Source organism: Corvus hawaiiensis, chromosome 4 (assembly GCF_020740725.1).
Source record: "Corvus hawaiiensis isolate bCorHaw1 chromosome 4, bCorHaw1.pri.cur, whole genome shotgun sequence".
NCBI lineage: Eukaryota > Metazoa > Chordata > Aves > Passeriformes > Corvidae > Corvus > Corvus hawaiiensis.
Genome location: NC_063216.1, coordinates 45,769,144 through 46,019,050, shown reverse-complemented (window position 1 = coordinate 46,019,050; position 249,907 = coordinate 45,769,144). Strand labels below are relative to the sequence as shown.

Sequence of the window (249,907 nt, the reverse complement as noted above, 5' to 3'; positions counted from 1 at the left end):
GCACTGGGGACAAACAGTCCTGGTAGAATCTGTTTACTCCTGTCTAGATTTAGAAAGTGATCCTTCAGATGGAGTTGTCTTAAACCCCGAGAATATTCCTGCTTTGAATTGCCAGTGTACAACTGGATGGAGCTGTTACTGTGATCAAGTATTGCCAATTCTTTCTAATTGGATGGGTGGAAAAGTAAGGGAAATTGTCAGCACCACCATACATCTGACATGAGTACACTAGCTGCTTCTCAGGAATTTTTCTGTGTTTATAATTTTATAAAAGAATCAAAACCTATAAAGTAGTACTTGCATATACAAAAGGGGTGAGGAGTGGGAAAATTCTGCTTCTCTCTCTAATGTTCCTATTCATTAATGGCTCTTTGATATTTTTCTTTTTTATGAGCAACCTTTTTTTATTAGTGGAATATTTCTGGTTCCGTGGCATAACTTTAAAATGATAGGAAAAATTATACAACTGGGATCTCAATTATTCAGCACAGCCATTTAAATCCTTCATGTTATTTGATCCAGTACAAGGTAGTATACGTCTTATTTCCAATTAGAATACAATTCTCACTATATTCATCATCTATTGATGTCTGCTTTTCCATTTGCCAGAGACATGAAACTGTGTGATTCAAGGGGTGCCATTCAGCCTACCCTACCTGTGGACAATTATGTAGTGTCAGCAAGGCTGCCTGTAGGTTTGATGCCTGGAGCCTAAGGCAGCTGGGAGCTGCTGTGCGCTTTCTTTCCTGCAAAATTTCTTGCCAGCTGACAGCGTATTGCAGAAATGGTTCCTCCATGCTTCCGCAGCCCAATGCCATTTGTATGAGCAATATTGCAGAGCCCATTTGTTTGAGACTCCTCAGCTGCATGTGGCAAAAAGATCACTTCTCATGCCTGAGGGCCATATCCTGCAAACCCCTTCAAAATTCTTTATGCTCTGTGACCCTACACTTTGCTCTCCCTGCTGTCCTGGGACAAATTCTGCTATCGACTTCAGCAAACTCTTAAAAAATGTGTCCCACAGACTTACTAGGTGTGTATCCAGCTCTATTTGGCCAGGAAGCATGGAAAAGGCCTTTGTCCAAAAAGGCCCTTGTGATAACCACCTTGATGCACTTAAGAGATTTAATGCAGACTGTCAATCTCTCAGATTTTAAGGTCCCTTTGAAAGTAGGTTTATCATTAATCTTTTGGTAGCATAAGTATGCTATAGAAAAAGATGAGAGAAGACAAAGACTGAAGCTCAGCTGCAGAATACGCAAAACTCAAAAAATGTTTAAAAAAAATGGCCTGGGTTGGAAGAGGAGAGGCACTATGGCCAGCATACCTTTGAACTTAAAGGTGAGGGCTGGAAGGCAGCTGACCTTAAATGGTGACAAGGCTCCTGTGACACTTCCCTGGAATTAGAGGTCGGCCCACTCTCATTTCTATGTTTTTTTAGTGTGCCGGAGTCCCAACAGGATTCATGTAGACTGAGCTGAGAGCAAAGCTGGAGTATTGAAATGGACTAGTGTTTTCTGGGTCAGGGTTAACTTGAGTTACGGAATCTTCCCAAAAAAGCTGCTCCAAAGCCCCTTAGACCTGGTGGAATGGTGGCAAACTGTGACCTTGTGAGGGACCATGTCTAAACTAAGAAGTCACACAAATGCCCACTTCTCTGTATACAGCGGGCTTCATTCTCACACTTTCAAATGAACAGGCTGCTTTCCCACTTATGCAGCTGTCAGAGAGAGATTTTAACTATTTCCTTTCAAACCTTGCTTCTTTGTCTGTGTCCAAATTTTCCTGGCGGATGACCAGAAAGAATACTGTAATCTTATGTTGAGAAGATGGATAGGGAACCCTGTTTCTTGTGACAGAAGAACTAGAAGGATACAGTGAAATTTCCAGGCAGGAGGTTTTAGTGGAAGCAAGAGACAGAACCTTTCTGTACAACACTGAGTTACTCTGTCGGATTCAGTACCGCAGAGTGCTATGGGATGCTGGTAAGCTCTGTGCAAGCCTTGCTTTGAACTGGCTTTTTTCAATTAATATTTTTATTACAGGTGATAGATGTTTGAACTAATCCAAATGCATGGTGTTTTGCAAAGTTATGGAAGAGCATGATCTCACAGGTTTGAATTTTTGTAATGATTTTTCATAGCCCTCTTTAAAAACTTGCTAATCTCAATAGATAGCAAGCTCTAAGATTCATGGTAACACTCGAAAAACTTTAATATCCTTAAAGACACCTCCTTGTAGAGGTTTTTACAAGCAGATCAAAAGGCAGATCTATATATTTTCACATAAGTATTTTACAACTGTTATGGTGAAAATACTTTTTTTTACTCTAAAGTAGTGAAAAGGGTCTTAATAGCTGTAATATTACATAGCATTGGTGTCCACATTTACACAGAGAACAGCTGAGATTTAACTTACAGTTGTATTGACCAGGAACAAGCAATTTTCCTATGATGATGCAGCCAGACTATATGCAGCCTCTAAAGCTGCAGAAAGCAGCCAAATCATTTGAAAGGTAAATTAATGCATCCCTTAAAAGTGCACATCCTCAAAAAGCCTCTGCCCAGCAGAAGGCAAAAGCAGCAAGTTGCCATGTGCTGCTGTTTCTGCAGGATGAGTAATCCCTGCTGCTCAAGGCATCCATTGGGAAGGCTGCCCTGGAACAGATGTCCCAAGAATGGGTGCTGAGGATCAATATTTTTACAAAGGTGTTCAGCATTTCACTTTTTGCCGAGAGCTGGGAGGCTGTCCTTCAGATAAACATTTCTTTGCAAGGACCAAAGGAAGGAGATTCCCTGGTTTAGACAGGGAGCAGGGATGACCATCAGTGGGGAGAGGAAGGTGATTTCTTACAGCATTTGGTTTTCTTATTTTGTGGGTCTGAACCTCATGCTAGGATTTCATGCTTCCATAAGATGCAGTGCATTGAGAAGCAGAAGGACTTCAAAACATGTTTTAAATTATTTCATCTCAAAACATTAGCAAATACAGATGATCTTGGGCATTGAACTGAATCTGTAAGAATGGGGGAGGAAGACAGATAGAAAGGAGAAAAAAAAACCAACAGGGAACAGATAGACTCATTTAATTTATGTAGGAGAAAACTAAGGCACAAAAGCAGTTATGAGCAATCTGAGGTCAGTCAGAGAGAGGGAACCTTTAACTCACCATCCTTGCTTTAGTCCCCAGACAAGCATGGCCACAAGGAAGGCCCTTGACTCCTGGCTCTGGATGCTATCCTTGCTCCCCTGCTACTTGAAGCTGAGCAAGCAGATGCTACCTGGGCTTAGAGAAGAGAGAGAGGAAGAAGATTGCAGGTGGAGGGTGCATGTCACAGGTGAAAGTGGTGGTGGGTGGTGGGGTGGCTTTGGGTTTCAAAGGTAAATACATCTATGTCAGGTGTCAGCAGTTACCAGAGGGTAGCTATTCCAGAGGGGTCCATCAAACTGCTGCCATCATGGGCTGTGACTTCGTAAGTCAGTAAGAGTTTTACTTCTCTCCCAGAAGTCCTAGGTAGGCATCCAAAGGGTAGTAATAGAGAAATATCTTGGCTGCTCCATGTAGGCCAAGCCTTTCTACCTCCTTGTTCTTGTCCTTTTCCCCTCCGGGCATATGTCCCTCTGCCTGTCCACTGCATTTGCTCTCAGACATTGGCTGGGGGTGTTGGCTGCTCTGGGGTCACCACTCTGCTGAGAAACACACTCTGTCAGGTCCAGGGCTCTTTGCTCACTTTCATCACATGGATATGCATCAGCGTGTCACTTTAAAGTAGTTCAAATAAGAGATGTGGGAGAACAGATGAGGAGAAGGGAGGCAGGAAACATGTCATAAATCCACAGTGAGAGGGACTCTGAAGTAAGAGAATTAAAGACTCTGGAAAACACATAAAAATCTGCTGTAGAAAGGGCACTGTCAATGCATCCTGTCAGTGCAGTTTGGTTTTTATTTCCTAGTGTGCAATATGATATAAAACAAGTTCACCTTTACTAGATGATCCATGGAAGCCTGTATTTCACATGAGATTTATTTTTCATGTGAATAGGCTTGGTGTTTCCAGACACTGGTGGATATCAGTCGCTGTCCTATAAAACAAGGCCACCAGCACCTGTGGTCTCCCAGGGACTGTCTCTTCCAACACAAGGGCCCTCACACAAGGGCCACTTCATTGTTTCTGCTTTGTGTTTAAGTGGAGCTGAACTGAGGAATGTAGAGTTGAATAAAAATAATGGAGAAAGATCAGACCGAAATTATTTCCCTCCCCCCCAAAAGATCCCACTTGTGCAATCATCAGATATGTGAGCTTTGTGCTTTCTCATATTGCTATTGTAAAAAGAGAAAAAAACTTTGAACCCACTCAAGTATTGCAGAGGGTCTTAAATACTACAAAGAGTTTCTATAGACATATGTCCCACTGCAGGAATCTGAAATTCCCTCAGCACCCAGAATATTAAGCAATCTGGGGCCTGTATTTTTAAATCAAGATTTGTGAGAAAAGAACATCCTGGCTTGCCTAAAAATGACAGATGAAAAGAAAAATTGCCAGTTCAGCAGCCACCAGCCTCTCTGGCAGCCAACAATTCTCAGCCATCCCCACCACCTTCATGGGATACAACATGTTCAACACAGGCAAAAGGCCTCCAGGCTCTGTCTGAAAGACTCAGTGATGCTAATGAACAATGAGGAGGAGGCTTTACACTGTGTTATCGACTTTAAGCATGATGAAAAATAATTTCTTTACTAAAGTGTATGAACTGGGACATCCCAGACTGAGAGGGGGACCTCCTTCCCCACTTCATTCCTTTGTCACTCTCTGTAGCTCCTTTTCTTATTCCTTGGCCACACTGCATAGTAGCAAGGACACATTCCAGTAATTCTGCTGGCAGCTGATTGTGAAGGGTCAATTGCATGGCATTGATCCTCTATCTGCATGGTATTGCAACAGACTGAAGTGCCATGGGGACGTAAATAAGGAAGAGACCATTGCACTTGGGCTTCCCTGTGGGGACCCACCAGCCAGACGGGCGCATTGCTCCCTTCCCTCAGCCACCCATCTTAGTTTGATCTTTTTCCTTCCAGCACAGCTTGAGAGCTATTGCTGCTGAGACTGCATTTTCATTTCTTCTGTTTCATTGCTACTCTGTGCTTAACGTATTAGTGGTGTGAAGTAGGGAGGAAGGAAATAGAGGGGAAGCACAAGGAGCAAAGTAAACATCTTCAGGGAGGTAAAGACCTCACAGAGAAACGCTCACTCACCCTATTCAGCCAGGGATTTTACATGCCTCAGCTTTGCATGACAGTCTCATGTGCAGCATTGCGCTTCCAGGCCATGCCAGCAGCCACGGAGGTTGTAGAGCCCTGTGAGTCAGGGTCCCACATGCTCATCCTTTATCATGCCAAGCCTTGTGGGACCTGCTTTCAGCTATGAAGCATTTGAAAAGTACAGGCACATTCCTGTCCAGATGAGCAGGCTGCTTTTATTAGGACTTCAGCTGTCTTTTCCCCAGTGGTGGGATGTTTGGAGGAGCAGTTTTCCACATGCTATGGCTCAAATACTGCCAGTAGATAAGACTACTTTGGCTTACAGCCTTCTGGGTACAGATGTGATGTCCATCCCACAAAATCCTAAGGTACTGTGAGAGCAGGCAGGGCATAACAGACCCTGCTGTTATATGCCAGGCTCCCAAAGTCACAGTGTCTGTGTGTGCAGAAGGACCCACGGAATCTCTAGCCTCTGTTGTGATGAAGGGCAAGGTCAAGCTGAAGTTTCCTTTGGGAGAGCCAGCAACCCCATGAGACCCCAGCCTGGCTGAGATGGGGCAAGCACCTCTGAGGGACGCATAGCACAACCCCATACAGCCCTCACACCACTTGTGCAGAGAGTCTGTGGTCCTCCGCAGAGCAGATGCGTGGCAACTGATGGAGAAGAATGACGTAGTTTATTTGCCGGTTAATCAGGAAAATGGGTAACTTCAGTAACCATCAGCAGAATAGCCAGATATAGCATGGGTCACTGTTACGGAGCTGTATGTCTGTGGCTTCACCCAGGTTCATCCTGCATTTCCTTCTTTTACTGTACAGCCACTCTGGGTGGGGGCTCAAAGTGACTTACTCCTTGCCAAAACTAGAACCATCTTAAAGTGCTGCTCTGAACCCTCCTGCCGGCTGCCAGTGCCTGGGTGGTGCTGTGATGTTGAGAAAGCCCTACTTTTCCTGCATCACAGCTGGAGGCCCCACTAGCAGCATCAACACTTCTAAAATTTATCTTAGCCTTGAGCTGGAGGCATAGGCCATCATTGGCTTATTTTCCAGTTCCTTTGACTGCTGTATTTTGCAATGGCTACAGAAGTGTGTGTGTTTCAGTGTTTTCTGAACTAGCTGTGCTTCCTCCATGGGAGAGAAGTGGGAGATCTCGCATGCAGATGGCCTCTTCCCAGCATCCCAACAGCTGCTTAGCCCAGATTTCACCCTGATTTTTTCTTTGGCTTTGATGATCTGACTGTCCAGTAGCAGTGTGTTACTGCTGCACCTGTGCTTTGGAGAGGAGTACCTGCTGAGTCCAGTGTAGGGAGGCCGTGGGGACTGCAGTGGGCATAAGCAGCACCACTGGTGACTTGACCTGACTGGGGCAACCTGGTCCTGCTGGCTGTGATCTGGGAGGGCAGAGATCAGCCCTGTACCTTGGGGTGCAAGCTGGCTGTGGGGCTGTGGATGGGGAGGCACAAGGCAAGGAGCTGGGGTGGAAGGCACAGCCTCTGTGGATGCACATGGCTGAAAGATGAAGGTTTCTGCCTGGTGAAGCTGCCATGGGAGTCACATATGGAAAGAGAGGGTGGTCTGGTGCAGGAACAATAGTACAGAGCCTTTGGGGACACGGGGGCAGTGGCCAGCCCAGGGCCTCCAGCTCAGTAGGCAGCCATGGCAAGTTCCTCATGTTGCCACTGGCCAAGTGGGCTGGTGGACAAAAACCACAAAAAAAAATTTTTGGAAGCAAGTACAGACATAAGTGTGTCCATCGCTGGCCCAATTGAGCTACCCCAGGGCATGATACAGCTTTTTGGTTAAAATGCTCACTAAACAGAACGTGCTGTTGTCCTTACATAAACATGCGCAGTCTGTGGCTCCAGCGCAAGAGGGGCTGTGGGAAGAACAGGAGGGGTTAAGCCGTGTAGCTCCAAACACACTGCATCCTCAGAAATGGGCAGGAGGAGTGGGGGGGACCTGTTCCCTTGTGAGGCTGGAGCAGCTGTAACTGAGGGTCCCGCAAGGGTCCTGCGGGACCGGGGGCTGTTTGCTGACTCCAGCCCCCAGCCCTTGGCACGCAGCCCAGTCCCAAGACATATAAACCAAAGAAGCATAAACAGATGATCACATGAAAAATATATCATGATTAGCCAGATAGATCCCAAATGTTTGTTCTATAAACTGCAGCAGGCAGCACAAGTGTTCACTGCAGCTGTAGTTTCTCATCTTATTTGTGTAAGTGTGCCATTAAGCTTAGACATGGGCAAAATAATCTTTCATTGATTCTTACTTAAGAAGCTGCTTTAAAGATATATCATATCAATGTTTGATTTGACCCTTTTGCAACTGGTATTGTATTGTAAACTGCTTCTCTCTTAATAGAAAATCTTTGTGCATTTTTTCTCCTGGGTTACTTCCTTTTCTCTCTGAAGCCAGTAAATTGGTTTGTTTTGTGAATGAAAGCTGGATGCCTTTAGCAGGATGGCATTAACACTGACCTCTGCTCATGCATTGAATTCCTGCCCAGTGGGAGGTGAGGTTGGAGGAAAGGGTTAGTTCATTGATGGTCAGAACCTGCTGAGAGAAGGACTGTTAACCTGCCTGGAAAGGGAACTGCTTAGAGGGCTTTTCCCTTTCTTGGATTAGCCCAAGATGAAGCCATCCTTCTCTCCCTTTTGTTTTAACCATCTGCTGGAAAGATGGTTCTGATTCATCTCAGCTTGGTAGAGATTATTTTTGTATATATAAAATGGCAGTAAATTGGAGTGTGGGGTGTGGAGGGGGTGGACACTTTAATTTTCCTGTTGCTACTTCCTGTCTCAGAGAAGGCTATCTGAATTTCACAGCATGAAATATTTAGCAAGGACAATGCAAAGAAATCAAAACCAAACTCCTTCAGGCATTTCCCAAGAAATTTAGCATGTTTTATGCCCCTTGGATCCTAAAATGCATCCTGTAAAAAGGGTAAGCAGGGAAAGAAAAATTTTGTGAAGCTGATTGCCAACAGCATCTTCTGACAACTAGTACATGAGAGTTGTTCTCAGGGAGACTGGTCTGTAATTTATAATGAAAAGGTATTGTGTGAAAACAGCAACTTTTAATTTGATAGTTTTATCTGCTGACCGTGGTGATAAAACCTGTGCTCTGCTTTTTTTAGAGCTGGAGAGGATACAGAATGCAAGTCTAAACCCAGGAGGTTCACACAGCACAACTGTAGGTTTTTCTTTCCTTTTTGTCCTCTTAGTCCTTCAGAGCCAAGAGAGCATTTGGAGAGTCAGCTGCATCTGTGCTCCTTTTTGCACAATCAACAGATTCATTAGCTAATCCTCCTTCTCTTCCTTGTCACTTTGACTACCAAGTTGTACCCAGTTGCTTCAGGTGTAGGTGGAGGAATGACTGTCCTGAAAGAAGAGTCCATAGTCCAAGTCAAAGTGTGGCCATAGCAATTCGAAACACAACATCTTATTTTAGCTCTCCCACCCATGTCAGTCAAGAAGAAGTCCATTGAAGCATCAAGAAGAAATCCATTAAAGTCAGTGGAATTGCACCGGCACAAGGCTGCTTTCATTGAGATTAGGGTCTAACTTTGGTGTCTGTTTTATTTGTAAATTGAGCAGATAGAAGGCACTGGGAGATCATTAAATTGGAACACAGCAATTTTCATTTCCACTTGGTTTTTTGAGTAAAACCATACTTTGTTATCCTTGCAGAGTCTACAAGGACTAGTTTGAACTACTCTCACCAGCTAAGACAACACTTCTTCTCTATAAGGTGAGAACGTTGAATAAAGCTTATCGATGTAGTTGTTTCTTTTTCTTTTAATTCACCTCCTGACCTTTTAAAATTACTTTACTCAACAAAGGACAATAGGGCCAATCCAACTCCCATTAAAGTCAGCAGGAGTCTTTTCATTAACTTCAGCTGAAGTTGGGCTGGGCCCAATAGGACTAACTTTAGGACTAAAAAATAGCAACTCATATAGAGTTTTATCTTGCCCCCTGTGGCTTGATAACTGACCTCCCATCATGTTCACTGGGACAGGATGAGGCTTATAAAGCCAAGTAAAACTATTACAGGCCTAATCCTATAACCCAAACTTTATAAAGTATTTGAATTTCCTCTTTTTAATTGCGCTGTAGTATTTGAGAACTATTCATGACTTTATGAACAGAGAGGAGCATCCAGCTGAACAGATTGGATTCATCTTTGGGTTGCTTTGTGCCCTAGAGTTTTCTGTTTCTAAAATAGGAAGGTGACAGGGGTGAGGGGCTGAAAGATGACCTTGTGTAACTCCTTCACTGTTCAGCTTTTTTTGCTCCGTCTTCCTGCACAAGCGCCATTCTACTTCCTTCCATGTGCCTTGCCAGGTCACCCCAGCTCAAATCCTCTGTACTATTTGCTTTCCCAGAAGAATGTGCCACTGGTCTCCTCTACCTGCTTGTGCTAAAGGGAGCAGAGCAGCATCCAGAGGGGTTAAACTGGGGCAGGGCTGTGATGTGGATGCCTCTTTGTCTAATGGGAGCAGGCAGACTGGATTTTGTTCTTTGTTACATCTTTTCCTCAAGACAATTAACATTTGTTTTCTAATTAATGTTTAAATATACCATAATGCAGTGAAAGGTCCACCAACTCACAAACTCTCGGTCTATGAGAGTCTATGAGTGGATTTTGCTCTGGACATGACAAAAAGCTGATTTTTTTCTCTTTATTGGTTTTTCATTATGCTCTTTTCCCCTCTTTTTCTAATTACCTTACAATGACTCTACATGGAAAACTCTGTATCAAACACACTAATTTGTTTCACCACCAAGAGAAGAAAGCTTTTGGCAGCTCTTTGAACTGTTATAAAAAGCCTGTCTACTGTAGAATCTTGTATGTTTTATTCTGGAGACCCTAGATCACAAATTTTGTTTTTGTTAAAAATAAATCTACTCACTGCCATCCGTGGGGAACATTTTCCACAGTCAGAAAACTACCCTGCCATCAGAATAATTTGTAGCAGCCACCCAGGGAAAGGTGGGCTCAGCAATGCAACGACGCTGAGAGGCAGGACACAGGGCTGCAGCAAATGCTGTTCTACCCTCAGCCCTGTATCATGAACCCTTCTCCTTTTTCAGCAGAATCTAAATTTACACAGTCCGTTAAATAGTGTATTAGAAAGACCTCCCAGATATCCTCAGCTTCTCCATGCGCAAAGAGAAAGTGCCCCCCTGACTCCTGACACCATCAGCCCTGGTATTCTCTGCGCTCACCCAAATGCATTGCAGCATCAACATCAGTGACTTCAAAGAGCTCTTTCATGTACCACAAACTTTTTTATCCAGAAGGCCCAAGCAAAAGACAGATCTGGCTGTGTCTGGCTTTATTTGGCTCGCCACTTGTGTGGCCCCTTGGAAAGGCCTCAGAAGAGTGAACAAACTTTCCATGCATTTACAGCAAGCAAGTGTAACATACAAAGCTTTTTCTGTCACTTGTTAGCAGTGCAAGTTAATTAATGGCTTTGTGTTGCTCTTGGGTGTGTTGCTCCCGCTGAGGGAAGGATTCCTCCCCCACCTGCACTGCAAAGAAGTCCTGTTCCCTGGTTAGACAGTGCCTGGAGATGGGTAGATTCCATTCCTCTCTGCTGAGGCTCCTGCTCATGTCTCAGGAGGGAGCCTGCTGACCATACCAGATGAGGCTGCCCTCATGGCACCCACCTCAGCAAGCAGCTGGCCCTATGCCATATTTCACCATGGGGGGGTTGCTCTGGGAATCCACCTGCAGAGAGGTCAGCTCTTCAGGGATCAATGTTTTGATGAGGACCACACAACCCCATTTCAGGAGCCTCTGTGTAGGGAAGCCTCATGAGATGTGCACACCTGTCCCACCGACTCACCCTTCCCAATCCCGTGGGTGCTCATGAAGCAAGGAATTCTGCTCTCAAACCGTTCTGATACCCTATTCAGCAGCTGAAGGAGCCAAACCAGCTCCTTTTGGGGAAAACTGTGGTTCTGCACATCTCAGGTGGAGCAGACTCACAGGAACCTGTCTACACCGCACAGAAAATCCTGTTGTCAGATCCTTATTGTTGAAAAATTGTGTTTGACAATGTTCAACATCATAGGTCTTTTCTGCAGAATTCTTACTAACTTTTTGCAACAGGCACCTAACTTCAGGACCTTAATCACACACTGTTAGCTCTTCTGTCATCTAGTTCGCTCTCTTCTAAGAACAGAGAAAACTCACCAGAAATAGACATCTGATTTGGAGAGTTAGGTGCCAAAAGTCAGTTGGAATAAACCTGGTTTACATCCTCAAAAATCTCTCATTAGGCATTTTCCCAGCCACTTAGTCTCCTGAGAACAGGAGATCGGATTGAAGGTAACAGCTCACTTTTTTAGGAATCTTCTGATGAATTCATGAGAGCTGATGACATTGCTTACCATGCAAGTGGCACCCTGAAGCAACAGTTTTTCTTAGTGATCTATGTAGATGCAAATATTCTGGCAAATTCTCTGGAATCTCTGTGGGGAGAGACAAACCAGATTCTGCACTTTCTTGTTAAGTAGAAGCCCGGAGAGAGGGGAGTGCACATACCAGGTTTGCTGCATATACCTTTGTTGGCCAAACAAGTCATACAGCCAACAGCCTATTCCATGCTTCATGCTGCTTTTGTAGCCAAAGGAGAATGGCGAGACATACAGCAGGAGGTTGTGTTTTGCACTCTTGATTCTTATTGCAAGGTTCAAAGTAGTTTTTTAATATGCTCAAAGAACTGAGGCCAATTCTCTTTGTGGTTTTAATTACTTGGATACAACTGGCAAGAAAGTTTTTCTCAGCTAGAAAGTAATTGTCTGTAGCCAGTCACATACAAAAGACTTTCGGTATAGTTTTATCCATTTCTCTGTTCTTTGAATATTAAGCAAAAGTAGAAGCTGATTCCCTAGAGGGTGTAATACTTTCTGCTCCAGACTGTCGTGTACTTACCAAACACATTGGTTTTCTTTGGACCCAAAGATACTGCCCCCTTTTTTTTTTAATGGATTGAATGTGACAGAATATTTCTAAAATACACAAAGGTGGGACAACCACACACGTATCATTAATGAATTGTTCTAGCCATATTTGCTACAGAAGTTACCAGAGCCTAGGTTGGAAAACATATCCCTTCTGGTCTGGGCCAAGTGTATGCCAACATGTAGTATATTTTCATTAAGTTACATGATATTCATGTTTTCAGGAATCACTTGTGTTCTTCCACTCTGCCTGCCAGAAGTGTTGTCCAAATCCATTCCCTATTTAATCATGAAGGAATGCTGTTCAAAAGATTTGGGATCAGAAGTGCTCAATAAATCAATCCAGAAGACTCCTATTGAGTGGTGAATTATACAGCATTTGCTTTAGGATCAGAGGTCCTCCTGGGAGATTATTTTTTATTGCTAGCAGGATTGTTCACTTGCAGATATCAGGAAGCTGTGAATTAAGGCCTGTTAGGAAGGTCTACAAAAGAATCTGTGTCTTCTTTACTGAACGCATGTGATTATGTCCAGACAACAATGATAAATAGGTGAGACTCACCCTCCACTGGAATACCCTGTTTCCTAAATTAAGGAGGAAGGAAAATTTTGTAGCTTCAGGTGGGATAAAGTTATTCTACTTTGTATCTCCAGGTTCCTATCTTGCAGACCACAACACAAGAATTTAGAACCAGGAGTGTGAAGAAAACAGCTGAGGTAGAAAATGTGTGTTTAGAGTCCACACTGGTCAGGAGGAAAGGCAGCTCACTGTGACTACTCAGAGGAGTCTCTGCAAGGCTGGGGAGGATATTTTTCCTGTGATGGGGAATGAAGACAAGAGAAGCCGGAGCTTTTAGCCGCCCTGAAGGACAATGTGCACAATTTCAGGCAAAACGTTTGAAATGGCAAGGATGTTGCTTAATGTAATGTTTAGTTTATTTCTAGCTTTCTATGCTTTTGAAAACTGGTGTTTTTTCAGACCATTAGAAATTAGTAATTCCAGATTTCTGTCACTCTCACTTCCCATCACCACCCTTCTCTGAGCAGGCCAACAGGTTCACTTGTGCATGGTGGTAACAAGCAGATATAAACTGTCCCCATGCAGCCTTGGTGGCATCATGAGGAGAAAGTGAGAGTCCCTGAAAAGCAGGAGAGGATCAGGTCCCACACCAATACCTAGGGAGCCACACTTCATGCTTGGAGAAATTAAGAAACTCGTGCATATAAAAGAACATGACCATCCATCATCATTCAATCTGTCGTGTTCAGAGAGAAACACAGATCCTTTCTCTTTGCACATTATTATGTTTTTATGACACATTGCTCATTTTGCATCACATAATTTAATTTCATTCTAATTTAAACAGATAGTCTGCCATTCCATTTTCTGTCATAGTTCACATTTGGACAGAAATACCCCACAACACAGTAGTGTAATAGACAATCATGGCTGTGGGACACATGGATGAGGTGACTTCCGGGTGAAGGATGTGAGTACAGAAATTTGAAATATCCTCATAAGGAACAAGGGCTTTGAAACTACAGTACTACCGTTTCCACTGAATATTTAGCAATTCATGTTCTGGGACTCAGATTAAAAGGAGATTTTAAAAGAAAGTGTAGGTCAAAACTTGGCATTTTGTTTCTTTGGAACTGCTGACATTTCCAGACAGTTTCTTGTTCCATTCTGGATTGGAACATAGCCTAAAAAAGTTTTACCTTTCCTGTGGAAATTAAATTCTGAAAATATTTTGTTCTAGGAAGCTCAAAACATTGTTTTTCACCTTTTCTAAAATCAAACGCAGCAGACATGCTCATGGGGAGGAGACGAGTTGTCTTCTCAGATATCTGCCATGTCTGAAGTGCAATGGTGTCAGAGGCAACTCCACTGTATTTCCTGGACTGCTTCTGTGGTATGTGGAGCATAGAAACTCCTTGGTCCCAATTTTTCTTGGACCTCCAGACTGGCCATCAGTCCTGTTGTGCTGCAGAGCCTGGGAGCTGCAACTTCTGAACTGAAGCTGATCATCTGCTGCCAGGGAACACAGCCTGCAAGACTGACAAGAAAGCACCAGCCTGGGTATGGCAAAAGTTTCCAGAATCAAAAATATTTTCATGAAACATTTTGTCTTTGACATACAACCATGAATCAATCACCAATTCCTGACTAGGTAGGAACCATGTAGGTTTGGTGGGTAGTGAAGCACATTATGGGTCTTGGACAATCCTAGTGGCTTTTGTGCCAGTCACCAGTGGGAGAACTGGGTTATAGCAAAGAGACTAACCTCTGCAGGAAGTAAGAATTAGCTTCAAAAATCCCAGGGTGACCCTATGAATATATACAAGCCCAGAGAATGTCACTGATGGAAGTATGAGTGTGCAACTCATATGCAACAGAAGGACTGAAGAGCTAAGACAGCTGGAACAGCCACACTAGGGTTTAGGTTATTTATGTTGGTTAGTCATCTACATATTTTCACTGGTTTAGATCTCACCTCCTTTTGAAAATGGGTTTTGGACTCATAAGTTACCTGGGAACTTTTAATAGTTTTATCTCAAATTAATAACTCTTCCAAGAGTAACTTCAGTATTTGCACATTCCCTGTTTTATAAGAGATATTATTTATCCCCACGTATGTCAGTTCAGAAGGAGAGACCATTCAGGAAAAGATGTGGCTTATTATATAGCAGTGATGGATGGTTTCTTTATAGAAACCACTTGCATGTGAGAGAACAACTGTTGTGTATTAAATACATTCCCTGTATTATTCATAGAGTTCATACCTGTCATTGAAGTAAAAATCCAAAAGGGAGGGAAAGAGCAAGAAACTTTATAAAAATACATTAAATATCCACATAAATATCAAACAGTACACCATGATTTTTGTTATTACAATGAGCATCTATGGAAGCCATGATGATGCAGTGCTTGAGAAACTTGGCAAATGCATTGGAGTGCCTGGGACGTTTTGTTCCAAGAAGGATGAAAACTGCATATTGAGGGGTTAGTTACTCATAAAACATTAATAGCTGGAGATTTGCCAAATCATTATTATCTTTTCTGGAAATGGTATTAGGTATTATTCAAGAAGATAAGATTTTCTTTCCATATGTCCATACCAGTTCAGTATTGGAAGATGAAACACATACCTAGGGGATTACAGGCCCAGAAAACACCTTTTCCAGGAAAACGAGCTGAGTGAATCACTTCAGACAAAAATGTGTTGAAATGTTGAACAAGTGCTGTCTTGATTTAATGTTCTTGTTAATTATAAAAAAAATAACCACCTCTATGAACATGCAGACAAGTTAAGACTGATATTGTTTTGTATAACTAAGGGAAACAATGAAACCGGGCACATAACCTCAAACTATTCTGAAAACATATAAGGAAAAAATTGGTCCTGTGTTATTCCGAAGAATCAGAATTGTCATAGCCTTGTGGTTTTTGCTACAGGCCAACTAACAAAGACACAGCTTAGAATATCTCCAGGTGCCAGAGTTGTTTTCAAACGTGGAGCCAGAAAGAATTTCTCTGGACAAGTCTTGAACCTCAGAGACAGCACAGCTTGGCCACACCTTCCAAATGAGACACATCCCAGTGTGGAGATTCCCCAAAGACACTCCAAGAGATAGGAGCATGTAGTTTATAATGCAACTGAGCTTAAACAATCACACAGACTCTCTGCACTGTTCCTCATTTAGTTGTTTAAAGTTGTTATTAGGGTCCTTCACATGGTGAACTTCTTCCCTGAATTCAGTGTATCCACAAAGTAGAGGGCAGTGGGAGGATTCTCTTGCCTTCCCCTCTCCCACGGGTTCCTGCATACAAATATGTATGTGTATATATATATTTAAATACATAGCCTCAAAATGGGGACTGGGAAATTTAAAAGGGCAAGAGCTCAACCCTTCTTTCTGTTGTCAGGACAGGGAGAAGAGTAGCTGAGCTGTGAGAGCTTGAGACAGACCCTTGCCATCAGCAGAGGAGCGCAAGAAGCAGACTGCACCAGCTGGGATTTCTTTGCTAGTTATAATTAAGAACGGGAATTTTATTTCTTACAAAAATTTGCATTTAAAAGTTGAGAGAAATGGAGTTCTTCTGTCCCAAAAGCCTCAGGGGCCAGCAGAGATAGGAAGAAGAGTAAGATTTGGGCTCAAAGAGCATGAGGAAAGGGGGAGAGTTTCTGGGAAGGAATATGTGACCAACCAGGTATGTCTCTAAGAGATGCCATCATGTTTCTTCTCCTTATTTAAAAAAGCTGGAGTACTTTGGGGATGGTCTGGGTAGTGAGGTGGTGGTAGAGAAGAAGTGGTGGAAACAAAGAAGACTGATGGCAGCAAGATAGTGTTAGCCTGAATCTAAATAAAAGAGCTGCATAGATATCTCAGGCCTTTCTGCCAAACCATAAGGGTGTGATTACTTTTCTTGGAATATGCTGTAATCTTCCCTGAATCCACATGCATTTCAGGTGCAGGACAGCAACTTTCTCCCTAGTTTTCTCTGAGTCTGGGCAGATTCACCAGATTTTCCAAGCTGATACTTTATTGTTTTTCCCTTCTTTGATTCAGTTCTTCTAGTAAAGCCCATTTCTTTAAGCCCTGGTAAAATCTGGTAAGTAGAGAGGTTAGTCCTTCCTGCTGCTTGACACGGGACATTTAGTTCTTGGATCTCTGGACAGCGAGTTTAAGGTGGTGACACTGAATTTTCCCAGCAGAAAATCAAACCCAGCCCAGACTGGTCAGACTGACAGTAAATAATTGCTAAAGGATTGCATGAATAGTCAAGCATACATGGACATCTTTAGCACGTAATCCTTTAATCCAGGGAAATAAGCCAACAATATCACAAGCATAGTACATAAATGAGTATGTTTTGTTCTACATATACTTGTAGGGTATGTACAGGCATGTATTTAGAGAGAGAAGGAGGGAGAGGGCAAGAGTAAACACACCTGTGGAAAGCTAAATAAGGCAAGATAGGAAATACAAAAGCTCAATTACTCAGGCTCATGATGGATGGTGGCAGAGCAATTGCATCCTAGCCGAGGCTCCTGGGGGCTTGAAGGCAACTTCAGCAGAGGGACCAGCCTTCAGACTTCCATTAAAAGTCACTCACTCAAAAGGCACTGGCATGTAATGAAGTCGTTGCTCCTGAAAAAACACCCTTCCCTTGGCTGAGATGCAGGGCACTGATGTAACGGGGCACCTTCCCAAGGAGCTGCAGATGGTGGCTGGCCATTTCCAGCCCTCTTTTCTTCGCTTCACTTCCCTCAGGGATCGCTTCTGCTGCCACTCACCTGCAGGCAAACTTGGACAGCACAGACTTCAGCCACTCAGTTGGTCCCATATGGCTCTGATTTCCCATTCTGCACAAGCAACAGCCACCAGGCCTGGAAGGCAATTAGAAAGTCTGGCAAATGCTGCCAGTTACAAGGCAGCATTCTGCTGAGAGCATGGCCTGGTACTGATCACTAGAGGCTCTAAGCCCAGCCTTTTTTCTTTTGCTTCAATTACAGGGCCTTGAAAGCATCTTGTGTTTTCAGTTGTGATTGTCATCACACTTCAATGCAACATGTACAATGGCACGTGTGTGAGCACAGCTGGGTTTCTATACAAAACCAAAGATATTTTGCTCTACAGGCCTGTGCATACAGTCCCCACAATCTGCTAACAGCCAAATGTGTTGGGCTACCATTTCCAGTGGAGGATCAAAGAGTATATTTAAATGTTTCTAACTCAACATCCGAGTAACTACAGAAAGTCACAGGCAATGGGGGTGGCAAGGGAGTGGAGGAAAGGAGGTGTTGTAAGAGTGTCTTTGCCGAGTGCACATGTACAAATTTGGCCTCATGTGTTCACTTGCTGGGTGTGGGACTCACTCTTTGGGTCCTGCACCCAGAGGGGTATTCCCACTGGCCAGACTGTAACCCTCTGTTCCTGCTCTGTGCCCTGGGGCCTAGCCACACACAGGATGCCCCACACTGGTACAGGAGAGCCCATGCTGCCTGGCTGGAGGGCAGCAGGGCTCCCAGGTGCCAGAGACTGAAATGGTTAATAGCTTAAATATTGCTAAGATCACCAAAAGGCTTTTGTCCACTGTAGCAAACTCCAAAGGAACAGCTGCTCATCTACCGAAGCCCACCCCTCCCTGAATATGCCTATTGATTTGGACTGCAAAAGGACCTTGAGATAAGATAAGGTGGTACTATTGTCCAGCTATCCAGGTCAAAGGAGAAGAGTGTATCCAGAAGTGTAAGAGGTTGAACAGCTAACATTTGACCACCTGCAGTAACCACCCAGGTGCTGCAAGAGATTGGTGCTCATGGCTCAAACAATCAGCTGGGTGCTTTGCTAGTGATGCACAGGGAGGTCTCCCAGGTGCAGAAGGGCAGGCACACCTGAGGCTACAAACTGGGTTTCCAGATAAGGGAAGAGGCTGATAAGAGGCAGATCCTCCTAGGTGGGATAGTCCTTCTTATCATTCCAGTGTCCACCCTTAAATAATGGCTCAGCTGTGAAAACCCTCCTGGGAGCACCAAGGACATTCACACGTAGCCTGAGCTATTCATCTCAGATGATGGACCATAATGGGCCATGATTGATTCAACTATGTGTAAGAGACAGCTGCAACATCTTAGAAAGTGTCAAAGACTCATGAAATGTTCCTGATTCGGTATTACATCATCCAGGGGAGGTACCAGGGGCGTTTCCACCTAGCCCTTGAACAATATAAACCCCACGAAAGGCAACTTTTGTGGATTCTTTTTTCCTATCACTTAATGTGTTCAGTCTGTAATCACTGAGAAGACCAGAAGAGCAATGGGGTGCTATTGGAATCTACAGAGTGGTGATATCTTTTTTTCTACTTAATCTGTTTCTCTGGCCCTCCCTTTCTCTCTTTGCCTTTCCCTTATCTCTCTCTACCCACATTTAATTTTAAATAAAATCCATGCTATTGACTTCAGCATATGGTTTACACCTTTAATTTGGGCAGAGTCATCTCATAATTTTAGCAATCAGATTGTAACACTGGGAAAGGGCAATTCATCTCCAAAGGGCATCATCTCCAAAGTCCATCTGCAGCACTTACATATGTGCGGGCAGGCAGGGTGGGCAACCCCTGAGCCTGCCACACCTCTTCCTGCCCCCACACAAGCGAGGGCAGGTTTGTCCATGTGATGACCTGGCTTCCCACTTCTGCCCTGGCTGAGGACTGGTTTGGGCCTAGGTAGTGAAAGAAGTGTATTTCTCATCATCTGGTGGGAATAACCTCTCCTTCTTGCTCCGTGGTTTCTCTCCAGTAAATGCAAAAGGTTATGCAGAAGCCAGAAAGGTGCAAGGCACATTAGCAAGCAGCCGTTTAGGGAAGAGAGGCTGGAAGCTTTTTTTCTGCTTGTCTTTCTTCTTTATGGCTTTGTAGCAGGAGAAGGAAAATCTGATTCCCTTCAAAAGTAAACAACAACAGATAAAAAACCCTGAAAACCATGACTGGAGCAGATCAAAAAAGCATTATATGGAACAGCCTAGAAACAGCTCCATGTCTGCTCCTGCCCCAGCAAATATGCACACGGGAAGGTAATGATGCTGAAAATTACCTATTTGTTGTGTTATCCCTTCACTTCTATTGAAGAGAGCATATGTAATGACTGACACCTTGACTAATCTGTTGATTTTTTTATAATACATGAAAGACTGTATCAAGATGATGACAGGAAAATCTGCAGTATGTGTTTACTGGTGTTGACTGGTTAATATACTGGTATAACTTATCTAAAAGCCTAAAAATTAAACAAACTCCCCAAATTCTAGTGCATCAGGGTGGCACATTTCAGTGGTCCTGAGCCCAGCTCCAGCTGCCTATGTGTCCTGCAGAAGGGAACTTTGGCTCCTGAGTTATTGAGGGGTTTTGGTGCAGGTGCTGACCTGGCACAAGAGTGCTGCAGGTTGGGCAGCCCCACCAAAGCTGGTCTACCATGGGGACACCTGCAGTGTCAGGGTAGCCATGGCTGGGGTTATCCTTGGTGGTGACGATCAGCTATTGATGGATGTGGCTGCTCCCAAGCAGGGCTATTCCCCTCTGGTGTTCTTGAAAATATTTAATGTGCTATCCCTGGTTTAGCTGAGCACACAGCATCTGCCTTAACTTAGATTTTATTTTGTTCATGCTATGCCTGTGGTGATCTTTAAAAAGTCTTCTTTTTGATGAATGTGCACAGTAGCAATTTACCAGATCAGAAAGGATTTACTTTCTTCTTTCTTTAATATCTTTTAAAAACAAAATATGTCTCTTCTCTTCTAGGGTTAACCTAATCTTATGTAATAACCCTGTTTCCTGGTAATGATGAAGAACAATGGACAGTGGTACAGAATAATTCTTTCCATTCAGGAGTTACAGTCTGATTTCATTGTCGGTAGAAAATACAGGACTGTAACAATTATCATAACTTTAACCACTTTTCCACACTTCGTGGATTTTCCTCTGATCTAGGATATGCCTAGCTGGGAAGTTGCAGCTAGCTACAGTATCTGTCAGTTTGAATACCAGCAGACATGTTGAACCAGATTTATGGTGTCCTGGTAAATGACACTTTTTCTCACAAAATAGGGTATTCATAGCAGTCAAAGCTCAAACTCGCCCCTTTTTGTTCAGGTAGCAGAACTTGAGCAGAAGGCAGAAAGAGAGTTAGAAGGTGGTCAGTCACCTAAATGTTGGAACTTTCTTTCCTTAGCACACCCCCAAGTAGGTGGGAGATATCTTCTCGTGTCCTGTTCATTCTGACTTACTAATAATTTGAATTAAACCATCAGATATATATCAAATTGACACTGAAGGGCTGGTGGCTGTCTGTAGGTGTCAGTGAGCAGCTAGCTGTTTTAAAAGCAGTGTGTTTGCAACAATGATACACTCTCTTTTCTCTGGATTGTAGACAAGCCTGGGGACTTCTGCTACCCACACAGGCAGAGCTGACTCTGCCCCACAGTACTGCAACCCTGGCATGAACTGATGAAAAAGTGGGAGGGTATCTTATAGTCAGAATGGGATGAATCAAATTCATCTGAATAGTTGCCTGCTTAACTTCACTGAAGCCAGTGTCCATTAAAATACAACCAAAACATCTTCAGCAATCAGGACTTGAGTGTCTGGACTCCTTCAGAAGTAGGATCACAGAATCATTTAGATTTTAAAAGATCACCAAGGTCATCGAGGCCAACCTTTAACCTAGCACTGCTAAGCCCTCACTAAACCATGTCCCTAAGTGACACATGTACAGATACTTTAATACCTCCAGGGATGGTGACTCAATGACTTCTCTGGACAGTAGGGAAGCAGCTTCTTTCCTCTGCCTGGAGATGCCCAGCTGTATAGGCAGCCTCTCTTCCCTGCTGCAGATAGACATTTAGGAACAGAAAAGCATGGCATTTCATAGAAATGGTACCAGGTACTGCCCTGCCCTGCTTCATCTCTTAGTGAAGGTGATGCTGCCCTGGGTTGGATGGAGGGCTTCTGCTTCAGTTTCCTTACCCACCTGTGATGGGGAAACTGCCCAACAATCACATCTAGTTTCCTGATTTGTTTTGTTGTGACTAGTAAAGAAACAGTAAAATCAGCTGTAATTAAATAAAATTTTATGTGAGGGTCGTGCATTGGCAGAGGTTGAATGATCAGAAAAAAACTAATTTTCTTTGTCCCACTGCATTGTCTGCTGACACGCCACAGAGATTTGCAGGAGACATTTCACAGTCAGTTTTTCTCTTGGAGGTGTTGAAGAAAGGCCTGATACCACACCAGAAGTAGACTGGGAACAGATGTGCAAGATGTGTTTGTGAACTTGTGAGATGTGTGTGCGGGATGTGAGTCAGCACGGTGTGGGTGCGAGGCATGTACACCATAAGCAGGTGCAGTGCATTTGTTCACCAAAGGCGTGTGAGTGCAGTGCAGAGAGGAGGGTTGCAGTGGGGCAGGTGGCCACAGCCCAGGTCAGGACTGTGATCCTGGGTGTGGGGAGGCCAAGCTGCCCCTTGGTGCAGGAGAAGCACTTCCCAGAGGCAGCGCTGCCATTCGTGCCCTCTCCTCCGCATCCCATGGCTCCTTCATGGCTCATTTTCATCTCAAATTGTGCAGCTGGACTCACAGGAGTCTGCTTTTTAAAGATTCACATTGATAAATCAGCTGTAAATTAGGCACCTGGTTAGGATATGATCATGAGGACTAAGTAAATGACTTCTCAGTCGGTTCTCTTAAAGCAAATTAGTTACCTTAGGATGTGTTAAACCAAGTATTTATTGGTAATGACCAGGTTTGGGTTACTCCAGGCACCATCAATTCCTGGAGTAGAAAAGAAAATACAAAACCTTCAAAGATATGAGTCATGAGAAGAGCTGGGATATATCACTAACACATAGTTGACAATATTTCCTGCATCGGTTCACAAGCCGCCAGGATGTCCCTGGTGAACTATACACAGTCCATCGTGCTCTCAGGGGGCGTATGTGTGCTGTCAGTCATTGGCAGCATAGCAGGGAAACCAACAATGAAACAAAAGCCTCGGCACACCCACTGGAGGTTGCGGGACGCTGGAAAACTCCATGAACAGCTGAAATGCTGCCACTGAGCAGATGATCCAGAAATTAAATAAGAAACTGGGATGCAGAAGGCTGTTTTTTGTGTGAAATCCTGTGCTAGCCCCTGGAAAGACCCCCCCACGGCCCACAGAAAGGGGACTTTTGGTAAGAGAAGAAACTGTGGAGTTATGTTGGCATTTGAGATTTTAAAGAGAGATTTGGGAGAGAAAAATTCAAACTCCACTTAAATGCATTGAACTAGAACATATTTCTGGTGAGAGAGAAAGAATAATCAGAAAAGTCGAACTTTTTAATACAATAACTTTGTAGTGAACTGCTTGTCTCCACTTTGAAAAAAACACTATTTGCAAAGGTAAGGTTTTTTCCTACAGTGACATACAGTGAACATATAATATTGCAGAGGTTACCTGCTGACTGGTATAACATAGATGTTATGTTCCAGTGGAAAAGACATATTTTTACTTTTTTTTTTTTAAGGTTGTTTTAGCAGAACAAAAACTACAATGAGGAAAGTTTGAATTGATTTATAGCAAACCACATACCAGTCCAATAACATTAGCCCTGCTGCTTTGCAAGACTTTCTCTCCCACAGTCTCCAGAATTAACCATGCTTGGACTCCTTGACCGAGCCACCTTACAGGATGTCCTTAGATCTCATGGCAGTGAACAGCTGTGCTGCACCACAGCAGGTAACCCCTCTGAGGAGACTTACTAGAGACCAGATCCTTTTTTTGTGATATTCTTGCTGTTAAAAGAATCAGGATTGCATCTCCTGTGTAACACAAAGAAATACTGGGAGATAGTTCCACCATTTTTCTTAAAAAAGATTAAATAAATGAGTTAACAAGATTTTAAAGTATTCATAACAGTTATCCCACATGATTCCTTCAAGTTCCTTCAAGTTCCTTTAGCACATTAATATCAACACAGACCATGGGATTTGTCTTCACATTGGGGTTATATTGTGTAGTTCCTCTCCAAGACTCTTGTCCCTCTCTTCAGTAAGGTACCTACTTATGTTTTTACTGATGGGAAGCTTAGAACACTTGGTTCTTCTCCCAAGCCTTCAAAACCCACAGACTGAACATGGCCACATCAGTACCAATGGTGCCCCACATGAAAGCCCACAATTGTTTGACTCCACTGCAAACAAAATCTTGTTCACAGAAATATTCATGAGAAAGTGAAATGAAGACTGACAGCAGATGTGAAAATGGCTTTTGTTTTCAATTTCATTCCCTATGATTCTGGAATGGTTGTAGGATCAGGCTATCTGTATCCAAGAGGGAACATTCTTTCTGTAGGTATGAAATATCCAAGTATTTGCAAAACTTACATTTTAAGAGAAGTGAATAATTCTGGTTTTACTACCTTTTCAGCTGTCCTGAAAATATAGACCAGCCTGCACTATGAGTTCCATTTCAGGAGTCCTTTTTGTTTCGAAAAGCAGATGCAGAAGTTCAGCCTACATCCTTTCCAGATAAGAGAAGGAAGCATGTTATTATGCACACAGATATAAGATTCAGTCAACAATTTGCATATGGATACTTTACACACACATTTAATACCTGTGTCATCACTGTATATATGATGTTGGATATTCAGTACTTAGTTACCACCCAAAGTGCATTTATCTTTGTACTGTATCATTATTTTCAACCTCATCCTAATTGGAATCCTATGAATATGATTATTGAAATCTTTGCTATATTAAACTCTAGAGCAAAACGCATTTGGCTCAGGTTTGATACACTCGGTTCTAAATTCAGTCCTATCTAAATTCAACTGGATTAAGATAAAGATATGTCAGTCAATTGAATCCAATATCTAAGACCGGATCTCTGACAAGAAAATTTATACAATTTTATGAATTTTGCTATTTAATGTAAAGGAAAAGCTATTCACAATTTAGCATGAATGGGAGGAGCCATTTACCTCAGAGTCACCCTCTGCCTAGACCATCCTTCCAGCCTCCTGATTCTCTCACCATGTCATCTCCTCCCCATCCCTTGCTCACCTTTCCCTCTTTCTCCACTGTCTCTCTTGCTGGGGCCAGAGGGAGCTCCTAAGCTCCCCTGTCTCACATGAAAGTTCATCTTGAGGCTTTCTGTGGTGGAAGAAGGAGAGGGAAAAATGTGGGTGGTGAAAGGTGGTGGGAACCTGTCAACCACGACCATGATGCTGAGGGCCTTAGGCATCCCAGGGAAGGTGCAGAATGAGGATAAGTGCACTTATGCAAGATACTGTGAAGCTGCCCCCAGTCCTTGGGGACACAGAGAGGCTGTGTGGGCCTGCTCAGAGTGAGAAGGCTGGGATATTCTTTGTTTATCCCATGCACTGGTACATCTCTTTCTGCACAGAGAGTCAAGAAAGGAGTGAGGAAAATGCAAGGTGGTGACTGTCAGCATGATGGAAGGAAGGATGTTGGAAGGATGCTACCATGGCACTACCCCGGATGAGCAGCCAGACTTGGAGTTCTTATCAGACAGTGAGTTTCATGTCAGGAATGTTGGGTTTTAGGAGCCAGCTGCAGCACTACATTGGACTGATGAAGCAAGCAGTGAGTGGCACAGAAGGGAAAACACAGAAGTGCCAGAGGTTGGTGCCAGCTCCAGAAAGCCCTTTCTGCTATTACTCACAGTCAGTCAGGAGTAACTACACCATGTAAAAATGTGGAAGAATGCTGTCTGCTCCTCTGTCACATGTCCAGGATCCAGCCGGACTTCTGTGTGGCTGCAAGCAGCAACCCTGCAGAAGATGCAGATGTTGCTGTTGTCCACAGGGACGGCACGAAGAACGACACAGAAGTCCAGGATAAATGGGTTTATTTAATTAATTATCACCTTGTTTATATAACTTGGTTTGAAATAGAGAAATGACATTATTGGGTGCTTGACCATACACCTCCCAGAGTGATTGGCTGAATGCTACGTTGCCTATTTCAAAATAAATCCTTCAGTGTGGAAAACAAGACTGTGCATAACAAGTTTGCACCTGTGAGAGAAAGTCTTGGTTTACAAAACTCTGTACACTGTTTACAGCTAGCTTGCCTGAGAACGGAGATTTTCACAGGACGCAAGCAAGAAAATTTCTCTGCTAGCTTTTTTAGCACCTGTAGGTAGACATCTCTGTCTCTGCAGTTTCTGAGTCTAGACCCACACCAGCCTCATTCCCCTGGCTAGGCATGGACCTCCAAGGAGTTGCATACATCTTTCCCTGGAGAAGGTCCATCGGCCAGTCCCAGTGCTTTGCTGAAGCAGATAATGGTGTCTGGAAAGACCTTCATTATCTCTTATGCTGTCTGGAGGCTGGGGCTCCCTTCCTGCCTGGCCTCCAAACTGCACTTGGAGCCGTCTTCTCACAGCCACATCTGCCATCCTCTGCCCCACAAATCCCTCTCTCAAAATAATCTTTGTTTGCTTTCTTTGCTTTTTTTCTCTTCTTGTAAAAAGTGAGGTGACATAAATTCACTCTCATAATATGCATCAAGTGAAGACTATCTGTGTTGCAATCACTCCCTTCACATGAGAGGTGGGAATAGTTTTGACACAAGGTAAAATGAAACCCATGGTAGACGGAGACCTGCATCCACCTCCCATCCCCCTCCTCTTCTCACAGAAGGACTGGCAGGCTCCAGAGCCAAGGGCTGCCTGAGGTGGATCCTGTGTGCTTGAGCTCTGATGACAGTGAGAGGACATGTTTACTGGTGAGGAGACACACGTGTGCTGTGTGCAAAAATGCTTTCATTTGGTAGGGTGTGTGCAACCCTGAGAAATCCGACATCTGGGGCCCTGCCTGCCACTGGCCCTCATCCTGGTGAAGGTGATACAGGGCCCATCTCCTCTCTTTACTGACACAGCATGGCTTTCCAAGAAGACATGTCTTGGGCAGTCAGAGCTCCTCTTCCCAGGTCTGTTGGCCACAGCTCCCTTGACCTGTGGACCCACTGGAGTGGGCCGAGAGGGGGGCCATGAAGATGATCAGAGGACTAGAGCATTCCTTCTTTGAAGACAGGCTAAGAGAGCTGATGTTGTTCAGCCTGGAGAGGAGAAGGCTCTGGGGAGACCTTCCAGTACATGAAGAAGGCTATAAGAAAGCTGAAGAGGGACTTTTCACACAGGCCTGTAGTGACAGGATAAGGGGTAATGGCTTCCAACTGCAAGTGGGTAGGTTCAGATTAGACAAAAGGAAGAAATTCTTTACTTATGAGGGTGGTGAGGCTCAGAGAAGTTGTGTATGCCCCATCCCTGGAAGTATTCAAGGCCAGCTTGGATGTGGCTTTGAGCAGCCTGGTGGAAGGTGTATCTGTGCATGGAAAGGCAATTAGAATTAGACAATCTCTAAAGTCCCTGCCAACTCCAACCATTCCATGATTCTATGACCAGCTACAGCCAAGACACCTACAGTGGGAACCTCCAGTGAAGAGTCTGAGGCCACAGGAGAACAGCTACAAAAAGCAGATGCCCAGCCATCTCCCAGTCACACAAGCTCACTAGACAAAGAGTGCCAAGAAACAACCTCCACCTTTTTCTGCCTTTCATCAGGACCTCAACAATCTTCAGGCCATGATGAAATCCTGACCAAAACTGAAGTCAGTAGGTGAGCCATGAAATTCAGTGGGACCAGAATGCCACCAGAGAGTACGCAGATTTGAGTCATGCACACTGCTAAAATATCACTGAATCTGAATAACCTCATGCACAGGCTGGGGGTGACCTGCTGAGAAAGCAGATCTGTAGTGAAAGACCTGGAGGGCGTGGTGGACGTGTTGTCCATGAGCCAGCAGAGTGCCCGTCTCATCAAGAAGGATAATGGTATCCTGGGGTGCATTAGGAAGGGCATTGCCAGCAGGTCAAGGGAGGTGATCCTGCCCCTCTACTCAGCCCTGGTGAGGCCACAGCTGGAGTGCTGTGTGCAGTTCTGGGCTCCTCAGTACAAGAGAGACATGGAGCTCCTGGAGCAGGTCAAGTGGAGGGCTACAAAGATGATCAAGGGGCTGGAGCATCTCTCTTATGAGGACAGGCTGAGGGAACTAGGCCTGTTAATCCTCGAGAAGAGACAACTGAGAAGGTGCCTCATCAATGTCTGTAATTATCTGAAGGGAGGGTGTCACTGGAATAGATCCATGCTCTCCCTGGTGGTGCCCAGCAATAGGACAAGAGGCAATGGGCAGAAACTGATGTACAGGAAGTTCCAGAGGTTCCACCTGAACACAAGGAGGGCCTTCTTTACCTTGCTGGTGACTGAGCACTGGAACACTGGTTGCCCGGAGAAGTTGTGGAGTCTCCTTCACTGGAGATATTCAAGAACTGTCTGGATGCATATGTGCTATACGTTCTAGGATGACCCTGCTTGAGCAGGGAGGTTGAACCAGGTCCCTTCCAACTTTACCTGTTCTGTGATTCTGTGACAATGTGATTCTGTGATTGTCTGCTCAGAGAGTACTGTCATTTGCATAGTTCGATAATGCCTGCAGCCACTGTCAGCACCCCTTCCTTTCCATTATTTCTTGCTATGTTACTTTGTTCCTGCAACGCTGCTCCATACTGAAATCTCCCTAATCCATTTCAGGCGGGCAATGGGTACCGACACCCCCTCGCATTGCTTGGTTGTGCTAGTTCCTGAGGATTACAAATGAGGGCCATCTGTAGTCCCTACTATTTGTGGAGATGAAAAGGAGCTTAACTTAATGTATTTTGGCAGAGTAATAGGGAAACATCAATCACAGGGTGACATGTTAGTTCATATGCACCAATAGGCTCATGTTTGTAGCTCGACACATTAAGTGGGTCTGTTTCTTTAAAGATGAGTCCATCACTTGCAGACAGACGTTTGGAGCTCTAGCATACAGGACACTTTTAAGAGATACTTGATAAAGAGCTTGAAAATGTGAGTAGTGACATGAAGCTAAACTCTGTCTCATTTTCTTCAGTTTCCCTATTAGTATGAGCCTCATAAAGTTGAAATTGGGGTCACTTGGACAGCTATTTTAGCTAAAACAGATGGAGTTGTGGTGGCTGCTTCTAAAGAAGCAACTTTTACCATAAGTTACCACACACTATCTCTGGGATAAATATATTTTCCTGTACTACATCATTTGGGACTGTGTAGTAATTACTGGACCAATGCTCATTGTTTAATGGCAGCCATGCTAGTAATTTCCTTTAAAAAAAATCTATTCTGAGATAGTTCACAGCCATGAAGAAAAAAAAGTGTTTTCCCTGCAAATGCCAAAATCAAAGTTTCTTAATTTATTACAGGAGAAAAATTGAGAATCCTCTGAATTACTGTTTTCCCCATGTAACAAAATATTCTGCATGAAGAGGGATTATTAGACCCCCTGAACTTCCCTTGAAAGTAGAGCACAGCTGTGCGAACAATTCACGATGTATTATTTATTGGATGAAGTTCAGTACTTTTTTGACTTGTGGACTCTTAAGGAGCAGTTCAGGACTTTCTTGTTATTGATTCTTACGCAAAAATTTTCACTAATTTCTTCAGGAATTCCATCTTCAAATGATTACTGAAAAATGTATTCCCATTACTTGAATTCCAAATTCATTTTGCATCAGGTCAGCAGCATAACTCAGGTGAGGTGATTACTGTCCTTTGAATTGGCAACACATAAAATTACAGATTAATTCCCATTTTCTGCTATTGGATATGCAATTTCTAAAGAAAAAAGTACTCAACATATCAGTAGGAACTGATTAGTTGAGGAGCAGAGTTGCTACTTGTTATCACTACTTTTATGCATGTTTATTAGCCTACAGAGCAACCAGGCCTGGGGCCCCCATCCAGCAAATGCAGAAAGGAGGTGGAGGAAGCCCATTTCCCAGAGAGCTTACGGCTGCAACCAGGACCACAGGTGAGGAGGTGAGGAAGGAATGATAGCAGGAAACATCATGTTAAGCTATTATGATTTTGAAAGGTGGTAACATAAGAGGGGGATAAGTTACAAAGGGAGAAAAATAGAAAAAAGAAAGGGTGTATCACAGGCAGCGGCTTAGGGTAAGAGGACCAGATGTGGAGTGAAGCTAAGGTAAAGAGGTCACGATGAAAAGGAATGGATGATTTCTCTTCCCAGCTAAGCATCAGCCTTTAGTTGCCAAAACCAAGCATGCAATAGGAGCTGCCTCTTTAAAAGCCGTTTTCATCTGGAGATCTGGAAAGGGAAAACCCATCAGCTCCCAGTGCTGCCAGGCAGGTGCTGCAGGAAGTACCCCACAGCTTTGCTAATGCATCTCAGCTACGATTCAAAAAGCCTCAGCCTCCATTACTCTTGCAGTTCCTTGAGAAAGCATGCTATTTCTACTGAATAGTGCCAAGTCTTGCAATGAGAAAAAGATGTAGATTATCCCAGAGAGTTCAAGCTCACTTGGCAGAAAAGAAAGGAGCCACATTTGTGATTGAAACTCAGTCAGCTTTTGATCACCTGGGAACAGCGCATCCAGATTGGAGATTAGCTGTGCCCTGATGACATATTCCCAGCCATCTCCCCACCCCTTTCCCCCTTGATGTTCATTCCTCATCATAACTTCATTTTTCAAAGGTAAATATACTAAATATGTTCTTACATTCCAATTTACATATGTTCTGTGTTAGTCTATGGAGAATATCATCAAGAGTTGACTGGACATGGAAAAAATACAGATTACTTCAGTGGACGGTACAGTGACATTTTTCCTTGGTGCATATGGAGGTGAAGGCTAGAAATAAACCACAACCGATTTTGATTAGCTGGCTGAAAAGCAGCGTGAACACTTATTAGCCTTCCACATGCCCAAATGTCAGCTAAGAAATCACTTCTCACTGAGGCAGACTCACAACACTGTGGCTTCTGGGCCCACCACAGGAGGAGGATGGGATGCACTTACAGTTCATTTCTTTGTGGTTTTCTTCCATAAGTCCTTTTGCAATGGTCATGTAGTACAAAGCAGGCAACTGCTAACCTGCATCTGGTAAACCCCAGGGAGGTGATGCTGATGGTCTTTGAAGCTACCACAGGCAAATAACCACGGCAAGGAACCTCACCAGCTGAGTGACAATGGTAGCAGTAATCACATTGCTCTCACCAGGATGCTGAGTCAGGACAAGCGGCACAGCAGGAATCAAAAAGACAAAATCAGCATCTGCACTCATGTGGAGGTCTAAGGGTGAGTGGTGTGGGGTGGTCTGCTGAGGGCCAGCCTAGCAGTCAGCATAGGAAAGCTAGCCAAAAAAAAAAGAACCTGTGAATAGGAATTGAGAAAGAAGGTACATCTTTAACTGAAGGCCTGTTTTCAAGGCAAACTCAAACTGTGTAAAATCTGCTGAATCACAGTATTTTTAGTGGAACTGCATAAGGCATCAGATATGTAGCAAGAATACATTTTCAGGTGCAGTTATGTCAGGTCAATTAGAAATCTATCAAAAATGTCAAACCTGATAATATGAAGAAGCTGCTGTAAGTCTTAGTAACATAGGTAAATGATAAAATTGTAGCAGTAGAATGTGTCTTTTAATGGTTCATCAAAACACCAGCATTCCTGGCTTTTTAAAAATAGTGTTTTATTGGTTTTGAAGAAGGTCTGGAAACACTCTCTGAGTTGGGCTGAGATTTAATAATGGAGTTACTGCTGCCTGCTTGGGCTGTCATGGGACTGAAATGTCAGGGATTAAGTGTGCCTGCTCTTTCTGCTCCTCTGTTGGGTTCTACACAGCACTGGACAGCCTTGGAGACAGTGTGTCCACTGTGGTGAAAAGCTGCTGGTTACAAAAGAAGAAGGTCATCTGACTGCTGCATAAAACCATGCACAATATACTTCCCAATTAGTTTATAAATATATATTTTTAAAGTGTCCCTGTTTTGTCCTTTCACCAGTCTTGCAAGGCTATCCTTCATTAGCATTGCAGGAATTAATTATAAGATTAATATGATTTGGCTTTCTGAGTAATGCTATGAAACTCACTTTCTGCTGGCAGCTTCCTCCAGCTCATCCTTGTGTGCTCAGCCCTCCAGCCAGGGCTGGGAAGGGTACCATGCTTTAACCCATGGGCTGGCAGTTGAGGCTCCCATGCCACTACTTTCCCTCTTCTCTGACTGTAAGAGCAACTTTTCAGTGTTGGGCTGACACCCTCACCATTTTGCCAGATCCTGTACTAGCCCCGGGAGCTGTTTCGTAAAGTAGGATTGTCTGCTGCCTTTTACAGACCATTAGTTCTCATCAGTTCTGAAAAAAAAAAACCCCAGACAATGGAGTAAGATTTACAGAAGCTGGGGTGTCTGCTGTATTTTGTTCCAGAACAAGTCTAAGCAACACAACCGAATGACCATGCTTATGCTCCTGTCTCAAATATTAGTTTTAATCCCTTCTGCTGTGTTTCAAAGTGACACAATTTACCTGAGATATGCCACAAGCTAAGGTCAGTTACCTGCAGTTCAGCAGATCTGTCTGAGTCACTTTCCTCCTGAAATCAAAACTCTAAAAGACTTCCAGCTTAGTGGAACAAATCCATCCAAAATATTTTTTAGACAAGCTGTCATGAGTGAGATAAGACTTTGTAAAGCAGACATCAGAAATGAGAAAGGAAGCAGAATGGCAAAAAGAGAGGAGACCTTCCAGGAAACAAAAAGATATATTTAAGTCAAAGGGAAATTTTAGCACAAGGACAAAGGGATGGGTCATGAAATCTGGAAACAGGAAGAAAGAAAATAAGAATGGCAGAGAGATGAGGTTCTGAATACTTTTAGTGTAGGAGTAACAAAAGCAAACAACCTATCTTTTTTTGGGTTTTGGTTTTTGTTTATTTGTTTGTTTTTATGGGGGAGTTGTTTTTTTTAAAGAGGGAAAAGGTTTTAAGAGAGAGTTTATGAAACTCCCTTTCCAGAACTCTGATGCTTTAAGAATGGTGCTTAGTGGCAAGAAGGAAATAAGTGGACTCAGAAGTAGGAAATGGATATTGTTCTTTTAAGCATAAAGAAACAGCTTTGAGGGCTATCCAGTGTTAAAAGAACAATTAATGTTAATGACTGATTCTGCTATCTTTTAAAATGTATATTCCTTACCTGTGAGAGATTCTGCAGCCTCTAGAATCTCCTTTCCTTCTGAGCAGTAAATTATGTGTTCCCAGAACAGTCTGTGTTAACAATCTGTGTTAACAATCTGTGTTTGAAATGAGAAGGATCCAGCAGTCACCTTCACTCTCTATGGAAACCTACTGACACAGGGATTTCTTATTTCTAATCTTAGATCAATACAATATCACTTGCAGAGATGAGAATCCAAGAAATGCATGGTGCATACAATCCAATTTTGTACCAAAATGTAAAGTTTCATGGGATGTGCTTATTGCTGTAACTTTGAGTGAATCTCGTATACTTTGAAGAGGCAGAACCTCCTTATTTTCTTTGATGCTTTTTATTTCCCTTTTCTTACCAATGACAGTGGTGAAAACTTCTTTTTTTTCTCAAATGCAATTACATGTTGGGCATTTTGCTACTTCATGAGACCAGGTGCAATGGCCAGGTATAAAGCCATCCTGTATGATCATGCCTTTGTCCCCTTCCCCGAGGCAGCTCTGCTCTTGTCTGTCCTCTGTCTCTGTCCCTAGAGGACAGTGGGAATGAAGCTTGCATCTGAAGAAAGGGGTGATTTATGGAAAGATTACAATGAAACCCACCCACAAAAAAGGCCAAACCCAGGCGTGACAGCAGTGGGGTATGGCAAGTGCCCTGTGCCAGGCTCCCAGGCTGCCCTGTCCTGAGGCACTGCAGGTGAGGCTGGGTTACAGCCTCCCACCTCACTGTGGTCTGCCTGCCTGTCATGGCTTGTCCCAAGTGCAGTGAGAGGTTACTGGATATGGCCAGCAAATATCCACCAAGAGCAAGAGATAGGCTATGGCACTGCAAGGCAAATAATTGGCTTCAACACAGATGCAGTTGCACTCAGCAATGTGTGCAGAGAGGTTCATGCCATCATGAAGCCAGGTCATGCACTACATCATTTGTGTGTACAGGAAGACATGCAGACTGATGGACTAATCTCTCACATCCCCCTTCCCAATTTACTCATGCTTGAAGTGAAGGAGACCTCAGGGGGAAGCCTGAAAGCCCCTTAAGTACATGCACCAAAGACTTCAACACGAACCATGTCACGTTTCAGCAGATGTTCCACAGTGAGGTCCATGAGGAAGTGCTGTAGGGTTGTATGGGTCCCAGTTGCTGCTTGCCTGTAGGAGGAACTGGACATGAGTTTGATCCATGCAAATCTTAGGCTTCATCAGAACTACTTGTTATTATCTGGTTTCCAGCTTTCAAAATATACCGTCTGATTACACAAAGTTGTCATCTGTAGTGTCGTGTTTCTTCATTCTCATCCTTGTCTTCTTAGTATGCATTCCCTTTCTTAACAGCAAAAATGGTGCTTAAGAATCCAGGGGAATAAGTGTCTCTAGATGGGAGGCTATTGAAATTACTTGAAATTTATTTCTCATCCTTTTTTCTTAAGGAAAAAAAGGAGACAGCTTCCCCAAACACTGGGAAAAATCAGACTTGTCAGTTTAACTTCACTGAAGGGAAAAGACTCTGAAACTCCTTTAAGGAATCAAATAGGGAACACTTGGAAAAGCAGAGCTTGATTAAAGACAGCTAACATCAATTCAGAGAAAGGAGATCATGCCTAACTAATTTGTTGGAATTCTTTGAGGAAATTACTGCCCTGGTAAGGAAGCGGAAAGGATATTATAGACTCCGTTTTTCAGAAAGCAGTTGACAACATTCTCCACTGTTGGTTAAAATGTCTAAGGTCTGAAGTCATGGAATAGAAGGACAATGAGCATATTGGACTGAAAACTGGCAAAAGAGAAGGAAAGAAAGGGTAACTGTGAATGGGAGCCTTTCATTTTAAAGAGGGGGTTGTAAGAAGGATCAGAGAAGAAACCACATTTGGAGTTTGAAAACAAGACTTCCTAAGGTTAATGAAGACACTCCTGAAGCTTGGGAAATACAATTAATAATGAGGAACCATGCAGACAGACTGAGAAAGGAATGGTTTGTTTTACCACAGTATCTTGGAGAGCAGGTAGAAAGAGAAAGACTTTCCTGACTGCTCTGCTAAAACAAATCTCACAAATCTTGAGTGGGAATATTTGTTAAATTCCACAGATGCAGGAAAAAACACAGAATTTCACACTGCAGATACTAAAGAGGACCCACCTTTCCCTTCTTCATGTTAAATATTGCTCTCATGCACTTAAGTCTTGTGTTTTTAAGAATGATCTTACCATGTGCAATTGCATGCAAATATTATTTTTTAGGGTCGTCTTCTAAGGCAAAGATTTCACTTCAGGTTCATCTTATCTCATTAAATAGCATAGGAAAAATGGTTCTGCTTTTGAGTCTTTCATCTGGGAAAAAAACAACTGCTGCTACTTCATACTGAGGGCTTCTAAGTTAAGGGCAGGAGCACTTCCCTCTCCTGATTACACTGTGCTTGGACAGGAAGCAATAGCTGAAGTGTGATTACAAAACTGCTTCTGATGGCTTTAATGTACATAGGAGAATGTACCTACTTATATCAGTGAAAGCTTTAAGTTAGGAAGTTTTTGTCATACACAGGGAATTTATTTCATTAATAGAACCTTACAAGCCTCAATTTTTCTACAGAAATTGATGTAGTGTGTGCTCTTGGAACCAGCATTATTTTTTTCTCTTTCCTCTTTCCACTTCACAGTACAAAAGGCACTAGTGAATTTTGCTTTGTTTGGTTCCACTTCACAGTACAAAGGGCACTAGTGAATTTTGCTTTGTTTGGTTTGGTTTTTTACATACTTAAATGACCAGAAGGAAACAGGATATGCAGCAGTGGAACTACACCAGGAAAATACATAAATTCATCAGCATGTCTTACTGTTTGTCTTCTTGGGCAGATCTTCTTCCTCTTGTGTGGGGATATTTATATACCTGTAGGATGGAATTTGTCACTGAAAGAAGTATTTCCCTGCTCTTCCCCTCCCTCCCTGGCTCCATTTCTCACTTGTTTGAAGCACTGAAAACCCCTGACTCCCAGTTCTCACTCTAGTGGCTGGGCGACAATTTTTAGTACATTTGTATCTTTTGTGTTTACTTATTTTCAGGAATAGTCCTTTCCTTCTTCCCTCTGATTTGAAGCATAATTAACTTCCACAAGCTTCAAGATGACCCATCTGTCTTGCACATGAAAACAATTTTCATTGTCACTCAATCAGAAATAGCAGAAGTCAGAAATGTGACCCTTTTTGACACCAAAATACAAATTTTTTTTGCAATACAGTGGATCTCTGTGTTGGTTCCCTTATAAGCCAAAGAAAATACCACATGTAGGAAATAAATTGCTACATCCACTTCAGTAGTATCAGAAAGTAGAAATAGAACACACTTATTTTATTTTAACTCTGGACCTATTGCTGATAGTACAAAAGCCGGACTAGAGAAATTCTGACAATTAAGCCAGTAATCTTTGGAACACCATCAGGCTTCAGCCTTTCCTCTTACATTAATTTTCTTCTGATGCTTTTTTGGCAGCCTTTGTAGTATTTTCCTCTAATATGATACTGCAACTCCAAGCATCTTCTGGGGAGGGGGAAACCTTTTCAACGACAATTCTAATCTGCTCTAAGCAGATCTCCCTAAGTTATTTCTTACTAATTTCTGCTTTGTCAAAAGGTCTCTTCTCCATGCCCTTGGGCCGATTACTAATACACATGATAACAAATGTATAATCCTACTCTAATTATTTTTTATTTTCAGGCAAGGGAAGGGGGGAGAACTGTGTATTTTTGAATGTTAACTGTTGTCCCTCCTCTTATCTGGTTAATTGGACTGTGGCAATGTCTGACTGGATATCCTGCCCAGAGGGATTTAAAAATGGTAAATGTCAAGAATATTTTTTTTACTTAATGCTGGAATGTCAACCTTCTCATATAAATTACAATAAATTGCTCTTGTCTCAGTGACATAGGTATTTTTTTAGCACGTATTCTTGGATAAATACCTAAACAGGTGTAAGAAGTAGGACTATGTGATTTCACAACAACAAAGAAAATAATCTTCTGCCAGCCTTATCACTCTGGCCCTGTAAAAGCCCACTGGTAGCTGGCCAGTTTTAAAGATGTCACCATCATGCTTACTTCTTGCACTTAGCTCTGAAGAGCTCTGCCTGGCATCTTTTCAAAACAAGTCTTGGAAAGTGCACAGAGAAATGCTTTCTTTCTGGAGCCCTCTAAGTCCTCCTAACTACACAGCTGCCAATTGCAGCTACAGGGCTCTTGTGCGTTTTTTATGCTTTTTCTCCCTCATTTTCAGTGTTGTTTGTCCTAGCCTAGAAGGGCTCACCTCTGTCCATCCCAGCCTCAGCTGTGAGATGTGGCACAGGGAAGAAGCAGTTTTGGAACAGGGGCTGGCATGGGATGAGCAGTTGTTCCCACAGCTCAGGGTGCTCTGAAAGGGTTAGTCCCTATGGTGTTGACAACCTGTAAAAGTCAAACTCCTTGAGCTGAGCAAACTAATAAGCAGTGAACAGTGCAAGACAAAATAAGAAAAAAGGAGTAGTGATTAAAGAGGTGGCAAGGCCACTTTTGTAATGAGGGTGTCATGAGGCAGGAAAGATTTTTCGTTGTGGGAGAGGCCATTTCTTGGCTCTCTGCAGGTCAGATAGCAAAAGGATTATCTATTCTTTCAGGGCAGTGGCCTTGGTTCCTGTATGATGAAGACCCAAGGGCAGTGGGTAAGAGCAAGTACTTTCATGGGCCTTTAGGGGTGGCTACTGCTTGACCTCAGAAACACTTCAGCTCTGCTGACACAGGCGTAGGGCAGGATCCAGGGCTCTCCAGGTATGACAGCAGACAGACAACTGACATTGAAACAATCATTGTGGCAGGAGTTTAAGACACAGACTTGATTTCTCCTGTCAGAGGTCATCGCTAAATGATTTGGTTTAATTTCATTGCACCAAGAAGTATTTTGTACAATATTCTGGTATCTTTCATGACACTAAAGTTAAGTTTGTTTGTTACTGTCAGGGTACCTCTTCTTCAGCAAAGGAAGTCCATATCTCTTGTTTCAGGTTTGTCTGGTTTCTCTGTTTTTTATCAAATTCAACAAGGAGAAAAATGTTGCAGTGACTTAAAGGAGATCACACAGGTAGATTTTGCTGGGAGTGGAGAAGGTAACTGCATTGTGCTTGGTCAAGCAGGACAGTTCTTGGTGCTGCCAGAGTTCCTCGTTATCCCAGCTCTTGTGGATGTGGTTCATTTATTATTTTGCCCGTATTCAATAAACTTCTGTTAATACTGTCCAAATAAATTCAGAGAGCTTTGAACGCAACATAATATTAGATAGAGACAGAGCATTCCCTTTTTCATCAGGGAATCTGAGAGCTCTTTTTTATGATTTCAGAGAATTAAAGCATCACAGTATTTACAAATCATACCTGGAGGAATTATTTCCCTTAAGCTGAATGAGCAGAAAGATGGATGTCCCTTCCTCATGCTAGGGTTGGGATAATGGACCCAGTGACTTGGCAGCTGGGGCTCCAATAAGAGTCTCCTTGTTCTCGTGTCCACTGGCTCTCTGGTGGCGACTGGCCCTGGGCAGCAGCCACCCTCTGATGTGCCCTGAGAGATGCAGAGTGTACTTGAGAGCACCAGTCAAAGCCTGGAAAAGGGATCTGGAAAGAAATAGGCAACACTAACAAAATGGTAGGAACTGCTGTATTTTGTGAGTTGTTCTAAAGAAAGAATCCATTTTAATCCTACTGGCCTCTTGCCTGCTTGCTTCATTCAAAATAAAACACACTCTCCAGAAAATTATTTTACATAGCCCAGCCAAGTTTCTGGTAAAGACTCCAGACACCCATAATTCATGATCAAGGAAGGGTGTGGATATTTTGTGGGAACCAGATCCTCTGTGAACAAGATAATTTTAATTTGCTGATTATGTTGTGTAAACAGTATGCTTCTAGGATTCAGAGGAACAGAACTGTGCATCTAGCAAAGTCAAACTGTTGATTTATATGCTGGAAGCAAAATAATTAACCTGAATCCTCTGAGTTAACAACAAATATTAAAAGGAGGAATATGTTGTCCTTCAAAGGTTACTTCACCAAGTTTTAACTTCTGCTACATATCTTTAAGCTGTTGAACAATCCAGATGCTGTTCAGTTTGCAAAATACTTGCACTTTTCATTATTGTGGATGCTATGGCAAGGTCTGAGTATTTGAAACCATTCGGAATATTTATAGCTGAGAAATGACAGTAAATAAGTTGAAATGTCTGACCAATTTATGCTTGACAGAATGGTATTGTGAAAAGGACACAGTGGATATCCACTGGTTTTCCTCATGCTCATGAGTTTTGATTCCATATGCTAAAACCTATACCAAAGATACATAAGTGATACATAAAATTCCTATCATCTGTAGAATATGATAGATCTTTTTATTGTATGTTACTGGTTCTCAAGAGCATAACTAATTGCCAAGCTTATTTGCCAAGTGTGCTGCATTTGTACCTTCAAAGTTCTATGTGTTGTATCCACAAAAGCACTTGAATACGATTTTTTTGCCCCAACTCTGCTAGGCGTTTAAATCTCAAAACATCCTTCCCAAAGCTTATTTCCCAGCTCTCACCTGAACATACAGATGTCAGGATCTGTGACCACTGAAACTCTGCCCTTCATGTCTCTTCTGCTGTTCTCAGAGGATGCCTTCAACATGCATAACCAAAGATCCTTCTCCACAGAGCTGCTTCCCAGCAGGTCAGCCCCGAGCCTGTGCTGGTGCAGGGGTTTATTCATTCCCAGGTGTAGGACCTGCATTTGCCTTTGCTGAATTCCAGATGGTTCTTCTCTGCCCATCTCTCCTACCTGTCAGGATCCTTCTGGAGGGCTCACAGAACTCTGGGGTATTGGCCAGTCCTCCCAGCTCTGTGTTGTCAGTGAACTTGCTGCTGAGAAGGCCTTTAATGTCATTAATGAATAAGTTAAACAGTACTAGGCCTGGTATTGAACCTTGCAGGACACCACTCGTGACAAGTCCCCAGCCAGACCCTGTGCCACTGATTGTGACCATCTGGGATCTGCTGTTCAGCCAGTTCTCAATCCACCTCACTGCCCACTCATCCAGTCCACAATTCCTGAGTTTGCCTATAAGGATATTTTGAGAGACACTGTCAAAAGCCTTGCTGAAGTTGAGGTGGACAATACTCACTGCTGTCTCCTCATGCATTCAGGTAAATAATTATTTCGTCACAGAAAGCCATCAGGTAGGCCAAGCATGATTTACTTTCAGTGAATCCATGCTGACTACTCCTGATCACCTTCTTGTCATCCCTGTGGATACACATGGCTTCCAGAATGAAGCACTATATAACCTTTCTATAACCTTACCAGGGATTGAGGTGAGGCTGGCTGGCTGGCAGTTCCCTGAGTCTTCCTTCTGGCCCCTTCTGAAGACCAGGGTGACATTTTCTTTCTTCCAATCCTCAGGCACCTCTCCTGATCTCCATGACATTCCAAAGATGTTGTGAGTGGTCTCACTATGGTGTTCACCAGCTCTCGCAGCATTCATGGATATATCCTGTCAGGACCTGTGGATGTTGAGTTTGCCTGGGTGTTCTCTAACCCAATCCACCTTGACCAAGGGCAAGTTATCACCTTATGCCAGTTTAAGAAGACTGTGAACCTTTGTCCTTAGACCTCAACACTTTATTTTCTAGACACTGTATCCAGAGGGAGGCCACCCCACCTTATGGAAATGTATGAAATGGAGTAATAGACTTGATTCATTCCTGAGCCCTTATAGAGACTAACCACGACAGAAGGCAAAAATTATTTGGGTGCCACCTGGTTTATTGTGAATAACCCGTGTGTAGCTTACTGTGGTGGAAAGACACCATGACAGGGTGCCAGTTTTGTTGGACCTCTATGCTTTTAGCTTCCCTAGTAACTGTCTGTCCTTGGGGATACTGGGAAGATTTCAGCAGCACTCCTTGAGTGATATCTAAAGAATCCTAAGGATAGCAGGAAGAGTGAGGCCATGGGATATGACAGCTGAGCTTCAGAGGGTAGCGTCGAACTGGGATCTCACCATGCAGTCGCTCCCTTGGCCAATGCAGGGCATGTGGCAAGGTGCACTTATGCCCACAAGGACCCTGATTCCTACAACAAGAAATTTATACTTTTCCCAAGGTGTGGAGGCTTCCCTTCCTCGTTCATGGTAGGACAAGCAGTAAAAGCTACCTGAACAAGAAGAACTAGAGTGTTCAGAAAAACACATTTACAATGGGACCTTCCCAAGGTCAGTATTTTTAGAGCTGAATATGCAGAAAAAGAATGAAACAAGGACATATACAGCCATGTATGAAAGGTGTATTTTTTATGCAACAGGCCTAAGTAACTCTGTGGCTGGGACTTAAGGAGATTAAAACCACATGAGAAGGCTAACATACTTCTGTAAGAGTCAACAGCCATTTATTCGAACAGAACAAGAAAATTAGCTGCAGCTCTCTCCAGTCTGAAGCCATTGTATTCACCAGCAAACTCCTGGGTGAGGGAGATAAATTGAAACAGAAAAGAAAGCAAGGGAAAAAATCCTATACCTTACACAGACATGCATATTGAGCAGAAGGGGAGATTTAAATCATGCTTGATGTCTGTGGTGCTTTATTACACACTGGCTAATGGGAAAATGAAATAAATAAGGTGCCCGATTCATTGGCCCAGCTGCAAGGAAAGGACTTCCCCACACCTGAGGGAACAGGAAATTCATTTTTAAGACTGCACTGGGGATCATTCAGCTAGTTTTAACCCCAGTCCTTTGGGTATTTAAACTGCTCCTAGACTGGGCATTAAAGCTTATATGGAAAAGACAAATCTCAAATTTTCAGGCCGCAGACAAGAAGTGTCTGAATTTTCACAAGATAGGGATATATGCTGTACCTGGAAATATGCTGGCACCAAGGCAAAATACACTTGCACAAATGGGAGAATTGTATGGAGTGATCTATTTTGCATTCAGAAGTGTGAAATTTCCAGTTTGCCTTAATATGGGTACGCTCGATAAGCGTGTTGCAGAGGTTTGGACAAAGAGCTGTGCACAACACCAGTGCACAGGCTCAGCAGTAGGAAGCTGGCTCTCAACCCTTGTGGCTTGGCCTGACCTAGAGCTGACTTGACCCTCATGAAACTCAGGATGTTGTTGTTATCTATTGTCAGAGGTCTCCCACTAGCAATTGGTAATCTGTGCTCTACATGGGGGCAGGTGTTGAGGCCGGGGGTAGAAGCTTGGCCAGATTTACATACAGAAAGGAGCCAGGATGCCTGGATCTGACCTCTTGCTTCAAAAATTTGCTTCAGTCTCGGTTTCTCCAGCTCTCACTTTCATAGCACAAATCCCCAAAGTCCCTGCTCCATATTTATTCCTTCCTTGGCAAAACCATGATCAAATTAGTGGAAGTTTTGACTAAGGAGAAGTCAAATTTATACCCTGGTCCTTGGCCACCTGAGGATATATATGTGCTAGTGTGAAGAAGGGGAGGGGGGAAAGGGGACAAAAGGATCATTCATGGTTACTCCCAGCCTTGGACCCACACTCCTACAAGGAGACCAGTCCTGCCAGCAGCCTCCATGTCATTGTGAGCCCAGACACACAGACTGTCCCTGAAGCCAGCAGCCTGGGTGGTTTGGCCAAGATGATGGATACTGACCTGGTGTCGAGGTCTATCTGTCTGAAACCAATCCTCTCCATCACAATACAAACAGGGTGGCTCTCGAGGCAGCCACCTTCCCAAAGCTGCCTGCTGCTGTTCCCCTGCCTCACGGCACTGTGTACATGTCACAGCCTTCAAAGAATGAGGCTGTCACAGGGTGGCCTGTATCACCCCATGGCTACTGGGAATGGATGGTCCAGCCTCACAGGCCAGCCCCAAGCCTCACAGTGCCTGCCAGCCATCTCTCACACCCAAAGCTAACTCTGTCAGCACCTACCATCTGGGTGTAATACAAGCTTTAAAACCCCACAGCAGGTCCTGTGGCACAGTGGGCATGTCCTCTGTCAACTGAAGTTGAAAAAGAAACAAAGGAAATGTCTCCTGTCTAAGTCACATTTCCTCAGGACGAGCATGGCCGTTGAGGCAAAGAGGAGTCGTTTATAAGTGGAAACTCTGCATGCAGCTGAAATCTGTGGTTTTTAAGCCTGGAGCCAAGGGTTTCTAAGAAGTATGTTAAAAGTGATGAAGCAAAGCATGTTCATACGCGATGCACAGCCATCTACGGATGTGCCATTTCTAAAGAGGCTTGCACATCTGCTGGAAAACATTTGTGAATGAATCCACAGATTGCAATGAGCTAAATGAACTCCCAGCCTTTGTTAGCGTGAGGCTGGGCTGCTCAGGGCTGGGTATAAGAAGTGCTTTGTGCACTGAGCTGTGCTTGGGCCAGTCGAGAGATCCCAACATTCTCAGTATTGTGGCAACCAGTGTATTACTTGCATCAACCTGTACGGCACTCTGACAGGTCCCAATACAAAACCCTCACACAAATATTTCAACGTGTTTGGAGACAAAATCTAGTCAATATATGCAGTCATTTTACCAGAGCTTGTAGCCAATAGGAAAAAAATTCCTACTAACTTATTTTTGGAGGTTAAAAATAGTATGTGTGTGTATGTGTGAGATCAGTAAAAACAGAAATGAGAAAGACAGAAGCAAGGGCATATGATGTTTGCACTCTGAGCCACGTGGACCTGGTCCCCAGCTGGGTGGGGAGGCTGATTTTCCTTTTCCTTCGACAAGTACCCTTTGTTTGGTGGGATTGGATCAGGGACAGAGGGCTTGTCCCATCAGTCCCCCAGTTACGCCCCTCTTCTCTCCATGGGCACAAAGCACAAGCTCATGTACCACTTCACAGGGGTGTCCCAGCATGGAAATGTACCCACTGAGTCCTTAAAAATAAGCCAAAGCAAGAAAATTGCTACCAGGGTGGTGGGAGTAGTGGCACAGTGTCAGTGGGGTGCCTGCATGTGCAGGTGTGCAATCACTTGTGAACCCTAGAGCAGAAGCAGAGCTTTGCCCCTGCTGACTTGTGGGGTGCCCTGGCACCCCAACCCTGCATGCTGCATGCAGAAGCAGCTGGCACAGATCCATGGCTCCATCAGCAGCAAATATCTTCATGTGGGAATAGCACAGGGTTCTCCAAGCAATAAATTTCCTAGCGGAAGATTACAGTTTTTGGCAGCCTAGTTTTTGATGTTGCATCTACCCTGCAGCACTCTGCTTTCACTTATTTGTGCAGTGTGTGATGTGGATTTTCATAGAATATTGGTGCACTTAGTTTTGGAGCTGTGCAGCACCAGATGCTGCCCATGGGCCCTCACATCTGGTGGAGGTATAGCGGCGAGGTCTGCGGGGGCTGCTTTCCCACAGATGCACACAAGCTCTCTCAGGGTGTGAAGCTGCTCTTAAGGTCAAGATTGTTTTATGAGCCACCTCTTGATCCCATCTGCAACCCTCCAACCCTCAGTGCAGCATTCATATTCATTCATGACTAAAATAATACTGGAGTGATATTGCTGTGCTTATCCCTGCCTTTAATGTGATGGCTGTCTGCATGCGTGATGGCACCCAAAGTGTTTCTCTGATCTCAGGACTCTGCAAATATTTAAGCTAACAATGAGAATACAATATTTTCCTTATCAAAAGCTTGCCTTTCTCATGAATTGTGCTGGTGTGTCAAAGGGAGACATGAAAATCCTTCCTTTTTCTGGTTTCTATCTGTTCTTCACCCCACTGCTTCTGCCAGCCCTTTTCCCCCTTTCTTTCCCCCTCCACATCTTCCTATCCTCACTTCAGCCTCTCAGCCCTATCCAGCCTCATGCTTCCTTCTCAGTGAAGTAGGGAGGCATGCGGAAGAAGATGACCTGGCTCCTGCTCTGAGATGTTCCTCAGTCAGCCAGTGTACAAAAATTGTATGAGGTCCTGCCACTCATGTACCACTGGTTTTCTCCAAATCTGTGGGCAGTAGGACTGCCAAACTTTGGCTACAGGTTAGGGGGTGAAGGGAAGGGTCATCTGATGCTGCCCTCCCCCGTCACTACTCAGAACAGTGGTGTCAACTCTGCAGCAAATACCTACTCCTGCGAAGGTAAGAGAAAGCTAATGCTCAACTGTGGCTTTTTATTCATCTTTCAAAGTCCACATTGTGAATGCCAAACCACTGTGCTCCATGAAGAAAGGACCTGTGCCCCTTCCCAAACCTCTTAGATGAGCTTAGATCTCCCAGTGAGCAGTGTGTAAGTTTTCTGTGTATAGGCACAGTGTACCTCAGAGGAGGCATATTTATGCCGCTGTACAAAGTGCATTTAGTCATTCCATCATATAACAGGCAGAACTAACGGATTGCTGTTGGCTTTCATCAACAGAGGGTAAAGGTTGTGTTGAGGTCTGTAATCTTTGACTGCAAATTACTTACACCGAGTGTGATTTGGGAAAAGGGACCACTGCATGAAGGGTGGAAAAATTTGCTGCTCCCCTAAAGGGCTACCAGGTCTGTGAATTTTAATTTTGGAAATTAAATGCAGGAGGAAGTCATGGAGCTTTTTCTAGACTAAAGTCAGGAGCATGTGGGGACAATCCCCTGCACAGCATAGGGTGATTTCTGTCACTGCTGATGTGACAGTTTTTTACTTCAGGTCCTGCAAGAAGAGCTTTCTTACTCACCCTGCTGGAATGGAAGAATTTTACCAGCTACATTGTCTCAGAAACACACATCCCACCAAAATTACAAAAATAGAGGTTAAATCCCCCAACTGTTACTATAATTTCCCAGCTATACAAAAGACCTAGCAAATGTGATATTTCTATGCACTTTAAAGATTGACATGTGGATAAACATTTGGAAGGTTTCTACATGAGGAATAAGGTGAACTCTGGTTTTTCAAAGTGACTTAGAAGCTGAGTTCCTCTGGTTTCCAGTGAGATATTTGAACATCCTTGAGACTAAGACTTGAAGTTCAGCTGTTCTTATACATGCCTCATGCACCTCATGCCTCAGTGATGGCACATTGAGCCAGACCCTCTCCACAGTAACTAAAGCAGCACTGGTGAATTTTATCTACTGGCTCTGCTGGGCAAATTGCAACCTCCTGTAGAGCAGCTGTAAGATATAGCCCAGGAAAGAAGACTCTGGAGAGTTTCTCCTTTTTCAGCTCCTTTACCTCCAGAACAGGACAAAGATCCTCTTTCAACTAGAGAAAGGTATGTTGACCCAGACTACCTCAACACAGACAAACTGAGGGGCTGGATTTTGTCTCCGTCCTGTAGTTCTTGGCCATGTGCTAATGTGCTAGCTTCCTTCCACATTTCTCCCTAGTGGATATTTCATGTGAGATTTACTATCTCTTTTTAGTTATGTACTGAGGCTCCCTTTTCCTGAGGAATTTCTGAGGAAATTTGAAGTAATATTGTTGAATTCCCTTAATGCATTATTCTCTAGCACATGGAAATTCTTGGAGTCTCAGGCAGGTCAACGTTTCTGAGGTTTACTTGCTTCTAGTGACCTATTTCAGGTTTTGTCAGAGAGCCTGAAGTTTCCTTCCCTCTCCTACAACGGCAACATGGGTAGCTAATCTTTGGGGAAATACCTCTGATACTTTTTCACTCCCTGTGCTGTTGTTTAGTCTCTCTGGCAGTCAATACCACAACCTGAGTCTCACTGTTAAGTCCATCTGATTGCAAGCATAGTGCTGCTACTCCTTTGCTGTGCCAGCATCTTTCAGAACTTCCCCAAATACCTCCTTTCTGTTGTAGACTGTCAGCAGTAGAGGAAATCTCTAGCTGCTGCTGCTCATACAAAGAGTTTGGAAGTCCATGAAACCATGCTGTTGGTTCTTAATGGGGTTGAAGCTTGGCCTTGAGTGCGTGCATATGCATGTCTCATGTTTACTGCAGGAAAAACCATCTGATGGTAAAAGGTATGAATGGTGTGAAAACAACTCTTCAGTATCACAGAACTGAAGCTTCAGCATAGAGATTTTTCTTCAGGATGGTAAAATTCTTCACAGGGTAGAAGCAAAATGCATGCGGGTCCATTGCTGTGTCCTTTTTGGGAAGTGCAATAACACAGCATTCCATTTGCAAATAGCACTCTTACAGGAAGGCAGAAAAAACAGAGCCAGAGGCTCATTTGGTGAAAATTGTCCCTGCTCCACTGATGCCAACAAAAGCTAAGCTGGTTTACACCATCTGACAAAGATGAGGTAGATGCTGGAGAAACTGCATACATGCCTACTGAAGGAGGAGAACCTTGCCTTCTTGGGGTTTGGTTCATATGAGGAATTTCCCTAAATTCCACTCACATGGAAGAAATAATTCAGAACTCATTATTTCTTTAATCAGACACTAAAGTCCCTGTTTATTTAAAGCTCTGCAGAGATAATCGGAACTAATCATCATGTGTAATACAAATAAAGACATTCCTCCCTTAATAGTAGGAGCAGATCTAAACCAGTTGTTCTCCAACTGAACTCAGCTGGTCTAAGATAAGTTTTCTGTACTTGTAGTGATTGTTACTCTATCACTAAAGGGATAATAGGAGGAGATACTGTTTTACAAGGCAAAAATTGTATTTGCAGGAAATGAAACATTCTGAGTCACTAATTGTATTTACAATGGAGTGAACCATGAGGAAGAAGTCTGAATCATTTATCTCAGCAAAAGGAATGGATTATTCCTGCAGAGGAGCATTCTTTCTATTCTAAGGGAAGGGAAACTAAAATATGTATTATCAATAAAAACTATAGTCACTCCTTCCAATCATGTTCTACCCTCAGATGCATCTCTCTGGGCTTAACCTGCATATGTTTCCACTCTTTAACAAAAATGAGGAATCTGTCCAGCAGCTCTCCCAGTTGCATCCTCTGCACATTCCTGCTTTAACCACCTGTTGCCAGAACGAACATGATCTTTCCTTTCTTTACCCTTTGTGCTCATAGCTTTCTAAAGCCAAGCTGAGCTGGAAGCTTCCGTGCTGAGTGACCATAGCACCTGAGATACCCAGGAGAGCACTAATTTGTTCAGGACTCCAGCTGACACTCAACGGAGGCAAGGAGAAGGTTAGATCAGATGGAGCCAACATTTGTATAAGTAAACACGAGAAAATCCAGACTGATTTGTTGTTTCAGAGATATACAGAGGGACACTAGAAAGACATATTCAAATGCCCATAGGGAAGACTGTCCTCTTCACAAATGTTGCCATTGCTTATGATGCTGCAGTATCATCTTGGAAATGGTAGCATTTCAGCTGTTACCCCAGAAAAATTGGATATGTGTTTCTTAAAGAGATAGAACACCTCAGAAGATAAAATACCTCAGAAGAAGCACAGAGACAGAGAGAGAGATTACAGACAAGTGCAAAATAAAAAGCTGATACAAACCTTTATGTGGAAAGGCAAACCTTCCATTGGAAAATTTATTCTAGTAGAATCAAATAATCATACCATCATCGGCAACATCTGAAAATGGCTGCAAGTACAGGAGACATGCCACCACTGTGGTTCAGATAATTCATGGACAACAAGGATGGTGTAGAAACCATTTTCCATCTCTGCTGTGTCTGCAGAAGATGATCTGTATCACAATGTAATACATACATAATCACATCTCTCTTCTTCTATGTTGATTGTAATTGATGCCATGGGATTGGCTCCTTTTACGTCAAGTACTTGCATCCATTCTCCATATATTTCCATTGCCAATTTAACACTATTGCAGAACTGTCTGTAGCATACATTGGGAAGAGCATAATGCACAGGTGGATGTGCTTTTTTACTTTTCACGGGATATGAACAGCTGATAAGCTATATAGGGTGTTCATGCCATTATATATAGCCTATATTATATATACAAGTAGGAGTATGCCGTCACATCACCACCCAACAAAATCCTGGCTCACAATTATTGCCTGCTTCTTACTGCATCTTTATAGGAAGCCTATCTATAAGCCCACTACACTTTGCTCATGCTATTGGAAAGCTGACCCTTAAGTTGATCAGGACCAGTGAGCATGGATTTACTCAAGGTAAATCATGCTTGACCAGCCCGATGACCTTCTACGATGAAACAACTACCTGAATGGATGAGGGGAGAGCAGTGAGTATTGTCCACCTCAACTTCAGCAAGGCTTTTGACAGTGTCTCTCAAAATATCCTTATAGGCAAACTCAGGAATTGTGGACTGGATGAGTGGGCAGTGAGGTGGATTGAGAACTGGCTGAACAGCAGATCCCAGATGGTCACAATCAGTGGCACAGGGTCTGGCTGGGGACTTGTCACGAGTGGTGTCCTGCAAGGTTCAATACCAGGCCTAGTACTGTTTAACTTATTCATTAATGACATTAAAGGCCTTCTCAGCAGCAAGTTCACTGACAACACAGAGCTGGGAGGACTGGCCAATACCCCAGAGTTCTGTGAGCCCTCCAGAAGGACCTCGACGGTTGCAGACACACTGTGTGCAGGGATGAAGTGCAGGCGATGCTCCTGCCTGCTGAGGTGTCTCCTGGGAGGCCCCTCTCTGGCTTTTCAACCTCTCTTCCTTTAAATGGCAGTCCTGAGGGTAGTACAAGAGGCGTTTCAGGTGTGCAGCCTCCCAGAGCACAAGGGCTCCCTGTTCCTTCCACAGGAGCAGGATTTGTGAAGAATGGTGTGTAGGGGGCCTCAGCAAATTTTCTTCCCGTTAGGGCCTCCCCCTGCTTTCAGGTTTTTTTCAGGGTTAGGGTTCTTCCTGTCTCTCTCAACTACCCTTTGAAGAAATGCTGAGCACCTGCTATGTCTATTAACTTCAGAGGGAGTTGCAGGTACTCAACACTTCTCAGTGGTGACTCATGGATATCCATGGGCACTGTGGGCTCTTAGCACGTCACAGCTGGTTTGCTGGGGATCAGGCCCTCAGAGAGGCTCCAGGAAGGTCCATGACAAACTGTAGGACACATGTGCTTCTGTTAGAGAAACTAAAATTGGTCTTTTCCAAAAAATACATATGCAACCAAGCCTCGAGGGATGTTGAAGTACTAAGGAGCTTGTAGTACTTTCTTGAAATTCACACTATTCGGTTGACATAAAAAAGGTCTCCTGTGAACAAATTTTAAGAGACTTGACTGTGCTCTTCAGAAGAAGAAAATACACAACACCATAAGTAAACATATAAATCAGTCAGAGAACCTAGAGATTAAGGATTAGGTTCATAAAGCTTTATGTCCCATATATAGAAAGTGCCAAAAGTTGCTCTTAATGACTTTGGAAAAGGTATGTGCTTTTTCTGTAGTCCTAGTTCTTTTTCCTCTTGTTAGCAAAAGGTTTCATTCTGTGCTTAAAAAACTCACAAGCCAGGAAAGGGGGAAAAAAAGATGAGTGGAATTTAACCAAAAAATAATAAAAATCATTCGTGGTTCAAGAGCTCGGCCTGAGCTATATTTATTCAGTTGACATTTTTTTCCAAAAAGACCAATGTGTAAATTAATGCACACATAGACAGGTCTGAATTATACCCTGGTCATTTATAATATGCAAGGTTTTATGTGACTTTTTACTCCCTTGCTCAATAAAACAATAAGTAGTTATGCAGCAGTCAGAATAGCCAGTCATTCACTTACTTCCACAGGATGCCAAGAACCTTCTTGAGGAAATACACTCACCAATCTGAAATGAAAGCCTTTTGTACTTTCTGTGGTGCTTCAAGGCTTTACAGAATTACCAAAGACAAAAGATGAATGAGATATAGTAACAAGCACCGTAGACGCCAAGTTTGGCCCAGAGGTGACCACAAGCTACTCAATTTCTCTGAAGCTTCACAGCAAGCGTGCTTTGCCCTCACTGTGGTAAATACAATCCACTGCTTCTTGGCTGCCAGATGGTTCCTCCTGCGCCAGTTGTTCAAATCTGCTCCTTTGATTGATTCTGTTAATGTCACAGAAACCATAAAGAAAAAGCTTGCAAATTAACTCTGATGTGTTCAGTAAAGTGTGTTCTATGTGCTTGCCTTCCTCTGCGAGACACGCAAAGTTTCCCATTGTGTGAGTTTTAATGGGTGGTAAAAAAGGAAAATCCTAACACCAGGAGAGTGGGAAATGATTATTTGCTTCTTGCCACAATCAAAAAACAAGAGGCCTTCAACAAACTGTCTGGACAGAACAAGACTTAAACTGAACAGATCTTCACCCAGTTGTACAGTGTGCTGACAGAAGGATGTCATGGTGACTTAATGGATACATAGGTTAAAACGAAGGTTGGAACTAGTCCATGGACGTCTGTTGGTGGCTACTCCATGATGACTGTCCAGATGGACATTCAAGGTCAGGTTGAACGTGGCCCTGTGCAACCTGGTCTAGTTGAAGATGCCACTGCCCATAGCAGGGGGTTGGACTAGATGACCTGTAAAGGTCCTTTCCAATCCCAAATATTCTTTGGTTCTATGAAACCTGCCACAAATTCAGGACAGGTGTGGAGGAACTGTCATGACTTAAAATTCTGACTTTAGTTTATTGCAGTAGTGTCAAAACTGATGCCAGTCAGACTCTGAAATCTTCGTAATTCAACAAAGAATTCATGTCAAATCTTGGAAAATGCTAAATTTTCTTCCACATAGCTACCCAAACAAGATCCAGTAGACAGTGTGAACTTTTGGACATTGCTGAAGTGTTTTCTTTGATTAATCACAGGTCTTGGGTGCAGCTAAGGACACTGAGAGAAGGATGTACTGAAGAAATTTGCTGTCGTTAGCATTACACCAAACAAAATCTGAATTTCATGTATTTCGGGAGACTGAAGGGAAGATGAAAATAGATCAGTGTAAAGATACTACCAGATACTACCTGCTCACCCTAAAGACCAAGAAAAGCAACCAGTGGATCTCTACCCACTTACTCTTCTGCGTGTCTGTGAGGGCCTACACTCATTTGTACTGATGTCTAATCCTGCATGCAGGACAGGATGGCTTTCGAGTCTCCTATTCGCTTGCATTCTTTTAGAAGTGCACATTCCTAGAGGAATGAACCCAGACTGAGGAATTCTTTAATATTTTTGGACTCCACATATTTCCAAATGGACCTGGAAAATAAACCAACCTTTGGGTGATCAATCAAAGATAACTTATGTAAGAAAACCAAAAAATTCTCCTGCAATCATACCTGCGAACAGTAACTTATTAAACATTAAATTCTAGATGTCAGAAAGTAGCCGTCGCAACTCAAGCGTGCTGCAACTCCCTTGGAGAGCTGAATGATAAATCTGTATCTTTTGCATGAGATTTTTTTTTTATCGTGCCCTGGAGATTGACTGGCTCTGCATTCATGAAAGGCAAATAAGGAGCCAGTGACCTTGGAAAAATCTTGTACTGGTTATAAACAAACAGCTGGTAACATACCTGTAAGACTTGTTTAATGCTTACTGATAAATGCTAATATATATTGCTAGCAAATTCTCTGAAAGGGATCCAGACCTTGAATGGACTATTTCCTGTAGAGACAGTCTGACTGGAATTTTCATTCATAGGCCTTTGAGGTTATTCCAATACGTCTGACAGTGCTATACACACCAGAGCTTCATTCTTCCTTCTCCTACACCATGTATATCAGAAATAACTTCCAGACACAAAGAATTTCACTAAGGAAGTGTTGAGATGTTGGTATGGAAAAACGTATTTTCTCAAAATATTTTTTTTCTCAGGGTTTTCACTTGTTTAGTATTATTTTTAATAGAAAGTGCATTTGTTTAAAAATTTTTCTGCTTTTCATGCTTATGGTAAAATATTTTGAAATTACAATTTTGTCTATAAGCCAAAAAAAGTTAAAGAAAAATCTGTTTAAGAAACTGAGCAATGTTCAGGGTTCTTTCTTAAACTTTTGGCAAGGAATCTTGAAATCACTGAAATACTATTTTCTTATTGTTTCAACTGACTTTTCAAATTGTCTCATCAAGTCTGTAAGCTTGCTGAAATAAAACCCAGTCTTAATAGTACCACATAAATAACACTGCAGTTACCTGCATATTTTTGGATTTGCATAGGACTCGTCTCCTACCTCTCAGCATCATAGCAGCTCTCCATTGTCCCCACTAGTGATTTTGTAGTTTCACAGAGAATGAGAGAGGCAAGTGGGCTCACGGCATTAGAGGTTTTGGCCTTCGAGGCAAGTGGTGTTTGACCTTTGTTTTTTTATGATGGAGAATAGACCCAAAGCGACAGTTTAACCATTTTAACTATATTTCATGCAATTTCTTTACCCATCTTATTAGATAGCATTTGTAGGACTGCCCATCAGGCTTTGGCCCATAGTCACCTATTTCATCCTCCTGCTCAAACCTGGGTCAGCACAGAGTTCAGACCTGGGTGTTCAGGGTTTTGTTCTGTTAGGTCTTGAAAACCTCCGGCTACAGAGATTCTGCAGCTTCTCTGGGCAGTCTCTTTCAGTGCCTGACTACTGACAAATGGATATAACTTACTCATCTAGCCAGGAAAGGGTTCATCCTAAACTGATCCATTAATAAGAGAAACATTTGATTTATGAATGCTGTACCATACCCCATAGCCTTTCAGTTTCTGGGAAGCCATTGATGTTTAAGGGAGATGTGGAACAGATGCATTACATTCTGCAGAGGAAATGGCTGAAAAGCATCTTGGAATTTGATCATTTGTTGGACTTCACAGGTATCTGGGGGTGTGAAGCAGGGGACATGACCGAATCTGGGACATATAAGTGGCTGTAGCATTATGTGGTATCACCTTCTACAGCTGCCTTCTATAAAGTACTACGAATACTTTGCTAACGTTCATTTTGAAAAAGGTCAGTTGGCTTTTAGCAAGTTTGTCCTTTTCTTTTGACCAGGAGCTTGGGGTTTCCATGGGCTGTTGCTTTGTGTTTGGGTTCAGGTTAGCTTCTGGTGGGGCCACCTCTCACATTCTTATACCCTGAAGACAGCCATTTGTAATTCTCTCCTCTTCATCACAGTTTAGGTAAGTGCAAAGATACAGTCATTATTAACACATTATTAATGGAGGTAAACCACCAGCTAGTTTAAAATACATGGACATTTCACCCAGTCCTCAAGAGTGGATTGCTTGCTTGTTTTCTGGGGAGTGCTTGACAGCTGCAGCCCATCTAATAAATCTCCAGTTTAGGAAATGCAGCAATTCTTCCACCTCAAGGAATATTGATTCAGATGATGTTATGTCATTTAGTCTTTCTTAGGAGTCAATATCATTCATGAGAAGCTGTAAATTGTCTCCTGATAATGTAAGATTAAAATCTTCAAGCTACCTTGCTTGTGTTGGACCTCTTGGCTGCTAGTGATATATATCTGATCATGGATAGTTGCTTCATCAGCCAGGGATATTGCTGTGTTAATTGAAGAAGCTCTCTGGTAGTTCCTGCCCTTTCAGAGTAGTGGAATACACTCCTGGTGATGGCTACTCAGTCTCCTCAGTGAGGACTCTGAAATATGGGTCATCTTTGCTGTCTGTGTTCTTTAAAGTACAGCCTGATGGGGAGAACATTATAAAGTATAAGGTAGAGTATATTTGTATTTCATGGGGACACTGCAAATTCAGTCTAAACTATGGAGTAATGTCTGAATGTTACTGCTTTTTGTCTGCATTAGGGATGTCTTGTCCTCAGCTTTAGAAAGACAGAAATATTGATGCTGGATATACTGTCTTATTGGCTAGAAGGGGCTTATCTGGAGACTGTGAATCAGCTTAATAATACTGGCAACATTTTAAATATCTCCATGCACTTAGAAAGCCTTGAGTTGGCTATAGAGTCAAAACATGATTTCCAGCTATGTGATTTGCATAAGTAAGTCCCCCATTTATCTCATGATAACCTGGAGAATCCTGGCCCCAGGCTTATAACTTATTAACAGTACTCCCGGCCTTCTGTCCTGTAACAATATTCAGTCTAATTCCGTCTTTTTTTGATACATATTTGGTACCTTTTAAGACGCAGTGAAACTTAGGCGAGCCTTAATACTGTGTGAATTTACAGCCTAAAAGTAGCCTGATTATATTCAGGCATATGAATCAACTTGTCCACCATTTAGTAGGTTTTTCAGTCACAAGCCCTTTGGAAGATCTGTAATATTCCAAGAGCCCAAGACTGTGTGATATCCTCTTTCTGAAATCTAGCTTGTTTTTTCTCTTGTTCACATCAAGAAAGGCTTAAAATGTGAGGTTTTTTTTCTTTCCCAGTGATGAAATTGTTACAACCACTGTTGCTGTTCAATCATTTATTTTTATTGCTTTTATTTATACTTCTGCTTTAGCTTCTTTTGGTGGGCGGGGGGTGGATTGGAGTGTCCCTTATTTGCAACAAAATTGGTGTGGGAACCATTACTGAATGCCCGTCTGGATTTTAGAGAGGCTAAGTTTGCAGCACTTTTTAATACTGTTACTTTAATGCTGTATTTGTTTAACGTTCACTCCTAAGCATTAAGTCTGTCTTTGTAGTGCACCTATGGGTGGATGGGAGGGGGAGCTCTATGTACTTTGGTGATTTCTCAGGGTGTACTTGTTCTTGCCTGACTGAACAGATCTTTAAAGACCTTTTCATACGGTTGCACTTGTGAGTTTTACTATAATGGTATTTATTGCACCTTCTTTTCTCTCTTTCATGGAATTTTTTCCCTAGAGAATTTTTTTTCAAATCTTTCACTGACACCTGTATCATCTCCTGACAAAAGGTATATTGCCATTGTTACCTCTTCACCAGCCTTAGCAAAATCGACCTGCTTTTCCCCGAGAGGTCATGACCTCTGGCCTTTCTAGCAATTGTGTTTCTGGATTTTAGGTGGCCCTGGTTTATCACAAGCTCTTCTGAATAAGGGGCCCAGAACAAAACAGACTCCATGAGTTATGTTGTTGGAGTCAGTGGGACTGCTGGTGTGACTAAGTGCTCACCAACATGAGCCAGGATCTCATGCCTGAGTTCTGAGTTGTGAAAAGGGGAATGCTTTATGTCACTGATTTACTCAGGTTCCCTTGGAACATGTCCAAACATAGCAATTTGCTTTTTTACACAAAGCATCCTGTCATGCACTCATGATTAATTTATATACTGTCACTGCCTGGTCTCTTTGTTACTGCTCTCTAGCTAGGGTTCCCTCATTTGGTGCAGTGTTTCTGCAGGTATTATTTCCCCCTAGCCACCTGTCAACCAGAGTAATAACTACAAATAAGTGATATTGCCCATATTGGCAATCCTGAAAGAAAACTCGGCTTTTATTTTTCTTTGGAACCCTTCTCTACATGCAGAGGTCAATTCTATGTGTTCAAACACTTTTAATGGGGAAGGCAGTGGAGCACAGCATGGAGTAGTGGCAGCAGGGGAATTGCTCCCAGGTACTTAGGAAGTTGAATATTGATTCCTCGGCTGAAAACTACCCCCTTTACCACCCAGTGTTTCACTAGGGCTTTGCCATGATAATGCACAGGCTTAAAACCTGAAAAAATCACTGCTGACATCAGGCCAAACCAGCCTACTGGGAAGGAGCAGTCGGAGCTTTGTTGGTGACTTCAATGTGAATGGGAGCAGGTCTTTCTCTACACAAGTGATTTTCTTCTCCAAGTGACATATTTCCCATATGCTATTTTGCTTTAAATATAATAAAATGCTCCCAGTTGCTACAAGTAACACCACTCTGAATGGAAAGCGCTGTTAGTCTTGTTTATTTTGGCCTCAATGGTTGTGCTCCATTGTATTACTGCTCTCAACAACTTGTGTACGTATTATTCCTTGGCTCATTATGTGTAAGCACCAGGGGAGGTGCAGAGGTCAAATGTGATCCACAGATGTCCAGGATTTCCCCAGTGCCTTCCCTTCCACCGCCGACCCGCGGAGCTGGCTGAGGAAAGCCATCCTGGTCCCTTGGGCTGCTGCCATCCTCCTCACCTGTGTGCCGTGCTGTTGTATGGAGATCAGAAGTGGCCATCAGACACATGGCAGGTTGCCAGCACCATGCTCGGTTGAGCAATATTTGGGAGTTCTTGTATGTTGTTTATTGCAATTACCACCGGGCAAGCCCTGCGGAGTTTGGTTTGTTTGAGCTACTACAATCAAAGCTGTAGGGTTCAGTTTTCAGAGGTTAGTGCTTGAGCAACATCTCTATATTTACTTTAATAGATCCTGAAGGTTCAGGATCTATTAAAAGGAACCATTCTGCTCTTTTGTGTCCTGTAAGCTGTATCATATTTGGCAGGAGTGAAAGTACAATGGTTTCTTTGTATGTAATATATTGCCTAAAAAAAGGTATGCGATTGGAATGAGAGAGGTGCTGGCTGCAGTTACTGCCTGAGAGGGATGTATTTTCTCTAATGTAGAACCATTGTGCAATCTGGAGAAATGGTACAAATCAATTGACATATTGCATATAAAAATAAAGTTTGTACTCGCAACTCTTTGCTCATGTGCCAGATAACATCCTGGTAAAAAGAAAGTGCTCTACAAATCCAGTGTACATTTCATTATCTGACGTGACTGTCTTTCTAATTTTTTTTCCCTCACATTTCTTCTTGTATTCTGGATAGTGAAAATCAAAATCGGTCTGACTTTTTACAGATAGCCTTGTGAGAGGTCCTAGTCCTTGAGGCTGAGAAGACCATACCCACTTGCTTCCAAATTATTTTTTGAATTCATCTTTATCACCAAGAAACAGTTGATTTCAAAAATTTAAAACATTGTTTGTCATGAAATGTGCATTCCACAACATCTCCCAAAAATCTTGACTGAGAAGGTCTGATACAGATGAGGAAATTTTTCCTTTCCTTTAGTTTCATATTGCATTTCCATACATAATCATAGGACACAGGATACTGAGACTGGGTAAATAGATCTAGTACCATCCTCAATATTTAGGGATTTTACTTATAAAGGAAAGATGGAATATGGACTATGTTACCTAACCTTGTCAAAACTGGACAATTGGACATCTAATAATATTTAAAAACAACAATTTGATACACTAGTCTTTTCAGTATTAAAATTCCCATGAATTATAAATTTAAAAAAAAATCTTGTACATGATTGATTTCATAATTTCTTGAAAACAATTCTTCTACAGCAGCTGTAAGCTGTAGGTCACCAGTTTTGTCAAGGCAGACTTAAAAAGTTTGCAGTAGTTGACTCATGACCGTCCTACTCAAAACTGAAACCATCTTTTCCTTTCATGCTGAGCACAAGAATTTTATTTTTCAGCATGGATCCAAATAAAATAATTTTTATCAACTATACTAATTCAGAAAGCAGCTAGTAAGCATTATGGCTAAATATATTATATATATATAAAAAAAACAATAATCAGAGGTACAGTATTTTCTAAATAATGATGTTGAAGCAGGGATCTTATGTAATCTATGAATTAAGCTTCAGCTTCTTATCTTTATTTCATCCAGCTTCTTCTGCCTAGAATTTAGTGTCTCAAGACCACAAGCTCTGAATCGTATCTGTAATATCCCTATTTGTCTTCTGGAAAGTTTCTAGCCATTTTGCAAGAGGGGAAACAAAAATATCAATTCATTTTACAGAAATAAGAGGCATGCCTCATTGAAAACTTATGTCTTTTACAGTTTATTTTGAGAAATTCAGAATTTCAAATAATGACATAAACTTTATGATCATATCCAGGTTGAATATTGAATATAGTTTGTTATTTCTGAGTTGATGAGGCTGTAAAGTTCCTTTTCTCAATGTCCACATTTGGGTTCCTCTTTCGCCTTTGATATCTTCATGGAAACTTCATTCACCTTTAAAATTCAATTATTTCCCAAGTTTCTAAAGGATTTGTTCCTAGAATAACTTGTGTCTGATCTGATGCATGGACTGAAATAAAATTTTCCAGGTAATAGAATTTCTGTGACCATATTGTATGATCCATGCATTTTCTATGCAATAATTAAGACTTTCTAAATTCTACCAGTATCAGTTTCTTTGGATTTTCCCGTCTGTGTTGCCATATCAACCCTCACTGAGCTCTAGTTTCATTACATTGCTTTGCATACTTTATGGTCAGCAAGGTCACAGCTTGCCCATGACAACACGTATTCACGAGCTGCGGTTCTTTTTAATGTGTTCAGGATGACAAATAAAAAGAGCATAGCATGATCCATAATAGTAGTCAATATTCGGTTCTGCAGATGACTCTGATTGCAGATATAATTATCTCTCCCAGTGTACAGGCTGTCTTGCAGCAAAACCTTCACAAGCATTGTGTCACCTATGTACTGAAAATATAAATACAACTGCCCTTCATTGGGTAAGTCAGATTTTTATTTACCCCAGCAGCAGGCCACTTTCCTAGAAACTTCCTGGAAATACCCTTTAGTACTCAAGCAGTACATCAGAATCTGTGAATTTGACTTGACTCCCAACAATTTAAAAGTCCTGATATAATATTCCCATTTAAGGAAAAAAAAAAAGGTTGAAAAAACTGTGGTCACATTCTTCATATTTTCATCTTGTTCTGAATAATGGCTTCATAGGACATGTTCTTGTTGGCAAGAGAATATATTTTACTTAACATTTTCATTAGAATCTTCCTGCTCTCTCGCTTCTTCTGAAAGTTCTGAAAACAAAGTATGTCACCACCATTCCTTGTGGTCTTTTGAAGCATATCAATGGCTCTGTGATGACATGGTGCCATTCAGATCTGTCTCAAGTCTTTTTCCAATTAGTGAATCCAAGCTGTGTGAAAGCTTCCTCTGTGTGCTTCATCAAAAGCAGTTTGCAAAATGTTAGCAACAAAGTACATTACTCCCATTAGCATCAGAAAAATAGGTCCGCCCGAAAATCACAAAACTGGGATAAGCATAAAGGCAGGCTTGTTTTTCTGAAGTCATGCACAGGGAGAGCCCTAAGTCACAGTTGATGAGGTGTTTAATAGTGTCAGGCAATTAGCATTTGGTTCTTGTTGCAGACGACACCGGAGACATGTCAATCTTACAACCAACTAAATTTGATCCACTTGGTGTTGACTGTCTGGTCTCCTTCTTTTTAATCAGACATGGTTCAAGTGATTCCATTTCTGAACTTTTAAAAGCTATACTTCAGGATTTTTCCTTTCAGTCAGTCAGTGATCACTTCGTAAGAATGGCACAGGATTAAAGAATTAAACCCACACAATACTAAAACTTGTAGCTGGCCCCTGGCTTTTGTGCAGCCACTTGTTCTGTCTAAAAGGGTCTGCAATGCAGCAGATGGGAGAAAGGAAACAGCCTTCACCTGATCTGTTCATTGCCCAGAAAACAATTCCTTTAACACTTTGCTTATATAACCCCTGCTTTCCTGCCTCAGCCAAGGATCCTGACAAGGACAACAAGACAAATAAGATGCCAGTTGGCGGCCCCTTGACCCCCAGGGCTAATTGTGCTGGGGTCAGAAACTCCAGGTTCTCTGGCCTCTCCCCTCCTTTTGCACAAGGAGCTCATGAAAAACCCACAGGACAGGGAGAGGAGCAGAACCAGAGACTAACTCAAGAAACCATCCCTAAGTATGGGCAGCTGGGACCTGCACCCATCCCAGGTGCTCAGTAAAGTCTGGTTGCTCTTCTGCCACGTGCAGGAACTTATCCACAAGACATGGAGCAGCCTGAGCTCCCTGAAACAGCAGCTCCCTTTGGCCAGCAATGCTGAGACCATACTAGGAAGGAGCCAGGGCTCTCTGGTCTGCCCAACGTCAGCCATGCCTTGTGCCTAGAAGGGAACGGAGATCTGCAGACATGGAGCTGGCAAGATCAGGTTGGAACTGTGCTTGTCCATCTGTGCCCATCCTCCCTATAGGAGCTCAAAGCATGTCTCCACAGGCACCATACTCACAAACACAGAGAGAAGGGACGAGGAGTCCTTGAGCAGCAGGCAAGAAAGGTGGCTGGTATCTTGAAAGTCAAGTGTTGAGGAGCAGCCACCAGGCTGTTGGAGAAGCAGCAAGAGCTTAGCCTCACACCAGCACACAGAGCTTGCTTTCACAGTAAGGCAGTTCCTGCTTGAGGAAGCATTTTTTCCCTAGGGAATAAAGGAGTCAGTACTCATCATATGAAGAGATGCTGAATGCAACTTTGTCTAACAAAAACTAGGTAGCAACAGACAGACAGACAGAACCATTGGAAGGGTATGTTAATGTATCCACTGAGGAGAACTAACAGTGAACTATCAGAAAACTGTTCCTGTTGTAATACTCAATATAAAAATACACACCTTGTTATATATAACTATATATGTACCTATACATATAAAAAAAAAGGGGGGGGGGTGTATGTGTGTAAGAGACTGGTTAATTCCAGTCTCTTACTTAAAATCAACAAACAAAAAGAAAGCCAAGTAAAACCTTTGCTTGGTAGGAAATACAATAGAAATGTGATGTCCACAAAGTAGATTGAGTAAAAGATGGTTCAGTCTTTCGTTTGAATTAGATACTTTATTCTACACTGGAAAGTATTCCAGTTACAGTCTTAGATCAACACAGTAACTGGATAAGGTCATGTCTACATGAACAACTAGACTCAGCATTGCTAGAGACCAGCTTGATTGTAGACAACAACAAGAGCTGCAGAAGGCAGCAGTACATGGTGTATGAAAGAACAGACAGAAAATCCAGAGAAATTTGAGTTTCTTATCACAAGGGAATAAATGAGATGCAGAGAAGCAGAGGAACATGGTCATTCAAGAGGTAGTCCAGTCAATTATTTTCTGTGGATTAAATTCTTTGGAGGATACAGGATGATACATGGACCTTTCTTTTTGAAAGGTGAGCTGCAGATGTGTGTGTGGTCACATCACATGGAATATTAGAGGCAGGGGATGTGTGTTGGTGTGACAACTCATCCATCTCTGCAGCCCTTGCTTACATCTTGGAGGCCTTCTTGAAGGAGGATGGATTATAGGTGGAGGTGAATAATTATATGATCTGGCTGTTCTGGTGGGCTGGATCTGGCCCGCGGGTCCACATTTTTCCACTCTGGGCAGGATTCTTATAGAGCAAGCTCTACAACTCTCTGGAATTTCAGTAAAGTACCGAATATGACATGAGTTAAATCTAGCAGAATGCCACTGAGAGGGATTGCTGTGACAGGTGAAAGGGTGTGAAAAGGCCACAAACCTGGTTACCATCACCTAGCATTGCTCAAAGGTAGTGGAGACTACAAGACTGTATAGATATCTTGTCTTGTTACATTAATGCTCACAGCATAGGTACTCATTGTACAAGCATCTCAGAAAAAGTGCTACTTTGGAACAGAATTTTAATAAAACTTTTTTTTTTTTTTAATTGTGGAAGAGAAGGCTGTTGTCAAATCAGGAGCAAGTGCAGCAGGTGGATGGACTAGGGTCACTTAGTTTACTCTGTAGGGGATTTCTGTGATGCTATAAAAGTGCCTGCTTTCACCTTGTGTGAGATCAGACATCAAATTGAAACATGGTGCTATAAGTTACTTGGCTGAAAACTGCTGGAAGTGGGTATCTATTGAGAGCAATGGGCAAGTTAGTTGCAGAGAGAAGAACTAACAAGAGGTTGTGAGGAGTACATGAGAGGTACCTTTACACCCCTCACTCTGCTGCATGGCTTCCCATCTGAAAATCTGCTTTTTGGTACCTGTGCCATGTAAATGATACCACCTTATGAACCTGCATGCTCTCCTTCCTCACCAGCATGATAACTTACTATCTTCCATTTGTAACTAAGTGCCACTGCCCTTGGTCCCAGCTACCTGGGAAGCCTGGCTGGTTATTTTATAACCACCAAGGGAGTGTGAATTTAGAAAAGGGGCTTGAAAAAGTTTGGGAGATACCTCCTCTATCCCTAGCTGCAGACTGCACGAAACCCAAGGTGTTTTTAGTGGCCAAAAGCTAAAAAAAAGCACTTACTGCCTTTCTATGGGCTTGTTGTCTGCAGCATAAAAATTATGAGGAAGATATGGGCTTGCATCAGCTATAATTCACATTTGCACCATGCATATTCACACAAAGAATTATAACAATGGTACTCATAAATCTACCACACATCTTTGAGAAAAAGCGGTGTATAAGATTGTCATGACCAGCTCTAAAACTAAGCACATGTTTCAACTTTTAATTCATTCCAAAGCAAAAAGAACTACATGGAAAAATGCTGTAATCTGCAAGGTTCCAGATTCTTCTATGTGGGGATAAGATAAGAACTTGGGTAAGCTGCACAGCAAGTCCCTTCACTTTTTGTGCCTATTTTCTCCCACAGCCTTTGACTTGTTGGTAGAACACAAGTTCTTGCCAGCAGAGGCTCTGTGCTCCCACTATATTTACAATTCTGAGAGATCTTGTTGGCATTTCATGATACAGAGTAATTTCACCCAGTGTAGCTCAGCAGGGTGTCTGTTCACAAACATCTGTGTAGTTTACATAGGTAGAATTTTGACAGATAAAAAAAGCTAAGGATGAAATTACTTCTTAGTGCAAAAATGAAGTATTCAGTTCCATTCCAATCCCTTTGTACAAAAGGTTGCAGTTAAAGCAAAGAGGACCTGACTGGTTTGGCAGAGTTATCTGGGTCATGAAACACAGCAACACCCCTGTGGAAGCATCAGTACCAAGGACTCTTTAGAGACAGAAAAGGTGATGGAGGGCTGTAAAGAGAAGGCAGACACAGCTGCAAAGATTTCTGCAACCTCTCAACACCTTGAATCTATTGAGAAGGCTGCTACTGCTCATTGGGAACACACCTGGTGCCATGGAAATGATGCTAGATTAACTCCTCCATCCCCAGAACAGTCCAGCGGTGAAAGGGTACAGAGGACGTAGGTCAAGAAAGCTCTTGTCAGCTGTGCATTGTGCTGCTTAGATGATGGGTCTTACTATCCAAGCATTTGCAATATTCAAAAAATAATCAAAGGAAGCAATAAATTTACAATATCCCCCAAAAGCCTAAGGTTTAACAAATGTATGGTCTAGTTCTCCTCTTTTAATGCTTCCTGTGTGGCTGCAGTGAGGCTCTTGGAGTCACTTCCAAGCACAGCCTGCATCAGGTAGACATCAAATACAAAACAACATAAAAGACAAAGTCATTACACAGTTGAAAACACCCTTGAACTTACTCTGCAGGCACAGAAAGCCACCTGCTTTCTCACTTGCATTGTTGCACACATTTAATGGGAAGACTTTCAACTCATGTAGAGTCTGATCCTGAAATCCTATACAGGAAGCTTAGCTGCTCAGCCCTGTCCAGTGCTGCATCTCCACAGAGAACTGTCATCTGGGAGCCTCTTGCAAAATGCTGGCATGTGCTCTGGGGGACAATATGCCTCAGGACAGCTTTTGTTTTCAGTCACTCCTGCCACACTGAGATGAGTTTGTAGTACAGCCCTTGTGAGAAGTGACAAACACTTCTTGGGAAAAATAACACTTCTTTCCCCAGGAAGTCTGCTCCCTATTAGACACTACTTCATGAATTAGGCTAAATCTCATTGCAATGTTGCCTTTCCTCCTAGAAAGTTGTGGGAAATCACATAGGTCCTTTACATATGCAGCTCACTGAAGGTATAGGAGCTGCTCTGCAACACAGGCATGAGTCCAGGTTCAAAGAAAGCCCAGGGTCTGAGCCCTGTAATCCAGAAGGAAACCCCAGACATCGGGAGAGCAAACATAAGGTCTAAGGCCTTTCCATAGCTGGTAGTTGGAAAATCATAGAATGGTTGGGGTTGAAAGGGACCTTAAAGATCATCTAGTTCCAACCACCTTGCCATGGGCAGCAATGCCACCCACTAGACCAGGTTGCTCAAAGCCCCATCCAGCCTGGCCTTGAACACTTCCAGGCATGGAGCATCCACAACTTCTCTGAGAAACCTGTTCCTGTGCCTCACCGCACTCACAGTGAAGACTTTCCTGAGCACGTGCACTAGGGCCTAGCTGCAGCCACAGCATTTACAAGGAGACCTTCACCTTTTGTATGAGCAAGGGTGCCTGCATGGTGCCTAATTCCATCCACAAATCCCTGCGGGGCTCAGCTGGTGTAGCAGCTCGGGTGACCAGGAGGTAACACTGCCGGGTTAGACCTGTCACATGCAGGCACTGCCCTCCATGCTGTGGGGCACAGACAAGGGGGCTGGAGCTCATCCCATGTGCAGGTCCCTGTACAGTGCTGGCCTTGCAGCATGGCTCTGCAGGCACAGGAGGACAATTCATTACATTTGCATAACCCCATGAAACACATTGGAGTTTTCATAGGTGTAACTGAGACGCAGCTTGGTCCTCATAATCTTTATTACAGATGCTGACGATGATGATGATGTGTGAGAAGGAAATAGTGCAAATTTGACCTTCACAATCAGGGGGAATTTGCAGAGCTGGCAGACATAAAACCCCTTAGCTTTTCACTTGTGAACTGAGCAAATTTGTTCTGGAAGTCATTAATACATAATGACATTTTGAAGCCAGTTTTTGCACATTTGATTATCCAAATCCTTCTGTCATCCCCACACGATTCTGCAACAAGGCTGGGACTGAAGGAAGTTAACTGTACTTCAGAAATTACAGGTAGCCAGCTTGAAGTATCTGCTATTTGGTGTTTTCAATTAATAATGTGATTCCACTATGTTAGGATTCATTAAGTAACCTAGATCCTGGGAACTCATTCCTGAGTTCATTCATTCTGAATGCTTCCTGGAAGTGCTGCAAGGTTTTGACTCTATGTAATGGGACCTGAAAGAGGTCAGCCTTGGCCAACAATTGTCCCTTACATCTCTTCAAAACATTATGAGTCTGTTCCCTTTCCTTGAAGTGATGTAATGACAGCCTTAACGATTCTAAAGGAAAATGAAAAGTGAAAATACCAGAGTTGAAGTTCAAAATGAATGAATTCATGATCACTTGCACAAGCCTGCAGTTAACTCATGCTCCAAGTAAGTGCTGGACATATATTGGCAAAAGACTGTAATCTCAGCCAGCTGTAACAATTTAGAGGCCAGTCTCAAGCTTTTTACTGATGTGCCTAATCTTAGCACATCTTTACTGCTGAAGCTTTTTCTGTCCTCTTCCATCACGCTTTCTTCCCACATGAAGACTTAACAGCAGATAGGAGAGGACCACAACTCATCCAAATACAACATTCAAACTGGAATTCACACAGCATTTGCATTTTTTGCACATGAACTCTACAAGCACTGGAGGGCTTTGATGTGCTTAGAGCATAAGCTCTCCATTCTTGTGCTTACCCTCCTTCCTTACAGCTCTGCAGACACATCCGCTCTGCTCACGGAAAGGAAATCACATGACAATTTAATTTACCAAGGTTATTGTATTCACTCCATACTCAGTCTAAAATTGAATGGAGGGAAACAGCCTGGGCTGATACTTTGCTACAGATGAATGGTTAAAATCACAAAATGTTGGGAAATGCAAAAGTAAGGTTCTAACAGCAAACTGCAATTTAGCTGCACATCCTCTGTGTTTTGGAGTCTGGATTGAACCCAAATGTAAATTAATAATACTTTTGGCATTTAAATAATGAAAACAGGAATGGAAATCTGTCCCTGTGTGGCTGACCTAATATTCTCCTTGAAAGTGCAAAGCCAGTGTATGATTTCTGCCAATGCTGCCTGCACTTCCCCTCCCTTGCAGCTGGGAAGCAAAGACTGCCAGAGCCCCAGTGCCTGTTCACCACGTAGAGCATGGCACTTTATTTTACTCTGTTGTTTTCATGTGGGACCTTGCCTTGGTTACTGTGGGTTTGCCCTTTAACCACAACCCATTTTTAGAAGAGTGTATCTCTCTTCAAGCCCATGAACAGTCCTGCAGGACTCCCCTGTTGCTGAATCATAACTTTCCTGCAAGTGAGAGACCACATCTACCAGCACCCATGCACCTGGATGCTGTCACTTGTTCTAACTGTATGGTTTGATATAGAAGAATGTTCTATAAAAAAAATAATTGCAGTCAGCTCACAAAAAGAAGTTCAAAATTAATATTTCAGCTGGTTTTGCTGTAGCAGTGCTCAGAAAATTACTTACCATGGGAAAGTGGTCCTTCTTTTTCTCTACTGTTCCCATAAGCAAAAAAAAGCCTGAACAGATAATTCCCTTATTTTAAAACTAATGCAGTGACTGAGATGGACAGTTTCAGCCCAAAATGTTTTTTTCAGAAGTTTGTAAGACTGTGAAACAATGGAGCTATGATGGAAAATGTTTATGAATTTCAGCTGAAGTGGCCACTGCTATAACACTTTGTAAGGCATTATACTTTGAAAGATCAAAGAGCAAAACAGAGCTGAAAATATATTACTGTCTTGTAAAATGGGCTTGTAAGACTTAAACATGAACACTTGATGTGGGTCTCTAGGAAAAGAAAGAAAGACAAAAAAGGCAACACAGAAAATATAATTAAGATAATAAATGAAAGGCCTTTCTTTTAATCCTTTCTATAACTACCTTAAATATCTGCTGGAAATTATTATATCAGCACAGGCTGGACTATATTAAAATAATGAAGAGTGAAGTTTTCACTGTGTTCTCATTTAATCATCACCTCACAACTTCACATTTTAATGTCTGACCTTAGGATATCCTCTTCCACTATCACATTAAGAATGTTGAAAGGAAACAGGAAGGGTCACAAGGGCTGTAGTTTCCTCAGAAGAACAGTGGCTATCAGCCTAATGGATTCTGAGTTTCTCAGACAAAGAGCAGTAGCAACTCAGCCCACAGTCAGAGTTATAAAATGTTCACACAATACAAGCCTTTCCTCTAATTTACAGAGTTGCCTTCAATGAGGGTACTACATTTTTTTGCATTATGTTACTCAAAAGAAAAAAATTCAGCTGCAAGGTGGGACCCGGTCTAAAAATAATCTGATGAAATGCAGAAGACATCACAACACAAAACAGTAAGAAAGTAGGAAAGAATACCTGCCAGAACATCAGGAATTGTGTTTGGTGCATTGTGTCTCCTCTGTAGTTCAAATCCTAGAATTATGTAAACTCCCGAAGTCATTAGGAAAGTATGTGGCAGTTTTCTGGATGCCATTTTTGTAGGGAGAAGCTCAACATTGCTAACTCCAGTACAGGTGAAAAGTCAGAGACTGGCTGCTCTTCTGCAAAGGAATGTGTAACATTTCCAGAGGGGCAGGGAATTAAAATGAATGAAGACAGAAGATGAGTTATTAATCATAGAATCCTTTCAGCAAGCAGACTGACATTAAAACTGCATGTTCACGTAGGGAGTGGACAGGGAGAGGAGGAGGGCTGTCCATCATCATACATATCATATAGGGCCAAATGGCTGAAAATTCTTTGATATTGTCTTAAAGCAGTTTCAAATGTGAGAATTATGTTTATTTCATGCGATCCTAAAGGGATCCTACTATTTAATATTACCTACAGGAAATCAGTTTAACGTGGTTTTCTCAATGAGAAATAGAGGAGGATCCATCCTGGGGAAAAAATATGTAAGGCGCATTTTTGCTTTCAACAGCCTCTAAGTTTGGCTGCTTATGGAAATAGCAGGGCAAATGAAACTGGGTGAATGTAAGTTTTGTAAACAGAAGGAGCTACAGTGCAAACTACAGATTGCAGTTCTCAAGTCCTGTCATTCTTAAATGGGTTTTTCTTTGGTAATATCAGGATGTTTTTACTGCATTCATGGAACTCCCTCTGGTGTATAACTTAACACATGAAATTTCTCGCCTTACTCTTTACCAAGGAGCCTGTTTAGTCCAGTGCACAGAGAGGCTGCTTTCATGACAGTACTGAAGATGTTTCTATTACAAATAGAAAGAATGACCCCATGTCAGATCATGGCCACAGTAGGGTTGGGAACTTGGAAAACATCTGTATGATGTGTGTCCATTAGTCCAAAGCAGCAAAGGTTGCTTCAGGGTTGGCTCTGTGGCCTCACCAGCAAAGACGTCAAGCATCCTTAGTCCCTCTTCTTTAAACAGGACCCTTATCTGAAAGAGCTAACAAACTTTAGCCTTGAAACCATGATATTAAGGAACTAACTGGCTTTTTACTCCTCATCTTTTCTTCACAAAGTTCTTCTCTCTTGTCCAACTTGTACTCAGTTCCCTGAAAAAAGGGAAAACACCATAAAAATCTCAATCTTGTTCATCCACAACCATGAATGACGAAAATCACATGGAAAGAAAATGTGTGTTGAGGGTAAGGGTTGGAAACACATGGCCTTGCAATAAAAAGCTTTGTTATGGCAGGGTAAAGATATGGATGGATGGGCAGCTTGCTTTTGCTATTTCTTGATAGGCAGGTAGCTCAATATCCAGCTGTTTATTTTCTTTTCTTTGTTCTTTTCCTTTCTCTTCCTTCTTCTCTTCTTTTCCCTCCAGGTTTTTTTTCCTTTTTTTTTCCCTGGGACTGCGTGATACAGATTTTCTTAGGTGTACGTTAGAAGATTAATCAAGCAAGGGATTCCTTTATTTGCTAGATAGCAGTTTTCAGTTCTCTAGTCCACCCAATTTTCATGCTCAGTATGGCAAAACTCCTCTAAAAAATGTCTGGAAACAAGTACCAAACAGGCAGAAGAAGGTCTCCTTTTGGCACTCTCTCCTTTGATACCACCTTTCACCAAGCCATTTTCTTTGCATATCATACAGAAGGAGGGGAGGAGGGGAAGTACAGGGTTATTTTAAAAGCATCCACTAATTAAAAATGAGAGTCCATTTTCTTCTGCTTACTCGAACAGCACTCAAGGAACAGCATAGCAAGTACAGGATTGAAATCTCCCTTCAGTTCACATGCTGACATAGAATATCAGAAAACTGATATTATTTACATACTGTATTGTGTAAAAGAGTGACCTCGTTTTCCCATCTTCCATATTACATACTGCAGGTGTGTTGGGGTCCCTCCCCTGCCGTGTAGCCCTGGGAGAGGGGCCCTGAGGGCACAGACACGGGGCTTCCCTGCCCCTGCTCAGCCTCGTTCCCATTGGTTGGTTTGTGTTCCCTGCGCGGGCAGAAGGACCCTTGGTCCCGTGACTGGAACAGTTCCTCGGCAGAGCCCCGGCCATGCGGCTGGAGAAATAAACATCTCTCTGAAACAGCTATCAAGAATCTGTCTGTCCATATATATTTCCTTTCCACGGGACTCCTGGTTTGATATATGCGTGTTGCAGGATCCCCACTGCAACAAATGGTGGAGAATTGTGAGCAGAACGATCCCCGATCCCTAAGCGACTGATTTGTGTGAGTAAACCCTGGAAACTTTGGATTCCTCTTCTTGGTTTTGCTTTGCTATTCCATATCTAAACTATGGAGGAACCGTGGGAAGACTCTTGGCTCTCAGAGCCGCATATGGACATTTATCTTAAACTTAAAATGATTCTTGAACAACGATTTGTAAATTTTAGCTTGATTCAAGCTCAGAAAGAACTGAAACACTTCCTGGCATGGTTGTTTAAGAACTTTTTCTATGTTTCTTGGGATTTAATTCTTACGAAGGGCTTTTGGAAAACCGTTTGGACACAGTTAATACTGGAGTCAAAATATATGCCAATGGAAGAATATTTTCGTGAATATTATTTAGTTACCGAGACTGTTGAGCAATGTCAGCTGTGTCCTGGCGAAGGGAAGCGTGGCGCAGGGACCGTGCGGCCCAGGCCACGTGCACCGAGCGCTCTGCGAGCAGCAGCGAGGCAGTTCCCGCGCGCGGGCGGGGCCACGCGAGCCGCAGTGTCGGTGGCGGAGCGGGGAGCGGCGGGACCCGGCAGTGCCCGAATGGCCCCGTGCAGCGCGTGGTGGAGCGAGCCCCGGGAACGCCCGACCGAGAGGGGCAGCGTGTGGGCGGCGGCTGGCGGCGGTGGCGGTGGAGCGGAGCCGCACCCAGCCGAAACGCGCGCTGGAGCAGGGCGTGGGGGAGTCGTCGCTCGGGGGCCCGGCCGAGATGTGGGTGCAGCGCCCGGCATCGGCAGCGAAGCTGCGACCAGAGGAGGCGACGCACGGAGAACTGAGCGGCGTGGCCCGGCCCGGCCCGCGCGGCCTCGAACGCGACCCCGGGAAGAGCGCGCAGGCACCAGCAGCTCCGACAATTCCAACACGGGAGCGACCGAAAGAGAGAGCAAAGACGCAGCGAGACAGAAAACAGCAGCCACTCGGAAAAAGGAAAAGATCATAGCAACTAAGACCTTAGGGATAGTAAAATGGTATAATGTTAAGCAAAATTATGGTTTTATAACAAGGTGTGACAACCAGCAAGACATATTCGTGCATAGAACTGCTATTAAAAAGAATAACCCTGAAAAATGCATCCCAAGCTTGGGAGATGGAGAGGTGATGGAATTTAATATTGTACTAGGGAGAAAAGGGTTACAAGCATCGCAGGTCACTGGGCCTGATGGTGTTCCTGTAAAAGGCAGTATATATGCAAAAAATCGTAGTCATGTTAGACAGTATCTCTATTGTAAGCCCCCCCTACAATTTCCCTTTCCTAATCCCACCTTTCCCTTTTACCCTATGTCCTATTACCCCCAGTGTATTCCCAATCCGTTTTTTCATCCATGGTTTCCCTCACAAAACCATGCTTTTGCCAATTGTTTCCCCAAAAATCCCTTTCCAATGCCGAGTGGGGGATGAAAAGGGGGAGGGAAGACGTTAAACCCTCTCCTGCCTCAGTTTCCCCACAAAGCATGCTCAGAGAATTCTGTCTCCCTTCTGTCAGCCCTAAGATGTTCCAGAGAATCTGTTTGGACATTTAAAGACTCAGGAGGGTGGCTTGTTTTGTCTTGAAACGGTTCTTGTTATGTTTATCCAGTTGTTTTCATTCTCCTTTTATTAAAATAAAACGGGTGAGGTGTTGGGGTCCCTCCCCTGCCGTGTAGCCCTGGGAGAGGGGCCCTGAGGGCACAGACACGGGGCTTCCCTGCCCCTGCTCAGCCTCGTTCCCATTGGTTGGTTTGTGTTCCCTGCGCGGGCAGAAGGACCCTTGGTCCCGTGACTGGAACAGTTCCTGGGCAGAGCTCCGGCCATGCGGCTGGGGAAATAAACATCTCTCTGAAACAGCTATCAAGAATCTGTCTGTCCATATATATTTCCTTTCCACGGGACTCCTGGTTTGATATATGCGTGTTGCAGTATCCCCACTGCAACACAGGTGTTCATAACAAAGGATGTTTTGCAGGGACTGAAGGGTGTGTGAAGAAATTAATTTATTTTTATTTTGCTAATAAGCTTTTGGTATTAAAGCAGCTTTTATCTCAGCAGTTTTATCTGACTAAAAGCTAGCCTCTTCAGCTCTCTGTTTCCTCAGGGGTACCTCTAAGGAGTGATTTATCTCCTCTACCTTAGCAATACTGCTTTCTGATGGGCCTTCCTTTAGAAGTGCCCTATCTCTTGCCATTGATCATAGATGGTCTGAACTTGAGTACCTAGTTTTTTTGATGGCTAAAGTGAAATGAGTCTTAATCCTCTGAGTCTTTCTCAGTTTCAATGTCTAAACCATAAAAACCCCCTTCTTCCTACATCAAAAGTCCATTATGTGACAACATATACTGTGCACCCTCAAAGTCATTGGACTGAACTCTGTCAGCTCAAAATTGATCTTCTCAGTGGGCTTAAACTACAACCCAAGAATGACAGCCTCAAAAGAGATCTGGGTACCTGACTCCCACAGAGGATGACATCTGAGTCCTACCACTCAAGGCAAATTAGAAGTTCTGTTTCCTAAGAAGCAACTGTTCCTAATTTTAAAAAATCAGGTAGTTTTTATGGTGTCTGAAGCATACTATTTTACTCTAAATTTTCTCAAAAGGCCTATCCAATTTTGCTTAAAGTAGTTCAGTCCAACACTGGAAACATGCATTCCAAAAAGGTGATGTTTTAACATAGCTCTAAGTATTTGAAAATTAGCTTTAAGGATGAAAGCACACATGTAACTTCATCTAGGGGAACCAGCATGGAGTCTCATAGAAAAAACAAACTGTATGATATTTTGTGCTAGACTTTTAATGGCTCTGCATGCATTCCCACTTGCCTGATATAAATGCAACACAAATACCATACACTTCGCATTTAGCTGTTCGAGATAACCATGAAGGGAGAGCTCATTCAGAATTTCACTTTATTTTAGTACTTCCTAAGCTTGAAGTCATTCTCAATTCATTAAAAGGAAAACATTCATTTTCAGATTTATGATCCCCATGCCCTTTCTCTCATTCACAGAAATATTCACATTAAAATTGTGTGCACCCTGTCGTTACATGACTGACATTCTTTTAACACGGTGGTAATGTCCTGGTGAGGCCAGCTGCTGATCATAATGGCAAAGTTTTCAGAAAGGGCACGAGGATAGCTCTGTTAAAGAGATGTGATGGTGCCAAGAAAGGATAAGTGCCCAGAGTCTCAGTTGAGAATCCTTTAAATCCCATTCTGAACTTCAGCCACTGTGTCCCTCGGTGACGACCTTGGCCCTGTCATTTACTTTCTAAAATGCTGTTGGTTATTTTGACCAGTCTCTTTTGGTAACATGGGGTCTACCAATATAGTGACATTAATGGTATTTTCACCACTAATTTTGATTTTCCATGTTTTTTTCACGGACACCAAGTGTTTAGTTCCACTGAGTAAGCCCTGGTCCCTGCCTTGTGCTCCAACCAGTTGCTGCTACATAAAGATATTACATATAGTAATGTACATATATAACATACAGTTACTGCAGCACTAGCGGGACTCTAACAGCTCTTATCACTGACTGGACTGGAGCTGTTTGTAAAGGTAGGAAATCATTGCAAATGTTTCCTACTCTGACCAACAAAACTCCATTTTGGTTCCTATAAAATAATGCTCACCCTTTCACAGTGGCATTTGGAGAATTAGTTGGTGTTTCTCTGTTCATCACTGCAAATGTAACACACTATGTAAGTGTTACTATTGGGGGCTGACATCTGTGAACTACAGCATGTATTTTGAATTCTATTTTTAAACCAAGGAAAATCAAGTAAGCAAGAACTGACCATGTGTTAAAAACACTTGAAGACCTCTTTCTTGTAACTGTTCATCTAAATTTTTAAAACCCTGTTTACATTGTAGTAACAGCTGTGTTTAAAGGGGACATGACAGAGCAGACTAATTTGTAAAGCTAAACTTGATTTTGAAGTTAAAAAAGCTAATGTTTGAAAAAACACTTCAAAAGAAGACAAAAATGATTAAAATAGACATAACCATTTGTTTAAACCATGACTTTCTCAAGAAAAACCAGGCTAATGTAAACTGGCCTATGCATAGTCCAAGCAGCTGTTCTGTGTAGCTGTTACACAAAACCCTCGCTGTTGGAGGGAGGGGATAAAATTAAGACAAAACAGGTCATTCTCAATGAAAGATCCAAACTAAAGGCTGGATTATAAGCCAAATGTGCATACACTGGTGAGACTTGCCCCAACCTGTCAGAAGAAAGCAAGCCAACTTCTTCTTGACCTACTTCCTTCAACTGTGTTTTAGCCATGTGTATCATGTTTAATATGTTTGGGTTTGTCCACACCTTCAGCAAACCCAGAGCCAGCACCGGCTGAGTTTAAATCAAATTGCTCAATTTCCTACTGTAGGCAAAGGATTTCTTAGGGGTTTTATAGAATTTCTTTATTGGATGCTGAAATGCTACTGAGGTAAATGAGATCTATATATGTCATGGGAACTTCTAGGGAGAGATTTTCTGTCGAGTCTGGGCAGTGGGAAACATTTTAAACACCTGTATTGTAATCATGCTTTTTCTAAGAAAAAAGCACTTTGTAAAGAGGAAGATATCACACGCCCAAGCACTAGTCATACACCATTAAATCTATCTTTAAAATCTCATTTGATTTTCATAAAGTGTTTTCTGTTTACTTGATTCATCCGAGGTTTTGTAAGCTGTATTATCTTCATGGAACACAGCTGAACTGAGTGAGTCAGCATGGCAATGTGGTAGTGAGATAACTCAAAGGGAACCTAAGTCACCCTTAGAGTTTTCTGAAAATCAGAAGTAAAAGCTGGAAGTAGAGAACAAAGTGCACAACAAATCAGTGAAGGGATAGAGGGCAGAAAAAAGAAGGTTCGTGCTAACCTGCTCCACTGAGGAGAGCAGGTTAATTTGCTTCTTGATCCAAACACAGACAATAACTGCAATAACCCAGCCTGGACAGGATGGACACAAACATTCAAGTGCTCAGTCTCACTTTGCTTGCCAAGTTTGGGTCTTGTTTGTGGGTTTTTGTCAGCTCCCATTTAGGGGGAACTGATGTCTCCCAAATAAGGCTCCCCTGTCATGGGTCTGGGACACATTTTCTCTGGATAGCAGTTGGCAGATTCTGTGTGGACTTCTGACCTTCACATTTATCAAAGCCACGAGACAGGGAGTTGCAAACATAATGCAGGTAACCATGTTCAAGGTGCTTGTGGTAGGACAAGTGATGAGATCCTTCACAGCCTCAGCTCTGGAGATGGTTGATGATCAGTTCTTGCCACTGCAGAATCCTCAGACTCTCTAGTCTGTGCTGACCAGTGACCACAGATGTCTATTGCATTGCCAGTTTGGCCTCCAGCCCTGGAAGCCTTTCTTAGCAGGAACTAGGTTACTGACTTGCTAGAGAGGTTTTAAAATGGTTTTGAGAATTCATTGTACCCAAGTACAATGGGAATGAGAAGGAAGTTCATTTTTCATTTGCTTTAGTTTCCAAATACGCTCATTTCTTGAGTCTTAATCTTAGTAACAAACGAATCAACACTGAGATGTCAGTGCTTGCCTTAAAACTCTTTCATTGAAGCTCTCTGCTCATGTTTCCAGCATGTTAAATGGTTCCTAGGCCTTCTCTATCAAGACACTTCAGCTACACTACGGGGCATTACTTTTCATTGTGAACAGAATTTGCCGAATGAAAACATGGTTCCTCTGGTAATGCAGGTGTTAAATAAATACTCTGGCAGACAAAAATGCACACAAAAGGTATGATCTAGTAGTGTCCTCTAACCACTTGGATGCAGAAACAAGCCTGGCTGGCTGCTCCACTTTCTGATCTTTGGTGGCACATGATGATTAAAAGACACATTTTAGTTTTTCACCTATGAAAACTGTGGCAAACTATGACATTGTAATGTATTGGAAAATGGCAAGTGAAAGAGATTTGCATTGTCTAAGCAGTGCAGAGGAGCACAGTATAAGCACAAAGATTATATCTGCAGGCAGGTACTATTTTCTCATGACATCTTTCCACAACATTTAGCAGAATGAGCTCCACTCCTCTGGGTATCTGGGAAGTCCCATGGTGTAAATAATGCTAACAGGCTATGGGCACACGGAAATGAGAAACATTTTTCCCATCCACAGAGTCTGCTGTAGCTCAGTGTAATCTGCTTCTCAGGGAGACTGTGTCTATTTTTAAGACAAAATGGTGTTTTTCTTGGTCTTGTGTTCCAGCTAAAGGCACTGTAATGGAAAGGTGAGAGATTATATACTCGGTTAATGGACATCCACTGCAAAGCTCACAGCAAGTTCAATCTTTGTATAGAATACCAAGGGAAATGTTTTATAACATTTGTATTTATTTACTGCTGTATTTATTTACTGCTGGATCAAGAAGAGAATTGCACTGTATTATTAACTAGTTCTCTGGATTCTCATTTTCTTTCCCACAGAATGAAAATGACACATTTCATTTTAAGGTTTTAAAGTTTATTTAAAATAATTTTTAAAGATGAACCTGCAGTTTGAGGATACCCATAGCAGTTCCTCATGTCAGTGCAATACTTGAGTGGGCAAGTGCTAAATGAGTACTATATATATATGTGTATATATATATATATGTGTGTGTGTGTGTATATATACACAAAACCAAACAGATAATTGACTATAACTCACTAATTTCAGTATACTAAGGATAGTTTCATCTATAGTCAAAAATTCTCCTTATAGCTGCACTAATAAATCGATATTTATGTCACTGGCTGAGTTTCTATATAAATATATATATTTATATATATATATATATAAAATGTAACATATTTTTCTTTGGGTTAAGTGAACCTGTATGAATACCTGACTTGAATTATTTAATTTTTTACATGAATTTTTAAGACTAAAAAGAGTCTTCTCAGCATGAGAAGTGATCTCATTTGACTTTAGAACTGACTCCAAATAGGAAATGGAGTACTTATGGCCTGATACTTAATGCAGTGTGTCTCATTTTCCAGGTGCGTACATCTGGTCTTTAATGGCCACATTATCAGGACTGCATCATTTCATCTCAGTCCTTTCACCACAAATATTTGATTGTAATAAGATCTGACTGTGGGATGTGTCATCTCTAGTACTGAATATATAGAACGGCTTGGGTTTACTATTTCTCTCTGTTTCCATGTGCTGTTGGGGTGACAATTTTTTCATGGCAAAACACTGCTGACAAGATATTGTGCAATGAGATTTGCATGACCAAATATCCTGTGAGTAGCCCAGTGGTTAGGATAGGAAACAGGGAGTCAGGATAGCCTGGCTCTGTTCCCACTTCACATACTGACTCACTTCATGACCCTGGGGCAAATCACTTAGGCTGGAATTTACAAGGGGGCTCAGATGCACTGCTCCCAGGGAAAGCCAAGCAGAGCTGGTGCCTGATTCCTTTATGTCATGTAGAAAACTTCATGCCTCAGCTGTTTGGCATTTCAGTTTGCCCACATTCATACAGGGACAAGGTTTATAAAGCTGTTTGGGTCCTCTGGAAGAAATTGTTTATTAAGGAAATCATAATCATGGCATAAATATGCAGTCTTTACCAACACATCCTATTTGGTAGGTAAAAGCAGATAAAGAAATAATTTCCTTTGGTCCTTGAGAAGAGCAGTGCAGTTTGTTTCTCTTCTATTAAGACAATGAGCTTAAAAGACTTACAGATTATCAAACCCATGTTTCCAAATGTATTTTGCCTACAAACCAACAGCTACAGGACCTCCATAACAGGAGTAGCAGCTCTTGGTCCTGTGGCAGCTTGTCCATGCATCACAAATGATGTGAGGAGGCCCCTGGTAGACTACTGGCTTTGAATGGGCATACTTCTACATAATTTTTTTTTCCCTCTTAGGAAGCAAACAGAATGTAGTAATATGGGACATTTTTACACACAGGGTGAATTTCAATCACTGTTTTTATTTGGAAATAGCAAAAGACAGAAGGGATCTCTTCAAAGCAAAGTAAAACATGGTTTACAATTTCCATTCAAAGAGAAGGATTGAGATAGCCTCATTTTTTTATATTGGGGATATTTCTAAATTTCTGTTGAAAAATGTGAAAATGCTCTCAAGAATGGCCATTTTCTCATTGGAAACTCTGATTGTAATGAAACTTTTACATAGCTGGTCAGCTTCAGTTGAAAATGTATGATGGACTCAATTGATTTGGCACTGAGGTTGGGTCTTGTTTAACTTCAGGATATAATTTTTGAAAAAGAACAAAACTTATCGAGGCACAAGTCTTCTGTGAAGGCAATGAGTTACTCCAGTTTACACCAGCAAAGGGGCAAACAGACAAGCTGGGAGCTTGCCTACCTATGGCATCTGGTGCACGCTTAGGTATGGAAGATGTCTCTTCTAGTCTCAAGCTGTGATTCTGGAAAGAGAGGGGTCTGTTTTAAGTCTTCTGTCATAGTTGCCAGCCCTGTGCTGATGTATGGGTATCATGGTGGGTCTAACAGGGCACTGGACACCATGTTTATGCCCACAGCCACTTGGTCCCCTATCCTGGAGTCTTGCCTAGCTCAGGAGCAAGGTAAAAAGGTGTTGAGTCCTTCTCACCAGTGGCTGGAAAACTGAGTGCTTGTGCATACATGGCATTCTTCAGCCTTCAGAGAAATGCAAAGAGAAAGGAAAGGAAAACATTAAAGTGAACAGCAAAGAAAAAAATGGAAACAAGGTAGTTTGGCTCAGCACTGAATGCCCTTCACATGAAGCCAGGCAGGAGTGCAGAAGGGGAGAGATAATGAGGTGCAGGAGGTGGAATTTGGCACTGAAATAACTTTTAGCTCACATAGAGTGAATTTCCTTTTATCACTAGTAGCCTGGCTCATGAAGACTGAGAGGAAACTATCCTGTTCCAAATGTTTGATACTGAATGTATTTGGCTGCCTGCTACTTCCACATGTGAGTGAATCCAGTTTGTATATTTGTCTAATAGCACGATTTGGCCCTGATCTTTGCTCACCCAGAGTAAAACTTAAGCACACCTTTCTGTCACCCCAGCAGCTGACCCACGCACTGCTGAACAGTCTTGTGGCACACGCTGGAGCAGCTTAGAGGCTGCTGCCATTTGTGCCAACACTTAGAATATTTCCAAGGGGCTGCTCCTGCACCTGGATCATGGAGATACCAAACTGCTTTCAGATTCACCCTTACGACATTTGCACTGAGACAGCAGCAAGAAACATCACTCTGCCCCCCCAGCACCACTCAGGCAACTCCTCCACTCAGTCTCCCACTGCCAGCTAGGTCTGTTTTAGTGCAAGCTTAGAGAAACAAAGCCATACAAATTTGCCTTACATCAAAGATGATCTGGCCTCATCTCAAAGGTTATTTTTTATAATCTCCACTTTCTCTGGTTACCCTGCTCATCAGCTTTACTAGGCTCATGAACTCATGACCAAAGAGAAGCTGAAGCTCACCCTCACCCCCCCTTGTTCACATGCTGCCTGTATCACACCCCATCCAACAGCTCATTCCTTTGGCTTTGAAGAAGACTCAGATCAAGTAGTATGAGGGAGGCAACTGGGACAATAAATTATTAGCACTGCAGCTGTGAGGCAAAGAATGTGAGAAAACAGTTATGAGTACAAAGAAGGAAGGGGGTGACTGTGTGTATTCTGCAGATAAGATTAATCCAGAATTTTTAGAAATTCTGGAAATCTCTTGATGCAGTGAACTCATCCCCTCTGGCAAAGATTTGATGGAAAATGAAGCATTCTTTCTACTGGAACATACATATACATACATATATATATATTATATAAGTTTTCTGCTACTATATTTGCTTGCTTGCAAATCACAGTGGCCTTCCAGAAATAATTTTTGGTGTCTACAAGTAAAAAAAAATTAAAAATAAAAATAGTTATCATTATTTATGTCTTTGGAGAACAGCATTAAGACAGCATTGTTCTGACAAGGATAACGAGCAAATCAGGAAGTGTGGCAACCTTATTCATTCAAGACTTAGCAAAACCTCCAGTGTGCATGGGGAATTTGTGATGCTGCTGACAACTATCACAAATGCTTTTCCCCCATAATTTTATTTCGTATTTTCTAGGCTTCTGAGTTTGTGTATTTGTTTAAACCTGCTGTGTTTATTACACCAAAGAGATGGTTATGGCTGCTTTTTAATACTGGTGATGTAGTTACGAGGTAAGTAGCTCAGCATACACCCTTTTGTGTGTGTGTGCATTTATTCTGTTTCTTTTTATGCGTAGACAGTCCTTATGTTGCCCAGAGCAGCTGTGGATGTCCCGTCTCCGGAAGTGTTCAAGGCCAGGCTGGGTGGAGCTTTGAGCAACCTGGTCCAGTGGAAGGTGTCTCTGCCCATGGCAGTGGGATTGGAACTAGATGATCTTTAAGGCCCCTACCAACCCAAAGCACCCCGTGACTCCGAGATTCTGTGTGACCACCATGCCCTGTCTGTGCCCACACAAACACACACGGAACGTAATACGGGCACGTGCATCCGTATACTCCCACTCTCCGGAGCAGACCCCTCCGACCAAGACGTTCCCGCCTCACTGCAGTCTGTCTTAAACAAAACCTGGAACGAAGTGGGCAGGACCTGCAGGTTCCAGCCTGTGGTGGCGGGCGAATTTGAAACGCGGTTTTTACAGGATGTTCCCGGCCGGCGCGGCGGCCGCGGCCCGTGTGGCTCGGGCAGCATTGGCCGCCAGGGGGCCTCGGGCCGGGCGGCGGCGCGGGGGAGCGGGGGCCCCGCCGGGGCAGGCGCCGTGCCCGGCAGCGCCCTCGGCGCACGGCCCCGCCGGCCCCCACCGGGACGAGCCGCCTGCAGCCCCCGCAGCCCCCGCCGGGCCGCCAGCGCCGCGCCCGCACCTTGTTCCCCAGGTGACCCCGGCTGCCGCTGCAGGAACTTGGCGTCCAGCCCCGGGGGATGCGCTGTGGGGTCCTCGGGAGGCTCCCGAGACATAATCAAGAGCCTGAGGAGGCGCGCGCTGACCTGCCGCCCGCGCCCCTCCGCGGGTCGAGCCGAGATCCTCGGCACCCCATTCCCACCCCCGACCGCGAGTTCCAGTTACAATCGGTCAGATTGAAAGACTTTAATGTTTCTCCCAGCTAAAATAAAGCACCAGCTCCCCCCTCCCCAAGAAAAACATTGAGTCCTATTCCACATCAGTATGAAGACACTCGCAGCACTGTACAAAGAAGTCCCTATATATCAGCCCGTCAAGTAGTCTAAACAACTACACTAGAAGTTTTCCAGCCTTGCCCAGCCAATGACCACAGACCTATTTGGAAAGCAATCATTAGCAGCGGCAGTACTGTAATCCTGCCTCCCTCCTCTTCTTCGAAGCTCCGTTGGGGCACATGCACATGTTAGTGGCCTTGTGACATGCACTGTTGGGAGGTTAAGTGTGTGTTTAACATGTGGTTATCACACCCGGAGAACCCATGACACAAGGCAGAGGATTGGGTTTTACGGCTTCAAAGTGTCACAGCTATATCACAGTCCTAGAAAATTTCTACAGCTCATAAAAAATCACAGTCAGTCAGTGAGTGAATTAATCAGTATGAAGTTTACAAGTAAAGGGCATAATATAAATATGTAACTTACTTAAAGTTCTTCCATGTATGTCTTTTCCATGGGAACCTTAGGACTTTTTTAGATTGCAAGTAAGAATTACAACAGCAAAGACCTAGGCCTGTGTCTCAGTTTCCTTATTGATACACAGGGGATAAATCTGCAAGACTCATCTTCCAGACAGATTTATGTTGAGATAAAATGTATGAATTTGGAAAATATACTTGTATTTTCAGAAAATGGTAAAGAAGTATGGTGTATTAAAAAAAATCTTCTGTAAAACAATATACTTGATGTACCTCACCTAATTTGACAAGTTTTGCACATGTCATCATATTTAATCAGCACATATCACCTATCCTGAAATGTAAAAACAGAAGGTATAAACAGCAACTTTTTCCTAAGTGGTATCATACAGATATTGTAAATAATAATACAATTAGATTAATTATCTTTACAAGGTATTTAGTGGTGATAAAAACAGAGAAACAGTGAAGTTTTGAGGAGGAGCTATAAAGTGAATGCTGGATCTGTTCATAGCAAACCTTCCACTTTGGAAGCTATCCTGCATATGCGTTATAACCCTAATGATTATTTTTGTCCAGGTATTCAAACTTGAAAATTACAGGTAATGGTGTCTTATGTTTTTTTTTTTTTCTGCAGGATAAATGGCGATGTGTTTGAAAGTGTGTGTGTGCAGGTGCACTCATGTGCACATGTATGTGAGCCAGTAACACTGAAATGGTACCTGAAGCTTCTAATGAGGATAGATTCAATGAATGGGTTTTACATTTTGCTATGATTGTCACATGGCCTCTGATCTTTCTCACCTTAAGCAGAAGAAATTCATTGGCCCAGACCATGTCTAGTTCCCACAAAAACGATTCCTTTCACACCTTCTGGCTTCTGCTCACACATTTTGGAATGAATTCTTCCCCCCAGAAATGCTGAGAATCATATGCATGTATCAAAAAGCTGGAGGTACCCCTAATTTGGGAAAATACTGAACTGTACAATAGTTTGGGTTGGAAAGGACCTTTAAAGACATCTAGTCCAACTCTCTGGAATGAGCAGGGACAGTTTCATCTAGAGCAGGTTGCTCAGAGCCCCATCCAGCCTGACCTTGAATATTTCAAGGAATGGGGCATCCACTACCTCTCTGGGCAAACTGTGCCAGTTTTCCACCATCCACGCTGTAGAAAATGTCTTTCTCATATCTAGTCTGAATCTACTCTCTTTTAGTTTAGAACAACCACCCCTTGTCCTATTGCAACTGGCCTTACTTAAAAAATTTGTCCCCATCTGTCTTATAAGCCCCCTTTACATACTGGAAAGCTGCTCTATGGTCTCCTTGGAGCCTTCTTTTCCTCAGTCTGAGCAATCCCAACTCTCTCAGCCTGTGTTCGTAGGAGAGGTGTTCCATCCCTCTGATCATTTTTGTGGCCCTATGTGTAGCTGATAGTCTTGATTTTGGCTCTTTTTAAATTTTTTTTTTTTATGATATGGAGCTCTATATCAGAACAATATCCACTGTAATTCAACAATCTTAACCTGCAGCAGACTCACTTCATCCAATATGAAGTAAAGATAACAGAGACCTCCCTGTTTCCTACTGCTTGGCTGCAGATATTGTATCCATTATTTCTCTACCCCTCTAGACTGTATGTCTAGACATACACAGCAGAAAATCCCTTTTTGAGTGTATTGGACAGCATTTGCTGTGGCTGCTGCAAAATGAAATTTGGCCAAAATCGCTCAGTGTAATCAATATCTTGACACTTCACTGGGATTGTCACAAAGCCTCTGATTTCATCACCCCACAATGAATGTGGCTGCAGCAAGTTTTCTTAATACCCAATAAAATTCTTTTACAGACATGAAAAAGCTCTCTTCCCTCTGGCTGATACCAGGAATTTGTGGGTAGGGCTTTGCAGACTTGCAATATAAAAATGAAGCTTATAGACAAAACAACAAGATATGTTAAAAACTTCTAATAACATGGTCAAAAACCACATAGCTCCACTAAAAGGCAATAATGGAATTTAAACAGCGAAGTGCTTGTGCAAGCAAGGTGCTTGATTAAATACAGAGTCATAGGGAGATACCTTATTATATATGATTACTTGTAGCACACCTGAATACTTTTAGCACAATCTCACATTTTTAAATAGCTGCATTTCTCCAAACAGCTACATAGATTAGCAAACAGATTAGTGTGTTTACTGATATTTACAACGAAGTGTTCTCTGAAGTCAGTGGACTTGCTTTTCATGCCATGCTGTTTTTTCATGAAATTATAGATATGTGATCCAGAGCAGCATAGTTCTACCTGAATGAAAACATCAGTATTTGGATTTTTTTTTATAAGTATTAACTGTGTTGTTCATGTTTACCCTGTTGTTTTTCTTTGTTTCTTTGTCAGCATATTTTCTTACATGCTTCTTGGTAAAGTAATTGCTAAAATGATAAATGACCCTAATAAAACTGAACCCAGGTTCACAACTTTCCTAACAGACTAATTCCTGTTAGTGACTTCATGATAATTTGTAAGGAGCTGTAGCACAACAAATAGGAATCTTCCCCCGTGCACGTACACACACCAGTCTGCCTGTGAACATGGGAGCAAAGCTGCCTGCTCTGCCTGCTTCTTGCTGGTGAACCCAAAGCTCTGTCCTTCCAATGTCCTGCTCCGTTGTTGTGGTTTTAAGCCCAACTGGAGATGAAATGCTGCATAGCTGCTCGCTCAACCTCCCTCTCTTCCGCCCTCCACTCTGGTGGAATGAGGAGGAGAATCGAATTGATAAAATGCATTTTACAATTATACAATTATTTCCTTTGCCTTAGAGGAAGTGGAATAGCAGCCACAGGTATCCAGGCAAAATCCATGAAAAGGTGCACACTAGAAGTCAAAGAAATTATCTTCAGGAAAATATTTTGTATTTTCCTCATGATGACTTCTGCAAACCAGAAAAAGGGTTCTCCAGCTGGGTCTCTGTTGGAGCTTTGCTGTTACAGCTCTACTGGGAAGTCTACAGCCAGCTCTAGTCCTAGTTTAACACTCCACTAATCTAAAGGGCTTCCCAGCCATTCATCCTCCTGATGCTCTGGGGACACAGGGAGTTCAGCAGCATTACTCATGCAGTGCAATTTGAGACACAGAGGAGAAGGAGGATAAGCTGACCAAGACCCACAGACAGCCCATGGCAAAGCCCAAAGTAGATCTGCTCCCAGTTTCTGTTTGCTCTTTCAGACCTTTTCTTTGGCACACCCACAAACTCATCCTGTGGTCTGTGAACCTTAACAAGCCTTTCAATAAAGCTTGTCTGCGTTTGGGATTGGTGAAGAAATTTGAAACCAAGGCAAGGCTTTGTATTGGTGTGTGCTGCGCTGTGAAAATTTCACATGGCTGTTTTTCACCCAACTTGTTCAGCTATAATAGCATGGCATAGTGGGCCAGAAAACTATGTCTTACTGAACACCCCAGTTTATATGAAGAAGGTGGTGAGAGTGGCGGGTATGGAAAACGGGTTTTCAAGAGTTTATGGAAGTTACCACTTCCTTTGGGAATACACATTCCCTGCAAAATCTATTCCTCTTCCCAGCCATACATTCCCTTTGTTTTTACTGCAGAGGTCCTGTGTACATAATAATTTGGCACTATGTATTTGTTAACAGACTCTTCATGCACAGTTTGAATTTCTCATAAAGTCCTGCTTTCCACAACCTGTATGGAGAAATACGGAGTAACTAGGTTAACTGAAGTCAAAGGAAGGCAATTTTAAATCTTCCATAAAATTTTAAACAAGAAAGAATAAAAGGGCTGAAACAATAGCGGTTTTAATATGTCTCTGCTAATGAACTCTTGAAACCGATTTACAAGTCAGTTGTGAAAATGTGCAGTCTGAGACATGTTTGCTGCTTGCATGGAGACAACTATCCTGTTAATTTTCATCCTAAATGTCAACATATATTGCAAAAAGTGCAAAGCCTGTACAAACTCTCGTTCAGCACAGTAGTCCTTATTTATTCCCTTGGGGCTTTTTACCACTACCACTACAGTCTATGGATGATTAGATTAGCAGGAGCAGAGTTAACACTCTTACATGAGATCAGGACCTATGCTGTTGTTCTGGAGGAACCACAGGTTCCATTTGTGTTGCGTTTTAAGAAGCAAACCCCAGTGTCAAACTGCCATTTAAAATTTTATTGCGACTACCCAAGCTGTGCTAAAATGGAAGGTAAGTCGTCTGCCTCAGTCACAGAGTTGCTGCAGTTTTCATTTTCTCAGTGCAGTGAAGGTGGTTGGCAGACATCCACTTTCAGATATAATTGTGCTGACCAAAGAATCCATCATCTCTGCCTGCTTCATACTTCCCACCATCTGTTTAGCACTCCCCAGTTCTACCAGTGGAAGGACTTGCAGGAGAGTTTAGGTGACCCACTGCAGACAACAGCTTCTGGGAGGGCCCAATCCACTTCCAGCAGCCATCTGTCTTGAAGGAGACTCTTTTGAACCTCACTGCTGTTCTCTTTTGCCTAGCTACCTTGGTTGGTCTTACGAATAACAAAAACAAACACCCTACTTCACCCTACAAAGCATTAAGCAATGCTCTTCTTATTCACTGCTACAGCAAGGTAGGTAGGTAAGTGGGCAGGTAAGCAGAAAGATAGATAGATAGATAGATAGATAGATAGATAGATAGATAGATAGATTCATACATGCATTCATACCTACATACATATTTTTTGTTGTTCTTTAAAGATACAGACATAAAACAAAAGCTACTGCACACTTACACAAGCAATTCCATTTCCTCACACTGTAGACTTTTCTCTTAATCTGCATCTAAACATCCCAGAAGAGTTTGGGACACACAGACTTTTCTGTCCAAGGAAGCTTGTCCATTTTCTCCATCTCTGTCTTTCAGTTTACTGACTTATTCATTTTCCATTGTTTCTCCAGAATACAGCAAAGGCAATAGGAAGAAATGTCTTATTGTTAAAGGGAGTCAAAACAATCACTGAAGATGTGTTTATGTGTGTTGTGATGATTCTGGCATGGAACCCATTGATCTGATCACCTCTTTTGTCCTGTTTTCATTCTTCTTGACATATGTAATGCATGGTTAGCACATTCTATTTCATGTTTCTTCCTCCCTTGTTTTATCTCCTTTCTTGTATGAACATAGTAGTTATGAAAAAAAATTCACCGCCCATACCCATGTTTGCTGATAATTTTTCTCCTTTTAGATCTTTCTTTGACAGACACTTTTTGATGGTCATCTTCCAGGTAGCTCTGACCAAACTGAACGTTCTGCTGAGTAAAATGAAAACCACAATCAACAGCAGAGGGAGATTCCATCATCCCTGCAGGTCAGATAAATTTTTTCTTAAGTCTTACCAGCTTTCTGACTCCAGAGCCATATTTTTATTTTCTCAGGATATTTGTAACACTGGTGTCAATTTAACTCTGAGTATTCAGTCAGTGCACAATTCCCACGCTTGCTAATGAAAAGACATCTGAAAAAATATTTTCTGTAAAAGGATAATTAATGCTAAGTTCTTACAAGGCTTTTGCAGAAATAGTAGCATTAACCACAATAAATTCTAAGTGGGTTTCTTTTTTCCTTACCAAAAAATAAAGGTCACACATAAATTGACCTATTGCACACATAGATTATGTCTCAAATTTTGTTTGAATTATGATTTTAATGTGATTTTTGTGATTAACAATATCAGAGCTGACTGCGATGGACAGGGACATAGAGCGTTGTCTAAACCCTTATAAGTGCGCTGAAAGTTTCTTTTGTCTAACACACCAGATAACTTTTTGATTAGATAAAGACCTAAGAAAACTCCTCTGGCAGAGAAGATGGCAATCAAATGCGGAAATCTTCATTGTATAGAGCACCCTGGGGTTTGTTAAATATCTGCAGATCTGCTTGTTGTAAGTGACAATGTTTACTCTTGCAAGTGAATTCCAACATCGCCTGGCTTCCTTGGGGTTTAATCTCAGCCTTTTTTTGTTTCTCTGATTAGTTGGAAACTGTAGCAGGTCATCCTGGCTCTTTGAAGAATGAAGGGTCTCATTCCAGGGTGAGGCCCAACGAATTTGTGAATGAATGAAAAGTTAATTGAGGAAAAGGGTAGAGCATACTTCAGTCATAGTTAATTTAAGCAAAGCTGATAAGTTAGTAAGTAGAAACACCAGTGTATTCTTTCAAGTAGAATTTTTGCTCTTACTGATATCTTAGGTGCTGTTTCTCTGGCCCTTTTAAGGATTGGTGCTTGTCATACACACTTTATTATCTAATCTTCTGCCCAAGGAGAGATTCTGTAGTGTTGAGTAATTACAAATAGATTGAGCTCTGTTGGAAAGTGCATTTGCAAAAATAAAAGGAAAGCTCATGCACTATAAATGTAATTTTTTTATTTTATCTTCTTAAGAGGATTTTTTTTTTTTTTACTAGCAAACACTGTGGGGAAAGAAACATTAATGGCATACATCATAATTTTTTAGGAAGGTGAATGAAACTTGAATCCTCCTGGGTTTTTGTTGTACTTGAAATGTCCTTTGTCATCACTTCAGAATTGTGGTAAAATACAAAAACGTAATATGTGGTAAAATACAAAAAACATTTTCATAAAAGCCATCTATTCAACTTTAAACAGTCATGTAAAACCAAAGAAAATTGCAGAAAGTTTATATGCAAGCAAATGCAAGGCACTCTTTCTTCATGAGTAGAGAAGTTGAAGAAAAAGCTGTGTTTTGCTAGAGGAAATCTGATTAAAGAAAAGGTGTAACTCTGAACCATGACATGAAAAAAGTACAGTGATGATAAAAGCAAGGGCCAAAAGCAGCAGCTTTTAAAGTCTCTATGGCAACAATTTTTTAGGAGTCAGAGAAGCCACAGCAAACAGCTGGAGATGGAATCAGACATTTCTTCAATTTTAAATATGCTTTGGACTTACTGCCCATGCATCTCAGAGCACTTTGACATCGCTAGTGAATTTAGTCTCCTACAGTCCTCAGAGGTTGAATGCTATCCTCACTGGGTAGTTCAGGAAAAAGGAGAAGGAAAAGGTAAAATGATTTGCCATATGTCACTCAAGAAGACTACAAAAGAGTTAAAGATTAAAAGATGCTCTTAAAGACAGAAGACTTGGGAATGTTGCCCTGGCAAATCTGAGTGGCAAATATGCTTCAGTGCAGCCATGAGTGCCAGAAGCTGGGGACTGGATGGTATTTCATGAGCTATACTCGTGTTCCAGACTAAGGTGATGTAAGTGACCTCCATTACTTTGTATCTGTTCATGTGCACTAGGTAATCTGCAACAAAATTTTATTTGGGGTTACACTCAAGTTAAAAACATTACAGCCACCAATGCTTTTATTAAAAGAGGAGACATTTGAGCCATTAAAAATCCAAATCATAACACATGACAGTGTTAAAGGTTAAATGTACAAGCCCACTGCTTATCTGTACACAATAGCTACATGACAAGTAAGCTAATTGAATTAATGCATATTCATACAATAGCCCTTGCAATGTGATCTAAAGATGCTTACAGTGGTGGAATTGATTTCTGAGACAAGAAAACAGGCCTGAGGTCCCAAGCCTAGTTAGGCAGCAGTTCAAGACATGCAAAGCTCAGGAGGGGGAGGAGGAGGAAGGAAGAACCAGTGTCTTCATCTCTGCTTGACTCCATCCTACATCTAAGGTAATGAGTCTCCAACTGCACCTTGCCACAAATATAAATTAATAAAAGCCTCCAATACACCCTATTTACTAAGTAAACCAGTTTAAATTTTGTGCTTAAAGAATGCTGGGCACAGAAGACACTGCGTGTGCCATCAAGGAGGTTACAATATAGCTATTTTGCTGTCCTGTAGCTCAGCTGAAGCAGGTATTTGTCTTACAAAAATAGAAACAAGACTTGTGCTCTTTCTGCTGATACCAGGACATCATTATCATCAAAATAAACAAAAACTGTTTAAATAAGTAGTTAAAGTTTTAGTTAGAGGGGCAACTTCTAGCAGCCTTAGGTCTTGTTCTGTTTCAGTAATCGTGGTCAGTCCCATGCACAGCCACAACTAACTAGTGGTGATTTTAATCATTTTCACCATGGATACAAAGTACAAAGGTTTGTTTAAAAATATGCTGGTTAAAACAGGACTGAGCCAACTTCAAAAGCCTTTTCAAAACTGCATACATGGGTCCAGAGGGGAAAAAAAAAAAAGGCACCCAAGAGTTGCTCACTATAGTGTTTTGTTTTTAAGCTCCTGACTCCAGAGTGCAATCCAAATCACCTCTCAGCTACGATGTTTGCTGCTGCTTCTGCTCCAAGGAAGCAGTTGCTTCCCTGGGGACCCCACACAGCTTGTCAGCCCAGTGGAGAGCTGCGAGAGGCCAGCACAGCATCCTGTAACCCTGGAGAGGCTGCTCTCACACTGACTCCAGAAACACAAGGAGGTCTTCTCTTCTGCTGGAGATTGGTTACTAAGCCAGGGCACCAATATGTTACGGTTAACACAACAGAGGTTAGATCATTTACCTAAGGCTGGGATACTTAGGTTTAATCTCTTCCTTACTGTGATGGGACTTATGACCACCTCCTGCCATCCAAACTCCAGCCTAGTCAGGATCAGGAGTCACCAGGGAAAGACTTTGGCTTCCTTACTGTGGGGTGGGCAGAGCCCTGGTTACTAAATGGGACCAGCCATGTCTATATGTTATCCACTCACCAGTGAATTCAGAATGAGTAAACACTTCTAGAGAAGAGGATCAGAAGATGGTGCTCTTCTGTCTCAAGCCTGTGAGAATTTTATACCTGTTATACCTACCCCTTCCTCTGCTGTTTTGGTTTTGGAGACCATGTCAGTAGGCATGTGGTGTATGTGTTGCCAGCCAGACGGAGCCCTCCTGAGAAGCAGCTGGTTAAATTTACCTTTTCACTGTGTGGCTGGGACCCTGTGTGCCTCCACAGGGGTCAGCGTGGAGGGGCAGCCCCACAGATGAGACCAGGCTCAGGTTGAGCAGTCTGGAGCAGTGACCCAGCTGCCTCCTCTTCCTCTACCCCCTCCTCGGCCCCCAGTGGCTCAAAATGAGAAACTCAGGAAACACAGATTCTGGGAATGGAATAAAAGGCACACAGAGGGAAGATGCTTTGCTGTGTCTGACACTGCCTTTTGCTCACCTTTGGAAAAGAAAGGATCTTTGGAGCTTTTTTAATTCCTCTTTTTCTTTCTCCCTTTAAAGGTTTAATCCATGTTTCCGTAGCTTCTCTGCTATCCACTGTGCTGGTGTGCTTTCTCTCTATATCTGGAGAAGGACTATTTTACTTATTATATCTTAAGACACTCAACTTTTATTTTACAAGAACTCATTTCCCTCCAGTTTTGTTTCCCTTCTAAACTGCCTTCATCTGCCCCATCCCCCAGCACCACATTCTCTCCTGTGACAAACACCCACTATGGCAAGTAGTGATGCTTATCCTGGGTCAAAACCAGCTCCTCTCCTCTCCTCTCCTCTCCTCTCCTCTCCTCTCCTCTCCTCTCCTCTCCTCTCCTCTCCTCTCCTCTCCTCTCCTCTCCTCTCCTCTCCTCTCCTCTCCTCTCCTCTCCTCTCCTCTCCTCTCAGGGCTGAGGCAAGCAGGAGCAGGAAGCAAGGCAGCAGGGGCAAGGGATGTGCAAGGAAAGGACAGCTCAAGCCCTGGTGCATAATTCAGAGACCCCACAAAGCATCCAGCTCAATATAAACTTTGACCTTTCTCTGCTGTGCTACTCAACAGGCACTCACCAAACCCAAGCTGGTGAAATAATAGCTTTTTTAGTGTGTGTGTTTTGTTTTGTTTTTACTAACGATGAAGCTATGCCAGAGGAAAAGTCAATCTTTTTGGTCTTTCATAAAGCCAGCAAATACTTCCATGTTACCAGTTTATCTGTGTGAAAAATATTTAGAGGGTTCTATTTAAAACTAAATAAAAATAAAACAAAAATCAGTGACCAAGTCTCCTTCCACCCTCAAAAATAATAAACCATGCCTTCCATTAACTCTTCTTTAAAAGTTTTCTTTTTTTAGGAATAGAAACCTGTAATTGTCCCCGTGGAATACACTTTTAATAATAGCTACCACTTTGGGTTTTGTTTCTATTGACAGATTCAGTACTTTAAAAAGTAATAGTTTAAATTAATAGGGTTCTTTAATTATTTTAATTTATTTTAATTTTTAGGTCTTTTAAAAGTCAATGGGATATGCATTTTTATGTCTCCCAGTCAGTTAAGGAAAACAAATGCCATTCCTACTTGATATTCTTTAAATTTCATCTTTAAATTTAACATCTCTTAAATGAAAATAATTTTTCAAGATGTCAATTCTCCTACCAATAAACTTAATTAAGATGCACATTTAAATGAAAGAGAATTAATTCACACCATTCCATTTGCTTATTACTTGACAGGGTGTATTAAATGCTCAGATGTGTGAAAAGAAAACATAGAGAAAGAGGCACAAATAAAACAATCAGCATCAAAATACCATTTTCTGTCACCATTTTCCTATGTTCCTATAATAAAACTGCCAACTGCATGAAGTTATTTTCTGCTTTTTATGAGCATGGATTATCCTCACTTTCCAGTGAATAACTTCACTGACACTGTAAATTTTTGTTTGTTTTGCTCTTTTTTCTTTTTAATTTTAGAAGTCATGGTAGTTATGACTATTTCTATATTTAAACATCCCCCTCACCCACACCCCCGAATGGCTGACTGGACAATCAGTAACTTTTTCCAGTTAATTCTGTATAACAAGTCAGTGTTTCCTTTGTTTGAAAGGTGATTTCTAGAACCACTTTCTTACAAACAGGAATAATACCCATTTGGGGGTTTATTATTATAAGTTTCTTTACAAAAAAATCTAAGCCATTTTGGATTTTAAATGGGATGTGGTTTGTTTCAAGACAAACAAATCATATTTGTGGAAAGTCTAATTATTACCAAACCACTCTTTTCTTGTTTGGGGGCTGTATTGATTGGGGTGCAAACACGCTCCGCTGAAGCCAGGCAGCACTGGCCTTTTGCTGTCTGTTCAACTAATTACTACATCTACTACCACCAAATGTAAGGCACAGAGAAACAGAAGTTATTTCTGTCAGTGGCTCTGGCCCCCCTTTGCTCTGTCCAGAGGCACCTCTGAGATGTAGGTAGGCACAGTGCTTCCTGCCTGGATCCCACCTACGGACCAGGTGCTCACAGGTCTCACACCAGTTTTCTCCCTGGCTCCCCAAAGATCCATCTTCCCAGAGGCTGGAGTCATGACCTGTGTCTCTGCTAAAGCCTTACTCTCAACCTTCCCAGACTTGCAAATGAGGGAAGCAAGCCCCAGGAGCTGAAAAAAACCAAGGGTAAAGCATCACCATTGGCCAGAACATCATGGAGAAGCAAAAATTGTCTCTTTGGTGTTTGGTAGATTGCTTGTTTTGGATGGAGAGAGAGAGGTTTGTGCACCCCCTGGGAAAATAATGGTGGGTGATAAGAAATCTTCGCTTCTGGATTTCTCCCCCTTCACCTCCAAAGACAATTGGGTAACCCCTCCCTGGCTAGCTTTTCAGAGAAAGGCAGGTTATATTACTGGAAAGTGTGGTCTTGGTAATAGCCAAAACATCTACGTAAAGCCTCCTTTATGAAGCTGTTCTTAGGAAGTTGTGAGAAGGAGCTAAGCTGAAGAGCTTTTGTGGTACAAGCTGTCTTTGGCAGTGTGAACACAGCTGATCTGTACTCGATTGCATGACTGGCTAGGAAATTTTGACTACGAAGACTCAGTGTGACTGTCAAGAAAAAAACCACATAAGTAAAGTACAAAGGCTATTTTGGGCATAATAGCTAGTCATTCTGAACACTAAGGAAATACTCACATACACACACATCACAAAACATTACATATATGGAGATGCTATGATAGCTCATACTGTCTCATAATTTCCATTTAAAAGTTTCAAGGATTTCATCATTCACCCATACACATTTACTTTGGGGCAAAACCAGACATAGAGCATACCTTAAAAAATGGGAAGAGTTGAAAAAGCCTACTACTCAAACCAAGTAATTTGATGCAAAGATGGTATTTTATTCACAAAAATTCTAACAAAAAGTGGCTGGTAGTAAAATAACACAATTTTTTTCCACATCGGGTCTTGCATTTGGGTCACAACAATGCCATGCTACAGACTTAGGGAAGAGTGGCTTGAGAGCTGTTCAGCAGAAAGGAACTTGGGGTGCTGGTTAACAACTGGCTGGATATGAGCCAGTAGTGTGCCCAGGTGACACATGGCATATTGGCCTGTATCAAGAATAGTGTGGTCAGCAGGACCAGGGCAGTTATTGTCCCCCTGTACTCAGCACTGGTGAATCTGCACCTTGAGTTCTGTGTTCAGTTTTGGGCGCCTCACTACAAGAAGAACATTGATGTGCAGGAGCACATCCAGAGAAAGGCAACGGAGCTGGTGAAGGGTCTAGAGAATGAGTCATGAGGAGAGGCTGAGAGAGCTGGGGGAAGCCTGGAGAAAAGGAGGCTCAGGGGAGATCTCCTTGCTCTCTATAACTACCTGAAAAGAGGCTGTAGCAAGGTGGGGATTGGTCTCTTCTGCCATGTCTCAAGTGATAGAATGAGAGGAAATAGCCCTAAGTTGCCACTGGGGAGGTTCAGGTTAGATATTAGATAACAAAATTTCACTGGTAGAGTGGTCAGGCATTGGAATAAGTTGTCCAGGGATGTGGCGGAGTCACTGTCTCTAGAAGTGTTCAAGAGGCATCAGGATGTGGCACTCATGTGTGGAGGGTTATGGTTTACGGGTGATTATGGTAGTGCTCGGTTGATGGTTGGACTACATGATCTCGAAGGTCTCTTCCAATCTTGATTCTGTGATCTATACTTTCAGAGATCATAAATATATTGCACTCTTTTGATATTCAAAATCCAATGGGATTTTGAAACTATTTACAAATGTTAATTATTTCATAGCTGCTGTCAGGTAAATTATAAATTATTCCATTTGATACATGAGGAAACCAAAGGCCAAGGAGACTCAGCTTTGTGAAGAAACTAATGGCATAAAATGACACAAGTCTCAGCATCAGTAATTCTCTAACTTCTTTCAAACATCACTTCTTTCTTCAGGTACAGCTATGAGTTTCTATGCCATTGCAGCAGCAAAAAATAAAGACAAATTAATTCAATTTTTATCGTGATTTAGAAAGGTACTGCAATAAATATGTACTATATCGCCTTTGAGACAGCTATACTCAAGGCTTTTGTCTTTGCAGTGAATGATTTGCCGTAACAAAAATAGATGCATTGCCACCCTAGAACATTTGAGCTTTAGTCTTAAAGGTGGACAGAGTAATGTGTAAGAGGTGACAAAGTTGCACAAATTGTTAAGGTGGTACCTGTCCTGGGAGGAGCTTTTCCACTTAGCACTGTCAGTACTGAATGACTTAAGAAAAATAAATCCATTGAAAATTAAGAAAAATCAAACCCAATACAACCTTTTCACCCCAGGTGATTCCTTCAAAGCCATAAGAACACATTTATCTCACTTTTTCATAGTTTTTTTCTTTGCTCCCTTATCTCTACATGTAAGTAGAAGATCACTGGGCTCCAGGAGCCGGAGCTTCAGAAAAAGTGCACAAGTAATGGAAAATACTAAACATTATAGTTTCACTTCTGATGGGCTTGCAGCCCCAGATGCTGCTTAAATAATTTCATTTCTGCCAAGCTTGTAACTTCACTTTACACTTTTGTGACCCCACTTCTGGTCATGACTTTTAGTTAGGGACTTGCTGCTGGAGATACTGAATTTGAGTTTGAATTTGGAGAAACTGATTTATTTCAAACACTGTGCACAGAGCTGCTGACCCCCTGTCTCCCCAACAAAAAGGAAAACATCAAGAGTCAGAGTCCGAGAAACTTGTGAGATGGAAAAATTTTAAATATGGTCATTTAGAGCCTTTTCATTGGGCCCACCTTCCTGTTTTAACACTTCCTGCCCTCCTGCAGGATGCATGCATGATAATAACAGCCCTACCCTGCTCATTTATAGTGAGCAAAGTAATCGTGACCTCCTCTGGAAAAGCTCTTGTAAAAAAGAAACGCAATGCAGAAATCATGGGCTACAATCTGACACTGTTGAGAACTCACAGCTTTTCCTTAATGTATATGTTCCTGGTGATTGATGCCAGTCTGGCCCAGTCCACATCTTCCTCTTTCTCCAGCTGAATCTGCAGTGATTCCCTTCACATGGAAGCTGTGTCCAGCTCACTGCTCCTAGAAAATGCTGGGGAGGGAGCACAGGGGTGGCAGAAAGGTGGTTGCCCCCACTCCCAGCTCCTAAATTTGAGATGAGTTTAGTTCCTACACCTTCTCCAACAGCCAACTGTGTGTTATACCTGTAACGACCTTTTCTCTCCAATTTTCTAGGGCATTACTGGGATCAAAACTGGGCTGGTACCCTTTTGTGTAAGTGAAGAGAAAGGAAGCCAGACAGAACTGATTTTTGCAGAAGGAAGATCTGTCTCTGTAGGAGAAGGGGTTGTGCTGTTTACAATGATACAATGGTTTGGGTTGGAAGGGACCTTAGAGATCATGTAATTCCAAGCCATCTGCCATGGACAGAGACATACTTCACTATCCCAGGTTGCTCAAAGCACCATCCAACCTGGTCTTGAACACTTCCAAGGATAGGGCATACACAGCTTCTCTGAGCAACCTGTTCCTGTGCCTCACAACCCTCACAGTCAAGAATTTCCTCCTAGTATCTAACCTAAACCTACCCACTTTCAGTTTAAAGCCATTCCCCCTTGTCCCGTCACTTCAGGACCATGTGAAAAGTCCCTCTCCAGCTCTCTTGTTGTCCTCTTTAGGTGCTAGAAGGCTGCTGTAAGGTCTCCTTGGAGTCTTCTCCAGGCTAAACAACACCAACTGTCTCAGTGTGTCTTCATAGGAGAGGTACTCCAGCCTCCGAGCATCTTCACGGCCCTCCTTGCTCCAAAAACTCTATGTCCTCATTATGTTGGAGGCCCCAGAGCTGGACACAGTACTCCAGGTGGGTCTCGCAAGAAGGGGGCAGAGGAGGAGAATCACCTCCCTTGCCCTGCTTGTTTCTTGGTTTCTCTCCTTCCCTGAGCAGTGGCAGTGGTGCAGCGGGGCAGGACATTTGAGCTAATCAGAGCTACAATTGCCTTGACTCACCAGCTGCTAATGCTGCAGCTTTTCTGTTGGTGTGTGGTCTTTGGTGTTCTTTTATGATGCTTAAAGAAACCACAAAATTATATTTTTCTTTTAGCATTAGAAACTCAGGTGTTGTATGGCTTGGAAATCTTCCTCGCAAGGGGAAACAGTGACATTACAAGAGGCAAGAGAGTGAAAGACAAGCAATTGAGAACCATTAGCAGAGTTGCCAGTCCTAATGGTTTTCCAAATAGGTTGGAGGATTTCAGACCCTTTCAAGGGTTTTAAAGGAAAATATGGGTTTTTAGAACCAGTTCCATGACTGATCATTTCCTTTCTCCCACCTGCCACCCAGAGGTGCTCCAGCTTCATCTCTTTAATGGACCAGGTACACAGGACTTTGCTTTCCAGCTGTCCTATGCTCCTGCTCACCACTCACTACTTCACAAGAGGGGGGTGAAACAATAGGAGGCAGAAGTTAAGAAGAGTTAAAGAAACAACGGCAACTAAGATAGCTGCTCAGTTAATGAATGTAGCTAGGATAAATCATGTTTGGAGGAAGAAGAGGTGGATAATTAATTTTGGAGGCTGCAGAGATGGAGGAATTTTGCTCATGAAAACTAAACCATATTTATACTAGAAGGGAGTCTATGATTTTGTTTTGGTGTAGAGATGGAAGCGTTCCTGGAGATGTAGTTGGAATAACTGGAATCCATCATAACAGTGTCTAAGTTTTCAGCTTGCTCTGTCACTGCCACGGGTAAAGCCAGGAGTTGGAACTGTGGCTGTAGGTAGGAATGCATTATTCTTTCCCCAAGGTTGTGGGACTGTGTACAACAGCACTGCCCTGGGATTTGAGGCAAGTGGGGGTGGGAGAAAAGCAACAAGTGGTTTCTCAGCGGTAAAGCCCAGTTTGGTAATTATTTCTTGTAACAGTACCATAAAGAATTTTGTTTAAATAAGTAAATACAATTCTGACATTATTTCATGGACTTCATTTTGAGTTGTAGATACCAGATCTGATCACTACCTGGTCCTTGTATTACATACGGTTAGTTTTTCTGACTTGCTTCATCTGTCACGTAACAGCTGTGTCTTTGTTTTGCTGATTAAAGAAATACTTGTGGAATGGAAATGAATTAAATATGGAAGTAGAGCCCATGATGCTAACTCTGTGGCCAGACCATGTCAATGGAATTGTAGGTTTGTTCTGAAAAGTCTCCTCTTGCTTTTCCCTAACTGTTTCACAGTTGCTAAGTATGTTAACATGTTCCACGCAGGGGTCAGCGGTAGTTAACCATAATGAGGTAATTACAAGGTACATTGAGTACAGATGTATGTTAAGGGACATACATTAAGGATGTAGACTAATGGTGTTGTGGTGACAGCATGTTCAAGACTTTTGGTAATGTTCTGCATATTGAATGTCTTTAATATCACTTAATTTTTTTTAAAGTAGGTTTTATCGGCTTTTTTTTTCCAACTACAGAATTTATTTCCATGTGTATATTTATATCTGTGTGTGGAAACAAATGACAGATCAAGGATACCAATCCAATGATGCAAAACAGGTAATAGGTGTATTTATATTTTTGTGGTCCAAGCTTTCTTCACAGATTTAAAATGACCTCATTACCATGAAAATGAGAAAATACGGTTTTGTTATCTTCGTGTGATTTTGAAAAACATAGCGGCAAAGCAGGTGAAGAGGAAGCAAATTGCTCAACTGAAATAGCTGCATTGGCCTCAGAGAAGAGGAATAATATGTGAAGGGACTTGAGAATGAAGAAAAAACATGTTTTACCTTAAGTGAGGTAGTGTGTCTCCTGTCAGGAGGCACACAGCAGCAAGCTGCTCAGCATGGGCTCTAAAACTTGCATCAGCTTTGCTAAGCTCTACCTTGGGTGGTTGATCTATGCTGAGCAAGGTCCTGCTGTGCTATTACTACTAGCAACACCTGAGCTGGGGATTTAGTACCAGTCCCCAAGCTACTGTGACATAGACCTCAAAGCTCTGCAGTTAAAGGCACAAAGGGCCAATTCTGCATCTTCTTTTGGAGAGAACGAGGAACCCCATTGAGGGCAAAGGATCTCAAATTTGAGCACTGAGGTGAAGTAGTTGCACTCTGGGTCTTGGGATGGCTCAGTATTGATCAGAAATCTTATTTGATGGCCTCCTGCTGCTGCACAGCCACAAGGATGTTGTGCAATTTTATTAATATGTGCCTAACAATAAGATATAATGATAAAATAGTAACAGAAAAATCTCATGAGCATATTCTGTGTTCAATATGAGGTTTGAATAGCATGTAGTTACCAATACAGGAAGCCCTAGGCTTGAGAAGGATAGCAAAACTATTGAAGAGTTTAACAAAAAAACATCTTATGTGTTGAAAGAAACTGCAGGAGGAAAAAAAAGTTAATGTTTAATTAAAAGACGGCCAAGATGGAAGATGAATTTTGATTAAGCTGGCACCCTTGACTTAGGTGTTTTCCAAACTGTATGCTTGTATTTTACAACTCAATTAACTTGTGATATTTCTATCTTCAGCAATGTATGTATTTAATATACATTGCATGTGATATATATAAACATATATTTTATAATATACATTGTATCTTTTATTCTATTGGAAGTTAAAACAACCATAATGCATCTTCACATAAAACAACATAACAGATTTTGTGCAAGACCTGGTTACCTGTTGTGACACACACAGATGTACCAGAGTGCACACATACCAGGGAGGTATAATTATGCTTATATAAATGCACACATTTAAAGTGGGACTGTTACTCACTTTGCTAATGTAATTAACAGCATGAAAATACTGGTTTTGTAATACTTAGAGACATTATCAAATTAAACCTGCTTAACATTCCATATGTAGAAACAGTCAACCCAAAAGAAAAACCCAAAAGGGAACAGGTAATTCCCCTCCACGTAAGGACAGGACTTTTGCAACCAAAAGGAACAGAAATAGTTTCTTTTTAAATGGCAGCTTTTTCCTCAAGCCATCACCAAGCGCTCCAAGGGCTTGGGTGGCAGCGCAGGGGACAGCAGAGGGGCCCCGCTTCCGGACGGCCCGGTGCCCGGCGGTGCAGCTCGAGGTTGCCCAGGAAAGCAGCTGGAAGCAGCAACCGAAGCCTTTGCAGGACAGGAATATCCCCAGAAGCCACTGCCCACCAGTCTCCCACACCACCACGGCTTCTTAGGGATTTATTTACTACCCAGACACCCCCACCCCGCTTCCGTTCACGGAACACCTCAAGCGCTGCGGCGCTTCTGGTGCCCGCCCCTCCTTAGCCGGACGCGCTCAGCTCCGGGTGGTCCGGCGGGGGACCGGGGCGGTAGCGATCCGCACGGCTCGGGCAGCCCCCACCGCTTCCCTGGGCAGCCGGGGCGGGGGCGCGGGCCCGGGCAGCCTGCGGGGCGGCGGGCGCTGAGTCAGCGCTCCCCGTGTCAGCCGGGCGCGGCCGGGGGAGGGGGCGCGGTGGCCGCCCACGTGGGACAAGGGGCCTTAGTCATCGTCCGCGGGGTCCGCCGGGGGTGCGGGTGGCTCCTGAGCCAGCTCCGCGCCCCAGCTGGGGGCCGTGGGCGACCTCCCCATGTCACCTGGGCTTGGGCCCGGTCCTCCCTCGGGGTGGGTTTGTGTGTGACACCGCGACCGCCCGGCCCCGCCACCCCCGCCCCGTCCCCTGAACGGGCGGAATTCGCCGGCCGGGGGTGAAGAGAGAGGTGGAGGGAGGGTGGGTGAGCCCTTCGTGGCTGTGCAGCAGCGGGAGGCCATGGGTCTTGTTCAGGAGCTGGTGCGCAGCTAACACTTCCTGCGGTAATTTGTGACCGTGGCTATTGATTGTCCGCGTCCCGTGCGCCCGCCGCCCCGACGCCGCGCAGTCTGGGGAGGAGGAGCCCGGCCGGCCGGGAGGGGGAGGAAATCCCCCGCCGCAGCCGCCTTCTTTGGGGGTCCCTGCGCCCTGCCGCCGCTTCCCTTTTTCCTTTTTTTTTTTTTTTTTTTTTATGAATGGACTGGATGCCCGGTGACACATTAACCGCGTTTTTCTTTTTGGAAAAAGCCAGCCGGCGCGCCATGGGTTCAAACCGAGTTTAAGCAACAGTTCTCCCCACTCCTGGCGGGCAAGGGAGGGAAGAGAAGCCCGTGCCCCCCGGTCCCCGACCCCCCCCCCCGCGGGCCGAGCCGGGCTGGCAGGTCCTGAGGCAGGGGCAGGGGGGCGGTGAGCGCTCCCCTGAGGCTGGCCGGGGTGGGCGAGGCGGCGGGTCTCGCTGGCCGGGAGGCTCCTGCCCCGGCGGGTGGCCGGCAGAGGGGAAAACCGCCACAAGGGCCCGGGGGCCAGCTGGAGGAGCTTCGGGGCTGGGGGCTCCCTCGAGGCGCCCGGGGAGGGGCATCCCCGCGGGCTGTGGCAAGGCAAGGTCTAGAACCTCCGGCCCTGGCCTGGACAGAGCCGGCTCCGCTCGCCTCGGTAAGGCATTTAACATCTTTGCTTTGCCCTTTAAAATTCTCCCGGCGCCCCCCGCCCTCCTTCCCCTCCCGGTTTATAGACTGTCCCAGAGGTAGTTTCTCTCTCTCTCTCTCTCTCACACACACACGCACACGCGTTTACCAGACACAAAGGTAAAGGTTTGCCCCGCTCTCGAGGGCGGCTCTGGCCGCAGCCCTTTCCCCAGCGCCGCGGCCACGCTGCCGGGCGCTGTGACCCCGCCGGGCTCGGTACCCGGTGCCTGCGCCGAGCCCCCAACGCTGCAGCAACCCGAAGAGGAGGCGCTTGCTTTGCCTCTCGCAAAACTTTGCCACTAATCCATGTTTTTTAATTTATCTACGCTTTAAATTCGCCCTCCCCAACACACAATTCCCAATATTCAGCACCGATTTTTTTTTCTGTTTCCTTTCAAAGACCGAGACTGTGCTACTCGCCCTTTAGTTGCTTTGTTCTTAACCAACGTGATTCAATTTTGTAATCCCCCCCCAGCTTTCCTAAGCGAAGCGGGGCGGGGGCTGCATGTTTTCTGAATGGTGGCAAGGAGGAGCATAAGGGACAGCGGTGATCTCTTGCTGCTGTCGAGCTTGCTGCCCCGATCGTGGGAAAGTGGCTGCACGTAAAGCAGCAGATTCTTTGTCCCTGTTGTTCTTCTGTAATCGATCTCACTTCAAGTCGAGGGGTGGAAAACTTCAAAGGCAGATCAGGCTGTTGGAGGTCGGGGCAAGAGCACAATCAGCTCGTAATGCACCCACTTTGCCTCCTCCCCCTCTTACTCCTCCTCCTGCAGGAGCCGGGGGGCTGGATGGGGTGGGGGTGAGGGGAAGAGCCCTCCGATCTGTAAAGTACGTCCAATCAATAAATAAAATGCAGACTTTGTGGAAGGAGTGAGAAGGAGAGAGGGAGGAAAAAGAGTTGGGAGCGTTAGGACACCCAAGTCAAACATTCAGGATCCTGGCTGCACTTTTTCTGCCTATCCTGTTCTATCTAAATAGCTGAATAGCTGTGTCCTAGTTAGATATGGAATAGTGTCTCGCCTTTTTTTTTGTCCCTCTCTAGGTCAATTTTAGGACTGTACAGTTTGCTGCCTAACTTACTATAGAAGAACTAAAATAGCTGCTTTGCACCAGCTGAGGGTTGTAGTACAACGCAATCTACTACCACACGCAGTTTTAGCAATGGAGGGAGGGGGGAGCACGGCTGGTGCCAAGACAAAACATAACCGCGCTGCGGACATCTGCCATTCAGAGCCAGCTGCGGCCGCGGCTCCGGTCAGATCTGCCAACACGTGTAAAGGACATGTAGGAAGGGATATCCGAATTCACGGAAATATGCCCTTGCACTGAAGTGCGTTACATTAGAACACCACTTTGATAGACTAGAGTAGAAAAATTGTGTAACTTGCCGAGAATAGTTCATGAAATTTCCTAAAAAAATGTACTTGGAATAAGATATCAGAAAAATGCAGAAAAATCAAATCTAGATTCACCTTCACACACCTGCCTGTCACACTACCTTTAACCTTTTAGTACTGTGAGAAAGTTGAATTTAACCTTTTGAGATCAATGATTGTTACTTTATTGTGCTTTCTGATATGCCCTGATTAAGCATTTAAATGCACTTTGATTGTATTGTATTATTTTTCTCTCCTAGTTACCTGTGCAAAATTGGAAATTACAGAATTTGATGGGTAACTTTTTCGTAGAGTTCAGGTTCTTCCTCTATCTCCAATTTGTGTCCATGTAGCAGCAGAAAAATATGTAAAGAAGCTGCTAACCAGGACTCTCTCTGAGCCTATTCTGAGATTCCCTTGCCATAAAAAAAAAATCCTGGTAGCACATAGCAGTAGCTGAAGCAAGCTATTTTGAATGCTGGGTTGTGCCAGCAACATGAATTTCAGGTAATCCTGGGACTGCTGTAACTTGTGACAGAAACTTAATTAGCCTCAGACAGAGAAGTGTAAACTGCAACTCAATTTGGCACCTTTGGTATGTTAGGTTTCAGCTCATTTATGGTAAGGACAGGGGTTTAGTCATTCTCTGAGTTTCTGAGTAAGTAATGGTTTGGGGGATTTTTAATAAGTAATACCATTTTAGCATCTTCCGCAGTCATTATAACCCTTTCAAATATCTTTGAAATTGACTTTCATAGCCAGCTTCAAGTATAGCAGTAGTAAAACAGCTACATATTATGTGTGGCCACATAGTACAGGTAAAGCTTATGGCAACACCCTGTGCTTGTGCTGGGACATCATAAAGGTCATTTCCACTCCGTTGGTTTCAGCCTTTCAGTTATTCACCCTTTACATCATAATTTTCTGTCGGGTTTCTTTCCAAGAATGAATTTTTAAGGAGCTGTTTCAGAAAAAAATTATCCAGCTCTGTTTAAATACAAAGAAAATTTGAAAATGGTGAAAGCACTTGCCTAATATTTTACATTGTAATCATATTCCTAACAGGGTTGGCTTTTCAGTGTTGTAGGGTAGAGAGTTAAAAGTAGCAAGGAATCTCGTTCAATTAGAAACAAGCTTTTTTAGTGAAATAGTTGTTCTTGGTGTGATCACTGAGGCTGGATTTTATCAAATGAATGGGTTATTTAAAAAAAAATTCCTTACATCCAATTAACCCAGCCCATGCTGGCTAAGAGAACTATCGTTGCATTGTACATTTGCACATGGAATAGGAATCATATTATAGGAATAGGGCTACCATACATCTGATTTTTTTCCCTTTGGATGACAGCTCTCCTTCCCCTCACCCGCCCTCTGGGTCCCATCTGGATAACCTTTTCATAATTGCACTCTGTGTTTTAAAATCTCTGCCAGAGTGGGAACTGGGGCTTTTTGTTTTGTTTTCTCTCTCCCTCTCTTTTTCTTCTTTCTGCTTTGTTTTGCTACAGGGAGGACTAGGCAAGGGGTGGGCTTGGCCCTGTGTTAATATCTAATGAGAGTGGTAACAGAGGGGAGAGGCAAGCAAAGCAGTAGCAGCAACATGGAGGCACTAAGTGGAACAGCTTGACGCTATTCCAAACCTCAGAAAGGAGTTTGGAGGTTCATACTTAGGAGAAAGGATGCCCTAGGTTTGGATGAAAAGGAGAATAATGCTTAGTGCTTGAAGGGGTTTTGGGCACCTAGGAAGTTTGGAGTAGTGTTCCACTGGTCTGGGAAGTGTTTGGGGAAAAGTACCAGAGGTTGGGGTTTGACAGCGCCCACAAATTTGCAGTTTGAGGATTTCTGAGTCAGGAAATTTTGGGATTATCTCCCTGGGCACTTCTAACAAGGATTTCAGCTTGTGGTGAGGAACATGTTCAGGGCTACTGAACATCATCTCCCACCATGAAAGCAGTAGTGGTGGGTATATCATATAGACCTTCTGCAAATATGCTGCAGAAATGGGTCACAACACTTACCAGTACTGTGATACTACTAAACCTGCTAGACATGGTTGGCAAGGTTTGAAGGGCTATAAATGGGAATTATCTCTGCTTCTAGGTTTCTTTCTCCCTCTTTCCATTCCTTCTTTTTTAGACTCTTGCTTACCAGTCAATCTTTCTGGAAGAGTAGGATTTATTCCTGGGAGACTCCTACGACAAAGGCTGAAGGACAAGGTATGCTGAAGGTGCTCAGAATTATTATTTGCACCCCTTGTACCTCTGTCCATATGCCCAGCATTCCTGCTCCGGCACTTTGCATAGTGTGACACAACTTGATATAATGGATATTGCAAGATTCCAGTAAGATCATCCACCTTTTCCAGCTAATAATTTTAAAGTTTTATCAGCATGTTTGGACACATGCTGAATCATAATTCTAGTAACACCTGTCCTTTGTCTATTTGTCATCTATTTGTCAAGATACACTTAAATCTGAGGCTGAAGTTTCATCAGTGTAGGGGTTTTTCCCCCCTTTTTTGTACTGCTGTTGAGTTTGTATATACTCTGTCCCAATGCATCCTTACCATGCTGCTGTTAAGAGGAATTGATATTTCCATTTTGCAGAGGAGAAACCAAGGTGAAGAGAGACTCTGAGTAAAGCCTGATGAACGTGCACATTTTGAAATGAAATCGCAGGGTCCCCCAGCTCTAAAATCCCTTCCTGCCTCCCTCTCCTGTCTACACTGAATGCAGATTTACCATGGGATCTGAGCTCTCCATTACCATGGTGTGATATAGCACGATCTCTTATATCCCATGATAGAGGAGAAGCTACAGTACAGAGCATCATTCCTGAGTTCCATGCATGCAGCCTTGCACCAAAGCTATTGCATGCATGTGTCTTGTGGATCTTCTCAAGACAGGAGTGTCCTTTTTTTCAGACATGTCCCTATTGTAGGTAATTAGGGCTATAAGGCACTTCTTACCTCAGGTTCTGTGACAGTGGTTGCAGGCAAAGCTGTTTAGTTCTCAGGGAATAAGCTAGATGTGTTTAGTATAGCTGGTCAAAGAACTCAGTGATCCCCTTGAAAGTGACCTTAATAGACTAGTGTTGTCATTTAAAAGTCTCTGGTGTAGCTGGGAAGTGAATCCAGACTTCCCCAGTTCTCCTTCAGTTTGCTAAACATGGGCTCTGCTTCACACTTAGCAATACCAGCCATTCTGTTTCCCTCCTTTTTTTTTTTAATCTCTCCCTTTAGCACTTTTCTACTCCTTTTACTCTTCATATTCCATTTTCTTTCACTTTTCAACTTCAACTTAAAATGCTCTGTTTAAAAATGTAGGGGCCAGATCCTCACAGCCAGCCAAACCACACATGGTGCAGGCCCAGGGTATAGGGAGGGGGAAAGTGGCTCTAAGCCATTTTTCATCTCCCTGGATTCTAGGTTGAATTGATGCCAAAGTGGCCCCTGGCATAACTGAGAGCAGGAATGCTCTAAATTACACTAGTTAGAACAGTTCCCAAGGGCCTATCCTATGCCACTTGCTCCTTTCCGCCTTGGCCACCTATGAAGGCCTCCTACACTGCCTTATTTTGTGCAGGGATTTCCTACATCAGGGAATGCCCAGCTGCCCTGTTATGGTACAAAGGTGATAGAGAATCATTCCCTAAGAATTTCCAGAATAAATAAAGCAATTCTGTTAAAGAAAATTACAGAAATAACATAGCATTAGAATTTGTCATCTTAATGAGTTCGCTTGAACATCACATTTTTCCTTCCTACCTTCCATGTGTGTTTGACAGGGAAAGGACTTGTTTTGAATTAGTCTGTAAAGTCTTCAAGGAGGGGGCTTTTTAGGTTGAGTAAAGAATGGTCTGGAGAACAATGCCAAAAGTGTTTTATACCATTAGAAAAACCAGCACCTTTTTCTTCTTCAATGAGATTATTGTATGTTGTTCTAGTAATGCAATTTCCAAAAGAAAATGTCTATTATGGAGATGTGACAATGGGAAGACTGAAGTGAGACTGGAATGATTGGAACATATCCATCAGAAGACAAATAAGAAAGGTTATAATAAAAACCTCCCAAAAATTGTAAATATAATCTCATATTAGTCTGGGATCCCTCTTTTGCAAGGGGTGTTTCCAGTGAAAGATGGCAAACTGAAAATCAGCCCAAGAAAATATTTTCTTATCCAAGGAGATATTGACTGAGACACTTGAGACTTCTCCAAAATTTTTCAGTGAAGAATACAGCAAAATATTCCAAGTGAGATAAACACAACAATAAAAACATGCCCTGTTACAGTTAATGGCTTAAAAGATGAATAATTTGAGTAGAGAATAAAATCTGGTACTTCATACTTCATTATGACTTATAGTTTAAGATGGATTTTTAGGGGTTAGATTGCAATCTCATGAGGGCAGACTATCCCACAGCTACCTAGAAAGGATTTGTAGCAGCTAAGTGACAGAACCAGTTGACACAACTTCCTGGGCCAGGCAGGTCTCAAATATGGTTCTGTATTGCTGTGTATAAGCAAAAAGAGGGAGACATGGCTTTGTATTTGGAGGGATCCAAATCCTTCTTTGGGACCACTTAGTGCCCTCACATTATCAACAACTGTAATGTTGATCACAATAAATATAGTCAGAAGTCAATGCTGGAACACAGTGGAATGTCAGTTGAAAAAAAGGAAAACAGTGTTAGACCTGAACCAGATATCTTCAAAATGTGTGGGAGAGTTCAGTTTTTGAAGTGACTGAAGGACTGAAGTAACCTCTGAATTTTAATTACCAACCAACTTTATCTTACCTTCCTCTTGAAAGCATTGTTCTTCATACCCACATCTTCAACTTTTATGATTGTAAGTTTTCGAAAGGATTGTGGTTTGGTCTAAATTTGGCAATTTGAACAGAAAGCTTTAGTATGTGCTCTTGTCCAAAGCAACTAGAGTTTGAGCCAAAAGGTTTGAATTGGCTTTGGAAGGACTAATGTATATTCTGAGCTGCCTCAGCCGTCGCCAGCAGGGTTCTACCTGTTACTTGTGCTGTTACATGTATCTTCCACCTGTATTTTGAGCACTGGGTACCAAAGCTGGGGCTCTGGTGCATATTCTGTGAATGTTTCACTCCCTGGTGAATCAGGAAGTCATGCAGCCTCCTCACATGGAAAGATCCCTCAGAAAGTTGAGGAATAAAGTTAGTGAATTTTTCCTCCATTTTTTCATGGGACTATTTTTTTTAAGAGATGAATTTATGGGTGGAGATGTGAATTTTGAATTCCCTTTGTTTTCTTACCTTGTCTAAGCATTGTGAGGATTTACAGGGTAGGAAATTCCTCTTGGATGTAAGAACTGTTAGTAGGAAAGACTGTCTTTCTGCCTTTCTGTGCACTACTGCTTTAATTAAAGAGTGTTTGCTGGAAGTCCTAGGAACAGATAGAGTGATAGCACATGTGAAGGAATATCTGTGCAGTGAAATTACCATGGCAGACATCTCCTTCTGATCAAGGAGAGAAAGACTTGTCTGACTGAAAGGATCCTCTCCTATACTTCTTTTCTCAGAACAAATGACTCAAATTGATTGAGCAGTAAAAGATTTCTTTTTTCTTGTCAAATACAGGAGATCTTGCTCTTTGAGTTTGAGTTCTCGAGCTTCCAGCATTGTTGTTTGTTAACAAGTTCAGAATGGCAACTTTATGGCCAGACTCCTAAAGAATGTCCTTTGACAGACAGACCAGATGTCCTTTGAAGAAATTAGAGGTAGATCCCATACACAGGACAATTTTTTCCTTGGTTTCAATTTACAGGAGTGGTCTTGTGACCTCAGGCTATGTTGCATTGCATTTTGCTTCACACTGTCAACTTTGAGAAATCAGAAAGATGCTTCCTTGCCTAGTGGATTGATTTTCTAGCTATCAAGCTACAGACAGCACCAGACAGCCAGTGTACCAGCTTCTTGCAGGTCAGTTTGTGCTCAGTTTTAATTCTGTGAGATTTTATGGACCTGACAAGCTACCCAGAACATGCACATGCTGAAAGTTTAGCAAAATCACGCCTACTAAAATTGCCTTCTTTCACAGGGCAGTTTGTGCAGCGCTGGAAACACACAAGTAGCATGTTACAATGTCAAGACAGGCTTTCTGAACTTACTGCAGCCACTGACCAATAAGAGCACAAAGAAAGACTTGAATAGCTTCCTTTTTTTACAGATAGCTTAAATGATCATGTGATGGCACTTTCAAATACTGAAGTAATTTTGTCATGCTTTGGGGAAATCTTAAGAAAATTAATAATGTTCTATGACATCTGTGCCAAGCTATCTGTGCACAGTATGTTAAATCTGCAGTAAGACACAGTCTTACTGGAAATCTCATCCCCTTACAGACAATATATTTGACAAATAGATATGATTCTGATTTTATAAGGGCAGAAACTGAGTTTGTACAATTAGAACAAAATCTTGTGGACTGTCAGTAGCACAATCCAGAAAGAACTTAGATATAAGTTTAACTACGGGTTCAGAAAAGTGGTGTTAGGTGAAGTCTAACTTTCTTGAGAAAAATTGATTTAGAAGGGAACACATGAAGTAATCTGAACTAGAGTTCACTAAATATAGGCTGATGGTGTCTCTGAGCTGGATTCTTCTTTGGATGTCTAGTTCAGCTGTAGGTACACAGACAAGGGCTATAAAGAAGAGTAGAACTTACAACCAGTACACTACCCAGGTTTATTGCATGTCTCAGAGGGAGATGGAATGGTATTGAATGAATAGTCTTTATCTTACAAATTCAAATTCATAAAATGGAATAAAATACTTTGCATTCTAAAATTGAAATGAGACATATAGATTGGAGAAGGAAACATTAATTCAGCAGGAAACTCCAATATTTTGATGTGTGTTTACAACCAGAGCAAGCATGAGATATTAAAACTTTAACTGAGTAGAATTTTCCCTGAAAGCAGTTATTGACAGTATCAAAATACTCTGTTGCAACATTTTTTTCATCAACTCCAGACACGATCACATGATTTGTAAGTCTGAAATTAATGAGATTTTTGGATTGTGTCCTAGAGGAAGAAATAACTTTATTCTTTTGACTCTTATGACTTTGAGTAGTCCAACTGGACTGAATGATGGCAGTGGGAATACTCATGGGGGGAGAAAGAGTTGTGATCAGAACCACACAGAGGTGTCACCATTTGCAAGGTCTTTGCCCATGTCTCACATTGAAGTATTGCAGATAAGAACTTGAATGCAGTGATAGCTGCATGTGAAAGCTTGAGCAGTATCTGCATGCAGTTCTTGACTCATGCCAGTGTGGTTTGTCCTTTGCCTTTACATGCACCAAATTCACCCACAACATTTTTTAGATATGAAAATATTACATCTATTTAGTAGTTAGTTTGAAAATATTATACTTCTCAATTCTTATTACATAAATGGTTTTCGAAGAGGCTAATCACCATTATGGACTGGTTTTATAAAACAAAAACCAGCTGGTTTTCAGCTACAAAACAGCTCCCAAACTACAACTGTCTTCCAACTTTTAAAATGGCCTAACAAATATTCTTGAAATGTGCTGAGATCAATTGTACTTACTTGGAAGTCTGGTGTAAAATCATATACTTCTGACAGTTAAACCTCTGTGGGATGGGAGAAAATCCTTTTTTAATGGAATTGCTTGGAAGTATCCTATAGGACTGCTCTGTTCCTTTTTCATACAGCTTTGCTTTGCTTCCTTGTTCCTCATTCTTCCGAACCCTAGTGCGGAGACTGCTTCCAGATATTTATCCTCACACTCGCTTAGTCTCAAGAGAAATTATGTTTGTGATTGGTCCACATATATTTCTCATTTAATACCGATTTCCTAACCCTGCACTATCTTTGTCTTCATTGCATCATCCTCAGAAAATCACTGTCCCCCATTTTCTCAATGCATTTATCAGCCTTGATATTCACCAGTCTGTGGGAACCACAATTCCTTCCATAGTGATGTTGCTTCAGATACACAAGCAGTCTGTATTCCATCCTCATTCAGATTCTGTCCAGATGCATCCACCCTAATCTTTTGCTTATCTAATGCAGGTCCTTTGGGCAAAGTCTGAAATGAGGGTAAGAGCTCAGTGACTGGAGAGGTGCCAGCATGCCTTCGATTCTGTAGTAATTTATTACAGATTTTAGAAATGAAATTTTCCAGCATATAATTAAAAAAATGGACAGTGTCCATTTTTTACAAGTCCCATACTCTGGTCTCTCAGTTACAGGTGTTGCCAGCTAATGCTATTAAAACATGCACCTGTTATTCCCATTTTTCATGCTATGCCTTTTTGCTAGTAATTCCAGTCCCCTCCTCAGGCCCTTGTGAAATGATAATCAAACAAAGCCACAAATGGTGCAGTTTAACATTGCTCCACAGCCTGTGTACAGCTGAATGCTCATGTAGGTTTATTTTCTCTTCTCATTACAGCAACTTTCCTTTTAGCAACTTTAGAGGGTTGGCTGTTCTTGCTCACTCCAAATCAAATGAAGAGCATGCTTTCAGAAGAAATGAGCAGAAAATAAGAGTCAGCATAGTCATGCGTCTCCCAGTTTTCTGACGGCTTTGAGGAGATGGCCACGAGAAACTGGAAGGCCAGAGTTGGAAGGTGGAAGATATAGAAAGGGTAAAGGAAGGGTATTGGGAAAAACCGTCCATTATAGCCATTTCCATGATTATATGTGTAGGCACTGAAAAGAGTATAATTCCTGGCATAACTCTATTGTGGTTATTTAAAAAAAAATCACAAACTGATCAACGTCATTTTTTCCCATAGTAAACAACTAAAAGACCTATTGCTGAGCATTGAATAACCTGGGATCTCAGAAGCTGAATCCTCTTAGTAGGATTGTCACCCTGCCATTTCCTTCTGAGACCCCAAAAAGTGAGATAGAATCCTGAAAGATGAACTAAGGTCTTACCTGCTCGTGATTTATTTCTCCCCTCGGTTTTAAAGGGTGGTTAGGGCTCTGCATTAGAGCAGGTTTTGAAAGCATAGTCATAGAGAAATGCAAATGGTAGTTAGCAGCCACTTGTCTAATAATGGAATGCATTTGTAATGATAATAACTCATTACCCATGTACATACAGCTTAGCAATTTTCAAGTAAACATAAAGAAATCTGAAAAGAGAAGACTAACATAATACATTCTATAAGAAAAAAGGACTGTACAAAGTAAATTTTCTTTTCTAATCCTTGGCTGCGAACTGCAGGCTGTTCAGTGCCACAGCACAACTGTACATATGTAGACACTTTGCTATAATCCATTACAAAAATCTTGCAAATGTGCTTGCTGTTTAAGGTTCTACCCTATCGCTAGGATATGTTAACTAGTTAAAGTGAAGCCACTCATTTAGATTGTTTATAAAGAAGCTTCTTGTTGGTGGCTTTTGTGGAACACATTAAGTATATAGATTTCAGAGGCATGATTTTTTTTCTTTATTGTATGAAAGTCTCAAGTGGAAGAGAGTTTCTTAAATTAATATGATCTGGTTTATTGCCTTTAAAAAGTTTGTCTGGTCCAGTCAGTCTCTTGTCACTGTGGCAAAGTAGGATACATTACAGGTATATCAATTACCAGAGTATGAAGAGAATATAACAAGAGATTAAGATTTAATAAATCTAACAAACATACAAATATGTTGCTGTCTGTCTGCTGTAATTTTTACAAACTAGGGAGAAAGGGGAAACATTCTGGGGCTGTAATTTTGGTAAATCCACTAGTTTTAGAAGTCTGCCAGTTGTGGCATCCACTTGAGACTGCTAAAACCTCAAGGGATGAAAGAAGCAGCAAAATCAGTGAATACTTTAAATGTGAATGGGTGACTTCTTTACTGTGACAAGAAATATTTGCAGTGCTCCTCTATATCTTCCTAATTGCTGTGCATTTTGCTAAATGTTTTTAAGATCTTCATAGATCCCCATGAAAGTTTTTTAGGAATGGCTTCTGACTTACCTTTTGTCTTAAGGACCGAACCTTCATGGTGCTTATCCTCCTCGAATTCTGTTGAGACCAGGGTTTGATTACTCTTAGGTTCTTGCAAGACTGGCCGTATGAGAGAACTTACTTGGTTCGTTAAACTGGTGCTCTAGAAGCTGCTGAATTGTCTCTCATTTTGCTTTCTGTCAATGGCCAATTTCAGTACAGGACCACTCTTTACAAATCGGTAGGAGCACATTCAGGTCTTTGAAAGAAATTGTCTGGTTGCCATGAACTGTAGATTTAATTTTAGAACAATATATCTAGCCAAAGAGGTGACCGACTCTCAAAAGCATTTGTCCTTTTCCAGCAATGGCTTCTAGTTCAAAAATCTCAGTCATCTGCTTTCTGTTTTATGTATATTGATGTTATTTTTTATTTAGTCAACATTTTATGGGGGCCATTATTATAAGGGGAAGTCTGGGTAATTAAAACTATCATGGCTTCATGATCATTAGTGGTAAAATACATCTGTTGACACTAATTTGTCTATTTTTTTCTCTTTTTTTCACCACTTCAGCTGCTTTAGAGATGCTGATGCTTTTCTTCTGCGACATCAGTGTAGTATACTACTGTAGTCTGTGAATGTTAATAAGGGCTGGCTGCAAAAGTGTTAGGTACTTAAAGTGGGCAGGGCCATCTGAAACCACAGACTTCTGCCTGCCTTTTCTGCTCTTTGGCCCTTTCTCTGCAATATAGAAATTCTCAACTATTTCATCTTCCAAAATATTTAGTTACAGCACAGGAGCAACTGTAATATGCTGTGCTGTAATTAGAAGTTATTATTTCAATATTAATATAGAATAATGCAGCATGCAGCTTTGAGAAATGATCCTTTTCATATTAAGTTGGCTAGCGATAGTCACCTTGGACTTCTGAGTTTGGAAAGAGTACTCTCTTTCACACTGACCAGTAACCTGTGGTCACTACCTTTTTCTCTGTAGTGGCTGCTATATGAAAAGAAAGTGTTTTCAACCATTCAGAAATGGGAATGCCTGATTATACAGGCATGTCTACTGTGCTGTCTTCTAACTAAATATTCTGGATCATTTATGCTTCTATTGGGGAAACATTTCTGGACTAACCCTTTTCTTTAAAACTCTGTGAATTAAACTAGTACAGTTTTGCAAAGCTTGTATTGGTTAAATGATGGGCTTGTTGACATTTCTGTGGTTCTGCTGGCAGGATTATTCCTTAAAAGCAGATCAGAACAGAAAGTATTTTTTTCCTCTGTTACTGCACCTATTAGAGCTTTGGAGACTTGATTTTTATGTTTCATATTCTGTAATCAACATTATATTCCTGACAGAAGATTAGCCTGATTAGATTCTTGGGACACGTCTGTGATCTGTCCAAAGAACAAGATGAGCTGGCTGTCAAACTGACTCCCCAACCATGCTCATTCTGGACCTTCATGTCTGCCTCTAAAGGTCACTTCATCAGAAGTACCTATGCCCTCTGGAGTCTTCAAGAACTCACATTGTCTAGTTTCTGTTCGTATAGTCCAGTTTCTGTGCGTGGGGCTGAGCATGCTATACCTGGACAGACCCTATGAATGCTTTGAGCTGCAGGATAATACCTGAGAGGACAACATCTGGAAGTGTGGGATGATGCTGTGGGTGGATAATGGAACTCGAAATACTTGGTTTGAGGCCTCCTTTTTTACTGCACATCATAAGCATGAGGTGGGTGTTTTCACCGTGCTCAGCAGTTAACAGAGCTACCTGGTTGTACCATACACCAGACAGGAGGGGTAGCAACTTGCCAGTGCTGATGAGAGAAAGGGCAGTGGGAATGAAATTTGGCCATGACCATCCCTTTCACACAAAGCTGGTAAATGTTAAAAAACCATCCAGAGTCAGGGAAAAGCAGAAACATGCTATAACACAGGTTGTCTGATAGCTCACCATATGCTATGAGCTGTGATTTCACGTGACAAATATGAATTGACCTGTTTCTGGGAACTATTTGGGATTTAATTAGAATGGATTAGTAGATTTTATCCTTCTTAACCAGAATGTGCTTTTATAGGCCTTGAATATTAATACTTGAGCTGGTCACTAAGTAGGATGGAAGTTCCCCATTGGCTTCAGAGGAAGGGGGATGGAAAAAGTTATGCAGCAGGAAGAAACCCCATTTTATGCACTTAAAACTTAAGAGTTTTAAGTTCAAGGCTTGTTTGTGTTTGTATTCCACTGTGCAGAACCTAGTGACAGTAGTTTGCTAGGTATTCTTCTCTAGGCTTTTGAAAGCACATACATTTTCTCTCCTTTTGTTCCTCAACAGAGAGTGTCTTGTGTGGATGTAATGGATTTAAGTCTTGTTCATGTCCTGGTACTTCATAGATAGCTGTACCTTAAATCTCTAACACTGACATGATATGTATTGGGATTCTCAACAGAAGGAATATACAGACAATATGATCACTACTGTAACACCCCTTTATTTAAGCTGCAATTGCAATTCATAAAATCATTGCAAAATAATTTTAAAAATGGTTGTAAGACAAATACCATAGATACAGTCCCTAGAAACCACCTCTCACTTTTATTGAGAGCAGCTGCAGTATTGCAGAAGCACAGGGAATGCAGTTCATATTCTCCCTCCCTGGCTCATTCTAGGGAAGCACAATACGTTTTGACTAACATACATCCTGGCAAGTGTGTATGCAAATTGTTTTCTTAAATACAAACCAAAATGAATTTAAAAGGTCTTTGCACTCAGAAATGATGATTCATAGATGCTATTTTCCCATTTCCTTTGTTCATGAAACATCACCCATACTTTAGGTTGTGCCTTTAAGATTTCAAATAGAATAGGGCATCTGGGAACTCAAGGGAGCACTTGCTTTGCCAAAGCTTCACGAGCACAAATAGCAATGAATTGGGAAATGTATATCTTTTATCTGGTTCATCTTCTAGTTCAAAGATTTTGTTTGGGCTAGTCTTTCATGTTACTTCTTTATCATTACTTCTGGAAAAGAAAGCATGAAGTTATACAGTGCTCCCAGAACCCATATCTCTATTGAAACAGGCTTTAGAGCAAAGAAACAGTGAGAACCTGGTATTTTTCAGTCCCACTTGTGTAACTGATGAGAGACTATAATATGACCTTAGCCTGAAAATACTCCTGTGTGCATTTTTGGAGACAGAAACCAGGTATTAAGGAACACAGAGACAAATAGCTTAATAGTCCAGGTGCATAACTTGCACTTTTAAGTAATTCTCTCACCCACGCCCATATAAACCATTTTATTCTCCTGAAAGCTAAGTCAAATGCACAGCCCAATATAACCATTTTAACTGCATCAAATCTGCCTTTGTGTAGCTCTTCTCTTGCTAGCTTTAAGGATTACCTAAAGTTAATGCAATTCTCTGGGGGAACTGTCAAGTTTTAGAAACCTTCAAAACAATTGCCATCAAACACATTCAATTTCTGCTCAGTCAGCTGATTTGAGATAGATTTTGTAGTGAAACTATTTTGAAGAAAAGATGCAGACAGCAAGATAGCATTTCCGAGCAGAAATGCACATCATACAGAATAATGTTAAGGATTATGCTTACAGGTTAATCCTTGTTCTGTGTATTGCACTAGCCATTTGGAGTGTGGGCCACACTTACTTATTTAAAAAATACATTGCTCCTCCTTACAAGATTTTTATAAACCCTAGTAAATAATCTCTCCAGATGGTTTTGGGAGGCACATCACTAGAATTAGTTAATTTTTATTTTCTGAGGAGAAAGTGAGGCACGGCAGCTGTCTCTCACCCAAGGTCTCCTAGACAATCTGAAAAAGCAAAAGCAAATGATTCCAGATCCCACTTACTTGAAGCCTCTTTGCTTTCCCAGCTAATATTCTGTCTTGCTCTTTAATATTTCAGATTAGCATACAGTGTGTAGGGAAGGAGTTCACAATGAGATAGTCTTCCATGGAATTTTTCCAGGGTTCCACCTAGACATGGCATTTTTATTTTTATTTTTACAGAAGGACTCTCCCTTCCCTAGGCCTCACAAAAGTTTCTCTGATGGAGAGATGGGACAACTTGGGAGGTCTGTGTGAAGAGCTATATTTTGCTGGATACACTCCTGCTGTTAGCAAATTGCTCCAATGGGAGGACTAGCCAACTAATTCAGTCAGCCTACTAAAATGGATTCCCTATTTTGTCGAGATAGACCTTCTCAGTTAACTCATCTGTAGGATTGTAAAAAATGAGAGACAGAGCACATACTACATGGGGGGAGTAAACAAAAGCTAATGGGTAAGGTTTTGTTTGGTACCCATAAAGTTTGGTAATTACCTGTTTGCTGCTTGCTCAGTTTTCATGCTTTCCCTATCTCTCCTCACCAATTCTGATCTTGATTCTGTAAACATAAACCAGTCAAAAATTTCCACAGGGAGCAAAGAAAGAACTCCTTGCAGATTACTGCCAGTATTGTCAAAGAGAAAAAAAAGTACATGCAAACCCTTCAAATTATTCTCAGGAATCATCGATGTTTGCATTTAACCTGAGCTCTGTGAAATATGAATCCGGTGCTCTTTACTGCTACCTGTACAAGTCAGAAACTGCCCAAGCAATAGGAAAACTTGGTCCTAAGTTACAGGCTTTGACTGGATGTTTCCTTCAGTCAGCCTTGGCAGACTATGAAAGTGTACTGGCTTTTGGAACAGCTAGTTCACCACAGGAAAACCATACTACAGAATTGTATTATTTCTGCTGCTGTCTTCGAAGACAGGTCTCTGGTTCTCTCTCTTAAGTTCATGAATATTCTCAGTTGGCTGATTTTGCTCTCCCTAGTTTTCTGGCCGCAGTACTGTTACGTCAGTGAATTTCTCACAGTGTTGGATAGCTTTTGAAAGCTGGACACATTTTTGAAAGAGCAATGTGTAATTATAGCTGTGTGACTTTTTTTTCTCCTTTATGGTAGCTTGTCAAAGCAACTGATAGGTCAATCAAATCTGAACTCTGAGCTATAAAGGCAAGAAAGCAGGGCATAGATGGGTAATTCATTGGAATGTCTGTAAGATGGGAGATCCAGCTAAGGCAAATGACAAGATAGGAACTGTTTATTGTGTGTCTTTTTAAGGGCTGTATGCAGTAGTGAACAATGCACGGAAGACAAATACGATGCTTATGCTTCCAGTGTAACTGAACATCACTCAACCGTGAATGGATTTTGCAGTATGACTTAACATGGTAAACAGCTAGGTAAAGGAACTGATTGCTGCAAGTTTCAGACTATGAACTTAGCAAACACAAAGAAAGCAGCTAGATTGTTACAACCATATATATTCAGTTTAAAACAGTGAACAAAGAATGAGAGCTGTAGAAATACAAACCCTCAACTTGTGAAGCTGAACTTACTCTGTTGGAAGTTATCAGTGATTGACCTAAACAGTTAGGCACAGGGAGCATTACATGTCAGTAAAATGACACCAAGATTCCTTCTGTTTGGGTTTGGGATCCTTCATCAGTCGATGACCTTCTGGGAGATGGGATTGTACTCCACATCAATATGCATGCTCCTTAGTAACTTCCTGCTAATTTAAAGCCATGGTATGGCAGTTCTTGTCAGTGTTTCCAGCAACATCCTTGAACAATGACAGCCTAGATGCTAGCTATCCAGGGCTGGAATGGGATAGGAGAAACTAGTCAATGTTTGATCTCAACAGCAAAATAAGAAAGAAGGAAAAAAACCACTGTAGTTTACAGACTCTGTGGGAAACTCATATCCTTGTGTCTTTAAGTCATGGAGACACTTTCATTATGTTGTTTTTTGTTGTCATGCTATATTAACTGATCACTGTTTTAACTGTATAAACTCTGCTAGGTTGCAAATAAGCTGTAAAAGCATACCATGATATATATGTATATGACAAACAGATATTACATAGTATCGCTTCAGTTAGTCTTGATTATTTTTTGAGTCACTCTCTGAAGCCAATAAGTCTTTTAAATCTATCAGAAGAGACATCGACAACTGTTCTTACACAATTTTTGTGTGTGTAAGCAGTGTCCTCTTCCAGTCTGGTTTCTTATGTTAAAGACTCACTCTGTTGTGTAGGAAAAAGCCATCATCTCCTTGTTTACCATGCACTGATGCTTATTACAAGACAAAAACATTCTGCTATTCTAGAGGTGAGTTACTACATTATATTTTATTGAGGAGTAAGACTGATGCAGATTGAGCATTGCATAATGGAATATTATTTTAAAATATACAACAATGGGAGCTTTGGATCAAAAGATTGATACTAACTTGCATCATACCAGCTAAGCCTCTAGCTCCTATTTGGATAAAAGAGTAGGATTTATATAAAGGCATGTCATTCGCTTATAACTCAGAAGAAAAATCCCCATTACAGACCTGTATAATTTCAGACGTTGCATGGAAAACCCCAAACCAAATAAAATTAAATGTCTGCCTGTTTGTATCTCAGGTTCCTTGGGTAGACAAAAGAATACAACCAGACTACTGGGATACCTACAGCTTGCAGACATGGGCAGCTAAGCGAGCACACCTTTGTAAATGCAAGCTGAATGACCTAGATCCTTTTAGCCATGCAGTCACCATTATGCTGAGCAAGACCTGAAGAATTTAGGCTAGTGGTTTCATGTTCAAAATGGTTCACAGATGCAGAAGGTTAGATCCAGTGAGGACTTAGGTGCCTAAAAGTTAATTCTTGCAACACCAGTCTTCTGACATCTGCTCCTCAGTGCTCTGTGCTAGATGCATGCACTCCCTCTGCAGTAGGGGAAGAGCCAGCTTTCAAAACAGCTGACAAGTTGAGCTGCGCTAGAAGCTTGGATTTGGCCAGCTGAGAAATTTTAAGGGCATAGGTAATACTGTACACCTACTCCCAGTGGATCTCATAAAGCCTGTAGGAGCTGTTTCCATTCACTCTGCATCTGCAGCCTGGCACTTCTTGAAGGAGGTTATCAGGGTCCTTTCTGTCAGGACTCAGCATAGCTCATTTCTCTTCTGAAACGAGGCTCCAGTTCTGGTAGCCTTGCCATCTTGCCTTTGATATAGTGGTTTGAGCACACACCTCCAACACAGACGACCTGGGTCAATCCCCAGTTCTGCTGGAGAGGTTTCACATCCAAGAGAATTGCTTCCCAGCAGGGCTATTCAACTGCTAGAAGAAAGGCTACTGGAATGAAGGAGAAGATGGGCTTTCTCTATTCTTTCTGTAAGGGTTCTGCCACTGCAAAATGTAAGTAAGAGTCTAAGGCTAATCATGACTTTGTTTTAGTGGATGAGAAAGTTCTACTTGCTGTTTTCAGTATAGGTGCAGTGGTTTAGGTGAGGACTACTTAACATTCACTTAGAAATATGAATGGTCTTGACGGACTGGATGACAACTCAGGATTTCTCTCTTTGTGCTTGTTTTAAAAGATTTACTTCATTTCTAGCCCTGTTGAAGGACAACCCTGCACATCTGAAAAAGCAGAAGTTTCTGGCTTTCCCATGGCACAGAAAGAGGTGTCTTATTTTTTTCAGTTAGATGCAGCTAAGCAGAGCTTTCCAGAGCCACACATCTGTATGGACAATTAGTTTTTACTTGTATTGAGTCCATATTCTTTTCAAATATAGGCTAATATGGAACACTGGAATGAGTGAAGCTCCCCAGCACACCAAGTTCATGGCTCTGTGGCGGGCTGCAGGATACCTATGGTACTGAAAAGTGGCTAGATCTGAAAGCAAATCTAATGTCAACCTGATGCATATGTGCAAACTTGGTGTGTGAATACCCACATGTACCAAATATTAATCAGCAAAATTAGACAAAGTTCAAGGATAGATAATTGAACAATAAGATAGTCATCCGACTTTCCATCTGCTGTGATATTCATGCATGGCAGTGAATTGTCCTTTCAGTTCATACATCTGTCTCTAATTGTCTTAGTATAAATCCAAATGGTCTGGAAAGAAATAAGAGTGCAAGGGGCCTATGGTTATCACCACACACTCACTTTATGTCCCATCAGAATGCACACCTAGTTTCTCTTGCAATCAATATTTAAATAACCATGTCCTCTGAGACCAGGCATAAATACCTTCACAAGGGACTTCTACAAGACCATTCTGTTTGGTATTTCATGCAAATATGTAGAAACACTTATCTCAGAATTCAGATTTCTCAGACTTTTACTCTCTTTTGGTTTCACAGTGCTTGTCAGACACTAAATAATGATAGACATTATAATCAGAAGGACAGCACTGTTCTTCCACTGGGCACAAATCTGATGCGGATCCATTGGTGTCAGAAGTTTCATCCTAGATTTGGTTTTGTGTACATGGGAACAGAATCTGTACCATACATCTTATTTTTCTTTTGATATAATCCAGTGTATCCGGAAATAAGGAAGCCATATCAAGCCCCAAATCAAATTTTTAAAGATAGCAGCTTTCTTTTACAGTCTGGGTGGCCTTCACCATGTCTGGGAAAACGTGAACCCAGTGGCCCTGGTAACGCATCACCTGCTTTTTTCCAGACTGCTGTAATCAATTTGTCTTTATCCACCACATTACCAAAAGACACTATTAAAATTCATATCTGTGTGTTCTCCCCAGAGGGTAAACCATCAGAGATCTCCAGGGTTTTGGAGGTTTTTGTGGAGATGCATAAGGCTTTAATTATGTTTAAAATAAGATCAAATTTCTTCCCTACAGTAATTTCAGATACTTCTGCGAGATTCCTGTAGGGCTATTTTGCACTCTGAAAACTTGATCAATTATCAACCTCACAAATTACATCTTTTGTTTACATTTTTCTAGAACACCACAGACTGTTGCTTTAAAACAGCGTTCCCATGCTTAAATAATGATGTCTCAGTTTTTTTGCTTAAAGACTTATGATGACGTCTCCTGTAGACCCTGGAATGGTTTGGGCCTGAAGGATCTTAGTTGCATTTAGGATTATTTTTAAGATACTCGGTGTTCTCTAAGATTTGAATCCTGAGGTTTTGCCTCAGGCAAAGCTGTTAAAATAAATGGAGTTCTACCCAAGTAATGGAATAATCAAGTTAAAACTTTAAATTTTGACCCCAAGATATTAACATCTTCTAAACTGTCAGGAGAGACACAGTATATTTTTATCTAAGGAATTTGTTCCACTGTTTTGCTGAAACCCTTGGCATTATTATTGAAGGAAAGAGTCTCAGTTCTTCTTGCAGATGCCTCTTTCTGCAAAGCAGAGAAGACAAACATCCAAAAGAACATGTCTTTGGGCTACCATCCCCCTGCTTGAATTTGAGGCATCTTCTTTCAAAAGAATATCTCAGGAACATGAGCAGCGTTCCAGAAATACCTAAAAATGCAAAACTGATTGGAAAGGGAGAATGCATATTAATGATAATTCCACAGTGAGACCTGTCATGAAGAATCTGCTGGACTTCCAGAGCAGAGCTGCCAGTAACTCTGCACCTGTGTCTGTCTACCCATTTACTACGCTGTACTTTTCCATCATGTCCCAGAGTACTGTTCTGTGGAAATCCATGAGAACACTTGATTGTTGTTTTCAAAAGGCAATTCTTAGTTTTCAAACACTGTAAAATTTCTTAGAGGAAATTGGCACATAAACATGGTTTATCTTCTCTTAATATTCCATTTTAATAACTCCCTATATCTCCTTTTTATTATTTTTGCATCATATTTCTTGTATCTAATAAGTGTTTCTTCAGTGTGTATTGTTCTATTGTTTTCAGTGTGAAGAAAATGTACTTTCTATAACTGGAGTTCCTACCCATAAACACTGATCACTTGAATCCCATTTTGCTTCATTCATACTGTTTCCCACAGTCTCTGTTTACTACTGGATTCTATATCTATCCACCTGCCCTCTAAAGTATTAAATGACAGCTGAATTGGGAGCAACCACATACACTGTTCTATGAGCATCTAATGAAGCCTGGACACACTCCCTGTGGGTATTGGTTATCCTCTGGTCTGCATCCTCCCTTTTGCTGGGAACAGTCCTGCATTTGACTTTCCCTACCAGATAAAAAGAGGAGTTTTGCAGCAAGTTTGGAAGGTGTTCTGAATGATCAGTCAGTCATCTGTACTGATTAGATAAAGGGCTACTCTCAAATTTAACATATTACACCTGAATTCTGCCCATCTTTCCTTCTGTTGGAGCAGTCATTTAGAGCCCCCTTAGCTACTTGTAGGAGCCTAATTATTTTTGAGACTTCGTTCTTTCAAGTGTGGTTGAAATTAGTGGATTTTTTCCTTAGAAGGACAGGCTTAACATGATTGCTGGTGGAGTGCCATCCATTTTGCAGGGCATACTAGGGATTTCTTTTAAAAGCGTACAATTCTGAGAAGCTTGTTCTTCCCACAGAACAAAATCAAATTTCAAATCATGACACCAGAATCAAATTGTCTTTCCCAAATATTCCTGTACTCTGCTGTCTTCCCCACACTCTCTGTAGTAAGTCCCTGCAAAATATGTAGAGCCTTGCAGCTTGCTCTAAATGTTAATGTAATGTGATACAGATAGCACTTACCTTCAAAACTAGGATGGTTTCAGTTGATTTCTCAATCAGTGGCAGAATCTTGCAAAAACAGTCTGGTGGTCAGTTTTGGATCAAAACTGAGACTAATTTCAACTCCTTATTTCTAGTCTCACTAGTTTCCCTCTTGATTCTACTTTTCAAATCTATGCAGCTTTTTACAGCAAAACAAAATTCAAAGTGTCAATATATGCAGCCTGCTGATGAGACTCTGAAAAGAACTGGAGTATTCTGTATTCTGTCCATCAAAGTACTTAATCTCCTTCTTAATTTTAGGCATGTGAGTAACTCCACTGAAAAGAACAGAATTACCTACTCAGCTGGGTCCTGGCCAAAGTACTGAGCCTATGAAGAATTGAATTCTCAGTGAAAATAAGCTGTCTTGGTTGGAGTGAGAGAGACTTTTGGAAATAGGAGAGTATTATATTTCATGCAGCTCTGTTACTCCATTATTTAGTTATACCAATTAATGCATGAATGTTCCATCAATTTTTTGTTGGGGTTTTTTTTTCACTTCAGACAAAGTACATGCATTTACAAAAGTGTTCAATCTGTTGAACAGTATAATGTCAGATAATTATATTCTGTTTTAAAGGACATACACTCTTGCAATAAACCAACATTCAAACATCTGGCATCTAGATTTTTGGGATTTCTTTACAATTTACACTCCAAGAATCCTGCTCAATTCAATGGAAGCATCTGTACTGATGTTACTGCACAAATATTACCTTATACATTGTCAGAAATCAGAAAACAGTTACTACTTGTCCAGTTCTAATATGGATGTAGCACCTATTCTAATCTTTAGTAAAGATAAGATATCCTGTTATAAAATAATTCTATATGAAATTGTGACTTCTATGCTTCTATTTAAAACATTCATTACTAGACTGACAGAAGTTTAAACATTTGGCTTTGAGGATGAAGAAAAACTTTCTGTTTCTTAAACTCAGAGTTCATATTTTTGTAGTGATATTTGTCTTTACAGACTACACATTTAGACACTAAAGACTGTGTATGTTGCATATACTTTACCAGTTCTTGTTTGGAGTGGCTTGCTTTTGGCTATTCTGTACTGAAAGTGGACCAAAATCAAGTAGATATACCCTTGCAAGTAAATATATCCATGGAAGGTGAAAACACCTTCCCACATTAAAACACTCATCTTTTTCCGTATATATGGAATATTGTCCTTCAATGGGTAGGATAAACAATGCTCTGCCTCAATCTATGTTAAATTTCTGGTATCCATTTTAACCTATCAGGTAATGTAGAACTTTATTCTACAGGTGAGCTGAGAATCTCTAAGGCATTAGTTGTTACACATATTCAGTCACACAGAAATATACCCTTGAACTGCCCCTGGACTTCTGTGTATTAAACTGCTGTATGGAAAAGTTATTTTGGATAATATTAAGAGGATTCTATTGTGTTAATATGTGGGTTTTTCCTTCCATCAGTATGTAATGTAGTTAGGTAGTTAGACCCATGGTACTAAGTACTACTTCAAAAGTGCAAGGAAAAAATGCTTGAAAAATATTGTCAATAAATCCCAAGTAGTGCCATCAGTGGGATAAATTACACAATTTTCTGCATTGTGCTTGATATGCCCTTCTCAGCACCCCTGACCACAGATGTAGTCCCTTCCCTCTTCTGTTTCCTACTCCTTTTTCTCTCTCCCTCAATATTCTCTCACTCCCATGTGTGTGTGGTTGGCCCAGCTCCCTCCATAACCCTAACAATCAAATGGACAAGAGGCTATATATGCTGTGGTTCCATTCTGTGTGTATGTTTACTGCCTGACCAGTGGGAGCACACTCAAAGGGGTGATGACAGACAAAATAGGAAGAGGACTGCTGAGCTCCCACTGCTGCTTTTCTACCAGTGAGGACATCTCCATCTTCTGCTGTTAAGCTCAGATAGTATTTTAATTTTTTTTCTTCTGTTGGAATGATTTGGTGTCTTAAGTGACCCTAAGATTGTGAACTAAGTTAAAAACCTGAGGACAGAGGTCTCCATGGTAGAGAAAGTTGCTGTTATGGAAATTGTTTAAATGTATGCCCCTTTCTAGCACCTGATGACTTGCGTTCAGTTTTTGCCAGTTACCTTTTATACAGCTCTGGCTTGCAGTGTAGTATTGAGGAATGCAGGTAACTGTGTTTATATTTCATCAGGAGAAGTATACAGATGGACAGACTTCATGAATTGCTAGCATTTCACTCTTTCACTAGGTCTTGCAGATTGATTGATCAGTCAAAGACTAAACTTTGAAAGACTTATCAAGTAACCACTCAAGGTGCTACTGTACTTTGTAGTTCCCTGGATTTGGTCTGAAGGGATGGCCCTGGCTCATTTTGGAGCATTCAGATTTGCTACTTCAGCTTTTTAGAAATCAGTCAGGACTGCCAGGTGATCCATACTATGAAACACTACAGAAAAGTCTGAAAGGGCTGATATTAAAGGTTAATTTTCTTTGCCAGTGTTCTGAGTAACATTATCCAGAGCATCACAATATCAAGTGTTCATGATCCAGATACATATCTTAGATATGTATATAAATGTGTCCTACCCCAACACACACAGTTAATATACATGACAACTAAAAAATTGTGATAGTGAATGATTTGGATAAACAGCTTACAAAGAAACGTTGACTAGTAGGTGGCGCTTTTCTTCATCAAAGCTTTTGCATGGGAGAAACTATATTTGTTTTTCCTCACTGGCCAAATAAAGTGCTCAGGATCTGCTGGAAATAACTCACACGCTTAGAGAGGGACTTCATTCCATGCAGATCCTGGACAAGATGATTTTCTGTGAAAGATTTCTTCAAAGCCAGCCCTGGAGCTAATCCAGGAGGGCAGTCTGTTCAGGAAAACAAACCTGAAGAAGAGAGAATTATGAAGGATGTAACTGTTGCACCATCTCTTGCCCTTTCTGCCCATACATTGGAGTCAGTACTGAATCAAAGGGGAAAAAAGTCCTAAGAAATGCAAATAACTGCTTTTGCTTTGGGAAGTTCTGGAGATTTTAATGCCATTTGCTGTTGAAAGCAGAGGAAGGAATGATGCTCTAAGGACAAACTACAAAGTTTGGCCTAATAAATGTGAATGGATATACAGGGCTTGATTGTTCTTTCACACCAATGAAACTCCATGGACTGAAATTAGGCACACTAATGACACAACATACTTCTGTAAATGATTTGTAACTCTGAAGTGAATGAACTGTAATATAACCTACGGCACAATGTGCATGTGCAGCCTGGCCCCTCAGGCATGTGTTAATAGTAACACAGCTTATCATCATGTGCTTTTAAATTTTTAAATCTAAATAAAATATAACACTGTGTGTAATATGTACTTTAAATGGCAGATGTGTAATAAACATCTCTATTTATGACAGACTTAAGCAGCAAAACGTAATGAGGTGTGGTTCTTGTACAAATTTTGCTTCAGGTTCACTTTGTACTTTTAACCACCTTCATTAATTACACAGCTAAGATCATGCCCTGGAGAGTTTTAATTTTCTTGTGATTATATAATGGTCTCTTACTGATATCATTATTCAAAAAAATAAATAAAATACTAGGAATGTTTTCAGACAGAGATTTTAAGTATAAAGATTTGTTAAACATCTTTTTTCCAATTCTGAGCCACAACTGAAAACATCTAAAAATGTTTCTTTGCCTTAGGTAACCATGCAACTTTTCCTCAGTGTTTGCACTACCCTCTCTCATATGAATGGTTTTTGAATGACTGCCATTACCTTGGTTTCTGTAGACCAGAAATGCCTTCATCTTCATAATGGCCCTGGTAGATAGGGAATACTCACATCTGTGTTTTCCTGATAGGGCACAGATTTTCATTCTTGCTCGGCTAAGTGGGAGGTAGGTAGCCAAACATTTCCAAGTTGTTGTGTGTATGTGGTTTGCCCTAGGTCAGACAAGAATGAACAGGAATTGTCTCCATTTCCTGAGCTCCCAACTGATGCTATAAGCCCTGGACCTTCCTTTGCACTCCATATATTCACATAGGGAAAATGGACAAAAAGCAACCCAATTATCAAAGAAACCCAACAGATTTGAAGCGTGGTGACCATACACTGTAGGAAACAGGTTCTCATCCTATGGAGTGCCAGCTTTTGTGGCAGGTGGGACGATTTATCAGGCCCAGAGCCTGTTCCCATAGCCTTCTTCCCTGGGTACAGCTCTGGAGCATGTAAGGAACAGGCTGTGTGTCAGATGAATTGTTCTGGCAGCAGCCACAGCTCCCACCCGGCCCCAGCCTTTGCTGATGGCTGCTTGGCTGCTCTCCCATCACACGAGGGTTTCATGTCTGGGATGTGACAGGCAAATGACCCCTGGGCAAAATGGCGGCTGGGAGCAGCTGCCATTGCTGGAAGTGCTCCTCTGGGGTGCAGCCGGCTGTCCTCCTGGTTCCTGGGCCATGCAGGGGAGCTCAGGCAGCGAGGCACAGGCTGAGGGACTCTCTGCTGCTGTGGCTGGGGCAGCTCAGAAGCAGGGAGCGACTTAACTGAGTCGATGTGCAGGGAAGCCAGTGTGGCCGGGGAGCCTGGGCATGGAGCTTCTGCGCTGTCCTGCTCCCGCTGCGGCCAGTGATGCAGCACGCCTGCCTGGAAACCATAGGCATCTTGGGCTTTGTGCAAAGTTTTGGTTAGAAAGACTACATGTAGTGACTAGCATACCCTGCACCTCTAGAAGGGGATGGGTGTCATGCAGGTAGCAAACCCAAATCTTCAGCTGCTTCTCTGTTGACACTCCACTGGCCAGTCCGTGTCTCTCTGTTCCATACTAGTTTCTTTTCCTTCCTCCAGGCTTCATTTTGTTGAAAATTTGTTTTCTTCTAGCTATATTAGAGTGGTTTTAATGCTTCAGTGTGCAACACAAGATCTTAAGGGTCTTAGTTTTAATGCACTTTCACAAAATGTCCATTAATTTAAGTGAGAATGCTGAATTTACCACCTTTTGGAATATGTACTAAGAATTTACTGTAGTGTAAATAATTTACTCCATACTTTGTGAAAGTAAGTATAGTGGAAAATTATATTTAGCCTCTAATTTCTAAACTAAAACAGCAATATTCTTCTCTGGTGTAATATATTTTCCAGTCATGTGATGAAGAGAAGCATTTTTTTCAGCTGAGCTCACTTAGAGTTCAAAAGATAAATATATCACAATGACAAATTGCAAAATGCTATTCATACATTTAGGTAAAAATGGTTCCCTCATTTGTTTGTATTTCACATAAACGGTATTACTGTTATTTCCAAAGAAAATACAGTACAAAATAATTCTGACTAAAAATACAAGTATTGTTAATGGACCAAAGAAGAAATTTGTCTTTAGCTTGTGGGGGAAAAAAAAAATACAGAAACTAAGTATACTGTCTTTGGGTGAAATTCATTCCAGCAGAAAATGATATCCACTCAGCCCTCTAACTGCCTAATCTCCAGCCCAGGGCACTACAAGGATGAGACATGAGTGGAGTAGCTAGTGCAGGGGTTTTTGCATCTGTTCTGTTCTGGGTGGTTGAAAACTTCTCCACATGGGAAAGGTCTGAATTTACAGCACTGACAGGCTGTCTTAAGACTTGTCCACAATGAGAAGTTGAAAGAAATTTGAGAGCAAATTTGCCACACTCTCGTGACTCCATGCGTGCATCTGTGAGAATGCCCAGCCTGCTGTGAGCATGAACTGGTTTATCTGATGGGTTGTGAGGTAGGGCACACTTGCTGGACACAAAATCAGTCCATGTCTGTCTGCTTGCCATTTAAATGCATCCTCTACATGTGGAGTAACAGGCAACAGTCAAAGGCACCTACTGCAAGAGGACAACTGATTTCATTTTGTCCTGGGAGTAGAGAGGCATTTCTGAGTTACATCCTCACAACTTCTAGCCATACATTAGGACACTGTGAGGTTTCTTTTTGTTTTGGTTAAAGCTTATGATTTGTCAAATGAAGCATCAAATTCTGCTTTTCCCTTAGCTCACTTATTTATCCTGCACATGTATGTTCTCTGTACAGTCTTCAGTAGGTAATGAGTTTTTAGTATAATGAGTAAGGACTTTCAGCTGCTGCCTTAGTTTTGTCTTCATGCAGCTTACCATTGACTCACATGTATGACTCAGGTCAAAGGATCTACATTTAGAATACAAGTAAAAATGAGTAAATGTGACAACAATAAATCTGATCTGTAAAATTATATAGCAACAAAAGTTGCATGAGTGATATATTGGTAGAATAGATATAGTAGAGTAACATGTTGGGATCAGAAATATTACTTACCACACATAGAAGCTAATGAACTGGAGGTCTATAATTTCAGTGCTCACTATTTTTATCTCTTTTATGATATCGGTTCAGAAATCCCTTATGGAACTGGTATACCCTGATTTCTCTTTCCAAACAATTCTGTGCACCCTGTCTTTCTTCCAACACATATGCATGTTCTCTCTTTCTCACACACACAAAGGATTCTGTAACAACAGAACCATTATAGAGAATGATCTAAAACATGTGGACTGCAGCCAATATTTAGATATGGTATAGTAAATTCTGGAAGGTATAAAAAGGAAATAACTGAACTCATTGCAGAGAAAAATGAGCAAGTCTTAAGTAGTTTTAATCACTGAGTTTCATATAAAACCATATGCAGATACTGAGCCTAATATTGAAGGGAAAAGGGAAAGGGGTAAGGGAGAGGAGAAATCCAGTTCCACTGGGATTTGGTATGGGAGTTCTAGCATTTTTATAAGAATCCTTCAGGAAATTAATGAAATCTGTTTAAGCAAACATATAAACATGTTTACCAAGTTGTATGACAATTGTAATCATGCATCCCCACAGCTCAATCTGAGCTAAAAGGGTAGTCAGTATGGAGCTACTCCTTCCTTCCACAGACAGCTGTCACACCTGCTTTGCAGGCAACTCAGTTACTGTGCCCACTCCCTTTGTCCAAAGGGATCTCTGGGAGAGAGAAACAGCCACCACAGCAGTATCAGGAATGAAGGAAGAGTGAGCCACTTCCTTTCCCCTTTCTCAAAATACTCAGCTGTATCCAAGTTTCTGCCAAATCAGTTTTGCTCCACATCCCAACACCCTGAGCTAAGCTCTAGTGCTCACTGCTATAGCTGGGAAGCTGTGGATTGCATCTCCTCTGGGTCTGCCCTGTTGCCATTTCCCTGGGCGGGTATGTTGAGCCTCTGTAGATAGTCATAGGCATATGAAGTCGCCCAAAATTCTGCAAATAGCTGTGTTCTGTATTTGCATAAAATGCCATGCATGAACTGAAACCTGCTTGTCATTAACCAGGGGCTTTAGTGAGTTAGAGTTTTTCACTGAGATTTTTGCCGAGCCTAGGCTTCAACATTTTCACACTTGTAAATCGCACTTAAAAAAACCTGACTGCCAGCATCTGTCTGATAAATAGTGGTTCAAAAGTGTAAAAAATGCCAAACAACACTTCCTTGTTTTAGTTAGTGTTGGACATGGATGTAGGAGAAGGATAGAGAGGGGCTTTTTAGAGGTATTAGTCTTACTCAGCAGAGGGTGAAATACCCATTTCACCAGCCTGTTTCATAACTGCTTCCTAAAGCACATGGAAACAAGTGGGACTGATTCTGCCAACTCTGCCCATTCAAAATAGAACTTTACTCCCTCAAAAGTCAGCTTGAATCTTCATGGTGCTGCTCTGCATAAATAAGGCTTTACTTGTTAACAGCAAAAAAAGCAAAATTCTAGTGAACCAGAAACTCCAGCCATAAATTAAAAACTGAACCTGCATAAAGAAATTAAAACCAAAAACCAACTACAAAGTTTCCACATGTGAAAGGACAAATTTTGAATTATTGAATGTATGAATCAATGAAAAGACACTAACAGAAAATTGGCTCTTCCAGCACACATCTTCAAGTCCAGAACTAGTAAGAACTAATGAGCAGAGGCAATTCCATGGGGGTGACAGGGACACCAGTTTGCTTAGATGAAGTACTGAGTATTTCATACAGAAATGCAAAAATTACCTTCTGGACTGAAAGAAACTCCATTATGAGTGGCAGCAGCCTGGGTGCATAGCTGTTGAGGTACGGCGGAAGTGTGTTTTGGCCCATTAGGTGGCTGTGTTGCATTTTGAAGCAGTTTTTAGGCTGGAGAATTGTTACCAAATAATCCCACGTGGACTGATTCCACTGCAGCTGCACCAGAGTTAGCAACAATGGGAACCTTAGTATAGACAGCTTTCAGTTCCAGCAGCCGTTTTCAGCACTGTATCAGTTAACCCTGCTCTGAGGAGGGTTAATTGACACAGTGCTGCAAATGGCTGACTAGATGAAAACTCATATATTATGCCTCCCAACATCTCTAACAATTGTGCAGCTGCATTCATATTGGCAATGGTGGGAATTTGGAGGAGGGAAGAAATTCCCCAGTGCAGACAAGGCCTGTGTGTGAGCCTTAATGTTCTTTTCTGGGTCTTTTTCGTCAGTCACAGTCATGCTTCCCTAAAGCATTCTCAGAGCTATTTCCAGCTTCATAACCAGCAACCACTGTTGGTCCCACCAGTTGGATGAAAAGAGTGGAAGAACGGGGATACACCCTGGCCCATCTCATAGGTGCACTCAAGGTTCCTGTGTCTGCTCTTCTCCTCTCTCTTGTATCCCCAGAGGCAGCACATTCTAAAAGAATCAGGGTAAACAAAAATTAACTTTTTCCACAAATATATACAGTGTTTGCAAGAGGTACTTCTCCTGCACTGACTGGTTCTCTAGAAGGAGAGTATCAGGATTCCCAGGTCCCTGAGTACCCATTGTAGCCTTTAACTACATAAATATCTTTGGCTTCTCTTGTTGGCCACAAAAGTGAAATACCCACTCAAAACATAACCCTCTAGACATGGCAGCCTCTAGTCCTGGTAGGCCAGGGCTGTTCCTCTAAGGAGTTTTCTGGGGCAGTGCAGAGCTGTAAGCTTCTTGAAATACTGCGGAAACAGTCAAAAAAATTCTGAATTTTACCATCTGCTCTCCCATTCCTGGCAAGAGATCTCTTTCAGAGCTAAAACATTGCTGCTTCCCCTGAGCTAAGGCCTTAAACTTACAGTCACTGCCCCTTTTGAGTAGTTTGCTCTCCATGAGAATGAGGGTGGAGAAAACAGGACCCCCTTGAGCAAAACAGAGGGGTGCCCTGACTCTGCCCTCCTATGTACACGGTTGAGTGGGCATTATAAAGTTGGTGACACACATCCTATCACACACTTGGCATCACAGACCTTCAGTTGCAACTTGTAAAAAATCAAAAAGTTCTCTCCTCATGTAAAGCACTACCAGCTGAGACCATCTGAGCTCACAGACTTCCACTGGTGGGAGTTAGTTTTACTTATGTACGGGTTGTGTTAGGTTGCTATCTATAGGTGACATTTCCCCATGACCATACACAGCACGGTTTCTTCTGCATCCGTGGGCTTTTGAGAAAGGAAATAGATGAAGAAGTGAGCAAGGAAAGCTATTTAATGCTGCTATTTATAATCTTCAAGGCCTATTTAACCTGTAATTTTCTGTCTTTCTAAAAGATACTTTCCTGCAACCTTGGTTCTTTGCTCTGATGCAAGATATTACTGCTGCTATTAGAATGCACAGTTTAAAAAAACTCCTCTGGGAAGAGAGGCAAATTAACCCTCTACAAGCCATCACACTGATTACAGAATAACAAATGACCTCTTTGTAAGTGTTCTGGGTTGGCAGTAAAATCTGCACATTATTTTTCATTGTCTTCTTCTTAATCTTCTAGGAAGTTCCTCTAGTTTCATTGGAAATGTCCTGAGTTTAAGACTCATGGACAGTAGAAACGAGGCCAGATTTTATGTCTATAAATTTTCTACCCTATTATGTATGGTTCCAGAAAACAGAAAAATAAAAGGACTGATAATTAATACTTCTGTCTGTAGACCAAAGCTTAAATCTCGGACCAAAGCTGGTGGAAAGTAGGCCATGTCTACTCCAGTAACTTTGCAGTAGTCTCTTCAATTAATTTTACAGTTGTATTCACTGGTGTTTGCACTGAATATTGTGCAAATACAGCTATACTGTCAGAGGATGTATTGCAACAGTGGAAGGAACAGCTATCACATCTCTTTTGGGAAGGAACCTGGAACAAAACCAATAGCTATTTCTGGTTTCTCAGCTTCCATCAGCCACTTGAGGAAGTGAGGCTTTCTGGGTTCTGGATATCATCTTGCTTACCTGTGCTAAGGTAGTTGGTATATAAATGATATAAGAACAAGGGGATTTTATTAATCTAGACAGCTTTGTGTCCACAGAATTGCCATAAGGAATATTACATTGATTTATTATCTAAGGACTTTTGGTTAAGGAGGGAATCAGGATAGTTACAAATAAATGAAAGGCCCATAGTTGTTTAGATCTTGGATACTGATTCTTATGATGGTGAATCTGTAGTCAGATTGTAGAAAGACCCAAACTCTGTCGTGCTGGGCACAGTGCAAGTGTCAAGGCTTTTCTTGACCAGAACAGCTTTCAAACAGTGAGTTTAAGAATATTGGTCTTATGTGAAAATTGTTAGGTTATGGCTGTATGTAAAAAGTCTTTGAACTATAGTATTTTTACTAGAACTGTCAAGGGAAGACTAGTGGAACAATTAATAGCCCATATAGGATGATTCTGTAGAGACTGATGTTTTAGAGCAACAGGCTTTTACCAATTGCATGTAAGACTTTCTTCCGGAGAAATGGATACATGAATATGCTTTAAAGAGATTAATGGATGTTATAAAAGTTATGTGCTACTGCACTTTAAGCTATAGACTTCACAACCTCAGCTTGGAATCCTGATTGCATACAGCAGCTTATTCTTTTGATGTATAGAGTAGGTGTAGGGCCCTATGGATTTCTTCATGGTGTGATGGGAACTCAATATTTTACAAAATGCAGTGGGACTACAAGGCTTTTCTGATAGCTGTTAGATTTAACAGGTGGACTGTGTCTATCTTCCATAGCTGGTTGTTTTTGGGGATGGGAGTGAAGCAGGCTTTGGGAGTTTTGTGATTGGATTAAGAACACTTTGGCAATATTTTCAGCCTTAAGAAATGTTCTAGGATTACTCTTTCTTTAGCCCATCTGTCTGCAGTGTACTTTTTCTGTTCCACAGAAAATAACTCAGCTGTCTCCTCAGCACAGTCCTTGCTGGTCAATGACTGCATGTTTGATTGTAGTAACTTTTTGCCTGCTTCGTTATTTATCAATCATAAGAATTTATAAGGTGTCAAGACAACTGGCTGTGTTTCGATAGCTAGCACAAGGAGTGTTGCAGCAGTCTCTCTGCCCTCTTCAGTATTACATACGATAATGCAACTTTTCCTTCTGAGCGCTCTCCTGCGCTTGTCCACCCCCGAGCAGGGGAGAAAGGATGTCACCAGACAGTTACAGGGGTGGCTCTCAGCCGAAGTGCAAGACCTTGTGGGAGGAGTGGGACTGGAGGAAATGCCCAAGTCGCACATGAAGCCCAAGGTGTGAACGTTTTCTTTGGGGACGCACAGACAGCGGGGTCTTCCCTGGCCTTTGTGGCCATCTCCTTGTGCCATAGTGGAGGGGCGCCTAACCACGGTTTGCACGGGAGAGGAACGAACACCGGCGGGCTGTGCGGGACAAGCTGCCTACGGAGTCTGGGGAGAGGTGCAGTCTGCGGCCCCGCCATGCTCATGGGAAGAACAATGTCGGGGCAGGGCTCTCCGCAACAGGTCATTCCCCGTGCCGTCACCCTCCCGGCAGGACAGCTCCGACCCGCTGTCGGGTTACACCGCCCACATCTTACCCCGGCGGCGGCCGTCTCGCGAGGCGCCGAGCCCGCGCCGCGATGGCAGCGCCTGCCCGGCGGCCGCACCGCCGGCGAGGGAGCCGCGCTCCCGGCGGCCGCACGGCGGATGGAGCCCGGCGGGCGCGTCCCGGGGCAGCCCCGGCCCGGCCCGGCCGCCTTTGTTCGGCGCGGCCGCGGGGCGTGCACGTGCAGCGGCCGCGCAGCCCCGCGCGGTGGCCGCGGGCCCGTGCGGAGCGGCGAGCGCCGGGCCCGGCCTGGCCCTTTAAAGCCGCGGTGGCGGCGCGGCCGGGCCGGTGCGGGACACGTGAGGCGGCGGCGCGCTCTGCCGCCGCTGCCCCGGCTGCCGTGCTGCTCGTGTTTTATCTGGCCGGCCGCCAGACCCCATCGCCGGGTTTTCGCTCTGCCTCCTCCTCTCTCTCTCTCTCTTTTTTTTTTTTTTTCCCCCTACAGCCCCCTCTTGGTTTTTCCACTCACGGGTAAAGGTGTTTTTTCTTTTCTTTTCCTTGGTTTTTAGTTTGGGGTTTTTTTGTTGTTGTTTTTTGGGGTTTTTTTCCCTCCGTTAACCCTCATCCTAGTTTAGTCCGTGGGCAGGACTCACATAATAATATTTCCAGTCCCAGCAGCTCGCATCACAGACACGAACCCAGGACCGCCCTCCCCCCCCTCTTTTTTTTTTTCTCCCAATCTCCCAAATCGTTTTATTATTATTATTTTTAAATGATCGCTCCTTTTGCGCGCTGCTCCCGCTGCTGCCGAAATCCCCGTCTTCCCAGGGTGCATGCTTCTGGCAAGATTGTGCAGTGTTCTCAGTCCATTTTCAGTGTGTCTTATCTTAATTTGTCCTGATCCGATCTAAGCGCGATAGCCACCACTTGCTTTCAATTTGTAGGACTTTTTTCCTCTTCTTGGTGTGCTCCCGACTACCCTCGGACTATTTCCCTCTCTCCTTGCATTTCCAGGGTTGCAATTTACTCTGCCTTTTTTTTTTTTTTTTTTTTTTAACCTCCCCTCTTTTGAATTGCTTCGTGTTACTAACCATTCCTAAATTGTAAGAGAGATTCATTCCCCCTCCTCTTCCACCACCACCAACACCACTACCACCATCACCTCCTCCTCCTCCTCCTCCCCTTCTCTTCTCCTTTTTGGCAGCACCAGGACGTCCGGTGTGGTGGTGGCAGCGAGCAGCAAAAGCAGCAAGAGCTCGTTTTGATTCCCCCCCATCCAAGGTGCTTTGGAGAGACTGGTTTCAGGCTGAGCAGCAGAAGTCACGATGAGTGCACAAGGTGAGGGACCCGGTCAGCCTTCCACTGCTGCCCAGGAGCAACCTGCAACCGCAGAGCCTCAGAAGAGAGGACGAGGCAGACCCAGGAAACAACCACAAGTCAGTATCGTATAGATACGTAGAGCCGCAGATCTATAGTGTTATGGGCATGTACATGTACGTATTGTGCTGCAAGTGAAGCAGTCCTGGCGACGGGGAGGGGGGGCTTTGTTGTGCGCTGCTTCCCGGCGAGGTGGTGCAGAGGCGTAGCGAGGGGCTCCGTCGGGCGCCCCGGCGGGGGGACCCCAGAGCCCGGAGCGACGGGGCGCTGCTTGCCCGTGGCTGAGCCGAGGAGCTTCCTCGGGACTTTCACTATTGTGCAGGGAGCGAGCTGGGGCTTTTCAATGTAAATGGGGAATATGGAGCAGCGCGGCTCCGACCAACCAGCGCTCGCTGGGTCATTTCGAGCTGATTTTGAAATTGCGAAAGCGAGGAGCAGGGAACGGGGCTCTCCTGTCTCCCTCCTCTCTCAGCCCTCGCAATATCTCAATCTGTATGCGCGCGTGTGTGTGTGCATGTGTCGGGTCCCACCGGGCGCTGCTGCCGCCTCCGATCTTGACCAGCCCGGCCCCTGAACTGCCCCTAGATGCTGGGGCTGGGGGGGAGGAGGGTGTCTAGAAAGTCGCATAGTTTTTTTCGCCTTTTTGCTCCCCCCCACCCCCCCCCCCGGCTTTCCCCCCTTCCCCACCTCCCCCCCTCGCCCCCGTCATCGTATGGAGAGAGGTGCCCCCGTTGCCGACGGAGGTGGGGGAGGTAGCCGGAGGGGGCTTGCCCTGCATTTGCAACACCTTTTGCCTTTGCTCCGACGCTTTCCCAGGCAGGTCGAGGCGACGGGAACGCTGCCGTGTCTGGACACGGGGAGCGTAGCCCTGTGCTCCTTTCCACCCACACCCACAGCCTCCACCTGGGCCCCGAAAGGGACGCGCCGGGCTCCTCTTTTTGACTTGCAAGACCTGAATTCGAGCTAAGGTTGCTAGATCCGTGCGTTATTCCCACCCCCACCCCCTTCTCTTCCTTTCCCGAAGTGCCATTGTCGCATCGCCTGGAGCTGCCGAGCCGCGCTCAGCCCCTGCCGCCGGGCGAGGGGCCTGGGGGGAGCCCCCGCGCTCTGCAGCCCCTCCGCCGGCGCCGCCGAAGGAGGATTTTGCCTGCGGATGCAACCAATTAATCCCGCAGCTCGGCGGGGGCAGCGCGGAGCCGCCCGTAGCCTTTTCCCTGCCTCCCTCGGAAGTCACGATTGAGAAGTAGGGCTGCCCGTGGAGCTCATTTTAAAGCGAGATTCCGCGGGCTTTAAACGTGTTTACTCCCATTCATTTGGCATCAGCCCCACTGCCACGAGAGCCTTCGAGGGGCTGGAAACATGGAGAGAGCTGAGCAGCAGAGCCCCGAGCTGGGGGAAACCCGGCTGCTTTGCTTCCTTCCCCTCCCCCGCCCCGATATGGTCCTGTAAATTGCACAGAAAGTACTTTTTGGAAAGCCATAAAAGCAGAGCCCCCCCGTTTGCTCGCTCTGCCCTCGGTGGCAATCATTCCATCTGTCCGGTGACTGCGGGCTCTGTCCCCCTTCCTGCTTCACCCCCTGGTTGCCCTCGCCCAGCCCCGGCAGCCGGCACCCACCGACCCTGCGGGCTTGTGCCAGGATTCCCTTACTTCTTTTTTTTTTTTTTTCCCTTATTTTTTTTTTTCTCCTATACCATTTGAATGTATGGAAGTGAAAGAAAAACGCGTCTCCTTCAACGTGCTCAGCCCAGATGTGCAGTGCCTGCGGGGCTCACCCCTGAGCTGCAGCACTTGGGGAGTCCCCTCGCCAGCCTCCCCTTAACCTACCCGGGAATTATAAAAGCTGAAGGGGTTTAAACTGGTTTAAGTTAACAAACTGCATTTAATTAGTTCTACCACATCCTGTAATCTGAATGAAATGAATAATATTCAAGACTAGAAGAGTTTTAGAGTGTTTATGATTCACTGAATAAATATTTGGAATCTGAACTCTTAGTAATTCATACTCAGTTTTAAGGACTGGTTATTTACTGTCAGGCAAAGGAACTAGTTAAGAAAATAGCTAAAATAATCAGTATCGACTCATTTTCGAGTTGGGGTTTTGTCTCAGGTTTTTCTTCGGTTGAGTTTTTTTGGCTTACTAGTGTTCTATTTGAAGAAGCGTTTACATTTGCATTTTAATGCAAATCAATTATCTTTAGAATAGGTGTGAATATAAAGCCGACTGCAGAACAACAGAAAAAAAATTGCCCCCTTGAGAGAGAAGTAGTCTCATCTTACTTTACAATATTCGGGTAGTTAACTTTTTTTTCCCCCAAAAAAGTTTATGCTAGAAACTACATATGATAATTGTATCTCGTTATAATGAAATGCAATTGAAATTAAATGGGTAACTGTATTATTTTTGAATAGCTGCTCTTATATGAGGGAAAGCATAGCCATCTTTAAAAAACGTGCTTGCTGCTTTAACTTACATGTTAGAATACGCACACTTTTCCAAGTTTTTTTTTCTGCAATTGCAAGACATGTTAAACTCCTTTGTTGTGCAAAATATATTTTTTCCTTTGCCTGGAGTTGTTAAATTTTTCATATTGCATTATTAATATTATGTTATTTATTGATACTATTAATTCATATGTTTTAAGCAATTTCTCAGTTTAGTTTATCCTTTAGATCATGTGTAGCCTCTTGCCACAATAGCATGTTTTCCTGTATTTAGGAACCAACTGGTGAACCATCTCCTAAAAGACCAAGAGGACGACCCAAAGGAAGCAAAAACAAGAGTCCCTCTAAAGCAGCTCAGAAGGTGAGATTGTTAAAGAGAAAGAATTACTAATGCTGTTTTTTTATCAGCTGGTAGCAAAAAATCCAACCATTTAGGCTGTGAACTGTGGGGTTGGAACTCTTAACAATGGAAGCTACATAAAGAATGAATTTCACCTTTTTAAAATTAGAATTAACATGAAGACCCTAAGTATGGAACCTATAAGGGCATCTTGGTTTTTTAGTAGTCTACAGATTAGTGAAATAACAATGTATTTCATGAGAAACTATGAGATGTCTTGTATCTAGTAAGGAAATCAATGTTAAGAATATTATTTTCTTCATTAAGATTTTTGTAAGAGGAAGATTAATTTCTTGCCCACTTACAGTTGTTACTACTACAGACCAAATCTGTATATTAAAGCTAAGTGCTTTGTCAAACATAAGTTAATTAGAAGTAAATCCAATTATGTGTTGATGGAAATAAGTGCATATATTGAAATTTACAGCTTTAAAATGTGATGGTAAACTTTGAGTTACAGTAAAAGCCTGTTATATCTTGTTTAGTAATCAGTTTCAAAGGGACTTTTACTAGAAGTGCTATTAGTCTTCTGAACCACTGTTTCTGCTTGGTGGTGGGAGCAAACTTTTATTCTGGTGGTTCTGATTGCCTTTAGCTATAAGAGAAGCTCCCTGAAGTCACTGCATTTAGTGCATGGACTTCACATCACAAATACAACGTGAAAATGTGACTGAATTTTATTTGAATTGGACAAAGCACAGTATTAAAAAGCTGAGTTATCAAGGCAAATCATGCATACCCTTCTGTAGGAAATATTTTAGTGAAGGCAAATAGTTGTGTATAGGCTTGAAAACAAATATGAGAGATTTGTTTATGTTGATGGTTATACAGCAGTTAGCACTAGTTTACAGGTACTAAATTAGAAACAAAACTTACAAAATCTGGTAGTGAATGTAGTGCTTAAGTGTATCAGTATCTTTTAAGGAGGTTTGTGACAAAACGTGTGGAAGGTATTTGTGTCCTCATCTAATTATGGTTCATTTTTCAATATGCCTATGGTACTGACCATATTAAGTTTGATAATTTTCAGTGTTATAAATTGCTATAGCAACTACTGATAAATATTAAATCATTAGAAGGTGACTATGGTTTCATGTCTGCTTTGTTTAAACTGTTTTCAACATTTGTTTGAGGTACTTTTCCAACTGTCTTTAAATTCAAAATTGGTTGGTTTTTTGTTTTTTTTTTTACTTTATGGGCTGGAAAAAAAGCAGCATGTTCTGTCAAGAAATCCATGAATTAGTAAAAAATGCTTTACAGGTTAAGTATTTAAAAATCTATCAAAGCCATTCTGCAAGGTAATGTGCTTAAAATGTTGATTTTTTTTTTTCTTTATACAGTAAAAGCATTCCTCAGATTCATGTTAAAATAGTTTATATGTCACTCTTCAAAAGAGAGAGAGCAGTTTTTTATTAGTCCAGCAAATCCAAATGTGAGCTTTAGTATTTTAAATATTACTCCTAGGAGTGTTGGCTTTCCTAGAAGAAACATTCATAATAACATTACATTTTAAGTATTTTGTAAAAATGTGTTTTAAAAAGAAGCTTCTAAAAGAAGTATTAACATTATTTCATTTACATGAGTGATTTGGAAATCAGTATAAATGGAAAATAATTTTTAAATATTCCTATATGTGTAGATTTATCAAATCAAGGGTTTTCCAGATGATTCTGGTACATAGTTGTGCTTTCTTCATCTAATTTACAAACTGAGCAATTTCATTGTAACATTTTGATTTTCAGAATGCATCAAGTTACTGCTCTAATTAAAGCTTTTGGGTGTTGCTAATGTAAAAAATTGACCAAAGCCCACATGTCTTTTTTTTATAATAAAATACCCTCTGAGGGGTATTTAATTACAAGTCTTACTGGTTTCTTGGTTTATAGATAAAGTATATAAATGTTTGATAAATGCTCTAAAACATAAAACACTTATAAAGCCTTACTAGAAGAAAGAGACATATCACATTTCAAATAAATATTTTAGCCCTTTTTCCAAATTGATAATTAACCTTCTCTAAAATGGTTCAGCTTCTCACCAGGTATCTCAAAGTATCTTTTAATGTAATATTGTTTCCAGTAGTTTTTCTAACTGTAACAGAGGTGGGAAGGTTTTGGCACTGTAAGAAAGCTTCATTTGGTGGTGAGGCTATCACCTCTAAAAAGAGTGAGCTATATGTTCAAATTTGTGGTAAACATATTTACACATCCATATGCATACATACATTTATTAAGACTTTCTCCAGCCTGTCTCAGCTCTCAGGAAGAGAACTGGCTATCTTAGCTTAAGCCACTCTACATGTGAACCTGGGTACTATACACCCAACTGGAATTTGCTGGAATTTCTAAAGAATAGTGCGTGCCCTGTGTGTTTCAAAGGGAGCTCATTGAAATGCTTCAGAGTGCTCCCAACATGTTAGATAAACGTCGACCAGGAGAACCCACGGAGCAGCCATGAGAAGGCATTCATGATTAATTGATTGGGTGTTCTCTTGCAAAGCATTACACATCACAATTAAAAATGTATTGCACAAACTGGCAGTGAGTTAAAAACACTCCAGAACTGGAGCTTTGTTTTGTTATACTTCAAGAAGGAAATACTTGTAAATCAGTTGATGGACAATTTACCCTGGAATTGTGGTTGTGTTGTATATTTAAAATTTCTTGGTTTGCAGGAATTTTTTATATATTTTATTTTTTTTTTTAGCGTTCAGAGCTTGTGTTTGGTCTTAGTAAACTGGCCTTGGGGCATCTGAAAACAAACTGTGCTTGTTAGGAAATTAGCAATGTGAAACTTGACAATGCATACAGAATGTTGCAAAACTAACTGAACAGCTAATAATGTGGCAATTACTCTAATTTTGGGTAATATGCTTTTTTTTTTCTTAAAGCCTTGCATATCATATATGCCTAAGTTTTTATAAACTAGACACAAGAATAAACTATGCTTTATAGAAGACCAAACCATTTCTCAATTGTTTAATTTTCACAAACAGGAGGAACACAATGTGTTACCAGATAAGAAGAGGTAAAGACAGAAAAGACTCCTGATCCCCTTGCACTTGAGTCCCCACAATTAGGTTGTTGTTATGCAGGCTGCATCTTTAAACAAGTTATTCTGTTATTCATTTAAAATATTTGAAAAAAAAAAAAATAGCAAGATGTGAAGTGAGTTTTGGGTTTTTTTCTCCCTAAAGCACAACTATTTTTTTTCAGGAAGATCGTAGTAGGGATCTTCCTTTTCAATTTCCTGGGTGTTCTGTGGTTGAGTTTTGTTTGGTGAGCTGTGTTCCCAGCCCATCACATTTCCCTTTCTAGAGCTTTTTTTTTTTTTTTTTTTGTTAAGCTCCTGTAGTTTGGCTTGACAAAAATACCGTATAGACATAAATAGTTTCCTGTTTGGGAGCAGGAAACACATTTGTGACATTAAAAAAGGAGTAGTAGCTACTGTATGATTGTCTTTAAAGAAATTGTCCACCGATATCCCAGGAATACACAATGGTAAAAGTTCTTTGGTAAAATTTACCTTCAGCTAAAATATGTTGAGTTTTGTTGTAGTTACTGGTGTAGTGAGATTCACTGCAAATGCCTACAGAGCTTGATGCATCATCCTCTGAAAACTAGAACTTGTGATTCTGTGTGTGACTACACTTGCTATTGTCTCTACATTACATGGCCAGGGTTTGGTATGTAGAAAGGCATGTCCCTGGGGTAAGCAGTCCAAAGGTAAAAAAAAAAAAAAACAACAACAACCTGAAAAGTGCATGTGATCAGGACTCTGCCCTGAATTGGTTCACGAAAATCTAGTTGGCTTCTCCATGCTTCATTCATTTTCACCAACACCAGTCATTACAGGCTTAAAGGAAAAACAAGATCAAATTTATCAAGTGATTGTTGCATGGTTATTTCACTGAAAAAGTAAGAGACCTCAAAATCAGGTGTTTTGATCAAGATAGGAAAAGCAGAAGACTGGCTTTTGTTTAGAACTAAAATGGATAAAACAGAACACGGAAAGTGTGATGTTTTTGTACTTAGTCAATGCCTAAGGTTTTTTAAAGAGTACTTTTTGACTGAATAACTGGGTGGTTTTTTTGAGAGGGATACATTCCTGGGCAAGGTCTTTTGACACTGTTTGACAACAGTGATCTTCCTCCTGAGAACTATCACTTGTTTCACCTGACTTACAGCTCTGACACATTTTATCTGAGATGTCCTGCAGATCATTCTGCAAAGTAGATAGAGTTCTTCAAATCTGGCTTGTGTTGCATTTGAGGTCTTCCTTGACAATACATAGATGCCCAAAGAGGACTTCATAGCCACCCAATTATTTATATTTGTCTTGTCTTGTTAATTGCTTTCAGTAGTACAGTCTCAGTTTCTGTCCAGGTACAGCATATTTTTGCAATAGGGAGGCAGAGATCATGGGCAGTCAAGTCTTAGAGTTGCTGAGAGATGCAGTTTGGAAGCAGGGTTTTATGGCCCTGTGGTACAGGGCTTAAGTGGATTGCAAATCTTCTTGAGGACTGTTAGCTGGCTTCCTGGTAGCAGTGACTGGAATGGTGATCTTTGCCACCTGTGATAAATAAAAAGCATTTCTCATACAGATCATGCTTTTAAACGTGAGTTTTGGTTCTGTTCTTCAAGTGTGACATTGCAAAAATGGTGTATTCATATTATTGTTTATAAGAAATTTCATATTTTTAATGAAATATGCTTTGTGTTTGATAACATACCTGACCCTTCTTTAAGTTTGGTGATTTCATGTCTTAGCTGTAAAAAGCAAGGTCACGCCTCATAGCATAGTAGCCACCAAATGTTAAAACCCCCCTGAGCAAACACCACCTCTGGGTGGCCTGGAGCTCTCTCTTCATTTGCCCCTAGCTTTAGAGGCAACACATCAAATAAAGGCAAGAGCCAACAGACTGGAGACTTTCTGATGATGCAAGAACCTGTTCAGAGGAAAGGCAGTGTTTTAGCACTTTCATGGAGAAACATTGTATTACTGATGTGATACACAGTAAAACATTTCTTCAAGGCTTCAATTACAAGAAAGTCTTAAGCTGTTGGAGAAAATACAGGCTGTATTTTAGCAAAATGCAAGCTAAAAAAAGTCCAGAGGGAAGGAGGCGGAATATTTTCCTAAACGTCATGTATTTATCATGACCACTGTGCTGCTACTACTCCTTTTGTTTGTTCCAGAAGTGTTTTGTCTTTCTCTTCTCTTAGAAAGGAGATTAAAACTTCCACTTTGGAGGTTCTTGTCATTCATTTTCTGCAGTTTAATCTGTGAAAACCTTGCTATTTACTTACAGAATCTTTCTGTACCAAAACATCACCTTTGGTATGCCTGGATGTTTGCTCAGCTCACCTCTGGGAAAGATTTGGTTTTGATAAGAACTGTGGAAATGTTTTTCTTCTAACATGAGGTGGAAGTCATATACTGCAGGAATATAGTGCCTTTCAATCTGCAAGGTCCCCAAGCACTTGACAAACCATTACCCAAACTAGTCAGCAGGAACACTAGCCACTTCTGACTCGGACCTTCAGTGGTGGCAGAGCTCAGCACTGCTCATGGCAAGCGGCCGCACTGTGGTAGTTTATGGCAGGGAGCAAAGATTAGTTTTTCAACGAAATCTCTCACGTTCATGATACATTGTAGTTAAAATTTGTGTCAGGTTTGTAGGGACTTTAATTATAAGACCAAAGCAGGTTTTGTTTTCGAAAAGTTAATTCTTTTTTAATTGAGTTTTGGAAAAGGGTCTTTCCTTCAGATGCAGTAATACACAGAAGAAAATAAATAGCATTAGTGCTATAATAACCGTCAAGTGTTGATTTGTTAAGAACAATTTTAACCAATATTTTCTTTATAAGATTTATGCCCAGTGTTTAATGAAGTAAACATAGAAGCAGGGGGCTACAGCTTATCAAAACAAAACCATATCTGTTTTTTTGCATCCTTCAGGTTACAAGGTATGAAGAAATTGAATACTTAAGGGAAACAAAAGTCTGAAATAGACAGCTACAGGATATAGCAAATGCACTTTAACAAGTACTCTCTTAAGAGGGTTTCACCTTACATGTAATGTCCGTATAAACGATTAAAGCTCAAGTTTACTCTTTTAACAAGTCTGAGTGATAATTTTGCCCTTTAGGAGTGTGAATTTTATTTTTCACAGCTTTCTTATTGGCAAGGTATTTATTTCAAAGTAATTGCATTTAACTCACAGGGCAGTTTTTTTTGTAGAGATTCCTCCACTAGTTCCTCAGCTCAAGTTCTCTTTTAGAGAGATCCGATTTACACAGCATTAGGTTACAGTATATGTTACAGCGATTGACCAGCAAGTGATTTCACAGTTGATTTCTAAGGGCAAATCAAATACACATACAGTTAACTGGGGGGGAAAAAAACCAAAACAACACAATTCATGTGTACTAAAAGTCTTCACTCTTGGGGACTTTGTATGTGGCAAGTCCTGCCCTGACTACAGATGGTGGCAAAATCCTCATCACCCTGAGTGGAACAGGATTTTTTACCTGGTGAAGTGAGTGGATGGGCATAGTCTAGTTAGAGAGAATAACCTGAATTTTTCATTTTAAACTCTGTAAATTTTTTAGTGTACTGCATAAGTACTGTTATTAGTAGTAGTATTCACAATGTCACACAGTGGAATTAGTGGAAGAGCCTGTAAAAGAACTTTGAGCTGAGCTCCAGGAACAACTGCTGGACTTGCAGAAATATAGCTGTCACTTTTAGGGCCTCTTCCACATTGTTTCCTTAAACCTGGACAGGGAAGGTGTGTTTTGGGCCATAAAAGGTTTACTTACAGCTTAAGGATGTGCTTTTACCTGGAACACTTCAAGTGAAAAGTAGGGAAAATTGTTTCCCAATAATAACACAGACATGTTCATGGTGATATTCTGTCCTAATTAATTTCATGCGTGAACATAATGAGACTAAAAAAGGAATTGTAGCTGCTATAAACTGCTTTGATCAAACTTGAAACAGGCTGTATTTTTAGTTTAGAATCTTCAAGTACTTTTTGATGGCCTGTGAAAGACCAGATTTGATGTTATTGGAGGTTCTCAGGTTTCCCAATTGTCCCATGTTCCTACCCTCAGCCTGCGTGTCAGATGGCTGGTCTAGGCCAGGGCACCCCAGGCTCTGCTGAGGGCCCTGAGCAGCTGGGGGTGTGTGGGCACACTCCTCCATGCCCCTGGACAGAGCGTGGATCAGGGCTGGGGACACCCTTGGGTGCAGGGGTGGCACTGCCTAGCCACACTGGCTAGGAAACGTCAGAAAAAGCAACATAATCACATTCTATCAGAAAACACATAGATTAGCTAGGGGGCCTGGTGCCACCCAAGAGGTATAACTGTAGCTAATGTTACAGGAAAGGAGTTCCTGGTTACTGAGGCTGTTAAGTAATGCCGAGGTATAAAATATGTTGTGTTTCTTTTCCTTTTACAGAAAGCAGAAGCCACCGGTGAAAAGCGACCTAGAGGCCGGCCCAGAAAATGGGTAGGTATTTCACTTCCAGATTTATTTACTGTGTTATAAAGACTGTTATAAAGTCCATTCTTTTAGAGAACAGTAATTTCATTTGTAAAAAAAAGCATCCATCTTCTGTGTCTCTTTGTTCTGGTGGATTGACTAAAGGGTTAAGAGAGCAAAGAAGTCGATCACAGCTTCCTACCTTTAGACTCTGGTAGTTTGCTCAAGACACTTTACAATTAAATGTTTGCTGCAGGTGAATATTTATGTGTATCTTATCAGCATGAAAAGAGGCTCAACTCTTCCTTCAAAAGAGCGTAACAATGAGATTACTTGTTCAGTAATTGAGTAACAAAGGTTAAAGGGACACTATCAGACATCAGAGGGTGATAAGACTCAGAGGTAGGGTGCACGAGATAAAGTTTAAAAACCAAAGTGCTTTTGTTCTACATTGCCTGGAAACATGCATATTTTCCTTAAATCCAGTGAGAAAGACTACAGATGAATAGCAGGATACTTACACTTAGAATTCAGTTTTCCCATTCAGAGTAATTACCATGCCTCATATATTTGTAGTGACCAGCAATATATTACATTAAAATTTTCTGCTTTTCCTGACCCCATTTAGTCTTTAGATGTGTCTATCAGATGTACATTTTTGTTCTTCAGCTATGGAAGTGTTTCAGTCTTAGGTACTTGAAATTTTGTGTTCTCACTGACATTTATAGCTAATGAGGGTCTGCCTGGTGCACCTCTCATCTGCATGTTTTTCACTTGTGCTTGGGCTTTCATAAGAAAAGTGATTGGGATGTCACCGGGAAAATGATATTGAGTATTAAAAGATATAAATGTGTAACTGTGTGCTTCATCACAAGTTAACATTTCTGATTTCCCTTTTCCACTTCCCTTTCCCTTTACCTGCTCAACATGTTTCTTTAAACTTCTTTTTCAAATCCACCCCCACCATCTCAATTTCAACCCCTTATTTCACTCTGTATTCTCTTTCCTCTTGTCAGTCCTGTCATTTTTCCCTCCATTTTGTTCAGTTCTTTTACATAGCTGTTAAGAGTTGTAAAAGTATATGCTTGCAAAAGCTCAAACAGCACCAGAAGGTACCAAAAACTACAGCTAAGGTTCTCCAGAGTATCAGCCACTAAACACAGGAAAGTTGGCTTTAGCAGCCACTTTAAGAACTAGTTCTATTGCACTGTCTAGTGAATGTAACACAGGATATTTCATTGGAGAAAACAGTCCGCTGCATACTAGATGAGTGCTTTATACCTGTAGTTTTTAAGTCAGGCAGTTTTCAGGTACATTAGGAAGCTCACTGGCATTAAAAAAAAAGGTGCCTTTTTGAAACATGCCTATGCTGGTGATCTTCTCAAAAGCCACTTGGAGAAGGCAAATGCCAAGTGCAGTAAAACATGGATCGGTTCCTGTCTGCTTCCTCTTGCCTGGCTTGAACCTTGCGTATGTGGATAATGAGTGTTGCTTGCTTGATCCTCACCTTGGGTGCAATCCTTAGGAAACAGCAAAAATACCTGGTTTATGAGAGTAATTAATTTATAACAGTCAGTCCATCCCCACTGAACAGGAAGGTGTGGCAGGTGAATAGGGATGGTTGAAGAGTTTGGGGAAAAGGCAGCAGCCTGAAATGTTAAAAAGATTTTCTCTTCCAAGTATTCATAGTCAGAAACTAAGGTGAGTTTTCAGTGAAAAAGGATAACATAGCACTTCTGGCATCTTGTAGGCTACAATGTTTCCCTTCTGTGTTTGCGTCTTTATGGGACAGAAAGAATAGGCAGTATCAGTGGAGGATTCAGTATGGAATGGGCCATTTGTCAGGTCAAGAATCTGATTTTCAGAAATGGGAATTACTGAAATATGGTTGTATGCATTCCTTTATTATGAGACCAATACTTACAACAGTTTCACTTATTTTTTTTTAAATTAATGCTTATTTTGAAACTCGATATTACTTTGCTGTTGTGCCTCTTGAAAGCATAGTATTTTTATTTTCTTATTCCGATGATATGATTGCTTCTTGTAATCTTCAGAGATAATGCTCCAATCTGCAGCTTGCATTGAGATAATTCTACAGACCATGAGAATCAAATATGCCATTTTTTCCCCTTCTCTTTTTTCCTCTTTCCAGTTTAAATTAAGTTCATGGGTTCCTTCTCTGTGCATGATGAAATGGAGAGTAATGTTGTATTTTTCTCCAAAAAGAAACGTGATTCAATTATTATCCGTCATTATGGTACCAGCTATAAGCAAAGCTTATAGTTGAAATCAAGGGAGGAGTCTGCCTGAAAGCAGATGGTACAGCAGCATCCTTTGTTTAGACCTCCAACATGTAGTCAAAAACGTCCTTTTTATATCACCCATACTTCAGTTTAGTCCTTAATGATTATATTCTTCCTTAATCCAATTTACTTATTACCAAGCCTTAATGATGATGGTTCAGTATCAGTGCAATTAAGGAGTGTGTAGGGTTTTTTTCTTGGAAAGGGCAGAATTCTACATTTTTGTAAGTTTGTGACCCTTTTTTTGGGAGTTTAGAGGTTCTGTGTCATATGTTGTTCATCAAATTGTAAAGTATTATTTCTGCTGTTTCCTTCAATATGCACATGCAGAGACATACGAGCTAACAGACCATTGTAGAATTCTGGTAGTTGCTCTTTCTGCTGGTTCAAATTAAGTATTTAATGTTTGTGACTCACAGTGTATTTATTTATATATTATTTTTTAGAAGAGAAGTAAATTTTTTCTGACTAGTATAAAACTGAGAGGGGGAGGGAGAGCCCAAGAGAAGAGGGCTAGAAGCCCAGTTTATCGCAAGCATATGAGACATCAGATGATCTTTTTAACTCAATAATGTGTACTTTGCAAAGTTGTCAAAGGAAAGAAGACCCTTGTCAATAGAACAGACAGTAAAGACTAAACAAAATCTTCTGAAAATAAAATATTCAGCTACATAGAAAAGCTTTCTAAATGTGGAGAGCTAATTGAATGAAAGTCCTGAAGATAACAAGGTCAAGCAGGTGAGACATGAACATAGCTGAAATCAGAAACACAGTGCCTGCTGCTGTAAAACTCGTCTTCACCGTAGGTTGTTGCACACGTGTGGAACACCTTGAGGGCTGTGAGTCTACTACCTATTAACACTCTTCATGGGGGCCTCAGTACTCCTTAATTTTAGAGGTTTTATTGCACAAACATATTCTAAGCTCCTTGGATGCATGTACATTAGTGTGTTAGGTCAAATCAGGAGTATGCTTTGGAAATGCATCTCCTAGTTTTCCCCACTTAGTGTATGCGTTGTGTAGCAGTCACAGAGCTCATTGGTTGGACTCCTTTCAAATGAAACCAAATTGGAAGATGTGCTGCAGAAGTGCAGTCTGATAGACATTCAACTCACAGGACTAGGCTAGAGCAAAATAAAAAGCTCTTGAAAGGTGTGTGGTTTGGACCTTAGGTCCTTGGCACCATCCTGTGGTCCAGATTGCAGACACAGCCTTTGATGCTTAAAAAAGGCTATGAAGCAACCTGTTTTTTATTAGCAGAATTATTTTATGTAGCACAGGCATAAAGTCAAATTCACATTCACAGAAGTCAGTGAAAGGTTTGTCATTAACTTCATCAGGGCCATGTGTTTGCCATTGAGGCCTGATGCTGCTGCTCATGGACTCAGCAATGGTTTTGCTCATGGCTTCAGATAGCCCTTTGTAAAGAGCTATCAAAGGTTTTTTATTTTATTTATTTAATTTCTGTATACCTATAATTTGACTGAAAGGAAGGGACTGAAGGTTTATGAGTAGAGCAGAGGACTACGTAATCAATTGTCTTGCTGTTTGTTCCAAAGAACTGCATTGAAAAGTCCTGGAAATTTCATAGTCTTCTAGTGCTCTCAGACATCAGTTTAATAGAGGAATCTGAAACCCAGTTTTGAAGCTGATGCTTAAAATGGTATTTGTTTTTAATTTCCATTGTTTTTGTTGAGTCTTTAGGTAGAAATATTTTTGCATTTCCAAATTGTTTAACTTGAACAACAGACTCTGCGTGGCATGGCAGAGTTGTTCCAAATGTTCAGGGAACTGCCCAGAGTTTTTTACAGCCTTGAGCAGGACTTTGGTGAGGAGCAGAGATGGCTGATTCCATGCCATATAGCTGTTTTAAAAGATGGAGAGACAGAATTCTAGAATTTGCATGATTGTAACAGCAGAAGATAGTTGGTGACCTTCTGACCAGGGACATGCAGGATGCATGTGAAGAATCTGCTTGCACATCTCATCACTGAAGCCCAAGTACGAACTGTGAATTGTTCAGAAAACTTGCAACAATTTTGTTTTCTGCTAGGTAGTATAGATAGCACATTTCAGTTTGGTAGGAGATAAGAGGTAATAGGAAATTAATTTCCTTAAGCAGATTTTTAATCTGATCTAGTCATGGTCATCTAGACAAGCTGAGTGGGTAGGGGCTGTTCAGCCTGGAGAAGGCTTCAGACAGACCATTGTGGCATCCCAATACCCAAAGGGAGCTACAAGAAAAATGGAGATGGACTTTTTACAAGGACCTGTAGTCAAGGACCAGTAGTGATAGGACAAGGGGAAATGGCTTTAAACTGGAAGAGAGTAGTTTAGGTTAGATATTAAGAGGAAATTGCTTACTGTGAGGGTGGTGAGACACTGGAACAGTTGTTCAGAGAAATTGTAATGTCCCACCCCTGGGAGTGCTCAAGGCCAAGGTGGATGGGGCTTTGAGCAACCTGGTCTAGTGGAAAGTATCTTTGACCATGGCAGGGTGTTGGAATGAGGTGATCTTCCAGGTCCCTTCCAACCTAAACCATTTGATGATTATATGATTGATGATTATAGTACTTTTTTAATGAGGGCAGAGTTTCACTTTATACAGAATGCCAGTTCAAGCAGTGTCAAACCACATTTTAAAAAATCATTACAAAAGTGATTTTTCATAATAACTTTTTCTTCAGATTATTTCCCAGTGCAATTCTGACATAGCTGAGATACAAAACCTTAAACATGGAATTGGTGAGATGTTTCTGTGCCAGCAGTTCCTGTGTCGGGGCAAGGACTCCTAATGGTCATTAAGATTTTGAAAATTAGTTTCTGAATTTTGAAGAAATACATATCAAGGAAATCCCATTGCCTCAGAGGAATCATCAATGTTTTGAGGATATTTCTTGCCCATATTAGCTCAGTTGGTCAGAGCACGGTGTTAATAAAAACAAGGTTGTGGATTCAATGCCCATACAGACATTCACTTAAGAGCTGGACGTGATGATTCTTGTGGGTTCCTTCCAACTCAAAATATCCTGTGAATCTGTGAACACTGAGCCTTTCCACACCTAAGTCAAGTTTCTAAGTCAAGTTTCTGCCTGATAGTAACATACCCTGTGAAGTCATTTAACTAATTTTTCTTACTTTTCATGCAGGCAGTCATTTTTGTTTAATATGAAGTCATGGTCTAAGAGGTGCTTAAATTCATGCAGGCTTCTTCACTGGGAGGTAGAGAGAGAAGAATGTTCTGCGATCATAGTCCATCCTGCTCCAAAGAAGGCTTTGTTATAGTAGTGGTGAATTCTCATCTGGAGATGTTAATCTTTTGGCATTAATGAAGACAACCTTGACAATAAAATAAGACACATAATTGACTTTTAGGTAGCAAAAGGTTAGTGTGAGACTTTCCTCCCTTTGATGTGGTGCTTGCCAGTGTATCCCTAAGCTAGGCTAGAGATTCTGCTGTTACGAGAACATATATTTGTTTAAATTAAGTACTACCAGGTCCATTTGCAGCAAGCCATGATTGAGATAAATTTTAAGTGCATATGTTGGATGATGAATGAAAAAGTTACTACTTATGTAATTATAGAAGATAGCACAGATAAAAATTCAGTTTCTTATTCTTGCAAGAAGAACATAATTTCAGTTACTTTGAGTCTTTACAGCTTTTGACTGCTGTATCTGTGGTGTTATTGCTTCATGTGAAGCACATCATGAAAATTTGCCTATGTTGCTGTTACTTTAATCTGCCAAACGACCTTAGCTTCTCTCTGAAGGTCATAGATACTACTTTATAACTTGGCAATATAAAATACCTTCTTTCTTGAACCTGTTCTATGTCTGTGTGGGCAAGAAGGTCACCTGAGAGTGTTCATTGTTTCAGTGGTCTAAAGAGCTTGAAGGGGCTTTTATAATTATGAAAAAAGGACTGTTGACCTCTCTCCTTTAAAATTCCAAAACTTAAGAAGTGGATGAAGGACATGAATTAAAAGGCTTAAAATCTTTATACCTATACACTTACTTTCCAGTTCAGACGACCTGTAAAAGAAATCATCTCTCAAAACATGAACATTTTGACAAAGGCAGTGATTGTTGAAATTTTCTGCTCTAACAGATGCTCTTTTTGTTTTTTCTTTGCCAATTTTTGGTTGTTTGCTTTTTTTTTCTTTTCTATTCAACATTCTAGGAAAGGAAAAAAATCATCTTACATGCTTGTACCAAATGCATTAAAAAATCACTAAAAATATGTTCTGACTCCCCAGTGATCAGAGAGGTATGTGTCTTCATTTCTTTAGATGTTTGTCTAAGCAAACACTGTCCTTCCTTGGAATTTCAGAGTCCTGTTCTTTGCTGGTATAAGTGGATGTGGCAGCATTTATTTGAAAGAGACCATAACAGAAAATTTAGCCATGATATTTCTTTTCTAAAATGCATTTATATTAGCAAAAGTATATTCCACTCATTCTCTAATTCACTTTCACTTCTGTTAAGGTATTTTAAAAGATATCATCTTAGCCAAAAAAATATTTTGACTTCATCTGACATTTCAGACTCCTTAAAGGAAAAACTTTTATTCTGTCTGAGGTCCAAAGAGGAAATTTTATCAGGTAAAAGATGCATAAAGTAAAATTAGAGCACCTCTAGTGAAAGGCAAACTGAAATTCTTAGCTATTTTCTTTTTATGATCTCAGATAACAGGTGTTCAAGAACTTTAAAAATTAGTTTTCCATCTGGCTGTGTACTTTGATTTTATTAGCCTCACTGCTCATTTTACCTACGAGGAAACTGAGCACTGAGGCTGTTTGTGGCAACATCAGGAGGCATTTTTACACCTGCAATGTTTGAATTCTTGAGGTTTTTTACTAGCAGTTATCAGTAATTGTGCATCCAAATACCTGACAGAGAAAATGTATCAGGTAAAGAAAAGTGCAGGCACTCATTCTTGCCCTTACAATTCCATTTTCACCATTGAAAATGTTATGAATGCAGAAAGAGAAGCTGGGCCTCACCTCCATTGAAAGTGTACTCCACAAGGTTAATTGCCTTGCCCAAGGAAATCTGTAGGAGAGCCAGGAATAGAACTCGGATTTCCTGGCAGCCTGCCCTGTGCCTTCAGCTCAAGGCCATCCTCCTCCAGTAAAGCTTGCTTGAGAGCACACTGGATGAGGCAGGGAGGGAAACACACTTTTCAGTCTTGTATCTTAAACTAATAGATGCTTTTTACCTGTTTCTGTAAATTCAGGTGTGACTATTTCAGTATCTCTAGCATATGTCTAGCTGGTGGGCAGTGAGGAGTAGGAGTAAGTTATTTTAAAAGTCTATATATCATCCCTGGAGATATTTAAAAGACAAGTAGATGTGGTCCTTAGGGACATGGTTTAGTGGTGGCTTTGGCAGTGCTGGATTAATGGTTGGACTTGATGATCTTAGAAGTCTTTTCCAACCTAAATAATTCTGTGATTATGTGATTCTATATACAGGATAGAATGAAGAGATTTAGGACCAGAAGGATTTTTAACCGATCCCAAATACAAGCCTGAAGGGTATTTGATGGATATTGATGATATTTTCTCATCTTTGTACCTTGATTACATAGAAGTCCAATACTGACTGATTAAATGACAGACATTGTCACCAAAACAAGATGCCTGGTTCCTTGAATATTTGGGATATGCTTACTCTGATTTTGAGCATTAGCCAATCTGAGCCAAGGCTGTGGGACAGGGCCATTCCAAGTCACCTCATCTAGAGATGGTATTTCCATACCCTGTCTTCTTGAAAGGTAGTGCTGCAGAAGGAATGAAAACCCATGTTTTAATGTGTGATTCAGGAGAGAAGATTTGGAGTCAAGACTCCTAGGTTTTCTTAAAATTTCTGACTAATTGTGCCACTTGTTCAACATAATTTAATTTAATTTAATTCTGCTTAACACTGCAAGCCCCCATAGTGCTGTAGCCCTACAGGAAGATATCACATTTTTTCTCTGCAAGAAAAGGCCATCTTATAAATGACACTCGGTCCCTGTGTGGGTGAATTTACTCCTGTCAATTAAGAGTTACCATAATAATTAAAGATGGGCAATATTTTTGGCTTTGTTCTGCATTCTGTACAGACTGAAGCAGGCAATGTGGATGGCAAAGGAATGCAGGGTTGATCCTCTTCTGGAAGACTTGGGGAGATGCTGATACTGTGATAATTAATATTTGGAGAGTACTTCCAGGTGTTTGAATGAAAGTCATTATATGCTTTAAGTGCAAGTATTGTTATTTTTCTTCCTTAATCCTGAGTCTAAGCCTCACATCAAATTACAGTTCAGTGTTACGTTTTAGGTATGAAGCTAGATTTTCAACAAGAAAGTGGGCTTCCTTCATTAAATAGCTGCAAAATATCCTCACCAGGAATCGTCTTCTAATTCTGTAGCACACAACACCAAGTGAAGAAAAATATTTTATTTTTGTCTCTGCTGTTTTGAATTCCTTTTTGTGCTAGTTCCCATTTAAAATACAAAAGAAGCATAGTTTACAATAGTATTTACAAGTCCACCTGTTTTTCTGTCCCTGTGTGAGATATTCATCAGACTGCAAAGGGAAACCAAAATAAAAGTAGAGGGACAAAACCCTGACATTTGAAAATTGTGACTTCACAAGCTGTATTGCTTAAATAGTCAGATTGGGATATGCAGTTTAATGATTTAAAGATGCAGTAGTAACACTGCTGCTAGAAGAGGAAGAAATCATTTCAGGTCCAAGAGAATCCAGATATTTTCAGTCTTGGGGGAACCCTGAAATGGGAAACATGGAGGCCTGGGAAGACGACAGTCTGAATGAAAAAGTCATATGTTGAAAAGCATGTAACTGTGGAATGGAGGCTGATAATGCTGAGAGCAGTGTTTGTTTTGCATTCCTGTGTTGCTCTCTGTTCAGAATGGTTCTGGTTGCACAGAAGATGATAATTAGCCTTGCTGTTACTGTAGGCTGTTGGTGGGATATGATTTCCTTCTTCACAGTACAGTGAGACAAGGAGGCTGCTTCTAGGTTGTTTTGATGTTGCAGTGATTTCATTTCAGGAAGGAAGTCTTGCTTCTGCACAAGGGCAACCACCAGCCACCCTGTGCTCACGCGAGGAGAAGGTGGGTTTATTTCCTAAGCACAGGCATCTCAGTTTCATCTCTTTTCTTTCATGGCATGACATTGCAGGCAATCCATTACGCCCAAGCTACAGCCTGTCTCACTAGGGTTTTAGATTCTATCATCCATTCCCTTCCAGGACAGGCTCCTAAAATATTTTAAAAGTCTGTTTATTATCCCTGGAAATACTTAAAAGACATGTAGATGTGGTCCTTAGGGACATCTTTTAGTGGTGGACTTCGCAGTGCCAGATTAATGGTTGGACTTGATGACCTTAGAAGTCTTTTCCAACCAAAATGTTGAAAACTAGCCTTAATTAATACTCAAAAATTCTGTAGCTTCTCCTCTGCATGGCATTTCAGCTTCAAGAGGAGGGCTGGAGAATGCTTCTCATCCAGGAAAACACAGGAACTTGTGATTGGGACACTTATATAGGAGGTGTGGATTTAAACCTTTGTCACATTTGCTAATAGATAGACCCCCTGTGAAAAGTCTTGCTCAGAGATGCTGATGTCCAGGCTGGACCTGAGCCCTGTGAATGGTGCTATGCTCTGTCCTGGTAATACATAGCTCTGAAGGCTTCTCCAGGGATGGAGCTAGATTTTGGATGGCTGTTGGGTGAAACCTGAAAAGGAGTTTTAGTAGGGATGTAAGGCTTGATGCCTTAGATTATCAATTTTAAGCATGTTCAGCTAATTAAACTAAGAGGGCTTGAAGGTTAGTAAGAAAATACTAGGCACTTAAAGAACTTCCAGAAATAGCTGCAGAGAATAGATGGATCAAATGTCACTCTAGTGAAATCTCCACATACCTAAGATGTTATTTGTTTTATAGCATGGATGCTAGAATTTTGCTGGCAACAGCTTGCTGCAATCTATTTGCATGTGATTTTAATTCCTTCTCTTGCCAGTTAAAATTGTATTCCCTGTTATTATTGCAAGTATTGTAGAGTTTCAGGGGTTTTTTTTGGCAGTTTGGTTATATATCTGTGTGAGTGCTATTTCCATAGCAGTTTTAGGAGACTAGTAATGAATAATGTATGTCTTTATTCTCCTTTTTTCCCCACTTCTTTAAAATAAACTCTCTATTTTCAGTTTGTTTTATTCTATTCTGCCAGTCCTGACAACTATTGAACTGTGGAACTGCAGGGTCAGGTTTTGGTGCTACTTACGATGATTTAAATAATAGTACTGATAAATTAAGTTTGATTATATATCTGTATTGGTGTCAATGGGAATGGTGTTTGGTCTGCAGAGGTTGGTTTGCTTTGATTAAAAGTGATTTGCTAATGGTGGCAGTCCCCATTTTGGGGATTCTTAAGATTATGAGTGAATTGGCACAATTTAGGGTTTTTACATCCTGTCTGTTTAGTGTAACTGTTGAGAGCTTAAAAACAGTCAGACTGGTAGTTTCTGAATGCAGCAGAATTCATGACTTTACTTAATATATTACCCAAATCCATTTTGACTGTTATCAATTATCCTAATAGACAGCAATTGGAGCCTTTTACAAGATGCAGTAGAAACACATCTGTGAGCTTCACTGTTATGATCTTACCAAAATTGCATTGTGCTAACATATTCTTGGGGTTTCCTCAGTATTCACAGAGAACCCATTCAGGCTCTGGCTGCTTCTCCTGCTTTGTTTCCTGTTAATGATGTTAAATGCCTTGAGAAATCTGCTTGGGGACCCTCCTTCCATGTACAACTGTGTATTTGGGTTTTGAAAGAAACATCTCACACAATTGACAGAGTATGTACAGTACTTGGATCAAAGTATTAAATATGTAGAGGAGACAAGGTGCCCTCTGACATGGCATGCACTGCTGCATTCATTAATGTTCATTAACATTCATAAACTATTTGGAGGCATCAGAAGTGTATGAAGTTTTTGAGGTACTTCTGCAACCTTCCCATTCAAGTCAGGAATGACCATTCTAGCAATTGTTTTATCAAGCTTTACACGTAAGTCTGATTGAGGTAGGTAGACTGACAAATGGTCTGCCAGTGAGACATGATGCCCCTGGTCAAGTAGATTGTATACGTAGCCAGGAGATGCATGATAAAATTTCAGGTTTGTTGAAGTCAATGGCCAAACTCTTAATGAAATCCGTTGCCTGGATTTCAGCCCCTCCGCCTCTACCACTAATGTGATATATGTCTGTGTCTGCTGCTTGGTTACAAGCTCTATAAATTGTGTGAGTAACCATATTTGCACAAAACTCAGGCAATTTGGGGAAGACCATCTATACATGTTCAACAGAAACTTTATGGTGATTCTTACATAACAAGAACAATATTTGACTAAATCTGTGAATACGATAAATTTGTTATTAATGTCAGCTAAGTTTTGAACAGCTACTGCATGAGTAACAAGGGGACTAGACTTGTACAGAGATACACAGAGAAGATTTTTATTTTTGCTTTTTTAATAATAAAGCAACTTGTGTGCCACATAAACAGTAATACTTCTTAAAAGGAGAACCTTTTTCTTCTTTAATAATTTCTGCGGGCTATTTGAAAAGTGAAATATGAACACCTCTGTACTGTAACCTTCAGCAAATTTTTCAAAGATATATAAAGATATGGTTTTCAAAATGCCTGAATTATCTTGCTTTTTCCACATCCATAACTTTCATTAAGCTGTGGTCATAGGTAGATACATACTGAGAGTATATGAGTCACTGAAACAAATTCCTTTCAAGGTGAGTCTGTGTGAAGTAGTGCCTCCACTGAAGTGAATCCAATAGCAAGACTCCAACTTACTTGGTTGTAGCCAGGATTTCGCTCTCCAAAAGCTTGTAAATGGCAATATATAAATTGGAAACCCTTTCTTAGTTATGTTAACAAAAACTCACTTATTATGGTTTTGCATAAGGGAAAGAATTTGCCCTTTAATCTGCAGTATATCTTGAGGGAGAAGGGTTTGCACATTGTATTTTTTGCTTAAACTAGAACAAATCTTTTAGGTAAAGACAATATCCATTGCACAGAGAACAACAAAGAGAAATTATGCTATAGCTGAAGTTCACACATGAGCACAGAAATGGTTCAAAGTTATGTCCTTAATAATAATTTTGCTCCAAGCAGAAAGCTACTTTATCTCTTTCATTGTTCGTTTCAGGAAGTACGTCTCAGAACCTTTGCAGGCAAACCAGATGCAATCACTTTCCAAGAAAGAGGTTGTTAATTCCATTGTGCCAAATCACTAAAAAAAGCTATTTAAGGGAGAAGCTAGAGTCATCATGATCTTTTCGCATAATTATAAGTCACTGTGGTTTTCTTTGCAAGCTTTGTGCATTGCAAAGCTCTGTACACCTTTCTTCACATCCCTGAAGTCATTATCTTGAGTATATAATAAATGGGAAGCAGAACTCTAGTGATTTATTTAGCTTTCTCTTTTTTTGGAATTGTTAGTTTTCAGAAAAGCTTTTAGTGACCTTAAAACAAAACAAAAAAAGTGGAGAAATTCTGTCCTTTCTTCGCACTTGTGGTGCGAGCATTCCAGACACTTTGCACAAGTATAGAAGCAGGGGTGAACATAGCTGTATCCATTCTGTGTTTGTCTTCTCTGAGTCGACATTTGAATCCTTAACTTACCTGCTCTCCTCATTCAGGGCTACATAAATGCCATGGATAGAAACTTTGGAAAGGTTCTCATTTTGAGTAATTTGAACATGATCAGGCTGTTGAAAAATTGAAAAGGGCATTATGTTAATTAAGAAAAATGTCTGAGGGTTTATTTGGAAGATATCTAACAAAATAAACATCTAGTCCAAGACTAACTGAGAATATGAGAAATATGAGAAATTTCATGTAACCTTTGAGAAAATCTTACAGAGTAGAAGGCAGGCAAAAAGAAGGAACAAAGAGGCCAAATCTCTGTAAGATCTAGAGTAGTGAGGAATTGTCACTTCTGGATTCTTAGATTGAATTTGATTTCACCAGCTGTCAGCTCAATTGTGTCCCATATGCTGGTATTAGAGTTTTCAGTGTAAGGAGAGCAAGTGCCTAAGTTATCCAGCTCTTATTTTGCATGCCTATCATAGCCTCTCTGCCTCTTGCAGTCTAGGACACTGAAAGGAAAAATAATTTTTCTTCTTTCAGAAACAAAAGTGATATGTAAAGCTCTTTTGTTTACAATGTTTATGCTCTGTATATCCAGGCTCAGGGTAACTCTCTTAGTACCTGGGTTAGATGTGGAAAGATACAGTTCAGGGGGTTACATTCCTCTTTTTGGATTTTGTTGCTCAGCCAGATACCTGGGGATTTCCTAGTAACTGGTCCATTATGGTTATCTTGCTTCATTGGAGATGGAATAGCCAGACCTCAGAGACAAAAGCCATGTCAGCTTGAGGAGGAGGGCAGAATCATGGGAAGTTTGAAGGCAGTTCAAAATAACGTCATTCCCTTAATATCCTGTCTTAAGCTGTATGATTTTGCACTTCCAGAGAGTGCAAAGAGTTGGACCCACAGCTTATGATTTAAACTGCTGCTGACATCAAGCTTGAGTTTGGGTGGCAACACATCAGCGCCATGAATAACTTACAAATTAAACAGAAATTTTAAGGGATATTTTCATACTTGGCTCAAGTGAAAAGTAGAGAATATTATTTGTGCAGATGGAAACGTCCATGCCTGCTGAGGTGCAGTGTTGTCTTTGCTAATCTCAGATATATTTGTGTTTGAGTGTGGATTTTCTCCTTCGCACAGGGGTTCTCCTTTTAGCCAGTCTGTCAGTGAAGTCATAACCCTGCAGCTGACATCATAGTCTGTAATCATGGAAAGTATTGCGATCTCACAAATGCAGTCTCTGAACGATGGGAAAATGAGCTGTAAGACAGGAAGTTGCTGTTTAAACTCAAATCAATGGCAATTATCAGAAACAGAGAAACTAATAAGATGTAGTTCTGTAGGGCCAAACTGATTTTTGGTGTAGTACTGCCGGAGGCACTTGAGTTACCCCAGGGAGGAACTTACCCCCGCGTCTGGAATGACTCGATGGCAAGCATAGGGAGGAAGTGAATTTACGCTCCAGTTTAATACATTGGAAAGTTTTCCCTTGTCTGAAAGTCTTTCTTTATCTCTGAATTTCCTGGCTCTTATGGATTTATATTAGATCTTTAATGTTATTTCAATGTATTTTTTCTGGTGTTTGATGTCTTTTGAGTGGTTTTTACTGGGGTTATAATATATATGTATTTAATGAAAGCAAAAGCTGTCTTCCATTAAGGAGGTTGCAAAGCTTTCATGAACACTGAATAGCTACCAAGTGCAAGGTGTCTCCTTTTTTCAGATGGGTGGTTGTTACTTGTGTGGCTGAAACATTCATTTCAATAAGATGCAAGTATCTCTTAAAGAACATTTTAGCACCTCTTTTCCAAGGCTAAATATTACTGCAATTTTAACTTTTTTACCAAAGGAATGCCTCACCAACTCTATATGCAGAGTGCTCATAACCCCTTAAAATTAGTGATCTACAGTATGAATATAACATCAATACATTGTGCTTGTCAAACCTTGACAAATAACTATTTGTAAGACACGTGGAAAAATGGGATATTACAACCGATACACAAGTTTCTCACCCTTATTCAGAAGATAACAGAATTCCCTGTTATAAGCCTGGTGGGAGTCAGAGATAATGTACAGTCAGGTCATGGGGAGTGGAGGCTTTTGAGGATGCAAGTGAACGAAGGGTGTTATTTATGCACAAGCCAAATTCCTAACAGAAACAGAACTTGGTTCTCCCTTGCTTGCATGGTCTCCTGAGTCCACGGCATTTCCCCAGTTATGTCATGGTGTAAGAGGACAAGGGGCAAGGGCCACAAGTTTCAGCAAGGGAAATTCCCATGGAGCGAGGAAAAGAAATCCACCACAGAAGGGGGTAAGCAGGGTACATCGTCTGTAGAGAGGCTGAGGAATATCCCTCCTTGAAGAAAGCCCAGGCCAATCGGATCTAACTTTTGATTTAGAAGTCAGCCTAGCTTTGATTAGAAGGTTGGATGAGATAAGCTCCAGGCACCTTTCAAAACAAAATTTAGATGATTTTATGCCATACCTGTCAATGTATTTGAGCCTATTGTATCTCAAATATTTTAATGACTGAAAATGCCACCAAGGTGTTCTTCTTTCCTCACCAGTAGTGAAATGGCAGGTATTTGAGCTTTGACTACTTACAGGTTTTCTTTTGTGGCAGATCAATCCTGGAATGAATAGTAGAGTTGCCCCAGCTTTGCTTTAACTGACCATCTCAGTGCTAAGTGAAGGGAGGAGGACTAATAACCTTAATTCTGGAAAGTTCTGTTGAGAGCCAGACGGTATCCCAGTACTGTGTGTGCTCTTTGCTTCTGAGAGAAAGAGATTTCTCCCCATTATTAAGTGGATTTTTACCCCTTGTGCTTAGAATCTGCTGTTCTTTGTCTTAAACAAAGGCGAAAGGCAATTTCATCTCTGTTTCTGCTGTGTTAAGTAGAAGAGCAGAACCAGGGGACAAAAATCTATCCAAGCACCCTGTGCTTGTTTTGCGAGTGGTAAGGCAGGGCACATGCCAGAAAGCTGTGCTCCTGGCAGTCCTACTGGAGGTCTGTGAGGGGAAGAACCTGGGGGCAGCACATGGATGGACTGTGAAAATGGGAAAACAGCATGGATCTCTGCCTGTAAAAGGATCAGCTATAAAGGTGGTAGACAACTTATACTATTCTTGTTCCTCTACGGCACTTGTTGAGGTATCCCATGTATGTCCAATGACAGGCTACACTTCTGTGTCTGTTGTGCAAGAGAGGGGCAGCTTGTCATTGCATCAGGGGAGTGTGAACTGGCATGGCTACACACCAAGCTGCAGTGATCCAGGAGCTGTCTGGGTGGCAATCAAGGCACAGTTAGCTCTGGGATCTCTGTTGGCCACAGCACTTTAGGCCTGCAGAGGGGAAGTGCTCCCATGTGGGGCTGCACACCTCATACTGATCATGCATAGCCACAACCTCTCTCCGCTGCTCTGACCTCGCCTGCTACAGCTGACTGACGGATCTGCCACTCCACTGCTGCAGGTGGCTGCTGCCAGACTGGGACAGAGAGGTTGCAGTGGTCAGTGATCTGATAGAAAGGTCCTTGCTCAGGCCCTATCAGGCAAAAGTTTCCGCTGAAAGCTTATGCCTGTACTACCATGTTGACCCTGCAGCTGGCCAGCTTTGCTGTGTCCTATGACTTACTGCAGCCATGTGACTTGCCAAAGGGAGAGAGTTCACCAGTCTGATCATTAGGGTGTTTCATGGCCAAGATGTGTGGGCAGCAGTTGCTCTGATAGATGTTGCAGCAGGTAGGCACAACGAGGAGTCGGTTTTAGTTTGATCTGAAGTCCATCAAGGAGCTTATTTTTACCACTAGGCCAAATGCACTGTTTTCCAGGGGAAAACATTATCCATCCATAGATTAGCCACAGAATAGTTATTTTGTTCTCTTTTTAGAAAGAAAGAGAAGCATGTGGTTCACAGTAGTTTGAAAGTAAGGTCCTGTGTTCTGTATCTTGTCAAAACACAGCAAATACATTCCCACCCAGTAGATTTTCCTGAATGTTGCCCCTGGACCAAAAGTTGTGAAGGAAAATTCTTCTGTCCCTGGTCTGTGTGAGCACTGTGTGAACATATGTCATAGATCAGGTCTGGAGGAAAGTTTTTGTTTTCCTTTTTTTTATTTCTGTGAATACTTGCAGTAAAACTTTTTTAACAGTTCATCTGTTCAACTTGTTTATTCCCTACTTGCAGTTTTACTAATCATTTTTTGTGACATCATAATGATTTCCACAGCAACCAGTTGTGAGATTGCAAACAAAGGGTTATGACTTCAGGTGCAGAATGAACAGACAAACTCTTAAGAAACAGGTTTTCAGACAAATGACCCTATTACTAAAGAATAAGAGGGTTGGGTAAAAATCCCCAAACAGATGATGTGCAGTACCGACAGAGGTGATTCAAGCTGAACAGTTGTTAGGATTTCCTGTGAGGCTATAGTGTTGTTTGAAGGACATAAAAAATACATGAATCTGCAAGAAATTATTTTTTCATCTCTTTAGAAATGCTCAAGTTGCTATTTAAAGCTGCTGTTTGTCAGAACAAAGTTACCTCTTGACCTCTTGTGTTGTTTCAAAACAACAGGAGCCTCCAAGATATAACTATTATTGAAAAAGACACTATTTTCCTCAAGGGGAAAAAAAAAAAAGGATTCCTCCAGGACTTTGTTGTGCATGTGATCCATGTGTAGGTGAGAGCCATGATGAGTTTCTTGCAAAAGCTTCCTCAGATTATCAGCAGCAGACATTTCTGATGAACTTCAACGTATTCACAGTTGGAATGAAGGGACATGGTGAAGGAATTCTACTAGCAGTAATTTTACATTTGATGATGTTTCCTACATCCAACTCCACTTTTGGATTTACAGCTCTTCTTCCACTTCTGCTGCTTAGTGGGACTCATAAACCCTATTTGAAATAGTAATGACAGTCCTCAGTGTTGAAGACTGTCCCCCTTACGTCCCCACCAAGCAGACGGGTTTTAATTCCTCCCCAATACGCTGGAGTTGTTAGTTTAAACAAGACAGGACATGCAGGACTGAGTTCACAACAATCAAGTAGTTTCTGGAGCTATGCTTTTATGTTCGTATCCCTGTAGTCCTTGTTCTTCCTTCTTGGACAATGTGTTGGGAAACCTTACAAATCACAGCAGCTTTGCGAGCTTGTTTCTTATGCTTCTTCCTGGCTCCTGACAGAGATGGGAACCTGTCCATTAATACTGTCCCTGTTTGGCTCTGTGGGGTCCCACGTGCCCTCACAGAAGCACGGGTGGGTTCAGTATTATAGTCGGTAGCAAAGAGTCGAGAAGGGCATTTGCGTGTGTTCCAGCACGAGCATTTATTGCTGCTACACTGCCGAAGGTTGCAGAGGCAAATACCAACGTGATCCCAAAGCTCACAGTTTTATCTGGGGGTGGGAAGAAGGCGGGACTAGGGAATGGAGACCAATGGGGAAGCTCTGGGGGAGCGATGAGGGGTAGAGGCTGACAGCCAACCGGGGAATCCAAACTGGGAGAGATTATCATAACAGAACAAGCATCCTGGGAGGAGCCTTTCTGGTCACCCTAACATAAAGTGGTTCTTGTGGTACTAGGGACTTGTCTTACTGAGAACTCTCTGTCCCTTGTAATGTATGTTCACCGGCCACCACAGTCCATGTCCACGCTTTGGCCTTGGTTGAAGACTCTGTGCAGAGTTCATGACCTCTGCTCACTTCACACGAGTACCCGTCACCCTTCAACCACTTCATCTCCCTGTGGTAGCAATCTTCTCCCCCCTCCCTGTCTATGGGCATTTTTCATCAAAAAGCATCTGAAAAGGAATAGCAAGTTTGTGGAGATTTCATTAAATGGGCAACATATCCTGTGTGGAGCTTTCCTCTCTCCACACTTTTTCTTTAGCTTCTTGACATATCAGAGCTCCAGACAGGTTTCATATTTATTGGCGTGTCAATTAATATAGTTACAGTAGGTCTTGCTTTATTTAATTGTGTTTGTGTTCTTCAGGCATCTTTGTCTTGCTCTTGTTTCCCTCTTCTCATAACAACAGGAGGGATTTCTGTGTGAGCCACTTGTTCTAACTCTAAATACTTTCCAAATTTCCTTTTCCTTATAGTTTCCCACAGGCGCTATTTCTTAGTTTCTCTGAAATACTTCCCCTAGGATTTGTCTCTTTTTTTCCCCTAGCATTTCAAAGTTTGGACAGGGATTCTCTGCTTCCTGGAGTTTTAATAATTACATCCTCTGTGCCCAGCCATGGCCTGCTAATGGAGTCATGTGCACTGGGTTTCTTACAGAAATTTTCTGTTTGCTGCTCCCAAGAGAGCAGAAAGTCTTCTCACAACTGGTATTGGAGTAAGAACAACAAATGCCTTGGGCTTTTCCTGAGCAGCGGGACTGGTTGGGAGGGGCTGCTGACTCTTGATTTATCCATCCTGAGGAAACGACCAGTGTAGGTTTGCTCTTCATTTTGATGAGATGAGAACAGTCATTCTGGGAAGTGGGATGTATTGTGCATAACATTTAAATCATATTTCTTGTGTAAACTTTATGATTATTTTTCAAGATGATTCCTTTTCCCTTTTGAACAGTAAGGCATTTTTGGTAACTCTGTCCCCAGTACAGTTTCTTCAGGTGCTTGAAAATTAAGTTTGTGTAAAGGTGAATGTACTAGATTGTTGCAGAGATACTGACAGCTTTTCAGGGATTTGGAGTATTCAGTTTGTGTGGGTGATATTCAGCTAACTAGGATAGATTTATAATTGAGGTCATTAATCTCTTTTCCTCAATGAGTAATGAGTCAAGATGAGAGGTGGTCAGCCATCCCTTGAGCTGTCTCTGTGGTCCGAATATAAAGCCATGCCATGAAGAAATGAGAAGATTAGTTGTAAGATTCTTGTTTTATTCTTCCTTCTCCTGTTGCCTATCATGTTGTCCTTTTTGTCCTCTGGGCCACGTCTTCCAGCCTGCTGCAGGTTGCTGTAGGCCTCTTCTTTCCAGTTCCCTTTCAGCTAAGTAAACCTGATGTATGGGAATGGTGCTCCTAGAAATTTTTACCCTAGTAGACACTGGTTTCCCTGGGCCTTGTAGACAAAAGAGCAAATCCTTCAGCTTTGAGAGGAAGTGTGCAGACATCAACAGTTGGTGTCTGCTGAGGTTTTCGTATGCCAGAAAGAACAAAATGGATAAAGACCTGTTGCATTTATCAGGTACCTAGAAAATCTAGGGTTGTCGGTGGATAAATGAAAACACACGCTCTTTGCATTCCTGGTCTGGAAGCACACTGAAATCCTGCTGCAGTTGTTGTGAAGTCACTCACATTTATATGCACTGAGCCATATTTTAGACATGCTGTGGACGGTTATTTTAGTCTCAGTTTCACAGTAACTGTACCTGGAATGATTACGCCAGCAACAATGTGAAACCTCTTAATGCAAACAGCAGCAATGGGGGGCAGTAGGCCAGACTCTTCCATACCCCACCTCTGCTGCAGCCTGGCTGCACATTGGGGCTTCCCACAGCTGGGAGTACTTAACTCACAGCCTCCAAGTAAGTAGCTTCTATTTAATTTTGAGCACCAGAATATCTCTGCTAAAATAGAAACTGAATTTCCTGAAGCTTGTGGAGCTAGGATTGGAGACAAACACATTCACTAGGAGGTTTAAGTGTTAAAAAAATTGAGATTAGTCTCATGTTCTGGGTTTGACCTTTTTTTTTAGTCTCTCCTTAACTGATTCTCTTTCTTCAATGAGTACGACATTCCGTTAGCCTTGGGGAGGAGAACTTCCAGAGACTGATGGGAACGTATTTTAGTTGTCATTCAGTTAAATATTCTTCAAATGTTACATATGTAAAGCCACCATGGCTGAGAGTGCACTATAGTATATTTATGTAACTTGCAAAAATACTTAAGGGCCCTCAGTCTTTTTGTAACACCTGAATAATGCCTTTGTTTGAAGGAGTCAGGAGGTTATGAGTGGCTGTGGTGAGGAGTTGTGTAAGGATCAGTCAGATCTGATTTGGTCAGAATGAAATGGTGAATGAGAAGTCAGAAAGGGATACCCTTTGTGTGAATTGGATGCCATCTGAGAAAGAACAGATTGACCAGTATGTAGCTTGTGAGGTCCTTTGAAGTGCCTGTATTTGAGCAATTTTTCTACATACAGATGCATTCAGACATTCAAACAAAAGAAGTTCCAAAGCAAACACCTTTTAATGTTGAGAACAGAAAATATTAATATAACAGAAATAGATAATATTAAATTGTACATAAAATTAAATTTTATTTAATTGTATACAAATAGAAAATACTAAATAATATAGAAAATAATATTGCAGTTAAAACTTTGCAATCTAATGCTTTTAAGACCGAAAAACTGAAAATTCAGGTTATATTTGGAAAAATGTGCCCAATAAAAACGTCAAAATGTGACCATATACTATTTCCCAAAGCTGGAAAATTATATGAACATTTACAACATTCAAGGTCAGTTGGCTTTGTCTCCTCCTGATGTCCCTTTCCTCACAACCAGAACTTTAGTAACCTTTCTTGTAGAGACTCTTCTTGTAGAGACCCCTAATGCTAAAACCATTTTTTTCAATAAGTTACTTTTCATGACAACTCTGACAGACATCAGTAGGGGCAAAATGTTAACCTCTCCAATGAAATCACTTGGTTCTTTTTATCTTTTTAATGATGATGTTTTTCTTTCTCTCTTTTTAATTGTGATTTTTACTTTATCCTTAAGTAGCTTGTCTTTCAATCTGAAATGCGTGCAGGGGTATCATTTAAAGAGAGCTGGCCAACCTTCTGGCTGCATTTCATCTGATGGATTATGTTTTGTCTGTTGATACCCAGCTGTGTGGGGAGCGTGCTCAGGTCTGGGGACTGAGTTGTCTGTAGATTAAGTTCAGCCTGCAGGTTGTGAGGAAGGCATCATTGTTTTGTACCTAGTGATAGCAAAATCACTTAATTTCATAATTTTTACCAAAAAAAGGAGTCCATCTTGTTCCTGAAGTCCTACACAACCAAAAAGCATTGATCATTGCTTACTTCTGAGTCCTTAGTCATCAAAATATTGTCTTTCTAAATAGAAAATGATGTGATACAAATCCTTAAATGATGAAATAAATAAAATGGAATGTTATGTTCAAAGTGCATAAAATGTATTGAATGCACTAAGAACAACATTTAATGATTTCACAGACAATCTCACTCTCCCTGCACGCAGCTTGGGCTGCATTTAATGTGGCATGTCCTACATGTGGCATTCAGCTCCCTGTGACTTTTCCATTTAGTTCACTGATATATGCACTGGTTTTCTCGAAGTGCTTGGGAAAAGGAAGTTTTGCTGTGACTAATCTCTTTCAGGAAAACAATGGTAGTGTAGCACTTTACAAAATAAATATGAAAAGTAAATGTTTGGCAGGGTTAGTGAGAAGAGTTAAGGTTAGGTAGATAATCAAAATTGAACAATCCTGTCTTTCACTTGTTTGCATGCTTATAGTACTAATTGCTGCCTCGGTTTTTACTTTAAAAGTTGCAAGTTGATATGCTGCTTTAAAAGGCATGAACTTATCTTACCAAGTGAATGAGCAATGATACACTTTCAAGAATACTTGTTAAAGAGTCATTTCCTAGTACCACAAACTGAGGAAGTAATTTGAAATGAGTAACTAGTGGATTTAATAAGTCAGCTAATGTACTCTTGAAAGGAATGGAAATAATTTAATATCAGACTAAAATATTTGATAAAGAACCTATTGTACCTTCATCTCTCAGGCTTGAATCAAGTATTTAAAAACTGTAGAAGTGTTTTCAATGACTTTAGTGTGGGTTAATCAGATTTTTGCAAATACATTAAACAATTAAGACTGGTTGATCCTTTACAGCATGGTTCTTATAGGAGATTATGTAGATAGATGGTAATTTTGACCTTTAGTAACATTGACTTCTGTGGTGGTCAGTGGAGATTTGTGAATAGTCATGAGGTGCTGATGTAAAATTGTCAGTTTGCTGTTACTACCAAATGTCTCCTTAGTATTAGAATGCAGTTAGCAGAGCAAAGCAATAAAAGCTGTTTGTTCAGCTAAAGCCCAAAACTTTGATTTTAATATGTTTGACAAGGTCTTTCACAAGAAAACCATTTCCCTTCAGGCAGACTTCCAAGTGGTTTTTTTGTCTGTTTTTGAGTGGCATTTGTAGGTCAGACAGAAGTACTGCCAAGCTATCTTAGCCTGTTGCAATTAAAATCACTTCCTTCACATAGTAGTAACAGAATTTAATGTCTTTAAATTTTTTTCTAGGTGTTAAAAATGAGTATAACAACAGGAATAGATGCACTAATAGTAATGAGTCACAAAATTAATGCAGAAAAGCCCCAATGGGTGTGTAGTTGCTTTTCAGTACTTCTTTTTCAGTGATTTTTGCGGTTTTCTTTCCCAGGAAGGAATTTTGCACATGCTAAATAAGCAGGCCTGCAAATTCACTCTCATTGGAAAGTCATTAATGATGGATTATAGTAGAAACTAATGCAACTATAGAGTTTAATTTGTTTATTTGGTTTGGTTTTTTTCTAAAAGAACTACAAATAATAGAAAAACATGTTCTTTTAAAGTACAATGTATAATGCAGCAGCAAAGATACAATGATTTATTTGGTTCACTAGCTTTGCAGGGTTTGTTCCTTTTGCTGCTATTGGTATTTTTTTTAACAATAAGGGAATTCATGGTGCAAAGTAATTAAAGGTGAGATTTTTTCATCAGGGGCTTGAGAGCTAATATGGAGAAGAGTATCTGAAGCGCTTTTTTTCCTCCTGCTGCCCATCAGTCACTCCCCTAGAAGTGTGCCAGGTTGCAGTGTTGATGCTGCCGCAGGCACAGTCCCACAGGTTCTCAATCTAGGAAGAAGGCATCACAGCGCTGTCTCGAGGTCTGCCTGAGTCTCTCCTGGCATTACAGCTGCAGCTTTTCATGGATGTGAAGCCAGATGGCTCCTGCAACCACCAATCCCCCTTACTCTTTCTCAGATTCATGATACCCCAGAGGGCCAGTCCTGCCAGCAGTGTGACATTCTCATCACATGCTTTATGAAAGAAAATGGACATATAAGGGTTTCTAAACATAAAGTATCATAAGATGACCTAGCTTATGGAGACCTAAGCAAAATAAGAATGTCTACACATATTTCCCTGTTTCAGTTTCTTCTTAGATTTATGGGGAAAGAGAATGTAAGAAGTCTATGATGTCCTTTCTGGTGCTTCTGTTCTCTTCTGATCATAGAGTCACTTTCTTTTTGGTAGTCAATTTCTATCTGCCTCAGCTAGTTCAGCAGTGAGACATTTTCCCCTCTAGGAAAGCATGCTTCTCTTTCCTGCTAAAGCCCGCTGTTTGTGTGAGACCTGTCCCTGTCTCCCTCACTTTCTTATTTTTAAGAGCTTTTCCCAACACTTAGTTTCTTTGTTATGTTTCTTCTTCTTCAGACCTGTGTTTCTTCTCAGAAACTGGAAAAAAATCTGATTGAGAAGAAGTAGAGTAAGAAAGAGCATCTGACAGTGATTATGGACCATTCTGAAAAGTCCATGGACGGTGGGACTAAGCATGCACAAAAAGAAAAGGGGTGAACAGGAATGTGCTTTCAGAGAAAGAGAGGCTGAAAGGATAGACAAAGAAAGAGTTGTATTCTTTAGACGGTTAAAAACCTGAGGAAAGTATATAAAAGTAATCAGTGTAATACTTGGGGTTCCAGGGGCTCTTTCCTCTGTGTGTTTGGTTAGGAGACTGAGCCCTAGGGTATGAAGATGGGATGATAAAATAGGATTGAGTGGCAAAGATTGTGTGAGAAAGAGAAGAAGAGAAAATGCAGGGGTAGCATAGAAAAGGCATCACAAAAAGAAAAAGAGGAAAAAACAGGTGGATGAAAAGGAAAGAGGAAACAGACAGCAATGACAAATGGAAAGAAAGATAGACTGTAATCTACTGTACAACATAAAAGAAAGGAAAAGTGGAGCAAGGACAGAGGGGGTAAGAAAAAGCAAAATATTACATTGCATTATACAAAAATGTATTAGAAAGTCATTGGGCTTTCCTGCAGTCAGGGGACCAGAGGAGATGAGGAGTCTTCCACAGTGCAGACCCTTGTTTTGTGACACTGAGGAAGCAGAATGAAGGAGGGGAGCTCAAAGGAGGGATGGATTAAATAACTGTTTGAGTGGCATAAAAAAGGCAAAATTCTAGAGGAAGCCTTATAGTTTATGAGTAAAACTCACACAATTCTTGCGTTTATACTTGTACATTTGAATGGAGATTCATCCACTGTTTAAGACTATTTCTGTGGAAAGCTGTACTGAGCAGTCCTGAAGACAATGCTCACAGCCTCATCAGGAGCTCAGTGTGGTCAGCAGAGCTGTCCCACTGTACATTGGCTTGTTTCCAGAGTCTCTGACCAGTCAGTCCAAAAGGCAAATGCAGAACTTTTGCCATTACAATTTGGCAAGTGTTTCTGAAGCAAAGGAAGTAGTCATGAGCATGTTTTGCCCACTGACCTGCCCTCTGACTAAATTGTTGGTGTAGGAGGAGAACTCTATATAAGAGCAGTGAGACAGAATTTTTCTGCTATTAGTGTCCCTGGTAAAGGAAAAAAGGGATAAAGGAAGTAACTCAGAACTTGTTCAAGCATCGTCACCCAGCAAACCACACATGAGTATCACTCAAGGAGTGTTTAGATGGCATTCCTATCTTAGGTACTCAACAGTGCAACATACTTCTGCCCCTTAATAATATCAGCTAGAAAGTCTGACTAAGAGTCTAGATACTATTTTCCAGTTTGAATTTGTTTCCTTCCCTTTCAATAGAGATGGGTTGATTCTTTATAATGTGTTTAGCCGTAATGGATACCAGATAAGCAACAATTGTAAGCAAGTTTAGGTCTCTGCAAGTAATCAACAATAGCTAAAACTCTGACATTCCTTGACCATATCTGGTATGCTGTGAGTTTCTACCATCATTTGATCAGTAAGTTCCTCTTCATGGTCTTTTCTGAAAGAGAACTGTATCTGTGTTTTCACATACCAGCTCTCCACCCACTTGCACCATATGTTCCATTTAAAGTTGCAGGACAGGAAGCATAGTAGAGATACCCCTCACTTTCACATCTAATTACAATTAAGTACTTTACATTGAATCAGACTTTCAGTTTTCCAGTTCCAACATTCCACAGAGGAAGACTGTGTGTTAAAGAAATGAAAGTTAAAGAAAGCTTTGCCTCTGTATTCAAGTGTTGATTCTGTAATTTCCTTGCTATCCAGGGCAAACCCATGCAAAATGCCTTTTGTCTTTTGTGGATTTTTATTCCCATGGAAAGATTTTACAGACACAGTTTAATGTTTTAAGATAATCTAGAAGTCTATGTTACTCTGACCTTCTTTTTGCAGAGGTGCTAAGTTCTGTGAGCAGAAGCCAGGTTGTAAGTGAGTGGAGGTAGAGAAGGATTTGAGTAAGATTTCTTAGCTGAAGTAAGCTGCAATAACTGATAAGGTGTTACGTTTTATACTAATTGAGGATTCCAGCATAGTGCACTCATTATTTAAAAATAGAATTGGTTTTCGTGTTTTGGGATTTTTTTGCAAGTTGGAATAAATCGTCAGAAAACTGAAGAGCAGCAATGCTGAGGTCTACCAGGACTGTAGTAGGTGCTGCTGGCAGGGTCACTAGTCAGTTCCCATAACCAAAGCATTATGCCATGTGCAGCCCAAATATTCTGTAGAAGGAAGGCTGTAACAATGTATATATCTATATATCTGACCTATATGACTATATTTGTCCATCTTGCATGCTCTTTGCCTTTTATTCTTTTAATCTACAGAATATAAAGACCTGAGGATGATAGGCCAGAGTTTATGATGCTATTGAAATTGCCAGAAGTTGAAAGGGAGTAACTCAAGAGTAGCATTTGTCCCAGATTCATTGTCTTCAAACCTCATGTAATTAGAAGTGGAGGCTGCACTTTTATTCCCGTTATGCAAAAGACACTGTGCAGTGAAGAACAAATAGGCAAACAGATCTTAGGTGCATTTGCTCAGATTTTTTTCAGTCCATAATAATTTAGGTTTGAAAGGGCCAAGCCTAAAGTAATATTTGTCATCACATAACATTTACGGCTTTATTAAACATAGCCAATATCTAACAATTGTGAACCTAACCTTTGCCACTTCAGATATGATACCTCTAGTTTTATTTTAGTACTGCTGAGGATGCTTTTATCTACAATTAAAAACACATTTCTAGTATGGTTTTTAAAAATGGCCTTCATTTTTTTTGCCTGGAAATTCACTTCAGGAAATAATTGTGTTTGCCATTTATGGTACTTAGAATGCTAACTACCTCATCACATCTACAAATTAGACAGTTAAACATCTAAGAACTAGAAAATTAACCCCTGAAATAATCCTTACAGGTATTCCTGGAAGCTGAATTCTAACCAAAGAATTAATTAGGTCATTGTCTTTCAGTAACAGCAAAAAGCCCAAAGCCACTAAATCAGTTTTCTTGCAGAACAGTTATTGCCACAGTTTTGTTAGGTGAATGATGGTACTAATATTTGACTAATACAGAAAAGCAATGACCTAACATGATGATTACCAGTATTGACAAAAACTTCGTTTAGAATATAGATATCTTAATTAAACTAACAGTATTAATTAAAGGTGATGGATACATGGCCTCTGAAATAGTATTCTGCAGGGAAATAGAAATTTGATCATGGCTAGAAGAATTGCAGGTTGGCCCACACTGCTGCACTTGTTTGTCTAAAGCTGTTGAAGGGTAGATTTAATACAGGCTCTGGAGTCTTTTCTCTGAAATCCTCAAAAACATGTACTTGAACCGAGAAATAGTATCCACAGGGAGCTGAATTTAATGCCACAGACTAATTTAATGGAAGCCAGTCAACCAATGTTTAAAGCCCAGCAATACTCAGTCACTCATCATTGGGTCTGTATGTGAATGCATGATTCCAGAGCAAAGAGCATTTTATTTGTCCTTTGGAAAAGGAACCTCGAATTCACTTATGTAGAAAGACCATATATAAAATTTATACAGTCATAGTCATATTGGGCAAAGATGTCCTACCAAATCATCCTTGTTCTTCTACTTCACTGTAATTTCTCCATAGTCATATCTGAGTTCATAAGCAGGTACAACATAACACTGAGGTTAAAAAGGAGGGTCAGTAGGGTGAAGTGGCTTTCACTCAGCAAGAAGACTGCTTACAGACATCTTAAGTGTTCCAAGTATGTATATACCAACTATCAAAATTGCTTTAGAAGGATTATGAAGAGGTTGCCATTTTTAAGGAGATGAGCGGACAGGAAAATGTTAAATAAATAGTTCTCAAAAAGTAGAAGTCGTATCCAAATGAGGGTGAAAAGAAAATTTACATTAAACATGAAGCATTGTTAAATGGGAAGCATCGATGAAGGAGGACTAAAAATGTGCTGAGGAATAACCCATTAAGGACTTGGAAGTACTAATAAAAAACCATTTTAATACATGCTGGAAACAGGAGGTCATTGAAGAGTGTATAGAGACAATGACTTGAAGAAATTAAAGAAGAGCTCAAGTAAGGCAAGGCCGCAGGAGTAGAAAGATACAAATTCTAGGCATCTTAGAAGAATTTAAGAAGATTTCCACACCAGTACCTTTCATTACAGGGAAGGATTTGGGGGAGCTGTCTAGTGTTGGAATGCAGGTGAAGGAGTTTGCAAGCAGATCCATAAATCAGTAGTGACAAATTGTCAGGAACAAACACTGTTCTCCAAAGAAGTCAGATCAAACTGAAATACAAAATTTCTGAACTTCCTACAGTAAAGCCCTAGCTGTAGGTCATAGGACAAGTGACTTAGCCTCAGAGAAGGTGTTGGCAGCCATTAGGACACCAAGAGAGCTCCTGGAACTGCATGCCAGTAGGTCTGATAACCACTCCAGGCAAATAGGTATAAGCTCGAGCAGAAAAAAATTGTTGAGACTTGGATAAGTATAATATTTATAGGTAAATAAGAAAAAAAATAGGAAAAGCAGTAAGCTCTTCTTAGAAAGAAATTGTATGTCACAAACCTGTTGGAATTCTCTGAAAGAAAACTACTAAGTGTGTGGCTCAGGACAGTTCAATCAATGTGATGTGTCTTGTTTTCCAAAATAGTTAATTTCAGTGTTATTCTTAGAGTGCCTTAAAGGAAATAAGTGGTCAGGGAATGAGAGAGAAGGTCCTGTCCTGGGCTATTTCGACAATGGAGGGGAGATACCTGTATATTTCCAGCAGGACTTGTGATGGGGCCTATGCTGCTCAAAATTAGAGATATTGGAACTAATTGTGCAAAGTTATGCACTGGCAAAGATAAAAAAAATTAGTTAATAATAAAGTAGATGGTGAGCAGGTAAAGAAGGTACCGAAAGGCCTGGCAATGCAATGGCAGGCAATGCTTTGTGTTGCCTTCAAGGGGATGAGAAGATCCCTCTGCCTTTGCAAAGGGGAGCCCTGAGGCAGCTATTGCCAAACAGGAAAGGGAACTTGGAGTCATGAGGAATAGTTCTTACAAACCGTCAGTTTTGTGATGGTAGTGGTCAGAAGAAGGAATAAAATATTAACAACTGTTGCAAAAGGGAAAGAGAACAAAATGTCAGATATACTTCTGGCATGGATAACTCAGTGACACACTTAGATTTTTAATGGATTTGAACACTACATATAATAACAAATCTAAAGAAGTGCAGATGAATGTTAGGTTGTTCAAAGGTACAGAATTATTTCCCCACAAGGGGAGATAAGCAGACCAGGTCTTCTTAACTGAAAAGAGGAGAGAAACTAAGAAGAAATAGGACCTAGATCTGCACATCTAATTAATTCTGTATAGAACATGAATGGAAAATAATTAGTTTTTGTTTTCTGAAATATAACAGGTAGAAGATCAACAGAAATTGCTTAGGTAAAACAAGCAAGAAGAAGTATATTTTTCACACAACACATTTAAATTGTCAAGTTCATTTGCACAGAAGTTCTTCATGTCAGATGTGTAAATTGGTTTCCAAAACTGTTAGCCAAATTAAAAGAAAAAAGTAAGATACAGGAAAACGATTTTTACAGGCCTCGTACAGAAAGTGTTTTTAAACTCAGTAGACCCAATGGCATCTCCCACTTTAAAAGTGCAGGAAATGTCATTCCATATTTGTCACGCATTTTTTCCTCAGCAACCATTATTAGCTGCTGTCTGAGCTGGTATGACTCTAGAAATAGATTTGTATTCTGACTCACTGCTCTTTAGGTCTTAATTTTTAGTTCAATATGCTTCTATATTATAGTTAATATTTAAATAATAAGAAATCTCAGCTGAAATAGTAATTCTAACATATCCTACAATAAAGAATATGTTTTGATGGCTATAAAGTATCTGGGACCCCTATATTGGAGTTGTATCTCCCAACTTTGGTACCTTTTTATGTGACAAAAATCAAGATTATAATTTCTGTTATATGCAGAGAAAATACAGTTGTTTCTGTGTGCTTTCTGTCTGTTCTTTACCTGCTTTAGATATGCCAGTATATGTTAGTGTGCTGCTGGAGAAGCTTTCTGAGCACTGAATGGAAATATTAGTATTTTTAATGAACATGAGTGTAGGATGATTTGTCCTATAACAGCACATCTTCAATTCCATAGCAATGTATCTATATCTCTTTTTCCATTATCCTACATATATATATATATATATATATATACATATATATACACCCACATATATGTCTGTGAGAGAGAATAACCCTCAGCATACTGCAAATAAGTTCTGTAGGTGAAAAACTTTTTGTATTAATACTCAAACATTTCCAAATGTTGAGTGTTAGGTAAACACAATAAAGCATACTTATTACATAGAAAGACTTGTGGACATACTGGATTTCATATTTCAGTAGAAATTACACTGGGATTCACTGAATTTCATCCCAATAGCATGAGGTGAGATGTAATAAATACAGGCATAGCAAGAAAATACCTACTGCACTGCTGTCCTTTATGGTTTGACTCAATAATCTTAAAGGTTTTTTACAACCTAAAATGATTCTGTGACTTTATTCTTCCTCTTACAAAAACAAACAAACAAAAAACCGAAAATCCACCCCAAAACCAATGCATAGGTTCCCAGGCAGATGGGGTAGAGAGGTATCTCTGGGGTAGCTCTCCTCCAGGACTTACAGGGAGGGCAGCAGCAACTTCCCTTTGCAGGGGCTAAATCCTGCTGGCAGCAGGGACAGCAGGAAAGGGTTGGGTTAGAGCATGTTCTGCAGTATGACACAGTAACTGTTCCCACATGATAGGAAGGCTGGGTTTCTTTCCCTTTTTCTCTGGTTTATGTCAGTGGAATGTTGAATGAATTAGAGATGTTTTCTAATAAATGCTGCCAGACTCTTTATGCCATATAACATTTGAAAACATGGTCTTTACCTATTGCAGTAAAGTCCGAGCACTTCTATAGAAGTTTGTGACCTAAAGTGGAATAGATACAAGGCAGTACTATCTCTTTTTATAGTAAGCAAAAAATACATTCACTGTTTTGCTCAGAGGAGTATAGAAAGTCTTAAAGCACAATGAGGAACAGCGTTGAAATCTCTCAGTCCTGCTTCCTACAGGGTCCTTCCTCCTGCATCAACTTCTGCATCGTAATCATGAAACCTTGAATAGTGATTTGTGAAACTGAGCACGCGCCAAGGTAGATTTATGTAATATTTTACAGAGCTTCCAGATGAAGTTGGGGGATCAGTTGCACATTTTTAAAAATATGTTTGTAATCAGGTTAATTCAAGACTTAAAAACAGTTGCCAAACTCTGCAGTGCCTGCCTCTGTCATGTTCGTATAGCTCAATGGTTTGATTTCCCCATTTTTTTACCTCTTTGGAGAATAGCAGATGTTCAGTGGACATAAAAATCTATCAAGTGCCCAAATCTGCCCAGAGTTCTATGCAGAGACAATGTGATGACAGTGATTTCATTTTCACCACAAAATTCTACTCCAATTCCGATTTAGGTCCAGTTACTGCAGCTGTCAGAAGAGAAACCAGATCCTTCAGGTTCCTGTCCCCTTGGCTGAAGGGAACAGTTTAACAGCAGGAGGACTGTTACCATTTGACAGATCCTGGGTTTCCCAAAACAACTGAAATATTGTGAGGAGCAATTTAGAGCAGCTCAGGGCAAAGGTAGGTTGCTGCAAAACTAATTTAGCTTTGCTTAAAAAGCAAAGAAACCATAAACAAAAATAAAATAGGTAGAATATGAACTCTTCATGTTTAATAAGAGTCTTGGAAACTCTGGTAACTCAGTGAAACAGCCACAGGCTGTATTTTTCTTCCCCCTTGTTAATCTCTGTAGACCTATAAAGAGATCAAGATAAAACCTGCATACTTGTCTGCAGTTTTGTCTCATCTCCCTTGCCTTCTGCACACTGCGCTTTTGGGGAAGCCAGGGGTCCCCAGGAAAGGCTGCAGTTGAGCTGATGTTTTACAGGGATGGACAGAGACTTGGTGTGTGGCAATTCCAGGGCAGCTGTTTCCAAAATGTGCTATGTTCTGTATGGTCACAGGAAAAGGCTGTGGTCAACAAGCCAGAGGAGGAAAGAGACAAAAGGAATCAGTCTGCACCAGGTTTCAAGCCATTGCTAAATAGTTTATCCCATTTTTGGGGCAAAGTTATGTGGCTGACATAGGGAAGTTGAGACAGCAACAGGCTTCTTCCTTCGGCAGTGTGCTGAAAGGGCACACTGGGTTTTTAGGATGCCTGAGTTCACACTATCATCGGAAAAGCATCAGAGCTTCATTGAGTTGTAAAGGGCAAAGTCAGGGTGACTTTGCATGTGTTGCATGACCTCAGAGCAACAGGAATTATTACTAACCCAAACAGTTGGAGGTGTAGAATGAATTTCAGGTGATGAATCTAACAGAGCAGAGCTCTTTGGCCAGGAGGGAACATGATTGTGGGTAGGATGCATTTAGGGAATCTCACAAGTCAGTTGTGGCACAGAGAAAGGGAAATGTTTATTCATTCTTGTGGCAGCAGAACTGTGAGTCATTTAATGGAAGTAGTATCTATTAGGGCTGAAAGAAACAAAAGAAGATGCTTTATCATATAGGGCATATTGAAGCACCTTATGTTGCAAAAACTGAAAGTTTTTATGGAAATTCAAAGATTATTTGGATAGGTTCAAAGAATGTGATTTTTGTCTTGGGCTATTCAATACCACAGCTTAGGTTCAGGAAGTCCCAGAGCCATAAATAGTTGAAAACTGAGGTACCATTATGGGAAATACCACTGTGTGCTCGTCTTACTCATATGCTCTTCCCTAAGTTGCCCCTGTTTCAGAAGGGACACTGGCCTCAATAGTGTAGCAGAAATGCCCATTCTCATGTTTCTAGGAAAGAGGTAATGGATTAAAAATAGTATTTGAGATCTGAATAATGATGCAGACATTTTACTAGTAACAGGATACTAGTAATCAACTAAACAAGGTATTACTGTAACTGAAAGGAGAGGATCAAGCACACCATATTACCAGTCACTCATTTTCATCATGAGAGACCTTTGCAGCCCTGCTCCAACTGTTTGGAAACTCTGTGAGGTCCCTGAGCTCCAAGTGCTTTGCAGAGTCAGTTGTCAGTGAAGGAAGTCCATCTGAGAGCACAGTGATTTCAAACTGGCAACAAGCAGGATTACATCATTTATCCCCCTTCCCCTCAGATGAAAGTGCTTATTTAGGTCACATGGAAAATTAGTTTCTCCTTTAACAGATGCCACAAAAATGCTACATGATAAACTGTGTACAGAATTTTGTTAAATGTTACTTTGGAGTTGTAATTTTGCTAGGTGGTCCGTTGACATTCTTTGACACCATTTCAGTGGAGAAAATTGGTAATTAATCATACTGCATCATTTGTTTATAATAAAAATGTGCCTTCCTTTGCTATCAAATATTTATTTGAGTAAGATGCTGCAGCAGAATTATGCCCATGTTAGGTGCAGGGGATAATGTTCATGATAGGAGGTTGCTTATAATTCAACCCCAGCCTATGACATCTGGTTTTTTGTCATTTGGAGCCTTTCTTGAGCTGGGAGGTTTGTGCCAGGTTGAGAATAGACGATGCCAAAGAGTATCTCTGCTTGTAATATGTGTTAAGACCTTGTGCAGTTGATGTGAAATGGATTAACATACTGTCTGTTAGCTAAAATGCCCTCAGTGTTCTTGAAGCTTGATATAGAAAAAGAAGGGATTTAATAGAAAACTGGACCTAACTTCAGAGGTTAGGCTCTTTTTATCTTTAAGTGGTGTAGATGAAGAATTTAGTAAGGTCTAAATTACAACTAAAAGACAAAAGGGAGTTGAGTACAATAAAATTATATATTTTGTTTGAAAGGGCTCTATGTTTTTGAAATTTCCATTTAGCTGGGCCAGCAGACTCTAGAGCAAATAGAGACACTCAAGTAATGTAAAATGTAAATGTATAGTGATAATATACAAACTCTCTTCCTTGGTTATTCTCTTCTTTGCCCCTTAGTTGTAATTTCTCTTAAAACATCAAAAGCTCTCCCGTATAAAACCTATAAATGTGATTTTGAAAGGTACCTCAGTGCCTTTTGTATGCAATTTCTGTACAGAAGTTCTTCTCAAAAAGAACGTATACACCAGTCTTTATAAGAATGGCTGAAAATCGTAAGATACTTAAAAGGGGAGCTATATTTATATTTGCCTTCTGGATTTTAAACTTTTCCTTTAAAAGTAATTTAATGGTGATGTATTTTAATGTTTTATATATGCATTTGGCTCCAGCATCTAAGGGTTTAAGAAACTCTCCAAGTACCACAGGACCCATCATAGAATTTAGTGCCCCAGTCTTTCAAGCTGGCAGCTCCCAGCTGTGCCTCTATCAGTGTTCATTGCCATCCTCTCTCCTCTTCAGCATCCTGTCCGCTCCCAGCCACAACTGCTGCCTTCTTAACCTACCTTGCTGGCCCCAGTATCACTTCCTCTCTTCCTCCCTTCTCTGCCTCTTACCAAGTCCTACCAAGGCAGCACAGCGCTCAGCCTGATCATGATGTGTCAGGGAATGAGCTTGGGCTCCGTGCCACGTCTCACCTCTGTTGTTGCTACACCTCACCCATCAGAAATGCTGCATTTCTGGAATGATGATTTTGATTGGCATCATCCAGCGGTATTCCTATTCATGAGTATTTCCAGGCTTAGATCTGTGCCTAAAAGTACTACTCCAGTCAGTATAAGTGGAAAGGTGAATGTCAGAATGGAACATTTCCCATTCTACTAGAATAATTTTTACATGGGAATCTCTGAAGAGGACATTTTCCTGACCCATACAACATTCTCAGCAGACTGCAGTAGTTCCAAATAAGCCATTTCAATCCAGCATATAAATTACTTACTTGAATGCTTTGGTATGTTGTACAAAATATGAATTTAGGGCAGGGATCTTTTTTTAGGGGGTGGGGGGAACATGTGTGTGTAGTTAAATAAAGCTGCTCCTTCAGATATGTACAAGTCTGTCTATTAAAGGTGGAAGACCAAGTCCTGCTTCAACCAAAGCCATTTTAAGAGGTGAACAGTAGGCAGGAACCTCACACAATGCCACTCTTCCCATTTGGTAGGAGAAATGTAGTAATCCAAAGCTGTATTAAGATTTCTCATTATAGAGATGCCATGGCTTTTTCAGTACTCTGCAGACCATTTGCTGGTGCATTATCAGTTATTTGCACAAGCAGTAAAAGTTCATCTGAAAAGCATCATGCTCCACCAGGCAGATACATTATTTCCTCATCCTTACTGTGTTTCTTATTCACTAGATGGCAAGTACAGCCAAATTAGACCTAGCAAATCCAGCAAAGTCTGGTTGCCAGAGGCTAATAGCAGGAGGTACAGTGGTGCTTTCTTTTCTGAGGATACACAGGCAAGACAGGGAAGCACAGATTTAGTGTGCCTGTTGCAGCTGGCATCCTAGTGGTACGTATACTGGTGGGGCAGGATGTAGATGGAGTAGGTGATGGAGCAGGAGCAGTACTGGAGTGTCTACCAAGCAGTGCATCTCCTGAGCTTAGGTGATGTAAAATAGCAAAAATCCATCTGTGATGAAGACGCTGTCTGCATCAATGAGGCACCATATCGCGGTTATGTTGAGGAGCTGCAGGCAGACAGCACTAAACCATATAAATATGAAAGATTTTGTTGGTGCTGCACCTGGGGCAGACAGGTGCGGCACAGCGTTGAGGAGGTGGGACAAATTCACACTGGCAAGCTGTAAGCCTTTATTCCCCTCTGCCTTAGGTGAGAACAGTGGTGCAGGATTGTTGCCCATGGGGAACCTTGGCTGTGGCAGGTGTATTCCCCCTTTCCAGTCAGTCTGTGCTCCTTCCACACTGAGCTGACCCCATGAAGAACATGCAAGTCTCTGGTCAAGAAAAGGTTTCACAGTGTGAACCGTTTTAAACACCTGTTGTTTTTCCAATGATTGGTTTGATATTACAACTCTAGTGGTACATCAGAAAGTTTTATGGAGAACCATGGATGGTTGTTCCAGAAAGTTTTCTCCCTATGACCAGATCTATGCTCTACATACCAGCAGTAGTATCCAGGCTCTTCCAGAGAACTAGCCAGTTGCTGCCTGCACTGCTGAGCAGCTCCTGCACATGCAGTGTGCCTGCATGGGGCTGGGAGCTGCATCTGTGCAGTAGGAATGCACAGGCAAAACCAAGCTAAGGAGCTCCTACCTCACAGCAAGGCTAGGCATGCTTTGTTTCACCCTCTGGCTCGTGAAGAGCCCATGTGTAGACACCTGCTTGCCATTCTGTCTGGGCTGTGGATTTTCACCATCATATATGTAATTTAGTATGAAACAATTGTAATTTCTTCAGTGTTGGGCATCATGTGAATTCTGGTGAGAAGGCATGTTGTTCAAGCAAGGAACAAGACATCTGAATCCTTGCACAACCAGAATATGCACCTCCTAAGCTGCCTTTTTACGACTGAATGTGTTGGTCATTATTATTTTATTTTCCCAGTCAGACTAGTTGACTAGGAGATCAGTGTAGAAACTGAAGATATATACTAAAAAGCTATCAGATGTGGTAACTTCATGTTTTTTACAAAACATTAGTATGATTTTAAGAGAGCCAAACAATTATTTCTGAAATGTGGTTAAAAAGAATTTGGTCCCTGGCTGACAACTGCGTGCACCAAGTTGTGCTCAGTGAGCCAATTGTAAACTTGCATATAGGGGTTTGTAATGGAAAATGCAATGCTGCCTTTCAGCAAGGCTGTATAGACATACTGCTGTAATTTTGATTTGATTAGACACTTTGTTCAATCAGTTATTCCTGGTAATAAAAGCAAAGGGCATGTGGAATTTTAGCATCACATGTATTGCTTTTATCCAGGATAGTCGGCAGGTGAATATCTGAAAGGGAGAACTAGAAATAGAGGCTCTGAGCTGTTTGAATTCTCTCCATGCAGCATGGGTGTGTGAAGTGATTTATTTGAGCTACAGCCTATAGACCATACATCACCTTCCTGGTTGGCTTTGTTGGCACCTTGTCACATTCTTGTGGGCTTGAGGAATTCATTGTTCTTGTTTGAACTGATAAGAACAAAAAAGGATTTTCTGCCGAGACCTTGGGAAAGGCAGAGGGGGAGGAATGTTGACATGAAACAGCAGGGCTGCACTTTCCCAAGCCTTTCAGCCCAGGCAGCAGCCTGAATTCTTCCCTGGCTGGGGAGCCCGGGTGGAGGTGTGATAAGCACCATTTCCTGGCTGCTACTGCCCAAAAGCATAGCCCTGGGGTAGGATTCCAAGCTGCTGCTGCCCAAAAATGTGGCCCTGGGGTAGGAACCCTTCAAAGAGAATCTCTCATAGCAGCAGGAGGTCATGACTGCAAGGATGAATGTGTAGCATAGAGTGTTGCTTAATATCACAGAATTACAGAATGGGTCAGGTTGGAAGGGACCACAGTGGGTCATCTGGTCCAAACTCCCTGCTCAAGCAGGGTCATCCCAGAGCATATGGCACAGGATTGCCTCCAGACAGTTCTTGAGTATCTCCAGCGAGGGCAGTCTGTTCCAGGGCTCAGTCACCTGCACAGTAAAGAAGTTCTTCCTCATGTTCAGGTGGAACTTCTGTGCATCAGTTTCTGCCTGTTGTCTCTTGTCCTATTGCTCAGCGCCACTAAGAAGAGCCTGGCTCCATCCTCTTGGCTCCCTCACTTCAGATACTGATAGACATTGATCATGTCCCCTCTCAGCTGTCTCTTCTCAAGACTGAACAGACTCAGCTCCCTCATCCTACCCTCCTAAGACAGATGCTTCACTCTCTTAATCATTTTCATAGCCCTCCGCTGGGACCTGCTCCAGGAGAAGAGCCAGTCCTCCAGAAATCACCTTGCTCTGTGTGTGCCGTTTGGGAAATATACCACCCCGATTCTTCTTCCTCCACTTTATCCTTGAATGCTCCACTTAAGAAGGTGAACTGAGTTCTTGGTTCCAGAACCATTCCTTGAAGGTGGAACATGTTATGGTTATTGAGAGCATTGCTTTGCTTCTTAGAGGCTTTGTAACAAGCGCTGTCACAGACAGAGTATCTCATCACTGTCCTGGGGGTCACTATCCTGAACTAAAACTCTAGCTGAACTTTGGGTGATTTCTTTCAAATGTCCTCAACATTATGAAAAAGATTTGTTTTCTTGCCTATCCTGAAAGGAGAAAATGTCACCACAAGAGCTTGAGACTTACAAGGATGTGCCAGTATGAACTGTACTGGTACTGATGAGCAGCGAACTACAGAAAGTACCAATCGAACCCAGAGTTTTTCCAGAGCAGACAAAGATCTGCTCCAAAGCTTTTTTCCTGCAATGTGCACAGAGGAGTGTTTTGCTTCTGTTATGTCTTCCAGGTACCTGTGAAGCCTCCTATAGCTCTCTTGTTGAGAGGATACCCTCTCAACAGCCTCATACAGAGGCTGTCCTTGAAATAATATCAACTCTCTTTGTAATAATAATAACAATAAAAAAAAATGCTCTTTACCTTTTTAGGTGGGGCCAAACTTAATTTCAGGACACTGATAACAATTAGAGAGATTTTTATAATTTTTAAATTCAAACAGAACCCAAGATGTTGCCTGCAAGGGGAGCACATAGGGTCAGTGTGTGGCAAAAGATCTTTGCAATAAAGCCCTTCCAGCCTCACCCATATTGTAAATTCTGTTATAGTTTAAACATTAAGGCTGAGCTAAAATTGCTTTTCAGAGCATAAAATTTGTGTGATATGTTGGATGCTCTGTGGGGTTTTTTTCACTGTTAAGAGCAGACTTGTATCTACCTGTGGAAACAAAGCCTGAAGAGATGAGTTATGATTTAAATCAGCTTCTGTCACCCAAGGAGGTGGCTCTCACTAGTCAGGGCACTGTGGGGAGCACTGAGTATGAGCATCCCCACCAGTGCTGCTCTCACAGGAGGGTGGGGGAGAAATGAGGCACCAAACAGGGAGGACAGAGCAAGTTGATGTTGACAGGACAGAAGGGAAAGAGTAAAGTGGTGTGGGATGTTGAGGTGGCAATGGCAGAAAGCCGAGATCATATGATAGGCAAAAAAGCAGTGACAAGGTGTCCTGGTTACAAGCAGGTTGGGAAGCATCAGTGTGCAATGCAAAGCCTGCCTGCCCAGCTTCAAGCCCTTAGCCCAGACAGTGTACTTTGTGTGCTTTAGTTTTCATCATGTGTGAAGTAGGAATGGTAACTCCAGTCTTTCACTTTAGGAAATGTTTTAGTATCTTTAGGTGAAAAGCCAAACATTTATTTTATTAGCTCATGAGATAAAGGAAAACCTTTCTACCTAGGTAACCCTTCTTCTAGGGGTACCGATCAGTTCATCTGGGGTTGGCATACATAGGGCCATCATCTACTTGTTGCTTAGACCACAGCAATTAGATCTGCAATTTAACATTCAGTACCTTTTATTGCCTAAGAGGGGTTCACATTTTGACTTTATTACTAGTAGTGGCTATACAGAGAATACACACAAGGATAAAATACACAGGAGGTGTAAATGGAGAAGTGCCAGTGTGTGTGCATGTGCCTGTGTATATATGTAAGCCAGTCTTTGAAATACATGAAGCAGCTTGATACAGAACGAAGATTGAGACAAGCTTGTTTGGCTTTTTAAGTCCGTATTGACAGGTCTAATAAAGAGGTGCTCTTCTGTTGGCAGGCTGGCATCTTCTTCTTGATGTCACTTGAACAGGTATATGCAACTTCAACAATGGTTGCCAGGGAGTATTTGACATTAATTTGAAGGTGGATGGAGTTTGTGGTGCAAAGGCCCCCTACATTGGGGTTACAGTGCAAAATGCTGCAAGGATTGCATCTCTGATCTCATGTAAGTATTCCTCCTGAAGTGGGGTCTGCTGGCTCAGGCACTGCCTTTGTAGGTGCTCTTAACGATTTTCTCTTCAGATGACCCCACACTGTCGTCTTTTTCTCCAAGTCCAGCTCCTCTGACATTCACATTGGCAAGCTTGCCAGCTTTGAGCTTTGCCTTTTCTCCAGCTTGGAAGCTGCCCTGCTTTCCAGGACTGCATTCACTGACAGTGTATCACTGCTCTCTGCTGGAGAAGCACTCAGCTGGGCCAGGCCTTTCTGGGTCTCCAGCTGTTTGTCAGGAATGCAGGTGTGATGGCCAAACTGATAACCTCTGAGCCTTCAAGAGCAAACTTAACATATAGCTTATTCTTGTTCCTCCTACAGCACTGTTTAAGGTCTCTGTTGTGCAGGCTGGAGACAAGAGTTTTCAGAAAGATGAGAGCAATAAATAGGGTGATACTAGGTGAACAGAAACATCTGTGGTCACGCAGACTCGCTCCCTGCTAGTGCACTGTAACAGACACTGGTGTCATTTTCACAGGTTTCTGCTCTAGCCTGGAGTATAATACCCAGTTGTATTTGCAGTCATATAATGATCCATCTGTGAAATGTTTCTTCAGGTCAGATGGAATGACTAGTTGGGAGTGTTTTTCTACTCAAGGGGCACAGCAAGCATGAGATCCTAAGAGTTCATGTTGAAAGAGACTCGTTTTGGTCATCTTAATCCAATTTTGGTAGTTGCAGAAGTTATTCTGGCTGTTGCATTGAGTCATTTTTCAAAGACACAGGAAAATTATCAGATCTTCCCCAGAAGATGAGAATTATTTGAAATAGTGTCTCCCATTTGAGCCCACACATGCCTACATCTATATCAGGTACATGCACACATGATACATCTTCTAATTTCGTATATTTTTGTAGCTCTGGCATCTTTTTTGTTTGAAAACCACTCAAGCATAAATCATAAAAATGCAGCTTTACAACAGCTTTAAAATGCTCTTATATTCTGCAGCATTCCATGTGAATTATTGCTGTGCTGTCAAAGAAAACAAAAACATTTGGGAAGGACTGTTTATTTTACAGTGGTTGACCAAAAGTATGCAAGTGGTTATAAAAAATGTAGACAGCTAACAATGGGAGGTGCCACTGCTGATTTTGTAACCCATTCACAAACCTTTGGCACTGATTTTAGATCACTAGAGATAGAGCTCAGGACTTCCCACAGGAAAACATACGCTTCCAAATCGGTCAAGTTGTAAAAAAACCACACCATTCTCCCCTCTGTTAGTCCACCCTGATCCTTCTTCCCCACCTGCCCACACAGCCAAGCAAAAACCATGGGATTTCTGTACGCGTAGTGTGGCCTTTTTTTAGTAGCCAACTATTTCTTTGAAGTCATTTCCACTACAACAAGGTAGTAGTAGAGACGTATTTGAATTTGTCTTGTCTTTCAGAGAAAACTTTTTATTAAGGTGGTGTACTTCTGGTTCTGTAGGGTACCGTTCCCTATGATTAGACTCCCTGGGTATGAGCTCCCCAACAAATTATTGCATGCAAGTTGAAAGTAAGTTGGAGTCTGTAAACTGTTTTGCTTCTTGTTAGAAATAAGGCATGTGATTCCAGTCTGTTCGTCCTAGAAAGTGAGTGGTAGAACAGAAGGCAGCCCAATGGGTAACCGAGGGGGCTGCCCTGTGAGGAATGACTGAGTAAGCTGGGACTCTTCAGCCTGGAAGAGATTTAGAAGAGTCTGCAAAGTCATGAGAGGCGTGGAGAGAGCTGGTAGGGATTGGCTCTTGACTAGTTTTTCTAAAACTGGAGTGAGAGGAATCAAATAAAATCAGTAGTAGCCTGTTCTAGGACAAGCAGAGGTAGAGTCCCTGAACTGGCCGTTTACACTGGTCCCAGTGTAAATGTTGGGGTGGGCAGAGAATCCTTAAAAGCAAAGAGTAATAGTCATAGTCATATTCACGGTCATAAGAATAATAACAATCATAATTTTAAGAATAGTTTATGAAAAAAAACCCCTTCAAGTATTTATTGCAAAGTGATTAAAAATTCAGCCTTGGTCTGCATTACTTTTTAGCTTCCGGTATCCTGCGGGACACTCAAAAAGAGAATGAAAGAAAGAAAACTGTTAAAATAATATTGTCCACCCTCTGCCCTGCTCTGTACAAGTTCCATGCAGTTGTTAATGAAGATCTGTTGATCAAGAAAGGATACGAATCCTAGTGAACTTGCCTTTCATAAATGTGCAGGGATTACTGTGTCACTACTGTTGACACATTTCCTTTGCCTGTAGGTACACACCCTTCCCCATGCGTTTCTGCAGTGCATGTAAGTGGTGTGAGTAGTCCTTCCGTTATGCCTCTTATGTGGATTTTCATTTGAAAATTGAGGTGGGGAGTCTCTGTGAGCTGACTAGCAGCTAATCAGTCCTTTAGCCCTCTATTTATTACCCTAGTAAATGAACAGCGCCAGAGGCTGAACGATATTACCTTGCATGGCCATATAATTAAAGCTATCTTCCCTGACCAGAGGGAAATAAGCATGCAAAAGCCTGCTGCTGTTTGCCAAAAGGAACCTTAGTCAATGGGAGAGAGAGAAATGTTTTGTGCTTGGTCTTTTTGCTGCTTATATTAGAATCATGCAGTGCTATTTCTATCTGTTTTGCCAATTGGCATTCATCCACCTTTTCTATTCGTGCTCAAACAGCCAGGAACACTACAGCGGGAGAGGAAGCCCCTTCTCATATGTTGCTGACTGAGCTGCCAATGGCTTGTATTTGTAGTGGATCCAGCAACAAAACAAAGCACAAAGCAACCCCAACAGATCAGCTGTTTGTGCTAACGAATAGGTTCATTGAATAGTTTTGGAGCAGTGTCCCAGACGCTCCCTTCCACTTCAGCTGCAGTAAAGGCATTAAATTTATTTACTGCCCAAAGAAAATGTGGCATATGTTTCACTAAACCTGAATAGCTATTTTGTTAGACAAAAAAAGACCCCACACAACAAAACAAACAAAAAACACCAGAAGGAAAACTCTGAGATGCTTACTACTCAAATGTAGGGGGAGATGAATTAGTTCAATCTGAACTGATCAAGTTGATTAGATGGTTTAATTGAGCTTTGGTACAGCAAAAAACCAGATATGTCTTCTGACCGGGAAATGGTAAAAGCATCTTATAAACAGCCTGTAATGAGAGAATCTGAGTCATTAATTTGCATGTGCAAATACACTTATGTGTCTCATGCCCAAGTTACAGCCTCAAGAGAAATAGTTTTACAGGGTCTGAATAATAGTTGGGAGAAATAGAGGGGGTAGGGAAGCAAGAAAAACAGCCAAGTAATTGAAAACATCCTCCAGAGAAGTAGCCAAGAAATGACATTTGGGATGCTGAACGTGAGCTGGCAATATGAATGCAATTCCTACCACAAAGACCTTTGTCAAGGTAGTCCTCATTTTGGGATGGGTTGATTTGAAAGGATACATGCTGATAGAAACAGGCTTGTCTCAGCCTTCCCCACTGGTAGTAGGATCTACTGATACTGGAACTGAATTCTGCTCTGGGCGTCTCGCTGAAAAACAGTCTTTCAGTTTTTCTTTCACCCACTCATTCTGAACTACCAAATTATGTGATGACCATGGGAGTCAAGGTATATCCAAGGTGCTGTGTCCTGTGCTAACCCTGTAGAACCACTGACTAGCTTTAGTTTGAAGACTCAGATCAGTCTATTATGTTTTCAAGCAACTTGCTGTTAATAATGATAGAAGGGAATACTTCTAATATGAATAGTATGATCTTGTTGTAGTCAGAACTTTTATTTCCAAAATTTATTGGTACCTACAAATACTGCTTTCTCCCTTTAAGACAGAGGTAATGACAATTTCAGCTTTGTGAAAAGTCTAGATTAGGATAAAGTAATGTAGTTAGGGAAAGTTGATAGTCATTTATTTTAAATGGACTGACCCACATTTTAAATAGTTTCCTTTTCTTCTAAAGTCACTGATATTTTTGGTTTTGGTCCTCTGGAGCTTTCATTGGGGAAGTACTTATTACAAAAGTGAAAAATTAAATATCCTCTGCATGTACCATATTTTTTATGTGTAAACGTTTTGGGCATTGTATAAAGGAGAATGCTGCTGTTACGTGTGGGAAATTAGGCAGCAGAAAGTGAATTGGTGGCATATTCCTATGCTACATTCCCTGCCTGATAGACTTCACTGTTTCTGTTACCTGTAAGTGTGTTTTAGGAGTTTATATTTTATTGTAAAACACATACTATATTTTCTTATTGTTTGCAAGAAAAACAATGCATTTTGAAAAGTTTTATCCCTTAGCTGGAAGAAAAGATTATCATGAAGGTGTTTCAGAAACTAACAGCACGTTTTGTCAAAGTTTGTCCTTTTTCTTATGTGGTGAGTCAGTGGTTTCTGCCTCAGGTCTGTACTAAGGAATACTTTGAAAATGGAAAATCTAGTCAACGGGCTGCTCATGCTACAGAAAAGAGCAAGAGATGACCCCGGGCATTTCACATGTTCCTACTCAATATCTTTTCTCTGCAAAGCCAGTTGGAGCTGTGATTATTTGTATGTTATTTCATAGAGAAAACTCACCAAAGGAGTGGAAGCTAGGGTTGGTTTTGCCTGTTGGCTGACCTGCAGTAACCAGCCACATGTGTGTGGTTAGCTTGCTGCAGATGGAAGGCAAACGGCATCACTTAAACTGCTATCAGTGAGCCAACATGTGGTCAGGAACTTGATTGTGTGCCTGCAATTCCTGTTTTGAACTGATCCAGAGGCAGTTGGTTGGTAGTAAAAACCTACCTTAGAAACATTTGTCAAGGGAAGTTTAAGATATGAGTATGTGATTTGGGTATTAAAATTAATTTAAAAATTATGGCATGGGAACAGGCTTAGAAAAAAGGGGATTGTCAGCATAGCTGCAATGTCTGGGGAAGGTGGACATTCGCTTATGGGATGTCCCTGAGCCAAGGGTATCTGGGTGTGGGAATACTGCTGCGTACGCAGAACAAAACACTGGAGCTCAGAGATTCCAGAGTTTAATATCCTTTGGTGTGCTTTTCCTTCCTTGATTTTATGGACAACAAATAAACCTGGGAGAATAACGTAAGTCTAGATTTACTGTACACATTTTAAGTCTCATATTCTTTATGGTACAAGGTAAGGTGTAAAAGTTCAAGATTTCTGCTCTGTGTAAATCAGTGCAGTGCCATCTAAGAGATTGAGACAGTTCTTGTATGTAAGAATCAGGGCAGAATAATTTGGAAAAAAAATATAGCTAGTTCAGCATTATTGAACTAGAACATTTTCATTACCTTAAAGCAAGTAAAAACATCCAAGATTAGTAAATCTTTTCCTGTGGCCGAACATTCATCTTGACCATTTTCCAATTGTTTAGAAGCAAGCTAGTAATCTCTAAGGCCTAGTGGAGATGCTTTCAGTTGTGCTGTAAACCTTTTATGATCCTGAATCTCCAGTTTTGCCCATATGTCTAGTGTTCTGGGCTGTCACTGCCATTCTTTGTATGAAAAGGAAGTATTTTCTCTAAGATGGGCATTGATTTTTGCACTGCTAGATAAGACCAGCATGTTATCTGAAAAGCATCTGAAAGGCAGGATTCTTTTGTCTGAAAGCTCCGTATTAATGAGTACATGGATTTTCCATTATTATATTTTTACCAGGAGTACTTACTCTATTTTTTCTGCTGTAGTTACTCAATAGCAGCTAGTGGGTACATTCAGCTGATGATGACTTGCAAGTGCTATGCACTACCTTTTTTACTTTGCTTAAAACCCTATTTCAGAATTAGTTGTCAACCCTTACTGCAGTTCCTGGATGCATTCTGCATAGAATCAGTGCCAGTAGCAAAGAACCTAGAGAAAGGCACAAAACCTCTCATTCATCTCTGCAGATGAGGTAAAAACCTTTGTTAAAGGCACAAGATTTTGAGCTGGTGGCTGGCCAGCTCAGGTGAGGCTGTGAGAGATGCTCTTGCACCTTGCTGAGGGTGCTTGCTGTTCTTGCAAGATACCCTCAGCCCCCAGTGACAGGGCTGACAACTTTTGGAAATGAAGAAAAAACTCCTGTCTTTGGATCTGCAAGTTTCTGTACGTGTCCGCTGCTTGTTGAAGCATCCACCAGCTCATGTGCTTTACTTGCATCCTGCCCCCCCTCCTTCACATGTGAAGTGTATTTATTCTTGCCTCAGCTGTAAGCCTGAACTTGGCACACAAAACAGCATGACACATGATATCCTCTTTTCTCTCCTTTAGCAAAGTGAAATGATATGACCTATGCGCTCACATTCCTCAGACTCCTCTGTTAATACTTTTCTTCCCACTCTCCCATTCACTGTAGAATGAGTCCTGATGGTAAAAAATAGCTCATGATAGAGTTAGGCAGCCTCACAGATCTGCCTGGTTGGAAGCAGTGTTGTACTGATGGCTGCAGGATGGACAGATGAAGAGTGTGTCTCTGAGTGGGTGGGAGGATGTGGTGCTCGGCCACCTCACAGTGCTCTGCAGGTTGCAGCATTCAGCCAGCCTCACACATCTCCCTTTCCCTCTCTCCCCCCATTTCAGCCTCCTTCTTGCTCCTTTTCTCCTTCTTGACTTACTCCACCATCTATTTAGTTAGCTAGTCCTGTGATTACAGGTCTCTAACTCTGGCTGCGCTTGCTTGTATTCTCACAGGAGAAAGAGGAAGAGAGGGAGGGAGGGAGGGAGTCCCGTCTCTCCCACTGACACTCGCCTCCAAGGTCTTGGCTAGGGGACAGCCACTGCTGGCAGCAGTCTGGGAGGAACTCGCAGTGGTAGCAGAAGAAAAGAATTTGGCAGGGAGGTGAACCACATGATTGTGATTCATTCTGCACTCTTAAAATGTGGCAGGAGGGATAGGAAAGGCTTCATGTGCCAGCACTGAGAGCAGAGATATTCACGTTCAAACATCACATTCTTTTTATAGTAAGGCATGTCTCATAGGAAAAATATTGAACTTGGCCTTCCAGGATGAAGAAAATAGGCCTAACTGTGATTTTACTGCTTGAGTCACTCACTTAATCAGTTACTGGTTGCATGTAGGAAGCCTTCTATTAGGCTGACTTGGAAAAATTGTTTTTCATTAATTAATAATGACACTGAGCTGTTTTTCAATTTGGTCAAAACTGCTTTCATTTGTAGGTCTCCTTCTGCAAAAACACTCCTAATATACCATGGTTCAGAAGAGTAATCACCTTAATCCAGTCACTTGATATAACTTCCTTCTAGATAAGGCTCTAGTTTTTATCAGGAGTTAGAAGTTTGCTGGAAAGGAGAACAAGGTTGTATGGGAATCATGATGACTTTGGGGCCTGATTCTTCTACCTTTCCTCATCTGGGATAGCCCCTTAGCCCTGGGTTGCATGTGTGTCCCATTGACATACCACGTAGGAATGAGAACAACAGAAGAGGTCATTTAATGTGCATGAAAGTGCAGGGTGGCAGTTTGAAGACCATTTAGTAAATCAGTTCCAATAGAGCTTAAAAATTCTGGCTTTCCTTTTGTAGGCCACATTTTTTGAAAATCCAGCGTAATAAGACCATCTCTTTAGCCTCATTTCGGCCCAGCTCTTTCTTCCAGCAGAAGGTGGTTACAAATGCAGCTGTGGAAGTGCAGTTCAGCTGAGGAACACCAGTCTGCACAGTCCCATACACTCGCAAGGCCCACATTGTCTCAAAGGCTGATTGCTTCCCATGCACCATAAATCTGCATTTTCATCCAAAAATGTAGAGGCCACAGTGTATGGAAGTTCCTTTTCCTCCCTGAGTGTGTTTATGACAGATTTATATTGATGGCAGCAGTGTACACAGCCACAAACGTCTATTATATTCAGGCTCTCCTAACTCAGTCCCTGTTTCCTCCTGAAGGTGAGACAAGGTCCTATATGAATGAGGGGTGAAATTACAGCTGAGCTTTCTAATTGTGTTAGCACAGGAGAACCTTTAAGAAATAGAGCAAGACCTTTTGTGTTCGGAGCTACCCCTGCCCTCTCTTTACCAGTTCACTTTATGTTAAGTTCACATTTTTTCCCCCTACAAAAAACAGTAAATGTGTGCCTATATATCTCCCTATGTTTACAAAGGATATTTGAAAGGAAGGTCAGAAGTGCTTTTATTCTTGAAGAAAGCCAGCCAGTTTCAGCTACTCAGAACTTTCAAAGTGTATACAAAAACACAAATGCTGGTAACTGTTATTTCAGGCCTCAGGCTTAGACACGATAAATTAACACTGTCCAGATTTCATTTTGGAAGCAGTGCCTACTCCTGCACAGACATTCATATCCTGATGAACTCCGGGGCAGCTCAGAGGGGCAATCACCACATCCTCTGTCTGACCCTGATGGTGACTGCTTCCTCCTGCCTCCTGCACTGGACTCAGCAGATGAGTCTGGGTGTGAACACCAGACACAGCTATGAAAGCCAAAGCCAAACCAATGTCAAGTTCAGCTCTGCCAGAGTATTCTAGGACCAGATACTCCTTCATCTCCTCCTCCTTCCCCTCTGCTGTCTCCCTGTTTCCCTATGACAGAAGAGGAAGAAAAATCTGATGTTTGCAAGTAAGGGTTTCAGAGGTTCCCAGTGGATTTTAGGAGTGGTGCCAGTGTCTTTGGGGCTTTGAAGAACCTTTTTGTGAAGCTGTCCTGATAAACCACAGTCCTCTCCATGGTCTCATATTGATTTGGCACCACTGTTTCAATTGGAATAGTTCCTTTTCAGTTGTAAGTCTAAATTGGGAACCAGGAGGCAATGCTGAGCTGTTACCAGAAAGAGGCAGCGACATCTTGCCCATTCCTCTTTCCTCTGTAAATGTTTTTGCTTCTTGTTTGTTGAACAAACATCCTTTCAAGTTAACTTGTTATTGTGGGCTCTGGTTGCTTTGCCAAAAGACTGGAGGAGAAGCATGGACGTGAGCAGAACCTAACTCCTTAAAGAGACTGTCAAAGAAGCTGAACCAATCCCAGAAATCATGGGGTGCAAAAATGCCTCCAGGGTGCCTATCCACTTCTCTTGTCACCTGTACCAGCTTCTGAATCTAGGCTGGTCAGTTATTTCTTGCTTCAATTCTTGTTTCACTACAGGATTTAATGGCTTAGGACTTAATAATTGTTTGCAGTGGCAAATAGCTCAACCTTTTATTGAAAGGAGAGTTCAAAATCTTCTGAACCAAACCCTCTCTTTAAAAAGCCCATCTTTATTTTCAACTTTAGAGCAAAAATCACTGGCATGTTGTTCTCTGTGTTTGCCATGATTCACCCATCAGCCACCTAATGCAGGGTGGTTTCACATTGTTCCTACCCAAGCCTCTGTCACCCCTTGTGCCAAAGGTTGTGCTTCTGCCTAAGCTGGGCCATCTGAGCGGTCAAGGTGTCTGCACAGGTTTAACACAGGTTTTTTGGACAGACATACTACTGCAAACATCTGTCTGTGCCTTTAGATTCCTAACATATCTTTAAATGCCTGTGTGTGTGTCTTCTGAAAGACACAGAAGTCTGTGGTAGAGAAGGAACTGCTCTCAGGGGGAGGGACCCTGACGGTGCCGAGCAACAAGCAAATCTCTGTCCTTGTTTGTGGACTTTTTTGAAGGGAGCTCAAAACACCAGCTAGTAAAAGGAGCATGTGTGAGATGATGTCACCCTGGCTTCAGAGGAAAAGCCCAGGGCTTCATACTGCTCCATGGCAGCGTGACAAGTCAGGCTTCCAGTGACAGTCATTTACCCTACTAGCCTGGATTTTAATGGATTATGGCTGAAGTTGTTACGGTCTGTTTGGTGGAAAACAAACAATCAAACAAACAGACAAGCAGATCTGTAGTTTTAGGAGGCTACTTTAAAATGTCAGCCATCTGCTAGGCAGAGGCTTGATAAATCAAGGTTGCGGGAGGAGGTTAGTGTGCACACATGTGCATCTGTGTTCTGCAGGCTTTGCATACTTTTCCAATGACCAGTTTTCTAAGTTGATACTTATTTTGCAGAAGATGCTCCTAGGATTTATGCAGCTGGTGGCAATTAGAGGACTATGCTCGGGAGATTCTCTCTCAGTCTGTTTCTTTTTTCACTACAGCCAACTGTCTAACCTTGGAAGGTGCTGAATAGCTGCACTTCCCATTGCATTTAATTGTCACTGTAGGTGTTGTATACCTTTGCTGGAGGAATGATGTATCTTCAGATCTGTTGTTTCACTCAGTGTCTTCATTAAGACTGGGCCTGGGGTGGAGTGTCTCGAGCAGCCCTTCCAGCCTGTCTGCCTCCAAGCCATTTTTGTTCTCAAGGCCCCATTCTCAGACAGCTCACCCGTGAGAGCAGTGTGGTATCCTACTCTCAAAGGAATCCCATTGAAGAAAATAGGCCAGCAAGAATGAGGGTGAGAGACTCCAGCACTCCCTTTCCTACCGGCTGAGGAGATACTGTCCCAAGTTTGCAGTCAGTTACAGTGGCAATGTTCCCGCCGATGCTGCAGCTAGAGCTCCCCAACCACCTCCCTTGGGGGCATTGATATTCAGGAGAAAGCAGAATCTAGGGTTAGCAAAAAGGTTTGGTTGCTTTCATTCATTAAAAAACAAAGGAGAAGAGCTGTTTTAACACCACTGGTTTTTTTACACACGACTGCAGAACGTGGTCGTGCTCTGCACAGACCAGCTTGCTTTGTGCACCCAGATCTTTATCCCTTCACTGCCGCTGCACTGCCATGTGGATATAGACCCCCTTGGACCAGCAAAAGGTCATTTAAAACAAAGATGAAAATGAACAGCATTTGCAGAGCAATAGAGGAAACACCTTTGCAAACAATTCACTCCCATTTTGAAAAACCTTAGAGTATCAGCCTCCGGAGTGGCAAATAATATTGTTGTTAGGTTTCAGATGCACACACACAAGCAGATGCAACATATGCCCACCTACAGAGCCCACTTCCATCTGCATGAGTATTCCTTCACTCCTCCATCATCACAACAAATTCTTTAATGCAGGACATAAAATAAAAGTAATTAACAATGTTTATGAGGAAGCATATTTGTTTAAATGCACATTGTGAAGAAAAAAAGGTGTTAAGATTGTTCAGAGCATAGGAAGTGAGGAGGGAGGAAATTGTGTTTGTTGAATGTGTTTATGTGAGGATTACATGCAGTTTATGCAATTCAAGATTTCAGAAGCAGATATGGTCTTTTAAATCAGCCATAAAATTTGTATCTGATTTTTCACACCAAAGAAATAACAAAAAATGGTTTTGTTTTCTCTGGAGGAAAAGAGACTGAAGGAGGCATAGGGCCAAATTCTGATCTCACTTTCACTGGTGTTCAGTAAAATTGTTGGAAATATGCTGGATTTACACTGATGTAAGTGAGATTAGAACCTTGCCTGTGGCAGACAGAATATAGTCTCTGTACATCTAGTATGGTTTGGGTCTCTTTTAATACAAAAACTGTGTTGCTGTAATGTAGTTGAAAAGATCATGGTGAGCAAATAAAGACCAATGTTATAAAACAATTTGCAGCTTTAATATAATTTTGCTGATATTTGGCGGAGTTCTTTGGATCTCTGTATAATTTTGCTGGTTTAAATGTGTTTCTTATGAACAAGTTATTAACTTAAGAGAAATAAAAATCATCCACTGGGTGAGTCTGAAATCACATGTCATATCCCTTTCAGTTGTTAAGTGAATGCTTGTCTTGTCCAATCTTGTGGATTTAACTTCTGTCAGGATGTGTTTATACTCTTAAAATGAATCTATCCAAGCAAATCTTTTGTTCCACAGCACAATCTTAGCTGCCCCTGCATAGCTTACAGGTGATGCATATTTGTTTGGCACAGACATGGGACATCCCACAACATAGGATGAATCAGACAGGAGGAATCCATGTACCTTCTCTGCTGACTATAGGTCCATTCTGGTGTTTGGGTGCATTTTATTCTATTTTACAGGCTAAATCTGAGGTCAGATTCTGTACTGCTGTAAGCCAGCAGAGATCCTTTTATTGCAGTGGATCTGTAGCAATTTGCACTGGCTGGGAATTTGGCCCCTAAAAGCTTGTGTCAACAAAAGTTTTAACTGGGGAGAAAGCAGTAGAAAAAACTAAGTGAAGCTGTTGCTGTCGAGAGACATTTCTATTATGTAACCCTGAAGTAGTAGTGTTTTGAGTATAGCCCGTTCAGTCATCCTAAACAGAGTTAGTACAGTTGGGAAAAGGGGGGAGGTGTGAATGTTTCAAGGAGGTCTTTGAACATTTCTTCAAATGTTCATTGCATCTAAGATCCCATTTTTTGTGTGCCTTTATTTGCTCCAGAATGCCGCTGGACTGCCAACAAAGGAGGGCTTGTCCTCCCAGGAATTTTCTGCATTCCTCTCTGGAGTAGGCATTTTTCTCAGCTACAATGGCCCTTTGGCAAATTCCCTCTAATCATTGGATTTACCCTGGGCTCTGATAGGTGCCATTCATGAACTTGGTCTGCTGTTTGATGGGGCTGAAGCATTAATGGGGTCTTTTCATGATAAACAAAACAGAGTAACATTACTGGAGGAATCACAAAGCTGCTCTTGTAGGGCAGTGTGGTTCTTTCTCTCTCCATTCTCTCTCTGTTCCACTCTGTTCTCCATTTTCCTTTCATTTTTTTTCCTTATCATTTCCTTGCTTTTATCAACATGCATTCTTTTTTGTCTCTGGGACCATTTTTAGTGGCAGATCTTCCCAGATCTCTTCACCTCAGGAGACAGTGGGCTAGCTCACTGCCTGTGCTTGGCCCCAGGAGGTACAATAAACCCATACAAACAGCTTTAGCAGTTTGGTGTTTTCTCCAAGAGTCTTATACACCTTCAGAGCAGAGACATGCGTAGACCCTAAATCCCATCTTCACTCCTGTGGGTTTCATTCCTATCAATGGGTTTCACTTCTGTCAATGAATGACCAGTGTTTAAATGAGGGGAGGGAAAAGTTGTAGAAGGACTAACTTTTATATTGAAATAAAAGCCAAAGTTGCCTCTGCTTTTTAAGTCCATTTGTAATGGTGATTTTGTAGTCTTTTAGACAACATATGTGCAGGTTTTTCTCTTGTCACTTTTAAAATGACTAGAGAGTGCTACACTGTCCTAGTAATGGATATGTTGTAAAAAGCAACATACATGGAGGTGACACAACAGCTTATAAAAAATAAACTCAGCAACCAAAAATAAAGCAGAACTGCATCTCTGTTTTGAAGCCGTTTCTGCTCTGATTTGTGGGGTGATGCTACCCAATAAAATGTAAACAATATACTGCTCTTTCTACCACCTCCTTTCACTGAAATATCTCACATGCTTTCTGATGAAGTATCACTCTTGGGCTTGGGTAAGCAGTATAGCTCCTTCTGAGAAAATAAAAATTGCAAGACTTTTCTTAAAATAATCCTTTCATTTTAAATTTCTGAGTTTGAAAAACGCTGCGTTTCTAACTGTCAGTTTTAAACCAAGTAATTTTCACATTCACCACTTTAATTTGTTAAATTATCTATGTTTAAAGCCAATAATGAATTGTTTGAGTGAACATAAAGAGCTGGTTTTGTTTCAGAATTTACTGAAGTTGCCCAATCTTTTTTCAGAAAAAAGAATTTTTTTGCTGGAATCTTCTTCCCTAAAAGTAAAAGAGGGGGAATCAGACAGAAGGGAAATGACCTCGTTTTCTTTCATGTGCTGCACATGACTTCTCACACTTATATCCTGCTGAACAGCACTGTGTTTGGAAACTGTTGGAGGGAAAAGCTTTATGTACTGTATGTGAGGGAGCTTCTTAGATTTAGGTCAACAGGCTACATGTGAAGGCATTGCAGTCAGTATCTCCTCTTTTTGGTATCCTGGAGACCCTCCTGGTTTTTCAGATAAGAGCTTTAAAATTAAGCACTGATGGGATTGCTTAGGTTGAAGAAAACATATTTGCTGAAATTTGGCCTAGTTGTAGCTCATTTGGGAAATCTCCCTAAATCTTCCTTTGTTCCTCCCTCAGTCTGTCTGGTTATCCATCTATCCATCTCCTTGCAAAACTGTCAGGGAAGGCAGGGCTTTTCTGATGTACTTGGGAGACAAGAAAGGCTGCCTGAGCTGAGAGTCACTGGAATGGAAAGCACCCATAGATCCAGCTGACAGTTCTGAAGGTAGAATGAAGGTGAATGAGAGTACGAGGTTGCATCTTTGGCAGATTAAGGGAAAAACAGGCTGAGAATGACTATGGTGCTGTGTAAGATAACCAGGCTGGGTGGCCTGGACATGATGGACACCTGGTGGAACACCTGCCCCGGTCATGCCACAGCCAGGACCTGTTGGGTGTGTTTCACTAGTTTCCATGTGCTGTGTTTCCAAGGGGACCACACCTGTTAGTGTGTGCTTGTGGAAATTTGGCAGCTACAGAGAGTTGGGAGAGTACAGAAAGGACTCAAGGCACTGGCTTGACAAAAATTCAGTCTCCTCAACTGTAAGGAGACAGAAGATACGAATGACCTCAAGGCCCCACAGCCCCTCAGCTCTTCCATATCATCTTCCAAACCTGAAGTGCACGATGTTTTATTAACAGTTGCTATAACTATAAACACTTACTTGGCACCAGTCACTGTGGTATCCAAGGACCTTCGTGCATTTTAGTGTATTAATTAAACATATTACAGCATTTAATGCCCACGGTGGGAGATTCAGCTGCAGGCCATGGGAACTCGGAGTTGCAGGGTTTGAGTGAGACACATGATTAAAAGATGCATAATCATAATTCCAGTTGTGCACTGACAACTTTATTTTGTATTTTTTCTCTTTTTAAATTCACCTTCCAAACACTCATTGCCAAAAATACCGTAGGGATAATGAAATAATGAGACAGTAACTTTATGTTCAAAATTACATGTTTCATACCTCCTGAGAATAACTTGAATGGTATAGAAATTAGAGGCACCTTTAAATAATGGAGTCTTTTTTTCTCAAAGTCTATTGGTAAAAAATTAGCTTTGCTGTCCTCAAAGAACTAGTGCTGTAAAATGCCAATTGTGGTTTAATTGTGATTCAGTATGCTAATTCCGTGTGACAGTCTAAAGGTCTTTGAAGTCTAATTCTTGATTGTGTCTAATAATCTGGGGTTTTATACAGTTGAACTTTAACAAATAGGCCAGCAGCTAAACTGATGCAGGTAAATATAGTTATGCGGTCACAGTTAACAGTGATTGAAGGTGAAGTCCTTCTCATGTTCACTTGAAGACTAGAGTCATGAAGGGGTCACTCCAGAGGTCAGTTTCCAACAACAAGCTCACATTTTCTGCAGATCTATTTTCTATGTATTTGACCAAGAAAGGGTAAGAATAAGTCTCTGAAAACTGTGGTGACTCAAGTAAAATACTGTCCTTCCTATCAAATATAGGAAATATTGGCATGAGGAGGGGGAAGGCTGTGCCTCCTTAGGCCAGTTGGCCTCTTCGAGCTCATTGAAAAAAGGTAATGGACCTTTGCTGGATGAAGTGAACTAGCAGATGAGGGTCTGCTGAAGGTCTTCTCCATAGAAAAACTCTTGAGTGGTCTGATTCCTCCAGGTGAAAGAAACTTGAAGGAGAATATGTGCTCTGTGTGGGAGGTAAGATTTACATTGGGGAAAACCTGGCATTATAGAAAGAGCACAATGACAATTGTCTCCTTAGATCTCAGTGATGCTAAAGGGTTGAGGTCCTCTTCAAGGGAGGAACAGATGACAGCATACCTAAGCGCTTGTTTTGGACTTCATTCCAAGTTAAGAAAACAAAACATGTGCAACACTTATTTCCCCCCAAAAGGGTGTCCCTTACTCTCATTGCTTCCCTCCTGCCCACAGCTGCTGCACAGCTGGGCTGTGAGCAGCCCTGTCCCACCATTGCTGTGAGTTCACAGCAGCACCTCTCCTTTTCCTCTCAGTTGCAGAGGTGTAGCTCATGAGTAATACCAACTGAAGGTGAGATGTTCTCCTGAAGGTGTTCTCTCTGTGTTATACACAGGGCTGTGATTACAACCATAGCAAAATTTGAGATGCACTGGTGTGGGTTTCAGCTTGGGTAAAAGTTTACTAGAACTTATTTGGAATTTCTGGAATTTTTTTTTCTTCCAGAAACACTAAATTGTTGAATCAGAAATTCCTAAGACAAAAGGTCTATTTCAAGAAATTTCCCATCTCACTTAAAACCAATGGAATGAGAAAGTCCAGCTGATTAATTGTATTGATGTTTCTGTTTCATGAACCCTTTATGTTTTATTTTTAAAGGACTTCTACTAAACTTTTCTTCCTCAGTCTTTGAAATACCAGTTGCCGCATCAAGCGACTTCCACTTCTCTGATCCTTAGCCTGACAATTGTCAGATTGCAAGGCAAATTCACTTTGGTTTCATGTCAGTGGCACATCCTCTGTCTGGGTTATTCTGGAGGAACCAGAGCTGTAGCTGGAAAGCTCTTTGATATCATTGTAGTCTCTTTTAACTTCAGGAGCTGTCTTTTCAGCCCCAGCTGCTTGGCAGGCAAGCCAGTGTGGTGGCCAGAAAAGAGTCACGGTATTGCTAATATCATGGTGACTGTTGCAGATGTACCTTGTGCAAAAATCATGCAATTTGTCAAGTCCATTTTAGTCTTTAGAAGGAAACACAGTCTGAAAAGTTCTCACAAAGCAAGGAAAAATGTTCTTCTTGTGCTAAATTCTGCACAAATCTTCCAGAAAGATAGTATAGCTTCTTGTACAGTTATATTAACCTCATAAAACTGACAGGAGGTTCATTCTTCACTCCTGCCAAGGGGACCAAAACTTGGCTCCTCACCCTTTGTGTTTTCAGTTCCCATGTGCATATGAGGTATACATGAAGAATGAAGGCAATTGATCATGGGAACAGCTTGCTCAGGGGATGTGGTGAATTCTTCAAGACTCGCAGTCTTTAAATCACAGTTGGATGTTTTTCTAGAAGATATGCAATACTTCAACCTGAAATTATGATGTTGATGCAAGAATTGCTGGGCAAAGCTCTGTGACTTGTGCTGTGGAAAAGGTCAGAGTAGGTAATGGCAATGGTACTTTCTGGTCTTACTGGTGTCTGTTGGGTGTGCTTGGGGATTTATTAATTGCTTCGACATGTACACTGCCTCAGTTCAGTGTTTTATACAGTTTGGTGTTACCATTGTTACCAAAAATCAATAAAAATAAAAAACTCCTTAACACCAATGTAGTATTAGGAAGCAGGAATTCTTTATTTGGCCAGATGCACCTGGCAGCACCATGAAGACTGTTCACATTGCTGTAGCAGCAAAACTTCTCTGAAAGCAAAGCTTCTTCCTTTCCAGAGCTGCGTGCTAGCAAGAACTGATTGCCTGGGTACAGAGAAGGTGAGGTCAGTGAAGGAAGGAGGCCGAGTTGTCCTAGCTGGCCATTGCTGGTGGAGGACCCCACATAGTTAAGCTGTAGGAAAATGTCCCCACTGAGCTCCAGCTGTACTGGTGGAAGAGGTCACTGCCTTCGGCTGCTTGTCACAACCTCCCACCCGGAGATTAGTGACCTTGCCCAGCTGCAGCCAGGTGCTGTCTGTGAGCACTTCCTAATCTGCTCCAAGCAAAATCAGCTGGATTAGTTCAGTCAGTTTAAGTGGTTGATCGGAGCAAGCCTGGCCACTTTGGTCTGAAGTGGTGGGAAGATGTGCCACAATACATGCTGGTGGCAGAGCAGTGAGAGTGGCAGCTCTCACATTCTCAGCTGGAAGCAGTGCCATCCTGCAGGAAAAGGATGTGTGTCCTCAGATTCAAAGCTGGCTCTCACTTTCCCTCTCCACTGCTCACTTCCCACCTTGGAGACTGTCTCATCAGGAAGGGATGATAAGGCTTCTTTTATTACACGTCTAATTATCTCATAGCATGAGGTCTTTTGTTGCCATATTTGCACACGCTTGGTCCCTACCTGAATTCCACTGTTATTATCTGGACTGCGCCGCTACCAGACCAAGCCTGGGTTACAGGCACATCCTTTTGAGGAGGATTTGTTTTATTTACTCGTCTAGGAAACAGAAGTTCACATCCTGTGCATTGTACTGTCCTTTTTTTTCCTGCTCATTTCTGGTACTAGTCTGCCACTACTGCAAAAATCTGTTTAACTTTGTGAGCTCCTGGAAAGCAATAATTGCATTATTAGCTCTATCAAGTTATTGGTGAACATATAAAGCAGTGTCTTTTCATGAACCCCCATGCCTTGCAGCTTCAGTGTTTGCCGAGCAGCACAGATGAAAGAGATTGCTGGGGCTGGCATAAGTACAGACTTGAGCCAAGAGTGGCCTCATTTAGTGCAAGTTTATTACCTGTGGAATTTAAAAAGGATGTTCAGTGTAGCATGTCCGACAGGCAGGAAGCAAACTAAGGCTTGACTTTTAACTCTGGTTAATATCCAAATATTTTGTTTTACAGGAACTGCTAATTTTTGTTTAATCTTTTCAACAGCTACTGAGCCAAAGTCAGCTGTAGTCATAACTTCAGTAAAGAGGCTGAGGTCTTGTGTAGCCAGCCGGGATATTCTAGGTTTTAAAGGAGTGTAATCAGCTCAAATGAAGAGGCAGTCTGGTCTAGCATTGGTAGTTTCTGTTGATTTGAAGAAGATGCATCATTTTATAAATCCTATTGTTCTGTGGGAGGAATTTGAGGATGGCAGTCTTCGAGAACTGACAGCAGACAGTCCACACTGGTTTAATTTTTTTCTGAGCGTAATGTTAGCTGGCATGTGATGAGATCACAGTTCCTATTAGATGTTAGCTGAATTTATTACTCCTGCTGGTATCCTTTTGGTAGAAGTCCTGTCAATGTTTCTATTATAAACTTTGTTTATTAGTAATAAATCAGCTATAAAAATTCTGTCTAGATTGAAATGTAGTGAGCAAGTTCTCAGCTGAGATCCAAGAACATTTCTCTTCTCCCTAAATTTTGAAGGAAATTGTTTTGGCTATGGTTTCATTAGAATCAGATGAAAGGATTTGGGGCATATTTTACATTTCTTTCACTGAAACAGAAGCAAACATTTTATAGGCAATCATATTCTTTACTGGTTTTTTATATATAACAAAATTAAGGAATTAGACAGTAAAAAGACTTTGTACAATTTAACTGGCTTTCCACATGTGAAAATATGGCATAATTTCCCATCTCCTCAACAAGGGGATTCTGTTTTACAGCTGGCAATCAGGGTATAGGGATTGTTACTGTCCTGGCTTCATCTGGGAAGTTAATTAATGCAGTTAGTTTTATTCCTAGTAGTTGATACAGTGCTGTCTTTTTCAATTTAGTGTGAGAACAGTGTTGATAACACACTAGTGTTCTAGTTGTTTCTGAGCAGTGCCTACTTTAAGTCAAGGACTTTTCAGCTTTCCATGCTCTGCCAGTGAGGAGGTGCAGAAGAAGCCAGAGGGAGCGTGGCCAGGACAGCTGACCCAAACTGGTCAAGCGGACCTTCCATACCACAGAACGTCTTGTTCAGTATATAAGGTGGGGGGAAACTGGACAAGCAGGGCTGATCACTGCTGGGGCACTGGCTGGGCACTGGTCAATGGATGGTGAGAAATTGTATTGTGCATCACTTGTCTTTCTGGTAGGAGTTTATTTCTCTCTCTTTGTTGCACCCCTTTTCATTGCAATTATTATTATAACATTATTATTTTTGTTATCGTTGTCATTGTTGTTAGTATTATTATTATTATAATAATGTATCAATTATTAATCTCTTCCTGTCTCAACCCATGGGCTTTACCTTCTTTCTGATTCTCCTCTCCATTTCACTGGGATTAGGGTGTGTGACAGACTGGCTGTGTGGTACTTTATTTCTTACTGGAGTTAAACCACAACAGTTACACTCTGCAAGTAACATGTAGGCATCTACTTATTTTAAAAAAAATACATGTACAATACATTTTTAGATCATGGATTCACAAATCCAATGTCCTGCATATAGTAGCCAACACCAGAAAAGGATGCAAACAGTCTCCTAATAGATAGTCATTAACAAAGGAAGCCTGCAAGTCTGACTTACAGGCCTTTAATGCTTGTCAGATGCCTTGAAAAACAAGGATGAAGATGTCAAATGACACTAATCCACTTCTTCATTTCTGTCCATTCTTCTTTAGTTTCTATAGCTACTTTGGATAATATGACGTAAATAAATGACCCACAAGTAGGATGATGCCCCCACAGACACCTCATACAGCCCCCACAGACCACTCTCTAGCTGTAGGGCATTTGGGGGTTGCAGCAGTGACACAGTCTAAACCCTGGAGCACGGCAATGTACTGGTGCCCAGAATATTTGTGAGCAAATAAATCGATGGTTTAATATGAGGTAACCTCCTCTTCGCTTAGGTGATGAGAGGATAAAAGCAGGTCTGTCAGGGGTCCAAGTCAGTGAAGTGTCCATTCATGGACCTGCAGGCCATACTGAAAGTGTAAATGTGTAGGGATTGAGGTTTCAGGAGTGGAAGCACAGAGAGGTGAGCTGTTACAGCAGAGTATGAAACTTGGTTATCTTCTGACAAGGACTATTTCTGTTGAAATATTCTCATCAGAAAATAGTGTTTCAGGTGACAATTCAATTTTGAGCTGAAACTACCTGGTAACTTCAGAAGATATTTTCTTCATGGAAAAACCCAAAATGTAACATTTTATAGTCCATGCTGGGCTAACATATCAGTAATCAGTTTTCGTATGAAAAGGCGATGTTAGGTCTCCTTCAGTGAGAGGAAGTGTCTGTGGAAGTGTGTGTGGAGCAGGGGGAGGAGACAGAGGTGCATGTGCATTTTCCAGCTTGATTGAACAGCCCAAGACCTGAACCAAATCCAAACTATTCAGTGGTGTACCGAGATACAGAGCACTAACCCATTCACAAGTTTGAGATAGAGGGCAGGAAGGAGATACTCACAGAGATACCATGCTCATGCGAACCTCGAAGGCCAACTATTGAACTGGTGTAAATTGGTCTGGCTCCAGTGACCTGGAGCCATGCTAAGTATGCATTAGGGGGTCAGATGCATTCAAGCATGTCTTGCTTTGTTTGCGTTCATTCAGAAATTATGCCAGTATCCAAAACATGACGTGAGCATATATATTAGAATTTAAAAATAGAAATCTGGCTGATTTTGAATGTGCTGGGGGTTTTGTTTTTGGTTTTTTTTGTGTGCTAGTTATTTATGACACTGGAAAGTACAAATTAGCATAGATCCTAAGGAAGTGTTTGATCTAAAATAAGGAAAATTCCTTTAAAGGGGAATTGTTTAAGGGACTGATTGTTATTTATTTTATTAAGCACATAAGGGTTGTTTGGATTTGTGTTCTGCCTGTAATTCCTGTGTTTGGAACAGTGCTGGTGGGAAAATGGTACCAGCAATTCATGAAAGGTGATACTGTGTCAACAGATAGGCAATGTTAAAACATGTGACAGTAATCTTCCGTGGCATTCAGAGCATTCAGACCATATGCTTTAAAACATCAGTAAAATACATGTCAGAACCACTTCCTCTCCATGCCCCCTCCCCAGGATCACAGTGGGGGGACACTAAGGAGTGGAGCTGGGGGGCTGCTTTGCAGACCTCAGCACTGGGGTGCTCCCTAGAAAGGAAATGGGCTTGAGGAGGGTGGAGAGGAAACTGCCTTCTCCCAAATGAATGAATGAATGAAGTTCAGACTTGTGAGGAGGTGAATGGACAGGGCAGCAGCCGTGTGATGTTAGCAGGATCTGGTGGACTGGTGTGAGGTTTGCTCATGAATATATAGTTCCTGCTCTTTGGAGGGTTTTTTGCAGTGACCTCATGGAAATAAATGGTGGAAGCATGGCCATTGGCTGTTGTTTCTACTCCTGCTTTTCTGCACCATTCTGGTTTTCACCTATAGGTTGTAAGAGCCTTTTAGAAACACAGCATATCTTAGTGTATATAATTTGCAGAGGGAATAAATACTAAAGAATGTTAGAGAAATCTTTTTGTCTTTGGAGACTAGCATTTGAGAAAGACTATTTTTCAACTCAGTTAAAGCTCATTGTCAAGACATCTCATCTCTACCTGCACTGCTGCTTCTGCTCAGTGAATGCAGGGGTTGCAAGCGCAAACTCAGGCCACAAAATTCAAGAGAATAATTTGGGATCCCCAACAACATACAGTCTGGGGGATTGTGGGAAACCCCCTTTGTTCCTCTCAGACTCAGTCTGGAAACTGAAAGTTCAGACAGGAGGAAGCACCTCAAACCACAAATAAACTCTTCTATCCATTTGAAGGTAATGGGCCAAAACCTGGTATTTTTACTCAGGCAGAACTCTCACTGAAGTCATTAGGCAGTTTTTCAGAGGAAGGGCAGAAGGTCTTGCCCTGGTGTTATATATTAGGACAAGCATTTGTGAACCTCCCACTGGCAGTTCTCATCTGCCCAAAAGCCAGACTTCTTGGGCAGGGAGCAACAGTGGAGTCCTGTGTGGAGTCTATAAAATGGTTTACATTCTGTATTAATATTGATTTTGCAATCATAAAAGGAATATAAATGTTTTAAAATTAAACATTTTTCTGTTTAAATATTAAACATTGGCATTTCTCTTCTCCTGACTTTTAAATAAGCCCTGAAGGTGACTGTCAGCTGGTTTGCAGTCATTTCTTCTTCTAAAGAAGCTGCCTTCTAGGCAGCTTTTTAATAGCACAAAAGCTTCCAGGCAGGAGAGGGTACAAAATAGCTAATTGTATTCACAAGGGTTATTTTCAAATGTGCGTCACTGTTTACTCCTGTTGGGAGGTGTTCCTCACCTTTTGAACTTTCTGACTGGCAGCCCGGGTCATCCAAAGTGTCATGCAGATTGATATTTCTGAGTTCAGCACAGCATGGAAGGGAGTAACCCACTCAGGCCTCCTTGAAAGTTCAGTGACAGCTTCCTTAATTGAATAAGAGGTGACTCAGTGTTTTATGAGCATCTCTCAACACAGTAATAAGTTTTATCAGTATGAAGTTTTAAAAGACAGCCCTTGTACAAACAACCTCTGAGTCAGTGCCAGCTCACAGCTCACTTCTGCCAGCAGGACCTCACCATTGACACTGGCTGCTGAATCCAAATACGTGAGCAGGACTCCCTGGGAGGGGGACTTCCCAGTTGGTTTGTGATAGTCCTCACATATGGAAAAGGAAATGGTGACTGTATGCCTCTTTGCATTTTTATCTTCTTGGGCAAGAGGAGCAAACCAATCTCATGTAATTTTGAATGGCTTTGGAGCTGCTTGTGCCAGTGCCGCATCGGCAGCTTGGACCTGCTAGTGCAGCAGCAGCTTTCAGTCCTGCCCCTGCACCGCGAGAGAGGAGCCTGGATTACCCCGGCATTGTGTAACACAGAGCTCCCCGGCAGCAGGATGGCTTGGCCATGACGGTGCAGCATGGGTGGGGCTCAGGGAAGTTGACTCAGGGAAGCTGGTGGTGAGTGCACTCCTACCTACTCTGTGTCTCATCTGTGCCCTTCCGTGCAACCAGCCAAACAGAAAGTTTCCTTTCAATCAGCCAGTAATAGTCACTGCCCTCCCTCAGCAGTCTCCAGTGCTGCTGCTTGAAATAGACCTACGTCATGAAACAGTGTCATCACACAAAAAATTGCTTCAAGGCATTCCTCCCAGAAGTGAATTCTCTGGCATATGTTTGGTCAGCCGAGAAGAAGCAAACTGTGCAAGAAAGTTCCCACAGTCACGCTTCCTCTTGAGCCATGGAGCAGGATTTGGACAGACCTCCACAAATAAAGCCATTTTTAGGGATATTTCCGCAGTTGCCTCATGCTGGCTGTTAGGTGTGTTTCTGGGTGGCAGGGCAATCGCCTTGGGAGAAGCGATGGGCAGTTGTGAGTAACCTTCTGTCACTTGACATTTCAAGCAGCACATGCTCCCTGTCATGTGCATGATGGGATGCAATGTGCAGCCTCACTACCACGGCTCTGGCTCTTCAAAGTAGGTGCTGCTGTGCTCTGCTGGGCATGGCTCTTCCCCACCAATGTAAGCTTGGGAGGAGAAAACAAAACAGTCAAACATAAGTTTGATGTGGTGGGAAGAAGACTACTAGAGCTGAATGTACTCCATATTGTGTAGAAATGCATCAGAACTATGTAGGATTGCAGCTTCCCTCTTAACAGGTCTCCTCCTTTGTGCCCAACCTCATGGCTGTGCTGAGAATGCTAAGGGAATACAATTGCTGGGGTTTGAATTGGTGGTCATCTCAAAATGCCTGTCTGGGGGAAAAAGTGCTGAGAGGCTGAAGTTTTTTGGGGATGCTTCCTACAGCTGTTGTAAAGGTGGCAAGGCTTGCAAGCATCTAACTGAGGACCACTTTCCTTCGCCAGCTGATGGTCCCAAAATACCACATTCTCACACCCAATGAATAAAAGGGTGGATGGGAGACTTCAAACTCCCTGCAGAAACCATGCTCAAGCATCCTGTATCCCTTCAGAGGAATAAATCCTCTGGCTGCATCTGCCGCCCCATTCTTCAGTGCTATTTGCAGAGGAGGGAAAGATGCACTCAGGCAGCAGCCCTGCTTCAAAGGAGGGCTGGCAAAGCAGGAGCAGACTGATGAAACAGCTGAATTGCTCTCATACTCCAGAGGAGGTGACAGGGAGAGCTGCCTGTGAGACACACATCTTTCAGCAGTGAGTTGTTTGTCTTCTCACTCTTGATTGTTAATGACCATGAAAAGCTAGTGGGAGGCCAGCCAGGACACCCATTCTCTCTCTTGCTTTCAGGGATCCAAAGACTTTGGGATAATGAAATCAATGTTAGGTTGTCAGTCCAAAATAATAACACTTTACAAAGTGGAAATGCAAATTTCCTGCAATATCCCTGAATAGCAGGTGGTATTTCCTGAGGTATTGTTTCTGACCTACAGGGGAATTGATATTATGAACTGACTGAGGAAAATGATTATGGTATCAAGCTCCAGCCATTAAAATAAAACAATGAGAGCATAGTGAACTAAATAAAGGGAACAAGCAAAAGAAGGCTTGGATTTTGTATGTTCGTTGCTGATTTTCCTAATGCTGTAGGCACTGAGTGTGGTTAAGATGCAGAAATCCTCTTTTTACAGAATAGGCAGCAGCAGAGTGGAAATAGGAGAAAATGTTTAAATTCAATTGCTTCTAAGGGCATAAGCAAATAGTATGTAATCATTCATAGCATTAATATTATTAAAGAAGTAAAAAATAGCTGAGTGATGAATTAACTAACACTTTTAAGTCCAGCAAGGCAGACAGGTGTTCACTCGAGCTTCTAAAATGAGATCTGGAGAAAACATGCCTGTGTTTCTGCTAACTAGATTTTTCTTTGAAAATAGGACAATCTGTTACTGTCGGTCAAAACTCACAATTCGGTTTCTGATTTCATATAAAGGAGACAAGATATTAGGTTTGCTGGTCTACACTTCATGTAGTGTCATTTGTATCTCATTTGAGTGAAATCCATTTTATATGATCTTACATATGTAATGTTGTTTCCTCAAGTGTGTTCAAAACCAGCACCTACCTAAAGCAAAGACTGATAACTGATTTAAATTGATTCTGAACATGCATTGCAGCAGAGTCATACATTATATATAACTTCATAGCTGAATGACATAAATATTGGCTCACGCTGTAGAACCTCCAAGATTTATTTTTTTTTACTGCCACAGTCCTGCACTCTCCTGCATGGAGCTACCTACTCATGCTACCAGCACAATGGATTTAAGCCAGGTCCAATTCTCTAAGATTGCTCAAACAAATTTGAGATTTCTAGTTTTGTGCATGTGGTCTTAGTGGATTTTGTGTCAACTTCTTCAGTTTTTTCTTGCTCATAACTTACTGTTTGATTTCTCTGGAACTCCTTTGTGGATGTTTCTGCAGAACAGAAGCAGTGTGCTGTTTTGTCTGTACACCAGTGATGTGAATGGGGTTGTATGTGTCCTCTGAGCTATCAGATTATACAGGCTAACTGAGAAACAAAGTAAATACCTCCAGGGATCCCTAGCTGCTGTGCTGGGATGCTCTTTTATTTCTGATTCACTTAGAAAGAATGATTTTGTATGGTACTCAAGAAAGTTGCTGTTGGAGGTGCTGCTTTTCAGATGAGATGTAAAATCAAGGCCCTGACCACTTGTGGTCATCAGAGTCCCCATGGCACTGGGGTTTTGATCCTGGTGTACTAGCCAAAGTCCAGTTTGGATAATTACATCCTACCTTCCCTGCCAGGTACACTGAATATGCTACTCATCACCTCATACAGTCTGAACTGTATGTAACACTGTCTTGTGCTGTTAAATGTGCTGCCAGACCTCATCCCAGAAATGGCTCCTTTGCAGAGCAGAGTGAAACAGATCCCTTTATAATGTTCTTATGAGACTTCAAGTGTGCAAATCACTTTAGGATCTGGAGAGATGAAAAGGATACTCAGATATAAAATTACATATTCAAATATTGTGATTGCTTTTAGTTGTCTATTCCTAAGCTTTTGATAGGAAAGTGCATGTTGAATTGTGTAGTATTGGTATGACCTATCACACAGGACTCACTGACCGGTAATGAGTTCATTTCCATTTCTAAAGGAACACTGAGGGTTAAGGAAAATATTCTTGAAGAAAAGAAAACCAAAAGAAATCCACCTGAGTGGTACCACTGAGAAGATACACAAACATGGTCGTCCTGGTGGTGTCCAGGCACTTCCCACATTTTTTCATTTGAAGTTTGCCATTGTCTACTATTCACTAATAGATCAGGTTCAGATTGTGATTATTTCTATAGTCTTCAGTCTCCTTGTCTATATTTGTCTTAGTACAGGATGCTATTCAGGGAATGTATTAGACATTTTGCTCATAAAGTCTCTGTGGTTCCTTGGCATCTAATCTTCGAGGAACATAACACCTACACACTAAAGACTCCCAGGACCTTGGCAGCCCTGTAGCTGGAGTGTATCATGGTTGAGACAAGCAGAGGAAAAGGGCACTCCCAGGTATTACTGGCCAGTGCTATAAGTCACTGTGCAAAATTTTAACTGGACTAACTGTTTTCTGGGGGAGGGTAGGTTAATCTAAAGACCCTAAATCTAGGCTGGATCTTCCAAAATTCTCAACAGTGCAGAATTATCCTGCATTCTCTTTTCTGAAGGCCCTTTTCACTGTGCCATACCTTCAAGGATGTGTAGATTCTGCTCTTCATCAGACATCTGATCTGATGTCTGTCGGTTGGTCCAAACAGACATCATCATGTCATGGGATGAGCATGGATGTGAAAGATTTGTCATCATGTATTAAGTCATGGTTAGTGTTGAGCCTGAAGCCCTCTAGTACCTCTGTAAGGGACCATTCAACCAATCCCAGCCCAAGAGCTGAGTCCATCACACTTAGGAGTAAGAAGAGGGAGGACTCATGCTTCTAAGAGCCATATGGAACTTACTTATTGGAAGGGTTGCCTCTGAGGTACAGAATGTTTATTAATAATATCCCATTGTGGACATCTCATGAGAGTTCTGGCTTTCTTGTCAGTCAGGAAGCTGTCTGAAACTGTGCTGATGCATCTGGAAGACTCATGATATCATCTGTTTTGGGCTTGCAAATCAGTTTAAAGTCAGCAAAGCATTGTCTTTTCAATAGAGAGCAAAAAAAAAAGAAAATAAAACCCCGCAGTATTTGCTAAGTAAAATAGAGCTAGACTATGTCACTTTCATGAGCTATGTATTTGCTTATCTATGAAAGAAAAAACCGTAATAGAGGAAAATTCTACAGTGCAGAATGAGGAAAATAACCACAAATTGCCAAGGGCACGTGTCATGAAGGGCAGGCAGAAATTAAAGTGGAAAAATGTGGCTGAAAAGGCCACTCATTTATTATGTAAATGCATCTAAATTAGCCCCAAAGGCAGACATTCCTGAGAGGTGATGAAAGGCAAAGTGGCATGGGCAACTCCTTATCCCATCACTGTCTCCCACCCTTTTTAAGTGCTCATACTATAAACAGTGAATGTCCTGGCTGTCCTGTTGCCAGTGCATCCAGCCAAAAAGCTGAAGCAGACCCTCTCCTGCACGGATGGCTGTGCGGAGAGATGGCTGGAGTTCTTCAGGAAGAGCACATCCTCCTGTGGATCCTGCTGTCATCAGCCTTGCGGGTGGGGTGAAATCCTCCACTCTCCAGGGCAGTACAGCTCCAGGACCTTTGTATTTCTGCTGTCCTTTTTTGTGATCTGAGAAGACGAAGCACTACCATAAAGCCTACAAAAATGCATCTGATCCTAAAATCTGAAAAACCCACTGGTACCTAAAAAGATTTCTTTCTAACCAAACTTCCCAATTGCTCTCTTTAAAAATGCCACAGAACCCTCAAAGTATGTCAGTAACGCACACACTTTCAGAGCATGGAAAAAGCCAAAAGTGTGACAACAATACAGCCATCTTGTGAGCTTGGTGGAGGAATAGAAATATGAACAATGTGTTTCTGTTTTTTCTCTCAGTTCCTTGCACATAAATGTCAGTGCAGAGACCTTGTTCCCATTTGTGTGTAAACAGGGAAAGTGGTATGTGTTGGTCCCACTCTTTCCTGACATCTCTCCTTGCCGCTTTCATTCCTCCATCCCATCCCTTTGCATCTTTCCCACTATGCAACCCAACCAAAACTTCCCAGCACTGTTCCAGTGCTGTTACTAGCCAAAGATTTCCAGAAGCTCCTAGGTTTACACATGATGATACAAGCAATACTGTTGTTTCCTCACTCCTCCTCCAACTGTTGTCCTTCCTTAGCTGGTGACCTCTTTGCTGGCCATGGGGATGGCCTGGGAGAGCAGTGAGCTCACAGCAGCTCTGGTGTCCATGGGGTTTGCCTTAAGGCACACTGTTGTGTTCCCAGGGTCCTTTCTCAAGAGAAAGTCTTGCTTGTGATTGGGCAGTCACACCCATGGAATGTGGAGATATTTAGATGCCTGGGAGCAGCAGGAGGACCTTGCTTCACACCATCACCCTTACCTGTCAATATCTAGCGTCTCAGAGTATCCTTGGCCACATCGCTGCCAATACTAGAATGATTTTGCAGCTGCTGGTAAGTGATCTGGTGTTGATATAATACCTGATCTCACCAAGGTGGATTATGTTCAGCTGCAAAACAAGCTTCTATCTACCCAGTGCACCTAATTCCCAGAAAGGGTATGCCTGTCTGTGCCAATTACAGCAGCATTTGGAGGCCAGCTCTCCTCCTTCTTTCATCCAGCAAGCTGCTTTCACCTCTGCTGCCAGGACCACCTAGCCATGGATACTACCAACTGGTATACTTTTGGCATGTCCCAAACCACACAGGTTCCAAGCACAATAAAATGTAACTAATTGGAAGATGGAAGCATTTAGCTCTTTTGGTAGACTAAACTAAGGACACAATTTAGCCAAGGACAGGATTTAGCTGTGTTTTTGGCAGCACAAAAAATTAGGTTTTGTCACTTCAGCAACAGAAGCAACAAAATACGGCTGAGTTTTCAGGAACTGAGGATCAATATCCATCAGTCCTATTCTCTGAAATGACCTGCATTTGCTAAAATGTTCACAAGCCCTCCCTAGCATCCCTAACATTTGAAAGCAGGCTGCTTTCCAAGTGGCGGATGGAGCTCTGGGAGCAAGGAAACCGCGTTAAACTTTACAAGGGAGTGGGGCTGTAGTAGGGTGCTCCAGGCGCTGCATTCTTGATGTGGTGTCAGGTTTCAATACCATTATGAAAAAATCTGCAGGGGATTTGCAGGCATACCTTACACACATACCTTTGATGTTCACATTGTTAGATCCAAGCAACAAATAGGATCTTTAGGTCACATGTAGCTTCTAAAAGACTATTAAATAACTATAGCTAGACAGTCTGGTAATTGTCCTACAAAATTACAGTCAAATTCTTCTCTCCTAGACTGGGTTAAATTCAGAGTCTGTCGAGGGATGTAAATAGAACAACTCCAACTTTACACCAGGATTACAAAGAGCAGAATCTCTTTCTTCCTCCCTCTCTTCCCCTCTTTTCTCTCTCTTTCAGACCAAGGGAAGCATGTGTACTCAGACGCTATTCATATTTCTGCTGCTGTTAAGAGGCTGACAACAGGATATTGACAATAGGATAGATGTTGACTTCCCAATCTTTTATTAAATGGGTTCTAGCTAGATAAAAAAGAAAAGCTGTTTGCTACTGTCTTTTAAAATGCACTACTGTGTTGCATGGATTTCACAATGATGCATGTGATGAAATTGCTGTTAACGAGTAAAATCACACCAGAAATGCAATGGAGCGGTGGGGGTTTTTTCTGCTTTGCAAGAAGGACCTAGAAATCATGCCTTTGGACATAATGAATGCAATTGCCATTTAAAAATGAGAATATGAACTGAGTTCAGTATTTAACACACCACACACCAGAATGATCCCAAAATATATCAAGCCAGGAAGTGGATTAATTGCAACAGCTCGCCACCAAGCCCCTGGTATATTTCAAGTACATGGAAAATGTATTTCTATTTTGGACACTGACTTCTTTATGAAACTATGCCAGAATATCAGCAGTCTCTGCTTGGACTCTGACAGACACTCTCAGCAGCATCAGTGTCCTGGAGGCAGTAATAATTATCAAATCTATTCGATAGACAGACAGCTATCAGACATCTGTATATTCCAGACATACAAAAACATCCCCAGCCAACCATGTGGCTACCAATGGATCTGCTCAGACAAAGAAGTTCAAGAGAAATGCCTCAGGCCAGATCCTCAGCTGCAGAAAATCAGCCAGGCACAGTCGATTTGCCTTCCTTGCCCTGTGTGCTTTTTCTTTGGAGGAAAACCCTGCCCAGCCATCGCAGGGCAATGGGAGGTCAGGGAGACAATGGGTTGGATGGGAAGGGGAAGCTCCTGCGGGAGCTGAGGGCTGTGCCTGGGGCTGACCACATAAGTTCTGTACAAGATGCTCTGTATCCCTGAAGGAGTAGAAATGGCTGTGCAGAAATGGCTGTGCAAAAATGGCTGCCTAAGGTCCCTTGTATCCTTACCCCAGTTTGTGCGGATGAGGGGGCAGATAGCTCTTGCTACCAGTACCTAGTGCTGTGTCTGTGCTCAGTGAGCTGAACAGTGCCTGAACACAGAGAGCCTCAAGCACTGCCCTACAGTTGTCTGTGCTGTGCAGCTGGGAGCTTTCTTTCCTTCACCATCTTCTGCCACGCAACAGATGTTATTAAGGAAGTAGCACTACACAGGGCTCTTCCTTCTAGGCAGTCTGGAGGAAAGGTAGTATAGCTACAAGCCATGCAGAGGTCCTGGACTGGATTGTTTTCTCCTGTTGGTGAAGTATTAAGGTTTTCTAGGCAGATCACAGTCTCCTGCACCTGCCTTCCCATAGTGCCCACTCTTACGCTGTCCTCCTCTGGCTGAGATGTGTCTCACTAAAGCAAGAAGTGCAAATCTCTGGAGGCAGCAGCTCTTGTAGTATGCAGCTAAACTGAAGAGACATGCCACAGGCTGCCACTGGGAAATACCCAAAGGAGGTCACAGGCTGCTCAGCTCGAGCTCATTACCTTCAAGGTAGCTTGAATGGCTGCCTTTCCAGAGTGGTAAAAGGACAAGGGAAGTGCATTCTGTATTTTCATCAGTATCGTCTTTCTTAAGAAGGACAGGTTGGGGCTGTGCATAGCCATTTGCACCATCACCTTGGTGCAGGTGTATAGCCGGGGACAGAGTTACCACCTGATACTGCTGGGACACTGCTGTAATCCCAGGGCTGCCCAGCAGAGCGGTTTACCCTTTGTTTTCCATCACTGCCACTTCAGTTCTTTTTCCATTCCTGCTTCTAGGCTTGGACCTGTTGTTGGCAGAAGCTTTCATAGGCCTGAAAATTAATTTGATTTTTGATTTGTATCTATTTGATTAATTTGATTTTTCGTTTGTATCTAAGCCTATATTGTGGAAAATGGGCTGCACGTATTTCAGGTTTCTAAATGACACAAGGACACTTCACTGAGTGAGTTGATGTCTTTGTGACCTTAAAATTGAGACGAGTGAACATCAGAGGCCATAAAGAGAAGTGTTATCTGACTATAGTTACATTTTGAGCAAAACCACTGAAGTTCAGAGTTCAGCTTCCAAACAGCAGTGGATTTTGCAGCAGATTGGCTTGTATGGGACTTCCCTATGCTATTTACTCTGTTACTTCACTGGAAATCAGTGCAAAGGTTGAGAGGATTTGGGAGCTCCTAGCAGTCAGGTCCAGAGATGAGTCCACTGCTGACAGTCCTGCAGCTCTGATCAGCTCCATGCACTGGTTCCGCTGGGAATGACCTCTGCAGCAGAAACTGCCCTGGATTTTCAGTCCGTATGGTGGGAGGTGCCTGAGCAAGAAGAGAGAGAAGACTCTAAAACTAAAGTTGGAACCAGACTGTAATGTGATACAGTGCTTTCCACCTCTAGGTCATCAATTCAAATCTAGCCTGTTTACCAATGACCAAAAATCATTTCCACACGGGCCAAGAGAAATGCATGGTGAACACAGGAGTTGCTGTATCCAAACAGACAAGATAGTCTGGAGATAAACAGTTGCACAATAGTTATTTGTCTGGACAGGTATGCAAGGTATAAAGCTAAATAATTTCTGATCAGTTTATCCCTGAATAATGAGGGCTTGGTTTCTTTGCAAATAACTTATAATTTATTTCTGTCTACTAAAATATAAGGTTTTTTCTTTACACTATAGCTAAGAATGACTGAAACCTCCCCTCTGGCTTTCTCAATAGTCTGTCTGTGTAGGGAGTTATAAATAGACAGACACATATGACGTTTGCCAGACAAAAGAGCCAGCTTATGTTTCCTTAGGTGTATATCAAGGAAACCTCAATGGTGAACTGTGTGCTAGAATTATTCTGAAAGACAGAAAATACTTTTTAATAGTTTAGCAGAAAAATGCACAGGGTGCCAAACTAAACTTAAGCAAAATGCATGAGGAAAGCTTATCAAGTGCGTGACGGATGATAATGAAGTAACAGGGAAACCCCACAGAGCAGCAGTGGCTCTGAAGAAGAGCAGTCAGCAACAGCAGATCCTTCTGCTGACAAGCTGTATTGATTTTAGATGAGAGCACCAATTTAAACTTTGCTTATTGTACTGAAACATAGATACAAGGCCCATTAAATGGGTATTTCATAAGCTGCACTGCCCTAAATATTTTATGGAAATGTAACCAATACTGTCTGAAACATTATAAAAATTAATAACCTACTATGCATCTATCCAGAACACTGAACTAACTGCTACTGTGCTTTGAATTTTGATTATATCCTTGATAAACTCACTGGAATATTGTTATGCTTGAACTAACAGTTCAGCTAGCAGATGAATAAAAATTATGGGTTTTCCCTTCCTGTTCTAACCATTAAATTTGTACTTGTCAAGATCAGTAATTGTGGGAGCAAGGTTGGGTCAAAGCAACAGAGAAATAATGGATTATGTGAGCATAAAAGAAAACAGAATCTGATTTTTAAATACATTTCTTTCACTGTTTTATTCCCTTCAGAACATAAAACCATTCCAAATGAAGCAGCTTACAGATATTTTGTAGTGAGGGTAGCTTTCTGTAAACAAAATATATGAAATCCTAACCCTGATGAAGTCAGTTTCTTTACTTCCATTGGATATATACATACCTAACTGGATATATGTGCCACTGCCTGAATTTTAAGACTACCGAAAGAGTAATTTGAAGCAGTGTGCTTTGAATTTGCCAAATTGAATATAAAATTTTTGTGCCAGTCAAATAACTATTAAAAGTCACTTTGTGTACTTGGAAAATGCTGATGCTCTCTGCTCTCCCCAGCAAGTGGAATAGAAATACTCTGCAGCTTCTGACATGTTGCAGACTTTTCCAGCATCAGTCAGGGAAAGTCAGTTTAAAAGCTAATAAATATTTTTGCAATGATCTGACTTTGTATTAAAAACTCAGAGGAGCGCCAAGTAGGATAGAAAATAAAGAATAGTTTCACAGATTTTGCCAGAATTCTCCACAGATTACTATTAGCCTATTTTATGAGACTGCACAGAGAACTGTGAAATCTCCTTTGAACTCTAAGGGCCAGATGGTTTTGCTGTTAGATTCTAATGACCCACAGCAGTGTGCATACACAGACACCACGGTTGCCAGTTGACTGCAAACATGTGATGGAGGCAGGAGAAATCATGACCTGTGCTTCCAAAACACAAGCCCCCTCACTACTGATGAGATAAAAAAGCAGTTCTGCTACTGTCTTGACTTGAATTATTACTAAAGCAAACCATGAGCATACCTGGACCTGAGGAGTGAATGGCAGGCACATTGTCCCATGCAATTTCAGAAAGATTTCTGCTGATGATCAGGAAGCTGCAACTGGTTTTTGCTGGAAGGTGAGGGTTTCCTGGCAGGCTGTGTGGGCTGCTGGTCCCAGCACTGTATAATTCTGTGCTGAAAGAGGGAGAGAAAGGCTGGACTCAAACCAATTAAAGCTGTAGGGCAGAATGGTAGTTACTCTGCTGTCATATGGAACTGCTTGTAAGACATGATTTATTTTGGATTATATTGGTTTCGACTGGTATAATATGAACTTCCTGATTTTTCAAGGCTATGTAGACAAAAAGACTAAATATGGTTTTACTCATCTTTTAATTTAGAAGTACAAGTGTTTGGATGACCTATGAAATTATTTTAATGATCTCTGCACAACACTGAGCTGTCAGCACTATAAATGTCATCCTAACTGGGTATTAGTTTCCATCATGGTCATTTAGTCTCACCAGCAGAGCTACCTCCATGCAAATCTCTTATCTGTGTCAAGCTGTTGGAAAAAAACAAAGAGTCACTGTTGCCAAGACGCATCAGTCAGACATCTTCATAATACTCAGTTTGAAGAGGAAGGCATGAACACAAAATCTAAGAGCACTGTGTGTGTGCAGCTTGCCTTTGGAGCTTTAGGATTAGCAGTCAGGGGATGATTTGCATTCAAACCAATGCTTTTATTTCTGATCATTAAAAATGTGTTCCAGCATTGCTCATACTAGTTGACATAGACTTACCCTTATCCTTCCATTTTCCTTCCTTAGCTTTATAACACTAGGAAAAGTCACAGGGCAAGAAGGACTCCTGGGAATGAGAAGTGTGACAAATTGAATTTGATACAACTTTAGGCTGCTGGTACAAGATGAATATGAACTCATCACATGAGGCTGCTCTTTTGTTCTCATAAAAAAAGCAAAGAAATTGTTTGACCAGTATAAGCTGTAAGGATACATGTAAGATATTGACATAAAGTAAAGTAACAGAATTTGAAAATAAAAAACCAAAATGAGGGATGTGTGACAGAGGAGGAGTGGAAGAAATGTAGAAGATAAACAGTTGGGCTTTGAACATTCTAAACTTAGAGCAAAGATAAAACCATCAAAACTTTGTGTACTCAACTTTTCAGGCATTTTGTGGGTTTTTCCTTTTCAAAGTTAGGAATATTATCCTCAAGTTTTAAATTATTATCTTTTGCCTTAGCTCACATACTTAATATTTTAAGCATGGCAGAAGAAATACTGCTGCATTTTGGATTTTTTTCTTGTTTGATAGACATTTAAATGACCTGGTCATAGGATTTTTCCAACACTGTCACTTGTTCTTTCTGTCTCATATATATATTTTAAAAAGATACCTGATGTTGGCTTGTACTTGCATATGATGTAAAAAACCCTGAAGTTTGCTTTTGAGTGTATGGAACGTCAATAGCTGTTTTTCAAACTTAAGATAAAAATGAAATGTGAAAGGGGTGTATTGCACAAAGCTCCTCTTAAGATCACTGGCATAAGTGAGAGAGCCTCTGACAGAGTAGAAGTTCTGCCATCTTACTCTGCAGGCTCCTGGCAGGGACAATACGTAACAGTTCAGAGCTCTCATTTCTTGCTTACAACTTTATTTTTCTCCAGAGCACCTATTTAAAGTCTCTTGTCCATGGCTATTTTATAGTTCCAGTCTTTTCCGTAACCAAGGCAGATTCTCTTTCTTTCCAGTTAATTGAACATGCAGATGCAACACTTGTGAATCAGAAGTGTCACTTTCAAAGCCCCGAAAAGATCTCTTAGCTCAGTGAACACAAAGTTGAAGCATTAGTATCTATAGTGTGTCAAAATGGTTCCAAAGGCATCACAACCACAACAGTTAAAGAAATTAAAGGGATGCTTGGGAAATTTCTTGTTATTCCTGAGCACCTCAGTTCTTCTGGTCAGGGTGAGCTAAGTGAGCAGACACTACAGTCCTCACAGGACTGGACCTTACTGTATTTATATGTCCAGCCACCTTTCCCACTCAGCCAGGCTGAAGCAGGAAAAGCAATGCCTTTGAAAATTGGCACTTGCAGTGATTCAAGTGATTCAGCTGCCACAAGCTGGAGCCCTTGATGTGATGTGAGTGGGCACAGCTCCCAGCGTGTCAGTGGTGTGTGCCACTAATACTGGCTGAGGAACTGAGCCCTGCTTCTGGGCTTGCATAGCTGATCTTCTTCCATTTAAGGGAGAAAGCATAACATATGCTGAACTCCAGATCCCAAGTCCAGTGGAAACCCAGCCGGCAGTAAGCAAGCGCTGCCAAGGAGCTCTCGACATGAAGCACTACGATAGCAAAGGTCTTGAATGACTAAAATTCTTGAAAGCCTTGGTCAGTATCAGAGACAATTTCCAACTGGGCAAAGTACAATATTTTCCCTCTGCTTTTTATGAATGGTTGGATAAGGTTGTGCTGGAGTCAAGTCCCCTGTGGAAGCCATTCATAAAAATAACAAAACAAAACAAACACACACAAAAAAACTTTCTAGGTCCAGTCCAGAGCCACTGGGTGCCAGAGGCTGGGAAAACATGCTGGCAGCTCAAGCCCCAGCTATCACTGAAAGTATTCAAGGGGCTTTTTGGTGGTCTGAAAAGTATGAACTGCTATGTAGAACGGCAGCTGGTAGAATTACTGTGACACACATTAGGCAGAAAGCCAGAGCTGGCCTTGTTTCAGACATTGTCTTTCCTTTCATTGAAGTGTCAGGACCTAATTCACGGGAAATTTGGTGAGTTGGCAGCTCTTTCAGAAGATTTCATTGAGCTATAGTGAGTGAGAGTCACATGAACATAGAGTGCACAGCCAAAAATATATGAGGATTTCTGAGCTGGAGAAAACAGTCAGCCTTTAAAAAGTCTGTGGATTTCATGTGGTTTGGAAGTAAACACATGTACAGGTGTAATCAACAGGCAAAAAAAAGAAAATAAAGTGAAAAAACACTATTGGAAGATTACAGAAGAGCTCAATGAGTTCTGTAATTATGAGAGATTCCTTTGAAAGAAATCATTCCTTTGTCCAAGGGCAGAAAATGTCCATTAATGAGTTCAGGGCCTGCAGTCCACCTGGAGAAGGCATCAATAAAATATGTGCCTTAATAATAGCTTCTCCATTGCAATGGAATTTAATGGAAAAGGAAAGGGTCCACCCTGAAGTTTAAAGACAGACCCAGTCATCACATAGTTTTTTCTCTCATATTTATTTGAGAGCAGAACTTGGAGCCTGTTACATACGAAAATATAAGAGCAGTAGGATTCCGCTGAGTTAGAAAAAGACTGAAAATAAACAAAGCATCTCTTGTTAAAATGGGACGCTTGTGGTGGGCAGTCTGAATTGAATCAGTTACATTTAATTTACATTTTTATTGATCCTTCCCACTGAAATATTGCTCTGAAAGGCCAGTTACACTAAACTGCTTATTCAGAAATATTCCAGTTATTTCCTACTGGACTGTCATGAAAATTAGGTTTTTGGCCGTGCAGAGGGATGGCATGTTGGCTTCTGCCCAAGCAAGGCACTAAAATCATGGCTGGGATTAGGAAAAAGCAGGAAGGAAGGGCAGGAAGAAAGTCATTGGGTGCAATTCATATACTTTGAAAACAGAAAATCTGGGGGAGGGGGCAGGCAGCAACTTTGTCCCAATGAAGTAAGAAAAGCCTTTTTGTCTTCTTTGTGTCAGGATTTCATCATTTATCTGCGGTCTTATTGTTCTATGCTGCTCCTAGCACCCACAAGGGTCATCACATCATCTGGGCAGTGGTGGTGTATTTTAAGTACGTCTGTATTTGTTCCTTAATTGGTACTCCTTTTCTCCCAGGTGGGGATGACCTTGGTGGGTCTCCTGACTCATGTGAGGACTGTGTTTCCCAGTCCTGGGTGTGAGCAGCCAGGAGAGAGACTTGCTGAGAATCCACAGCTGTGCCACCAGGTCCTGCATAGGCAGGTGGACACCCCCAACCTGACCAATGATGGGCATCCCCATAATCACACCAATAGGCTCGCAAGGGTCAACACAGTGTCATGCAGCTGAAGGTCTCAAACCAGGGCTTCTAAGGGCTGGAACCACTGTTCATCCCAGTGTCCTGATTTTGGCAAGGGTGGCTTTGGTCAAGTGGGAAGCTGTGGCACAGTAATGGGGTTGTGCGTCCTTCACCTCTCTGCCTGAGCTTTGATCCTGCTCTGGATGAGGGGGGAGGGCTTCCCCATAGCAGGACACTCCACTCACAGCTCAGAGTGTCACAAGAGAGCAGCAGCAGTGGAGACAACAAAATCTAGTTACAAAATCAGGCCAGTCCCATGGTCTGATAAGTTAAGGCAGCAGTACCATAGAAGAGCTGAAAGATGTAACATGCTAAACTAGATTTCACCTTGGTTTTAATTGTGCAAACTTAACATACTCCTCTTCATCCACAGTAATGTGAAGTAGTTCAGAGCAAAGTTGTACATATGCATAGGAGAGGCTGGGTGTGAGAGCTGGGTATGTTCATGTCTCCATTTCTGAATGTGAGCTTTTTCTGTGTTTTATTTCTATTGCTGAAAATATTTTTCCTAGCACTTGTAAAATCACAGTTAAGTGCTCAGTTAATTTTGTTTCTCACTGTGCCTTTGTTTTACTTTTCAGCCTCAACAAGTGGTTCAAAAGAAGCCTGCTCAGGTAAGAAAAACTAATTTAAATTCTTTAGACTACTTTAAGTGAAATAATTTTTCAGTATTTCAACTGGCCTCCTTTACTGTAAAGAAAGAAGGGAAATACATCAATCATATGAGCTAGGGAACAGCTATTGGCTTGCTGGGCACAACCACCAGAACAATTCATGCGTTGGCCCTTGGGAAAGAGAGGAGGAAGCAATGGACAGTGCCTGCTCAGAATTGTCCTCTTTCTGCATTGGCCACCTTGTAGTGATAATGCAGACACACACATGCACACCTCCGTGGTGTGAGCCCAGCATGTAATATCTCTGTGTGTCCTGAATGTGGATAGGTGGGAACTGCATTACAGCAAGGAGGGGCATATGCATAAAACCCATTTCTCTTCTTTTCTAAAGCATTCTCTAAATCCACAAAATATAGTAGGCTGAACTTGGTAACTAGACTGGATCCGTCATAAAGACTAACACATTTGAACTTTTTGTGTTGGATAGTATTATTCTTTTTTAACACTTTGAACAAAATGCAAGCCACAAGATGTCATGAAAGCAGTCAATCACTGCAGTTACAATCCACTTCATTTGCTTCTCCCAGCCTGCCCTGTGTTAAAAACCCCAAGAACCTAACTCTGACACTTTGCTATATGTGCACCAACAGAGAAAAACCTGTGGGAATGGGAGCAAGTCCATCACTGCTCAGCGGAGTCCATTGGCTGTGCTGTTGTACCTCCCTGTACATAAATGATTTCTGAGTCAAGAGCATAAAGGGTCCATTGCTCTTCTGGAAAGAGGTCTGCCTTCAGAAAGGAATAATAGTTTCCTTTTTCCACCTTATAGTTCTAATACATTATTATAAAGTGTATATTATCATAGTATCAACTGCAGTCTGAATTAGGAGCTGTTGCATAAGAAACAGAAAACATCCTAGCCATGAGTTGAAGGGGTAAAATGATGTGACTCTCCAAAGCATGTGCAGGAATCAGATTTCTACAAATGAAATCAATACAGTTGCAGCAATGATGAATCCGTGGCACAGCTAATAATATTAATGTCTCTGAATGGTGGAGATAACACAGAGGATGAATGTAGTAGTACTTTCAAGTAAGGTTAAGTTTTGCAAGGAGAGGTAATGTCTTTTGTTAGGCCAGCTTATGCAAAAAACACAGCCTAAGTCCCCAGCAACTCACTTTGTATAATCTGACTATACACAATTCAAAACATACCAAGCTGTTCTAATAGAAGATATTTCCTCTCCCTGTCTTGCTTATATCCTTCAAATGTTACTGCTACAATCAGGCTATTCCTACTACAACATGGTAGTAAATCTGCCGGTGGGCACAAAGCCAGCTATCTCCTCTGTGGCACCTGGGAGACAGGGAGGCTAAACCCTGCTGCACAGAGGAGGCTAAATCCAGGAGGCAGAGGCTCCCGGGAGGCTGTTAGTGTTGCCTTTTCCTCTGGTACGTATCAATGCTCAGTCCTACTGAGGTCAGCAGGAAGAAGGGCCCTGTGGTGCTGCCAGGTCTCCAAGCTCCCCGAGCACTGACTGCTGCAAGTGTTTTGTTTACGCAATAACCGTGTGCAACCCTGGGTGCAAGAGAGGAAGAATACCTGGTCCTGAAGCTGGGCTGTGGTGTAGGAGGACAAGGAGTGGACCTGGACTCTGTTGTTTTGTAGCAGAACAAAGTAATGGCAGATTTAATTGATGGCAAAATGATGTAGGCATGTGAACTGAAGCACCAGCGTTCCCCACATGGATTTTCCTATCCATTTGCTGAAGCAGTGATTCTGGTAGGGGTGCTGTAGCGTGTGTCAACCAGCTGGATGCCACCACTGCTGCAGTGGTGCCTCAGCAGCATCTCTGTAGTCAGAGTGAGAGAGAGAAAAGAAAGCCCTTTGACATTCCCATAATGGAAGTGTTTGTGCAGAACATGAGGAGGCACAGAAGAATACATGAAAGGAGACAGAAGCCTGTTTAGATCTCTCCATTTACCACAACTGAGTAGTGAAAGAACACTTTAAATTATTTGTATGCCATGTCTTTACAGAGACAACATTTCTGTTTTTAATCCTTAGACGAAAGGATGTTCAATGAAATCACTGAACTTCTCTTGAACCCTTCCTGGTTTCAACAGCCCTGCTCTCACACTTACATGATCACACCATTGCAGTTTTGCTGGTATAGGTGCATGGCAAAGAACAAAAATTTATCACTGTGAGCAAATGCTCGTGACACTATCTTCCTGAGGCTTCAGGAAGGAGAGGTAAAACAGTGTACTTCTTGAGATGATCAAGAACTTCATGCTGCTGGGTTTCACTCAGGTCTGGTTGCCTTTCTCTGATATCTTTTTATAGTACCTAATTTCCCTTTAAAGTAGGGAGGTTCAGACTCAGAATTAACAACAAGAACATGAGCTCATGCAGGCTTTCTAATCTGAGCTGTCTAAGGAAATAGTGATAAATTATATAAACATGGGGACTACATGGAAGTTCATGGAGGATAATGTAAATCTTATACTACATTCAGAGGAATCTCTTCCTTTTCCATCTGTTTCCTTCAAAATATCCTCCCAGATGGCTTTACCATGTGGCAGTCTGGATTAAGTTAGAAATGTATCCTTTCTTCTTTGGTGGGGACTGTGAGAGGTTACAGTCAAGAACTGCTGTGTGTTGGTGAGCCTGCCTTGGTAAAAGTGGCAGAAACTCTTGCTCAGGTTTGGTCCCTGAGTGCTCTCTTGTGCTCTGAATTTTAGGTGTATTCTCAAAGATTTCTATGAATATTAGTTTACATCACTGTTACTCTTGTTATTGCTGCTAGTAAGTATGTCTCTTGTGTTTGTGTCACTTTTAAAAATACAGGAGCAGTAGGACCAGATAAAATTCTCATTTTGCAAATAACAGCTCTGTTCCTATTGCCATTTCCCAGCTTTTAAGCATCGTACATGGCTCTGCCATGCTCTAAATCTCTTTATGGATATCAGCTATCCAGTTTAGGGCCATACAGATGTTTATGTAAACTTCGGCAATATCTTTAAACATTGCTCTGAGGATTTACCATCACACAGACAGTAAATAGCTACAGTAAAACGCACTGGAAATCTACACACCCATATCATTAATACAAACCTTCGAATACTGTGGTCTATTCACATCTTTGTGATGATCACTGACGCATATTCTCACACTTCCTTGGGGAAATGAAGAAAAGAGCCAGCATAACTGTGTGACATTGGTAAGTTTAGCACTTTCACGTAGATATTTGTCTAAACCTCAAAACAAGACTCTTTGAAATCTGCTCTGTCTCCAAAGAGTGTACAGCCAGATCTCACGGTCATGATGTAGTAATATTTTTACTGAGGTGTGCAAATACATAGTCCAAACAGAAATTTCTCCATTTCCTCATTTTTAAGCAATTTGTAGCAGCTGTTGACTCAGCCATATGGGGGAGTTACACTCTTAAGTAATATGAAGGAAATAGATGTTTTTAGAAAAACACAATGAAAGCTATCAAAATTTTCTGGAAACAGGACATGTTTTATTTTTATCATTTCTGCAGAGAAGACATATAATAAACATAGAACAGCCCTTTGAAAATCTTATTATCTCTCTTAAAATCTAAAATCATTTAAAATCCTTTGTATCTGAGTCTGAAAGAGAGCATACCAGTCAGAAAGACAGTGTATAGATCAGAATAAAAGTGTATCAGTCAGAAGAGCACACGTAAACTGTACACAGAACAGTATACACAAAAAAGTGTACAGAAAACATACACCAAAAGAACATGTGAAGCATACTTCTCTACCTAATACTAAATGTAGTAGATAGTTTTAAAACAATGTCCAAAATAATCAAATCCAACAAGAATAAACGCTAAAAAGAAAAGTGTTATTTTGTATGGGAAGGAAGAACTGGATTTCCTATATGTTTTCCTGTTAACTCGTTTCTCAGTGTTGGTATCAATAAAGTTATGCATGTGAATTAGTCATAGTATATATTTGCACCTCAATTTGCATCTATTGCATATGTCTACTCAGCGTAGGACACAGTCAATGCTAGAGGCATCACACAGGCTCTGCAGCCCAGGAGCTACACCTGCGGTTCACACATTCACCTGCAGCCAGAGTTGCAGACTGTGAGCAGAGCTGAGCCTGGGGCCCATGGGGCTTTGTGGCAGGACTGACATGCCAGCACACCCCGGCCAGTAGGCCCAGGGCGCATATCCTTCATCATCTCTCTGTGCCATGCAACACATCTGCACTTCCACAGGCTTCAGGCGTTCTGTCTATGTGCTAGCCACCATGTGTGACTTCATCCTTTTTCCCTTCTGGGAAATCACAGACAGAAATGTGGTAGGAATACTTCAGAGATCCATTTTCTCTGGTTGAAAAGAAGCTTCCAGTGTCACAGACAGGATGGCAAATCCAGGCAGGTGCACATACACATCCAAGAGAGTGAATGCCATTGTCCAAGGCCACCCTGTGTCCTGAGAACCCAGGAATACTGCAGTCATATTCAACTGTAGAAATATTGAACAATCTGCCCTGGAAGTTGACCTAGTGCCCTGGGGTGTCATTGCTCTTTCCACTGCATTCAGCAAGCTGTGTTGTGTCTCATGGGCTTTGTGTTACTGATATGGAGAGTCAGAAAGCTCCCAGGGCAGCCCCCAAAAAGTCAGATCCTGGAGAGGTAAAACTTTCTTTTCCAATAGTACATGGAATTTTGTACTTTAGCACAGGATAAGTGCATTTGTGTTACATAGACCACTCCAGAACATCCTCGTAAAGGCTGAGTTACCATTCTTTTATTATAGCTTTTCTTTTTTAAAGCAAATGTTGTATGTTTTCCCAAACACAACACTAGGGGCCATCTTGTACTTACCTTAGGCTCTGGGTACCGTGTGAACACATGCTAAGCAAGCATATATTGTGGCTCATGGGAAATCAGGAAAGTCTCTTGCTTTCTTCATGGATGCAATAGATGGAATTTCATGGAGGGCACTGGGCTTTACATCCTTACCTTCTTTTTCTTCTCAAGGCAAAATGGTGGCAACTGGTGTGGTTTCCAAAAGAAGATATATTCAGTCTTCCTTTTTTTTTTTTTTTTAAATTTTAATAATGGTCTTATTGTGACAGGAAAACACTGAATAATTTTTCTGATGATTAAAAAAAAAAAAAAAGAAAGAGCAGTTTTTTGAAATAAAATAAGAAAAAGAATCTGGGAGAAATTTAGAAGCAATCACCAGTTCAATGAACAGATGAAGCACTAACCTTGGCTAAAGAGTGAGGGCTAGAAGAAGAGGTCTGGTGTTTCTGACAGAAAATATTTTCTTACTTATATGATATAACTTCTGAATAGACTCTGGATAGTGTAATTCAATGATGCTATGCTTAAATACCCAAATCAGTGTAAGACTGAGGTACCCAAGGTTTTAAATACTTATGATTGTCATTTACTACATAGGTATGATAGAGGGACATTTTTGAGATGGCCGCTTCCAGAAGTTTGGCTGTAAATAAATTTTTTAAATTGAGATATTATATCACCAGAAGGAAGGGAAGAAAAGGGATTTTAAAACCCTTTCAAGACAGGAGTATATTCAGGTATTCAGTCACTTCTAAAGAGTCAAATATTGGAAATACCTGAACAGCAGCCCCATTTCCTGTCCCAGCAAGCTCTCCAGGCTACCAGGTGAGAAGTGTTCCTAGTGCTGCTTCCTAAACCTGAGACACAGTGCAGCTCAGGATTCAAAGGTCAAAGAGCCACTGAGTGATCAAGCAAGAGAAACATGATTTGATTTGGTTGAGTCCACAGATCTGTTAAATTCAGATGCGTGATTCTGTCAGTAAATGCTGACTGAGTTATGCATCCCCTTGCTTAATGCACCTGTGGTCCACAAGGCAGGCTGGGGTGCCTGTGACTGTGCCCCATACACCGCCTAAGGAGCAGAGGTGCCCCAGTCAGCACTGTGCCAGGAGAGCACAGCTTCCTTTGAAACCATTATTTCTGAGCACTGTGCTGTGTAAGTTCCGTTTTAGGTAAGTCTCACAGTGTCTTGATTCCCCTTCCGCTAAAACTGAGGTGCTGATGATCCCTTCTTGCATAAGGGAGTTACCAAGGTGCACACACTTATAATCTGATGTGACAAAAAAAGGAATTAGATTTAGCAAGATTTTTTTTCTTTATGGCTTGTCAAGGACTACCTAGGGAATTCAGTCTTGCCTGCTGCAGTGTGCTACTTGAAGATGTCATGTCCTTGTCAGCCAGTTTATGAGTCAATCACAGAGCAGGAGTGCCATGACTTAGTTCAGCATAGGAGGAGCCTTCATCTCTGAACAATAATGGATTCTTAACAGCTCAAATACACAATATTTAATTCCTCTGAGGGAAACTCTAGGGCAGGAGGCAGCTTTCTGAATGGAGCACTGGTCACACATTTGCCCATTCAACACGGACAAGCTTTCAGGTCCCTGCTCTTTTCCAGTGTCCTGGGCAAGAGCTGACCCTAAAAGCAGAGATGTAAAACTTTGGGATCTACAGATGTTGAGCCACTCCATGCATAGCACAGGGAGTAGAAGTTGCAGTTGGTGGTAGAAGGCTAGAGGATGAAGGGGTGAGCTGAAACATTTCCCAAAGCCAGCAAAGCTCATCTTCAACCTCTCCCTACCTCTTCCCTCCTGACTCCTTGCTTGTGGAAGAAGCTCGAGACGGGCAGGCAACATCTGTGGGCAGGGTGGCTTGGTGTTTGACCCTGTGGCTGTGGCCACAAAAGGTGTTTAGGGAGGTACTCCATCCAGTTCAGAACTTGGCTCTGATTTGACAGGATCTGAAATCTCACTAATGGTAGCCAGAAGAGAAAGGGTTGTGGTGTGTACTTGGGAAACACCATTGAGGAACATGGAAGGGCAGTGTTTGAAAAAATGCCAGTCAAGAGTAAATTAAACAGTGCTGCTTTTGCATACACATGCTACATATTTTGGCTGAGATTTTCAAGAGTAGCAAGAGTCAGTGCTGCTAACACTTGGGTATCTTACTTCATACAAGACATACAAGATTTTCAGCAGCACATGGCTACTCCCTGAAAACAGGGATTATTTTAAGATACTTCCTGAGTGATACCCAGAAAGATGAAACTACCAGCATGATCGCTCTGTGGACTGAAAGCTATAAAAATAATCAAAATGCTAATTAGCAAAGGAGTGTCAGAAGGCTGCACATGAAGAAAGTGCTTTTTGCTGAGAGCTTGGTTCCTGAGCTTCTCATAAAGGGCTCTGCATTTTCAACAGTCAGCATCACTGTTGCTTCTCCACATCAAGCTGAAGCCACTGAAAGATGTCCTATTTCCTGACTTAAATATTATTAACAGATATTCCAGGGTTATATCCTTGCTCATTTTTTGCACTGAAAAACATGGGAAACAAACCTATGTAACCATTCTTGGAAATTGCTCTATCTTTGGTGTTCCAATTCAGGATCACATAAATTCTGTTGCAAATTTTATTTTAAAAATTAAGTATGCTGCGATGGATGTGCAATAAGGTAAACACAAATAAAATCAAAGTTAAGATCAATGAAAATACAGTTTTTGTCTGTTAAATAATTTGCTCAGATAGATAGTTACAGTCTTCACATACCAGCATTAATAAAGTTTGGCTAGGGAAAGGAGCAGTATACTTGGCCCTTATTAACATATTTAAACATGTTATGGAAGGAAGCAATAAGAAGACAATGTATTATTTTATTCTGGGTTTTCCCTGACATCTGGGGAATTTTATAAGGTCCACTTGTCATCCAAAATAACAGTTTTAGAATAGAAGAATAACGAGAATTTTTTGGGTACTCTGTCAGTACTCTGTGGGGTGTTTGTGGTATTTTGTGAATTTAGTTCCTTGAAATCAGTGCTGCCACGCTACACTAGGGTGACATTTGGCCTCCCTGGGCAGTCCCTCAGATTGTGACACCTGTGCCAAACACTAAGGTTAGGATGGACAGGCTGAACCTATAAGCATGCCTCTTCCCTTGCAGTTCAGAGAGGACAACTCAGGTGAAGGATTCATAATCAGTGTGAAACAATTGTGATAGACACTTTAAAACCATTTTTCGTGGAGGAGCTTCTATCCCATATCACTTCCTTTGATGCTCTCACTGTACTGTTCCTTACTGCTGAGATAGAGTGAAGCAACCCAGATGACAAACACCATCTGTGACAGGCAGGGTGCCCATTTTGGGTGCCCAGTTTGGGGGCCCATTCAGAGCTCATGAGCATTGATTGCTCATTGGATATTGTAGGCATGGGACTGCTGTGACAGTAGACAGTAAGAAGTATAGGAGTATCACAACCTCATAGTAGACCATGCAGTGAGAATTATGGTCCTAGGCACTTCGTGTTAAAGGCTACAGAAGTACGTAGGTGGTTTCTTCATGTTGAAGGCTACAGAAGTACATAGGTGGTTTTCAGACATCAACACTTGGCCAAACAGTGCATGAAGGATATAAATCTTTGCGCAGCCTAGTGTTCGTAAGCATCTTGAGTTCATCCTTACAGGACCTAAATAAAAAAATGTGCTTTTCTCACACTGAGGAAGGAAAAGCCCTTCAAAACCACTGCTTGACTGTTGGGCATTGTAGTACTCACATTGTCATAGCAAACTGTCTCATGAATCCTTTTTCACTGGGATCCCAATGCAAGAAATGTTAAATTTTTTATGAAGTCTGCTCCAGCAGATGGTGAGCGTCACTATGATGAAGTTCTGCTGCTGATCCCACTGTAAAGCATTTCTGGAAATTCCAGAATGTTTTCAGAAAACGTTGGCTGAAATCTCTCTTTAGAAATGACTAATGCTTATATTAGAGAGGGATATAATATTGCCGGTGTAGTTCTTGCTTTGCCTCTCCTCTGCCAATGTAGTCACATTATTCAGGGGCGATCTCTGATCTCAGGTTTGAAGAGTTATTTGCCACACAACAACCATGGGAAAAGAGAATGAGAGAAATAAAAAAATTAATCACCCGCATTCTGCTTGAATTCAGATCTCAGATTTCCCACATCCTGGTATTTAATTTCCCACAGAGTTACCAATGGTTGATCTCACGGCAGGATTACTGGGAAGAAAAATGAGAGCTCCATTGAAACCAGACTTGAGTCTGGAAGGAAGGAACATGTGAGCTCTAGGACCCTGGAGATATCAGATTCAGGGTAGTGAATGGCTTCCACCCTCTCCCCTTCCCTGTTTCTCATGCTTATTTTGAGGCAAATTCTGGAAAATTAAATCAGAACAGCAAAGACATGTTACAGTAAATTAGGGGGCTTACACATAGCTTCAATAGTCTCCTGAGAACTGTGTTATATAGCGAGGCATTAACTGTAATTTATATTAGTATTTTTTTATGTTTAGAAAGAGGAGAATAGATTAACATTGAGGTATAAATTGCAGTAAATCTGTCTCAGTTCTAAAAGAAAACATGTTTTGAACACACATTTCCACCAGGATGCCTTCTCGGATTTGATTATAGAATGTAGATGTGTTCAATTGGGAAAGAAATTCTCATAAAAGATTCTATAATCAAAAGGAAATCATCACTATCTATTAAATTGGAGAGCCTCACTCACTTTGAATCAGGTTATCTTGCTTAGAGAAATAAAAAGCTTTGTGCTGTGGATCATTGTGCAGATGGATCTAGAAAAGTTGGGTTGTTGCTCTACACTGAGGAGGACCAAACTTTTTAACACTTTCCACCAGATTGTGTGGAGATAGTCAAGAAGTTGAAAAAAAACCTTTAAATGCATCACTCTAAATCCTTTAGAAGTTCAACATATTAAGATGACAAGAAGAGTATGTCATTAAACCATAACTACCCTTTTTGGATTACCTGGTATTTGTAGATTTATTGGCAAGGTGGCTTAAATTAGGGGTATATTTTTAGCCTGAAGCATTACATAATAAAATAGCAGCTGAATTCTTTGCAGTAAATGAGGGCAGGGATGGGGGGAGTTTATTAAAACCAACACAAACCTCTCTGATTTTGCTTTTTCGTCTGCACAAAGAGGTACTCCATGGTTACAGTATCAGTAAAGTTTGTGAGAGAAGTATTTCCATTGCCCCATTGTGCTCAGGAGCTGTCGCCTGCCTTTCACTGCAGACCTGCTGTTTAGTCTGAAACTGAAAATTAAACCCAGAACTTCAGCTCTCAAAGTTAAATACTCTCCATTGCTGGAAGCACGCAGCCTTGCCAGTGTCTGTGTGGCAAGATCCATGATCAAAATCTTCAGACATTTTTAAAAGCATTTTACAAGTCTGTTAAGCTTTATTGTTTTTGTTTTGGTTTGGGCTTTTTTTTTTTTTTTTTGAGAAGAAAAGAATCGTTTTCTGAACTATACTAGAAAGTCTCATGTGAACTGTGCTGAACCAGCTCAGGAAGCCTGACTCACTATCTTTAAGAAATATGTTTTTCATTTTGGAGGGCTTTTCTGAGAATGGCCAGGGCAAGGTAGAGCCCTGTACGTTAAACTCACTCCTTCAGAAACAAAAAAACAAGGGATGAGAAAAACCAGGGCAGAGCGCGGAGGAAGAAGAATGGCGGCGGCAGAGCCCACGCGCCCTGTCCTGCTGAGGCTGCACCGGCGGCCGGCAGCGTGGCAAGGCCGCTCAGCCTCGGGGCTGGCGCTCGTAAAAATGTCACCAGTGCGCTTCCACTGTGAAAGGCGCTTTTATCTCCCCCTCCCACAGCCCCTTTCCAGCGGGTACATGGGGCTGGGCCCAGCGGCTGCCGCTTGGCCTCCCCGCATGGCTGGACCCTAATGAGGTGTGTGCGGCTCTTGGCTGCAAGTTTTCAATCTCTTTCTTATTACTTCAAAGCTGCTGCTCCGAGGTTCAGACAAGTTTGATCACTTGGCAAAATCTCTCAGCTGGGATTCAAAGGGGAAGATGTTTTATTTTATTATTTATCATTGTAGATAGATAGCTCTTCCCAAACTACTCTTGCTAGTGGCTTCGTGGTCAGAGCTGCAATGCTTTTTTAAGTGATAAAGGATTGAAGGTGAACAACTTTTGGCAGTTGCTTCCTGTCTGTAACAAGTGGTCGTTTTTAGGGGGAGGGAAAAAAGGAGAATAGAAATCTAACAGGCCTTACTTTATATTCCTTTTCATGTTCTAAATTTGGGGGTGGGAGGGAGGAGCAAAAGGTAAATGATGTGGGTTTGACCTCCATTTCAAAGCCTCGGTAGTGTTTCCCTACCCTGTTCTGGGAGACGGTTGCTGTAGTCCTTCCTCTGCCATTCAGCATAAAATATGCAGAGAAACTGGTGCTATTTCAAGTACTTCAAGGGCTCAGGGGGAAGGCAGACTCGCTCAGGTTTACCTGTGTGGGGTCCAGTATCCTTTTGGGCTTTTCCATCTCCATTGCCACAAGAAAGCAGAGCTAACACAGTCACCCACAGCATTTCAGTGAACTAGGCAAGTCTAGGGATTTTTAAGGTTGGCATCCACCTTCTTTTGCTCTTTCATCTCATTGTGGACATACATATTAGTGATTAGAGACTATTATTAGAACCTCTGCTTGCCTTATGCTCCAGTCTGGATTCTGGCTGTGAATGCAGAGCAGTTTACCACTCCTCCAGTTTACAGCCTCCACAAGAGGTTTGTAAGAGCAGCTTCTCGAAGTTGGGGTCAGTCCAGCTCAGTTGTATATGTTTCTAGCAGCACCGCTGCCTTCTTTTTCTTAATATTTTATTTCCTTCCCACCAGAAATGTTTAGATATTGTAGGGTTGAAGCTCTCCAAGACAAAATACATCTCTGTCAGTGTTGCATAGCACCCGCAATTGCTTCAAGCACCATTTTCATTTTAGGGCTGTGCTTTGCAGACTTTAAATGGTGTTTCCTGCAAAATTCTTCTGACCAGTACTGAGATTTTGCTGAAGATTTTCAGTCTCCTTTTAATCACATGGGGAACAGATTTTTTCAAAGTGTTTTGACCTGCTGAGGTCAAAAACGCACTTGCTGTACTCAGATGCCAAAACGCGTTTTAAGAAATCTGGCCTGGCGTAACTTAGGCAGCTGAGTCTCAATTTCAAAAGGCTTCAGCCACACAGGCTTTGGCACTGAGCAACTTACTGCCTTGCAGAAACCTCATTGTTGAGTTAATTTCAGGCCTGCTTTAAAATCCATGGCAAACTTGGGCGCCTAGAGCTGAGGTTCGTTCAAGACCATCTGTAAGAGAAATTGAGAGGCAGAACCTAAGGCAGGTACTTTTTAGGTTAACTAAATGTCAGTCAGACTAATTCCTGTTTCTGGAAGTTCTCAGTGTGAGCCCTCCTGGATTTAAAACTCCTGTGTCAGATAAGCCCTTTCTCTCGAAGTCACCAGAGAGACTCATTATCACTCCATTATATCAAACAGTTCTCCTAGTGGGAGATAAGCTAAGAGGTAGAGAAAAGTTTTTGATTCCCCCTTAATCTAACAGGAAGAATAGACTTGAATCTATATTTTAAGTAAGCTATTCTAACTTAAAGAGGAATATCCTGTCCTGTCCTGTGGGAATCCCCCTAGGCAATGTCTTGGTCCCCTCCAGTTATCTGAACCTGTTGCTTAAGGACCAAAACTTCGCCAAGCCTGGCGAGACACTTTCTCCAGCAGAGGAAGGGGATCTGTAGAAGTGGTTTCTGTGTGTGTAAGGATGGTTAACTCTCACAGACCTCTACCAGCTGAGTCCCAGCACAGCCCCAGCAACTTCACTCTGGCTGCCTCAGCTAGTTCGCTTCCTCCAACAGCTGGGGATGTGTATTCTCCAGTAATCCCCATGAGCAGCCTTTTTGCTGGTGAAGCAGTGCTATTCCAGCAGTTAAAGGAGAGGACACACTTAATTCGCTTACTAACTATGCAGCTAAAAAACCACAGGCTGGTGACCTGCAGGAGAGCATAGATTTTTGCTTTATTTTCTCTGCTCCCTTTCTGTCTTTCACAGAATAATTATTTATGTAAAAGTGGAGTGACTTTAACAGAAGAAAGATGCATCTTCCATAGACAGAAGTTTAGCAGGGAGCCTTCTTCCTAGAAGGTAGAAAACCCAGCTTGAAATGTCTGCTTCAAATCAGAGAGCAAGGGGATTTCAAAACAAGTCCACATGTGAATTTCCAATCCAGTGCTATTGCATATATGCACACTCAAAGATAAGTCTTATTTTTGCTGTCTGTTACACATTGCCTTCCTGAGTGTGAAAACTTTGATGACATCACTAAGTCAAAGTAATCTTTAAGATACTTTATAGCCCTTAGACTGCTCCCAAGAGCATTAGGCAGCTCTGCACATGCCCACCAGCAAGCACTTGGGCATTGGGAAAGTTAAGCAGCAGCTCAGCAAGGCTGCTTGCTGGTATCTAAATATTGCTATGCCATCATGCTATGGCCAAATCTGTGGTCTTTTGAAGACCAACATCTTTACATAATGAAGTGGGGTATTAGAGGCTAGGTCAGTAAGAAGTTACACATTCAAAGCAAGAATGTTGACTTCCAGTCCCTACATCTCCACCCAAAACTGCCCCATCTGCTGCCATCTCTCTATTTGTCTCTTTGTTTATATTTAATGTCATTTAAGTACTGAAAGTTTTACTTCCTTGGGGGGGACCTACCTGCTCCCTACTCCCAGGGCTGTCTCATGACTTAGCCTATGATTGCAGAAGCAGTGCTGAGAGAAGGCAGGGGGTCTCAGAACTGCTCTGTAGGCAGTTTTTCACTGTCCTTTTAGGCACCAAGCTAAAGGATTTGTGCTCCTTCTGGCATGCTGACAGCTGCAGTGCACAGAAATTGCTTGCTTGTGGTCTGGCTGATTTATATGTGTTTAGATACAGCGTTTCTGTCCTGAAATAACTCCTTAAAATAATTTTTTAGTCCAGCAGTAAGAAGGGTTGTATGGCCTTTTCTGTATATGGTCACAGTGATCTCTTCTGCCCTAATAAATCCTTTCACTGTGACATGTGAAGTATACCTGCAACAATTTGAGTTCTGAATCCATCTTCTGGAGTTAAATTTTGCCTTACTGCTGAGTGACACCTGTCACTGAGCTCACTAGTGCGCTTTGCAGAGAGTGCAGAGCTCAAAGCAGCAAGTCCCGCCCTAAGCTTCACGCAGAGCAAACCTGCTCTGAGTGCCTGTTAGTGCTGTAAGAATTTCTAAAGCACTTTGGTGTGTCGGCTGTGGAGCAGTTGGGATGGCACTGTCTCAGCTGGGCAGAGTCTGGGCCCTGGCATCCGCTCTAGAAGCCATCTATTCCTATCCCTATATTTCAGGGACTCCTGAAAATATTAGCTTGCATGCCAGGGGATTTCAGACATGTTAACAGCAGACAATGGCCCACAGTTTGCAAGCTGCTCTTGTCAGCAGTTCTTTTTGACATATCTATTCAAGCATACCCTCTTGGGCTTAGAAAGCAGCCAGCAAAATCTGTGCCAATAGCTAATACTTCATTATAAAATAAAAGCTCTAACAAATTCAGAGGCTCCATATGCAGCATTACTGTGATCATGCAGTTTATTTCACAAAATGGGTTTTAGTTTTTAAGTCTGCTGTTCAGAAATTCATGAGCAGAAGGTGAAAAAACTGAATTGCCAGTTGACCTGCCAGTGAGTTTCATGGGGCAAAGACATTTAACCTTGAAGTTTTGCCTAGGGTATTAGAACAGAATAAACATTTTTACAAAAATACCACAGTTACTCTTCTGCAGGTGGGAGAATGCTCTTCTCAGACACCAACAATTGTCTCACCATCAGGTTTTGTTGTTATCAGTTTGTGGGGGTCCACCAAAAAAAAATGCAGAGGACGTACAAAGACCAAACTAAGTATGTCTATTCTTCAGGCTACTAGGATGCTACTGGCTGCTTGTAATTCCAGAAAAAATAGCCTGCACCTAACAAATGTGGGTCACCAAACAGAGGTCTTGGGCAGCAGGTAGACTTACATTTCACCAGCACAGGATGTAGTGGGAAAGAAGTCTCTTGAGGTAAGGGGGTGACTTTGATCTGAAAAGACGCTGAAGTTTAAATACAATCATGCACAGCTCCATTCTGCATGGTACCACCTCTGAGGTTTAGCAATGAATCACAGAATCATTTGGGTTGGAAGGGAGCTCTGGAGATCATCCAGTCCAACTGCCCTGCCAAGACAGGGTCACCTAGAGCAGGCGACACAGGAACCAGGTGGATTTGCAATGTCTCCAGAGAGGGAGACTCCATGACCTCCATGGGCAGTCTGTTCCAGGGCTCTGCCACCCTCCGTGTGAAGTAGTTCTTCCTCGGGTTGAGGGGAAGCTTACTGTGATTTAGTTTATGGCCGCTGCTCCTCATCCTGTTGCTGGGCAGCACTGAAAAGAGCCTGGCACCATTGTCTTGACACCCGCCTTTGAGATACTTATGTGCAGTAATGAGATCCCCTCTCAGTCTTCTCCAGACTAAACAGGCCCAGCTTCCTCAGCCTCTCCTCGTAAGAGAGATGCTCCAGCCCCTCAATCATCTTTGCTGCCCTCCGCTGGACCCTCTCCAGTAACCCTTCTCTTTCTTCTACTGAGGAGCCCAGAACTGGACACAGCACTTCAGATGTGGCCTCACTAGGGCCGAGTAGAGGGGGAGGATCACCTCCCTCAGCCTGCTGGCCACACTCTTCCTGATGCACCCCTATAAGGTGCCCGTGCTAGTGGTTACCACTTCACATATTCCTGCAGTATAAACCAGTTTGTTTTTCCACAGCTGCAAGACTTCCAAAGCAGAGATTCAACTTCATAGTTCTGGAGAGGGTTCATGGGTCCACATCTCAACACAATTGTTCTGTGCCCATTGGGTGTTCCCGGGGGTCACAGGCATCCACACAGAGAAGGAGGGCATGATAAAAGAGACCTTTCTGACTTATCTTACCAGATGAGATATCCAGGGCATCTAAAACAGCCTCAGGTGCTATCTTCAGGCAACCAGATCCCACCACGGTTGTCATATTTTAAAATTCTGTGTTGGCCAGCCCGAATAAACATGCTGCAGATGGCACTTCTAACTGAAACCTGCTGTCCTGCTTCCTGTTCCTTTCTTGTTACCTTCACCACTGCTAAAACAGGGCTAAAAACTGTGGTACCAATCCCCTGCAGAGTTGCCCTTCTGAGGGCAGATACCTGCTGTGAGTCATTGCAAAATATTTGTCCTTTCTCTGCTGCTGGAAGCCAACCTTGGTGAGAGATGAGGGTCCAGGCTAGTGTCCACATCTGCCAGCCCCTTGCCAGTGATGCCCCTCACCAGTAATGCCCCTCAAGAAAAGACCTGTTAAGCATCTGTGTACACAGGAGCTTTGGAGAAAGCCGCCTTGCAGCTCTGTTCTGGGAGACAGCAGCTCCCATCACTCTGCACCTGTCAGGGCAGTTACAGCAGTTCAGGGTGGAAACAGCTCAGTGTGCTGTGTTTGTCATGCAATATCATGCTGTGTCCTGCAGCAGCTCAGGATAAGCATACCCATACATGGGACCCATGAATGGGACCAAGGGCATCATGTGCCAAGCAAAACTGCATCTGCAGCATGTCCCTGTGCCAATCAGTCCACAAGGATACATGTATGGGGATGTACACATGGATTCATGGAGAGTCACCTGGAATATTGTCTTAGCAGCAAGACTAAAGCCTGAGCTATGCATATGAGTACTCACCCTGTTGTTCGAGTGTTTGTCCTATTCACCCTGCGCTCTTCAGGGCTGTGGCTTCCCTGTTAGCCAGATCCAGCCTGGTTTGACGCTTTCTCAGGTTTGTCTTTGCAGTCTGCTGGCCCAGCCTCTCCACTAGTTTGCTGCAGCAGAAGACAAATAACCTGGGGAGTAGCCATTCAAGGCAAAACTGTGCATTGTCAGTGCACATTTATGGTCAATTAACACATGTCACCATTCTGCCTTCACAACTCCAGTGAATGTACCTAGAAAGTGAGAACAACCTGAATTAAAGCTGCCATGTAACCTGAAACTTTTGCTTCTTGGCTGAGTGCATCCTATGATGGTGTTGCTGAATTTATGTTTTGCATGGCTATCACACTCTGAGTGACTTGGATTTCTAATGTCTGCTCTAACGACCATGCTTTCCTTCTTAATTTTTTCCCTTCTCTTCAACTTTATTGGAAGCACATCTGGACTTACAAAGTATTTAATTCCAGCCCCAGTTCCTCCTTCAACTTTTGACTCAGAGAATATGATACATGGCTATGCCATCGACCTTGGCAGGTCCGTGAGGACTTGCAAGTGCCTGGAGGGTGCTTTCTACTGGTAAGCATCCTTCCCCTGAGGTGTCCAGTGCCCTGACAATGCCAAGCAATGCACTTCAGTGAATCTCTGGCTGAAATGTCTCAGCATATAGCCAGTTTTCAACTTCTAAAGGTTACACAGTTTTCAAAATGCCTGCCCTACCCTCCATCTTTTGGAAAGTGTGGGGTGGGGGGATGCTGTAGAGACAGAGGTTGTGTTGAGGATCACAGCTGCACAACCTTCTGATATTTGCAACCAGTTTTTCACAAGTGAAAAAGTTCCCTCTCTGTTCCTGCATTATACATCTGTATTTTATCTTTCAGAACCTCTACTCATTTCTTCCTTTGGGTCCCTCCATGCATATATGTCTGACTTGTACTATCCCTTTGTTTGAATTGTAAGCCCTTCAGAGCAGCAATCATGTCTCCATCTGTGTCTTGACAAGAAACTTACAGGATAGGTTGGCTTAGAACCACTCATCTGTAACTGAGCAATCTTAGGCTTTTGCAAGGAATGAACAACAATCTGATCCCTTTGAAAAACTTTTGTTCATAAAAAAAGTATTTCCCAACACTGATGTGAATTTTAAGTCTGTCAGTCTCAAATATTTTTAATAATTAGTTTATTATCTACATATTTGGGGGTGTTAGCTTGATTTTTAGTTTCTCATCCTTCCAGGTACTGCAGGTACACATATTTGCACATACATGTGGAGGTGAGAGAAACTTCCTTCATTACACAAACTTACAGATATGCATGAAGGAAGATCTTCTTATTAATTTTCTTGGTCACTACAGCAAGAGTTACTAGGAAAAAAAAATACTGTGAGATTCACAGTAAAAATCACTAGTGGACAACTTTTTAACTGAAAAAAGCTCTCTTGTGGCCACCCTGGCTGAGCTTTGAAGTATGTCCTTTCACATACTTTGCCTCTCCCCCATCCTTCTTACTCTGTGATCGGACGTCTACCTTCATGGAAAATGAGTTCATCAGGTTTCAGTAGTGTCCTGACAAGCCAAGCATAAAACAAAGAGAGCTGCCTCTCCGCACCCACACATGTGCTGCCGTCTTCCAGGAAACGATAATCAGAGGCTCAGGGCTGACCACAGTGCTGTAAGAAATTAAGCATGTAATCATCATCAAATACCAAAACATGTCTACCTGTATTATGTTAAGAGCACAGAACCCACAGTCGTAATTTTTTAACTGAAATACTTGGCTTGGAGGCAAAGCCGGGGTTTGCCGCAGTCATCCTGAGTTCTGAATTGCCAAGGCTCAAACCAACATATTTTGCAGTGTCTCTCCACAGGCAGCCCTCCGGTAGGTGCCTGAAAATACCATTTTTCTTCTTGACTGAAATGTTGTAACAGTCCCGTTCTGCACAGAAGATAAGCAGGAAAAAAGCATTATGCATTAATGGGATTCGATGGAGTGTGAGCTCAGATTCCCCAGTGCCACCAGAGACAGAGTAAAATTTGCTTGATCATTTCATGAGTTGAGAATCATTTCTGTTGCAGCACTGCAAATATAACCCAGCTACAAGAGGACAGTAGTTGTTGTGAGGAAAAAAAAATTCATCTGTATGATAGATGAGTGTAATCTGGAATTTAAGAATTGAAAAGCCAAGGTCAGCGGGTAGCTGACGTGATTTTGCTCTCTCTCCTCTGTCCATGGCTTTGATCATGCTACATCTTTCTTTGTGCCTGGTGCTCAAGAGAGTACCCCAGGGTCATGGCCTGTTTCCTTGTCAAGAGGTATAAACCTACTGGCCTAAATATCTGAGGCCCAAGCTTTAGCAGGGGTGGGGGCATGAAGGAAGAGGGGGGAGCATTTCCTTCATGCTTTTCACTTTTCCCACATAACCCAAAGCAGACTAAACAAAACCAGTGTGAAATCTCATGGATTGATGCAGCTATGGTTATATTTTTTAAGCTGTCATCCATTCATTTATAGTTATGTTTATTCCCTGGATTTACAGCTTTTTTCAGCCTTTTCTTGCAGGGAGGTGCAGGAGGAGGTCGAACCCTTTTGAAAGGGGATTGCAGTGAGCAGTGGCCTATGATTAAAGCGCTGTGTTTTTCCTTGATGCTGCTCCTCCGCAGCAGTGTCACACATGGTAGCATTTAGGAGCCCTTCACAGCTGAGGTGTTTCAAACACTAATGAATGGAAGTGTGGTCGTATAAGGCAGGCAAGCTTTAAGGCAAGCTTTGCTGAATGGTGTACTGTAGTGGCCTGGGAAAGGAAGAGAGTTATAAATTGTGTCAGTTAGCCACCCAGACAAAATGAAGCCATGTGGAAAATCAAATCTATTAAAGTATGAAGACTGTTATAAGCAGTTTTAAGCTGGTCATTCTTCAAAGGTCTCACTTGGCTGAGGGGGTAAATTCCTCTTCTTCCTAGATCTTTTTCACATGCCGTTTTAGGTGATGATGTGCAGTGTTTGATAAAAACCAACTTTACACTGGCAGCCCCTTTTATTAGAAATGTTAGTTGCCCCCAGTTCACCACCCATGTCCTGAAAGGTACTGCACATTTGTTAAAAAAGCAGCATAAGAACATCACATTTGGTCAGGCTTGCTGAAGGCAGACATAAAGCAGCAGTAGGGACAATGAGGAGGAGAAGGCTTCCCAGAGTAACTGCTTAAATTGGATATGTGCTCAAAATGCTTTCCCTTTTCTAGCTGCCCATGTCTGCTGGCCGTAAGAGGCCCATGACAAAGCATGGCACAGAATACTTTTTCTGGACATCTCCTGGAGTAGAAGAAAAACCTGGCAAGGCAAGGTGGGGGGCTCAGAGAGCAGGGTACCTTCCCTTCCTCCCCATGGTGGCTTCTTTAGATATCACAGGAGCTGTTAAAGGGCATTTTGTTAGCTCAAGAGGTAATTGTCAGCTGCGTGAGAGATGACTGAAGTGGCAGCCTAAGATGCATGGTCACCAGAGTATTTATTATTCCTATTTATTATTCCTATTTGTGTATTCTAGGAAGAGACTGAAGAAACGTCCTCACAAGAGTCTGCAGAGGAAGACTAGGAGTTCACACCATGCAATTTCTACCTCATCAGCAGTTGGGTCTTTTGAAGGGAGAAGACACTGCCTTGACCACTTACTTTCTATTGCCATGGTCTTTCCACTTTTGCCTGGGGGGAAAAAAAAAATCACATAACCTTAAAAAGGATTTGACTAATCAACTTCTTTGTAATCCCTTCACAGTCCCAGGTTTAGTGAAAAACTGCTGTAACACAAAGGGGACACAGATTAATGATGCAACTTTTAATTACTGTTTTCTTTTTTCCTAACCTACTAATAGTTTGTTTGAGCTGCTAAGTAAGGGTGAATGGGTGAAGAAGACCTCCAAATCAGGGTTATGTCATTCACTGCACTGCATATAAACAAGAAACTTGTAACATAGTCATTATCATGGGCATTGAAATAGGAAAGGCTGGGTGTGTAACACTTACGCCTTGCAACACTTCCAGCAACTCACTCCCTACTTAGTGAATTCCCTGTTTTAGAACACCAAAGATAGGGGATAGATACTACTCTTTTTCTTTTGTAACCTTCTTGTAGACTTGTACTTGATTTTTTTTTTTTAAGACTTACTATTATATCAGGAAAAAAAAAAGAAAGCTGATCTTTCACTTCATTCAGCTGGTAATCAGAAGAAAGAGAACATGAAAAAGGTACTTTCATTCTGCAAAAGGGAAGAAAGACAAAGATACGTTGTATAGTTACAGATACAAACATATCAGCACAAGCAATAGTAAAAAAAATGAACAGTCCTTATCTTCTGGATAATAGGAAGCCAGGGAGTTGGCTTTCTTAGAGCCAGGCGTTTTCTATGGAAACAAAAATGACTGACACCACTCTTATGCCATTAATGAGTAAGTCTTTATTGATAAAACTGTTTTAAAACATACAGAAAGGTACCTAGAAATTAATCATAAATTTTTCTAAACAAAAATAATCCAGATTTTTTCTTAGTTTCTACTAATTCCACTTGCCCTGTATACTAGTATTTTGAAAGAATTGAATCATTCCTCATTACTCATCAGTCACAATGTAAGAACGAACACCATGTACCTCAGCTCAGCTCATGCAGTACTTTAAGCAATGTATTTTGACATAGGATGGTTCACTGAGCACCTCTGTGCCAGTGGCATTTCTCCATCTTTTCATTCAAAGCAGCACTTTCAGCACCAGATGCAATATTACCCCACTATTCAATACTACCTCTGATTTTTACAAATAACTCAACAGACTGATAAATACATGCTGCTATACGCATTCAATGCAGGAAATTTTTACTGGGTAGATAATCATGAGTATCTGCATTTTCCCCTTATTTCTATTTCGACATTTTCTGCAGTTAAGGAAGCAATGTCTTTTTTTGTGTTTCAGCATGACTATGTGTTTTTCTTTCACTTGGTTTGTTTGATTTTTTCCCTTTTTTTGTGTGGGTTTTTTGGTTTGGTTTTATTTTATGTACTTATTCTATTCTCTGCTAGACTTCTGTGTAATGTACTGTTAACTTGAATATATTTTTGTACTGAATTGCTAATAGGTTTGTGAGGATAATTTTCTTCAATGACACTACATGACAGAAAAAATTTAGCTGTAAAATTTAAATATTACTGTCCAAGTTTGTACCTCAAATGAATTGTTTAAAGAAACGGACTAATTGATTGACAAAGACCTACCTCCAGACTTTAAATGGAATGAACTTGTTACTTTCAGCATTAGTTTTGAGAAGTTTGAAACAGTTAGGACTGCAACTAATCCCTAATTCAAAATTATTTTTGTAAAATAACTTGTGGAAAATGAACACATTTTAAATTACTTTCATATTAAAAATTAAAAAATGAACAAAAAAACCTTCAAAGAAACTTGAAGCTTTGTAGGTGGGAAGCAACAAGCTCAGCTTTTGCATAATGCAATCACAAATATGTGTTTTTTAAAAAAAAATTAGTAGATTGTAAGAAAATACTTGACAAGTATTTTCGTGTATTTTACACAAATGTGATTTTGTAATATGTTTCAGCCAGATTTATTTTAAATGCTTCTTATGTAGAGGTTTTTTATTCTCCCCTCTTTCACTTTTGTAGTTCTTTCTCTCTCTCTCTCTCCCCCCTCTAATTTCATTTTCTCTATTTCTGTTTTATTTCCCTTCTTCCTCTCTTTCTTAGTCAGTACTTTGTACCGTTGTATTAATAACTGGGCCAGGGGTAGTTTCTCAGGAAGGCATCTGTTGGTATGGCTTTAGTATGGAGCCAAATGCAGTTAAAGATAACGACTTACTGGCTTCTTCCAAGAGGCAGGGTCAAGAAAAATGGACCTCCACAAAAGACTGCAGAGGGTTCAGTGATGGAAATTGCTGAGAAAGAGCTTATTGGAATATTACAACTAGACATGATAATATCAAGTGAAAGAGAAATAATCCTAGCTATACAGTATCTCTAACAGGCCAAATCCAGTGTCACTTGAAGGCAGTAATAGGAATCTGGCTGATTTCAAAGGGCATCAAGTCAAGCCTTATCAAGTCCCTTTTGGGGTTTGAGGGGCTTTTTGCATTTTTTAAAACCACAGTATTTAGTGGATGACACAGAAATAGTGGCTCTGTGTGTGTCACTCTTCAACCTCTGAGAGACTTACTACTCTGATGAACTGAATCTTACATTTTCTATATATTGTAGTACAATCAAAACACATTACTACCTCTTAGGGCCTACTATACCTCATTTTTTCAAACTGAAAAATTGCATGTGGCCATTGAGTCAGTGAGAACATCATAAAATTTTTTTATATATATAGTTTATTTTTGTGGGAGATAAATTTTATACGACTGTTCTTTGCTGTCATTGGTCACTGCTAACTATGACTGGACATGTAACTCTTCTACCATTTCTGCAAGAGAGGTGTGTTTGCAGGAAAAAAAATCGCTTCAAGATGTTTAACTACAGTTTACTTTTCCTTTTGAGTGTCTTCTGACTTTTTGCTTTGTTCTTCATGTAGAGTTGCTGTCTATGATTGTACTTCAAATAGCTTGCTTGTTGAAAATGTTCCTTTAATGGTTTATCACAGTCTGTTCAGCACAATAAACATAATAGCTTCTGTGATCCCCATGTTGCTTGATTCCTAGACTTTTGTCACAGTTCCATAAAATGGGTAATAAAGTTTGGTCACAATGACCAAATTTGTAAAATCTTTGCATGCAAGTAGTCTTTTTTTTTTTGTCGTAGGACCATGGGCATGTGCCTGAGAAGTTAATTTGCTGTTAGGGACCCCAGGGGTGGGCACCTAGCAGAACAACCTTACGATGTTCCCCAAAAGGTGACACACCCATTCGTGGCCCAGGACTTGCTGTGCCGAGCTAAGGGCTAAACTGTTCCCCTGGGGACCAGCAATCCTACCCACCAGACGGGGAACACAGTAGCACAGGCTGATATGGGTTTTGTTGCCTGGTTTCAGATCCGCTTCTTGTGGGTCCACCAAGAT

The 249,907-nt window shown here is 41.7% G+C and overlaps 1 protein-coding gene and 2 long non-coding RNA genes across 6 annotated transcripts; 2 read left to right on the top strand and 1 right to left on the bottom strand.

The window, feature by feature from the left end:
- The first annotated feature begins 28,631 nt into the window (after nt 1–28,631).
- Nucleotides 28,632–96,672, top strand: LOC125325590. Of its 3 annotated transcripts, XR_007203415.1 has the most exons (5): nt 28,632–28,712; nt 29,590–29,691; nt 86,870–86,952; nt 87,402–90,121; nt 96,497–96,672. It is a non-coding gene; the product is annotated as an uncharacterized LOC125325590 (long non-coding RNA). The 3 variants fall into 3 exon arrangements; XR_007203416.1 differs by lacking the exon at nt 87,402–90,121; XR_007203414.1 differs by lacking the exon at nt 96,497–96,672 and having other exon boundaries at nt 87,402–91,085.
- A 1,613-nt stretch (nt 96,673–98,285) lies between these two features.
- On the top strand, nt 98,286–249,614 carry HMGA2 (high mobility group AT-hook 2). 2 transcript variants are annotated; one of them, XM_048302271.1, is made up of 6 exons: nt 98,286–98,374; nt 136,207–136,438; nt 139,097–139,183; nt 146,690–146,740; nt 226,139–226,171; nt 246,398–249,614. In XM_048302271.1, exons 2-6 carry the CDS (start codon nt 136,328–136,330, stop codon nt 246,443–246,445), a joined length of 330 nt encoding a protein of 109 aa, XP_048158228.1. In that variant the 5' UTR covers nt 98,286–98,374; nt 136,207–136,327; the 3' UTR covers nt 246,446–249,614. The 2 variants fall into 2 exon arrangements, with proteins under 2 accessions (XP_048158228.1, XP_048158229.1); XM_048302272.1 differs by lacking the exon at nt 98,286–98,374 and adding an exon at nt 101,246–101,284.
- Nucleotides 129,837–135,121, bottom strand: LOC125325335. The gene is made up of 2 exons (XR_007203282.1): nt 135,055–135,121; nt 129,837–131,907 (listed from the first exon to the last, which is right to left on the bottom strand). It is a non-coding gene; the product is annotated as an uncharacterized LOC125325335 (long non-coding RNA).
- Nucleotides 249,615–249,907: the final 293 nt, after the last annotated feature.

Coding starts and splice junctions, on each gene's coding strand:
- HMGA2 (XM_048302271.1), top strand. CDS start 136,328: ATGAGTGCACAAGGTGAGGGACCCGGTCAGCCTTCCACTGCTGCCCAG. Junction 136,439..139,096: donor GACCCAGGAAACAACCACAA/GTCAGTATCGTA, acceptor TCCTGTATTTAG/GAACCAACTGGTGAACCATC. Junction 226,172..246,397: donor TTCAAAAGAAGCCTGCTCAG/GTAAGAAAAACT, acceptor TGTGTATTCTAG/GAAGAGACTGAAGAAACGTC.